This window comes from Zootoca vivipara, chromosome 13 (genome assembly GCF_963506605.1).
Source record: "Zootoca vivipara chromosome 13, rZooViv1.1, whole genome shotgun sequence".
NCBI classification, from domain to species: domain Eukaryota; kingdom Metazoa; phylum Chordata; class Lepidosauria; order Squamata; family Lacertidae; genus Zootoca; species Zootoca vivipara.
The window spans coordinates 10,727,716-10,984,311 of record NC_083288.1 but is presented as its reverse complement, the minus strand read 5'-3'; the positions used below and the strand labels follow the sequence as shown (position 1 = coordinate 10,984,311).

The following is a 256,596-nucleotide window of genomic DNA, read 5'->3' as shown; positions in this document are numbered from 1 at the left end:
TCATGTAAAAACACCAGGCAGGCCCCTCAAAAACCCCAGAGATGCATTTTAATTAAAACACGCTGATTCCCGGACCATCTGCGGGCCAGATTTAGAAGGCGATTGGGCCAGATCCGGCCCCCTGGACTTAGTTTTCCTGCCCATGCTCCAGAGCCCACAAGAAGGTCATGTGAAGATCTTGCCTTGGTACAGAAACATTTTCTTGATTTAGCATCAGACAAGATGAATTCATATCCTGTATTCCGGCAGTTGTCCGGCAAAGAAACCAACCCCCTGTTTCTCTCAAGTTTGCCAGATCTGCAAGAACAGCCTTAAATAATAATAATAATAATAATAATAATAATAATAATAATAATAATTTATTATTTATACCCCGCCCATCTGGCCAGGTTCCCCCAGCCACTCTGGGCGGCTTCCAACAAAATATTAAAATACAGAAATCCATCAAACATTAAAAGCTTCCCTAAACAGGGCTGCCTTAAGATGCCTTCTAAAGGTCTGGTAATTGTTGTTCTCTTTGACCTCTGGTGGGAGGGTATTCCACAGGGTGGGTGCCACTACCGAGAAGGCCCTCTGCCTGGTTCCCTGTAACTTGGCTTCTTGTAGTGAGGGAACCGCCAGAAGGCCCTCAGCGCTGGATCTCAGTGTCCGGGCAGAATGATGGGGGTGGAGACGCTCCTTCAGGTATACTGGACCGAGGCCGTTTAGGGCTTTAAAGGTCAGCACCAACACTTTGAATTGTGCTCAGAAACGTACTGGGAGCCAATGTAGGTCTTTCAGGACCGGTGTTATGTGGTTAAACCACAACATTCCTATGTTTAGGCTCGGCTATTATTCTCACCACCTTATCAGCATATAACTGGGTTTGTCTCCTGAGCAGATTTAACATACCGCTTGCCAGTCCACAACACGTATCCCTTGTTAGGACAACCATGTTTATATTTCAGGGCTGTGCTTGATAAAAATAAGCAACGCCAGTACCGTAGCTGATCAGAAGAGATAATTAGCTGAAGATATGGGAATTGCTGACTTCTTGTTAAAACCTGCACACTCAGCATAGGCTGAGCTAAGCAGAAGTGCCTCCCTGTATTTGGAATCCTCCCCTTTTTTCTCCAGTTCTTGATTGCAAGGAAAACAAGTGAGAGACACTGAACAGTTTTCCTGAAGCAACTGGTGTCTTGTGCTGAATACAGTTATTTGGGGGTGGCAGGACTCATCAAAGAAAAAGGAAAAAAGAGTTACTATCTCCTCCCCTTCACACTGCATGTGCCTCTTAAACACCTTCAGATGGTGGACTCTGGTAATCTTCTATAATATGGCGCCCTGTGGGAGGCCAAAATTTGGTGCCCCCAAATGGATCTTCTCAATTATGGATCTTCTCAATTTTGCACCCCATTGGGCACCCAAGTCACCCTAAATCCAATGCTGGTCATGCCCAGCCCTACGACACACCATTACTACAGGAATAGGACCGAACGACTGACTTCGCTTGTAGCACCAGAATCTTGAGGTGAAATGAATGCAAAAGCAGTTATCCCAGGATTTCCCCGAATGGAGTTGGCACAGCCTGGCAAAGTCATCTTCATCCGATAGCAAACCTGGCTGAATTTGGCTAGGAAGGCCAAATTCTCCCAACCCTAGACTGCTATGCTCCTCCCAATACTTGCCTCTCGAATTAAAGTCCACCAATCAGTGGACCATGAAGAGAAAGATTCTCTTTGAAGAGAGGCCATTTCAAAGTAGCACTCGCAAGTCATTTAGAGTTCTTTAGTGTTCAAATATCACGTCCCCGAAGGGCAAAATGGACAGCACTTATTAATTTCAGAGGATTGGATCCTTGAGGGCTAAGTGTGGTTATTCAAAAGCAGAGGCACAGCTCATTTGCTATCAAACCCCTGCCTACTCATAACATCATGCCTTCTTCTGCCTATGTCTCAGTCCCTGTTCTCTATTTCACCCACATGATACACAGAAACTGCTGTTGTCCTGGCCAGCAGCACATCACATTTACTTTATCTACATTCAGCGGGATGAATCTAGGACAGTGGTAGCCAACTTGGAATCCTGTAACACCTAGAAGTCACCAACTCCTAGCCATTGGCCATGCTAGCTAGGACTGGTGGGAGTTGTAGTCGTCAACACTTGGTGGAAATCACTTTGGCAACCCCAGAGTAAGGCACTGCAAGAAAGACACACAGCTTCCATTTGCCCATTGCACAATAAAGCTGTAGGACTCACAGCTTTTCACAGAATCTGCCTCGGCTGCAGTGAACGCAAGACATAAAGGCTAGAACCATTCAGACTTTTTCTTTCTTTCCTTTTGCAAATGCTTGTCAGTCCATAACATAAAGGAAGACATATGTTACTAGAAAGTGGATCGTTCTTGGGGGGGACGGGACAAAATCTGGTTGGCTGGGAGAATGAGAAGCTAGACTGGCTGAAGGGCTATTGGTCGGATCTCACCTGCTCTTCTTGTGTTCGTAACTGGAGTCTTTGAGGATCTGTTGGAATCCTGTACTGCCAGCCATGGCAGAGCTCAGTGGAGGGAGAAGCCAGCCAACCAGCCAAGTCTCGAGGGTACTTAACTGGTGCCAGAGTCCATATACAAGGTTCAGTCCAGTCCTAAGGTCAGGAGTATTTCAGTTCACATAGTCAGACAATCCAGGGCCGGTCAAGAAAGCCAAGGGTCCAAAGTCATGAGAAGCAGTAAGGTCTGGTCAGGACCGGCAAATGTTATTTCTAGCAACTGACTGAGGCTGGAAACCCTGCTTAAGAAAGCTGGAGCCAGCTGGTTCTCATCAGGAGCAAGAAGTCTGATCAGCAGCAGGTGGAGTCACTTTGCCTTTTGCTGCTTCAGGCTGCTGCTCAGCAGGTGAAGCCAACTCCTTGCCCATGACAGGATCTTGACCAAAATGGTCAGTAGCTTCTTCCATAGATTTCTCCTTCAGCTTTCCTCTATGGGCACTCAGCAAACACAAGCCAATCGGTCTGTTGAATGGCCTCGCCCTGCTCAAAGTGCTAAAGAATTGTTCAATTGTGCATGTTGTGACTGGGATAGAAAGTGCTGTGACCATTTTACTAGCAGGGAAGAGTTTTGTGTGGTGCAGTAGCTCAACAAGGTTCAGGTTGTACATGTCATATGATCACAGGTATATTTCTTTGGTGCTTTTTTTTTTTTGGCCCGCAACTCACCCCCAAAGTTTTTGAATTTGTAAAGAGCTTAAAAGTCTTTTTCTTCAGTGTGGTAGTGTGGTATATCTGAGAAGGATGTAGTTTCAAACAAATTGTATGCCGTTTTGGTTTTCATCATCAAAACAAGTCGTTGGAGAGGTAATAAGTGAATATAGGTAGGGAATGTAGATAGACCACTGTCCTGTGGACTAGTTGAGATGACTGGCAGGGTTTTTCTGTTGCATTGTTTCTCTGGGTGCTTTAAGTTCTTCATCCACGTCACCTGCCAGTTTCTTGCCGTTCTCTGTTATTGTGCTAAAGGTCTCCTCACTAGTTTCTCTGGGTTGTTCCATTACTTCCAGCAACTCTTGGTATACATACACTTTTATTTCCATTGCATCTAACTTCACGGACTGCAGAACCTGGGTGACGGACGCCAGCACTGATGAATATTTGCTTAGGATCAAAAGACAAGGCCATGAAAGATGTTGCTGGTGACACGCACACAATAACTGGTGCAAAAGTGGTGTTGCTTTGACCCTGCTAATTGCTTCAGTTGCAGGGCAAGTGTAATTTTCTGCAAGCACACAGACTAACTGGGTGTAAATAAACAAATACCTTTCCAGGAGGGGACAAGTGCCCCCCCTTGCAGACACCCATGCCTCTCCAGAAGGCAGCAGTAGAAGCGAAACAAAACTCAGATTGTGCTGTGCAAAGTAGGGAGGCTTTTTCTGCCACCAACATCCACAGGCAGGCCAGAGTGAAAAACCCACATCTTCCTTGGTGCAATTTCCTTCCTCCTTTGGCATATTGCTTATTTGTAGCCTTGCTGTCTGTGACGTCCCCTTCTCTCACCCTTGACACTGTCACTGCCTCCACCAACACCATCCGACTAATTAATAGAGATGGACAACATCCCCCAGGCTTACATTGGACTGAGTTAGAAAATAAGGCAAACTGTTCTCCCTGCTCCCATGGAAGAAGCTCAGGCTATTTTCCATTCTAATCAGAAGGCGCTGTTGTTGGGTGACAGGTCAGCTCACAACAGAACATCACTCACCCATGACTTGATTATGGATGAAGAGGTTGACCGGGCATGTACAACTGGGGCAGCTCAGTGGCAAATCACCTGCTTGGCATGCAGAAGGTCCTCAGTTCAATTTCATGGGATCAATTTCAATCTGTTACCTCCGAGGATGTGGACAGGCTGCTTGGACGAGTGAAACCGACCACCTGTCTCCTTGACCCTTGCCCACCCTGGCTAATAAAAGCAAGCCGGGAAGGGCTGGGCGATGGGCTCCACGGGGTGCTAAATGCTTATGAGGGAGTATTCCCAGACCCGCTGAAAGAGGCGGTCATTAAACCGCTTCTTTAAAAAAACATCTTTAGACCCGGCCAATATGGCCAAGTATCGCCCAGTCTCAAATCTACCATTCTTGGGCAAGGTGATTGAGCGAGTGGTTGTTGAACAACTCCAAGCACGCCTGGAGGATGTGGACCATTTGGATCCCTTCCAGTCGGGATTCAGGCCTCATCATGGGACTGAAACTGCCCTGGTCGCACCTCCGGCGGGCTAGGGACAAAGGTGAGAGCTGTTTCCTAGTTCTGCTGGATCTCTCAGCGGCCTTTGATACAGTCGACCATAACATCCTTCTGGACCATCTAGAGGGGTTGGGAGCTGGGGGGACTGTCATACAGTGGTTCCGCTCCTTCCTCCTGGGCCGTGTTCAGAAAGTGGGGGGGGGGAATGAGTGTTCAGACCTCTGAGCTCTCACTTGTGGGGTGCCTCAGGGTTCCGTCCTCTCCCCCATGGTTTTAAACATCTATATGAAGCCGCTGGGATGACACTCAACTCTATCTCTCTTTTAAATCAGAACCAGTGAAGGCAGTGAATGTCCTGTGTGAGTGCCTGGAGGCGGTTGGAGGATAGATGGTGGCTAACAGATTGAGTTTGAATCCTGACAAGACAGAAGTACTGTTTTGGGGAGACAGGGGGCAGGCGGGTGTGGGGGACTCCCTGGTCCTGAATGGGATAACTGTGCCCTTGAATGACCAGGTGCACAGCCTGGGAGTCATTTTGGACTCACAGCTGTCCATGGAGGCACAGGTTAATTCTGTGTCCAGGGCGGCTATCCACCAGCTCCATCTGGTACGTAGGCTGAGTCCCTACCTACCCGCAGACTGTCTCACCAAAGTGGTGCATGCTCTAGTTATCTCCCGCTTGGACTACTGCAATGCGCTCTACGTGGGGCTACCTTTGAAGGTGACCCGGAAACTGCAATTAATCCAGAATGCGGCAGCTAGACTGGTGACTGGGAGCGGCCGCCGAGACCACATAACACCGGTCCTAAGAGATCTACATTGGCTCCCAGTACGTTTCTGAGCACATTTCAAAGTGTTAGTTCTGACCTTTAAAGTCCTAAACGGCCTCGGTCCTATATACCTGAAGGAGCGTCTCCACCCGCATTGCTCAACCCAGACACTGAGATCCAGCGCCGAGGGCCTTCTGGTGGTTCCCTCACTGCGAGAAGCAAAGCTACAGGGAACCAGGCAGAGGGCCTTCTCGGTAGTGGCGCCCGCCCTGTGGAACGCCCTCCCATCGGAGGTCAAGGAGATAAACAACTACCTGACATTTAGAAAACACCTAAAGGCAGCCCTGTTTAGAGAAGTTTTTAATCTGTGATATTTTAATGTATTTTGGTATTTGTTGGAAGCCGCCCAGAGTGGCTGGGGAGGCCCAGCCAGATGGGCGGGGTATTAATAATAATAATAATAATAATAATAATAATAATAATAATAATTTACCAGTATCTCCAAGTCAGAAAGATCAGGTAGCAGATGATCCACCCCTTATATTTAAAGCCCATGTATTCCATCAAAGAATCGTGGTGCTCAGCTCAGTTCCACGGGGGCCGTCCGCAATGTGAGATTCCCTAAGATGCTTGGGGAATCTATCCTCACCACCCCTGATGTCCATGGAATCACTGAGCGAGTTCCTTAGTGGGGTTTGGAGTGTGTTGTCATCAATATGGCACACAGTTCTATTTCTCCTTCTCTTCAGAGCCAGGTGCGGCTATGAGAGTTAATAAACTGAGGCTCAAACTGAGCCAAAGGCATGGTTTGTTGGTGGTTTCTAAGTCCACATGAGTGGGATTCAACCTGTGCTTCTTGAAGCAGGGGGGGGGAGAGCCAAACAAGGATCTAACAAGTGCATTTGGGAGACAGAAGAAGCCCATAAGAAACTACACCATGTATATATGCAAGCATTTGTTTTCCCCCTTGGCTCTCTTCTTGAACAATGCAAAAGAAGCAGAGGTGATATCTCTGGAAGCCCGTGTATTTATTAGAGGCTGTCGGCTTTTATGAGTCCATATAATGTGCCAAAGTTCATTATTTTCTCTTAAAGAGAAGATTAAAAATATCACCACCCGAGGGCTGATTAGCATGCCTGTTTCTCAGAGTTGCAGTCATCAAGTTTAATTACCGTGAGGCTATCAATGCTGCTTATCAGAATGGCCACAAATGCAAAACGTGCTCCTGTTCTGAAACAGATTAAATATTGCTTTCCTTGCAGAGCTTTTGCTATTCCCTAAGAGGCACATTTCGTAATCAGTGCATCATAACTCACAATGGGGAAGCACAGGAGTCTGTGGGACGAAGGTGAAAGGCAGGTGTGGGGAACACTTGGCCCTCCAGCGGTTGCTGTGAACTGAGCTCCCTTCATCCCTGGCTATTCTTGCTAGGGCTGATTGGGGAGTGTAACATCTGGGGAGTCAGTGCTTCTCCATTGCTGATGAAAGAGGTGATGTGCCCCCCAACATTTCTCCAATGAAAAGAGGGACATCCTAAGACAGCATCTTAAAAAGCAGAGATATCACCTTGCTGACAAAGGTCCGTATAGTTAAAGCTATGGTTTTCCCAGTAGTGATGTATGGAAGTGAGAGCTGGACCATAAAGAAGGCTGATCGCCGAATAATTGATGCTTTTGAATTATGGTGCTGGAGGAGACTCTTGAGAGTCCCATGGACTGCAAGAAGATCAAACTGATCCATTCTGAAGGAAATCAGCCCTGAGTGCTCACCGGAAGGACAGATCCTGAAGCTGAAGTTCTAATACTTTGGCTACTTCATGAGGAGAGAAGACTCCCTGGAAAAGACCCTGATGTTGGGAAAGATTGAGGGCACAAGGAGAAGGGGACGACAGAGGACGAGATGGTTGGACAGTGTTCTCGAAGCTACAAACATGAGTTTGACCAAACTGCGGGAGGCAGTGGAAGACAGGAGTGCCTGGCGTGCTCTGGTCCATGGGGTCACGAAGAGTCAGAAACGACTAAACAACGACAAAGGAAAAGCGGGACATTCCAGGATCAAGCCAGAAACCGGGACGGCTTCTGTAAATCTGGGACCTTCCCTGGAAAATAGGGACACTTGGAGGGTCTGTGAGTGGGGAAGGTTTTCCAGCACAATGGACAAATGCAGAGTTTTCCTTGGTACAGTGGGTTCGTCCTCCACCCAGGCAAGCAAAAGGCATTACTAGAGAGACAAAAACCTTCGTGGAGTGTGCAAACAGAGTCAGTGAGAGATGTGGCTGGGAAAGGGTTGCAATGGGGGGGAGAGTCCTGAGAGCCAGAGAAAGGGACTTCTGGAGAGACAACTAAGATTCCTCCTCACATCTGCTACATGGCAGGTTTTGATGCTTCCTTTGTTCCAGAGAACAGTGGCTGGTGGTTAAGGTCTGACACTTGGCTTTTAGTCAGTGCTTAAAAATAGCATACGTGGAGTTCAAGCCTCTTGGTGAAGAAAAGGTACTCTGTGCATGCTCTTTCTTATTACGTTAGAGACTCCAGCACTCAGCCAATTGCAGGACAGAGTCCTAACTCAATGCAATTCATGCAGGGAGGGATGAACAAAAACTGCCCTCCCAAACTCAATGTCCAGTTTTAGGTGGTGAACTGGGGGAGGGGGATGATTCTGAATGATTTGTCCTTTGAAATACCCGCCCACGTCCTTTGAGCCAGGCACTCTAAAGGTTGGACTTTTGGTTCTTCTTCATGACACCCTGTTTCCCCTTGAAAACACACTTGCATTTTCTTCCAGAAGTGAGATTCTTTTACTCTAGGAGAAACACAAGCAGCTTCCCACTGAAAAACTACAAGCTTCTCTCATTGGCAGTAGGGCAGTCATTTATATGGTTATATAATGGCCTGCTGCTTTTGGTTGAAGGAATGTTTTGTGACTGCTCCCCCCCCCCCCAGCCGCCGCCACAACGCAAGTCTTGTGCATTAGCCACTAAAGCAGACCCCTAAAAGCTGCTGTTCTCTCCCTTCCTCTCCCTCTCCCTCTCCCTCTCCCTCTCTCTCTCTCTCTCTCTCTCTCTCTCCACGATGAGCCATGTGATAGCTAAGTTAACAGCACTGGAGTGTGCTGAGATGCTTTTTGCGATTACTGAACTGTCAGCAATACAGTTGTTTCTGTTAACTCTGCCGAAAGGAACACTCTGGGGAGGGAATGCCAGTGGCCAGGGAGAGAGAGAGAGAGAGAGAGAGAGAGAGAGAGAGAGAGAGAGAGAGAGAGAGAGAGAGAGAGAGAGAGAGAGAGAGAGAGAGAGGCATCCCTAAATGGCAGAGGAAAGGCAAGAGCAGCTGGACTGCCCTGGTGGTTAGGTTTGCTGTTTTCTGGCTGTGACAACGTTGGAGGGCTCCTGTTTGGTTCTAGCCACTGGAAATGCTCACAGGCTGAAGTGGTGCTTTTGGGTGCATAATTTGTCTTCTGTAGGAAGGGTCATAGCTCAGTGGTAGAGCATCTGCTTTGCATGCAGAAGGTCTCTGGTTCAATCCCCAATGACAGGCTTCCTCAAACTCGGCCCTCCAGATGTTTTTGGCCTACAACTCCCATGAGCCCTAGCTAGCAGGACCATTGGTCAGGGATGATGGGAACTGTAGTCTCAAAACATCTGGAGGGCCGAGTTTGAGGAAGCCTGCCCAATGACAACTCTAGATACGGCTGCCTGTAACCCTGGAGAGAGGCTGCCAATCAGTGTAGACAGTACTCAGCTAGATGGACCAAGGGTTGTTGGTATCCATCTGCCTTGAGACAATAGAGCGCGTTCCAGGGATGAAGTCAAACTGCTGGGGAATCTCAGCGCCTGATGTGGCTGCGGAGACCAGTAACTCATAACTGCTGCCTCCTGTGCTGTTTTTGCTGCATTAACACCAAAATTACCTCTCCGAGGTGAAAGTCCGAGCAGTGGCCGGACTTCCATATAAGGCAACTTCCTATGTTCCTAGTATGGCCAGCTAAGACTCTTGGCTATAACCATTCAACAGCTTTCTTTGTCTTTTCAGACCTTTGGACATGTTGATAATGTTTCTTAAGAGCAAGCCTCCCCACTAGCTTTCTCAAGTAGAGAAGGTTAGGTTCAATTGGTGGAATTTGCTCATTCATTAATAAAATAACCGCTCTAAATTACTACATTGAATTTAGAACTTCACCCAAAAAACAACACATGGTACCGGGAGTGACATATATTGTGTGAAAGTACAGTGGAATATTTGAGGGCTCTGTGTCCTTTATCTTTCTTGCACTAGGGAGCTGAGGAAGGGAAGACATTTCTTATTTGCTGCATAGATTATAGGACAGATGTTCAGAAAATTCTTAATGTGGCAGGCACTGATGCGTGAAACTTGTATTATTCCTCTGAGCTGACTGTTGAAGAGAAAAACAGCTATAAGGGACTGGTGGGAAGCACTGTCTTCCTAAAACTGACAGTGGGAAGGTATAAATTTAGATAAAAGTTTCAGCAAGACGGAGAAACTTTTGGAACGTTTCTCTCAAATTGCGAGTCCAATCCTTTCCCTCTTAACTTTTGGAGAGCTGAGAAGATTTCACAAGAGATCAGATTGTGCAGGGCGTAAACCATTCTGGGTTGCAATTACATTTGTTGGAGGAGTTTGAGTTGACATTGAATAGAGTTGTGTAAGTTATGCCAAGCGGCAGAATTAAAGCAGCAAATCTTCGGGGTGAAGAAGATCAGCAAATATAAAGCCCAGGCAGCAGTTAATAGAACGTTTCAGTCATCTACAACTGCTCTCTGCAGGGGTTGTGAAATGCAGGGTTCAAGAAGCTGTGCAGCCCATGCAGCAATATGTTTCCGCTATAAGGATGGCAGCACTTGCAAGAATTTGCCAGCAGAAATTCGCTAGTAAAGCGGTTGAACTGGTTAGTCAGTTAGATCAGGCACATCCAAGAGGTAGATCATGATCTACTGGTAGATCACTGGATGTCTGTGGTAGATCACTGGTAGATCACTGGCTCCTCCCAAAGAAGCTCAACAACTTTGGCTTCCCTATAAAAGCTCAACATTTTTGCCCTGCACACCACAAAAGGGGATAGATCAGGCATCCTCAAACTTCGGCCCTCCAGATGTTTTGGACTACAATTCCCATCTTCCCCGACCATTGGTCCTGTTAGCTAGGGATCATGGGAGTTGTAGGCCAAAACATCTGGAGGGCCACAGTTTGGGGGTGCCTGGGATAGATCATTGCCAGTTTTTAACTGGGTGAGTAGATAGCAGTCTCTTGGGAGTTGGCCACCCGAGTTAGATGGTGTGGTGTCGTTGCAGGGGGTGGGGTCTTGATGACTCATCAGGTAGGAGAACAGCAGGAATTGCTACACAGGCTGGAGGAAGAGAATGTCCTCAGGGGAGGGGCATTATAGACAAGCCAAAATCTAAGTTGACCTGGTTTGTTTAGAGCAGGCATGTTCAAAGTCCATTTCGGGGGCCTAATCCGGCCCGCTGGTTGGTTTAATCTGGCCCCTATGGCAGTTTATTTCCTGGGGTAAAATCCTAAAAAAAAAAAGCTCAACAACTTTGGTTGGCCCTTTGGACAGCCCTCACGGCCCTTCACTTCATCAAATCTGGCCCTCTTTGAAAATAGTTTGGACACTATTGGTTTAGAGACAAATGGAACTGTCTGTGGTAGCAATGACCACACAGTAATTGACTGGTTAAAATGAGACCCTGAAAACATATGAAATTCTTCTACCATGGAAGAAATACAGTGGAAACGCTATTGAAGTCAATGGGTTTGTTGGTTTCAGGTTTGTGTGGGACACATTTTTCAAAAAGTGACTTTTCATATAGTTCCTATTTATTCATTTATTTAACTATATTTATGAATAATTTCGGGATCAGCAGCTTACATGGACCTGAACCCGATTCATGGAGCTTGGGCTGTGAGTTCTCGGCATGGATCAGAACTTGGAAGATTTACTTCCACATCTTTATAAAGTTATAGGGAAGCTGTGTAACAAGACAGAGATGTAGGTGCAAAAATTATCTTGTACCTGTACATATGGATGCTTAATACCGTGTTTCTCATATTATAAGACACGTCTTATATTTATTTTTTCCTCAAAAAAAAACCACTATGGCTTATTTTCAAGGGATGTCTTATTTTTTTCCTCCTCCTCCTGCCGCGGCCGGCATTGCTGCTGCGCCTATCACTATGTCTTATTTTCGGGGTATGGCTTATATTCCTTGAATGCTTAAAAATCCTGCTATGGCTTATTTTATGGGTATGTCTTAAAATATGAGAAACAGGGTACCGGTAATAATAAATAAATAAATAAATAAATAAATAAATAAATAAATTGAATTTGGAACTGCATAAAGAAGACAACATAGTACTGTATCTTCTGTGCATTTTGGCAACCCAGGGCACCCTTGCAATCAGAAATCTCAGATAATGCAATTGAAATCAGATTTACTTGAAGGCCGTTACAGTGGCAGCTGATGGCAGCTAGTGACTGCTGGATCTTGTGGGTGGCCTAGGCCCTAGGGGATCCGCAGAGGTGGGGCCAAATTGTTCTGGTTTTCTCCCCACCCTCCTCCCTTGCAAATATAGGGAAAACTCAAGCAATGCAATAGGGCTGAGCCACATTTCCCTTTGTGCCGTGTTTTTCAGGCATAGGTCTGGGATTGTTGTTTTCTGACCAGCCGCTTTCCCTGAGAAAACCCGCTGTTTACCACTGAATCAGAACAAATGTCAATTTTCTGCTTCTTCCCAACCTTTATTATTATTTTTATTTTTAAGGTGGTGGTCAGGGCAGCTGAACAAACATTTACTATGCAAAAAGAAAAAAAGAAAAAGCCTCTCACCAGCCTCCACCAGCTTTAGGCATATGGCTCTAAGTTGGTAAAGAATAAAAGGCCTGCATTGGAACATTTTGCTATTTTCAAAATACAGTAAAAAGTAAATAAAGCCTCACTTTTAAACAGAACCATTTCGCTGGGAGCCACTCTGCTAACTTCCTAGCACTTTGATAAAGATGCACATTTCTTGCACGTGCACACAGACACATAGATTGGATGAAAACCTAGGGTTGTTTTTTCATTGGCGGGGGGGGGGGCTTGTGTATTTTAAACACAAAGCTGATTCCTGCTTGAGTTGGAAAAAACTATGTAATCAAGCTTCAAATATATAGGAACAAATTTGAGAGGTTGCGTCATAGCGCATTCAGTTTTAAATCCCAAACACAATCTATTCCAGGCTATGGTGCTTAAGTCCTTTTCCCATAGCTGGATTAATAGCTAGGATTCACAAAGAAAAGTGTCCTTGCCATTACATCTTTATACTGAGAAAGGCTGTTGCACAGCTGTTAAAGGCACATGAGCCTCACCAGACAAATGAAAAGTGAGCCCACCCCATGTTCTGTTGTGATTCCCCCATGTCCTGTCCCGTTATAAATACACGTTCTCTCCTTATTTATTGGAGAAAACAAAAGCCTGCAGAAAGACTTGATTACCGGTAGTTATCTGTTAACAGTTGCAAAGACAGTGATCTTGCAGACATGGAAGAACCTAGAGGGGCATAGTTAAAAATATATGGTACAACCAAATCTGGCAGGTGGCCTTACTGGAAAATGGTTATAGTAGTGAAAACTGGCAACTAATTGAAAGGCAATAGATACTCCCCCCCCCCCCCGTTTGGTATGATTTTATTGTTCATAGGAATCAACAAGAAGTTGTCAGATCCCCACCATTCAGCTAGGACTGGCATAGTTAGATAAGATATGGTCAGTGTTGGCACCAGAAAAAAATTCTGGGAGGGCATAGAAGGGGCAAACAATATTTCTAGGTGGGCAAGAAAGAGAAATAAGAATATATGTGTCACAAACTGGTTGGACACAGAGGAATGACGGGAGGAACCTGTTGGGGAACTACCGGGGAAGAAGTCTCAGAGCCCGGGGAGTGGTGGTGGGACAACAATGGTCACAGGGAGAAGACTGGGAAGAAGAGGTGTTGGAAGCTGAAGTGGCAACAGCGCTCAGTGAACTGGGAGAGTCTGTGGCAGAGAGAAGTCCAGACTCAGAAGCTGAAGCAGGAGAGGAGGGAGGCCAAGACGTAGAGATGACTCAGGCTGGTGAAAAAGCCAGGGCATTCCCCCCCTTCTGCTGCAACAAGCTCCCCTCCCCCCAGTCTCCTAGGACCAGGAGAGGTATGAAGAGGAAGGAGCAAAGAGAGGCACGTTGGCATAGTCTCAGATTGCTTGGGAAAGACCCAGGAGAGGAGGTGAAAGGCAGCTATGGAAGGCAGGGACCTTTAGTCTCCACAACTGCCACACAGGGGCAAGACCTACCGGTACCAGGAAGAGTTGTTGTACTCATTAGGCCTGGCACTCCTGAGCTGACTTTGTTTCTTCTAATAAAGAGTCAACTCTTTGTGATTTATTGTTGGCCTGCTCCTGACACCTGGCTTAGGAATTGTCCAGTGGCTAAAAAAGCCTGGGGCATCCAAACTTTGCAAGTGAAAGAAAGGATTACCTCTGCCACCATAGCTGGGCAGTGTAGGGAGCAGAGGAGGGTTGCGCCCGATGCGATGCTATGGTTTCTGATGCTCCTCCTCATTTTTCAGTGCAGGTGGAGTTGAATGTGGGGGAACAGAAAGTCTATATACTTATCCTTTGTGTGTGAAGAAAGAAAAGTTTGTTGCATTTATAGCTGAAGTTAGTAACTGCAGACTGAGAAAAAAGATGATTATATTAAGGACCCCTTAGAAGTATTTGGAAGTGAGCGTGTTTATGAGACCTTAGGGCGCTTGGAGTCAGAGCATGGTTGGCCTGGAGCTACTGAGTTGGGAGGTTCATAGTTTAGTGGCTGATGGCCAGGAACTGAAACATTTGCTGACTAATTTGCAGGTGTTCCCATACTTGGTCCGAGCACAAGAAACATGTCTCTGGAGTTCAGACTTACATGGCTCTTTGGAAAGATAGGGGCAGCAGGTGTTGCAATTTTTGTTAAAGAAGGTTTGAATTATGCTGAGCTGGGGGTGGGGTGGGGTTTGGAGACCTCTCTTGAATATATTGCTTTAGATACCCCTTTAGTTAAGTATTGATATTTTAAAGGTATTTGATTCATATAATCTCTGTCTCCCTCTAGACGTAGGTGGTTTAAATTGTCTCCTGGAGGTGGTGTTGGGTCCTTGTATATTGTGTGGCGATTTTTAGTCACAGTTCCCTCTAGGAAAGTTGGAAAGCTGACAAAAAAATGAGCAATTCCTGGAAAAGCTACGTGAAGGTTATGTACTAGTGGTTTAGAGTGATGGAATTCCCACTCGGTTTGACTCATTTGCTGGACTGTCGCCCTGTCTGAAAGTCTTGCAAGTTCAGGGTGAGTAAGAAGTTATTGAGGAGAGCAATATGGACAGCGATGCCCGGGTCTCATATGACGGTTGGAGAATCAGAAATGATATAGATGTGGCTCAAAGGTCCAATGAACTTTAAGAAGGCTAATTCGGAGTTGTTTAATCTCTGGCTGTTGTTGAGGATTATGGCGGCTGCAATGATGTGGAGTTTTATGAAAGATGGTTGCAAAGTATACTGGGACAGCCACTCCAGCTATTCCTAAGTGGAACAAAATGAGAAGCGGTTAGAATATGTCCCCATGTTGGTCAGATGAATGTAGTGAGGAGATTAAGGAACATAATACGGTTTTTCAAACATCCTGACTGGGGAGGACTTACTGCAATGGAAATATTCAAAGGCAGTGCTTAAAAGGGCACTGTGGGGGTGGGCTAAAAGAAGAAGTTAGGAGCTATTAATTTTGGGGGTGTCTTAGGTCAGTATGTTACAGGTAGGTAGCCGTGTTGGTCTGAGTCGAAACAAAATAAAAAAATTCCTTCAGTAGCACCTTAAAGACCAACTAAGTTTTTATTTTGGTATGAGCTTTCGTGTGCATGCACACTTCATCAGATACACTGAAACAGAAGTCACCAGACCCTTATGTATATTCAGAGGGTGGGGGTGATGGGAATGGGTGATGGGCTGATAGGAGTGGTAAACCTGTAGATGACTGTTAACGACTGTTAATGACTGCAATTGGTCTTGCAGGGGGGGGGAAGCAAGGGCTGAGGTGCTAAGGAAAGCTTAATCATGTATAATGAGATAAGAATCCTATGTCTCTATTCATTCCAGGTGGCTCCATGGTTTTAAGCTTGCTAATGAGTTGCAATTCAGCAACTTCTCTTTCCAGTTTGTTTCTGAAATTTTTCTGTAATAAAACAGCTGCTTTGAGATCTTGTATAGAATGTCCTGGGAGATTGAAGTGTAGGTCAATATGGATATTCTGGTAGCATTGGTGTATAGGCAGATGAGGAAATTGAAGAAGATTCCGTATCAATGGAAGGAGACTCCAGCTTTACTTGCTAAAATGGGATGCTGTCCACAGGGCATGTGGAAAAGGCTGAGGGGCTGGCAGATGCTTTTCAGAGAGTAAGCAGGGAAGATCACTGGTCTGAGCAGTTCCAACAATGACATGCTTCCTGTCTTAGAGACCACGGTGACATGCTAAATGCTTTCTTTATTCAGGGATGAGGACTCCTTGAGCCTGGACTTTTCTCTGTGCAAACTGGAAAGAGTTTCAAAAACCCAAAGGAAATATCAACAAAGATACATATTATGCCCACTTGGATGTGCAGTAAAAATCTTTCAAATCACTTTCTTGAATACTGCACAACACTGTGCTAGATTTAATGGGCCCAAAATATTTGCTCCCTGGAAAAGAAAGGTCCACGTCTCAGTTCATTGAACAAGATTTAATCATCTAGTTAAAGCTCAGTGTCCGGCCGCATTTTCCTCAGATTGATCTCCCTGATCTGGCTGCTTCCAGGATCATCTCCAGTTCAGAAGCTTTAGAGCATTCCAGTCAGAAATACAGCAAAAAGACAGAGAGGAATCAGCTCAGTGAGAATTTTGTTACGGGCTGTTGGAGGTTCATACACTAAAGCGCTAAGACAGATTTAATAAAATCAGGCCTACTTTAAATGAAAGAGCTATGTGTAGGCTGCTCATTAGGGATAGATTAAAAAGAAATGAAATAATAATATAATAAAAAGATTCAAAAGATCCACCCCGCCCCCCCCCCAAACATGCGAGCTGCTCAGCAGAAAGAAACTGGATGGCTTTTATGTAATGCTTGCAGCAATGAGCTACATTGGAAGCCAGATGCTACCCATTAGAGTTGATTAGGTGTTGAAGACTAAAAAGAGTCCATTAGTAAGGTTGGCTGAGTTTAAGACAATGGGTGAATACAGGCCGCTAACCTACCGCATGGGTAATACAGGAAAGTTTGCCAATTTTTAAAATGTGTGCCACAGTGTGATAAGGTGTAGCTTTGTAGTACAGTGGTACCTCGGTTTATGAACACAATTGGTTCCGGAAGTCTGTTCATAAACTGAAGCGTTCATAAACTGAAGCGAACTTTCCCATTGAAAGTAATGGAAAGTGGATTAATCCGTTCCAGACGGGTCCGTGGAGTACTCAACCTGAAGCGTACTTAACCCGAAGCATGGGTGTAATTGGTTCTGGAAGTCTGTTCATAAACTGAAGCGAACTTTCCAATTGAAAGTAATGGAAAGTGAATTAATCCGTTCCAGATGGGTCTGCGGCGTTCGTAAACCGAAAATTCATAAACCGAGGTATTCATAAACCAATGTTCCACTGTATACTGTGGTTCTTTAAACTCTATCCCAGTAACACTGGCTGGATCTAGCCATCTAAAAAAGCATTACAGGAAAAGGCATTCCAAAGCTTATAATGAAAAATCAGATTGCCCAAGGATCAAACTCATTTGGTGTTGCATGTTTATAACACAATTATAACGATATAATTGCCTGAATGTAGCTGAATCCTATGTCTCTATCTAATAGTTCTTCTGCTCATATCCCACTAGGTGATAATATTTCTCAGTTCTTCATGAACTTTTATTTGGGGAAGAATATTGTTATTATTATCACCCATACTAATAATGGTATTGTTTCAAACGGGTCAGTAAAACATGTTCTCCTCTCTTGGGAGTTATTCTCTCTCTCAAATGAAAAATAAATAAATGCCTTCCAAGCCATAGAATCACAGAACAGAACCATAGAATTGTAGAGATGCAATGCAGCTTTCTGTTGTTTTGCTGTTAGGTCTGTGAAACCATCTATTGTGGGCCATTTTAGATTATCCATGTAACTTTTTGTGGTCCATTTTCTTTAAAAATAAACATGATTGTGATATACACACATGCACACATTTCAGCTGCAACCACTAGAATATTAAGGGGGGGGTAACCTAATTACAATTACAAAAGCCTTTGTCTGTGTCGACCACAGCAAACTATGGCAAGTTCTTAAAGAAACGGGAGTGCCTGATCACCTCATCTGTCTCCTGAGAAATCTCTATGTGGGACAAGATGCTACAGTTAGAACTGGATATGGAACAATTGATTGGTTCAAAATTGGGAAAGGAGTACGACAAGGTTGTATGTTGTCTCCCTGCTTATTTAACTTATATGCAGAATTCATCATGCGAAAGGCTGGACTAGATGCATCCCAAGCCGGAATTAAGACTGCCGGAAGAATTATCAACAACCTCAGATATGCAGACAACACAACCTGATGGCAGAAAGTGAGGAGGAATTAAAGAACCTTCTAATGAGGGTGAAAGAGGAGAGCACAAAATATGGTCTGAAGCTCAACATCAAAAAAACCAAGATAATGGCCACTGGTCCCATCACCGCCTGCAAATAGAAGGGGAAGAAATGGAGGCAGTGAGAGATTTTACTTTCTTGGGCTCCTTGATCACTGCAGATGGTGACAGCAGTCACAAAATTAAAAGACGCCTGCTTCTTGGGAGAAAAGCAATGACAAATCTATACAGCATCTTAAAAAGCAGAGACATCATCTTGCCAACAAAGGTCCGTATAGTTAAAGCTATGGTTTTCCCAGTAGTGATGTATGGAAGTGAGAGTTGGACCATAAAGAAGGCTGATCGCCGAAGAATTGATGCTTTTGAATTATGGTGCTGGAGGAGACGCTTGAGAGCCCCATGGACTGCAAGAAGATCAAACCTATCCATTCTTAAGGAAATTAGCCCTGAGTGCTCCCTGGAAGGCTCCAATATTTTGACCACCTCATGAGAAGAGAAGACTCCCTGGAAAAAGCCCTTGATGTTGGGAAAGATTGAGGGCACTTGGAGAAGGGGACGACAGAGGATGAGATGGTTGGACAGTGTTCTCGAAGCTACGAACATGAGTTTGACCAAACTGAGGGAGGCAGTGGAAGACAGGAATGCCTGGCATGCTCTGGTCCATGGGGTCATGAAGAGTCGGACATGACTAAACGACTAAACAACAACAACAACAACCTAATTACAATGTTCAGCTTGAAATCAAGATAAATCACATTCAACACACACAACACCCAGCCAGTACAGCTGCAGAGAACCTGTGAACACAAATACAAAAAAAAACAAAGAAGCTAAACAAACACCTCGTAGGAGAGATATTCAGAAGGACATATTTCACATTAGCTTCCAAATATTGTGTCCCATATCTACCCAGGGAGGCTCTGGCAGAACACAAAACCTATTCCCATCCTCCATGGGGAGGTGGCGTTTGAAAAAAACACATCTAGCTGCACCATGAATACTTCTTCAAAAAGCAGTAATTGTGTCAGGAAGGTAGCTAAATCCAACCTCTCCCATTCTATACACATCATTGAAGAGTTGATAGGTGTCATTACAGCTTTTTGAAGAGGGTCTCAGCAGCATGCGCAGTCAGAAGGGAACTGGGAACATACTAAAGTGAATGACCATTGAAAAATGTTAACATTGTCCTAGTGCTGGCTAAGGATAAGCAGAGCAAGGCCTGAGGCTACCCAGTCAGCCATCCCCATAAGATGCCCCCTACTGGATGAGCATGTTTATGTTTACACTTTTTTTTTTTAATGAAAAGGATTGCCGTAGTGTTTGCAGCAAAGGATCAAAATGGCTATTTCAGACCTGAAAGCTAAAATATTACTCCCTGATGCTTTTTTTCCTGCTTGAAAGATTTCTTGTGCCAAAATTGCTGTCATCCGAAATAACAACTGTCAGGGCTCTCTGTGCCTTGCTCCGCTTGAAGAATGTGTGATGGAACAGGTGCCGGGTCTGATTTTAAGCAGCAAGCATTTCCATGCTGTTAATTTGCAGGCTTGAAAGAGAAGAAGCAGCTTGCATGGCCTTGGTCTGCCAAGCCTAAATCCACACAAGCAAGCCCATCCTGGAAGAACCATGTAACTCTCAGCATCTGTCAAGTGGTGGCTTGGCTTTCTCTTTGATAATTCTTGCTTTCCAAGCTCTTGCATTTCCCCTCATGTGTCAATTGGATTTTGACAGCAAAAAATAACAAGGACTGGAGCAAGCAAGCAGTGCACCAAGCCTAGTGCAGCGTCCTTTCAGCAGAGGATGGAGTGCAGAATCTCTTAAGAATGGCAAGTTATTCTGCTGTCAGTTGGTACGCAGGCTGAGACCCTACCTGCCTGCGGACTGTCTTGCCAAAGTGGTGCATGCTCTAGTTATCTCCCGCTTGGACTATTGCAATGCGCTCTACGTGGGGCTACCTTTGAAGGTGACCCGGAAACTACAACTAATCCAGAATGCGGCAGCTAGACTGGTGACTGGGAGCGGCCGCCGAGACCACATAACACCGGTCTTGAAAGACCTACACTGGCTCCCAGTATACCTCGGCCCAGTATACCTTGAGGAGCGTCTCCACTCCCATCGTTCTGCCCAGACGCTGAGGTCCAGCTCCGAGGGCCTTCTGGCGGTTCCCTCACTGCGGGAAGCAAAGCTCCAGGGAACCAGGCAGAGGGGCCTTCTCAGTGGTGGCGCCCGCCCTGTGGAACACCCTCCCATCAGATGTCAAAGAGATAAACAACTACCTGACATTTAGAAGACATCTGAAGGCAGCCCTGTTTAGGGAAGTTTTTAAAGTGTGGCATTTTAATGTATTTTTAATATTTGTTGGAAGCCACCCAGAGTAGCTGGGGAAACCCAGCCAGATGGGTGGGGTACAAATTATAAATTAAGAAGAAGAGTTTGGATTTGATATCCCGCTTTATCGCTACCCGAAGGAGTCTCAAAGTGGCTAACATTCTCCTTTCCCTTCCTCCCCCACAACAAACACTCTGTGAGGTGAGTGGGGCTGAGAGACTTCAAATAATAATAATAATAATAATAATAATAATAATAATAATAATAATAATAATAAATTATTTATACCCCACCCATCTGGCTGGTTTTCCCCAGCCACTCTGGGCGGCTTACAACAGAAAAATGAAGTAAAACAATTAAACATTAAAAGCCTCCCTAAACAGGGCTGCCTTCAGATGTCTTCTAAAAATCTGGTAGCTGTTTTTCTATTTGACATCTGATGGGAGGGTGTTCCACAGGGCAGGCGCCACCACTGAGAAGGCCCTCTGCCTAGTTCCCTGCAACTTGGCTTCTCGCAACGAGGGAACCGTCAGAAGGCCCTCAGTACTGGACCTCAGTGTCTGGGCAGAACGATGGGGGTGGAGACGCTCCTTCAGGTATACTGGACCGAGGCCATTTAGGGCTTTAAAGGTCAGCACCAACACTTTGAATTGTGCTCGGAAACGTACTGGGAGCCAATGTAGATCTTTCCGGTGTTATGTGGTCTCGGCGGCCGCTCCCAGTCAAAGAAGTGTGACTAGCCCAAGGTCACCCAGCAGCTGCATGTGGAGGAGCGGAGACGCGAACCCGGTTCACCAGATTATGAGTCTACCACTCTTAACCACTACACCACGCTGGCTGTATTACTACTACTACTACTTTACCTTGCAGAATTGTAGTAAGAAAAGGATAGGCAATGCGCAATGTAGAGCCAAGTCAAAAACCTTTGGTAGCAACGGGAAAGGGGTAGGGAGCTGCCTTTTCTATCTAAACACAGGCATTATATATTTTAAAGAATATGGAGCACAGTTCATAGCAACCCAAGGTAGGGAGCAAACAAGCCAACAAAAGTTGATACATTTAGTTTGTGCAACATGCCTCAGTGGCAACATTTAAGGTGGGGGTGGGGGACCCCCTAGTCCAGATGTTGCTGCACAACAACCCCGTCATCCCTGACCACTGGCTGCACTGATGGGAGTTGGAGTCCAATAAAATCTGGAGGGCACCAAGGCCTGGGGAGTGGACGTTTTCCTTCACAGTCCCTCACTCCCCAAGCCTTCAACAGTTATCACTGGCCTTTAAAAAAGGACCATATGTTTATTTGTGTGTTAATTTTCACATTGTCAGCCTCTTCGGAGGCCTGCTGGTAGGCAGAAAGGCAAGTTAGAAACATTTTAAATAAATTACACAAAATACTAATGACCATGTATTTTAACTCATCAGTATTTTTTTTTAAAGTCACCTGACTGTAAGGGCTGATGTCCTTAAATGTATAGGTAAGTTGTTAAGACAACCCTTGAAAGAGACGTGTCTTTTTATATAGGTATTCCTAGTGTGAAAGGGATCTCCTTTAATTGGGTCTACAGTTGCGACTGTTTAAAATAGATGTAAACTACTAGTTGAAAAGGGTCGTTTGGCTGAAATGTGTATGGCAATTTTAATTTGAAATGTTTTTTAAGTGTATATGGACATTGGCTGCATAGTTGATCTAAGAGCTGACGTAGTTGACCTGAGAGGCGATAGCTGCAAGCAGATTTTGTGTGTCTGGAATCCATGTTTATCATTGTATTTTACTGGGTTTTTCATAGGAACTTTGCATTTTTATGCAAGTAGAACATGACTCATATGTTTGGCTTATCTAATCCCAACTGTTTGGCTTCTAATCCTCCTCCTCCTCACACACAAACTACCCACATATCTTGCATTTTGGGGGGGAATCTAGATCTCCCCCAACTGCAAAGTTTTAAACCTCCTTCAAATGCCACCAAATCTGAGGAACTTCAATCCAATTTTGTGAGCCTTCCCTGACACCTAGTGGTCAAATGACATAAACAAGTAAGAAAAATGGGTGGAAGGAAGGTCTTCAGTTTACCTCCAGGCATGACCAGTTTTTCCTGGTGGATTCCTTTGTGTCTTTCACACAAAAAGTTGCTTGTAATTTTTTGGTGAAACAAGAGCACTTGAGCTGTAAACCAAGCACCATGAGACCCCCTCACCCAAATGATCTTTTTAAAAGCAATCTTGCAGAGTGTGTACAACATACATAGAATCATAGAGTTGGAAGAGACCACAAGGGGCATCCAGTCCAACCCCCTGCCAAGCAGGAAACATCAGGTTTATGTGATTCATCAAGATCTGCATTTGGGAGGTAAGGGTTCTTTCTTTCTTTCTTTCTTTCTTTCTTTCTTTCTTTCTTTCTTTCTTTCTTTCTTTCTTTCTTTCTTTCTTTCTTTCTTTCTTTCTTTCTTTCTTTCTTTGATGTGGTGAACCTGATTTGTGGCTCCTGTAGTCAATGCACCATCTATGATTGAGCATTCTGCCTCAGTGACTGCCCAGGGAATAGCGAGTGAACCAGGGAGACAGCATCTGCCACACACAATTGTCAGAAAAGTGAACCAAGCCACACTGTTTCTTTTGGGAGCAGAAAAGTTGCAGTAAGGGTACACACAAGTAAGATTTCTGGTCTCTCCATTTCTGCGCTGTAGTTTGGGGTCAAATCCCCCCCCCTTCTAGCAATAACTTCTGGGATTGCTCTACAGCCCTTGACTGGGGGGAGAGGTGTGAGGATGCGGGGCTGGGGGAGTGAATTACTGGCTATTGAGGCTCTGCATCTGGTTCAGGCGTAGTCAAGCTCAGCCCTCCAGGTGTTTTGAGACTACAGTTCCCATCATCCCTGACCAGAGGTCCTATTAGTTGGGGATGAGGGGAGTTGTAGTCCCAAAACATCTGGAGGGCTGAGTTTGCCTATGCCTGATCTAGTTCTTCCTCAGTAAAGCTTAGGACAGGACTGCTACCTCAAGGAAGTTTAATAAACCTCCCTGAGGTTGGGAGTCATCCTGATTTTTTAAAGAAAGGGTTACAAGTAAAATGAGTTATGGGGAGGCATGGGATCTGGGTGTTGTGCTACTTAATAAAACATTATTTTCATGTTTTTCAGTGTTTATCTACATCTAATTACAGTGATGTCTCTTTCTGATTTTGGGTCAATCCAAAATTCCGTTTCAGTAGAAGCAAGAAATAGGTTTTTTAAGTGAGGGGATTAGATGAATTCATGGAGGATAAAGTTATCAATAGCTACTAGCCATAGCAGTTGTATTATAACTCCTGGCTGGTTGCTGGGAAAGGACTATTCCGTTCGTAGACAGTTCTTCCCAGGGATGTTCGCCTTGCAACTTCCTTTTACTGTATATCTTTAGGGGCCAGGCAAAAACATTCCTAGATAACCAGGCCTTTGGCCTTTAACTATATGTGACCTTTTAGAAGTGGGTTGGGTGTGTTTAATGTTATCTCTTTCCCTCCTTGGTTTTACTGTACCTGTGTGGGGTTGGTTGTTTGGTGGTTGGTTGTTAAATTGCTCTGGGTTGCCCCGGGCAAGTTGAAACGAATAACTAATTAAATAAATACAATATTGTGTTGATTTCCTGCTTATTAGCTTCTCAGAAGCATCTTGTTGGCGACAGTGGGAGCAGAATATTGGCTTAAATGGACCTTTAGTCCAATCCAATAGGGGTCTTATGCTTTTACGTAGTAAAGGTCACTTAGTATAGCCTTTAGCCATTTAATTAAACTCAGACTGATTTAATACAATATAGGTGTACCTTGTTCATTCTATGTATTTGCCAAGCTCATAATGCTCAGCTGCCTTATGAACCAAACCCCATTTCATTTGTTTTACTCTGGCTGAGAATGTTGAATGCACATGCAGGGTCAACGTGTGCAGAAAGTCATTAATTTTAACCATTAATGAAATTTTTGCTGATTGCTGTATACATGTCGAAACCACCTGACCAAGCAACTTGCTGTTTGCTGACAACTTTCTCTGTTTAGGCCAATTCACTTAATAACATAAAATGTTTTCAAGGAAGTATTACCTCCCATCTAGATCTAATGCCCTCTTTTGTTCATCATCATCATCATCATCATCATCATTTATTTGTACCCCGCCCATCTAACTGGGTTGTCCCAACCACTCTGGACAGCTTCCAACATATATAAAAACATAATAAAACATTAAAGCTTAAAAGGCTTCCCTATACAGGGCTGCCTTAGGGTTATATAGTTACTCATATAACCTATATAGGGTTATATAGTTACTCATCTCTTTGACATCTGATGGGAGGGCGTTTCACAGGGCAGGTGCCACTACCAAGAAGGCCCTCTGCCTGGTTCCCTGTAACCTCACTTCTCGCAGTGAGGGAACCACCAGAAGGCCCTTGGCGCTGGACCTCAGTGTCCGGGCAGAAGGATGGGGGTGGAGATGCTCCTTCAGGTATATTGGACCGATGCTGTTTAGGGCTTTAAAGGTCAGCACCAACACTTTGAATTGTGCTCGGAAACATACTGTTTGTGTGTTAGAAGATTTGGGGCAAATTTTCCAATCAGCTGCCTGCCATGGATGATGCTGTTGGGGTGAGTGCATGGCAGGTGAAGCCAAACTACCGGTAGCTGTTTAGTCTGGAATTGAACACAGATTTTTCTTGTTGCCACCCAGATGTATTCAAGTTGTTGAGCTGTGTTGCCTTTTTCTTAAACCAATTCTGAGCAGTATTTTTGGCCATGAAACACAATTGCAGCACTAGCCTGCCCAGTGTGGACTGGGAAAGCTCAACAGAAGCCTTTCAAGGCAACGGGCTCCTTTAATTAGAGGCTTCCTCTTTGCATCTTATGCCCCAGTTCAGGGAGAGGGGCTTTCATCTCAACCAGAGCAAACTCCAATTAATTTTTATGAGTGCAATTACGAAGTTATGAAATTACAAAATTGTGCTCATCATTTGGGGGGGGGGAGAGACAAACGACGAGCAAATTGCTCTGGCATGGGATGGGCACTGCAGGATAATATCGCACAGTATTAAGTACCATGTAGGACAGCCATTTTTATTTCACTTCTAGCTAAATTCAGAAAATCGGGTGGGGGTGGGGCATTATAACATGGTATATGTGCCCAGTACCATTGACAGCCACACACAAAGCATTACAGAGCAGGCAGAGAACTCTCTCAGTATAGATGAGCTTTTGCCCCATGAAGCTAATTTCAATTCAGTCTGCAGGGAGCTTGCCTATCTCTGCTGCAAAACCACCTCAGCCCTTGCTGAAACGCCCCCGGTTTCTACAAACGTAGACACGGGAGCCGTTGATGCAAGGGGAGCGCAGCCAACTGCAACACAAGTTACAAAGATGCTAAACAGTTTATCTAAAGAGAATCAGAGTTGGGAAAGGAATCTTCGTAGCGTAAGAATGAAGAGGCAAATTTGGGCACACATAAAAACAACCAGTGTTTTTTATCCCATTCTTCCTCCATATTGCAGCTCATTCTCTGCCTTGCCCAGCAATGTAGAGCTGTGCACCTCTTACAATTCTCCATCCTATCTGTGGGCAGAGAAATTTGGGGAGGCGACAATTTCACCAAATTTCTCCAGGTGGGGTAGTCATTTTATGAGTTTCCCAAGGGTGAGACTCGCTATCAGCAGTGACTTGTAGCACAGCTTCTCTCATATTTCCCAAGCTGGTTTTTTTTTTTAAGGCTACTATTTTGTACCCTACCCTATGCTCCAGATTCAGTATCATTTTAGGGGAAGGGGCAAGGGGGTGGGTGGGTGGGGTGGAACTGTGGCCATGACAGAAGTATAATAGAAAACATTTGCCATGTCAACATTTGCAGAACCCATGCGAATTTTAACATGCTCCCTTTGCAGACACTTTTTTTAAAATGGGAAGTGACAGTGCCTGTACCTACAGTTCCTTTGTGTCAAGAGCATCCTTGTCAATATCTTGGTTCTCCTCCTGGTAGGTCGCCTTTGGAACAGCTGAGAGCTACATCTTGACCCAGGACCAACAGCAGAGCCAGCATGTGGTGCTGTCAGTGTGATTTGTGTTGCAGCATGCATACAGGTAAGCAATCGTTGTTTCACCAATGCACAACCACAGAACATCGTTTTTGTACAGAAATGTTCACTGGCCCCTCAAAATACAGCATTGTGAGCAGCGCCCCCATTCCAAAATTGTGTACAGGAGGCTGTCGTCAGAATTCCTACTGTGAATGGGGATTGTGCCCTGCTCTCTGTGGCTAAAAGCCATGGTGACAATTGAGCCCCCATTTTTCCCTCCTCTGGAAGTTGCTTTTCTTCACGGACAGGTTTTTGCTGCAATGGGCAAAAAATAATCAATGGCTGATGGATAAGAGATGGGATTCAAAAGTTGTTGGGTTTTGGGAAGGCAGCAAGTTACCTTATTTAAAAGATTGTTATCTTGCATGTCAGTTTCAAAATGATACTTGAGAGACTTCCGACGCCCCCAATAATAAGGGCCTTAAAGAAAGACTTGATAGTTTCTCCATTTCTTTTCATTGCAATGACCAAACACAGCATGTGGGAAGACAGAGTCAACAGTGTTGCTTTTGCAATGGTCTCCTCTTCCTCAGTCAGTAGAGATTTGACTTAAATACCTGACAACACTTATTCCACCGAGTTTTTATAGAAATCCAGAATATGACAATCCATTATCTTTCAAGGATTTTTGATGGAGGCCTTTCCTCTGATACTGGCAATTGGATACAGAAAATGAACTATTCTGGGAGCTTTTGGTGGTGGTGGAATTCCTCACTTAGTCTTCCAATGGTTCAAATTGCTATAAATCAGTAAGTCTTCATTTGCTTTGGGCAGAGAAAAGATACCCATTTATAGGATTTGAAAAGCCAATGTTAGATAGGACATTTAAGTTTCATTTCAGTCTCATATTTAATGGAAGTCTTTGTTTTGCAGGTTACTGACTTGACTTTCAATATATCAGTTGTAATAAGGGGATACTATTGACCAACTTTTGCAGGGCCATTTTGAAGATTATTTAGCTATAGCTCTGGGTATTTGAAAGGTGGTTAAAAATGCTAAGTATCTGCACCACACACATATATATTCATTTTTCTGGAAACTCACTGAAATTGGTTAAGATGCTACCTTCCTTTGCAAGCACCACAAATCATCTATTGGAATATTGTGTAACAGAACGAAAATGAAAACAACACAGTCCCTGTAACAAAAGCATTAACCTAAATATTGTCTCAGCACAGGCCAACTTGTTTTTGTATCAGCCATACATTTTGTGTTTGGTGGACGAGTTTGATTTCAGTCAGTATTTGCAGCAAGACCCAGGCTCCTGAGGCAAGCTCCAAAAGCACTGCCAAGAACCTGTGTTTCTGGATGTAGGCAGTGGTTGGGATTACATAAGGATACAATCTTAATGTTTACTTAGAAGAATGCTTCACTGAACTAAATGGGTCTTGCTTCCAAACATAGAAGGAACTAGGCTGTATAGTACTTACAGTCTAAATTTCACAAGTCCCCAAGCATATCGAAAATGTTTAGTAACACACTCTGGCAGGGCCGGCTCTAGGTAGAACCCCGGTGGTGCGGGGCGCCAGGGCGCTGGGCTGGCAGCTGGGGTGCTGCGCGGCAAAGCCGCGCGGAAGCCATGCTGCATCCTGCGAGGTTGGGGGCGCTGGAGCGGTCTCCACCCCTCAGTGCCAGGGCGCCCGACCTGCTCGAGACTGCCCTGCACTCTGGCATGTTAACTATATACTGCAATGCAGGTAGAGCGGGCATAGGCAAACTTCGGCCCTCCAGATGTTTTGGGGGCTACAACTCCCAACATCCCTAGCTAACAGGACCAGTGGTCAGGGATGGTGGGAGTTGTAGTCCCAAAACATAAGGAGGGCCGAGTTTGCCTATGCCTGAGCTAGAGCATGGATTCAGATCAGGTTTAAAGAGTGGGTGCATCTGACTATGTGTCTGTAGTGTGCCTCCAGAAACAAACCTCTCTCCAATCACTACCCTACGGCAACTATGATTACTGTAATCCTGCTTGGAATGTGTTGTGGACATAGCAGACATCCTCTGTATGGCCGTACCTGTAAGCAGGAACAGATGTGAGGTTCCCTTTGCTGTGGGGTGATCTCAGCTTCACTTTGGCTTTGCTCCTGTAAAGACACACATACAACCTCCAATTTGAACATGTGATTGCTTCTTGTGGTATTACCCCACCCGTGCTTTACACGTGCTCTTGTATTCTTTCAGTATTTGCATATTCATCCATTCAGGTTTTTACAGTTCTAAAAGTTTCAGTGCAGTTATTTCACAGCTCTGTTCCAACAGTGGTATGCATGTAGGTTTGTGACTTACGCAAGGGCTAGCTAATCAGTGCTACACAAATCCAGATTCTACTGAAGACCAGGACTAGAGATTATCTCAGATCCTGGGAAGATGATGTGTGTGGCACGAATGTAGCACAAATGCAGTGACTAAACTTCCACTGCGAGGTCTAAAATCATATCCATCAAGATGCAACCCCTCATTTAATTACAGTACATCTCGACTTCGAAGTTTTTCTGTCAAGGTTCCTTTCTTTAGTTGCCTCCCAAACACAAAGATAAAATGGTTTTCATTCGTATGTGTATGAGATTCTTAACTAGATACTGGATAGCTCAGTTTGTTAAGAGTGTGGGTGCAGATAATGCCAAGGTTGCAACTTCGATCCCCATACAGGACATTCCTGCATTGTGGGGGCGGGGGTGGACAAGGTGATCCTCAGGGTCTACAACTCCATGATTCTATGACTGTAGTGCAGCCAACACGGAGAGCCAATAACCAGAGGTGTCTGTAAGACTAGCTTAAGCAAACTGTGCCGTCTTTTACCAATGGAAACTGAAGCACTACTACCCCAGTCCCCCTGGCCACATAAAAACTCACAATCAGAAAACAAATCATGTATTGCCAACTGCTCCCTTGAGCATAAATATGCCAATGGTATAAGTATTTGAAATGGGAGCTGATGAAGCCGAGAAGTGTAGTTTGCAAGGAGCCAAGATGCATACTGTGTTATCAACTTGTAAGTCAAGGTGTAAAATAAAACTGGCAAATTAGCTGAGGAGTTGTGCCTGGAAACCATGTGTTTTCCCCAATTCCACCAGCTAGATATCTGAAGCAGACGTGCTGAACACAGTAGCCAACCCAATATTTCCAAGTGTTAACCATTTATAAATAAGTACATTTTTTTCATACATACAGTTCATTGTACAGGTTACAATCTGTATACATTAGGGAGGGGCAGGGGAGAATGCATTCTTTTTGAACTTTTTCCACGTCTATCTGACAGCTCACATGTACAGACAATAAAACTCTGCTCAAGCAAGTACAGTGAAGGGAAAGAAACACATTTCTTTCCTTTTATACAGGGGTGGCCAAGAGTCTTAGCCGAGCGCAGGGGTTTGTGCGGCTGCCCTGCTGCAAAAGATCACAACTGTGTTGGTGATTCAATATATCAGTAAGAGAACAGAACATGCAATTGAATATTATTATACTGTACAGAGAAAATCCTTTACATCAGAATTATAGAAAAGCTAAAAGGAAAAAGAACTCAGTGTCTTCCCAGCAAGTGTCTTGAAGGATGGCAAACCTTAAAGGTTTTTTTTTTTAATACAAAGGAGTGCTGTGTTACTGTACAGAGGCAGACAAGGCAGGCAAAATGCTGCAATGCTCATAGGGAAGAAAATGCAAAATGAAAGAACACCGTCAGAATGGAAAACACGTTTGAACTGGTGCAAAACATTCATCCCCTCCAAAAATACCCCAAACCCTGGACCTATACAGATCAGTGCCTTGCACTCTGTGGAAATGTCAGCATCGGTAAATAACAGTGGGTACACCTAGGAAATGGACTCAGGGTCTGGTGCATGTCCAGGCCGAACAGAGTTGAACTGCCCCACCTTGCTCATGGACTCAGTGTGACGGCAGCCAGAAGAAAAAGCATCATCTCTCTCTTTCCCTTTCTAAGCAAGCGTAAAAGTGCAAAAACCTTTCCCAGTAGGCTCTCAACTCAGAAGTAGCCAGCGGTGTCTGCCTTTCTGTGGGGAAAGCTGTTCTGTGGAGAAGATCCCAAGGAATTGTCAAGAAGGATTACAGGGTTTTATTTGCCAGGAGGGGCCTAGTCTGGTATAGCAGGTGGATTATAATCAAGAACTGCAAACGTAATAGCCTGCTATGTAATTTCAGCCCTTAATATGTTTTTGTTGTTGTTAGGGGAGAAAAATCATCCAGCAAATGAGTTCAAGTAATTCCGGGGGGGGGGGAGCAGTTCAGGTTTTCCACCCCTTTGTGCTTGTGCCCCAAGTTCCTCCTTCGCTTTCCACAGCAACCATACATTTAGTGAAGGCATCTAACATGTCAAAGGAGGTACATTAGTTCTTGTCCCCTTCTAAGCCCTTTTTATAAGCTGAACTCCGGTAGATGAAGGCCCTGGGACTCCCAGTGTATTTAAGAAAAGGGAAATGGGGAGAGATGTCGCCTGCCACCCAAGAGTTTGCAAGGGGCCACCTTAAGCAGAGGAGAATAATTTCTAGGCACGCAGTGATGTTCGTTGCTTTATGTAAGGCGTGGAGAAGCTGGCACTTTGGTTTTTACTAGATGACTTTCCGTGTGAATCTGGAACGGTAGCAATTTTGTTAACTGCTGCAAAAGGCCAAGCCAGTGACTTGGGCTTTCAAAATATGTGCAGGCTCCCCCACCCCTTTCTCCGCAGTCCATTCTCTAATGCTTGTTAGAAGAAATACATGTAATAAAAGAAAAACAGCCTTCAGGCTTAGTATTTGAAAGGAAATGTTCTCCTTCCCAAATGTTCTGCATATGTGGGCAGCCTCTGCCTCTTTGAAACTGCAACAGCAGGCACATTTTCAGCCACTCTCAAATAAACTCTTCACCTCTAAGTACATTTCTTACAGCTAGCAGTATAGCCATGTTCCAAGCTGATAGCTCTCTCCCCTGGAACAAAGCAGACCTTGCAATGTATTCAGACTCCCATCCTATTTTAAAGAGCCAGCTCAGACTAGTTGGGTGGAATTCAACCAACTTTTACTCAAGAGTAGACCCTTTGAAATAAAAAGACCTCATGGAGTCATGTTCATTAATTTCAGCGAGCCTATTCTGAGTAGGCCTAGTGTTGAATTCCACCCTCCGTTTCAAATTTCCAGGTGCCAGCATCAGTTTATAGGCACCCAAGTGGCGAGACTCCGGGAGGCAGACTCAAACCAGGGTCAAGTTAATTGCTTGACTTTTTTTGGTATGTGGTAAGCCATACCACATACCAAAATACCACTTTTTGGGTAGGCCATGGTGAAGCCTGTGAAACCTTGAGACTGTGACAGAGGGTGGAGAGAAGTCTCTACATGTGCCAAAGTCCAGAAGGTGCTCTTTACATTTTAAAGAAAGACTCAATTGGCAGCTTTCTACAATTTGTTGCTGGGACCATGGTGAGTAAAGTGGAACTCCCCCTCCTGGTTCCTATGGTTCTGAGGCTGCTCAGATATGGCAATTACTAACATAACAAACGAAAAAGTGCTTCTTCGCTCCATTCTCACAATTAAGGACAGGTCTAGCTTGGTCCTCAGAGAGAAGCAGCTGGTACTGCTTCAAGAGCCAAAACATATGCACCATAAACCTGCATCTAGATTCTAGCTCTAGAATAAGCCTTCCACTGAGCCTAGCAGCTTTCTGCAGTGTTAGAATGACATGAAGTGGTGGCATACACAGGCATACATTCAAAGCAGAAATGCCACTGGACTATTTGGTGTGTTTGACTGTGCGGGTAAAGAGAGTTCTAAAACTCCAGCTTAGAGAGGGAGACAGGTGCAGCTATTTTTACATGGCCCTTAAAAAAAAGCATCTGGGAGCCTTCAGGGTGGGTGGGTGGGTGGGTGGGTGGGTGAGTGAGTGTTAGCCATTCTATCACACTTTCCTGAGTAGAAAAAGCCTCACTTGGAAAGGCATTTGAATTGCAGAAAGGACAGCGAAAGAAATTACTTTGTGCTCTATCACATTGTATTTCAGGAGAGGACACAATGAGCAACCGAGGTCTAAGCCAAGAGCAAATACAGAAGGAAGTGCCTCCTGCCAACTTCTAAGACAAAAACGGCTCCTATTTCAGCTGAGATGTGTGTTACCTGGTAACTAAAAGCAGTCACAATTAAGCCTCAGGTGCTCCTAAAGAGAATTGCTAGGAGATCAGTTCGGTAAGTCACAGCAAATGTTTCTCTTTATACTGAAAAAAGTACTTCACCTTTTGATGCTTATGTACAACAGCTAATACTTGTGCTATATACTTTGAGTCATTGCTTCTGTTTTAATACACTGAAGGACGAGAGCTGTTCTGTTGTATTTCTAATGAAGACACTGATCACACTTAAATAACCAGCATTTATCATAGTGACAAATGAAACTGTAAAGTGCAACCCCCCCCATTTACAAAGAGAGCAGGTGACAAACCCATCAGTGCAAAAATCCTGTGAAATCACAACACAGTACCGGGGGGGGGGGGAGAAGAGGAGAGGGGGAAACCCTGCCCAATGGAAGTATTAAAACCTTGTTTTGGATGTTGTGCATGCCATTTCTTTCACTAAATACTAAATGTAAACAGATATGGTACTGGGAACCCCGTGGCAGTGAACAGCAGAGCAAAGCAGCCAGATCCAAGAACTACAGCATTATGCCATCAAGAAGATTTGTATGTTGGAACTGCAAAGGTGATCGGATCGGAATGACAGCAACATTGTTCCTCCGTCTCCCGCATGGTGGATACAGCTAAATTTGGTTGCGTTTCTCTACTTGCCTTATCGGAAAAGACAGCAGCTAATGCCTGAGTGCACTCCAGCCATACCAAACAATTTGGTGCGAGGATCTTTTATTGTAGCCCAAAAGGCAAACAACGGAAACAATTCATTTGACCTTCCACTGTCCGCTGCAGTAAAATGGGTTCTATCTTCTGCATGATACAAGCAGTTCTAAAGTAGTTGCCACAAATCTCTTAAGGAAAGAAAAATCACCGATAAACACATGCAAACATATTCTTGTTTGGTGGTGTGTATTCCAGTTTTTAAGAGTTTAAAGTAATCTGTCTTTATAAAGCAGAAAAAAATGTCTAAGACAACACTAAAATCATAAGGATGATCCCTACATATAGCAAGTGCTGAGGGGAGGTTATCAACCCTTTTTACTTCCCCAAGACAACAAAAGTAACGTGTGGGGAAAGCAGGAAGTAGCTTTATCCATCCCAAAAATAAAGGAAAGCAAATTTAAAGTTGCACCTTCTTTATAACTTGGGTTATGTATGAAAGCTCCCTCTCCCCTCTCTCATACACACATTCACAAGAGAGCACATCACTATCCCTTTCACCATGCAAGTTGAAACAGCAGAAAAGCATATCCCCGAAAAATGTAGCTGCCAACTTCTGGACTTGCTGGGCACCAGTACGCCTTGGCAAGCCCCGTAGCAACAGAAGAAATTATGCTAACACCTCTTTTGCTAAGTGTTTTCCATTACTGCAGGTTCTGGAATACAACAGTTAAGAGCTGGAAAAAGATGTACAAAAAGAGTCCGAAGGAAAGATCAAAGTAAAAAACCAAAGTAAAACAAACCCTTGAAAACATCCCCTTCACTCTCAAATAAGGACTACTCGTTCTGAGAATGAAAATATTTCCTGAAACTGTTACGTTAATCTCTTTTGTGCCTGTGAATTCCAGGACCTTAAAGCATAAACATATTGTCAGTAACACTTCCAGGTATGGAACCTGCCAACCTCACCTGAAGGTGCAAGCCTTGCTGTTTAATGGAAATGCCTATTCTAATCACTTTTCTATTTATAGAGAGGGACTCCTGAGGACAGCAAACGGACTTCAGAAAGAAGGCAAGTACTGAAAGTAAATCATAGGAAGCAAAGGGTATGTATATACCTGATTTATGTTTCAGAAATCATTGTATCATTCTGCACATCCTGATAAACAGAAATGAGGAACTCTGTTTCAGCTGGGACAAAAGACTAGCCGTTCACGGCTGGTGCAATCATAGCATGGAGGGGAAAACCCTGCTTAATTAACAGGAAGCCAGCTTTATCCTTTGTCCAACCAAAATGAAGAAAGGGCAAAGTGTGATTTTGCATTCCTTTGTGTTCCTGCCATTTTGCTGTACCTCTGATGACCTTTTGAGCACCTGCATACATTCACAGATTACTACTCTTCATACCCCAATAGAATGAAGGCAGCTAACCTATAGCGGCATGAATCTGAAAAGCCCTTGCTATTCAGGAATGACCTTTAATTGCACTCAGAACTCCTTGCCATGCTTTTTGTCAACATCTGATCTTCTCCCACCCAGTTCTGCCTTCTGTATTTGGCCTGGAAAAACAGCTCCAGCTTCTAACACTTAAGAGCATATTCCTCAAACATCAGTATCGTATTGGTCTAAATGACCCAAATCGCAGCGCCCCACAACTAGAGAAGAAGAGTGGAAGAAAGTGCTTCACTCCGAAAGTGTCTGCAGGAAAAGGAATGCAGAGATGGCTCAATGGATCTCTAACTCAGGAAGCATTGCTACGAGTGTACTAATACTGACTTCTAGGGGGAGGGCATTAACCGTCACAATGGGAGTGCTTGTACAAATTCTGCTTCTCTTTCTCAGTTTCCTCCTTCATGCTTTAAAATGATAGGACACCTCACAGTTTATAATGAGCTTTCTTGATTTGGGAACAATACCTGGAGTGTGAATCGGTAAGGTGCTGTTCCATTAGGACAAGCCCACTGAAAATGGACAGGAAGTCCAACATACAGACCGAGGTAGCCGCCCACTGATTGGCTAAAGTGGAGAGAACTTTGATTTCTCCCTGAATATTTGTTCAACTGCCTCAGAGGAAATCAAAACAGTATCATTCCGAACATGCCTTTCAAAGCAATGTTACCCGTGGAAGTCCATACCAACAGATTGGCTGGAAAGGATTTTTAAAAATTCACAACCATGAACCCTTAATACTAATGTTCAATCCTATCACACCGGATAAAGCAGGATGGGTTTTATGCATAGCTCCTCATTGTATTATGAACAAAATAAAAGCCCCATTCTGTGCTGGTCAACAAGCTCTTTGGACAGAACAAAACAATGTGGACAGCACTGTGCTGACTGAAAGAGTGCAATTTCCAAGTCAAAAGGGCTCAGCACTCTGGAGGAAAATTTAGTGTTTTAAAGCCTATATTCAAACCAATCTGAATTTTGAAATTCACATTTTGTTTTTTTCAAAGAGCTGGTTACCTCTCTTGAGTGAGTAGATTCCTTCTAGGTTAGCCCCAACACTGTGTACTAACATTGCCTAATTGACAGCTGAAGACATGTACAGTGCTGGCTTTATCTGAGGTCAGCTGTGTGCAGCAAAGGGTTTGGAGCATATCTTGGACTGCCTCATCATCACACAGAAAAACCCCCTAGTTGGTGGCCTGCTAGGTGAATGGAAAATTTAAAAAGGGAGGAAGAAAAACAGCAGTGTAATATGGGAATTCAGCCGGGGAAAGTGTGCTGAAAACAAGGCTCTTACTCCAAGACACGTCCGTTTCACACATTAGACTCCACAAATGGTCTCTTTGGTTTGATAGGGGATGTCTGTCCTTGCCTGGAGTCTCTGGAAAGTTGCCTATAGAGGTTGTCCTGATACGCCTGTGCAACAGGCAGTGTCCTGGCCACCTTGACATCGGGATACGAAGAGGTTTGGCTAACTCTCTCTAGGAGGTCTCCTCGGGAGCCATTGGCCAATATCCCATGTGGGCTGTAATAGTCGTCTTCCAGCAAGTGGCCATTCTGTGCATTGTTGGTTTTGTTATAAAAGGCAATGCTGCTGATTGAGGAAGGTGGGCTGAATGTTTCTGGCTGGGGGAGGTTTCCAGGGGACGTGGGGCTTATGACAGTATCCACTGAAGACACAGCCCAGGTTCTGTTCTGTTGGTGCAGGTGGGGATACTGCTGAGTCCGGGCCGTTTTATCAATGATTCCCATGAAAGGTGTGGTCCTGGAGCGGGCAGGCTCGCTGGGGTAACCTCCCTGCGTTGGAGAGACTGGGGAAAGCTCATCACATGACCTGTCATAGGCAGGCTTAAGGGGGATCTCCATCTGCTGAATAGAAGCAGAAGGGCGAAAGGGGGGGTTCATATTGGGAGTGGATGAGATGCTATTGCTGGAAGGGGAAAATCGGAGGCCAACACTTTGAGAATGAAGCAGAGGCCTTGGGGTCGGTGGGTGAGGTTTTATTTCATTGGGGTTTACCGCCATGGGCCTTCGTATCAAGTGAGAGATATCTGGTGAACCAAGCTGGCTAGTGGGTAGGGAGGAACGTTCTAGATCGAGCTTTGTATGACAGACTGGGTAATAGGAAGCTGACTGGCTGCGCCCGATCTGTGGGGTCTGGTTATATCTCATCCCACCGCGATAGGCAGAGGAAGGCCTTTGTGGAAGATCCTCTTTAGCCAGCCCTCCATGCTGGCAGATGGCCCCTGCACTGAGACTGGCCTGAACGTGCTGCATGGGCCGCCCATCCCCCGCTATTCCCCCAATGGAGCTCTGGTAGACCAGCCGATTTTGGCCAGCGGTCATTTCCGTCGATGCCGACTGGTATTTGCTGGTCACTGAATGGGCCACCTGACCGTAAGTGCCCGTCGAGATCACAGTACTGCAGTGCACAGCTGAACTTGGCTGGTTGCTTCTGACGATCTGTGCCTTGGCAGGTTGCAACCTGAGCCCTTGCTGGGGGACTGCAACAGGCAGCGGAAGCATCTGGAAGGACCTCTGTGTCATTTTGGAGAGTGGAGACTTTGGCCGACTGGGAAGTTGACTGATGCTGGGTTCCTGCTGATATCGTACGGGCGAGCCAGACTGAGCCCTGTAGACACTCATGCTATCTGCTGGAGGGCTAGCTCGGTACTGAGGGCCTCTACGGAGGGGAGAAGGAGGTGGGCTTTGATATTCTTTCCCTTGGCTACCTACTGGAGGTGGGCTAAAACGGTAAGACGAGGCTTGGTGAGCAGGAGATGTGTGTGCTGGGCTAGGCCTATAATGGGAGTTCTGGTGTGTTGGGGAGAGTGCTGGGGAGGTGGGCTGGTACCCTTGCCTTGTTGGTGACCCCACAGAACTATTTGACCTGAAGTCAAACACCTGGTGTGAACTAAGTGGTGAGCTGGAGATGTAGGCAGAGTCTCGGTGGGCAGGGGAAGAAGGTGGGCTCTGGATGATGGGCAGAGTTTGGCTAGGCCTTGACTCCGTCTGCAAGCCAACAGAAATGTTTTCTTCTACATCTTGCTCAAGATACTCCTCTTCCAAGATGTCCTGCACTGCATACAACTCTTCGTGCTGCGTTTCAGGTTCAGATACCGCAAGAGGCTCTTGCTGTAGTTGCGCCTGCGTCTGTCTGCACTCTTCCTCCACCCTCATCAGCAGCCGCTGGATCTCACGGTTGTTCGGACAGAGCTTGATGGCCTCGTTCAGGTCCTCCAGCGCTGCTGAAAACTGCCTGCTTGACCCAAAAGAGGGGACAAAAAAGAAGAACCAAAGTTACTCTGGATTGGAATGGATTTGGCAAGACTCAAGCAACAAGTTTCTTGCGAAGAAAAGCATTGCTAGTCATGGTGGGGAGGATGTTCCGAGTCCTGTAAGAACCAGATTCTTCAGCCTTTGGCTGTTTCTTCCATTTCCACAGCAGAGGACACAAGCCAGTTTTCCCAAGATTGCTCTCTTGGAAATGAAGGGAACAAAGAAGGCAACTTTATGGTACACAGGGTAGGTTTAGCTGTGCCCCTCCAACTATTTAAGGTCTGAGCTTAAGCCCTTACAGTGCTCCAGGCAAGTGGCAAGCTCTGGCCTTCCTGCAGCCAATGCATTCTGCTCTCATTCTCTTGGGAATGAAGGGAACAAGGAAGGGAGAGAGTGCCTGACACAAGCCCACAATGCCTTTGGCTATCTTTTGAGGAACAGAAGGGTGGGGAGTTTGGGGGGAGGTGGGTTGTCATTTACAGGGACACTGGTAGCTTTTCAACAAAACAGTCATCTACTTGAATGTGATTGCGATTGGTAGAGAATATCCTCTACACCCTTCATGCATTTTGTTTTATTGTTTGGTTTTTAAAAACACAACAATTTCCCCAAGTCCCAAAACTTTGACCTACCCTGACTGCTGATGCTAGGAGGCAAGGCATGGTATGGCAAGGGAAGGCTTTTTTTTAAAAAAAAAGTGGTATAATGGACCCTGAGTGAAGAAATGTGGGAAAGTCCCAGAAAGGAAATTGGTTGCCAATTTATTGCAAGCTGTGGGGAGCCGAATATGAATGCATAAAAGAGGGAAAGTGTGGCTCAATTCATAGAGCTTTGTTTTGGAATGGAAATTTAATTATAGCAGTGAGAGACCCATACGAGGGTTTATTGCCACTTCAGTGGGTCGTCCTTGAGCTGAGAGGTTAAACTGCAGGGCCTCAAGCTCAGCAGTGATGATCAAATGGATAGGTACAAAAGAAACTCTGGAACAAAACAAAGCTCCAAACAGTCACAGCAGGCACCCTACTCCATGAGCTGAGCAAAGAGGCTAGCAGTGGCTGAAAGGCAAAGCTCTCCAGTCAGTTCAGGATTCTGAAATGTGATCCCACCTGCAGCAGATGAGCCAGGCCCCTTTAAGCACCAACCAGAACACAGATGAGATACAACTGGATCCCACTGCTTTCATCCCATAGCAACAACTAATTTTGAGCACAGAGCAGAGCAATCACTAGTTAACCCCCAAACATGCCCTCCAGATGCTCAGCTGCTGCATGCTTCAGTGATGTGAATAAATCTAGCACAGAATGCTCTGAGGACACTATGGTCCAGCTTACAGAATTACTATATTTGGAACTGTGGAAGGTGCTCAGCTTAATGGAAGAGGGCGAGTTTCTTAACCTGGTATTTCTGAGGGTTAGAATTATAGTCTCCCCTGGGCAATCCCTCGCTGTCGATTCATTTGTGTGGAATGGGGGCGTTTTTGGAATGTGTCACACCCAAACCTCAGGAGAACAGAACCTTTCATTTCTCTCTGGCTCTCCTCTCACCTGCTGCTGCGTTTGGCCCTTGCTCTTGCATAGTAAGCTTCATAAGATTTCGGTTTCAGCTCCAGTGCTTTAGTAGCAAATTCCTCCGCCATTCCAAAATCCTGCCATCACAATAGGTGCGTAGATAAGTCATTGAATATATACACACACACAGAATTTGGGAAGAAAAAATAATAATATGACATGGAAATATTTTTATATGTGGACTTGGTATTTCCCAACACTGACATCATGTCACAGATAGCTGGTATCGAGAGATCCAACCCTGTTTTGTGAAGTTACGATGTTATCCGCTCCCAAGCTGGGCCTATAAGGACTCACTTCGTTCCTTGGTGTCTCTTCAATCGGTATGCTGTCTGCCCTGGAAACCTTGCTGGATAAATGATTCTGTCAATTTTACAGGTCTTCTTTAGTGTATGTACTTATTGTTGATTTTCTTCCTGCACCACTAATCTAGAAGTGTGGCCTAGACCTTTACACTGGGCACTGTTGGAAACAGGAGTTTCCATCAATCTGCTCTTCTCATGACCTTTCTTTGGGGGGGGGGGGTTCTTTTGAACTGTGTGCTAAAGGAACATGTGAAGGGGTTCATAGCTGCACAGCTTTGCCCCTTGCCAGTTTCAACGCTGGCTACTCACCCTGCCAACTGTGATTGGGCTGAATGTTTGGGTATAGGGTACCTTAACACGGCTGCTGACTCTGGCTGGAGTGGATGTCTGCAGTGAAGCTATGCAACACAACCCTGCGATGAGGGCATTCAAGTAAGCCTCTACTTACACAGTAAGTCTGAATTTTTTATTTTTTATTTTTGCTAACCAATAAAAAAGGAAAATGCAAACCTTGGGAAGGTTAAGAAAACCTTTCAAAATGGTCTGGATATGCTCACTGGGTATGTTTGGTTTTATACATACATTTTTAGTTTCTTGCTTCTCTCCTCCCTAATAAAGCACTCCCCTAAACAATTTATGCTACCTGCAAATTCAACGCTAATGTAAGTTAACACTGTTTCTTAGCTCTGTGGCCACACTTAACAGATATGATTAAAACATGTCTATTCTTTAAAATGTTTGCATGCTGAATCCTTGACTTTAAATCCAAATGTGTAAAGCTTTATTATATATGTTGGCTTCTATATTGCGGAGACATTTACTGGATTCCTAGCATAAACAGTATTGTTTCTCTTTCACGCACTTGTAAAAACACTTCCCATGCTATGTTTTTAGACACAGGAACAGATTGCAGCTAACGCGAATTGTTGCCCAGCTCCAGGAGGAGGATGGGAGGGTGTGGGGTATGTGTTTCTGATTCTGAGTCACTGCTCTAAGAGAAAGCAAGAGCTTCAGAAGGCTATGACAGCATTACAAGTCCGACAGCATCCTCCTATCTGCACACATACAGACATTGAGAAAAAAAAATCAAAGAGAGCTATAACAGCTGTTTTTATATAGCGATGAATTTTTAATTGCTTGAAATTAATCTCAAACCATTGCTTGGCTGTTTCAGAACTGTAAAACGCCAGTGCTCTGTGAAGGACAACCAGGTTACAAAAAGGTAGAGGTTTTCAAGGCCATTCCAGGAGTCTGGGAAAGAGTCTGGTTAGGGAGTGGTTAGGAACAGGAAAGGGAGCTGGGAAAGGATCATCGCCAGGAAGGGGCTTTGAGAAGGAGGCCACTTACATTCATTTTCCTCCGGCATCTGGAGAGGTTGAGAAGGAGTGACACCTTCAGTTCCCGGAAGGTTTTCAGGTCCTCTCCAAACCCTTCTCGGGGGAACTTCTTCAGAGCATACTGGTAGCGCTGGGCAGCCTCCTTCACTTTCCCTTTCTAGCAGAATGGCAAACAGGTCAAAATGCACCTCTCAGTTTTCTATTTCAGCACTGTAGCAGTTATAAGACAATCACTGAAGACAGCTGAATGTGCCTACACAGTTGCATCAGAGGGATCTAGAAATAAGCATGGCAAGCTGTCGTTCCTTGCCAAATGAAATTTGGCTGCATGGAAGTCTTTAAGAGAAAACCTTTCCTCTGTAGATTGTAAATAAATTTCTGGTGTGCTCTTAGGTTTCTTGTTCTGATACTGGAGGGAGAAAGCTTAGCACAGCTGAAAAGCTCAGACCCTAGAGAATGGTTAGGTGGGTTTTCTTAAGATGCCACTGGATTGACTGTCAATACTAAATACACTGGGTAACGGTTAGTTCAAAGAATGACTGGGCACATCATGTTCACTGGAAGTATGTCCAAAAGTATTGCACACATTGGTACTAGTCTGTGGTACTGACCTGGTCAACTACTTGTCTGTCTCACCATGGGCAGGGGACCAATGAGGACACAAGTGACCGACTAACAACATGTGCCTGACAGTAATATAAACTGCCCAAAGGTTCCTGCCAAACAGAACCTCTTCCTGTACTACTTTGACATAAGGCTTAGAAAAGAGTGGCTGTTTCCACCCCTCACACATGGCTGATTTCCCAGCTGAAGGAAATTTTGAACTATTAATGGCCTCCCCACTATAGAAGCAGAAGGATTTCAAGGATGGATTTGGCAGGAAAGAGCCTCTTGCCTACAATACCACTTCCAGTCCTGGAAATGGAGGGGTCAGTGCAGAGGGACCTCCATAATATCGTAAGTGGCACATACTTTTAAATTACCTGTCTTTCCCAAATTGCCTCTAGTTTCTGTATCTCAGGGCAATTGCCTCCAATGCATCTCTTTTTATTCATCTATTTATTCATTCACTTTATGAAACCATTTATATCCCACCCCTTGCTGTTGCAAAAGGAGACTCAGCTTACAATATCTACAAATTACAATTTTATGAAAACAACAATATACACCTATCATTGAAAAACACATGAAAATCAGTTAATTTTGTAGGTTTGTTTGGTTTATCTGTCAGATGCAGCAAAACCCTGCCAAGATATAGTGGTTAACAATCAGCAGAAAATAGCAAGGGAGGAAACCAACTACAGTTGTACCTTGGAAGCCGAACGCCTTGGCTCCTGAACAAATCGGCTCCTGAACAATCAAAACCTGGAAATGAGTGTTCTGGTTTTCGAATGATTTTCGGAAGCCAAACGTCTGGCACAGCTTCCAATTGGCTGCAGGATGCTCCTGCAGCTAATTGGAAGTTGCACTTTGGTTTTTGAACGGTTCTGGGAGTTGAACGGACACCCAGAACGCATTCTGTTCGGAAACCAAGGTACTACTATACAACTTTCATTGGGCAAGGCATTGCATAAGCTTAGTGCCTCATTTTGTGTCTTCTGCTCATATCACCAAAATATCTACATTGGATGGCAACATCCCATTGGCACCAGCAGAGGCTTTCTTCCCAAGGCAAGTAGCAATGTGGTGCAGAATTTTAATTTTTAGTGCAAGGTATAAACTGTAGCCAAGCAGTAGCTCAAGATTCTGAATTAAGAGAACCACCTTGATTCTAAGAAAGCTATTCCACGTATTGGAGAACATAAAAGTGTTTTTTGGTTGTTGCTACTGCTGCAAGCCCAGCAATTTAGTCAAGCAGTGATGCTATGGACAATCCTGTCAGACACGGGGCTCAATGGGGTCTCAAGTTCTATGGACATGCCGACTGTATGCATTTAATCCCAATGGCCATGAGCAGTGCAAGAGCCACCAGATCAAAATATCAAAAATAAAGATATATTCTGCAGAGGCAACCCTTAACTTAGATGTACTGCAGTGTTTTCAAGTAATGGGCACCTGCTGCCAGGTTCTGAGACTAGGGGATTTTTATTCATTCAAGCTACTGTCAGGACTGCTTGTGCTAAAAATTACAAATTAACTGATGCACATGAATTGTGCAACTTAAGCACAGTTATATATACTTGCTCATTTGAATTCAAATTATTCAAATTAGGTTCTTTTAGCCACTGAGAGAGTGAAGGTACTCTGCAGAATAAAGAAACATCATAGACTTGACACCCACTCAGTCACCCTTGTGGCATATAGTCAGAAGAGCAAGTGGGGGGAATGCTTTTTTAAAAAAATGTGAAAGTTCAGGAACTCTTTTGATGCACTTGCAGCAGCAAAGAAATAAACATTGATAACTAGATACAAAGTCATTTACTGATACTTGGTGAAAAACTCAGTTTTCCATCTCTCACCTTGTAAAACAGGTCTCCTTCCTCCATCAACTTGCTCAACAGGATGACCATGATGTCTGGCTTGGAGGTGGCCATCGCCCAGGTTGCTGGACCTGTAGTGTACAGGATGCATGATGGGTAAAAAACTCATACAATGCAAAAGGTGGTAAGGGAGGAAAGCTAAGGTGGATAAACATCCTGGGGGGGAGAGAAATTTCTGCTGGAGAGAACAACTTGGTGCAGCCAACCCAAGGAGCAAGATGGTCCCAAGCAAAAGAGTGGGGTTCTCACAAGAATGCCTCAAAGCTAAAAACGCCTTTCCCTTGCAATATTTTCTTTCAGTTCATTTGAAATGACTCGCAAGTGCTGGAGAAGAAGGCATCAATACCCACCAATTAGCACTGGTGGGAAGTAAAGACAGTTACGTTCTGGAAAATGTAATTAGTGAAGAAATCAAAAGGGTTTAACAAACAATATAGATCAATCCATGTAAACTTTAAATATGGTATGCTACAGCAACTTGGATGTATTTGGGGCTGAAAATTTATTTGTGATATATTTGTGTCAGCACAATGTGAAAAGAGTTTTTAAAAATATTTGGTGTTTCAGAACAATGCTCACTTCAAACAGGGCTTATACCTGGATACACTCCCCTTCTACTGCAGTCCAATTCTACCACTGTTTTGTGTAGGCCTTTACAAATCCACCAAGCCTTCATGGTCTCACTTGGCAAGCTAATTGTCAAATAGGGAAGCTCTCAAACAGCCAGAAAGGCATGGAGAAGCATTTCAGAAGGCTTTGAGTAAAAAAATAAAAATAAATTGGCAGCATTTTAAAAGTGAATTAGGTCTTGAGGTCAAGTTATTCTCTGCAACAGTAAGGAAAATAATAATAATTGTTTGAAGGTGAGAAAAAAATGAAAAGAGAAGGGAGAGAATGCAGGCAGGCAAAACCATAGAAGAGAAAGCAGAGCTGTCAGACCACCAAGCTGGATGATGACAGCAATGATGTATACCTCGTGGGCGACTCGGGAGCGTCTGACAGCCTTTGAAGAAAAGGAGAAAACAAAAAAGTTGTAGAAGAGGGAGAGAAAAAAATGGATGAAGGTGAATTAAAAAAAAAGGAAAAAGCAGCAGTGAGAGGCAGGCAGCAAAGCAGCCAAGGCACCAGCAAATTCCCTTGTGACGTGAGGGGTTGTAGGGGAGTAGAGCAGTGCAGGCAATGCCCAAACCTGGAAGCATCTACAGAGCAAGGAAAGCAACAGCTGACAGCAGCATATCAGCACAGCAGCACAGTAGAATCGTTGAAGTGGTGGTCATTCTCAGAGGAAAAACCTCATTAAGAGTTACTCTCCCAGTTTGCCAAGAGCTAGGCAGGGGGGAAATCCAATGTCCGATTAACACAACGCAGCAGCCAAAGCACACAGGAATGCTGGCATTCTGCTGGTGAAGCAGAAGCAGCATTCTTTCAAAACTGGATGACATGCCTTTTTCATAGGAGTGCCGCATGTTTGCACAACCTGGGAGGAAATATGGCTCTTGAGAGATTCACAAGGTGGGTTTTCTTTTCTTTGACTGTTCCTACCTATCTTGGCTCCTTTCTTCAGTAGTGCGACAACAACAGAAGTATTGCGGCAACCCACTGCCCTGTCGAGGGGGCGCATCCCACTGTAATCCACATGCTCAATCATGGCACCGTGATCCACCAGGAACTGAACCTACAAATAAGCAAGCAACTGAAATCAGCATCACCCTGGAAGTCATAGACATTATGATCATGCAATTAAGTGCAGGTTTTTGAGCTCAAAAGAATTGAGAGTGGGATGCTGAGCCAAAATGGCAAACCCAACTATTTTTATCCTTCACCTCATTTGACTCCTGAAGGAACTTAAGAGTTGGAATGAATCAAAAAGCCATCAGATCCAACCCCCAGCTCAAAGGTAAAACCACCCATATATGCCAACCACACACTCCAGGCCATACCAAATCAGAGAGAGCATACATGCCACACAGCAAATAGCTGCAGACTTCATTGTGTTGAAGTGTGATGTCTACTTTTGCTTGACACTATACTGTTGGTCTAAGGCAGGCATCCCCACATACCTGCCAAGTTCCTGCCTTAAAAATAAGGGATCGGACCGGAAGTAGCAGACCGGAAGTAGCGCTGCCGCCAATTTGGAACTGGGCGGAGCATGCTCAGAAGTGACTTTTGATGCTGCTGTGCCCAGTTCCAAAATGGTCACCGCACCAGAAGTCGCGCTGCAGCCATTTTGGAACTGGGCAGAGCAGCATCAAAAGTTGCTTCTGAGCATGCTCCGCTCAGTTCCAAAATGGCCGCCGTGCCAGAATAAACCGGGAAAAACAAAAAAAAATCCGTTTGTTCGGCTGGGAACAGCTGGAAAAATGGGGGTTTCCCAGGGAATACGGGAGACTTGGCAGCTATGCATCCCCAAACTGCGGCCCTCCAGATGTTCTGGCCTACAACTCCCATGATCCCTAGCTAACAGGACCTGTGGTCGGGGAAGATGGGAATTGTACTCCAAAACATCTGGAGGGCTGAAGTTTGGTGATGCCTGCTCTAAGGCCTGTTCTTTCTTTTTCTTTCAGCTCAGTACATTAGAAGCAAAACTCCCTCAGTGTGCTCAAGTTGACCACTACTGTAGGATAAGAATTTGAAGGTGGTTTGTGGCCACATTCCTCAATTAGCTCAGTAAATCAACCACAGTATCCTCCTGGAGCAGCTGTCCAACTTAGGGGTGAGTTGCACCGCTTCGCGGTGGTTCCGGTCCTACTTGGCTGGACATTTCCAGAGGGTGATGCTTGGGGAGTGTTTTTCAGCCCCATGCAGCCTCCAATGGTTTTATCTCCTATACTGTTTAACATCTACACGAAACCACTGAGTGGAGTTATCCAGAGGTTTGGAGTACACTGTCAGCAATATGCTGATGACACACAGCTCTACTTCCTCTTTACATCCGCAGGTGAGGCAGTAGGTGTGCTGGATCTTTGTCTTGCCTCGGTAATGGACTGGATGAGAATCAACAAACAAGCTCCATCCAGATCAGCCTGAGGCACTGTTAGTGGCCAGTTCCCTATATCAGATGGATGGGAGGTTGCCTGCTCTTGATGGGGTTACAGTTCCTCCGAAGGAGTGGGTATGCAGCTTGGGGGTACTCCTGGAGGCTCTGTTGTCACTTGAGGCCTCAGTGGTGCAGAGTGTCTTTCATCTGCTTCAGCTGGTGGACCAGCTGCACCCCTACCTGGGCAGGGACAGACTAACTACTGTTGTCTATGCTCTGGTAACCTCAAGGTTAGAGTACTGCAACACATTATACGTAGGTCTGCCTCTGAAGACATTTCGGAAACTTCAGCTGGTATAGAATTTAGCGGCCAGGTTGCTCAGTTTGAGCATATTACACTGATCCTGGCCCAATTGCATTGGCTGCCAATTAGTTTCAAAATGCTGGTTTTGACCTACAAAGCCTTAAACAGCTCAGGACCGCAATACCGCAAGGATCATGCTTCTCTATATGAACCTACTCAGACCCTCATCACCTGAGGCCCTTCTTCACCCTCTTTGTGAGGGTGGCAACATGCGTTTTCTACAGTGGCTCTCCATTTGTGACATGTTCTCCTCAAGAAGGTTCAGCTGGTGTCTTCATTATACACTTTTAGGCACCAAGCGAAAATGTCATCTTCATCAAGGCCTTTGGCTGATTAACATCTGATGCACTTTTAAATGTGTTATGGGGGAGGGAATTGGTTTGTTTTTGTTCTCATTTTTATGATGTATTCTGTGTTTCTTATTTTCTATTTTTATGTTGTGAACTGCCCTGAAATCTACAGGTGAAGGGCAGTATACAAATTTATTTAATTAATTAATTAAACTAAGTTTGCAAAGGGTTTTCCAAAGGTTGACATCATCCTGGATTTGAATTCTCTCTGACCCCCCGCCCCCCGCCCCCAAAGCACCTACCACTTCTGCATCACCATAAAAAGCAGCTAGATCCAATGGCGTGCGCCCATTTTTGTCAGCATGGTCTGTAGCAGCTCCACTCTCCACCAAAGCTCGTACTACTGAAAGGTGTCCCTTTAGGCAAGCCCAGCTGAGGGCAGTAAGTCCTTCTTTGTCCATTAGGGAAATGGAGGATCCTGGGAAAAACAAAACACAAAGCAAGACTGCTTAGGGTATTTCCAAATACGCTAAACCCACCTGCAACTCATAGTGCCCCTCCTTAGAGTTTCATTCCTGGAAGTTGTTTTTTTTTCTTCCATGGAAGTGTGTGCCTTATTTAAGAGACGTTTATGTCCCCTGCAATATTCCATATACTGGCTGGGCCCGGAACGTTGGAGGAAAATTGCCACCAACTAGTTTGCTGACATTTGAAGCGCTTACTTGTCAGACCATAAAGGTAATACCATTTGGAAAAGAATGACGTGATAAGAGCTGATTCCTAGAGAGAAGAAACAAAGTATAGAGCAGGCATGTCAAACCTGCGGCCCTCCAGATGTTTTGGACTACAATTCCCATCTTCCCCAACAACTGGTCCTGCTAGCTAGGGATCATGGGAGTTGTAGGCCAAAACATCTGGAGGGCCGCAGGTTTGACATGCCTGGTATAGAGGAATACACGGCTGGTGCAATCTCTACAGGTTGTGGCCAGCCAGAATAACAGCATGATTTTGGTCATTTACGCCGATAGCTATTCTGCTGAGTTGAAATAGTCAGATTTTCTGAACCTGTAGACTGGGGGGTGGGGGTGGGATTAGCACCTGAATTGGGAAATCATGAGAAGGGACATTTTGTTCATAAAGTTATGCCTGCAAAAAGTGAATCAACTAAGTAAGGTTATTCCACTGTAAATGAAAGATTCATATACAGCAGGCACCCCCAAACTGCAGCCCTCTAGATGTTTTGGCCTACAACTCCCATGATCGCTAGCTAACAGGACCAGTGGTCAGGGATGATGGGAATTATAGTCCAAAACATCTGGAGGGCCGAAGTTTGGGGATGCCTGATATACAGCATCCTAATTCTTAATTGAGTCTAGCTTGCATGATTTCATCCAACGGTATGAAATTTGTGGAAAGCTAACCTCAAGGTCTATCTTCGCAGTAATTTTGAAGTCTGCTTACACATACTTGGGTTTAATCTCAACACTACTCCAAACTAACCTTGTGCTAGTAAGAACTCTACAGTGCCCAAATGCCCCTCCGAAGCCGCCATCATCAAAGGAGTCCGGCCTTGTTTATCTGCCATGTTAACATCTGCACCATGGGTGAGCAAGAGATCAACAATCTGAAAGCATACAAAGCAAGGATGCAATGAGTACAAATTGTGCACAGTTTGAGAGCCATGAAAAAATGCCTAAGCCCTACGCTCTGTACTCACGACAAGTTTCAATTTGCAATTAAAATGTCACTATGCTACACCTACTTAAGTCTAGTACTTTCAAAATCTTCCACCTCCAAACATTCCTCATATATCCATTGGATTTACATTTAAGAAATACTTTTATTTAAAATGGATGTGAAGTTTTCAGAATGTTCTGCACATCCTGCCTCCAGACAAGGGGTGAAGAATCCTTTTCAACCCAACATATTCACACTCGCAACCGCACAACCCAACATATTCACACTCGCAACCGCACCTGCTTCACACCCTATTCACAGAAATGCCTCTCTTCACACATTCGCTCCTCATTCACACACACAATGACTATACATTATGTTATTTTTACTGCTGGGGAAGGGGAAGGAGGGGCCAGTTAGGATTTTCAAACTGCAACATTCAAATGTTTTGGGCTTCCTTGGAAAATAGGTTCTGTGGCTCTGCCCAGCTTTGGCTCACCCTCAGCACACCTTGAAAGGATATCTTTGCAGCCTGAATCCCCTTCCTCGGGGTGGGGCACCTCTACGGTACAGTGTTCCATGTTTTCATCACCTACTTACTGGAGCAAGCCGTCTCACTAGAGCTCCTCCCTGTAAAAGGTCCTCAGCCATCTCCCTCCAGAGAGACAGCATACAACAGTAGATGTACAGACTTGTTTAAATCTGCTTACCCCAAATTACTGGAGATTGCACAGGGAAAGCTCAGAGAAAAAGAGTGTAAGTGTGTGTGTGTGTGTGTGTGTGTGTGTGTGTGTGAGAGAGAGAGAGAGAGAGAGAGAGAGAGAGAGAGAGAGAGAGAGAGAGAGAGAGAGATTGCTGAGGGGGTCAAGCAAGGCATCATGTTTACAACTGCACCATGGATGAGCGTGGAGAAAGAGGGGAAACTGCAGAGAGAGTGGAGAAATAGAGAAAGACATAGCAGCATATTCCATGTTGATTCTCAATGGAGGCTGCTAAGTGAGTTTCTGGAAGCAGAACAGAGCTGGTGAGGGACTGGCAGAACAGATTAAGAGATCACAGGGGCTGCACCCAGCCCATGGGATGGAGGTTCCCCACCAATGGTATAAGCTAATGTATGGTATAGATACTATAGGCTACTAAGGTACACTCGGGGTAGATTCTGGGTGATCCTGCTGCCTCCATGTCATTTACCTTGTGCTATCTGGTCCCTCTCTCATTTTCATATATAATGCATGTTTTCTTTATATCTGTGCATGCTGGGCTGTATTGGAATAACTGTTGCAAAAACACTGGCAACCCCATATTTCTAAATGCAGTGAACGTCTGAGTTACCAACCACCATAACCAGAAAACACAATAATGCCAACCAGGGAACACCCTTATTTATCAAATGTTAGGTGGGAATGGACTGAAATCGTGGACTGCTAAAAGGCGGGTGGGTGGGTGGGGAACATCATTGAGGTGTGTGGGAGATAAAGAGGGCTACATGGGAGATAAAGAGTGAATTGCCTATGTTGGAATAGGCCAGGGGTGGCCAACTCCCAAGACACAGAGATCTACTCACTTAAAAACTGCCAGTGATCTACCCCCTTTTGGGGGGGTTCAGGTCAAGGTTTTTGAGGGGGTTTTTTGGGAAGGAGGGAAGCCCCACTTTTTGGAGGTACAGGGCTAAAATGATTAGCTTTTTTAGGGGAGCCAAAGTTGTTGAGCTTCTTCGGGGGGGGGGGAGCCAGTCATCTACCAGTGATCTACCACAGACGTCTGGTGATCTACTGGTAGATCATGATCTACCTGTTAGACGTGCCTGGAATAGGCTAATGGGGCTTTCTACATGATGTAGAAAAAAATGCTTAAATTTAAATTGGAACTTTTGGCACCTTTGGGATAAAACATGTTCCTTCCAGCACAATAAATCTCCATCAGCATTTGTGAACCATAAGCTTTCTTCTAATGAGAGTTAGGCACTGTTTACATGTGAATCACACACATGAAATGCTCTTTTTAGCAGTACGTCAAAGCAATCTCCTTTCCTTCTGCATTCCTAGGAATACCACAGTTATCCCTGTTTACATCACATACATCTAAAAGCCTCCATAATTAAAATACAGAAAACTTCAGACAGGCACCAAGGTACTGAAAATCGATTAGCGATCTTCCCAGGACTTCACCAAAGGGAGACACAGGTTGAAACTCCTCTCACGTTGTTGAGGATATCCCACAAAAAGGCCCATGTGATGTAAATGATACAGGAAGCAGCTCCAAAAATCCAAGCTGTATACATACTTGTTACCTTATTAGGACAAGGACAGGCAGCTGTTTTCTCCCTCCCACTCCCCTTACCTGCCAATGGCCTTGTCTAACGGCACTGAATAAGGGAACGACGCCACGTCGGTTGGGCTGGGCTACAGCTGCTCCCTGCTCCAGAAGCAGGCGGCAAACATCCAGCTTGCCTCGTCCGGCTGCAGCAGTCAGGGCTGGAAGAGAGAAAATACCAATTGGAATAAAGGAAAGCCGGCTGCTGTTGCTGCTGCTGAATGACTTCGAGCCATGGCATGCACCTAAGTGCTGTGCAATGGCTAAAGTGGAAATAATCCCTGCCTACAGGCTTCTTCTTTTTTAAAAAAGAAGAACATGACAAAGAACATGACAAAAGGATAGTGGTCCTAAAATAAAAAAAGGCTTTAGGTTACAAAAAAAAGGTTACAAATAAAAAAGGCTTTAGGTTATTCGCCCAAGAGATAAAGGGTAGCATAGACCCTGGAAAGATTTAAGCCCTCTTCAGGCATTATCCAGTGGCCAAGGGAATGAACACACTAATTCCACCTCCTGCTACCATTCCATGTTGGAGGGTAATCTTCTGAAGCAGGGGAGGCTCCTCTTCCCCATGTATTTTCCCAGTTTCTAAAGCATGTGGGTAGCCTCTATGAGCACAGAAAACTCCCCAATTCAGAAGATCATCCTTCAACTGGGGACAGGGTGGAGTTAGCGTGCTCACTCCCACGGCTTCCCTTCACATGCTCAACTGACTAGAAAACACATTAAATGGGGTTGTTGTTTTTTAATCTGCATCAGTCATGGTAATTGCTATATGTGGTGGCGCTGTGGTTAAACCACTGAGCCTAGGGCTTGCTGATCAGAAGGTCGGCGGTTCGAATCCCTGTGACGGGGTGAGCTCCCGTTGCTCGGTCCCAGCTCCTGCCAACCTAGCAGTTCGAAAGCACGTCAAAATGCAAGTAGATAAATAGGAACCGCTACAGCGGGAAGGTAAACGGCGTTTCCATGTGCTGCTCTGGTTTGCCAGAAGCGGCTTTGTCATGCTGGCCACATGACCTGGAAGCTATACGCCGGCTCCCTCGGCCAATAATGCGAGATGAGCGCGCAACCCCAGAGTCGGTCACGACTGGACCTAATGGTCAGGGGTCCCTTTACCTTTACCTAAGTAACAAGAGATGAGGAAAGACTGAAGTTCAATTCTCCACATCCAGGTTAAGTTATCAGAGAGAATACTTTGTTTAGCGTAACATCCCCCCAACCCCCGTACATAGATCTACACACATATTGCTATTATTATTATTATTATTATTATTATTATTATTACAAAGTAAATTTCCCATCAGGCTGCATCTGCAGTAGCCAGGTGTGCAGAATTGCTGGCAGTACAAGTGCACAGTAATTCCCCAGGGCACGTGTTCTTAAGCAGGCACTTCCAAGCAGGGCCAGCTCAAGACATTTTGACACCTGATGCAAACCACAAAATGGCACCCCACTCCTTACCCCAGCTGGCCAGGGAAGAAGGGATGAGTGAAGATCTAATTGAAGGGGAGGGGAGATCGATATCTACATCAGGAACATGGGTGGGAGGAGACCAGCAGCACCTCCTATTCTCTAAAGGCCACTGCAGAGGCGGCAGATCCAGCGTCCAATGAGTGGGCCACAGCTGCTGCTGCCATCGAGGCACCAGCAGAGGTGATACATTCCTTGGAGGTTGCATCCATTGCCTCCTAGGGATCCTGCCTCACCTTGCCTCATGGATGGGCCAGCCCTGGTTCCAAGGGATTAGGTAAAGGTAAAGGTACCCCTGACCATTAGGTCCAGTTGCGGATGACTCTGGGGTTGCGGCGCTCATTTCGCATCTGACTGCATGGGGGTGGGTGAATACATTTTAAATTTTTGAAATGCTACATTTCTCATGATATTACATATTAAGTAATAATACCAAATCAGCCTATTATGTCCTTCTGCCCCCCTCCCCCATATTCAAATTTATGTACAATTGACAGAGTTTTCTGTCTAGTGTGTTTAATCATATAGAATAGTACAATTATATGGGTCATCTATTCATATGTGTACTACGTGAATGGCATGAACATTTTCTCATGTGAATCAGAACTGAACTAATTTAGGCATGCTGAATGTGTTTCTAAAATTATTGGGCTGAGCACGAAGAACTTCAATTTCAACTGGAACTGAACCAAAGCACTGAATGATTTGACCCCCTGGCCCCCCAAATGCAATTTGGGCAGACACTTTTAAGAAGACAAAACGAAACCCTGCATTTTCATCTGCAATACTTTTGAGAGTTCACCAGGCAAAAGCCTGTAATGCAGCCATCAGACAGACATGATTCCATCTAAATGCAAACTTGGGTCCCTTCTTAGGTCAAGGCAGAGCCCACCGGCAGCAAAAGCCTTTTCTGTACAACCAAGCGATCATTCATTCTCAAGACTTCAAGAGTTTTGTGTAACATGGAAGTGCCTTGTGCCTGGCATAATGTGTACTGTCTGGGTTAGAGGAGACACTTTCACCCTGAAAAACAGACGAAAGCCCTTTTTGAAGTTGCTCTTTCCCAGACTGACACAATAAACTGCCGGCAAAGCAATTTCTTTCTCACCCTCCCATTCTCCAGCAGACCAAGTCCTTTGTCTTGTGCTGCTTAAATTTGCCTCTTTGAATATTCTGGCCTGGATTCTCTCTCCGCTATTTGAAGCATTCGCACCAACCCTCTCTCCATGCAAATGAACATTTTCTGTAAAACAACCCTGATCCAGATCTCTCGGAAGTTCATTGAGATGGGTGAATCTGCTAACTGTGCAAAATGAATCAATTTTAATTTAGTCATTAGAAGCCATGAAGCAACTGTCTTCTATAATGCCACATTTCTCTGCCAAAAATAAGGAGGCACCTGCTGTAGTGGATTATCAGGATGTTCTTTTGAGTATCCAGCCCAGCACTGTTCAGAAATAAGTAAGAGCACACACTGACCTGGTTCACACATAACACTAAACCAAACTACAGTGGTGCCTCACTTAACGAATGCCCTGCTTAACGAAATTTCCGCTTAACGAAAGGATTTTTCGAGCGGAGGTTGCCTCGCTAGACGAATTCGTTTTATGAAAAATTCGTCTAGTGAATTGCGGTTTCCCATAGGAATGCATTGAAATTCAATTAATGCGTTCCTATGGGCAAAAAAAAAAAATTCAAAAAGAATTCAATGCATTCCTATGGGATTCGCTAGACGAATTTTTCGTTATAAGAAAAGACCCGTGGAACGAATTAAATTCGTCTAGCGAGGCACCACTGTATGGCTCAGGGCAAATGGGCACTGTGCTCCTTCCTCAGTCCTGCTGTTTCTACACGACCCAGGACTAAACCATGGTTTGGCTTAGCTCTAAATCTGAACCATGGCTCATGGTTTGTCTCATTCGAGACAACAGGATAATGAAAATAAGCAAGGCGGCCAATTGACCACAAACATGCAAAATGTACAACACAGTATAACTTCTGCAGGAGTAGGAGTTATAGTGGTTCATCTTATTTCAATTTATATACCTTTAATTACAATAGTCTCTAAGTGGTGCTCAAGGAATACAATACAATGAAATAAAAATCAAATAAGACCATACAATGAGAATTCAGTTAAAATGGGATGGACAGTTCTGAATGGGGTCACACTCCCTCTGAAAAGCAGGTTCACAGCTTGGGGGTACTCACTGATCTGTCTTTTTCATTAGAGGCCCATGTGATCTCATTGACTTGTATGAGCTTTGGCTGGTATGCCAGTTGTGACCATTCTTGGCCTGGGATGGTCTGGCCACAGAGGTCCATGCACTGGTAACCTCAAGGGGCTTGATTACTGTAATATGCTTTACATGGGGCTGCCCCTTGCATCTGGTCTCGAAGCTGCAACTAGGGCAGAATGCAGTGGTAGGTCCACTTCAGAGGAGCAGGTTATTTGCCAGATGTTACTCATCTGCTAAGACTGGCTGCTAATTCACTACCAAGACAGGTTCAAGGTTCTTGTGTTAATTCCTGACTCCATATTTTCCACCATGATCAATGGTACCCCCTGATGGGCCACTTCAGCTGGATTTTACTAGAGACTGAGCTGGTAGAGGTTCAGCAAGAATTGTCCCTTCTTTTAGACATCTCCTGAAAACTGTGTTATTCAGACAAGCTGCTGAGAGGTGAATTTCTTTTAGCTAGCAGTATTTATTAATTGATGCTTTTACTGCTCTTACTGGGATGTCATGTTCTTATGCATATTGCCTTGCTGTAATTTTATTCAAGTGTGGCCTATAAATGTTGAAATAAATAAAATATTTATAAGCTTTTCCTCCTTAAACTCAGAAGCAACAACCGATACTCAACACCCTGAAAAATTAAGGGACAGAGGTTTATGTTGGCACTGTTGTGAATTTCCCAGAGGATAACCAATCTCGTTCAGCACACCACACATGTATTTAACGGATGCAAGGGGAGTCACAAACAGTCTACAGAATTTACCTGTCTCTCCCCAGAGACTGTCAAAGCTGTTGATCTGTGCTCGTTCTACCTCCTCCTCGTCTTTTTCTGGAAGATCAAGCAGGTAGGAGACAATCTGAAAACAAAGAAATCTGTCAGTTTCTGAACTCTCTGCGTGTCTAAAAATAAACTGCTGATAATCTGAAGGTGTAGCTGCTTTGAACAAAACAAATGGACAAGGAGTGAACAATTCCCTATTTGGCACTTTTCCACAAAGTTAATGTACTCCCCAGCCCCATTAAAATAATTATTTGCCTTTACAACAAAAACACCCACCCCTACCATAATTTATTTATTTGGAAACACCTTTAGAAGGTAGCACACAATATCAGGACATAAATCTTAAACAGTATCCAACTAAACAAACAAGTCACAATGTGTTTTTTGTTTTTGTTTTTATTTTAAATACACTTAATAACCTTTAAAAAATCCGCATGGGAAGATTCATGAGGAACCTGATGTACTAAATGAGGTCCACTATAAATTCAAAACTCTAGCCTACATTCAACTATTGTTAGTACTGTATTTACTCGAACCAAATGCTCACTTTTTTGGCCAAATTATGTTGCAAAAATTAAGGTGCGCATTAGATTCGATGGCACATTTACATTCGCCAGCAAATACTCTTTTTTTTGGTTTCAACGTTCTGAAAACTGAGGTGCGCATTAGATTCGATGGCGCATTAGACTCGAGTAAATGCGGTATACTAGCTGTGCCATCTTCTTGCAAGCAATGATACTGCTACAGTTATCCATGTGTTAACATCCAAACTAATTACTGGGTGTTATATTAAGAGTGTGTAATGTTTCCGGTTGTCTTTGAAACTTCTTAGAAAACCTGAGCTAGTTCTGTACAGGACAGCTACTGTGTTTTCCTTTGACCTTTCAAGCCCTAGAAGGTTGGCTGTGAGGGAAAGTGGCCTTTGGGCTGAAAGAAGTTCCTCACCCTCTACTCCCACATAAGCCTGCCTGGTAACATTTCCCCAGGTGCCTCAGAGGTTAGAAGTGTGGTTATGCACCATGATGGCTATGGTCTGCCTCCACAGTCGGAGGCAGCAATGGGAAGGGAAAGTGCTCTTATGCTCATGTTCTATCTGGCTGGCCACTGTGAGCCTAGGATGCTGGCAGGGCCAGCTCTAGGTAGAGTCCCGGTGGTGCAGGGCGCCAGGGCACCGGGCCGGTAGGCAGGGCACTGCGCAGCAAAGCCGCACGGAAGCCATGCTACACCCTGCAGGGGTGCTGGAGCGATCTCCGTCCCTCAGCGCCAGGGCGCACGACCTGCTCGAGACTGCCCTGGATGCTGGATTAGATGGGCTATTGGCCTGATCCAGCATACTATTCTTATGCTCTTATGTACCCAAGAGAGGACTTTTTCTGTGGTTGCACCCTGCCTATGGAACTTAAGCCCACACAAGAGCCACGTTAATTTTCTTTTAGATACTGGGAGAATTCTATCCTACTTATTCAGGCTTTTGGTATTTTGTTTTTGTTCTATTTCACATTCATTTCTCTGGGTCATTGTTTCTGTATGGTATGGGCTGCTGGAATTGCTTTAATTTGTATAATTTGCCTGATATGTTTTAGCTGCAATTTATTGGTATACGTAATTTCAATTTTCTATCATTTCTTCTTTTCCTTGCAATTGTTTTTATGTTGCTTAACGATTTGTTGTTAGCCACCTTGTATGTCAACATTTCTAGTACAGGAGAGGCAAGCAAATTATTTTAAACAACAAAAAGTCAGTAGGTTGTCCACAGCTTTTGGCTGCAGAGCTAAAGGTGTGGTGGCTTCACTCAAGCCACTTGATGGTCAGAAAGGTTTGCTGCATACAAAGGTGTACCTTGGCTCCCATAGTAACTGCATAACCCTCCCTCGCACTTCAAGCTTTAAAAACAGTTACTCAGTATTTTGCCTTAACACAAAGGCCGCTTGGCCAATGAGGATTCAAAAAGGCTGAGCGACAACTTACCTCGGTGTATCCCATGCTGGCAGCAGCAATCAATGCCTGCTGGATGGCTTGACTCTTTTTAAACACTCCCTGCTGTTGCCCAGCAATTGTCCAGTCACACTGGATTAAAAACTTGACAACTTCCAGGTGGCCTCTGAGAGCTGCATGAACCAGTGCACACTGACCGTTCTTGTCCAAGTGATCCACCTTTTCAAGAAAAGGAAAAAATGGCTGATTAAAATTTAAACTGCTGTGTGTTTCAGTTCCTGCTTTCCTAACACTGCCACATTCATATGGGAAATATTCTCCATGTTTCTCTGGCCATATATGCAGAGCTAGCCAGAACCTGGTGCCTGTTTTGTAATGACAACTATGTTCTGTGTCCACAAGTACACTATTTACATGTAGCACAAACCACTCTCGTTGATTTCACCTGCAAGGAGCACTGACATTTAAAATGGAGTTTAGAATATAAACGCAGGACAAATCTTGCAACACACAAATGCTATGTGCACTAGCAGTGATCTGCAAACCTCTTTGCTACATTCCCCCATTTGGTAAAATCTACCAAGTCCCACTCCAATAAGCAAAAAAGGTAGGAAGAAATCTATTGTTTACATCTAATTCAGGAATTAGACGCCATTCTGTCTTGTTACCGATTGACAGTGTTTACTTCTAGAGAGCTACCTGTGGTTTTCAGTGAACGTTTTGCTGTTACTTTTGGGAAACAGCAAATGTTCGCTGAAAACCACAGTAGCTCTCTAAACGAAACACTGTCATTCGGTAACGGCAGAATGACATAGTGATCTTATAGAGCACAAATGTCACCTAAAGCATTGAGCTGGTTAGTGAAACAGCATAAAATTGCAGGCTCCTGGAGAGGTGTTGGTTCCTGGATGTTTTCTGAGGTTAGCCAAAATGGACCATATTAGAAGCGAAGAATCTGCCAAAGACTGTTGTTGTTGATATTTATGTATTATATAGTTATATTCCTATAGAGTGAGCAAAACCAACTCACATTAAAAAAAAAACAACCTAAAAACAGAGCTATACAATTAGAAGGCGGGATGAACAAATCCGGCCCCATTAAAAAAGGCCACAATGCCATCCACTTCAATTTAAGAGCCAAAAGCCCAGGTAAAGAGAAAAGTCTTTGCCTGATGTCTAAAGATGGTGCCAGGTGTGCCTCCCTGGGGAGAGCGTTCTGCAAACAGAGGACCACCTTCAGGAACTTTTACAATATTCAGGAGCCTGAGAGAGTTAATTTTAACCTAAAATGAAAACAAGTTTCTAGCCATCTTAATTATGAAGACAGGTATGACAATTAAAAAGACATGATCCTGAACAAATAGTTAAATCATATCCCTAATCCATGTTACATTATAGTTCCTGCTTCATGATGTATTAGATTTTGGAATACCATTCTAGGGATATTGGCTACTCCTATTCACTTGGTGTGAAGTGTCATGTAAAAAGGGAAAAGGCATATTCTCCAACAGCTGGCGTTTACCATGTTCTTGCAAAACTAGATTATGAACTCTAGCCTTGCTTTCTGTATTTGATAGCAAATTAAAACAGGAGAACTTTAAACATCGAGACAAACAAGTTTACCACCTAATCCCTTCAACAGCTCAGCAACATCCTTACCCAAACCTGAGTTGCCAATGAACTGCTCTGGGATTTTAGTTGCAGACCACAAACCAGTGAAAATTGTGGAATACGTTTATGAAGAAACAAAAATGAAATTGTTGCCCATGCTCTTGCTAGCGTAACTACTCCAGAGAGTAGCTAGAAGACAAGGATGCAAACGATTAGGACTGCAGCCTAAGGGACATGGGCAGCCCACCTGTGGCTTGCTAGCTCAGGTTTGAGAACAGGACAGCCACCAGCTCAATGCCTTCCTCACCTTCGCTCGCTTCTTGCACAAGAGGGCAACAATGCTTAGATAGCCAGCAGCAGCAGCATATCCAAGAGACGTCAGGCCACTTTCTGAAGAGGCATCAACATTTGCTCCAAATTCCAACAGCAAAGCTACCATCTCCGTGTAACCAAGGTGGGACTGGACGCACAAAATTGGGGCATTGTTTAGCACTTCAGTTCTGTAATTGATGTTGGCGCCTCCTAAGATCAGTAGCCGACTGACCTGAACAGAAAGAAATGGGAACGGATGAGATCAGCATTCTCTAAACTTCAACGAGCCAATTTTCTCAATTAAAAACGGAGCAAAAGAGTTTTGTGTACTAGGGATTAGAAGCTTCCCTCCCCTGCCACAAGCTTGATTTGTCTAGCAATTCTTAGCCAAAGCAGAGAATACACAGGAAAAAGTTAAGTTTTTTTCCATAAGAGTTCTAAATTTGCTACTGCTGTCTCCGCTCCCCACATTCCACTGTCCTTTGGCACTAACAAAGGGGGTAGACGTTTCTTCCTCTCTCTCTCTCTCTCTCTCTCTCTCTCTCTCTCTCTCTCTCTCTCTCTCTCTCTCTCTCTCTCCACTTTCCCTGTCCTCTTTCTAGCACTTTGAATGCTGCAAAATCTTTTTTTTTCCTGATGTGGGAGAGAGAAAGAAGGAAAAAGAGAACTTCCCTTCTTGTCTGTCATCCGTAGTACAGAAGCAAGGTAAGTTGGTACGTTGGCTATATTCCAATCCAAATAAAGATTTGGTGATCATCATGCTCCTTTTTCCTTTTAAGGCAGGCATTACAAATCACCAAACTCATTGACATTCTATGGTGGGTGAGGTTATTTCAATTGATAGAACAATTCCTTAACTTTCTAGAACTTCCAATGTATGCTCTGATGTTACCTCCCTAAGCACACACTCTCCAGAGGTCACCATTGAATGTGATATGTTGCTTTCCAATGCACTAGTGTGTTTCTGTGTAACTTGATGCTACTTCTGACTCAGAGGAATTGTTCTCAAAGCAGTGACTCAAGCTGAGATGCAGTAGGCGCTCTTTTCTGAGGTTAAGGAAATCTGGTGTTCCTTTGCAGCAGATATGATTAAATCAATCAGATGCCGACAGAATGCAGAATTACCTGCCCTCTGAGGATAGCGATTAGAAGGAAGCACACTCAGATCCTCAATTATTTTATTTACTTTTACAACTCATTTGTGATTAGCTCAGGTGTCACTAGTGTGCCCCAGCACACTGTTTGGAAATGACTGGGTTAGAGTTAGATTTTTGATGGTTGTAGCAGGGAAAAGGATGAAAAACATCTATTTATGGCTCTAGATAGGAATTTTAATATTAAGATTCATATTAAGTTCCTTTAACATACGGCATTCCAATCTAAGTACTAATATTTTGTTTTGCTACCTCTTTTAATGTATGGTGCTGCCAATAATTACCACATTTTTCTGTTTATAGGACTAGGTTTCCCCCCCTAAAAAATAATGTCAAAAATGAGGGGGCATCTTATACACGGGGCCATCTCCCCTATTTTCTTAAATCTGAGTCTTATAGATGGAAGAATATGGTATTCCTTTATTTTTAAAAATGTGTTTTAATGCTATTTTATGAACAACACTTGAATTTCAAATTGAAGAGTGCTACAGAAATGTTCTAAAGCAAAACAAAAAACCCAATCTGCCTTGATATCTAACAGGCCAGAGTCAACCAGATGCGTCTCAAAAGCCCCTTAATCAAGGAAAACCTGTTGTCTATCCCAAACACCTGGTACCTGGAAGTATGCTACCTTATAACTCCAAGCCTAGGGAGCTGTTGGCATAGATTTAGAATAGACATTACATTTTCTCTACATTTTAAATATTCTTTGGAAATAAAATGAAAACTGAAAAGAGGAGGCAGTGATAAAAAAAGAAGTTGAAATTCTTATTGAATGGGAAGAATGGAGAGACATTTTATGAGGCTGCCTAGGGGTTGTGCAGATGTGAAGAAGAGTTAAAGTTGACCAAAGGCAGAATTAGATGTGACATTAGATCAATTAACATGCACATTATAAAAGATGTAACAACAGCTGTAGATCCACCCCACCATGAGAAGGGAGTAGTGAAGAAAAACTTAATATTCCCCTGCCTGCCATAGTCTCAATAAAAATCATTCCCCTCTCGTACCTTTATGTTAGGGGTGTACAAATTCCGCAGAGAGGCCAGCGCCATGGAAAGACCTTCCGAGCTGTAGGAAATCCAAAGCCCTTGGAGAATTGAGGAGGAAACCCCAACTTTTTTACTCAGTCCCTGCAAAAGACACACTTTAAATTTGATAATTCAAAGTACTGGTTTTCTTTTACACATCACTAACACATGGCTCATTTAACCCCAATTGACTAGCAAGGATTCAATGTCAACTTTACAAGAATATTGTATTCTAAAGAGAAAGTAGGAGTGTTAGAGAGGACGCAACTCCAAGGATTAAGTCCTACTACTCAGTGCAAGTTACATCAGAGCACCAGAGAGTTACTCTTTTCTAAATGCTCTGAAGTCTACCTCATTTCAAATAACAACCCCAACCACCAACCAAATCACTTGAGTAGGAACTCTTGGGTACAAGGAGCAATATTCCATTGTGAAAGGGAGAGAAGTGGTGTAATCCCTTTGCCCCACGTCGAGTGGGCTGTATACTACAAGTAATAGCAAAAAGACACAACAAAAAATAGAAGAATCAAAGAAAGAGGTGAGCCAGTGCTGAATAACATTAATTCTGAAAAAATCAATATAATAAATAGCCTAACGTTTTTTTTGAAAAGGCCATACAATCTTAATATTTTTCCAAAAATGAAATTTGCACACTATAAGTCATATTCCTTATATGTCAAATATGTCAAGACATGGGGCTTACAATTAACAGTGACTGTTCCTAAGGTGTTCTTAGCAAGTTGGTTGCAGCACTGAGCAATCTTTTGACTCAGAAAATGGGAAATCCTAAACTAGACTGGAACATACTCTACTTGATATTACTACTTAGTACTTCTCATACAGAAATCAGAGTGCTAATGAGACCTCTAATAATTAATTACTTCTCAAACATTCCTTGGTGTTCAGGGATTTAAAGCTACTCATGCCAAAGGGCTTTCATTTCCGATCAAAGGAATTCATTCCCGATCAATAGGCCAGGTTTGGTATGAGAAGAATGGAATAATGATACAGATCTAGGGAGGGTGGAGGTCACTAATTAGCAGTTCGAGGCCAAATTCAATTCCCTTTGGGGGCACCAATGTCTTCCTCCTGCCAGCTGCTTACCCTAAGATCTAAGGAAGAGAGACCTTCTCTCTTATTTACCCTCCTCTCTCCCAAAATTGGAAAGAAAAGGATGAAGAGGTCCATGAAACTGAATGAAGGAAAGAACCTTTATTTCTCCTCCTCTTGCTCACCCTTGGTCACCTTTTGCTGAATCAGCTGTCTGGTAGCAGCAGAAAATCATGGAGGGCCGTTGTGAGGCAGCATCCTCACATAACTAATTCCTCCTGTTTTGGGGATACCTGAGGACAGGCCTTGGCCTTTACCACAATTTGTGGCTGACCAGGCTAGGCACTAGTGAGGATCTCAGAAACTTAACATTCTTCATGTACTCTGAAACCACTAGTACCACACCATTCAAATCCAAGGGGAAGATATCACTGCACAATTTTTTGCTACCTTAAAGATGTGTGCTTTGAGAATATGATGGCCCAGCTCAATAGTCTGCTGTCTGTTGAGTTTTCCCTCTTGACGGGAAAACCAGAAGGCGAGCAATGTATGGCCACTCCTAGGCAAAAGAGAAAAGTAGAAACATGGTGGAAGTTAGAATTCGAACTCCAATGCATCTTTTGACAGTTAGCACTCAGAGTGTGAAATGAAGGAGATCAACCTTTTCTCCCTCCTCCTGATAACCCTTGTTAGTTTTACTCTGATGCACATCAGGACCATGTTGTCCTTAATTGTTCATCAGCTTTGATCAAACCTTTGCTGAACTACTAGATAGCACTGTAGCTCAATCCTCTCTCTAGAAGAAGCAAAGATCTTTCAAAGTCTGAGGTAACCCCTTCTTGTAAGAAGCTACACTTAATGATGGATTCTATTCTGAGTGAGTACTTTTAATAGAACAGCAGGATATAAACAGATTAATAATAATAATAATAATAATAATAATAATAATTCCTACCCACTGCAGTGGGCAATCCCTATTTCCTGGAGCTGGAAGCAGTAGTGGTTTATTTCTGCATGTGCCCTATTGAAGAAGGGGAACTTAGTGACTATAAAATCCATCTAGTTCACCCCTTTGAAGAGCTCAACTGATGAAATCAAGGCAAGTGCCACAAGAATCTATTTTTAAGCTAGCAGACATAATCAATTAACCACCACTACCCATGCTTCCATCCTGGGACTTGCATTTAAAGCTGCAGTGACTGGCTTATTATTATTATCATTAAAATTTCGATACCACCCTTCATCTGAGGATCACAGGGCAGATTACAGTATGCCTTTATAACTTTATAATTTTTGGCTACCTGAAATCAAATAAGTCTAATAATTTAATATTTCTGTTAAGATTAGAGATTATATGGTTAATTAGCAATAATCCTTGTAGATCATAATCATAAGGCTTTTAATATAGGCTTACAAACATGATGCAAAAGGAAAAAGGAATGGAAGAGAAAAGCAAGCATTGCAGCAGCTGTTGCTTCAATAGCCAGTGAATGGGGCCAGATTGGTCTCATACTTGTCACAAAGTTCTTCCAGAGAGGCTGGGTGCAGCCTTGGAGTTGTTGGTGGTGGTAAAAGGCCAGGGAATGCCTCCTTTTGGTTCTGCAGTCATAGAGCAGATGGAGGTTGAAGCAGAGCATTTTTTTTCTTGCAAGAGGAAGCAAACGTATGAATAGTTATCTATCTTATTGATAGAACTTTAAAGATACTTCACTACGGAGGAGTCATGTCCACTTCAGATGTGGCTGAGACCATGGTAGTGTTGGGAAGACGCTTGTCCAGTAAACTGGTTTGAACTGAGGTGAATGTAGGCACAAAAACCATGCAGATGTCCCGTTCAAGGTCAGGAACCACTGGACAGCAAAGGCAGTCACAGACAGGACTTTCAGCACCCTGGACAGATCATAGATGACTTGTTCAGACAAGTGCTTAGTCCCTATGGAGCCCTTATATATTCCCTGTGCCTGACTATTCCTCAAGCCACCCTCAAAGCTCTGTTCCTTTGCTGAGGAGTTTAGATCCTTGGACATGAGTTCTCTGGCCCAGAGCCTTGCACTCCATTGCCTTTCTGCTATTTCTCAGTAGACACATTGCTGCATTAGCAAGTGGGTTCTGTAGAGAATGAAGTTACTAATAACGAGTGGAATCCAGTTCAGGGACAACAGTTTTTGGACGGCTGCAAAAGATGGTTTTATTAATGCAACCTAAAATCATCTTCAGGGTATTTTTGCAGCTGAAAACTCACTACTGACTCCTATTCGGCTTACGATTGACTACAGTCTCCAGATTCCTTTCACCTGTCAAGCCAGGTGTCCCCCATCTTATACCTGTGCATTTGATTAGTTATGTTGTTTTGGCTAAATGCATAACTTTGCATTTGTCTATGTTGACTTCATTTTGCCAATTTTGGTCCGGTTTCCCATTCTATTGAGGTCATTTTGAATTTTATTCCTGTCTTTCAAAGTGTTAGCTTCCCCCTACAAGTTTTCTTCCATCTGTAAAGCCCTCCAGCTGATCTCGAGACAATAAACATTTAGCTCTACCATTTTTAAAAGATAAATCTTGAGCTTTCAAGATTTTAAGAACAAGATATTTTAAGAACCTGCTAGCTTTGTTCAAGCTCCTGAAGGAGTTTTATATTCTGAAACATTTTGAGCTACAATAAGGAGTTGTGCATGAGTGAATACCAGAGCCCTTTTGTTCTGTAAAGATTACAACAGCATAATGTACGTAAAACTCTTTGAACACCAGAATGCTTATCATCACCATCATCATTACGCAAAGTAAATTCTAACATCGTTAAAAGTGGGAGTATTGACTCAAAAATAATTACAATGAATAATCACTAAGGATCTTGGCACATGATCATCTTCCTTAGTCACATCCAAAGAAACACAAAGGTGTATGCCCTCAAACATCACCAGCCTTTTGATGCTCCTTCACAGACTTCCATACATAGAGTAATCAGAGAATGATTATCTTAGTGTTGTTGTTGCTATTTACGGAATATAGATACCACTCTTCAAAGACCTACATTGGCTCCCAGTACGTTTCTGAGCACAATTCAAAGTGTTGGTGCTGACCTTTAAAGCCCTAAACGGCATTGGCCCAGTGTACCTGAAGCAGCATCTCCACCCCCATCGTTCTGCCTGGACACTGAGGTCCAGCGCCGAGGGCCTTCTGGCGGTTCCCTCACTGTGAGAAGCAAAGTTACAGGGAACCAGGCAGAGGGCCTCCTTGGTAGTGGCGTCCGTCCTGTGGAATGCCCTCCCATCAGATGTCAAAGAAATAAACAACTATCTGACATTAGAAGGCATCTGAAAGCAGCCCTGTTTAGGGAAGTTTTTAATGACTGATGTTTTAATGTATTTTTAATCTCTTGTTGGAAGCCACCCAGAGTGGCTGGGGAAACTCAGCCAGATGGGTGGGGTATAAGTTAATAATAATAATAATAATAATAATAATAATAATAATAAATCTATACCTGCGGGTCTCAGAGCAGTTCACAGAATAAAATCAGAATATAAAACCACAAAATACATAATCAAAATAAAAACAACATCAACCCAATAACACACACCCCTGGTTGGTTCTCTTCGTATTGTAAATGGACCATCTTTTTTAGCCGCATCTCAATAACACTACACAGAGGTATATTAATGAAAAATGAAGTTATCTCATAGCTGTCTTCTCCTGTCACAGGGTGATGGGTTACAAACCTAGGGTCACAGAGGAACTTCGTTTTTTCTCCTTCATCTCTCCAGATCAGCCACTCTCGAAAAGATGGATGGACAAACATTCGGGTCATATCTCTGCGCTTGATAAGGAACATGGAGAGGTTCTCCATCCTTTGCTGAAAGTCCTCCCATTCCAAGGAACCTTCAATGCTTCCTGCATTGATGGCCTGGAAAATATGCTCATCGGTCAAGGGGTGCAGAGATGCCACAGCCACATTTAAGAGAGGCATCACCCGGTCAAAGGAAGACTGTGTTGGAAACTTCATATTGCACTGAAGCAGGTACACCTCCGAAAGGGAGACGGGGACTACCTTATAGCTAGAGCTTTTTAACACCAAATAGCCCTTCTCTATTAGATCAAATGTGAGCTTAAGGTACAAGTAGGATCCTTGACTCAGAGTTTTGAGATGAGAACTAAGTTTGCCGAAGGTTGTGTTGTCCATTTTGCCATTAAGAGAGATGTTATTCTGTATCTCAGAGCTGCTATGTATTCGGTGTAGGATGTAGGCTTGGAGATCCTGATCTATAGCTTCATTCTCTTCCAGTCTGTCCAGGAATATCCTATGGAAGGGTAATAACTTAATTATTTCCTATAAGAAAAAAAAAGAATAAAGTAAATAATAGAGAAGTTAAAAATGGGAGAAATCCAATCAGTTTCCCACTGGAAGTATAAATATTGGCACACATAGTTATGAGTTATAGGCCAAGCATGTTGTCATACTGGCTCCAAATGAGGTTACACCACTTGTTAAACCTGGGTGGCACAGTTAAATTGACGTTGAAATAAACACAAAGCTAAATTTCCAAACTGCCTTTCAAAACCACAACCAAGAGAGAGCAAAGGGACAATGGAACCAACAGTTTCTACAGATTTGTTTCTGGTCTGTCATTGCCCTTTATATACTGACCTAGGGTGCTTCTACACTAGCGGTTTAGTGTGAAACCGCCATGTTTTTTCATTCACTTTTTTATGGGGAACCCACATTATGCCATCATTATCATTCTGTATTTTCATCATGGTTTATCAGTCTTTTTTTTCAGAAGACAGAAATCTGATTTCCCCCGCAGAAGAGCCCAAGGGAAGCATGATCTCCAAAGGTGTAGATGTCTTTAGTGCTACTCTTCCATCTTTTTAAAAGAACAGGATTTTGATGTGCACAGCAATGGATGGAAAAGAGAATCCCCCTCAGGGAGGAAGGATGGAATATATATTTAAATAGTAATAATAAATAAAAATGGGAATGAGGCTGGAATCAGCACTTTTAAAGTAAAGATGGAACAACACACTGGGTGGAGTCCAAGGTATGGGGCCACCATACCGCGCCTCTCCGCTGTTAAGCAGAGATGGCCACAGGCTCCCGCTGCCTGCACGAAGCTCTGGAGGCACATGGGGAGCGCGAGCCTGGGGCCGCCACACCATGCCTCTCAGCTGTTCAGCAGAGGTGGCCCCAGGCACACGCTCCCCGCGCGCCTCCGGAGAGCTGCCTGAAGCCGAGTTTGGCGCCCCTTCCGCACCCCTGATGGCCAGGCGCCCTTGCGCCACCCAGCCCGGGCCTAGGGACAGCCCTGGAGGCGCCCTCTCCGCTCGCTCGCTCGAGCTGGGCCTACCCCTCCAGCAGCTAGCGTGCCGAGATCGGGCTCCAGAGGAAGCAGGGGAAGGCCGCGCCATAAACAGGGAAGGCCGCTAGCTGACAAGGTATTTTTTATTTTATTTTTATTTTTATTCTATTTTTTCTATTTCTATTTTTTATTTTTTTTATTTTTTCTATTATTATTATTAACTTTTTTCTTTTATTTTTCATTCCACTTTTATTTTTTCTAAAAAAGGGTCAACAACTCTGGGAATGTTTTTTTTGGGGGGGGGCAGAAGGTGATCTCGCCTAGGGCGCAAAAAACCCTAGCACCGGCCCTGGGAACCATGGTGAAAGGCATGATTAGAAATAGCAAGAGGGTTGTGCTTATGTTTTCCACTCTTTCACACGTGCTTCCACCTGTTTTTTCTGCCATAACAATGTGAGAACCTTGACTGGAAGGAAAGGTGTCAAGTGCTCAGTGCTGTTCTAAGCCAGTGTTAGAAGTAACTGATAAATGTTTTTGTTCCTCAAGGTTTGAAGATTACAGGTGGTTCTCACTGAGAAAACTGTATTCCCCTAAGTTACACATTCCATTTGCAAGTCCAGTTCTCCAGCACTTTTTAAAAACTCAAGCAGGTGTTCTAGTGATGTGTTATATTAATATTTTATGCCACTGATAGCCATATGAATGTATTTTATCCTCCTTTGTACTTTAACTTTTCTATCACCCTTTTCTATAACACTAATTTTTTAAAAAATGAAGAGGGGGGATCTGCTGCTGCTGAAAACATCAATTTTTTAAAGAAGTCAAACCATTCATCAGTAAACCAGCAGGTGGGTAAATGTACTTTCATTATCCAAATGTAGCAGCTGCAAATGACTGACTGCCATTATTGTTTTGGTATTGGGAACAATTCAGAGAATCATAGGATTAACCACAATGTCAGGGGGGGGATTTACTTCTTTTTAATATATCAATCTTCTCCATTGCATTCAATGTACTCTTGAAAGCTGGAGGAGTTCATGTTGATGCACAATGAGAAAAGACCAGAAGTCCTGCTGGGTGCACCTAACTGTGGCCTTCCTTTCTTAAAATACTGGTTGGAAAGCACATCTTCCTTTGAACTGTAACAGTTTTCATTTCCTAAGAAGTCAACATTTCAGCTTTAGTAAATGAACTAATTCTATTTGCAGCTGTAGACAATGATGAAGGTGGCTGCCTATCTTCTCTTTTAGTTAGAAATGGTCAGGGTAATCTTAAACGAGACAGCTACCTTAATACCGTAAAGTTGCAGTGGTTAATAAACGTTTGTGTGCCCCACAATTCCTCCCAACCAGTGCATATGCCTTGCAAACTGTGCATAAATCATCTGCTTCCAAACAGATAGCCCCATCACAGTAGAGGCTACATAAGGTGTCTGCTCCCATTCAGAGAAAAGCAATTATCATACAGAACAGTGGAAAAAACTAGTCCCCAACCTACCTGTAGACTTGTTCTAACTGTCACAATCAGCTTCAGCCAGGATGGAAATTTCCCTATCATTTTGCTGAGGAATGATACTATTGTATCCCCATAGTCAGGTTTGTGAAATTCAGCTTCATTTAAGCCATCAATTAATATGATGAAATCTTCATCGGGGATCTTTCGTTCTGAGAGTTTGGGAATAGGGAGGTGGGAGAAAGATATGGACAGAAAGGTTCAGCTTATGCTTTTAAAAATGATGCTGCAGTCGTGTGTTGTTATCAAGGTAAACTCATGCTTTTCACTACCTTTATGAAGGCTTTCCAAGGGCTCCAGAACTCCTCTCCGGAAAGAAGCTAAGGGATCCTGAACACAGGACCGCAAGCTAAGCATGCTCTGTAGATGTGGCTCCCGTAACAGCTGCTCTCTGTAGGCAGCAAACTGTGGGGAGCGGCAGAGCAAGGCTGCCACGTTGTGTACAAATTCCGGCACAAGGCAGGTGTAGGCATTATCAGCCTGGCAGTAGTGGTACGCAACAACCTGCAAAAGGGGAAACAAACATCAGTTCCTCAGCGGACAGACTTTTAAAAATATCCACATTTGCTTGCTAGTTTCCCTCACTCTAACAAGGAGGAGGATCCTGTGCTAAATGTCTTTGACATGAGGGGCAGAGTGACTAGGTTCACACCTAGACCATATATTTAAAGCACCCTTAAACCACTTTAATGGTCATGGCTTCCCCCACAGGATCTGAGGAACTGTACTTTATTACGGGTACTTGTAGCTCGGGGGGGGGGGGCAGGGGTCTCCTAACAACTCTTCAATGTCCTTTGCAAGCACTGCAGGAAACTGCTTCCCCCACCCTGGAGCAAGGTGCTCTTTTTTACAGGCATTAGCTGCAGGACAGACTTCTTCCACATTCCACTAATGCAGGCATAGGCAAACTTGGCCCTCCAGATATTTTGGGACTACAATTCCCATCATCCCTGACCACTGGTCCTGTTTGGTAGGGATGATGGGAGTTGTAGTCCCAAAACATCAGGAGGAGCAAGTTTGCCTATGCCTGCACTAATGCTTGCAAAAGGAAACTTACTTCTCCCCTCCCCATCACATGAAAGGTGCAGTTTGCAAGCGTAGTGGAAGAAGTCCCTCTTGCACTAGAGACCTGTGAAAACCAGGAATGCTTGCACTGGCTATGGGAGTCTTTTCCCAGTGAGGAAGAAGTGTGCACAGCCAAACTGAGGAGGCTTTAGTGCCCCCACTAAACCCTGCTTTGGTTGAAAACACCTACCGTGTTTCTCATATTATAAGACACGTCTTATATTTATTTTTTCCTCAAAAAAACACACTATGGCTTATTTTCAAGGGATGTCTTATTTTTTTCCTCCTCCTCCTGCCGCGGCCGGCATTGCTGCTGCGCCTATCACTATGTCTTATTTTCGGGGTATGGCTTATATTCCTTGAATGCTTAAAAATCCTGCTATGGCTTATTTTATGGGTATGTCTTAAAATATGAGAAACAGGGTATTTATGCAGCCAATGCAGAGTTGAACTCTGCCCTCCTGTCCATCAGCTGGCATCAATTAGCTGATGTCAGCTAAGTGACAGGTGGGTATAGCAAATGCCCTTGTAGGCCAAACTGGAACATCTGTGGACCAAGGTTTGCTGGAGGGTTGGAGGCTCGCCACCTTGGGTCTATCTGTTGGATCAGTATTTCCCAAACTTGTGTCTCCAGCTGGTTTTGGACCACAACTCCCATCATCCCTACCTAGCAGAACCAATGGTTAGGGATTATGGGAATTGTAGCCCAAAACAGCTGGAGAGTCAAGTTTGGGAAACACTGGGTTAGATAATGGTTTGATGCAGTTGTGTATTTTTAATTCTTTTCCCTCTCACAAAACCAATCAGTGGCTATTTAACTTAGCAATGCTTCCACACAGTGACTTCATTGTTGAGAACAAACCAGCCAACCATCAAAGAAAGGGAGTATTTGCTAGTATCTTCATAGTATCATATTGCAGTTGACTTCCCACTCAACACTGGTGAAGGAATAACCCCAAGAGGTGGAAGAGATCTTCTGACATTAGTGGAACCTCTGTGCAAGCAGAAGGAATATTTTTGGAATTTTAGCATGGCTATAGCGTAATAAATAGTTGTTAATTATCTGTAGCAGGACTTAAAGTACACCATTCCTTTCCCTTGGTTTGCTTCATCCATATGAAAGAAAAACGGAATGAAAAGTTTGGGTGGGGAAGTAATACCTGGGCAGCAAGCCTCCTCATAGCCTCCTCCTGACGCCTGCGCATTTCTGGGGTTCCAGGGCAGCTTCCACTTGCGATGGAAGAGTGAGCAGAAGGTGGTTGAGTGAGGGGGAGCTCTCTGTTTGCATCAACATCTGCAATGCAGAAAAGACGGATAGATGGACTTAGACTGGAAAGAGTGAGAAGCAAGCAAATCACATCTATGCACTCTAGAAGGACAGCTTGATTTCCCTTACACAAGCCGACATTTGTAAGCAGCAGGTCATGGAAAACAGGAGACAAATAAAGGAATGTAGGAATGGGCAGCTGGACATCAAAGCAATGCAACCAAAATGGCACCCTATAAAACTAGAATAGCCTGCAAGGCAGGCACAGCCTACAGTACCCAGAATGAAATTACCACAGTACCTCTCCACCATCAATAAAAGCATTTTTCTATTAGGCTTTTTATGTCACCCTGAAGGCTCTTGATGCATAAATACTACCAAACCCCTTTCAAAGCTTTGTGCATTAAATAAACCCAAGCTGACATATACTCCTGGCCACTAAAAATAGCTTTCCAAAAGATCCTCCGGCTTGAACTCAGTACGATTTCTAGAGGAAGAAGTCTTAATTGTGGAGAAGTCACTAAGAACTCTTTGTATCTGTCCTCATTGTAAAGACTTGGCACCCAAACGTTTCAGTATATAGGCAGACAGCTGCCAACACTCTTATCTGAGCTGTAGTAAGTGGAAAGACAAGTCTAGATTCACTGGAAATAAAAGTTGAATTTCTAGCAATTCCAAGCTCTTACAGTATATGATTGGAAAATGAATAGTTCAGAATCCCTATAATGGAATTTCTCACACCTACAAATGCAAGGAACTGCCCCAACCTGCTTGGGTACGGGATATAGGAACACATCCCCATTAGATAATACGTAACCTATATAAGCACACAACAGATTTATCCAGTTAGTACATCTCTTCACTTACGTTTTGGGGATGCATGGGGGCTGTCAGAAGCAATCTGCCTCATGCGTGTGCCATGGCAGCTCAGCGCAACCAGTCTGGAGATGATTGCTGTCTTGCCAAAGCCTATATTTCCAACAATCACCACACCTCTGTTCACACTGGCATCAGCACTCTGCAATTGTACATCAATCTCTTGGAACACCCAGTCCCGGCCAACGAATACAGATTCTGTGGTGATGCTGGGCACCTCAAAAAGCAGCGGTTTCAGAGAGATGTCAGGAGGTCTGTAAGGTGCGAAGCGTACTGCAAAGGGGGGAAAAACACATGTACAATTCAGTAACCATAATTAATTATGCTTAAGGAAGCGCCAAGTGTCACCTTCTAGTCCTGAACAATGGTGAGCTTTTCAAGGGATCCATTTGAACTTAGGTATCATTGGCTACTATAGCACTGCTCTATTCAAATACAGAGAAGTTGGAAAATTTCAGAAAAGGCGGAAGGAAATGTATTTCAATGGAAAGGGATTTTTTTGGGGGGGAGGGGTCCCCAACGGCCTCATACAAACTTCACTTTTTGAATATGGACTGTAAAAACAGGGGTGAACAGATTTCCCTTCCTCTGTTTTGGATATTCTGCTCTGTCTTTCCATAATTATAGAGCTTTTAACTGTTTTTAAGACTGTTTTTAAGGGACCCAGGTGGCGCTGTGGGTTAAATCACAGAGTCTAGGGCTTGCTGATCAGAAGGTCGGCGGTTCGAATCCCTGAAACGGGGTGAGCTCCCGTTGCTTGGTCCCAGCTCCTGCCCACCTAGCAGTTCGAAAGCACATCAAAGTGCAAGTAGATAAATAGGGACCACTCCGGCGGGAAGGTAAACGGTGTTTCCGTGCACTGCTCTGGTTCGCCAGAAGCAGCTTTGTCATGCTGGCCACATGACCCGGAAGCTGTCTGCGGACAAATACCGGCTCCCTCGGCCTATAGAGCGAGATGAGCGCCGCAACCCCAGAGTCGGACACGACTGGACCTGATGGTCAGGGGCCCCTTTACCTTTACCTTAAGACTCCGTTACTATAGGAGGACATTGCAGATAAAAAGGCCTTCCCCACTCCACCCACCACCACACATACATTTGAAAAGGTTTCTCTCCCTGCCTCTTTTTTAAATATATAAAGTCATCTTTCTTAATATACAGTCTTTTTTGCCATTGCTGGGGAATCCCCCAGTATGTATAAGCTCTCACACTGTATGTGGATAGCACCATTTGTACTGTCCTATTAGTGGCCAAAAAGGTGGTAATTATTTTTCATTTAAATCTTACTACTTTAAAGTAGGATTTCCCAAACGTGGGTCTTTTGTTTTGGACTACAACTCCCATCATCCCTAGCCAGCAGGACCAGTGGTCAGGAATGATGGTAACTGGAGTCCAAAAACAAATGGAGACCCAAGTTTGGGAAACCCTGCTTTAAAGCAATTCCAATTACGTTTTGGATAGCTCGAGATAACTTACTGTAGCACAGCCAGAGATAGCCCAGACTACACTAGGCTCCTTCTCAGAATGCGAACACCTTCATCAGGCATCTATACTAGGGTGGTAGCTGCTAAAGACCCCAGCATAAATCACAGCTGCACACATATAATGCTTACCTCTTAGGTCCTGTTGTGTGCGAGCACCAGCCATACTCTGACGAGGCATCCGGAGAGATGTTCGTAGGGGAGCATGCCTCTGTTCATCTAGATAAGCTAGATCTTCTAAATGGGCTGAGCTTGTGGCTGCCAATGAATAGAATGCTTGATGAGACACACTTTTGGGACTGGTATTAAGACACCATAGTAAATATACAGCACTCTTCATTCAATATCTATTGAAGGGTGACGGGAAAAGGCACCATATTCAAATGTGTAGTGTTTTGTCTTCAAAAGGAAGAATAAGAAGCATACCAAAAGTGCGCTGAAGATGATTCTTCCTTAACCTGCGGTTTGAACTTTCATATATGCCAGGCCCACAAACATGGGCATGCTTTGCCCAAAACTGTTGGGTGGGCCAACCTCCAGGGCCTGGCAGGTTTAATTTGGCCTACAGGTTGGAGGGTCTCCACCCCTGGGGTATAGCATCTGAGCTTTGCTCAATGGATCAAAGCAAATAATTCATGCTCTTTAAAACAGGACCAAAGAAAAGTCAACAAAAACTCTTCATCAGATACGTTGGTCATGCTTATTAGAACGTTAATATCTATTAATTTAGAAAAAGATAGAAATGTAAACCTGCAGGTTTCTAAAGAATGGAGAGAAAGATTCCTTAAATTAATTACCGTATGTTAATTCCCTAAGCAAAATGACCTAAAAGTAGCCACTTGTTTATTTCGTAGGCCCTAGATTGAGTAGTTCCAAGAGAATATATATCATGTCTAGAGTTGATACAGGGTTGGACCTTCCTTTCCTGGGATTTGTTTATGAGTATATTGGAGCCTGAAACCTTGCGGTAAGGCGATTCTCAACTCTCTCACTGACCCTTTTGTAGTTTGATGAGGCAAACACTTCATTGCCCTGAATACTTCCATCCAGCTATAAAATGCCTTCATGTCACCTAATGGTAGGTGTATGGAATGCCTGAAAATAGATGCATTTTAACCCTGATAACTAGATGGAGGCAGCTCTTTGTTCATAAGGCTAAAATATATGTTACAGAGAAACCACAGGTCAAAAATACCTTCTCACCCATAAACCGTAGCCTGGAGCAAGTAATTATTTCTCCACCTGGCCAACTTCAAAGGGCTGTTGTGAGAATAAAATGATATAGCATGTAATGTACCTTTAGCCTGATTAGTTCTTTAGAAGGCTTCCATAGAAAACAATGATGTTGTACACTGTAAATATTCTCAGCTGAAATTAAGGAACGCTGAATAGATTCAGTCACTAACAACGCAAAATACTTAAGGCCCCATGTACACAAAAATCACTCAGTCTATATTTTCCTTTTACTCAGCCCATAAAAGAGCACTGCAAGAGAGGTATTCAGATTGCGGGGGAACAGGAAAAAGAATACCGGCACAGAATGTATATGTAATTTTGAGTATAATATACAACCACACAAAGCAAAAGGTGTCACTTGCATTTGCATTTTGTACTATACTTGGAATTTTTATTGAACAAATAAATACAAAAAATAAATTGCTCAGATGCTGTTAAAATGTTGTTTTGAACAGTTCCACAGTAAAAAAATAATAATGATGAAATATTATTTCAGTAAAAAGGTGGAGAATATATAGAGAACAGTTATGGTCAAAGGAGAAAGAAATGACCTCTTTGTCCTAAGAAGCATGTCAAAGATTTCTATAGATATGAGGCTATTTTGGGCAATGAAGATGACTGATTTATACAGCATAATTGGTGTGCATGTTGCTTTGCTGAGTTACAAGAGGCGCTGTCCTTGCGCCAAAGGGCTATAATCTATAATTAGACACAATGGAGACAACAAAGGAAGGAGAGGGAAGTGGAGGCAGGCAGAGGAAAACAGGAAAAGAATATGTGCTACTTCAGTTAAAGATACTTAGGCTTAGGTACAGTAAGGCACAAGAACCAGGAGATTGGCCTTGATCACACAATGTGAAACTGGCAGCTGCTTCGCTCCTCTCTCTCCCTGCTGCTGTGCTACAAAGAGCTAAGCCAGGAGCTTAGCATTACAAGCAAATCCGGGCTTGGGACTTGTCTCTCCCAAACAAACCACAAATGGCAAGCCATGAACAAAGCTTGGTTACAGATCATGGCTTGTCTGGAGTAAGACAAATCACAAGCCCCGTTTCAGACATAACGCTAAGCCAAATCATTTAGCTCCTGATAAAGGCAGAGGAGCAAGGGATCAGTCAGGTGGCCAGAATTTTCTTGTTGAAGGTAAGCCAGTTTAACTCAGCATTACATGCAAACCAGGCTACTGTGTCAAAGGCTTCACAAAAAAGTAGACTTTGAGGGGGTATTTGAAAGACGTAAGGTGCTCTGGGAGGAAGTTTAGCAAGAGAGGAAAGGTGGGTTGGAACTGTTTAAGGGAGCAGGAGATCTTCAGACAGCTGAGGGTTGCAAAGACTGGAGAAATGAAAGTTATCATGATCTAGATGCCAGTATGACCTACAATCTTAAACCTTTTACTGCCCCCCCATTTATATTAGGCAATGCCTTGCAGTCTAGGCTCCCTTGGAGTTTGGAGGAGGGCTGCTGAGATAAACATTTTATTTCACTGATATCATGACTCCCCCCCCCCATGAAATCATACCACATCCAAGCCTGCTCAGCTTTAGCAAGACTTCCTGATCATGTATTTTCAGGTCATGCTGTCAAATTTAGTTTCCAGGTAACACTTACGGTAATCACAAGTTATTGCAAAAGAAAAGAGAAAGCAGAGCTTGTGATTAAACTTTCCAAGAGAAATATAGCTTAACTAGGACTAAAGGTAATTCATGATTCTATAAAGCCCTTGTGATATACACTAGGGCTGGGCAAACTTCCCTCAGTTCAGGTTGGAAATGAGTCGCCAGCTATTTTAAATTGCCTTTTAATGTACTATATCAGATTGGTCCCATCTATCCTAAGCCCTGAATATTAATTTCAGCTCTAAAATAAGTGCACCCTGCCCCAAAGGGGGATGTTTAAGACTCACAAGCAAGGTGAGCATGTCTAGTGATGCTCTCAAATTTTGAGGGGGGGGGGAAAGCTATGCAGTCTTTAGGCTTGTTTAACCAAGTAAGTTCTAGGAAGCTTCCTAACTCAAGCAACCAATAGCATTTGCAAATAATTTTATTACAGGCTTTGCTAGCTTCCCCTAGCTCAGTGATTCCCAAACATTTCCTCCATGGACCACTTGAAAATTGCTGAGGGTCCTGGCAGATCATTTAGTTGTTTTTTTCTGCCTGTTGTAGCAATTGTAGTGCACTGCACTAGATGCTGTATGATCTTTAATTGCCTTTTTTATCAACACACTGTGGGCCACTTAAATGAAATCTGTAGACCACTGGTGGTCCATGGACCACAGTTTGGAAACCCCTACACTAGCTTATGTTTTCACCTCTCCTTTATAATGAAACAAAAGACTTTTCTCCAGTGCCTCTGCATCCAGCACTGAGACATCTGGGAAGAAATGTCCCCCACCCATGTGCAGAATTTCATTTCTCAGCTGTAGGCAAATTATGAAGGAAACCATGCTTGATGGGCACCTCTCCCAAGCATAGAAGCTCAGCAAATCTGTGTCCCAAACCAGTATCTATTAGTTTCTGCAATATCACTGATATAAACCTTTTGTGGTTCTCCTGGTACCACTTGAGGTCTGTTACTACAAGCACCAACCATTTTGTGTGTGGGTTCTGTTCCCGGCTCCCATGTGCATCTGCTGAATGCACATAAGCGTGCCCTGCCCCCATTGCACCCCTTTACACCACCACCACCCTGGTTCTACCCTCTTCCGGGTCCAAAAGGACCCACGTGTCAGCAATCATACATCAATTAGACTGTTGAGAATTCCATTCCTCCCATGCTGCAGATGTGTGGGATTGTTACATGTCACATGTCTGTTTACATTCCAGCACTGATTACTGGAGTCTTGTGAGCAGAAAGGGAGATACAGTACGCTGTTTCCACTCTGTATAGCTATTGTTTTTGCAGTTCTCTCCCCAAGGAAGAAAGAGAGAGAAGCCATGTTTTTCTTTGTTCTGTTACGTTTGATTTAATTTGCAATAAATTAGGCTTAGAATTAGATCTTACTCCTCAAGGCTGAGCTTCTGTTTGGACTCTGCTAGTCTTGTGCTCTGCTAGTCTTGTGCTCATTAGTGCATTTAGAAGTTTACGTGATTTAATATGGTTCACATCAGCGTGATGGGACTGGAGTGATGAATCCCGGGCAACGCTTCGTTGCGGGGGGAGGCACCGGCCTTGGCGTTATCACCCAACATGGACATGCCTAAAATGGTCGCTGCCTGCATGTGAAATTCTTCAATTTCACTCGTCAACTTAGGATTGTGACTACCCAATAGAAATTTTTGATTTAGAGCTAGTTGGAAGTAAAGCAGACCCCGATTGGGTTAAAGTTCTTCCTAGGAGTAGGGGAAATGACAGAAGATTAGAGTTCGTAGTTTTGCAAACAGTGGCCTTGTGCAGTCTTACTTTAGCTCCCCTCCACTCCCAATTTCACTACTTGGCTCACGCAGCATCACTCTTTAGCAGCTTTTCATTAATCTCTCATTAGTGCATTTAGAAGTTTACGTGATTTAATTAAATATGAGGGTTAAATTGAACAAAGAGCAAGTGACATTGTGCAAGTACTTCTGAAACTATCAGGAGTGGAGATGTTGTTTTGTGTAATTCTTCAGCAAGTTTCTCATGGCCAAGGAAACAACTAAGGTAGAGATAGACAGGATCCATGGGACACAAAACTAGGAGACACTGGATAACTTGAAATGTAAAATTAGTGTGGGATGTTATTTCAGAAATAATATTTTAAACACCTGAAGCATTCACACAATTTTTACAAGGGTGATAAAATGTAAGCAACGAGTTTCTGGCTCACCGTTAATTACAATTTACCTTAGCGCTTAATGAGAATTTCTTACCTGCTACAGAGTTTGGGCGAGGCATAAGGTAGAGTGGAATGGATTGTACTGACTGGGATAAAACAGTATCTAAGTTCCTTTCGGGGATCTTGTTCAAACTGTATGTAGAAGCCGTCATGTTTTCATCCACTCGATATAAACAAGAGTCTATGCTGGATTTTTGAGACTGCCAAGGTTTCAAGTTTCCTCCAGATCCTAATTCTTTACTGCTTTCCCCTCCATACTTAGCACGATCCATATTTTCAGAATAGCTTGTCAGTGTTGCTGTAACAAACAAACAGAGAACATGAATAACAAAGGAGGCAGTTAATTCAAGTGTGACTCTACAGATGAAGGATTGCCATAGTTCAATAATGTCTATTTCTTCAGCTGCCTTATAAGAGTACGAATGCAGCCATTGCACTTTCTGGCCTGCTACCCCACGGCTGATCTGTATACCATCCTCTCCTGTCTGCTGTGGGGCAAGCCTGGATCTCTGGTGAGTGATGGGACCAACAGTGTTAAGGCTAGAGCAGAGAGGTGGTGCTGCAGAGCCTTCAGGCACAAATTTTAGGTGTGGTCTCTCAGTTAACAATCTGATAACCCTAACATAATTTTGCATTGCATTCAGATACCAAAAAGTGAACTGTAAATTCAAAGATTATGGAATCCAAATTGGTCTGCACAACATAATGTTGCAGTTAAGCCACTCTCTCACATGTCCTTCCAACCTGCAATATGGACAATTATTTGCACTGCTCTGGATTTTGCAAAAAATAACCCTAAATGACCAGGATCTTTGCTGATACCTTTCGGGTTTTGTTTTCTGCAAACCTTGATGTTCAGTCTGCTGATATCTCCCCCTTCCTCTTATGCATGAGTGTTGTATACTGTGGCTATGCAAGCATGTGTATTTTCCCTTGACAATCAGAAACAGAACATAAGATGACATATGGCAACTATTCTGCCACATAAATGCAAGCTTTAGAATTACAGGGGAGATGAATATGCAAATATACATTTGCAGTTTGAAAAATATAACAACACAAATTGTATTTAAGGGAACATGAAGGTCACAAAGGCCAAACTGTTAGTTGCTGGAGTTCATCATTAAGCAGAAGTTTTGCTCTTACAACATAATATATACAGGAGCCCCGATTTTTCTTCTCAGTTGTTCTGTTCATCAATCTGTTCATTGCTACAGTGAACTCAAGATGACGGCTACTTCCCACTTCTCTGTCATTCTCTCACATTACCTCCAACGGGGTTAATTTAGCTATCATTCAAACAGAACACAATCACTGGGTGGAATTCAACATTGCACTAAGGCAATTTGTTCCGCCAGGGCAAGCATTTCAGCTTGCCAGATGAAATGATCCCCACTCTCCTGAGTCCCCAAAACCAATTCTGGGGGGCAAGCAGGGGAAGAGAGAGAATTCCCATTGTGCAAAGAGGAGCCTGCTGACAGGACTCACTGGTTGACTCCCAGCCATTGGCTCTGGGCTCTGTATGCAGGCATTATATCACCCAGCCCTGAAATATGAAGAGTCTGTTCTCTGCAGTTTAGATTGCAATCCGAGGCAAAGGAGAATTCAACACTTGCCCTCCTTCACAGCCTGCAAGCCATGTACCTGCCACCCTCAATGCATTTGATCCTTCAAGCCTCCTCCTTTTGCATCCACTTACTTGGCTGCTCCCGCTGCTTTGGCTGAAAGCAGGAGTGAGGAAATAAGTGGTAGACATTTTTCTCAACTCCCCATCTTCCCAGCACATTGTACTTCCCGTGTGCTTGCATCCAGCACATTGCAGCAGGCACCAGAACTGGAGATTGAGGTGGAGGGTGGGGAGTGGCCTGCTATTGCCTCCTCTGCCACCGGATCTAGCAGCCAGGCCCATGGGCGGTGTCATGCATTAGAAGGGAGTTTGGAAAAAACATGGGTGAATGAGAGCAAGCAAGGAAGAAGTTTGTGGGGTGGAAGGGGAACAGTTGGGAGGTGGGATTGGAGCCCATTACACTGTCAAAGACACTGTGGAGTGTGCATGATGAGGTCCAATTTGGCTCACAACTGGCCAAGGAAAAAACAAACCAATTACCTAAGCCCAATTATGAGCTTGACCAGAGTAACTTCCCCCACCCCACACAAATCTGGTCAACTAGATTTTTTTTTTATAGATCTTCTTAGTGTATACATCACTGTATGAAACTATCTTAGCAACCTATAAACAAGGGCAGTCCAACTTTTCATACCAAGTGGGCCACAAGAGTACTCTGACATGGAACCCACAGGCCACACAATTTGACACTCCACGCCCCCCCCTTTTCAAATAGAGGCTCTGGCAGGGTCCTAGAGCCCTCCCACCACTTCCCAAATCTGGGAACGCACTAACTATGCTTTGGAAGGAGGGAGGAGGACTCTAGGACCCTACCAGAGCTTTGCTTTAGAAAGGAAGTGTGAGGGCTGGGGGGCAGGCATCAAATGCAGAAAGAATGTAGTTGGTCAAGGGAGCCGTGGACCCAAAAAGGTTGAAAATCTCTGCTTTATGGATTATGAGAGAGACAGAGAGAAACTGCAATTGAAGTGAGATAATATGCAGACTCAACATGGACCAACAAATCTAAGAACGATAAACTTAGTTTGCAACAAATTTCCTTTGAGGCTTCTATTGCTTCCATTAGTAATCTTTGTTATAAGTTTGGCTGCCTTGATTAGCGCAAATGGACCTATTGTTAAACCAATGGGTAGCCAGGGACTCCCCCTCCAATGCCTTTGAAATAAGGCACCCATAAGAGTTTAGAGGAAGGACAGGATGAACACTAGAAGCCGATGGGGAGAGAGATGCTGAGGTCAGACAGATCTGGACACAGATGGAGGTAGAGAGGCAGGCAGGCAGATGCTCATCTGCACTGGCTTCTGCTGGGGAGCTGCCTTGGGGCACCAGTTTTACTGCCTGTTTTTGAAATATATTTTACTATGCCATGCTTGTAAAGAAAACAGATACTTCAGTGACAACTTAAGTATGTAACGTACTTTCATTCAAAGGAAACAAAATCGCATAGTACAGTTCCCTGGATTTCTCATACTTGAGAAAGTACAGAGTGCTTAACCCTAGTGTCAGAAGTAGAGCAATGCTTCTTTCAGGAGAAACTGTGATGTGATGTGATTTAGCCAATATGCAGAAAATTGCAGCAGCACTTCTAGTAGAATCAGGGTATCCCACTAGGAGATGAAGATGACTTAAAGCAACCCTGAAGGCTGCACAGGAATAGGTGAAAACCTTGCTTGTTCAGCAGCTAAAGGGATCAAAGCTGACCTAAAAGCCCAGCTGCACAGATCCCATCTGAGTCTGGTTAAGACATTCCACAAGATGCATGAGTATCTAATGAGCTTGGACTGGAGCACTACAGTCAGATGCTGAAAATAAGCAGGCTTTATCTACCTTCTGGCCTTCCAATGCAAACAAGAGCAAAAAGCTATATGAATAGCTGCTGACTAGCGAAAGTGCAACCTTTTCTAATAGTGACTTGAAGGAGATTTAGCTGTAGCCATTGGTGAGGGGGAAACCCTTAAACTTTCTCACCCTGTGTGAAAGCCTCATGTAAAGGCCTTGGTGGGATGGATCAAATCCCTTACAGTAGGATTAATTCAGAAGCCCGTGGAAGCCAGGCAGTCTGAGAAGCATATCTGTCTCATATTGAGACCATGCTCAGTAAAATGGAGATGACAGAAAGAAACTACTGGCAGTTAGCCTGAATGGCTCAACCTCTTACGCCCAGTGAGAGGCGGCCCCAGATGAAGACTTCAGGGCTTTTGATCAAAGGTTTAGATCAAACCACTAGTCAGATGGGCCAGGAACCAGAGCAGGAATGACAAGAGGAAGAAAGAAAAAGGAGGACTCCCTGAGAGAAGTTGCAGCGGATTTGGAGAAACTTATGAGCTGGACCGACCAAGATGCCACTGAAGCAAAACAGATCACTGAATGAGCATATGATTAGAATTTTCACGTTATCCTCATGGAAATGAACCAAGCAGTGAATATTTCTGCAAAAGCAGACTCCTCCAGTACAGCCTCTGGTTAAAGAAATGTGGTTCATCAAAGGAATGGTGTTGGGTGAGCACAAATCTCTCTTTTTTCTCATTTGAAACAAATATACTACAAACTTGCTTGCTATTTGAGAATTTACTTTTGGACACATGTGGCTCTTAATCGAGCTTGCACTGAAAAGGGTAGCTCTAATTTGTTTTCTAGCCACACTTATATCAAACTTTATGCCTTTCATTATTCCAAACAAGAAATTCTAACAATTTACAATGGGGAAATATATATTAGAATTATTTTGATAACTTTTCTACTGAAGAGAATATAGTAAGGGTTGAGAGGTAAATGTCTTACACAAAGAAATTGGCAGCTAAAACTTTTATCATTGAGACAACAGAAAATGTTGAATATGACAAGATAGTGCTCTATTGGTACACATAAACCTGTCATCTTTCCCATGTCAAAACTCCAACTTTTTAAAAGCTGGTTAAGTATTTTAAGGATTGGGTGAAAGAGGAGAAACAGGACAAGTTAAGGCAATTCTAACTTCTACTTGAAAGAAGCACGAAGAGCTATGGCTCTCTTCCTCCAGCACTACATAATACACACCGTCCACATTACTTCATAAACTGTGTTGTAGAAAGCTGTTGAGATCATTTCTGTCAGATAACCAAGAGACAGACATTTGCCAGTCCCTGAGTTGATAAGATTGCGCTCCAGTGGAAGTCTCTCTGGTATCACATCAATAGCTTCACCAGCGGGTACTATTGAGAGGTAACACAGATTATATCTACTCTCTCAATTCTGATTTTCCTGAACACTCTGGGAATCAGGGTTTCTGCAGATGGAAGCAAATTTCTGAGCCAAGGTGACAACAGCAGTTAGGTCCCCTTTGCACCTTGGCACAAGGACCTGGAGAAGCTTTGCACTTTGTTTCTAACAGGAGAAACAAAACAGTACTATGATAGGGATTCTGCAGTTGACCATGACTCTGTGAAATATATTTTGAGAGACTGCTTGTCTTGATCCAACCTCTGCAAGTCATCTACTAAGCATCCCATGGATATACTCTACAGGGAACCAGGCAGAGGGCCTTCTCGGTAGTGGCACCCACCCTGTGGAATGCCCTCCCACCAGAGGTCAAAGAGAACAACAATTACCAGACCTTTAGAAGGCATCTCAAGGCAGCCCTGTTTAGGGAAGCTTTTAATGTTTGATGGATTTCTGTATTTTAATATTTTGTTGGAAGCCGCCCAGAGTGGCTGGGGGAACCCGGCCAGATGGGCGGGGTATAAATATATTATTATTAGTATTAGTATTTTTATTATTATTATTACCCCAAAGAAAGGTTAGAAAGACAAAGAGTCTTGTTGCACCTTAAAGACTAATGAATTTATTATGGCATATGCTTTTAATCGACTGGTCCACTTCACCCAATGAATGAAATACTATTCTCAGGGGTGGGGGTGGGGGTGGGTGTAAGTGGTCCATAGTGGGATCAAATGCAAAAAGTACACTCTACGACTATTAAATTGACACTCAGTTGTATGCAAAATAAGCACAGTGACCATTCATAACAGCAGCACTTTGTATTAATATAATCATCCTCTCATTACTAAGTTAATCCTGTAGTAGGAAAGCAAAGTATTGTTTCTTTTCATGCCTGAGCAAATAGAATCAATCTTAGTAAGCTTTAATTCAGCAGTTTCATGCCAATTCTTCATGTCACTAACATTCTATTAAACATGATTCCAAGACACATGGCATTACTGGTGCCCAAGAACATGACTCACCTATTATGCCGCTGTCTCTGCTCTCAAGAGTAGAAGTGGGGCTGGTGACAGCTCCATAACTGCAGTCTTTTGCTATAACATCCTTGGTGCTAGTTTGAGGGAGGGTGGAGCAGGGACTACTGGCAGGTGGTGAAGCAGTGCTACTGGTCAGCGTGGAACAAGGACTTATTCGTTGGGACACTGCTGAGGTCTGCAAAATTGGAAACGGGAACAATTCAGTAATTGCAATCTATTAGTATAGCATTCAAACACTGAACTCTGGCTCATACTTCAGCATCTATATAGTATAACAACAAATATAGTTGGCTGTTGGAATGTCATCTAGGCTAAGACAATGATTATAAAGTAACCTCTCTTACATTTCCAGGCCATTCTAGGTCCGAACATTTTCTCTTGGTGCAGAATACACTAAAATCACATTCTTTCAACAAAAACCTGCAAAATTAGTACAGGCTGCTGGTGTAATACTTAAAGTACACCCAAAGTTGCATTGTATCTGGGACTGATAGCCTCCTCACATAATACCTATTTAAAATGCTATATTTTGATTGTATTCCACATACCTGCTACTTTGAGAGCTAGCCACAGAAAAGACACACATCATTCTATGTTCTGCTTTTTCCCGGTAGTAAGCAACACATTTTAACCAGCATAATGTCATTATTTGCTCTAGATACAATTCCTGGAATGATAGCATTTTGCAGAACATTGGCAAAAATGGTTTTCTACACAAGCAAGACAGCTGTGAAAGCCGAGAAGACTATTTGAGTTTCCTTCTATTTTAGCATCCCTGGCACAATATATACAGGAAATCCAATAAAGACTTGCAGTTTGGCACTTTCCCCAATGACTCTGCTCAGGAAGCTCTCTTGGCATCTGATTTTGCTTTGTAAGTGCTTCTTCCATTCACGAAATATGACAATGATTTTGTACTCAGATAAAGAAGGACGTATCAAAACAGCTCCCCTTTTTCTCATAGGGAACATTTTTCATGCCAAATTTAATTTTTTGAAAAAGAGCAAGCAATAAAGTATTTCCTTTGCATAACAGAATAATCCAAAGCTGAAGGCGTATGAGGTCGGTACTGATCAAAAAGGGAAGATTTATTTTACTTTAACAGTCTGCAAAACCATGTACAGCTCACCTGCACAGAGATGAGTGGCTTCAAGATGTCTAATTTGACAAATAATCTTGATTTTATTGAAGAAGAGAGCTTATAGTTTGCTGAAAAAGCCAGCTGCTTTAATTTTGCACATTTAAAATAAGCTACTTTTCAAAGACATCATAGGCCACCCACATTGCAGTCTGTGACAGTGTTCCTACCAAAAATGCACATGCCAACTCAGAACCAAAATTGGTACTGGTACTTGTTACTGCTCTCCAATGCTCTGAGCTCTGATTATGCATAAGGAATCTGAAACATTGGAGAAACAGATCAAATAGCATGTGTGCTACTCCTCAGCCATTAGTGCGCCAATGATCTTGACTTGCTTAATGGATTTGTGAGACCATTCCCACAAGCTTCCAGATGTACATGTCGATTGCAAGCAAACAAACCCTGGGAATATTAAACCCTTTACTAGGGAAACTTTCAAAGCCTCTCCTGTCCAACATTTGTCTTATAACAGCAGACTTTTACCAAATGTGGTGGCAATATAAAGAGCACCAATATATGCAGAAACAGTTAACAGAAATGTTCAAGAAATTTTCAGTAATAGTGTCACTCCTAACCTACTATCATGTGTGCTTAATTATCTGCAAATATAAATATACCTGCAAATATAAAAGCAGAAAACATATAAGAAGCTGTATTATATTTTATAACAATGGCCAGATTAACCCGTGCCACTGAGTGGAATACTTTTGTATGACTGAAAAATAGAATAGCATTGAAAAACAGGGTAGTAATTATACAAAAAATTATACGAACAATGAAATTGGGAACCAAATGAAACACAACTCAACAATTTTGGGAGTGCTGTTATTAATAATCAGGAATACTTTTTTATTTAATTTGTTTTCTTCACATATATATATATGTGTGTGTGTGTGTGTGTGTGTGTGTGTGTTTATGTTATATGAGGTTTAAAAAAAGGTAAAGGACCCCTGGACGGTTAAGACCAGTCAAAGATGACTATGGGGTGGTGGGGCTCATCTCGCTTTCAGGCCAAGGGAGCCAGCCTTTGTTCAAAGACAGCTTTCTGGGTCATGTGGCCAACATTACTAAACCGCTTCTGGTGCAACAGGACACCATGACGGAAGCCAGAGTGCACGGAAACGTCATTTACCTTCCTGCCACAGCAGTACCTATTTATCTACTTGCACTGGTGTGCTTTCGAACTGCTAGGTTGGCAGGAGCTGGGAAAGAGCAATAGGAGCTCACCCCATCGCGGGGATTCGAACTGCCAACCTCCTGATCTACAAGCCCAAGAGGCTCAGTGGTTTAGACCACAGCGCCACCCACGTCCCTTATGTTATATGAATCTTAAATCAGGTGTATTAATTTTTTAATGATATAAAAAATTGTTTAAGCATTATGGATGTGAGAAATGACTGCAACTGACTCTTGTAAAGTAGGGCAATGAAAATATAGCCAGAATTAATTTAGAAGGACACTTGCTTGGGTATCTGTGAGGGAAGCGATATAATTTGCTGCAAAAATTCTATTGCTGCTTGTGAAAATTCTCACTTCTTCGGAAAGCAAATACATAAGTGTGGCAAGAAGCAGAACACCTCTTCACAATAAAGCAAAGAAAGGCAAGCCTTTACACTAGATATCAGAACACAAAATCTATTAGCGACACAGAATGACTGGAGGCAAGAGAACCACTGCCAACAGCCCAAGCACCCCACCTGAACCAACAGGGCTCTTATTTTTTTATTGATTGTAAGTGGCTTTTCAGGAGTTCTGGTTATGTAAGAAACTCCCAGCTGCAAAAGGGACAGTCTGCAAGCTGCTGTGTCTCAGAGTGGTTTTCTTTACTTAATGGGATTTGGAAGTTAAGGGCAAATTAATAACTCGATTCTCAACCAAACACCAGATACTATGATTAGCCAGACAACGGTTGGTAATCCAAACAATTTCCCCCACAATGACTCATTATGCTGAGCAATCAATCCCAGGACAGACAGGTTCTAGAGGTAGGTCTGCTGCCATGTGCAGTGGCAGTAAGCTACAATGAGTGGAAAGAGACTTGGGGAGGGTTGAAGGAAAGGGGTAACAGTGCTATTAATATAACAGCCTCCTGCTAGCTGATTCAGAGCACCATCATACTTTGTAATCTTCTCCTACAGATTGCTCATTGCATGAGGAAGGAATCTCAACTGGAAAACTCCTTTTTTTGCCTTCTTCTACCAGGCCCAAATGGAAGCAGCTATCAGTCTCTTGTTCAAGCACATATAACCCATGTACATCATAAGAACCAAATTGCTAATATATTTCAAAATGGCAAAACAAAGGAAATTTTAGTTCAGCGGAATATAGCATGAATGTTATCTCATGTATCTGCCAGATTCTTCTAGTGCTTCAGCCCATTTTAAGTGCTGTTTTTCATGTTTAAGTCTCACTGAGTTTTCTACCAGGCTATTTGAAGTTAGGGCCTTTGTGTTATGTTGCTATATAATTCCAAGGCATCACACAGCATCTAGGCCAAAGTTATTATGTTCACTCACTGAATTGGGACAAGAGGAATTCTTAACAAAACCACCCCAATTTGCCCATGCCTCACTACAGCCTTATCACTGCCCTTAACGAAAGTACCACTCACAGAAAACAGCTTTTACAGGTATTATTTTTCCTTTACATACACAGAAAGTATTCAAAGCCCATCAGAAACCTGCTCATGCAAAAACTAGCTCAGAGATACAATTTTATTACAGAATGCAAACGTTCCTCTACAGATACCTTCTTGTGCTTGCCTTCCAGAAGCATATTTGCTTTTTATAAGAAGATGGAATCTATTTTTTAATCCCTGAACACAAGGAACCACTTATAACAGAAGTCTCTGCTCTCTGCTTTGATGTATTAAATTAAGTGCCCATTAAAAATAAACTAACGAAAAAGGATGTTTGTACACATCCTTGCCTTCAACGCTACCCAGGCACACTGCTTCCCTGGCTGTGAGGCTGACCCCACAAGAAATTGGCTGACAGCCAGAAAATAAGTAGCTTTGAAAGAGGGGATTGTGATAGCTGTCAGCCTGTGTGATTCTCACCTTAAAAGTCACCCAGTGCAGAGCCACCGAACAGCCAGCTAGAGGGTGATTTTGCAGGTAGAGACTGCATGGGCTGAGAGTTCAGACATTTCCCACTTGCAAACCAACAAGGCATCTCAGAAGAGGTGGGTGGGGATTGTGCCTTCAAAGACAGCCAACCAACCAATCCCAGTTTGGGAGGCTGTCACTTGAGGACACCTTTCAAGCTGGAATGGAATGACCTTAAAGGTGGGACTGCATGAAATTCCACTTCCCAACGCATTTTATTTACTGTCAAGAATGTTTATATACTCCCCAAATGTTTACAATTAAAATCTCAATACAATTTAAGCCGAAGGGCATAAGTGCATCCATATGGTAAGCCAGATCCATCCCACTCTACCCCACGCAGGCCAACATTACCTGTCAATCACTTGATGCCATTATGACATCCTGTGACAACTTGAAAGGGGCTTGCATTTGAAGTCTGTCTGCAAGCAAACCACTTGCAAAAGGAATTCAGAAAAAATGTCTTGGTAAAATGCCATTTACCAAGGTTTGAGTTGGGTATCAAAAACTGTTGTACTGACAGCTGTAATCAGGAATAGAATCTCAGCCAGCACCAAGGAACTACAGTATAGATACCAGGGCCTGGGCAAGATATGCCCCAAAGCTTGAGTTTGGTAGCAGGACTGTCAATATGAAGGAACTCCAGGTACCATGACTTAAACTGGGTACGAATACTGTCAGTATGGAAGAATTTTAGCTACCAAAGCTAGAGCTAGGGTACTGAGAGTGCAAGAAACATTGCCCCTGCTTTTGGACTCATATACTGCTCAATACCGACTCAGCCTGGAGTGAGTAAAGGAGAGTAAGTGGATTTCTGTGCAACCAACAGTCTGCTCTGAGGGTCTTCCCAATCACAGAGGTCTTTGGGGGTCAATGTTAGTGGTGTCCTATGACTCGCAGGCACAGCTCAACTTTATGAAGCCCAACATTATGGAACTCCCAGCTGAAGCCATGCAGGCCCCCTTTCCTGTTGAACTTTTGGTCCTCCATGAATACTTTTTTCTTTATTCCAACAGGCATTTTAACAATTCTAATTTTATAATCTTAACTGATTTTTATTCTTATTGCATTGAGTTTCTTGTACACTGCTTAGAGACTATTGTGATTAAGTAGCATATACATTGATGAAATAAGAAATATCCATGCAAGGTCAACCTAAACTTTGGCGGGAAAGCACTTCTAGCTGGGCTCATTTGTAGCCACTGTGAGGAGAGGAGAAAGCTTGATCCACAGGCAGATATTTTAGGATTGCCATATGTCTGGGAATTCTCAGACATGTCCTCTTTTGGGGTCCTACATGCCCACCCAGGAGGAATTTTACACTTTAAAGCAAATGTCCTGGATTGGGGGGGGGGGGTTAATATAAAAAAATAATTGTGTACAGACAGCTCTGGTTCAGGCACTGGTGACCCAAGCTCTTGCTTGGAGGTGGCAGAGTGGCTATCACGGAATTGCCCTAAATAAGTTCAAAAACTTTTTGTATCTGGATTTTTACCACTTGAAATACCGGTATGGCAATCCTAAGATATTTGCAAGCGCCTTAACTAGAGCCATTAGGAGGAAGAAATGTCTACAAATTATTTCATTTCCATTGTTAATTTTATTTGGCTTTGTCAAGGACATCGTTTTAAACCGAGGACACAGAAATAGTACTTCATTTATTAACAGCTGCCTGAATGACTATCAGTCATAAATGGAAAAAAGATCAATCCACTGTCTTTAGAGAACGGGTGCCTGAGGGTATGAGATATAGTTTACTCAATTAAACTTACAAATTTGATAGGTTATAGAGGGAAGGCAACACAGTGATATCGTCATTGACAAATGAAGCCTTTTTATTCAATACTGGAATGATGCAGAGCAACTCTGTTCTATTTTGGGAATGATCTGGATATCTGTGTGTGATTCTGGTTAACTTGATTTAAGTTTAAGTAAGTTAATATTGATTGGATATATTTGTTAATTTTTGTTATCGATGTAAACCTAGCTACTAATTATTATTTGTGGTAGTTTTTATCCTGTTTTATCTAACATAATTAGAATGTACAACTCAACTTATTTAATAAACATTCAAAAATCAAAAGTTTCTTTTCATTCTATTTTAAAATTAGTTTGTAGATCATGGTAATGGGAGCTCCACACGAACTCTGTTGCCTGTAGCAGAGCCACAACTAGCTTGAAAATGGGAACGTCCCACCTCTCCTCCCCCCATTAAAAATGTAAATAGGGGAGGCCCCCATCTGCGGCTAGAAAAATATTTATCTAGTGGAGTAGGAGAGCTGGGGGGAAATTCATATCTGGCAACCAATGTGCCCCTTTGGTTTCATATGGTGCGTGGGTAAAAAGGTAAAGGTAAAGGGGCCCCTGACCATCAGGTCCAGTTGTGTCCGACTCTGGGGTTGCGGCGCTCATCTCGCTCTATAGGCCGAGGGAGCCGGCGTTTGTCTGCAGACAGCTTCCGGGTCATGTGGCCAGCATGACAAAGCTGCTTCTGGCAAACCAGAGCAGCGCACGGAAACGCTGTTTACCTTCCCGCCGGAGCGGTCCCTATTTGTCTACTTGCACTTTGATGTGCTTTCGAACTGCTAGGTGGACAGGAGCTGGGAACCGAGCAACGGGAGCTCACCCCGTTGCAGGGATTCGAACCGCCGACCTTCTGATCAGCAAGCCCTAGACTCTGTGCTTTAACCCACAGTGCCACCTGGGTCCCTATGGTGCGTTGGTAGACCAGACTAAAAAGCCCAGGACACAAATTTCCATGGTCTAGGAGGCCCAGGAGGCTTAGTATGGTCACAATCGAGTATACACTTACAGATTTAATACTAAATACATTATTTCTGGTAAATGAACCACTATAGCCGCTAGAGGGCCATGAAAATTTGTGTCCTGGGCTTTTTAGACTCGCCTACCAATGTACATCTGAAACCAAAGGGGCGCTTTGGTTGCCAGATGTGAAATATATTGGCATTATTTTCAGCTCTCCTGCTCCACTAATCTGAGCTTGCAGGAACATGTTGGGCCACAGGGGACAAGCTTTGCACCCACTTCAGCTGTGTCCCAATTTACTATGGTTGCATGGTTCCCCCACCTCTGCCACTAGAGAAGTGAGAGCCTATGAAGAAATCTCCCATGAATCTTAGATTATGAGCCATGGCTTCCAGGGATTATCTTTTTTAACAGAACCCCTCATTTTGCAAATCAAGGAACAAGGCACAGTCAAATCACTATCGATCGGCACAAAACAAGCCCACCTGATTGTCCTCCTGTACTTCCATACTGTACTGCTGCCCTGCCTGCACTTCCGTGACTTTCTCTCCCAGGAGGAAGCCCAGGCGAGTCATGAGTGTGTTTGCTGCCTCATCTACAGATGGAGGGGGTCCCAGTTCCTGCTCAGCTTCACCTGCAGAGAGGAGGGGAAATAGGATGTCAACTGTAAAAAATTATATTTCACAACATCATTAGCCAATGTTTCCCAGGTCTTTCCCACCTCACTATCTCTTCCCAATATTCAAATTAAATGGTGATGATATACCAAATATATAGTTCCATTTTCTCCCACCAAGAGTGTTTGCTCACTTCTAAACATTGCAGCTATATGATAGAAACAATCCAACTGCCTGTTATAAGGGCTAGAAACTTTTTTTAAAATAAATGAAGATAAAAGTTCTTCAAAGTTACCAAATTCTTAGACTCTGATTTCCTAGAGAGAAATTTACAAGTCCACAATTACAAAGCAAGCAAATAAATAAATAAATAACTCCTATGAACAATTCTGAACAAAACTGGTTGAGTCTGTATGTACAGAAAACTCTTCTAATACTAGAAGAACAACATAAAAGCAGTAGGCAAGGGGATGTGTGAGCTGCTTTTAGCTAGATTGTTCTGAGAGACGGTTCTGAATTGAGATAGGTGAAGGCTCAAAGAGCAGCATGTCTTGTCACAGTATTATTACACCACACCGTGACACAGGCAAACAAAACAAACCTCACCCCATTCTGCAGATATTTGTACCCTGTGATCCTAACACAAACAGTGGACTCTCCTTTTTTATTTTCCTGGAGGTCTTAGTTCAGAACTTCCTCAGTGTTTTCAGTGAAGCAGGCAAGTATTTGTAGCAAAGCAAGTGGGTTTTCGTCAGAGACACCAGCAGTGTACAAAATATGACAATGAGCAAGATGCACAGACTTTGGAGATCCTGCTGTTTATACCATGTAACTACCGCTCAATGGTATCTGGCATAGATGGTATGAACGATGATGTCCAGGGCTGGCATAGGGGCAAGCATAGTTAGGTACAAGCTGATGGGCTCGACACTGAGAAGGGCTCTACAAAGCATGACTGTCTGTCTATCTGTCTGACTGTCTGTCTCTGCCTGCCTGCCTGCCAGCCTGCCCATCAAGGAGACACATCTGGGCCCAGGGAGAGGAGAGAGGAGGTGAGTGATTAGTAGTGGTGGCACTTGCAACAACAGCAGAAGAACCAGATGGTCCCGATGAAGTGCTGAATGGGGGCCCAGGTCGGGGCTGGCCATGTGGCGTGATCAGATTATATGAGTGAACACTTCTAGTTTCTCAAGTAAGTGCTGAATAGACATACCATCTTCTCTATCTAGCCCCAGACTCTGCAGCAGCTTACGGTAGCTACACTCAGGAGGAGGGGGAAACTATTTCTTGACTCACAGGGAAAATGTCTGAGAACTCTAAGAATAAGCAACAGTCGTTGGCTTAAGCAGCTGTTTCCTGGAACGATATACGGTGCAAGCAGAGTGTGTCATTTTACTAACAACCGGAATATTAATAATGCAGCGTAACTTGTCTTTAAAATGTGCCTCAAAAGGGGTTTTCATACTCTCAGGATGTTTTCAGGAGAAATTCATTCATAACAGAAGACCATTTTATTGTGCATCCAATTTCATACAAAATAAAACTGAGAGAAGAATTTTCACCACACCTGCTCAGATTTTGAGCCACTATTTCACAAGAGGCCTTAATAGTTCTAGGATAAAATAACAACGTATTCAAGTCAAGCATTCCATTGTGTTCCCCTATGCTCCTCTGAAAAGTGCAAAACAGCTAATTATGCAGTTACAAAAGAGGTAAACATAACAAAAAGTGTCTATGCACTTTTAAAAAACTCTGTATATTTTTGCATGGAACTCTGTAGAGCAATTTATTTATTTAGGTAGTTGCATCCAGCTAGTTCAAGCAAAAGACTCTGCAAGGTAAAACTATTATCAGCTTAAACAAAGACAATTTAAAAACATAGTACACATGTAAAAAGATTAAAATAAGATACAGTAGTTACATGAAAACAACCCAGTCCAGATCAGCAATTACTCCCAATCCAGAAAGAGCAGCAACAACTCCAAATCAACAGTAACTGAAAGCAGGCTGAAATAGGAAAGTCTTTAAAAGCCTGTTTTAAAAGTGACTAAAGAAAGGGCAAAGCATATATCCATGGAAGGGAATTCAAGTGAGAGGGCCACAACATTTTCTAGCTACTAGGTCTGACTGATTTTGACGCTGGGTCTGCTAACAGGGTCTGTAAGGGCATGAGTAGGCAAACTAAGGCCCGGGGGTGGATCTGGCCCAATCACCTTCTAAATCTGGCGCGCAGACGGTCTGAGAATCAGCGTGTTTTTACACGAGTGGACTGTGTGCTTTTATTTAAAATGCATCTCTGGGTTATTTGTGGGGCATAGGAATTTGTTCATTCCCCCCGCCCCCCAAAAAGTCCGGCCCCCAACAAGGTCTGAGGGGCAGTATACTGGCCCCCTGCTGAAAAGGTTTGCTGACCCCTATGTTAGGACCTATATGCACAACCATTACTTCAAGTAACTTGGCCCCAAACAGTTTAGGGCTTAAAGGTAACAAAACAATATGGGTGTTACACACACCAGCCATTTGGCTCCTTTCAGGATGGAAGGATTCGTATTTGGATGGTGCCCACTGAGTAAACAATACATGGACATTAATAAAACTGAAACGTGGTGCTTGGATGTTCTCCTGTATCTCCCTCAAGAAGATGTGTCACGTCAAACAAATAAGGAATCAAACTACCTACAGTGCACATAGGTGCCACAGCATCCATGAAGACTTACTCTTGCAACAGTCATTTGTATGTGCCTATATATATATATAATAACAACAACAACTTTGTCCGGATTTTCACTTTTGGGAATATGGCAACCCTAATATGTACTTGGCAATTTAATCATCAATAATGGTTTTCACCAGTGTTCTCATAACATATGTCAACTGGCCTTTAATATTCCCATATCTCCTCCCCTTTTTAAAAAACTGGTGTTACAATGGACACTTTCCCATCCTCAGGGATGGAGGCTGACCTTAGGGACAAGTTACTTTGGTTAGAATATCAGCAATTTCAACCTTGAGCTTAAGAACTTTCAAGACTCTGAGCTTTGTGCGTTTTTTTATTTGTCAATGAGGCCTAGAGCATCACCATTACTTCCTCAAACTCTCAATAAAGTTTGTTCAGGCACAGGGACCTGCCCTACAGACAGATGCAGACAATGTAGTCAGCTTCTCTGTGATCTAATTTTCTTCCTTTAGCACACCTTTGATTCCAGTGCCATACAAAGCTCCAGCTGCAGAATACCGTACTTTATCTTGCATCCCATCTTTGTACTAGATAATCACCCTGGGCAGTATTCAAGAAAACCCTCCATGCCACCACCCCTCAATCTGTTTCAGAGGAACCCCTAGACCAGATTCAGGGGTGCACAGGAGGAAGAGAGTGAGAGAATATTCCACTGCGGAAGGAGAAATTTTTGCACTAATAAGACATTTATTTTAGCGCTACACTGAATACAACCCTCTATTCTGTTTCAAACAAATTTTAATTACATGCTTCCTGTTTCCTCTACAGTGCCCTTGTTAGTTGACTTTAAACAGATGTATTTGATTACTTTACATATCATTCCCTTAATTTAAGTATTTCTAGAGTTTTCCAATGTTTGGCATATATTAGCTTGGCTGTTATAGGGAACAGTACCCCCGCTTTCTCTCCATACTGTATATTGTTAATGCTTAGAAAGAATATTTTAGGTTTGAAACTTAGTATTTCTTCCATAATGTTATTGTAGCTTCTCCAATTTGACTCCAGTGCATTCTAGTATGTTTTAATTAAGTTTTTACTCATCAACAGTTCAATTCTTTTCCAGCAACTCCATTTCGGTGATTTCTTGCCCATTTTTCGAGCTAGCTCAACCATTCTACCTATATATATGCAACATTCTATATTAGTGATAATGCTTTCTTTGGATTATTAACCAAAATGTACTCAAAGCACATCAACTATTTTCAGCTATTATTTCTAGTACAGGTTCATCCTGTCCAAAAAAGAGCAAGCTCTTCCTTTAACAAAGTGAACTGCTAGTTCAGTTCATCCACAACAACAACAAAAATAGCATCCAGAATGTTACAGGCTGCTGTGCTGAAGTATAGGGTAAAAAAGTAACACAGGTGCTATACTGAAATAATATAATGTGTGATTGACAGAATGTGGAAAGGTGAAGCTTTCCCAATTATTGTATTACCCTGTTTGATTTCTGCCTTCCACACAGCTGATAAGGACAAGTCATCATTTATTTTCTTCCTGTATTTCTCACTGCAAAGTGCTCCTGTTGGAAGAGTGTGAATCTCCCCTGGAGGAAAAATACATTGCTTCTTTCTGATTGCTTAGCAACAGTGATTAAGTGACTAAGCAACCTTAGGAACAGCAGCGCCTCCATATTTGCCTAAATAAGTTTTAGAGAGTTGCCTCCACATTTTGCTTTCTAACATTCTTTAAAGATGCCTGATTGACTTTTCTTTTTTTAAAAATGTAAACTAGGAGTTCAGGCCTCCTGTTGGGGGTGAGGAGGGACTGAACATAAAGATTGATTAACTAGAAATCCTTTAAAATTCTATCCTAAAACAAACTTAATTCACCTTTAGTTCACCCAGCAACTAGCTCAGTGAACTTCATTCACATGGGCAGCCCAAGAGATGGGCAAATGCTGCCCCAAAGAAGCTCTCCTTCCCACTTGCCTCATTCCACCCTCGCAGTTGCTGGACTATGGTCATTAACACATATTGTCTGTGGCTGCTCTCAGACTTTGAAACTCCCACCCTAGAAAAAGTTAAGACTGGCTCCCTCCTTGTTGTGCTTCTGCTGGCAGGTAAAGATAATCTTGTTCCAATAGACGTTGGGGAACTGACTGCTTTTAATGAAAGAGCTGGTGCCATGTCGTGCTTGGGGTATGTGTGTGTGTGTGTGTGTGTGTGTGTGTGTGTGAACATATACCGTACTTACCTGAGTGTAATGTACACATTTTTGGCCAAATTACATCGTAAAAATTAGGGTGTGCATAAAATTTGATGGCACATTTACATTTGCCAGCGAATACTTTTTTGGTTTCAAGGTTTTGAAAATTGAGGTGCCCATTAGATTCTTGTACATGCGGTATATTTCTATTAATGTTTAATCTTTTTAATGATAAGAAATATTTTTAGCTGTTCCTATTTTGTTTGTAAACCACTGTGAGTCCCTGTCAGGGGAAAAGTTGGGGTATAAATAAAAGAATAAGGAGGAGGAGGAGGAGGAGGAGGAGGAGGAGGAGGAGGAGGAGGAGGAGGAGGAGGAGGAGGAGGAGGAGATTACTGTATTATTAATAATATACCATTACTTTTCTTTCTGCAATCTTAACATTTAGGACACAACCGTGTCACCCCTGTTCACTGATAGCCAGAAAGTGACTTGTGTTCTGCTATGATGCAAAAGAGGATTTACAAGAAGTCTGTCTGATCCCTGCTCAAACAGTTCACAGCAAAACAGGAGGGGGGGGAGTTAAGGTCTCCTATTTGGGGAAAGGATGTGGAAGAGATTCTTTCATTTTCTACAAGTACTCTTCTGCCAATAGGGAAGAATTCTGTCCCACACAGAATTGTCTCCTTTTGTCTGCTCTGTAGAATATACGGCTTATAAAAATCCAGCTCAATAGATTAACATACAGTACTTTGTTTGTCAGTAATTTTCATCAGAATAATTTGCAACATGTTTCACACGCAGTTCTGTTCATTGGTTCATTTGGCCTTTACATGGACAGGGCTTCAATAGAGGGTTCCGGTTTCCGCCGGCAGGAATGGCGGACCTGTTTTCCATCTCTCTGACCTTCGTAAGGAATTTGGCGGTTGCTAGGGGAGTAAATGGCAACCCCCTACCCTCTCCGGGGGTTACGGAGAGGGGCCGCTGGCCCGCGATGCCCCCAGACCCACTCCGACTGTTTTTGGAGTGGGGGGAGCTTGGGCTGAGCACTTACGAGGGCCAGGACTCCCGGACGCTAATCTGCATGGCGGGGATTTCCATGGTTAAAGAAGATAATTAGGCTTAAATCTATGGACATACTTCAGAAGGAGGGGAAGAAGCGCTGTTTACTGCTGAGAAATTTATGCTGCTGAGGGAGAGGAGTCAAAGGCTGTATTTCATCTGAAAGAAGGATTGATGGGGACGGAGCGATAAGGGAAGTGAGTCCTTTTTTATTTTTTTTCATATGAGTTACTTCGTACCTTCCCAGACGCGATGTCCTGGTTTGTTTGGAGTGAAAGAGAAGCAAAAGACTGTGTGAGTTGAACTTTATAAACTGTTGTTACTGAGCATATTTTTTAAAGATGTGGAGTTGCCGACGAGAAAAGCCCCCCTCTAGTTGGACGGAAGGAGTCCTGGACGCGTTCGGAGGATTTATGAGCTGTGACGCACTTTGAATTGGAGCAGCGACCTGAAGCTAAGTTCAGCTATAGGGCAAGGAGATCCATTAATTTACCAAGAGTCTATGGTTTGATGTTTGGGTCTTCTGCCTGGAAAAGCTGTAAATTTTATAAAGATCGTTAATCTACCCGGTTATGAGAGAAAACGAAAGTGTTTTGAGTTTTTTTAAGATGGCGCTGCTTCGTGTTGACGCAACAGGGAGCTCCAGACCAAGAAGATTTATGGGGAGGCTGGACTGATTAACCCACACAGGAGAAAGAACATTTGTGAAACCTTGTTTGATATTTATCTCAGCAGCTGGGAAACAATCGGTTGAAAGTGGAAAACATCTATGTGACTATAAGGGAAAGATTCGGATTATTATGAACTTGGAGAGACGATTTGAACTTTAGAAAAAAGACGGCAGTGGACGGTTGCGAGGAATCCCCAATTTCTTGAAGCATGGGAACCCCAAAAAAAATTTTTAGATGATTTGGCATAATATTCGGTTTGATTGATATATATGTGTATAATTTGAAATAACGAATGTGATATAATTGGTTTTAATTGGAAAATTAATAAAAATATATTTTTTTAAAAAAAGACAGGGCTTCAATAGAGGGGGCAAGTTTTAATGGAAGGTCAGCAATCATGCAACCTAGAATGTCCACAGTTGCTCACATTATTCATATACAGTTGTTGGGACAACAAAGTAATGATCTTTGTTTAGCATAATAAATTAAAAGTTCACAAAAACACTACTACAGGAGGAAATATAGAAATATTAAAACTAAATTTGGAACATTTTAAATAAAAATCCTAACATGATAAATCATAATTACTGTAATATGAGGCAGACCTTTCTAAAGCTGGGTAAGGCACAAACTCCTCCTTTCTCCAGCTCAGTTAACAGTTGCAGTCTTGCAGCCACAAACCTTTGGCTAAGACACTACAGTCGATTCACATTTCATTTAACAATTTCCCAAAGTTGAGCTTTTAACTACTGTTTAGCTTTCATTTGCTGTGATACTTAATTTCCCGCAGGATATGTGCTGGGCCTCCACTAGACAGTGAAATATCCCATACTCTCATTTGGAAGGTCCTCCGCTAGATTTTAAATATGAGTGGGATGACTGTGGTTCATGAGGAAGAAGGAAAAATGTCCTCCATGCTGCAATGCACGTCTTCATTATTACTTTACACACCCGAGTTTCAAGCGTGGACACTGTAAGCACAATTAGGACTAAATATTCCTTACTGAATAAATACGTTGTGCAAAATATTTGAGCCATTTTAAGTATGAAGATGCCCAGCATTAGCTTGACTGGCAAACTGAGTCTGCAACTTCAGGATACTTTATATTCCCACAACAGTTTGGTTATTCTGCCCTAAATTTATTCAGGATTCGAACCGCCTCTGTTGCCCTAGTCAACAAGATCTATGTTACTAAATGTACTTATTGCTCACTCTTCAAATGAAACTTTCAGAGAAGCCTACAAAAAATAAATCACCAAGCAATACAATCACCAAAAAAAACACAGAAACACAGCAGGTGAGCAGAATATCATATATCCACACTAAAACAACTAAAAGCATGAACAAATAAAAAGGTTTTTAATCCAGCACTGAAAAGGAAACACAGACCAAGGCAGGGGGGCATTGTCTGCCAGTGAGATGGCAACTTAACCTCATAGCTCTCTTACCCATATGCATAAAAGAATTTTTGGGTCATATATGCAGTAGCTATGAGAAGTGGGGGCCTTGCCTACAGATGGAAGGTCCCATTTCAGGTGATGGCTAAATAAAGAAAAATGCTGATATCATCAACATGAGTCAAATAAGTACTGGGGAACCTTTATGCCCATCTCCTCAGACTTGCCATTATAGAATGGCATGCTCTCAAAAGAAAACGTTCCTGAAAAATCTCTCCCCCACTGACATGTCCAGCTTGCTAATGTATTTTTGAAGTTGCAGAGAGCCAGTGCAATGAAGTAGTAGATAGAATGCTGCATTTTTACCACATTCCTTCTTGACAAGGGAGCTCTTTTGAGTGGTTATGCTATATAAAGATAAAAGTTGACCATATGTTGTACACTTCCTGCAGATTAGCAAATGAGTGACAATACACTGCACACCACATTTTGCTAAAAGAAATTCCCTTATCTCAACATTTTGAAACCACATTGGTATCCGGTTTTCTGATATATCTGCTCCCACCCCGTTAAAGAACCCAGAGAATGCATTAATTTCCCAACTTGCAAAGCCTCCTAAGAGGCCAACAAGGCTAAATGTAACATTCTTTATCATTTAAGCTAATGGTGAAATCCAAAGTTTTTCTTTTGATTTATCTCATTTAGGAATTAACTTCCGATCCATTTTCTCTATGGTTTACAGTCTAGAGTAGCACTTCGGGGGAAATGGAAGATTTAAGTGCCCTAGTTAGTATTTATTTCAAAAGACTGGGGGGAAAACCAACCAGAATAATTGTTTTGGCTTCCAATATGTTAATAACAGACAAAGTTCCCTCATCTACCTAGAGCCTCCATAGCCACGAAGTTGTCAGATGTGTGTGTGGGGGGAATCCAATGTAGCTGAATGGTTACGCTAGATATCCTCCTCTGAGATGTAGACAGGGGGCTACTGTTGTTTTTCAGGAAATCTTTCATTGCAGCAATTCTTAGTGACAAGGGAAGTAAATATTACACTTTTAGAAATAATATGTGAACCAAAACATGGCCAACCTTCAAAATTTGCATTTTCTGGTGCAGTTCTCCAGCCAAGTAATATGTAAAAAATGTGTATACTGGAGTAAATTTGGCCACAACGTTCCATGCCCATCAGTGAGGTATCTGGCACAAATTTTTTTCCAAAAAAGCAAACCTTTCATACCTAAAATAATGATTAAACACCAAATAAAGTGGCCCAATTTTGTGCCCAAATTAGACGTCACCAGCAGAAGCTCTGAAGACTCCAGCAGCATCCAATAGAAAGGCAGATCGCCCACTGCTGCCTCAAAAGCCACGCCACCAGATGACATCACAAAATTCCACAGCAACCAACTGAAAACAGGCCTTTTACAGCAACAAGGCCCAACATTGCCAAGTGGAGGTAGGGGTCTGCCTGGGGTGGGGGGCCGAATAGGGGGCAGGGATAGGTAATGGGTCAGAACAGGGTGGGGGGGAGACACAGGGATGAAACCTGCCCTCTCCACAGTATCTCGCCTCGGCTTTGCAGACTAGGCTGAGTGGACTCAGGGGCCTGCCAGGGGGTGGGGTGGGGCGAATAGGCCGCAGCATAGAATCAACTGAATATGGGCCTTTTACAGGGCCGTGCCTTTGGGTAGAATATAAATGTTATTTCACACACATGGGAAGGGGAGTCAGGGTTGGGACAGGGAATTTTTTTACAGAACACGCACATTGGTGGAATTATTAATAATAATTATTTATTATTATGGAATTATTGTGTGCAAAATGAATGGGTCACAGGGATAACCCGGGTTGGGGGGGGGGGTTGGATAGAGGAAAGGAGGGAAATCACAGGGGTAAGTGGGGGGGTTAGGGGGAGGAGAGGGGGGAATCACAGGGGTAAGCCGGGGGTGGGGGGAAGAGGGGGCATAATAGGTCATGGATCAGGACAGAGTTGGGGGATTCACAGGGATGAGGGAGCGGGATGAGGGGGGAATCACAGGGATAAGCCAGGGGGGTGAGTGGAGGATTAGGGGAATCACAGGGATACATCATGGATCGGCACAGGGTAGGGGAAATCACACAAATAACCCACAGCAACGCATGGCAGGGCCAGCTAGTAAATGCATATATTAGTAAAAAATGTTTTAGGGAAATTGCTTTGAATTCTACCAGGGAAAACTGCTCCCCCCCCAAAGAGTATGCAGTCGTACCTTGGAAGTCGAACGGAATCCATTCCGGAAGTCCTTTCGACTTCCAAAACGTTCAAAAACCAAAGAGTGGCCGCGGAAGCCCCATCAGACGTTCGGCTTCCCAAAATCGTTCGAAAACTAGAACATTCACTTCCGGGTTTCGATTGTTTGGGAGCCAATTTGTTCAGGAGCCAAGATGTTCGAAAGCCAAGGTACGACTGTATTAGGCAAAACGGCATGTAAAAATGTGTGCATTGTGAGAAATACACACTAAAGTGCTGATTACTTTTCATGAGGACATTTTAAAAAACAATTCAGCGAACGATGTGGAAATGTGTAGAACACAACTGGAAAAATGAGAAACTAAGACAGATTTCCCTGTCCCCTGGAGATGTCCTTGGGTAATGACACCTGGCAATGAGCAACTCCACTGGGAGCCTACTTCAGAGACAAGCAGGCTTATCTGAGTATGAGGCCTACAGAGCGGAAGGGAGAAAACATCAGTTATTAATAATACTGGACAACAGTAATTCAATTTGATGAAATCACAGGTACCCTGAAACTAAAGAGAGCAGGATGAAGTTTTAAGTTAGCAAACTAAAACTGGGAGGAAAACAACAACTGGAAATGTATATAGGACAGGCATCCCCAAACTGCGGCCCTCCAGATGTTTTGGCCTACAACTCCCATGATCCCTAGCTAACAAGACCAGTGGTCAGGGATGATGGGAATTGTAGTCCAAAACATCTGGAGGCCCGAAGTTTGGGGGTGCCTGATATAGGACAACAAACAGCACACATGCAGCAGCAGCAGCAGCAGCAGGGGTGGCGTAATGTAAAAGTTAGCCCAAATCCAAGGAAAAATAAGTGAAATCAAACGTGTTCTGTTGGAAAACAGATAGGGATTAGAATAAAAAGCACATAAATAAATCACATTAAGAGCCCTTCAACTGAACAGGACAAACTGTAGAACATAGCTGCCAAGTTTTCCCTTTTCTCGCGAGGAAGCCTATTCAGCATAAGGGAAAATCCCTTAAAAAAGGGATAACTTGGCAGCTATGCTGTAGAATGACCCAAAGCTTTTTGCAAGCTAAGAACAAAACTAACATAATCCTGGGGGGGGGGGGGGAGAGATAGAAAGAAAAACAGCAGAATAAAAATAAATGGATTGCTTTTGCTTTTCTCTTTTAAAAAGATGCAGTAGCTGCTTTATTTTAAATTGCAAAATGTTGAAATTTTGGGCACCCAAGCCAACAGAGCAACTTGGGACTTTAAAAGAGTCCCTGATTTGAGATGCCTTGTTAACAGCATGAGCTGACCTGGACAATGTAAAACCTCACCTCAATCATGCCTCTTCTTGTAATTTGGGCTGCACAGAGAGCCTACACAAATCTCTAACACACACACACACACACACACACACACACACACACACACAAAATGTACTTTTATTGTGGAATTAATAATGTGAAAGTCATTGTAAAAAAGCATCTGTCTCAATTTACTAGTGGGAAACACTGAAGCTGAGAGGGCAAGCCCAAGACTGAGTGAATCTATAGCAAAAAAATTTTTTACTAACCACCGACTACCGTATCAATGGCTGTTCACAAACACCACTTCCTTCATCCCTACTTTCCCATTTTACTGCTAGTCAAGGCTGACTTGCCTAAGTCAATCAGTCCATCCATTATTTACTTAAATCATTTTCCTTAACTTCAATTGAAAACGCTCCCAGAATGGTTCTACTGATGAATAAAAAATAAGACAGCCCCAGCCTTCAGACTTATAGTTTAAAACACAAAAGGGGAAAGGGATGGGGAGAGAGGAGGAAGAAAGCAGACACCAGTTCTTAAAGTTACAGCGTAATCATTATTCATTCACACAGCTTCCTTACAGTCAGGCGGTTCAGATCAGATATACAGTGATACCTTGGGTTACAAACACTTCGGGTTACAGACTCCGCTAACCTGGAAGTAGTACATTGGGTTCAGAACTTTACCTCAGGATGAGAACAGAAATCGCAGGGCGGCGGGGCGGTGGCAGCGGGAGGCCCCATTAGCTAAAGTGGTACCTCAGGTTAAGAACAGACCTTCCAGAGCGAATTAAGTCCGTAACCAGAGGTACCACAGTACATAGCACAGAAGCAATAGTCAATACAACAGACAAATCATTTTGCCCTATCAAACAAAACAAAACCCACAGAAACATATACTGAATGACTTCATGAGTAGTAGAGCAGGCACATGACATTTTCACTGCAGTGGAACAGCACAGAAAATCACACACTGCATTCTCAAATGTAAAATAATGCATAACTGTCATCTGGTATTATCATTGGTTGCAGTTTGCAGTTCATTTCTCTGCATGTTACTCACAATTAAGTCCTACTATATTGAGTGGAAGTTGGGATATGAATAAGATTTGGGGTCCAGGAATATTAAGCTACCTCAGCCTGTTTCAAGAGTGTTGGGCTGTAATCCTAAGCAGATGCTCTAGCAAATAAGCTCCATTTAAATTAGTGGGATTTATAGGCAAACACACTCAGGTTAGCATAGAATTAACTGGTGTCAGGCATCCGAAGCAGAGCATGGTGCTCAATCATGCCTGAACCAGTCCAGTTCCTTTCTTTTGTAAATTAAGCAATGTGATGGAATAATCTGTTTCTTTAGCTCTTTACTTTCTGTTCTCTTTAAACTAAAAATCCATATATGCTGAATACATTCCATATTTCTGAATAATCTTTACCTAGTTCTCCACATACCTATTTGTGTCTTACTTCCTTTTAATAACTTCTCTCTCTCTCTCTCTCTCTCTCTCTCTCTCTCTCTCTCTCTCTCTCTCTCTCTCTCTCTCTCACACACACACACACACACACACACACACACACACACACACACACAGCTCCTTCCTTCCCCCGTTCCCATCTGTGCTTCTCTGAACCCTTTACTAAGATTGCAGGATTTCTTAAGATCTTTTTGTCTCTGTGCCATATCTTATGTTTGACTCCTTTTTACAGACTCAAAGAGTCCAAAGTAGTTTGCAGCTCTTTAAAGTAACTCTGTAAGGTGACTTGCTGCACCATGCTTAACAGCAGCATTTGAAGAATCACACCAGCTGCCAAGGAAAAGGAACAATGCTGGCTGGGAGGTAGCTAATAAAAGACAGCCATCTTAAAAGATGCATTAACTCTCTGCATCTTTGTGGGAAGGCATTCCAGGATTCTTTTTAAACATGTTTCACTCAATGTTATTTTTTATTTAGAAATGTAGCTATTGTAAAAAAAAAATTAAAAATGTCACAATTCAGTGGTGCGCACACACCTTCTCTCACATTTTGCTGCCTATTTTGGGAAGACTCTAGCATACTAAAATCTCTAGGTAGGATGTGAAATTTCACTAGGGCAACATCTTCTACCAAGCATTTACAGTCAAACCTCGTTCTGCGTCCACCTCTGCTTGCGAGCGCTTTGGCGAACGTTCACGGCAAACCCGGAAGTACCGGAATGGGTTACTTCCGGGTTCGCTGCACACACATGCACAGACGTGGCGCTTTGATGTGTGTCATTTTCGGGTTGCGGCAGGGCCTCCGGAACAGATCCCCACCGTAACCTGAGGTTCCACTGTACTGGTCTCTCTGGGATGCTGGAACCAAGAGCCCATCACAGCAAGGCAAATAAGAGGGGTAAGGCTATAGCTTACCGGGCAAGGCCCTCTCAGTGCTTGGGCTCTGAGATGCTTTCCCTTGAGATCTTGTGAGGCTGTACCAAGTAGAGTCATGCCTCATGTTGTGTCCGCTTCAGGTTACGTGTTTTCATGCTGTGTCCTGCGGCAACCCGGAAGTACCAGAATGGGTTACTTCCGGGTTTCGGCGCATGCACAGAAGCGCTAAATCACGCTGTGCATGTGCGCAGACACGGCACTTCGGCTTGCGTCAGGTCCATGTTACGGACGGGCCTCCGGAACGGATCTCGTCCGTAACATGAGGTTCCACTGTAAACTGAAGTATTCGAGCCACCTTGGGCCTTTTGGTTCATTATATTGTCGAGGGTTAAATTAATAGGCTTCCAAAGACCTTCTTTTGAATATCTCAGGACTACTTCAAATATAATACAGAGAAATGTTCCATTGTTGATCAGATAAAATCTTCATGATATGAAAGCAAAGGCAAAATGTAAGACTATAAGTAAAACATAATCTGCTTATTTGGCATTTTCTTCCATTAATTCTCTCTATAAAAACGTTACAAATTTATTGTGAAAACACAACAGTATGAAAAGAATCCTGTTTGGGGCAGGGAAGGCAGCATGCAGCAATAATCTTCAAATTAAGAAACTAGGGTCAACATTTTCACTACAATAATTGAAATATTGCCTCTGCAACAAAGGACTTAACTATTCTGGAGTGCAATGAGAAACTACAGTGTGTGAGAATAAAAAGAAAAATTAAGACCAGAGATCTTGGTTTTAATTTCAAAATGCTAAGTATGAATGGCAACACGAAGTTACTCTCCCCCTCTCCTACCTGAGGTTTCTGAGGACAAACCCTATTTCATCACAGGAGAAAATAGCACATACCTCATATGGAATGTTCCACAACAGGGAGTGGAGAGAGGTGGTGGGAAGAAAGAAAAACAAACCTTTTATGTCAAAATAATTCCCTTTGGTGAGTTTTGGCTTCCAGTGTTCTCAATAGAAATCCTAAAAAGCCTATTTTCTTCTATTTTTTTCTTTCATCATCTGCAAACACGCGTATGTAAACATGCTGCAAACTTCCCCAGCAAGTCAGATTCTTTGCTCCCTCCTCTCCAATGAACTGCAGTGCTTTTTGAAGAGAAGGGAGGGGTGAGAGGAGAAGGAGGGAGTCAAGTTCCCCTGAAAGATATCCTAACATATGGAACTGCATTGCTGACACATAAACAGCTCTCTCCATGACTCTCCCACATGCTTTGTGACTTTGCCATTTATTTTTATCTTATTCCAAAATGCTTCTTCAAGTAATATTAACCTTCCAGGTCTCAAACGGGATTAGGAATGCATCCTTACACATAGCCTGTACTAAACTGCGACAATTGGTTTTCAACATTTTTTCACCAGCTAAATTGAAGTCCGTTAATTCTCCTAGGGGAAACCTCGGTGTTTGCCGTTGCCTCTTTTTCTGACCTTGTTCTCAGAACCCGCTTTAAACTGGAAAACTCTGTGTGACCACAACTTATCAAAGTATTTCATATTGTCAGTGTCCACATCACAAGAATACAATCTCCATGTAATACCTGTGCTTATAAGAGAAGTCAGCAGTCAAAATTTCAGAAAACAGCTAAAAATAGATCCTCCCCAACTCTTCAGATAAAAGTCTTGTCTGCCTGCATTGTGCTCCCTTTGTGCACAGCCTACATGAGGTTGCCAAGCAACTAGTCCAAGTTCAGAAGCAGCCAAGCAGCGAGCTGCAGCTAAATAAAGATTTAATGGAATTCTCACATCTGCAACAGCCTGCAGTCCCTCAAGATACTGAAGAAGTCAACTGATGAACAGAAGAGTCAAGGGACATATCAGGTTAAGTCGTGGAGGCCCTTTCTTTCTAACTATGCCATTTTCTGCAGACTACACGGAGATGCAAACATTTCATCAAAATCTGCAGAAAATCAAAACTAGCAAGTTAGGAAAATGTACGTTTTGACATGCAAATCCACAGCCATTTGCATTCTGCTATGCTAGGATTTCAAGCAAAACAGAAGGGAATCAAAAGCAGAACCTCAAAACAGACCCCACCACCAAGCTACACGTTACTTACCTGGATCTATAAGTCAAAGGAATCTCTGCAGATGCACGAATCACATGCTACAGCAACGCAGGGCAGCAACTGTGAAACACTTAAACACTATGAGAACATTGGAACCTTCCCTTTTGAGAATGGTAAATAAGAGCAGAGCCAGCAGCCACCTGTTAAATTTCTTTCATCTAAAGCAGGAGCAAGGAGACTCCTACAAAGAGGAAGAAGAGCAGGAACACTGAAAGTGCTACCATATCAGGTGAACAGCCTCTGGTTTCCTCTCCGCAGTTTCCTCACATTCACAGAGAAAGATGGCTGAAAATAGCTCACAGTGGATTGGGGTGGGGAGGGTGATGGTGGTTTAGGCTGCTAGCCTATGGCGTGAGTGCAGTCATAGGAGCTCGCAGAATTTAGATAGAGCTGGCATGTCATTATTATTGCACTTAATAATAACATTATCACTCCCTGGGCTTTTTTTTCCTAGAAAAAGAGGTGGTGGAACTTACTGAGCACCCACCCAAAGTTGTTGAGCTTTTCTTAGAGAAGCACCCACCTTCTCTTCACCCCCACTGCCACTTTTGGCGATGCTGCTGCTGACCTCCACCTCTGTTGCGCAGCCATGATCGCCGCAGCAACACGATCACCACGGCAATCTGATTGGCACACCGCACAGCCCCAGGCTCTATGCCGCCCACAGCCCCAACCTAAAGAGCTGCTGGAACGCACCAAAGAGCTCAGTTCTGGTGCGTCCTGGCTGAAAAAAAGCCCTGATCACTTATAATAGTAAATTCAGGGAGTGAGTGCTGACAGAAATGGAACCAAAATTAGGCCACAGAGAAATAAGAAAGAAGTGTTAGTATACCTGGGGGGAGCCCCCAAGGTTGGTGGAAGTGTTTTTCATCCAAAACGTAAGGGGGAGGGAAGGAGATCAATGGTGATTGATCATGCTCAGTAGCCATGGAAAGATCATGGACTGCATAAAAGGGGAGAGTGGCTAAAGGGGGAAATTGAGGGGAATGTCCCCTTTGAGCTCTTTACACGTTATAAAATCCTGAAGAATGCTTGGGTGGTTGGCTGGAAGCTTGAATAGGCATATTCATGCTAAAAGGTGAGAATACAGGTCATTGTTTTGATGCAAGTTCCAAAAAACGACAAGTATGTGCTGTGGTTAGGGAAGTTTTTAAGGATTGATGTTTTTATTGTTTTTAGATATGTTGTAAGCTGCCCAGAGTGGCTGGGGAAACTCAGCCAGATGGGTGGGGTGTTGTTGTTGTTGTTGTTTTATTTTAAAGAAAGCAATGTCTTGCCCCAAAGTACAAAATCTTTATCTCTGTGTCTGGGGGAAATGAGCTAAGGGAGCTATTTGACCCCAGATAGTAGTGCCCATAGTGCCTTTCCAAAATAAGGGTAAAGACAGAAAGAGGAGAAAGAAAAAAACAGGACTGCTGTTACCTGTAACTGATGCTTATCAAGTGGGTTTCCACATAGTCCAGCCCTACGAGCCATGCATACCAAGGTCAGCTGCATAGAGACTTCTAGAACCCTTCTACACGTGAGACACTTCCCTAGTGGCTTTGATGAAGAGTGGAGAAATACCACATCTCCTTTTCCAGTTCCTTTCTGAGCTCTGGAGAAAATCCACCAGTAGATAAATTAAGAAGCTACAGTGGGTCGCACAGAATAATATTCAGAACTCTCAGGTGGATGCCATCTGGACCTTGTGATACATCAGTTTTTATTTTGTCAACAAGGCCTAAAATGTCATCTCTTGTCACCGCTAGTTGCTTCTGTTCCTTCCTGTGAAAGTTAGTTCAGACACAGGGATCTACCCTATAGCTTCACTGTAAAGGCAGACTCAAAGAATGCATTCAGCTTCTCTGCAAAATTCTTATCTGCCTTTAGCACACCTTTGATCCCTTGTTATTCAAAGGTGCAACTGCCTTTCTAGCCGGTTTCCTGCTATTAATGTACAGTATTTAATTATTTTGTAGTTGGTCTTTATATTTCGAGCAATGGCTCTTTTCTAGCATCTCTTATTGTCTGTTTGCATTTCTTTTGCCAAATTCTGTGTTCCTTTTTGTTTATTTCTAAAATATTTACATACTGCTACTTCATTTTAAAAGAACCAAAGCGGTTTACATAAAGCTATACAATAAAAATAATTAAAATGAGACATTGAATAACTATTGTTGAAAGATGTTTTCTTCATTACCTGCATAGGCCTGGCGGAATAGAAACGTTTTCAGCAGGCCTTTAAAAGTTATCACATTTTTTTAAAAAACAACAACATTGGTACCTTGGTTGTTGAATGGCTTGGCTCCCGAACAAAGCGGCTCCCGAACGTTGCAAACCTGGAAGTGAGTGTTCCAGTTTTCAAACTTTTTCAGAAGCCGAACATCCAAAGCAGCTTCTGCTTGAGTGCAGGAAGCTCCTGCAGCCAATTGGAAGCCACGCCTTGGTTTCTGAATGGTTCCGGGAGTGGAATGGACTCCTGGAACGGATTAAGTTCGACAACCAAGGTACCACTGTATTTTGTACATGCATGTCTGCCTTACTGGGTTCTATTTAGGATAAATGGGTCTTCTTGGAATAAAATATAACAGAATAAACAAGACTTCAAACTATAATATCAGTTACTTCAGGCATTTCTTTAGAAAGTTATTCAATTAAAAGGTATCTGAAAAGCTAGTCAGGCTTTTTTCTTAATGTGTTCCAAAGCACAGTGATAGCTTGCTGCTGCATGATAGAATTAATGCTTTGAAAGGGAAACCTCTGGGTTGTTTATTGAAAAAAAACATGAGAACAAACATCTTATAAATCCATTATTGTAAACATTATTCCTGTAGCAGAAATTCCCTTTATGAAAGCAGTCCATGTTTTGTAGTTTTGACCCTTGTAATAACCCATGTATCCAATACAGGTGTTTTTCTTTCTCCTTTTTTTTTCTTCCCTTCAAAATGCATAACAATACCTTCACTGCACTTTTCTGAACTAGACCCCATTATTTCCTATTGAAGTTGTAACTGAAGTTGAACCACAGAGCACAAATAAGCTCTATAACATAACCTTTTAAATTCCAGGCAACACTCCCTTGTCCAAAGTGATTATAGCCCAGAAATCTCTGAAAGGGCGTAACCTGTTGCTGGAAAAGAAATATATTTGCAATTCAATTGGCTAGTAGTCAAAACCCTGCTTAGATGCAGAGGGGAGAATGAGATTACTCTTACCTACAGTCACCCCTGCTTCCAGTCGTCATATCTAGTTCTACAAATGTTTGAGACAGAAAGTATCTGCTTTGTTCAAAATGTATAGTCAGTATCAGTTTTAAAGGAAGCTTTTATAAATTTCTATTTCAATGGTGTTTAACCGTACTACATCTTAATTGTACAGTATTTACATAACAGCAAGTAGTTCATGCTGAGGGTATAAAGTACATAATGCTGATATTCAGCAAATCTTTTGGATAGTAAATAAGAAACTGAAATAACAGATTTACCAACAGATCCATTAGTTATATTATTTGGGTGCATTAAGGATTTGGAATTAGCAGATGACAGGGAACCGGTCCAACATTTATTGACAGCAGAATGAACAACTATTCATTCTAATTTAAGGAATCTGACACTGGGTGACTGGTTAATTGGAGTATGGCACATAGTATATATCAGGCATCCTCAAACTGCGACCCTCCAGATGTTTTGGCCTACAACTCCCATGATCCCTAGCTAACAGGACCAGTGGTTGGGGAAGATGGGAATTGTACTCCAAAACATCTGGAGGATCGAAGTTTGGGGATGCCTGGTATATATGGTCAATTGGACCAATATGCTTATAGAATTGGAGAGACTCTTACTGGTATAATATGATGCAGGAAAATACAAATCCACACATATCTGGGCAACATTGTGAAATATTTATTAATGTATTAAAATAACCAGTGTAAGTATTCTTACTTGTATCTCCTAGGAGATTATATATTCAATCTATACATTTAATTATTCACTTCTTTATCATTTATTTAGTCAAACTGTAAAGTATTTTGCTTTTATCTCTCCTTTGGGGCCCCTATACAACCAAATGTGATGTCTAATATTTATTTTTCATAGCCTTACAAAACTTCAATTATTTATGTCCAGGTGATTGGAGAGCTGTAACTCCACTATCTGTTGATTGGTCTGCAGCTGATAACCCGCTTGTCCTCCTATTCCATGTTGTCACTGGTGCTCCCAGCCGCACCAGCTGGCAAGGGGGCAGTGGCGTAGGGCAGAGCTCCTCAGCACTGCCCGCTGATAGGCTGGAACAAAGGAGCAATAGCTCAACAACCTAGCTGAGTGGCAGCCTCAGTGCCCCATAAGCATCAAGCATGGCAGAGAGGAGGATGGGGGATTGGTCAGGTGCAGGTATCTTTCTAAAGCCCATGCAGAAGGTGCCCTAACAACCGGCCATCGCCCAAATCCACTCCTCAGTCTGCTCACATAAATATTGGGAGATTTTCTGTGTGAGGGGAAGGGCCCACTTTTGGCAATCTTGTATTATAATAGAATGTAATATTCCTTGCTGCTATTCTACTACTTATAGGTATCAAGATAGTACGGTATCATAAAATAAAGATAAAATTGTTAAAACAATGCAGTTATACCTTAAAAGGCAACTGAAACAAAAGTGTCTTCAATTTCTGGTGGAAAAGGCACAGAGAAAGAGTCTCATGGATTATGACCCGGGGGGGGGGGCACTGTAGGGCTATGACACCACCAGCATTTCACACGCACCTATGGCTATCTTAAGACCTCTGAAGGCCTCTGAAGTTGACTTTAATTCCCAAGCAAGTCCATATAGGAGGAATTGATCCATAAGGCAAATTAGTCCTAAACCGTTTTACAGCCAACACTTCAATGTGCATTTTGAATTGAGCCCAGAAGAGGATAAAATGCTAACAAACTGACATACGATAGACAGTAATAATTTCCTGCCTGTAGGTGCCAGACAAAGGTCTGTCTATCATACTTTGGACTAATGAAGTTTCCAGGCCAACGCCACTAGTCAATCCTTGAAGCAACTGAAGGACCGATGACTGAAGCCAAATTCAACTTTTCCAGGAAAGATCACACACAGCCAGTATACCTACTGGAGTAGACAAAAAGGCACCCTAATGGCCACCCTCACCTAAGTATCCAGGAAAAATGACACAGTAAAGAATACTGCAAGACAGAAACCTGCTTCATCAGAAATGCCACTCCATCCAAGACAGGTTGAACATTTCACCTAGATCACCAGTATGTTTGAATACAAAGCACATTCATCTTGTTTGGATTCTGTTTCAGCTTGTTAATTCATATGACTTCATCCAGTGTTTTCACATAGATGGTAAAAATGTATGGAGTAGTGTGTATGGGGGTCCTGGGCTGCCCAGACAACAAGACCCCCTCCTGGCCTCGCTGATGTGGTCCAAAGGAAAGCAGAGCAATACGTTTCGCACCAGCTTGGCTGCAGGAATTGCCGGAAGGAGGTGTACAGGGCGCCATCCAATCATCTTAGAGACTCGACTTTGGATTTGTGTGGGGTTTACTCCTTAGCCTTTTCTTCTCCCACCAATATTCCACAAGACAGTGGAGGTTTAGGACCAGAGTTTTCCTTTTCCTAGATGGGCTATTTTCCCAGGTTGACGAGCTCCATCTGCCACTCACTTCTCTCTACAGAACATGCAAAAACTATCTTCTTGTCCATTGGACCCACTAGAGCCTGTCTTCACATGCAGGGGAAATCCCTAACTCACCAAGTGGTTGAGATCCATGACTACCCTCACCTGGTTTAGCTGGCCAGTTGAAGCCGTTTCCTGTGGTGTGGCTGCTGTTGCATGCTGACAGCTTCTAGGAGCCACAGGTGAGAGCGAAGTGCAGAGTGGGGACCAAAGGTGGACAAGCTACCCCAGAAGGAGCACAACATGTTCCCCCACCTCTGGCTGGGAAACAGGCAAATAAAACTGTTTTGTCTTTGCTTTCAGTAACAGTGTTTCACATCTGTAGCAGCCTGACCCGGAAGCCCCCAAGCAGCCCCTGTAACAACCTCCAACACCCAAGGCCACACAGGGAATGAGCAACACAATGTAACTTAAAAAGCAATTTTAAAAATGAATGCCATAACTTTTCCAAAACATTCTCCATGACATGAGCCAGCAGAGATATAATGCTGGCTGTAAAGTCATTTCAGTTCTGGAAAGCCTTAATTTAACAGCTAAGAACTCAAGCATCGAATACTGTAAACAACTGCCGCCAAAATTTAAACTGCCAGATTTGATAAGCACACAAAACCTGCAAGCTATTTATCAAGGTCTAAATGGTGTCTCTCTTCAAACGCAGTAAGGGCTTTGCATGCATGCTTACCAGGGCAGTAGGCATCAAGGTCCAGTTTTGGTGCAGAAGTGAGAGTTGGTGAGCCAAGCTCAGATTCTGGAATTCGAGGGCTCTCAACAAATTTTGCCTTCCTTAGAGGAGCTTAAGAAGAAGGGAAACACAAAGAAAGGTAATGAGCAAGTGAACAGTAAATAACACATGGAAGCATTTAGCTAAACAAACTATGTCAGGCCCAGATCATGTTCCCTTTTGTAAAAACAAAAAAGGGAACTCTACATTTCTCAGAAAAGAGGTGGATCATATTAAAAATGCAAATTTCCACGCTGTCTTTTGAGAAAACTTATGTGAAGAAACCACCTCCAGGTGAAATAAAAACAGTTAATGGCACAACCCTATAAATATTTACTCAGGAGCAAATTCCACTCTGTCCCATAGGGTTTACGCCAATATAAGTATGGTTAGAATTGCATACGAAAGGTTATGTCTCCTGGACAGATTATGCACATGCACAAGTGATGGGAATGATTCACCCTCCATTGTAATCTAAATGAACCATATTTCACTGCCCATTCTATAAGCCCCTTTGAACAAAAGAACTATACACCAGACTTCCAGTTACAGCTTCCGCACAATCCTAAGGGCTCACAAATAAAAAACTGTGCAAATAATACCATCAACTTCTGCTTACTGAATGGTGGCCTTATGAGACTGTACTCTGATGTTCTAGACAGACTTTAGCTTTTTCAGATAACAGAAGACAGTATAACTGAGCCACATTAATGTGTGAAATGAAAGCAATCTCTTCCTGAAGGACATGCAAAAACCCACACAACCTATTTGGCCAAAGAAACTAGAAGGGTTTAAAAAAGTATCTGAACAAATGTTCTAAAACCAACGTTGAAGAGCTTTCAAGCATCTGAAAAGTTACCATCTTTATAGCAAGCCAGCGGCTACCTAGCCTGACACCATCTTCCCAGGAGAAAGTTTATGCAAAGGAAAACAGCATGTGCAAATTTCAATTTATGAAGAATAAACAATCTTCACATTTAGTGAAGATTAATTTGCTATGATTAAATTATGGGAAAATCTGTTTCCTAAAAAAAAGAAGAATTAAATCATTCACCTCTTTGAATTAAAGCAAGGAAGCAATGTGGGAGGCAGCCTATCATGTGAACTTGCATGCCAAAGAAGGTAGCTCAAGTATTTAAACAGATTCTACTTCATCACAGGTTGAAGATGCAAGCCTCCCAAAGGCTGACTTACACATTTGTGTGGGTAGAGAACAGATTTCTAGAACAATTTTTTAGAGCTTCATAATTACTGTTTAAAACATGTCAACCATGAAAGAAATGGTGCTGATTGCTGAATTCAGATTGAAGATATTTATAACTAAGTTACTATGTTGATGGTACATAAAATCATAACTAAATTACTCCATTGCTTTATAATACACAAATTATTTCATAAAGCAACCATCTGTTAGGCCTGAAAAACTAGCATGATAGAGAAGCCAGAGTACTAGGATTAATTGAAATACTCAGGTTGTGATCCCTCCTCCACCACTGGCAGATCTTGGGGAAGTTTGCAATCTCATCTTAACGTACCTCTGTTTGTGATAGCCTAAAATATGCTCTTCTGGGTGACCTAAAGAGCACCAGGACTGAAATTTAAGAAAAGCATGCCTTCTGCTTATTCGCCCTGCAAGTTACAGGACAAAGGTTGGTGTGACAAATCTGTAGGCTGAGTTGAGCTTGTGACAAAGCAATCATGTGACTGCTTCAAAGCACTTAATTAAGAGACTTTGGGGTGAAGTGATAAACATTGCTCATCATTTCTATGCCATCTTTTGACCATGCAGTCCCTATGACAGCTTACGAACAATAATTTGAACCCACTTGACAAATCTCAAAAGTCAAGACATTTAAACAAATGATAAAGCAGAACACAGGGGGAGGGAATCAGATTAAAACAAGAGTTCAACCAAGTGCTACTAAATGCTTAGGTAAACAGAACAGGTTGACACCAAAGTGATGGTCATATATGAACCTGATGGACAGTTTTGGAGAAATTCAATAAACAGGGTGCCAACTGAGAAGGCTTTGCCCATGTTAGCAAAGTACTTCAACTCTGCAGGTGGGACCTTTAATAAAGTCCTCAACAATTGGAGGAGTTTGTTTTAATAAATTGACATCTGATCAAGCAATGAGAAAAACTATATATGTTTTCAAAAGGAATTACACCAATTAGAATATTGATATCAAAAATAATGTTTTAATTTCTATAGATGGGTATGTCCATCAATGACATGAAGAAATAGTATTTTATATGACAACAGTGGTTTTGTATGTGCAATAACATAAACACCTTCTGTGAAAGACTGGTTAAACAAAATGTCAGAATATGCAATGATCACAGAATGATCAAAGTATTTTGGACTGAAAGAACAAAGAGAAAGAAGGATAAAATTAAGAGAAAAGTAGCCATGCTTCATCAAATATTGCATGATTAAGGCAATATTGTTTTTGCTTTATTCTGAAGAAATTCTAGGTAACATGTAAGTAGAGGTACATGTAACTAGAGGTAACATGCTAACATGTTCATTTTAGTGTGTTCAACACTGATGTATATTCCTGTATGTTTCTTTATAGTAACAAACAAAAACAAAAATGCATTCCATCAGATACCCAGGTCCTAGGCTGTTTAGGCCTTTACAGGTCAAAGCAAACACTCTGATTTGTGCTTAGAAGCAAACTTGAAGCTAGTAAAGATCTTTAAGCACACCAGTGGAACTCATCACATTCATGATTCCTGTCCTAACCTAGAAGAAGTGTGGTATTTTAGTACCCCAGAATGTAAGTCAGTGAAACTCTTCTGAGCAATTATTATAACTGTTGGATCTACAACAATGGAGGTCAAGATGACTCGACCTATGTATCGCAGTGGATAAGCTTGTTACCCCAAGGAATGTTTTCTGGACCTAAGAACACACAGAAAGGCGACAAAGCATACAGAATATGAAAAGGGCAGGCATGGAACTTATTACCAAGGGAAAAAAACAGCAAATATAACTGAAAATATGTGAGCAGCTCTGTAGACAAAACTTGCAGGAACCAAACATATAACAGCACCCAGCTAAGCATATTTACCCTTAGTGGGACTTATGTTCCAAACTTATGCCCAACTAAGTCTGTTCAATTCAACACCTTTATTGGCATATATATAAAATATAAAAACAAAGACAAAACATATAAAACATATAGGTCATTAGTATAAATAGTAACTCTACATCGTACAGAAATAATGGTGAGCAGGGGGAGGAAGAGGCACACAAGGGATCCTCAGCTATCATTGTTGAAGGCTAGATGTATTGATTTTAATTACATAAATTCTGGACAAGTAGCAGGCCATAATTCTGGTAATTTCGGGAAAGTCATCCCTCAGCAAGAGCTGGACCACTGTTTCCTTGTTGGGGAGGGTTCCAGGTCTCATAAAGGATAAGAGGGGGCCAAAATCAAAAAAATTAGAAAGGGGGCAGTCCAGAATCATGTGAGCCATAGAGTCTACCTCTTTCTGTCCACTAAGTCTGTTCAAAATTGCAACATGAGCATGAGGCAAAACAGAATTGGGAAAAGCAATCAAACACCCAAATATAAAGTTTACATAAAATATAAAGAGAGCCAGCAACAGATGTGGTGGTGGGAAGTTCTATGTTAGAGCAGCTGAGACGGGTGTAATCAGCATATAAGCAATACAGTCATACCTCTAGATACGAATGCTGCGGGTTGCATACAACACGGGTTACAAACGTGCCGAACCCAGAATTAACGGAAAGGGTTACTTCCAGGTTCGGCAGTTCGTGCATGCGCAGAAGTGTTGAATGACATCATGTGCAGAAGCGCCGAATCGTGACCCACACGTGTGCAGAAGCGTACTGCTCAAGTCGCAACCAGAGGTACCACTGTACTGAAACCTATGAGGCTTATGATGTCACCCAAAGATGTGTAGAGAGGGAATATCTTAACATCAAGAACAAGTCCTTGAGTGACCCCGGCAAACTTTAAAGGTACTTTAGTATCCACTGCAGAGAAGCAGCACATTAATTACTAGTTACACATCATTAACTTGTAAGATCCAATTACAGACGTTAAACAACGTGAGTCAGAATGGTGTAAAAAACAGAGTGCTGGACTTGCTCAGCCATGCACATCTCTCTGTGGTTTTTGGAAAAGACATCCTCTTGTGGCATAATCTAACTCTGGAGTTATTGTGAGGCTAAAAGTACATTCCTTTTTTAAAAACCAACTTGATAATTTTACATTATTTCGATAAGTCCTACAATAATTACACAAAACAAAAAACAAGAAGATCTTTATTCTGCTACATATTGGAAGTGCCTACACTTTCTTTCTTTCTTTTTTTAAAGCTAAATAGCAACAGAGCATAACAGGTAAGCAACAGAGGCACCAGGAAGTCAGAATATAAAGGACTAATGAACATCAATAAGGAACAACATTAACAAGGAAAATGTAGCAGCATCACAATCCATCACATAAGGGCATACAAAATAAAAATAGTTTTAAGGTCTTGCATATGACAAGTGGTAGAATCTATATACTGTAACTCAGAAAAGATAACCACCATTCCAGGAAATAATATACAAGTATCCAATTAAGGGATCCCTTGATTCATGATTACATATTTGACTGCAACAAGAAGTAAGGCAATCAAGGCTCCTAATATAATGCCTATAGATTCAAATAGCACTCCAAAATCTGTAATGTTCTTGATATACTGAACAACCTGAAACCATACAAGAACAGATCTTTGGATAGTTCTCTCAGCAACAGAACAATGTTCCAAGGGAATAAATCTGCGCCCCCACCCAATTTAAAGAAAAATCTAAATTAATGTGACCTAAATGTAATGGTTTGGAATGCCATCTAAAGAAAACACGAAATGCTAATTCTCTAATATTAAGAGACAAATAAAATTAAGGACATGAGATTCAAATTTTATCCCAGACCTACTCTCCTGATTAAGATCCAAACTCATGGGGCAATTTCTTCACATAATACATAATACATAATTCTTATACATAAGCTCAGTAGGCTTATGTATAAAAGACAGGGGTGTTTAAGTTATGGCTGGCCGTGGTAGGCAAGCATTAGTTTCTACTAGCTAGCTATGAAGTCCAGTCCACCTTGATAGCACAGCAATATTATTTTATTCTATAAGTACAGATATTGTCTTGATCGATTTATGCTTTCGTAGCACAAGTCTACAGGTGAAACTCGGAAAATTGGAATATCGTCAAAAAGTGCATTTATTTCAGTAATGAAACTTTTTATTTTTTATTTTTCTTTTAATTTTTACAAATGCTTTCTTTTGGAAATTCCACAGTAATAAAACAAATAGTTACAATAATACAAAAATAAACATCGCTATTACATTTCATTAACGCCCAGGACTCTCCTATTACATTTCATTAATGCCCAGGTGCTGCCCAGGACTCTCCTGCTGTGAGTCCCTGCCTCTCTCCACCTGGCCCAGGGCGGGGCCTGGAGGGCCTCATAAGGACTGCTGCCACTGCTTTGCTGCTGGTGCTGCCCAGGGGAACTTAAAACAGCACAGAGTGCTTTTTAAAATGCTTTTAAAAGGATTTTTATGTTTTTTTATTTTCTTTGGGGTGGTAGGTGGGAGGGATTTTTAGTTGGGTGTGGGAATTTGTTAAATTTTGGTATATTTGTAATTTTTACTGTTTTTGGTTTTATTGTTTTATTGTGTTTTTTGTGTTTTTCTTTTGTTCCGTTTTTTGTTGTTGTTTTTTTACAGAGGTTTTATTTTGTTTTTAAGGGGAGGGGTCAGGGCTGCCCGAGAGGGGGTCCCAACCAGCAAAATGACTGGGGCAGACTCCACAGGGGGGGATGCACTGGGACAACCGATCTCAGTGGTCACGGGTAGGAGGAGGAATTACGCTAAGACCAGACCATGTCATTACCGAGGAGGCAGGTTTAGTCGTTTGAGGACTATCCCTGCCTCCGGGTCTGGTCCTGACCGGACGGATATTGGAATCGGCAAGGGATACCCACATGACCTGAAGGTGCTGCTGTGCAATGCCAGGTCGATGATGAATAAGACCACTGTCATTCACAACCTGATTGTGGATGGAGGATTTGACCTGGCATGTGTGACAGAGGCCTGGTTGGATGAAGCAGATGTGCCTGTCCTTGCCGCTGCTTGTCCACCAGGTTTCTCTTATGCACAGCAACACAGGCCATCTGGACGCGGAGGGGGGGTTGCAGTGATTTTTAGGAAGTCATTAGTTTGCACCAGGTGTCCTATTGGTAAGACCGAGTTTTCTGAGTGCATGTTCTGGAAGTTGGGCAATAGGGCAGTACAGGATTCCTTTTGGTGTACCGACCTCCCCGCTGCACCAAGGATTCCCTGCCCGAGCTGCTTCAGGTCATGTCGGTTGTGCTCCTGGCTTGGTTGTCTTAGGGGATTTTAACATCCATGCCGACACGACCTTACAAGGAGCCGCTCGGGACTTCGTGGAAAGCATGGCCTCCATGGGGCTGTCCCTGAATAAGTCTGGCCCAACTCATAGCCGCGGACATGCCTTGGACATGGTGTTTACCTCTATGGATGTTGGTGATCTGACATTAAGTAAAAGCGAAAAAAAAGAAGTGCCATGGTCAGATCACTTTCTGGTGCAACTGGACTTCTCCGTAACCCTTCCCCTCTGCAGGGAGGTGGGACCGATTCGGATGGTCCACCCCCGCTACTTAATGGACCCAATTGGCTTCCAGAGAGTGGTAGGGGATGTTTTATCCCATGTCCATGGCCTTTCAGCTGATTCCCTGGTGGCCCGCTGGAATGCGGAATTAACCAGGGCTATTGACTGTCTGGCTCCGAAGCGCCCTCTCCGATTGCATGGAGCCCGGACAGCCCCGTGGTTTTCCCTAGAGTTGAGGACGATGAAACAGTCGTTGAGACGGCTAGAGCGCCGGTGGCGGAAAACTCATTCTGAATCAGACCGGACACGGGCTAGAGCTCAACTTCGAGCCCACCAAGTGGCAATGGTGACGGCGAAGAGGACCTTCTTCACCGTTTCTATTGCATCTGCTGAAAACAGCAGCAGGAGACTCTTTCAGGTGGTTCGCAATTTAGCGGAACCACCTGCTCCATCCGGGCCCAGTACGGGCCACATGATCTCCTGCAATGATTTTGCAATGTTTTTTGCAGATAAAGTGGCTCAGATTTGGGAAGAGGTAGACTCCATCGTGGGAGCAGGGCCGGGGCGGGGGAGTGCTAGAGTCCTGTGTGGGATCAATTCCAATCTGTTGAGGTTGACCGGGCATGTACAACTGGGGCAGCTCAGTGGCAAATCACCTGCTTGGCATGCAGAAGGTCCTCAGTTCAATTTCATGGGATCAATTTCAATCTGTTACCTCCGAGGATGTGGACAGGCTGCTTGGACGAGTGAAACCGACCACCTGTCTCCTTGACCCTTGCCCATCCTGGCTTATAAAAGCTAGCCGGGAAGGGCTGGGCGATGGGCTTCGCGGGTTGGTGAATGCTTCTCTCTGTGAGGGAGCCTTCCCAGACCCGCTGAAAGAGGCGGTTATTAAACCACTTCTTTAAAAACCGTCTTTAGATGCGGCCAATATGGCCAACTATCGCCCAGTCTCAAATCTTCCATTCCTGGGCAAGGTGATTGAGCGAGTGGTTGCTGAACAACTCCAGGCACGCCTGGAAGAAGTGGACCATTTGGATCCCTTCCAGTCGGGATTCAGGCTTCATCATGGGACTGAAACTGCCTTGGTTGCACTGGTTGATGATCTCCGGCAGGCTAGAGACAAAGGTGAGAGCTGTTTCCTACTTCTGCTGGATCTCTCAGTGGCTTTTGACACCATCGACCATAACATCCTTCTGGACCATCTAGAGGGCTTGGGAGCTAGGGGCACTGTCATACAGTGGTTCCGCTCCTTCCTCCTGGGCCGTGTTCAGAAAGTGGTGGGGGGGATGAGTGTTCAGACCCCTGGGCTCTCAATTGTGGGGTGCCTCAGGGTTCTATCTTCTCCCCCATGCTTTTTAACATCTATATGCAGCCGCTGGGAGAGATCATCAGGGGGTTTGGGCTGGGTGTTCATCAGTATGCGGATGATACCCAGCTCTACCTCTCTTTCAAATCAGAACCAGTGAAGGTCCTGTGTGAGTGTCTGGAGGCGGTTGGAGGATGGATGGCGGCTAACAGATTGAGGTTGAATCCTGACAAGACAGAGGTACTGTTTGTGGGGGACAGGAGGCGGGCGGGTGTGGAGGACTCCCTGGTCCTGAATGGGGTAACTGTGCCCCTGAAGGACCAGGTGCGCAGCCTGGGAGTCATTTTGTACTCACAGCTGTCCATGGAGGCACAGGTCAATTCTGTGTCCAGGGCAGCTGTTTATCAGCCCCATCTGGTACGCAGGCTGAGTCCCTACCTGCCATTGAGCCATTCTGCAGCAAAAAGGAATCTTGCCGGGGTGATTAAACTGCAATTCCACCAGCACTTGAAAGAGCAGCAAAGCTGGTGGGCCTTGTGCCACCTCACTGATTCTCTCTCTCTCTCTCTCTCTCTCTCTCTCTCTCACACACACACACACACACACACACACACACAGAGAGAGAGAGAGAGAGAGAGAGAGAGAGAGAGAGAGAGAGAAAGACCCATTAAAATTAATGGATTTCTGCCATCCCCACCTGAAAGTTGCTAAGAATGTCCCTTTCTTTATGAAGCATGGATTCTAATTTTGACTGGAAACTTTTCCAAAGGATATGTGGGGATCACATTTTTCTGACCTCACTTTCCCTTTTGCAAGAAATCCCCATGAAAATATTTGCACAATGTGACTTCTTTAAAGTGCAAAATTAGGCAAATCCCAACAGGTTTTCAATATGATTTTAGTATGGCTGGGCTTCTGAAAACCTTGGGTGGGCCAAATGGATTTCTGTGTGCTTTTTCTTTTCTTTTTTTCTTTTGAACAGGAAACCACCACCACCACCACCCCCACACACAATGGCACAACACAAACTGTTTATGAGGCTCCCATCTACTTTCACCCATGATTCAGCATGACCTCTCTTAGAATCCAGGTCCTTTTTAACAGGAATCAGGGGGCTACAAGAAATGCAGAAATAACACTTGTATATATTTTATCTTTTTATATTGTATTCTACATCTGAATTTGCAAGACCTTGCACAAGCTATGTACACAAGAGTTGCAGGCAACAGGCTTCTGAGATATGTTATGGTGATAGTTATCTCCTTTTCTCAAAAACTTGTCAGTAAAAGTCATTAGGATAACCGTAAGCAACTAAACGAGAATTCTTCATATAGTAAGAATACACAGAAACAACTTCAGAGACCTTGCTTCCCAAAAGCAATGATGGCAAGCATCTCTAACTTAGAATCAGTGGGCTTTCATTTTGCATTATATCAGCACCCATATCTTTTTTTAAAAATGCAGATTTTTTTTTATTAATCATTATAAATATCATTCCTAAACCATAACCTCAAAAAGCCTCATTATGGTGTACAAATGTGAGAGAACATATGTTAACAGTAACCAATTATGGCTAAATAGGACAGTTTGAGAAAGTTAACAGTTGATTTAAAAAATCCCTTCTGGTATGACAAGCCTCACTGAAAAATGTATCCATTACAATCACTACCAGAAATTCAACAAAAGTATAACTGAGTCTAGCAAAGCTGGGATACTTCTTGTCCTTTGCTTATACTTCCTCAAAGCCGTGCTCAGTGATGACACTAAGGGAGGGTCCTGCCATGTTTCCATGAGGAAAAGCATCAGCAAGATGAGAACAAGGCTTTACACTGAGGAAACTGGGTAAGCCCAGCTTAAGTTATTGAAAAGGAGCTGTAGCTCAGACACAGAGCCCATGCTTTGAATTAAAGAGACCCCATTCAACAAAAATGGGATTGGTGAGCCTTCCTCCACGTCAAAACAGTTGCACTTTCCTAGCCCGAGAAATTGGGATTCCTTCCTTCCTCGGGAGAGTTTCAATGCTATAAGACAGGGCCCCCCAAACTTACGTCACCAAGAGCCAGTGCCACCAGTGCCGATTGTGCTGCAGGCTGGAGCGCGCGGGGGCACACACCCATATGCATGCTCACACGTGATTTCCGGCGCACTTCCGGGTCGCCAGAACACTGGAAATAGCTTGTGCGCATGCGCATGGGCCTCCTCCGGCCCGGAAGTCCTCAGGAAATGACACTTGCGCATGCACATAAGCTATTTCTGATGCTCCAGTGACCCAGAAGTGGGCAGCCGCGCCGCGCCACACCCTTAACAGCGGGGGTCGCTGCGGGCTGCATAAAAGAGCCTTGCGGGCCGCATCCGGCCCCCGGGCCTTAGTTTGGGGAAGCCTGCTATAAGAGGTAAAGCAGCCTTCGCCAATCTGGCGCCCCCCAAATGCTGTCTGACAACAATTTTCATCAACTCCAATCAGCATAGTTGTTGTGGCCTAATAATAAACAAAGGGCACCAGGCTAAGGTAAAAAGCAACAAGTCTGGGCCATGGGCAGCAGTCCAGAAGCCACAGGATAAGCCAGGAATGAGCAGCTAGGCAAGACTCAAGAGCAGGGGTCGCCAAACCTTTTCAGCAGGGGGCCAGTCCACTGTCCCTCAGACCTTGTGGGGGGCCAGACTATATTTTGAAAAAAAAAAATGAACGAATCCTATGCCCCACAAATAACCCAGAGATGCATTTTAAATAAAAGGACACAATCTACTCATGTAAAAACACCAGGCAGGCCCCACAAACAACCCAGAGATGCATTTTAAATAAAAGGACACATTCTACTCATGTAAAAACATGCTGATTCCCGGACCGTCCACGGGCCGGATTGAAAAGGCGATTGGGCTGCATCCGGCCCTCGGGCCTTAGTTTGGGGACCCTGCTCAAGAGCAAGGCAGGATCAAGGACAACGGCCAGGGAAAGGATCTAGGCCTGCAGTGTAGCAAGAAGAAAGAAGCTGGGGTCTGCAAGAAGGATGCATTTTTACTCAATATGATAACAGTGAACATTTCTTGGCACTAAGCTTACATTATTCCATCCACCCATCCCTTTTTGGCTGAATAGCAGATAACTTTCGGAACCATTCCTAATGCAAGAAGCTAGAACAAAAACACATTTTAATGGTTTTGTTGCTGAAGTAGTTTAATCTCTTGATTCTATGTGATTTACACCATACTTAAATCCATTTAGCTTGCTAATAATATAATTGCATTTTCTATTTACATTATTTTGTTGTGACATGCCATTTATGATTGAGCTGGTATTTAATTAGGAAATATTTATTTAGACTTCTTTTTAGAAACATTATTAATAAAGTACAATTGAAAAACAGCATGTCAGCTCTCAAAAGAAATAGGCTTAATTATGGTAATTTATTTTTATTCATTTTTAAAAAAATAGCTTTGTAGCTTGATGGTCTAATCTACAACACACATACCTAAGGTACATGAAAAGCCTCAAACGTCAACAGAAGAAATATTGAAATCCACAATATACATATGAGTTTTTAACCTTCTCACTCTGCATGGAATTCTATAGCTGACAATATAATTGAGAGCTATCTTGTGTTTGAGGTTTCTTTTGGGGGGGGGAGGCATTGCTGTGGCATTCCATCCCATCTTTCTATAACAATATACCTTACACACCGTATCAAAATATCAACAATGCAATCAAAATTATGAAAACAAAGTTACACCAAAATATTAAAAGCAGCAGCCTAGAGTAAAAGCCAGTGTCAAAAATCAGTTTCTCAAAAATGTCTACTGGAATATTACCATTTTTACAGACACTAGAGTGAGGAAGAAGTGAACAATCCCATGATTAAGGGATCCCCAGCTTTACATCTGCACTGGTGACTGAAAGGGACAAATTAAGGCATTCAGGAGAAAGCCTTCTGCGAATTTTCTCCTATTTACTGAATTGAACAGGAGCTGGGCAACAGTGTATCCATGCAGTCTAATATTTGCTTCTGGCTTTTCTGCAGTATAAGGTTTCCGCATTGTGTAAGGTTCAATAACTGAGTGGCCTCTGAGCCAAATCTGGCTCTCTAGTTGTACTAAAGGTGAAAGAAGGGTATGGGGGCAGTGATAACAATGTTAATGATACTTTCTGGCAGGCTACTTGGTTGTGGGGCAGCAAATTTGCCCCACTATCCTGTACTCCTCAAGTTTCACCACAAGGCTTTTTATTGCTGACCACAGCAGGATAATTTTTATTGATTTTAAATAAAACAAACATCCAACCATTGCAGATTAAGCTAAGTGTTCCTGCCCCCCTCCAGAAGCTGACGCATATGCTGGACACTAACCGGTTACTATCTAATACTGCAATGAGTGGCCTTTGGTGTTAAAATGTTTTAAGTGCTACAGTGCTATTGATTTAAATAGTTCAAGACATGTAACAATCCATTTCTAAACAGCAAGACCACTCCAAACATAGCTCAGGTTCTAAGTCTGCTTATTCTGCAAGCCTTAATGAGCCTTATTCTGTTGTATCTAAAAATCACAATTATGAAACAATAGTAGTGCTTGCCGTCGTACAAAATCTTAACTGGGGAAAACACACAAAATTATTGAAGGATGCTTAGGCCTAAAAACAAATTAGGAGACTCAACAGGTAAAGGTACCCCTGACCATTAGGTCCAGTTGCGGACGACTCTGGGGTTGCAGCACTCTATAGGCCGAGGGAGCCGGCGTTTGTCCGCAGACAGCTTCCGGGTCATGTGGCCAGCATGACTAAGCCGCTTCTGGTGAACCAGAGCAGCGCACGGAAATGCCGTTTGACTTCCCGCCAGAGCGTAATCCAAAACATCTGGAGGGCCAAAGTTTGGGGATGCCTGGGCTAGGCTCTTTTTAATGCACAACTGCCTATTTCTCACAAATGATTTTAGTCCTAGAAGTAGTCTAATAAACTTCAGGCTAAGTTGTAAAATATGAACACAAAAATCAAAGATCTGGGATTCTGCTTTTAATTTCTGCATTCTTGTGTACCATTAGAAACTTAAACTTATAACATACATGGTATTGCTTTTCATTTGTGGGGATATACTGCTGATCACCAGGCACCAGAGATAAGGGAACACATAGTAGTAGTAGTAGTAGTAGTAGTAGTAGTAGGGAATCAAGAGATAAAAGGAACAACTGGCAAGTTTGGCCTTGGAGTTCAAAATGAAGCAGGGCAAAGGCTAATAGAGTTCTGTCAAGAGAACAAGCTGGTCACCACAAACACTCTCTTCCAACAACACAAGAGATGACTCTACACATGGATATCACCAAATAGGCAGCATCGAAATCAGATTGATTATATTCTCTGCAGCCAAAGATGGAGAAGCTCTATACAGTCAGCATAGACCTGGAGCTGACTGTAACTCAGATCATCAGCTTCTTACAGCAAAATTCCAGCTTAAACTGAAGAAAGTAGGAAAAACCACTGGGCCAGTAAGATACAATCTGAATCAAATCCCTTATGAATACACAGTGGAAGTGAGGAACAGGTTTAAGGATTTAGATTTGGTGGACAGAGTGCCTGAAGAACTATGGATGGAGGCTCGTAACATTATACAGGAGGCAGCAACGAAAACCATCCCAAGGAAAAGGAAATGCAAGAAAGCAAAATGGCTGTCCAACGAGGCCTTACAAATAGCGGAGGAGAGGAGGCAAGCAAAATGCAAGGGAGATAGGGAAAGATACAGGAAACTGAATGCAGATTTCCAAAAAACAGCAAGGAGAGACAAGAGGGTCTTCTTAAATGAGCAATGCAAAGAAATAGAGGAAAACAATAGAATGGGGAAAACCAGAGATCTGTTCAAGAAAATTGGAGATATGAAAGGAACATTTCGTACAAAGATTACCATAATCAAGGACAAAAGTGGTAAGGACCTAACAGAAGCAGAAGACATCAAGAAGAGGTGGCAAGAATACACAGAGGAATTATACCAGAAAGATATGGAGGTCTCGTACACCCCAGGTAGTGTGGTTGCTGACCTTGAGCCAGACATCTTGGAGAGGGAAGTCAAATGGGCCTTAGAAAGCACTGCTAATAACAAGGCCAGTGGAAGTGATGATATTCCAGCTGAACTATTTAAAATTTTAAAAGATGATGCTGTTAAGGTGCTACACCCAATATGCCAGCAAGTTTGGAAAACTCAGCAATGGCCAGAGGATTGGAGATGATCAGTCTACATCCCAATTCCAAAGAAGGGCAGTGCCAAAGAATGCTCCAACTACTGCACAATTGTGCTCATTTCACACGCTAGCAAGGTTATGCTTAAAATTCTACAAGGCAGGCTTAGGCAGTATGTGGACCGAGAACTCCCAGAAGTGCAAGCTGGATTTCGAAGGGGCAGAGGAACCAGAGACCAAATAGCAAACATGTGCTGGATTATGGAGAAAGCTAGAGAGTTCCAGAAAAACGTCTACTTCTGCTTCATTGACTATGCAAAAGCCTTTGACTGTGTCGACCACAGCAAACTTTGGCAAGTTCTTAAAGAAATGGGAGTGCCTGATCACCTCATCTGTCTCCTGAGAAATCTCTATGTGGGACAAGAAGCTACAGTTAGAACTGGATATGGAACAACTGATTGGTTCAAAATTGGGAAAGGAGTACGACAAGGTTGTATATTGTCTCCCTGCTTATTTAACTTATATGCAGAATTCATCATGTGAAAGGCTGGACTAGATGAATCCCAAACCGGAATTAAGATTGCCGGAAGAAATATCAACAACCTCAGATATGCAGATGACACAACCTTGATGGCAGAAAGCGAGGAGGAATTAAAGAACCTTTTAATGAGGGTGAAAGAGGAGAGCGCAAAATATGGTCTGAAGCTCAACATCAAAAAAACCAAGATCATGGCCACTGGTCCCATCACCTCCTGGCAAATAGAAGGGGAAGAAATGGAGGCAGTGAGAGATTTTACTTTCTTGGGCTCCTTGATCACTGCAGATGGTGACAGCAGTCGCGAAATTAAAAGACGCCTGCTTCTTGGGAGAAAAGCAATGACAAACCTAGACAGCATCTTAAAAAGCAGAGACATCACCTTGCCGACAAAGGTCCGTATAGTTAAAGCTATGGTTTTCCCAGTAGTGATGTATGGAAGTGAGAGCTGGACCATAAAGAAGGCTGATCGCAGAAGAATTGATGCTTTTGAATTATGGTGCTGGAGGAGACTCTTGAGAGTCCCATGGACTGCAAGATCAAACCTATCCATTCTTAAGGAAATCAGCCCTGAGTGCTCCCTGGAAGGACAGATCGTGAAGCTGAGGCTCCAATACTTTGGCCACCTCATGAGAAGAGAATAATCCTTGGAAAAGACCCTGATGTTGGGAAAGATTGAGGGCACTAGGAGAAGGGGACGACAGAGGACAAGATGGTTGGACAGTGTTCTCGAAGCTACGAACATGAGTTTGACCAAACTGTGGGAGGCAGTGCAAGACAGGAGTGCCTGGCGTGCTATGGTCCATGGGGTCACGAAGAGTCGGACACGACTAAACGACTAAACAACAACAGTAGTAGTAATTTTATTATTTATGGCCCATCGTTCTGGCTGGGTTTCCCAAGCCACTCTGGGCGGCTTACATCCATCCATCTTATGTATTCTGCCCTGAAGAAATCAATTCTCTTAATATTTCAGTTTCAGCTAAAAGCTGCACTTTCAAATTATGGCATAAAGAAGAAATAAACACCCATTAATAAATACCCAAGAACTGTTCACTCATATGTGACAGTCTTGCAAAATAAATCCACAAAACCTCTCAGACAACAAAAACTTTTGCTAATCGTACATACAATATACATTTCAGGGGTATGTAATGTTGCGTAACTCTTGTTAAGCCTGTTGTAACAAACACAGCATAGAGTCTTGCAGTACATTTAACAGAAAAATTTCAGCACGGGCTTTTGAGTTTTTTTTTTTTTGTGGGCCAAAAAAACACTTCATCAGGTGCATAATACAGTAATCTTAGTAGGTTTTTGTAGTACATTTAAAGTTGGCTCTGAAGTGAATACAGATGATGGCTTTCAGCTAATAACTGGTTCTTTGTCCCAGCCTCCAAGATACTGTAAAATGGGAATGAACAGTCTTTGACAAGCTTCTAGTGAGTGATGGTTTAGGTGACTTAATGGAATCTCTATTTCAGAAAATGTGTACCTCTGACAATCTGCCCAGGACTACTGATTTGTTCTCTTGGTGATTACTAGCTAGTGTATCTCAAAGGAACCTCTATATGCAGAAGCTCTATACCCTTGAGTATGGTATACTGGGGGTTTACAAAGACTGTGGTTAAGGATCCTACCTAGATGGCTTTTCAAACAGATTTTTGACAAATTCATGGAGACAAAAATTCACAGTGACTTAACGGAACCTATTTAGGGGACTCTCCCAAAGTAACAGACTCTGGTTCCCTGCTACTGATTCCCATTTGACACTTACATACGGTTTAGCTCTGACAGTTTGCCAGGGTGAAGCAAACTGGTCCTGAACATAAATAAGACAAATAACTCTTCTGGTGACTTGGCAGCTCCAGGCATGGTGCAGACACTCCAGACACTGCAGGTACAGCAAGTAGCCCTACAAACTGAAGTACAAACATTGAAAGCTAGGATCTCCATGACAGCAGTACAGTAGTACCTCGGGTTACGAACATGATCCATTCCAGGACGCAGTTCGTAACCCGAAATGGTCGTAACCTGAAGCGCCATTTTGCGCATGCAGAGTGCCCAAACTGCGGGAGGCAGTGGAAGACAGAAGTGCCTGACGTGCTATGGTCCATGGTGTCACGAAGAGTCGGACACGACTAAACGACTAAACAACAACAACAAATTAGATCAACATCTTGATGTTCAGGAGGACATGCAACTCCACTGCCTCAGATACAACCTTTCCACCTTCAGTGCTTAGAATTTGCCCCTCCACAAGTCCTGGTGGTTTATTTGGAAGGGATATCCTGGACAGAAAACAAGTCTTGAATTTTCTGGAAGGAGAGATAGAGGCACGGACAGGCCTTACTTAGGGTGTAAGTATTGAGCCATATCATGGTCTGAGCTATAGAAGAACAGGACTATGCTCTGCCGGAAAAAACCTTCTCCAAGACAGCATGATGACCCATGTCTATTGTAGTGTGCTCAGTTTTCTAACAATCCACCCTAAGGACCAACTTACACAACACTGTTAAATGCTGAAAAATATCACTTGCGTTCTGAATGCCAACATGACAAAACTGTGTATGAAACAATTCTACCTTCCAAGGAAAGAGACAGAACACTGAATTTGTTTGACTTAGGGGATTTACTGCCTCTGTTTTTCTCAATTTTTGGTGAGATGAGGGTTGGTTAACATATCTGGAGGCACATTTACATATGTACAAAGCACATTTATGTAACAAATGAATTATTTAGTAGAATCCCAGCTTTCATTTTATATATTTGGTAACCCTCGGGGATTGAAGTGGCATTATCTGAGAGCCTGATGGGAAAAACACAAAATAAAATCCAAATGACATCCAAGCTCATTATGTTTTTTAAAACCTCAGAAATCTTTGAATCTGTCAGGACTTCTCAAACACTGACTCATTTGTATCACAAAACTATACATCCTGTTCTATAACATCTATATGTCAAGGTCTATAATACAACTGTATCAAAGCTTAAGATACTGACCATAGCTAAATTATACTATATATTCTTAGAATTCTTTTTGACTCTGAGAGACTACTGCAAAGGAACTGCATTAAACAAAACACAATCGTTCCATAACTCACCATGCCTGCTATTAAAAGTATTCTTGTTTCTGAAGGAACAAAAGGAGGAGACACTTTCACTCCTACAGGAATTACAGCCTAAAATGATTCTAAAAATATGCAGCTAATGTGGAATATCACAAGACAGAAGTCAGGCGTATGGACAGCTTTCGCAAGTTACTCCATTAAAAGACTCAAGCCAAAAATAAACCTGCCACTGCATGCTATATTTATTCAAAGAAACCAAGTAAATGTTGAAATTAACTCTTAAAGTTATGAGATTCAACCTCCATATATATATATATATATATATATATATATATATATATACACACACACACACACACACACACACACACACACACACACAGAGAGAGAGAGAGGGGGGGGGAAAGGGAGAGTACCTGACCACAAGACCCTCTAGCTAGCTGATCAATTCTATTTAAAGAACTCTTCTCTCTTGGTTTATAGGCTGGTGATTCTTAGGTTACAAACCCAGTAAATTCAATTTGTGGAACATGCATGCACGGGCAAACTCATATATTCAACCCTTCTAACAAAAATCGGAAATGGATCATTGGATACTTAATATTTATAAGCACAGCCCAATGCAAAATACTGTAGTCAAAATCATTGTTTAACAATATCATGTTTTCCTGCTTTTAAAAGCTTGTCTTGGTTTTCCATTATAAAACTCAATTACAACAAAAATGGCAATTACTGGAGCCTTTTTTCACTTCCCTCTCTTGCATCCTGCAGGGGAGAGGAAAGCATTTTGTCTGGGCCTACAAAAGGCTTCAGTACTGACCACTACAAGGCCACCGCAGAATAGCTTCACAGCCACCCTGAACCAGTACAGAGTGCCCATTATAAAACGGAACAGTGCAAAATCAGTAAAATGCATATCGGCACAAAACTTGGATCCACTATCACTGTCTACCTGGAGAGACAACCAGAATGACTGTCCTACCTATCACTCATCTCCACTTAACAGAGATGCCGGAATATCCACCAAGGTTTCACTAGTACCACAGGGGTACAAAGAGTAAGGATGAATTCTTCACTCACCCAAGAAAGCAGAGCCTTGGAATCCAGATCTTATACCAACGAAGTTCTGTCTAACTCTGACATTCATTAGACAAAGTTGTCAAACTCAGAGCTTTTGGAGGTCCTGCAGCCCTGATCCTCTGACCTGCAGCCTGTCCTACCATCTCACCTAACTGCTGCCATTAGTAGGTTCCATACATCTAGGTCTGATGATATTTTTCTCTCCCTCTTGTCCCCTCCATGGTCAAGGCACGATGCTGCTGCTGTAGCTGCACTTACTGAGGAAAGTAATAATCCAGCACATGGGTTATGGCACACCACATAGATATATTCTGCTCCCCCATGTAAGTGGCCTGCCTTGACCTTTTTTCTTACGGAAATTAATACTTCAAAGCAATCAGAAGAACAAGTTGGGGAAGTGTATTTACATAAAACAAATAAAATATGCACCGTTGACAAAGCCTGCCAAGCCTGTTAAATCAGATCCCTTGAAAATATTGTTTTCTTTTTTGTTTCTCCAATACAGAAAGCAAGGTGTGTGTGTGTGTGTGCTTTAATCTTGTACACAAGAGCAAATTGCTTCCTGCCTTACATAACCAACTATGACTCTACTGAAAGATACAGGGATTCCCACTGCGTTGCAGAACTTGCTAGAATGCTTTCTTGTCAGTGTTGTAAATAAAAATCACTTCTACTGTAGGGGGGGAAATCATATTTGTTCACAAGAGGTAGAGATAATATGGATCAGAGCATACATATAAAGAACCAAGCAGAAACTCTTCCTAAAGAAATTCGGCTAAATGGGGCCTGTGAAGTGGGAGTGTAGCGGTTAAAGTATTCAACCAGGGCCTGGGAGATAAGGATTCAAATCCTCACTCAACCATGAAGCTCAGTGGGTGACTTGACCTTGAGCCAGTGTCTTAGCCTCCTCTACATCACAAGAAACTGAGTGGTGGTGGACTATATCCACTACCATGTACCCCTTGGAGGAAAAGTGGGATATAAATGTAATAATATATAAATAAAGCTGAGTCCTCACATGATACATTCAAAGTCCTCAATATATACTGTAAAAATACACAACCCTCTTAAAATTGTCTAGCAAATTTGTGGTACCCTGGGTAGAATGTGGCAAACAAGCCATATACTCAGGCCATATACCAAGGGTTTAATGAAACTCTAGTTTGTGGCCAGCAAGGAGCCAAAAATTGGGCTTATCAAGCCTTGACTGAAAGTCATGGCTGATTTGTCACATACAACAGAGTGAACTTTAATTTTGACATGTTTGTGCTAGGCATTTTACTTTTGTATTCCTTTCTTACAAAATCAATGATCAGCAGCATGCCCAAGTCTGAAAAACAGGTTATATGCCTCATCCAGAAACCTATTGCATATTTCTGTCTACACCAGGACCCATTGGTGGCAGCTACCTTTCCCCCAAAAGAGTGATATAGCATCATTCCCATAGGGGTATTTTGTCCCATATTAGAAGGGAATGCTACAGGGCAGTCTAGCATTTATCAGAAGCAGCCATAAGGATTTTTTCTCTATTGAGAAAGACGGAAGGGGGGGGGAGGAGAGAAGAAGAATCCTCAGGTAGGAACCTACTTTATTTGCCCAAACCTCAACCTGAAAGTTCTGAGATTTCACCCCCCCCCAAAAAAAAAATGTTGAAAAAAGTCTGGGGCAAATACTTCAGCCCAGTATTAGCATGATATGCAACAGATGATCACTGTGCTTATTTTGCATCCTGTTTAGCTGGGAACCTGCTTTTCTAGATTTCATTGTCATGTAATTTCAACATTTACATTTCCACCCCCCTCTACAACCATGTATACACATGGCCAACTGAGGACACTGCTACATGCATCTGATAAAAGTGAACTCCAGTCCACAAAGCTTATGCCATAATAAATGTGGTAGACTTTCAGATGCTACAAGAAGAGGAGGAGGGTTACTAAACAGACCAGCACAGCTACACCTCCAAGACCCAAAGTTGTTAGTCCAATGCAATGAGGGAGGGTTTGTTAAGTGACTTTGGACTCTGGCACTGGGCAGAGACCATGAAACTATAAGTGGGATTTAGGATAATTATTGGAATTTTGTGAGAGACACACTGACAGTGCTGTTGACTTTTATTTCTGGACTTACTCCATCAGACTTGTCACAAAACAATCTCTGTCATCAAATGGAAGGTCCTTCATATGAGACCAAACTGCCAGTATCTGGAACTAGGAAAGTAGCCACAAGTGTCCATGGAGACACACAACTCTGGAATGCTTCCTTCCCTTGAGGCTGGTGGTTCAGGAACAAGACGAGTTTTTCCTTAGAGAAGGTTGGTGTGTATGCCAAATAACTGGCCATCTGGATAGACATGGCAGTTGTGCAGTAAAATTTCCTCACTGTTCCAGCAATTTTGTGGCTACCTCATTTACCATTGTAGTGCCATTGTGGTGCTCATTTACATCAATGTATACATCAATTGGTGATGGAGATTACCTGTCCAGGTCTGGAGGTAAAGCAGACATCTGGATGAGCTGCTTGCCAAAGAGCCAAAGGGTAGGGAAGGAAGCAGTATATCATATACTGTATAAAAGTTTCCTAAGCCTTCCACTTTCATACTATGCCAGGAGGAGAGGGAGAGAAGTTTTGCTGCTGCTGCTGCTGCCCCCACCCCATAGCCAGGTATGTCTACTTCTGGTTAGCAGGAGTGGTGATGATTATGAGTGAACTCCAGTATGAGCCTAGGCCCAAATTTGACAAGATTTCGATTAACCTTGCACTGGAGTGAGGCATTTTGAACTGAGGTTATATTCCAAATTCCTTCAACTCAAGTTGCACTTCTATCATCAGTAATTCACAGAGGTACCATCTTAATTTTGAAGGACAAAACGTTTACATAACATCCCAAAGAAGAAAAATGATTTAATGTGAAGACAAGAAATAAAATTAATTCACTCCAGCAATGTATAAGAAAATGCCATACTGATTTCAAGAGACTTTCTCTCTATGTCAGTTGGCTTAAAGCTGCAAACCTAACAAGCTTGAATGAGCAGCAAGTCAAACAGCTTTTGCTTAGTCCTATAGTTGTTAAGTTTTATGGCTAAAGTCCAAGGTTCCCCCATCTTTAAACAAGTTATATTTATATTCACTTGACCTGACCTATCTCTCAAGCTAATTTACACATTTAAATATTATTCTAAGCAAATATACCAGAATAGGCTCAGAAGGAGAACATTATGTATTTTCATAAGTTTTTCTGAAAAATTCAATACATACTTTTATCTGTCTAGTTCACAAACAAGGAAGATTCCAATTCAACAAAAAAATTTTTAAAAAAACCCTAAATACATTTGTTTGAAAATGCAAAAATTGCTACTCATGTTTTGCACTGCACACTCAAAATTTGTAAACAGTTATGCTAAATAAAATCATTTACTGTTTCTAACAATAAAATCTAGAACACATAACCTTGGCTGCATTTCTTGAGATTGGAGTAGCTTATTAGTACAAAACAACTTCTGCAAGTGCCAAGTCTATTTTTTCCTTTGTGGGTGGTGAAAATCTCTTGGGAGCCGCAGGTTTCATAATCCAGCCATATATTAAAACATGAACTGAAAAACATCTTTGAATGCAGTAGCAATCTATTAGATAGCATGTTCCAAGTAATAGGATCTTCAACAGCTTAAAGCAAGAAAACAATGCAACGAGTAATACTCTATTAAGGTAAACAAAATAATACTACTACAACATAAATTTTCACTAGTTCAATGTAAAAGTGGACATCTTATTTTAAAAGGCAATACTAAATACATTATATAAGAGCTGTAAGTAAGCAATCAGAATTCTCAGCACAACACCTCTGATTCACAACAGCAGCCTATTGATGGTTTCTGTGACAAGAGTTTTCAAGAGACAAAAACCCTTTTGCTGCAATGATTTTTTTTTAATGTTTGAAGCAGGCCTGAAAAGATTATTAAAAATATTCAGCTAGAGTACATGCAGGATGCAAATTTTCCACCCCATATACTTACAGGGTTCAGTTCTTCCTCCCCAATAGTCGATAGAATGCAATCTTTCTGCCAGTAAGACAAAAAAATCCGTCTCTTTCACAGGCAATGTTGCCAGCAATCCACCCTCTTGGTTTGTTTGCTGCTAGATCCATATCACTGCTGACAGCATCAGTGTGATGTTACCGTGTCTTGTGAGGTTTGATCCCAAAAGCCAATCTCCCTACAGTGCTTGCATTTTCTGGGTGAGCAAGGAAAGCCAATTCAAGGTCAATTTCAGGAGAGCTGACATAAATGCTAAGCTTCTCTTGCTATTAAGTCCTTTAGCACAAAATAACCCTTCTTCTCTAGACTACCACACAAGTAGTAGACTCTGCAGCTCCCTGGGGGTTAAATTAAGTATTTCCATACAGAATCTCTCTATGGCGCACTTTAATTTGTCCTACCCCTTGTCGGAGTAAATTACAGAAGGGACATGAAGGTAATGGCGCAGTATACCAAGTGAATGATTCACTGATATGCTCCTTAACATTCAGGAGTAACACGAAAGGCTAGCAATGCAACCCAGTCCAGAGCTGATGAATGGTGCAGTGCTGCTGTTGTCATGGCAACTTATAGGGAAAAAAAGCACTACCATGTAAGGTACTGTGACATGGATTCCGGGAATGGTTTATATTAAAAAGCAATAAACCCTTTAACACTTACCTTCTCTCTATTGCATGTCTGTGTAGCCTTCATTTTCAGTCACAACAAATTGTCACATGCATAACCACCTCAAAAAAGAAAAACTGTTTGCACTGGGAATACTGCAGTAGCAGCAGTAACACTGAAATAACACAAAGGCTCCTCTTGCAGTGGTTAAGGCAAGGAAAAGGGAGAAAAATGTTTGGCTGAGAATTAGGATTCTATCAATCATATGTTTGGAACAGAAAACAGGACTAATAGCAGCTCAGCATGTCAGAGGGCTGGCTGGAGACTCAGCGACTCTGCATCAGCTCCAATCCCGGGATACCCCACCCCAGGTGTCAGCTGCAAGCCTCTTCATGAACCATTGCTGGGTTCCTACTCTGCTACAATGATGGCAAGCACAAAGTGGATCTTACGCACACGAAAGGCAACAGCTGGGATCAGAAACCAGCACGACATAATGATCCTAGTAATTGATCAGGATGAGTCGCTTTAAACCCAAACGATCTAAATGGTTGGTTTAAATTATTAATTTAAATCACTGTTGTGTGTTTGGGCAACAGTGGCATCACAAACAGCCACTCCTCAACCTCATGCCAGTAAAAAAAAAACACATACGACACTAGTATGAGAGTTTGATAGTTTCCTGTTAACATAAAAATATACTAATCCAAATGTGATTGGCAAGAAGAAGAAGCTTGGGAAAGGAGGGACATCCCCCCACTGACGTCTATTGCATAATTGGGGGGGGGGAAGAAGCCTTGCTTCTGCCTGCAGCACCTTTCCTGAAAAGTTTTGATGTGCTTCTCCTCAATCCTCTCAACAGGGCTGAGGACCACCTCCAAAAGATATTACCATCACCACACTGCTTTGCCCCATACTATCCCTTGCTTTCTCACAGTTGGCCCTTTCACAGGTTGGTCCTGGGACTCATTTTCTCTCCTGCAAGAGGCTGCTCCCTACCCCACCAATAATCTTTGGCCACAGAAGCAATTGCCTCTTTCTTTCTCTTCCCCTCCACTTGCCTGATCTCTCTCCTCCTCCTCTGGCATCTCTGGCTCAATGCCACCTGTCCTGCCCTCTTCCTCCATGTCTCTTTCTTCCAGCTGCCCATTCTCCTGTGCATTCCACTCTCCTCCTTTGCCTTCCTCCTCACTCTAGATTTTGATCTGGCTCCTGCCATGCCAGCTCTCCTCCACTACTCACAGGAACCTGCTTGTCCTCTGCCTGCCATCTCCTCACCTCCCTACCAGCTCGTTGCAACTCCCTTTTGAGCATGCCACTGCTGCTCTACTCTGTCTCCTCCTCACAAACTCCCCTGTAGTTCTGTGGGCTCTCTGCATAGCCCATGACTCCACAGCAGCTGCTTGGGATATCTGGAGGTGACAGAGGCTATGGCCACCCTTGGGGCTCTTCTGCAGGAGCCAGGGAAGGAGAGTAGCAACGCTTACTCCGAACATTAGGTCACAACCACCAGATGTGAGGGGGAAGACAAACTGAAAATAATTTGACTCAAGTTTCCCAATTTAAAATTCATATATTTCCAAAGCAAGTACACACCTTAACTGGTTACCATACCAATCAGAACTTGTTGCTTTATAAATAAATACACCTTTACACAAGGTAGGAGCTTAATGAGGAGCTGCCTTGGAAGACAATTCAGAAACTTCAAGTAGCACAGAATGTGACAGCCAGGATAGCAAGTACAGCAGGTATAGCATCAATACAGTATTTTAACATATCATTCTTGGTGGGTGTGGGTGTGTATAAAGACACACAAACACACTCCAGGAATGATGGGAGCTGTAGTCCAACAATATATGGTTTCTCTATGCCTGCTATTAGAGAAGCAGCAGATTAAAACTCCCAAATGGAATTAATAAAATACACATTTCTGTTTTGAAGGCAGGACAGCTCCTTGCTCCCATGTTTGTTTTAGAGTGGTTGGTATCTTATATCCCTGCAACCTTCTTTAGGTCTCCAACATTCAAGAGCCACAAAACCTCAACCTAGGCAAGAAGCTCAAACCAGTCAATGGAAAGAAACGGGCTATATTATGTGTTTGGAAATGATGTTTGATGTTTTTTTACTTTCCCAAATATTACTCTCACATTTGATCTACAAAATACACATTACTCTATTTTCCTTCATTATGAGTCCAAGGTATCACTATACTTGCTTGTAAAATAATTGTGACAATAGCAATGTTGTTTTCCCCAATATTGCTCTTTCTCATCAGACTCTCAAACCATTCTGCATTTTTCCAAACCATTTGTCTATGGTACGTTCGCCTTACAAACACATCTTGAAGAAAAGGCATAAGAGTTTATTGTACCATGCAAGTGGAGATAAGTAGCTAAGAATTACAGGTGTATTCCTGTGCCTTTGGGCTATGATGCAGTCTCTTTCACAGCTTCTTCATAAAACCACACACCTTACATGTTCATCGAGCATTACTCCACCCACAGCAGACTATTTTTGTGTTTTATGCCTCTCTCCGTTTCCACCCCCAACAATTCTCTGAAGGCTCTGAGTTGCTTGGCAAAGGAATTGGCTGCATTCCAAGTTCGGCAGGGATAGCTAAGACACCCTGCGGTCCTTTTATTCAAGATAGCATTATGGGTTTATCTTGCCTGTGAAGAACAGAAAGTACCCAACCTGTCCTCCGTTATGACATCCTGGCTCAACCTGCAAAGGCAGCCTGCTAACCCTTTGGCCTATTAAGTTTTCTCAGATGGGCTAGTTCTCTGTGTTGGCACCTTTACAAGCTCTGAGTCCGTCTGCAGCTTCTTCTGCCCCCTAATTTTTGAAATAAGAGTGTAGAATCCAACAGGATCACAAATTACCAGGGTTCCAGAATGCCCTCCCCACACATGAACATAATCCTACTTATATCGAATCTTTGTGTGGGTCTTGGAAGCCAGCTTAGATGCCAAACTTGGCTGAAAAGCAGTGCATGAATATTATGAATACCTAAAAATAAGAACCCTCCTGGATGAGAACAAAGTTCTCTTTTCACAGAGGCCACCAAGATGCACATAGGAAGCCCAGAAGCAAGGCACGGGTTTAGTAGCACTTTCCCATTCATGATCCACAGTAACAGGCATTCAGGAGTTGGCTACAATATTGACGCTAATATAGCCATCGTGACTTGTAGCTGTTGATTGGCATGCCCTCCATTAATTTGTCTATGAATATGTTACAAAATACAGAAATGGAAACATTAAAAATCTAAGCACCATGTAAGGTAAAGGTAAAGTGACCCCTGACCATTAGGTCCAGTTGTGACCGACTCTGGGGTTGCGGCGCTCATCTCGCGTTACTGGCCGAGGGAGCCGGCGTACAGCTTCCAGATCATGTGGCCAGCATGACAAAGCCGCTTCTGGCGAACCAGAGCTGCACACGGAAACGCCGTTTACCTTCCCACCGGAGTGGTACCTATTTATCTACTTGCATATTGACGTGCTTTCGAACTGCTAGGTTGGCAGGAGCTGGGACCGAGCAACAGGAGCTCACCCCTTTGCGGGGATTCAAACTGCCAACCTTGTGATCGGCAAGCCTTAGGCCCTGTGGTTTAACCCACAGCGCCACCAGCGTCCCTAAGCACCATGTAGGCCTGCCTGATTTTTCTGTCAAACACAGTAACCTGGATTCACAACTGCTCCATAGGGACACAGTTAATTCGGTCACCAAATACAGTCATACCTCTGGTTAAGTACGCTTCAGGTTGAGTAACTTTCAAGTTAAGTACGCCGTGGACCCATCTGGAACAGATTAATCCACTTTCCATTACTTTCAATGGGAAAGTTCGCTTCAGGCTAAGTACACTTCAGGTTGAGTACTTTCAATTTAAGTACTCTGCAGACCCGTCTGGAACGGATTAATCTACTTTCCATTACTTTCAAAGGGAAAGTTCGCTTCAGGTTAAGTACACTTCAAGTTAAGTACAGACTTCCAGAACCAATTAAGTACTTAACCCGAGGTACCACTGTACATTTTATTCGTACTATCAAATTTGATCCTTATCTTCCTCTAAGGAACTCATGGGTGCTTGTAATAAGCTATCCCACGTAATTCTCAAAACAGTCACTTATGGTAGGAAAGACAAGGCTAGTAACTGGCTCCAGGTCCCAAAGTGAAAGAGATGTGACCCAGGTCCCTGTGATCTAACAGTCGCTAGATTAGCTCTCCAATTAGGTTATGAATTAACCAATAAAGTTTCTATACTTTGTCATCATAGACAATTTGTTGCCACAAGTGACAAAACTATTTTTCAGACAAAGGTGGTGTCAGAAAGGTTATGTTAGAAATCTGACAAGTAGGACATGTAGGGATTATAAATTCATATTTTGATTAATTTCAGGGCACACCAGGATTTAAAAAATTAATTCCAAAAACAACAACAACATTTTATGATAGGATTAATCATACCATTTCTATCACAATAGCTAAATTGGATTGAAATGGCTGCATGAATTTACACCTTTGTTTATTGTTTGATAGCCAAAAGATTTGCAATTCTACATCAATTCTAGTCTGACAGGGTCTTACCCGTGATGGGAAAACCTCCAATGGAAAGTGCCAATATGAGGCTTAAGAATCTAAGTACTTTATAATTTACTAAATAAAATAAACTAATTGCATTTATTTTAATTAAGTAAAAGCTACAATGTGCCAAATAGGATTACTGAATCCAGAGAAGCACAAAAAGGTACAACATTTCAATTATATTTCAATTATAGTCAGATTAGGGGGGGGATGTTTTCCCATTTCTTCTCTTCTCTTCTTAGTAGTATCTTTTTTCTGTAAATAATTATTTATTTCTACAAGTACAAAAATATCATTAAAAAATTACCAGCCTGCATAGCTGCCAAGTTTTCCCTTTTCTCGCAAGGAAGCCTATTCAGCATAAGGGAAAATCCCTTTAAAAAAGGGATAACTTGGCAGCTATGCCAGCCTAAGTAAACTTCCTGAAACTGCAGAGATACTCATGCAGTGTAGGACACGTGAGACATTTGAATTAAGAAGAATGTTGTCGAATATATCCTGTTGTGTCAATTCCACACTCCAACATTCCAAAAGCCTCAACTGGCATAATTGTCATCCCAGGTCTTTTACAGAGGAAGAACAGATTTGGTGTCTTTTAAGAAAGTTCAGTAAAATAGAAGATTGAAGTAATATCCTAACAGCAGCATTGGATGACCTGGTGGATGATGGGAGGAGTGTAGTCCTGTTGGTTCTCCCTGGGTGTCTCAACCATGGTCTATTTCTGGCTCATTTGGCTGGAGTGAATCTGGGAAGCAGAATGCTGTGGTGGATCTGCTTCTTCCTTGCAAGATGAATCCAGATGCTGGCGCAAGAGGACTTCTGTTCTACCTCATGGTACCTTAGGGCAGCGTTTCTCAACCGGTGTTCCGCGGCACAGTAGTGTGCCGTGGGACACTGGCTGGTGTGCCGCCACCTGCGGCGAGGAGAAGGGCGCTGACGGACTTCCGGCGAGGCAAGATGGCGCGCGGCACGGCAGCGCAAAGCTCCTGAGAGCGACTAGCATGCCTGTGCCGCCAGCCTAGCCTCCAGACCGCCGGAACCGCCGCCGCCAGTACGCCAGAGCGACAACAAAAGCGCCCGGCCGGAGGATCGCCAGACCCCTGGGCTCCGCAGCAGCCGCGTGGGCGTCGGAATCGCCCGGCGGATCAATCGGGGAGCCGCTAAAGCCCCCCAGCGAGCCCGCCTGCGGCCAGGAAGAGCTCCGAAGCTCGGGACCTCCCTGCCTCGCCACCGCAGCCGTCGCCACCCCAGCCGCCCCAGGAGAAGAGGAAAAGGAGGGAGCCCCCCCCCAGGTGAGGGAAAAAGGGAAAGATAGGGAGGAGAGGGCCCCTCGCCACCCCCCAACCCAGGTGGGTCCCCCTCCAAACTAAACTACCGTAAATATAGGGCGGCACAGAGTTGGTGTGCCGCGGGATTTTTTTATAGAACAAGTGTGCCGTGGCCCAAAAAAGGTTGAGAAACACTGCCTTAGGGTGCCTCGGAGCACCATCTTGTCTCCAGGCTTTTTACATGAAGCTACTGGGGGGGGGGAGGAAGTCAACTGGAGTTTTGGAATAATGCTGATAACATTAAATTCTACCTCTCATTTCCACCTACTAACAGATATCTGGAGGTAGTTTTGGGATAAGGTAAAGGTAAAGGGACCCCTGACCGTTAGGCCCGGTCACGGACGACTTTGGGGTTGCGGCACTCATCTCGCTTTACTGGCCAAGGGAGCCGACGTACAGCATCCGGGTCATGTGGCCAGCATGACTAAGCTGCTTCTGGCGAACCGGAGCAACACACGGAAACGCCGTTTACCTTCCCACCGGAGCAGTACCTATTTATCTACTTGCACTTTGATGTGCTTTCGAAGTGCTAGGTTGGTGGGAGCAGGGACCGAGCAACGGGAGCTCACCCCGTCGCAGGGATTCAAACCGCCGACCTTCTGATCGGCAAGCCCTAGGCTCTGTGGTTTAACCCACAGCGCCACCCGAATCCCAATTTTGGGATAGATGAGGGCTAACAAGCTGAAACTCCACTCTAAAAAGACAGCCATACTGTGGAGGAAAGGTCAGCCTACGTAGATGGAGGTCTGCAACTGGTTCTGGATTGGATTCTACTCTCTCTGAACCATTCCGTTTTGCATATTGGAGGTCCTCCTGGACTCAATGCTATCTGAGGTGGAACACCAGTCCTAGGCCCTATTTGGAAATGCTGTACTTTATCTCAATTACTCATATCCTGGTTATGTCCCGATTAAACTATGGTGATGTACGTTACATAGAATTGCCTTTAAAGACAGTTTAGCAGCTTCTGGTACAGAATGCAGCTGATGGACGCTTGTGAACGTTGGGTGTTCAGAGCCTACTAAATGGTCTTGACCTTTTCAATGCCCTAAACTAGCCTCATCAGGGGTGCTGAGAGCTATCAAAAATATATGGAGGCCATTAGGCTGGGAAAAGCTACCCTATACAGTTTCCTGAGCCAAAATATGTCCAGGCATTAAGATCACCAAGTGACCATGTTCATATGTCCACCATATTGGACATATTGGCAGGTATAATAAACAGGGCTTTTTCAGTCATGGCCTTGTCACTGTGGAACTCCATTTCAATTTGTCTCCCTCGTTGTTTTAAAGACCTTTTTACTACAATCCATCCACCTTTGTTTAAAAATGAAGGGCTGGATTTTGAATTATTATTTGAATGGCAGCCTCTGCTGAAAAACAAGCTCCATCAGGCTCCTCCCTCAACTGTTATCTACAATAGCTATTCCATAAGGGTATAGGAGACAGAGACAGAGACAGAGAGAGAGATGGGACTGCAGCACCTCTCCATCGACTCTGCTGAAAAACCAGCAACTTTTGGAGCCACCTCTGCTTTCCCCTACTCCACCCTCCCAACCCCTTTTTCATTTGCGTCACATCATGTAAGCCAAAAGGAAGTGACTGCCTTATCACTGACATTTATAAATAACTATGAAATCGCTGGCTGAACAGCAGGAATAATAACGCTATTACATCATTCTTGCTTTATGCTTTAATGTGTGATAACGTTTAACTGTTTTGTGTGAATCATTGGTCTGAAATGATATGTGCTACTCTTCTAGTTTTTAACATTTTAAATAGTGGTGGGTTTTTTTTAATAAAGTTTTTAGGATACTGATTGCCACCTTGGGATAACTTTTTGTTTTAAAAACACACACACCATCAAGTGAAGAACACACTAATAGATAATCTGCTCTGGCAGTTAGGAGACCATATATATTCTTCCAGAAATGCAATTAAGTAAAGCATTTTTATTTGACTCAGCCAACATAATGCATAGGGTAGAAAAATGAAAGGTTGGGTAGCCAAACTGGTGTCAAAGATTTAATGGTTACTGTGGCATCTTTCCATTCTGGATGCAGGTGGGAAGAACAAAGGAAACAATAAACTGCTCCTTCTTATTCACATGTAGAGATGGTTGGGACGTAATTTTTATTGCTTTGTTATTTTTGTAAACCACTTTGAGATTGTTATTTTTAAACTATCAAGTGGTATATAAATTATGTGAAATAAAGAAATAAGTGAGGTTTAAAAACTAATCAATCGTCATTGTTGAAATAATGGTTCAGATCGGTTGCAAAAAAGGCCAAACCACATGAAAACGTGAAGAAAGAAATACTTGTCATTATTTAAGATAAAGTACATGAGAATTGTGATGATTTTTAGATTGTTTGCACTTTAGTGTCTTTGGTTTTTTTTTAAAAAAAAATCAATCTAACTACTAACAAATATTGTAGCTGATGTGCCAGCAGAAGCATCTCTCATGGTGTCTGCTGTAAGATAAATGCATCATCTTAAAAAAGATAGCTTTTTTCAGAAGTACTGCATTATTAATATACATATTTATGCAAATTGATTAATCAAGTAAAGCTCAAACAATGAATCAATTAAGTTTTCTTTTATTGCATGACAGCCCTAATTAACAACTAATTCAAGCACTGTCAGGTATGACTAGTAAAGTTGAGGAAGGAATTGAGAGTTCTAGGCCTTACTTCCTGCCCAGCATCACTGACGCCATTATCTTAGACCAGAAGTGGGGAACTACGGCCCGCTAGATGCTGTTGGACTACAGCTCTCATCATCCCTGACCACTGTCTGTGCTCCTTGGGGCTGAAAAGAGCTAAGGGTCCGGTAAAATCTTGAGCGCCACATGTTCCACACCTCTGCTTTAGACGAAGCAAAATATGAGACCATGTCTGCTTTCCCAAACCTGGCCTTTGCCTCTGTTCCCTACAAATGTAACCTCAGGTCCAGGCCCTGAGCAGAAGATAAAGAGTTATATTTTTGAGCAAAGTCTGAAATTATATAAAGGGTGGGAAATTTCCACCTCAGAAACTTGGCTCTTGTTTTGTTTTGTTCATACAAGCCAGGAGTGCAGAGAAGTGCCATACCCATTTCAGAGGGCCAGGGCATACAGTTTTGCACCCCACAGCAATGTTGTCTGCAACTGCAGTTCCTTATGTTCCATCACAGAAAGGAATGGCAGCTGCTTGCTTATATGAGAGAAAGAAAAGGACTTGTAACCAGGGACACAGCTGGCTTGTAAGGCGCTAAGCCCCATATCTGCACCAGGAAGTCCCAGGGCCTGGGGAGAGAAGCAACTTCTGAACCCTCAAGTATGTCCCAGATTATAGGCCATTTACTTATCCCAGAAAACTCAATGGAAGCTCAATGGCATCCCGTTATCTTTTTTGATCACACTAGAATATGAAACTTCTGTGAACAGAGAAAGAAAAGGTCGATTTCTATCCCACTTTTTATAAATATTGAAAGGTACTTGATATGATATGATTTGTTTTGTTTGTAGAGGACTTCTAACATGAATATTGCATACAGCCCAAACTTGCTCAACTTGGTACAAGTTTCAGACAAGGGGGATTATCAATGGAGCTTTGTGGAAAGAAACTGCGTGGAAGTTTTGGATGGGATGGTGGAAACAGCCTTTATTCAACATTTCAAACTCACTCAAGTCATGTAAGTTCCTTACCAGTTAATTTCTTCATGGGCTGGAGCCGAACACTGATAGACTGATGTGTTAGTAATGGGGAGGATGGGAGAGAGCGGGACATGCCTTCCATAATCCGAATGTGCTGCATACCTTCAGGCACTGGGAGTGTTGGGATAGCATACTCTGGTTCAAAAGCACAGTCGTTCTCTGTGGAGCTGCCACCTAGGAGAAATATAAGAAATAAAAGATCATTAACCAAGTATTGCCTCTTTGTTTAAAAGGCATACATACATTCTTAAATTTGTATGCAACCTTTCCATTACCGGTTTACAACATGGAAAAAAATTCATAATTATAAACTTAACAAAAATAATCATAATGAATAAAACATCCAAAAGTACACAACCAAACTGAGCAATCTCCACATAAATCATAAGAAGATATAAAGTAAGAATCCAAAATATTAATGTTAATAGCAGCAACAACAACACCCAACAAAAACCCTAAACGATACTCCAGTTCATAGATAGTGTCTGTGACCCTTTATCCATTATCATAAACTGAAATAGGACATTTTCTTCTAACAATCAAGATGCTTCATCTGACCCACAGGTGGGCAACCTGCAGCCCACAGGGCACACGTCTCCCAGCAGGAGCTCCTGGCAACAGCCTACCAGGAGTGTTGCTGCTGCTGTTTTTTTTGAGAGAGTTGAGGTTGGCACCTTCATTATACACCTTTAGGTGCCAGGCAAAAATGCTCCTCTATAACTAGGCCTTTGGCTGGCTGACATCCTATGCCCTATTATTATTATTATTATTATTATTATTTATAATGTATACCCCACCCACTCTGGGCGGCTTCCAACAGAATATTAATAATACGATAAACATCAAACATTAAAAACTTCCCTTATATGTTATAAGGGGAAGGGCTTATAGAGAACAGCCCCCTCTCATCAGAAGCAGCCCATCTTCAAGCAGTCATGAAAGCGAAGGGACGGATGAGGAAAGTCAGGAGACGGAAAGGGAGTGCCAGACCTCTGGCAACATCCAGGAGCCCCTGCTCCACAGGCAGGAAGAGAGGGAGAGGGAAAGAGAGGAGAGGACACAGGCAGAACGCAGATCCTACCCCCCCCCCCGACTCCGGAATTGAGGAGGAGGAGAAAGGGGAGGAGATTCACTGTCCCGAGGCTTTTATGTTGGTCCAAATCGCGGAAGGGGGCAGTGCCGGATTCTGATTCGGAATGAGGAGACATAAAACTGACAGCTCACTACACTGTAAATAATGTGCACTAATAAAGACTTTTGAAAGACAAGCATGTGGAAGGTCGTTACTCAGGAGTAGTCACAATAATCCCTGACATATGTGTTGGGTTGTTTCTGTTTTTATTTTGATTATGTATTTTGGGGTTTTATAGTCTGATTTTATCGTGTGAACCATCATGAGACCTGCAGGTATAGGGTGATATACAAATTAAACAAACAAACGGACTTCTTTGTTTCACTCATGGTGAAAGCACAATTGACAGGAACTAGAGAAAGTGCCTTCTGAGTACCAGTAGCTATGCCGAAACTGCGGAACTCTTTGCACCATGAGGCTGAACTGGTCCCTTCTCTTGCCATTTTCCAACAGCTGGAAGACTCTTCATTTTTATCCCAGCAGGTTTCGCCTTACAGTATAGATAACGTTTTATTCAATTATGTTTATTTTTATTTACTGAGTATGTCCCTACCTTATCTCACTTTGTCTGGTTTTGCATATTGTTATTCTATTATGAGGTTATGGTTCCAACTACAGAAAGCCACCCTGAGTAAGTTGTGTGCATTAGAAAGGCAGGATATAAATCCCTATATAAATAAATAAAATATATTTCCAAGTCCTGCCTATTAAGTATTGCAGATTCAATTGCTCATCCATTTTTCACATTCTATGTTCTTTACTTCTCCTCCAAGGAAAGCCATACTTCGTTTGTTTAGCCATGCAAACACTGACGAGGAGAGTGCCTCCCTTATATGTTTTAGAGAACTGTTTAGATTAGAGAACTTATTAGCAAATGTCAAAAGGTTTTTTTGGGGTGGGGAGAGAAGCATGGGCCCTATCCTAAAGAGAGCTAAACTAAAGAGAGCTAACATTGAACTTGTTCCACTACAGGGTCATCTTGTGCAACGAGATTTTCTGCACAAACCAAACTGACATTGCTGGGTACAACTCATTGGCTCATCTTGCCTTAGAGAGGCATTAGCACTAATACTGTTATAATGTATTTATTAAATTTATATCCTGCCCTTCTTCCCAAAGTAGGGCCACAAGAATGACCAAGTGGTCATATTCTGGATTGGAACACTAAAGGCGTACAATAAAAATGAAGTAATATCCAATGTCACAGTCTGCTAACTTCCTTGTAATACAGACATTCCACAATCTGTGTAGCTAATAAGTTACTGACAGAAAATTAAGATAACTTTCTATCAGGTATTTAATTAGATTTCTGTTCAAGATATGAGACGAAGGTTCGTCTTTCATATTTTGAGTAATTACTTCCTAGAAATATTAATACAGATATGTGTCTACTGCTTAGAGAACTTGAAACTATCAAGTGGATTTTAAATGCTTCAAAATAAATAAATCTGGATTTTTTTTGCAGGTGGAGAAAAAGAGGAAGTATGCAAACAGCTGGCACAGATCTGATTTAGTGGGTTAGTGCTTAGAATATGTTTCCACTAATTTCTTGAAGCAGCCCAACTGAACTGCATTCTGATGTAATATTTTCTCTGAAAAAAGCTGCTGCCACATTATCAAACCCCATTATCCAACAGCTATGCATATTTGTATTCACTACAGTCGTACCTCGGTTTACGACCCGCTCGGGTTGCGAACACTTCGGGTTACGAACTCCGTAAACCCGGAAGTGTTTTCGGGGCGCGTGCGTCCCGCGCATGCGCAGAAGTGCACGCTCGGTTTGAGACCTTTTCGGGTTACGAACCGCGATCTGGAACGGATTGTGTTCGTAACTCGAGGTACTACTGTATTCCCAATAAAGTATGCTCAACAAAGCCCACTCCAAGAAGAGAAGTGGGGGCTACTAATTCAAGGAAACAGAACATTATTTTGTCCAAATCACATTTAATGGAAGTACATACATAAAACTATTCACAGGAGTCTATCTTCATCCTTAAATGTTTGGTGTTTCTAAAAAGATTGTGCATCGCTGCAGACTGAAATACACTAAAATATAAAATCACAAATGGGCTCTGCAGCAAGGCATATGTAATATCTGAAAATCCATGGTTTACTTACCTTGCCCAGAATGGCTCTGACAGTAGTCTATGCTTGCCTGCCTTCGGTCTGATGGTTCCTCGCTTCCTCCATCTGCAGGAGAACCAAAACAGCACAAGTAAATCAGCAAGGCAGATAGATCTTGCAGGCGCAGCTTCTCTTCCAGTAGCATCACTATCAGGCTAGGAAGCCAGCTGGTTTTCTTTTGGTTGCAAGAGGGGAAAAACAACCCAGGAGCAAAATCTCTTTGGTTCTTGTCATTAATCCCTGAACCAAAGGCCCCCAAAACTACTTTAAGAGTCTTTCAATGCCTCCACAAATATCTGGACAAAATCACAATGCCCATCATTTAATTTTACAAGTGAGATCTAAATCATTTAGATAAACTGATCAAAAGAAGTAGTTGATAATATTCAAAATAAAACCGGTAGTTGAAAACCAGCTGCTTATTCTATGAAATATTCCTTCACACTGAATTTATTATCCAAACAATCATAATACACAAATGTTTCTTATATTGTGGGGCTGTACAGAAAAAAAGTTGCAGCAGCAGAAACTAACATGCAAATAAACCTTTGTGGATAAATGGGGACATGGAAATCTTATGCAATTAACCACACGTCATTCCCATTGATCAAATTACAAGATTAGTTACAATAGATAAACATGTCAATACATATATACCAGAATGTGTCGCGTATTCAAACTAGAATGTGCATTCAAGTAAAGCCATTAACAGCTAGCTGAAGCTTATATTAAGTATATAAACTATAAATTTAATTACAAATGAAAGAGCGAAGGAGGCAGACATTACAATACTAGATAGTAGTAGCAGGACAGGCTACACACTTGAAGCATCCCATGCCAAATGTGATATTCACTACCACATAGCCTTAGAAATCTAGTCCTACCCAAGCAAGAGTCACAAACACACACACACACACATAAGAGTGAGACATCCAATGCTAAATAACTTCCACAGAGAAAGTTAGGCCTCAGACTCTCCTTGAAAACCTGCCCCAAATATCTTTGATGCCACCATTCAAGTCTAGACGGTGTCTACAGGAGTAAATACTTAAAATTCTGAAAATCACATTAATGTCAAGCCAAACATCAATCGGTGATCAATAAAGAAAAAAAGACACAAAACTTAAATCAATTTGTTTGATAGACTCATTGCTGAGAAGCAGTTTTAGCTCCTGCTTCTTTATTTGTCAATGCTACTTTGATGCAGTGTTAGAAACTGAGATATGAAAGCTAGGAGCTAAATGGCACCTTAAACCTAGGTTATGGGCACAACAACAGAATGTCTAGGCATTTTTTTTATAACAAGAATACAAAGATGAAAATGAATGAACTGCAGCTAAAATATTACAGTATGTTTATTTTCCACATGTTCTAGTCTTTCCCCTACCCACCCACCCCTAATATTCTTAAGAGGGTCTCTTCTATAGTCTTCAAAGAATAGCTGGATGTGGGGAGGCAGAAAAAGGTCCTCCTTTCCTTCCACACTTTAGTTTCAATCTGAAATCTTAGGCTCAGCAACTGCTCATGCTAATTAAATTCCCTGTCGCAAAATGAGCCTAGAACAATGGGAGTTTCAAACACTGCTTTGATCCTGGTACAGTGGTACCTCTGGTTAAGAACTTAATTTGTTCTGGAGGTCTGTTCTTAACCTGAAGCACCACTTTAGCTAATGGGGCCTCCTGCTGCCGCCGTGCCGCCGGAGCACGATTTCTGTTTTCATCCTGAAGCAAAGTTTTTAACCTGAGGTACTATTTCTGGGTTAGAGGAGTTTGTAACTTGAAGCGTTTGTAACCTGTTAGTTTCATTGGATAAGGTGGGACCTCTGAACAGATTTAGGAGAAGCCAGCTTGCGTATTAAATTGCAAAATCACTTACACATCCTTCAAAAAGACTTCCATAAATGTATTTCAACATCAATTAATCAAAAATCAATTATTTAAAAGGCATGTGATATGAGTAACACAAAAAACCCACAAATTTTATAAGTTGGCAGTCCTTATTTGTTTTGGTAATGTCTCTATAGGATTTTTAGGATTTTGCTACAGCTTTGGTAGAGAATCTTTTTCAGCTCAACGCCACAGTCCCTTCCAGGCAGCCAATCAGGGGATAAATGCTAACTGGTAGGCGGGGCCAGAGACAAAATAGGGAGGAGTAAATGTGAATGTTACCTTTGTGTCTTAGCCTAGTTTGTTCAGAACACTCACAATCTACTCTATTTTTCATTCAGACAAGCATGAAACGCTCAAAAAAAGTGCAAAGCAGGGCTAAGTACAGGTATGGCCCCGGAGTGGGTGTCACCTTGTGAGACACACACAGAGAGGTCTGGAGGACCATATGTGGTCTCCAGGCCTGACGTTCTCCACTGTCATGCTTCCACCCAAAGTCATGAGAGCAGCTATTACTTGAGAATAAGAAAGAGATCTTCATTCATGCTCGTAGCAGTACAACCTCAGCAGCTATCACAAGGTCCAGAAGTCATGGTTTCAAGGCATAACTGAACAAAAGCTACAAATATGTCCCAACAGTTGGCACACACTTCTTGCCAAGCTTTTAAAGATGAAGTGGGGTGAGCAAGTTCACGAGATTCTATTTCCCTACAGATATGCAGCACAAACCCATCCATACTCATCTGGGTGGGTGTATCTGATGCCCCAATGAAGGTGGTGCCTAGCTCTCTGTGACAAGATTGTGCCCTTCCCCTCTGCCTCCAGCGCCATCACTGTCCAGCTCCTCCCTCCGGCTGGTTGAAGTCTTCCTTGCTCCCTGACGTCTCTAGGTATTATTGGTACAGCACATTATAGAATGGAGATTAGTACAGTGGCATGTCTAATTGAGCTTTATATATCAAGCTAGAAAAGTTACTGGCCTGTTTTTTTAAGAGCTCTTGGAAGACTAGCAAAAATAAAAAAGCTTTCTACCTGGTGGGCTAGCAGAGAAGGGACTGAGAAATCTCTCCTTCCTATGCCAGCCTGCACTTGCCTGCACAGAATTAATTCCATTCACTTGCTTGCAAGGAGTTCTTACGTACAAGGCTGATCAAATTAAATTCAGCACAGGTTGTATGAGTCAATGATTCATTTGTGACAAGTATTACTCAAGGGAAAACTAAGGTCAAACAGCATGTACAAACAGTGGATTTGAGAATGCCACATCCAAACTCCAAATGACAGAAATTCTCCATAGCCCTTAACAATTATGCTCTTGGAAGCAAATGCCTCCACGGGAAATGAAAAATCCAAGAAGTCTGAAAATTTATCAAATATGAAGCGTATCTGGTGTGTCATGGAGCTGGTGTCCAATTGCCTTGCTGTTTATCCAGGATCAGCTATCATAAAAGCTATCAACCAACTGCTTTGCTACAGTCACATATGCTGAATTCCTGAGTTCCTTTGGCTTCCTCTGATCTGATAGTATCTACAGTATAGTCACTCCCTCTGAAGGCAGAGGGCCTTCTCAGTAGTGGTGCCCGCTCTGTGGAACGCCCTCCCATCATATGTCAAAGAAATAAACAACTATCTGGCATTTAGAAGACATCTGAAGGCAGTCCTGTTTAGGGAAGTATTTAATGACTGATGTTTTAATGTATTTTCAATATTTTGTTGGAAGCTGCCCAGAGTAGCTGGGGAAACCCAGCCAAATGGGTGGAGTATAAATATATTATTATTATTATTATTATTATTATTATTATTATTATGCTTCCCTTCCTCCTATGCTCATGTTTCTTGAAAGGTGGGCATGATAGTAATATAATGAACAATGCACTCATTTGATATTGGGTATTTTTTGTATAACTGCTACAGAAATTGTGTTTATATCTTTTAGATGCTTTTATACTGCATTTTTTCTTTTTCTTTTGTCAAAGCAGTAATCTGCAAAAATGCAAGCATATAGTTGTGGCAAGGTTCCTTCAGCATGGATGAGAAATACACTGCAACAGGGAACTGCATTAAACAAAGATGAGCCACATCTGGGTAACTCTAGGAACTGAGACAACTCAGCCTGTTCCTGTTGTTGGAAGTAAATCTGTTTGCAAAGAATCTCTGGCTGTGCTCACTTTGTTGATGGAAGGGTGGTACTCTCCTATCTGCTGGAGAAATGACGAAGTGACGTTTCCCACCAAAGCAGTAATACACAGTCTCCAGGCTATGGATCTGGTGCCCCTTCCAACTCACACCTTACATTAGGGACTTCAGTCTCACAATTCCTTCTAGAGCTCCTGGCATTTTTGATCTCTCCCACCATAGGAGCCAACTCAGGGTGCCGTGGGTGCTCGGGCACCCACAATAATATAAATGTGGTGGTCAGGCACATGAAAGCTTATACCTAAGGTGCTACATTATAATTTTTAAATTCTTTTGGAAGGATTCTTTTAAAGACTTTCTTAGATCCTTTAATTTTTGAAGACTTGGTTCTTTTAAGGGAGTTTTTAGGTTTTTAAGAAGAGCCTTTTAAACTATATTTTTAAAGAATTGTTTTAATATATTATGTACATGTGTACGCATGTGACGTCAAATGTCCACCTTGCGGTGGCGGGCACCCACAATCCTGAGGGTGAGATGGCACCCCTGTCTCCCACACCTAAGTGAAGATGGCGTGATGCCATTTCTCATTTGGCTCTTAAGGAAAGAGCAACAAAATTAAGCTAGAAGCAGCTTTATGGGTATCACTACTTTAACAAATAGATTATGAGTTATTCACATACAGAATAAAGAGGAAATGAGTAGTAGTTTTACTGAGTTCGATACTATTAATGTACTCTCCTAACAGGCATGATGCAGCCACGTCTTCCAAAATCCTGTCTCAGGGAAAACACAACCAACCCATTATCTCAGTTTTAAGGAAGCAACTTAACTTCCCCACCCATATACTTCTGCAGCTGATGACAACTAAAGCTTAAGCTCAGTGTCAGAACCATAAAAAACTGCATACTGATGTTCTAAAAAGAAATACATCATTTCCCCTCCCAATTTATAATGTTCATGCCCAAACCACCTATCATCATAGCTGCCAAGTTTTCCCTTTTCTCGTGAGGAAGCCTATTCAGCATAAGGGAATTTCCCTTTTAAAAAAGGGAGAACTTGGCAGCTATGCCTATCATGGCTGAACACAGGTAAGATCTAAAATAAAAAAAATCCTTCAGTAGCACCTTAAAGACCAACTAAGTTTTTATTTTGGTATGAGCTTTCGTGTGCATGCACACTTCGTCAGATACACTGAAACAGAATCCACCAGACCCTTATGTATATTCAGAGGGTGGGGGTGGGGGTGATGGGAATGGGTGATGGGCTGATAGGAGTGGTAAACCTGTTGATGACTGTTAACGACTGTTAATGACTGCAACTGGTCTTGCGGGGGGGGGGGAAGCAAGGGCTGAGGTGCCAAGGAAAGCTTGATCATGTATAATGAGATAAGAATCCTATGTCTTTGTTCATTCCAGGTGGCTCCATGGTTTTAAGCTTGCTAATGAGTTGCAATTCAGCAACTTCTGAGTTGCAATTCAGTCTGTTTCTGAAATTTTTCTGTAATAAAACAGCTGCTTTGAGATCTTGTATAGAATGTCCTGGGAGATTGAAGTGTTCTCCTACTGGTTTCTCTGTCTTGTGGTTCCTGATGTCAGATTTGTGTCCATTTATCCTTTGGTGTAGGGTTTGGCCTGTTTGTCCAATATAGAGAGCTGAAGGGTAAGATCTGTTATCCATTTTTTCCATTCCTCTGAAATTCATTCTAAAAGCTTTTGTGTTAAATGTAAATGAATGCTTTTAGTATCTGATAGCTGTGACAGACTGGGGGGGGGGGTAATTTCTACTAGGAGAGCTAATTCTGCTTCTCCCATACAAGCAATAGATTTTGAAATGGAAGGGGGGAGGGGGGAGAAGGTTAGGGCAAGGGAAGTGCTGTCTTCAGCTTTCTACTCTGAACATTAATTCACCAATAAAGCATCACAATGAAACATTAAAAATGAGAAGGGTCTTTTTTCACGATGCTGTGGTTTGGTTTGGTTTGGTTTGGTTGTTTTGAATACACCTTTATTTTGGGAATTGGCTGCAATGTGGGTAAGGGAACAAACAGAAGAGAAGGCCAGGAATGGATTATCGTGGAGTGAAAGGATCATGGGCTCAGCCCTTGTACTGAAAATGGTGACTACACAAGTGCTGAGGAGCAACTGCTCGCAAATGCATAATACCTGGATTTGCTAGTAGACATGCTCACATCTACTTTTCTTTCCATACTCCAGAACTCAACCCTAGCATTGAAACAAACTCCTGAACAGACCCTGTGGACAGAGCTTTTTTCAGCTGGAACTCACTGGAACTCAGTTCTGGCACCTCTCAGGTTGACGCCATTGCCATTAACAGAATAAAGGAGGAGCTCATTGTGAGTTCTGGCACCTTTTTTTCCTAGACAAAATAGCACTGCCTGTGGAGATCTTGACATAATTTAGTCATGGGGAGGGGGAGGAGATGGGTGTTTCTTTTGAAGGGCTGCTGAAGGAAGAAACAAAATGAAAAGTGGGCTATATATGTTGAGGGAAACAGAAATGCTTCTTCTCTGGATGTAGTTTGCTGGCAGGAGGGAGAAGTTGGTGCTTAAAGGGAGAGATCCTGGGAATTTAATCTGTGCTGGAGACATGCCACTGAAATCTAAGCTCCCTTTCTCAGTTTATTATTTATTTATTACATTATATACTGCCTTTCTGCCTGGGTACCCAGGGCAATTCACTGTCTTAAAATACTTGTTGTTGTTTAGTCGTTTAGTCATGTCCGACACTTCGTGACCCCATAGACCAGAGCCTGCCAGGCACTCCTGTCTTCCACTGCCTCTCACAGCGGAAGACAAATAATTTGTATAAAATATAGAGCAACAGAGTCCTCTCAGGCCAACTAATGGTCTGTTCAGGAACTGGTGGCACAAGCTCCCTGGCCTGGGCTTCCTAGCTTCCACATTCCCTCAGGGCACACAGGTCTTTCTTAAGCATTCCCAGGTCAAGTGAGGAAAAGTGTGTCCAATAGTCATCTCTGGCCATTGATGGTCTCTTCAGGAGCTGATGGTGTGCTGTCCCATTTTAGTTCTAAGTGGCTTCAATTGCTCAGTGCTGAGAGGAAGAAATCTTTATATGTTGAAAGGTATTTGTTACTTGTTTGTGGTTAAGAATTCCATACCATAGTTTACCAAAACTGAGCAAATCATTTATTACGAGGCTTTGTTATTCCTCACCTATGCTTTATGGGTTTTATAGTTGTTTTCCCCCACTTTTTACATCTAAAACTTGCATTCTCTTTCCACAGTGTAGAATCACAGCCCGAAACAGTGTTCGAAATTCCCCAGGCACCAAGCGCATTTCACATTTTGACTATCAGCCACTTGCGACCAAGTAAGCTTCGCTAGAACCAGGTGAGCTTCGCTAGAAAGACCATTCTATCATCAGGGCCCCACTGCAGAAAAGGCATGTTCACCAGAAGCCACCCACTACACTTTAATTAATGAGGACAGCTTGGAAACAGAAGGCAGATGAAGATCCTAACAGTCTGGACAGATGCATATGGAGAGAAGAGATTCTTAAGGTACCCTGATCTCAAATTGTGAAGGGCTTTAAAGCTCAAATTGGCACTTTGGATTGAGTATGGAAATACGACTAGGAGCCTGTGCAGTGGATGGAGCACCAATATAATAGGAACATACGTACATAACGTATGTTCCTATTATATTGTAAGCTACCGGTACCATCAGCAATGGAAGTCCCATGTATAATGCATTATAGTAGTCCAAATCTAGTGGTTACTGGATCGTGAATAACTAAGGACATGTTCTTGCTGTCTAGATAGGCTGGTATTCCAATTGCAAGCCTAAGCTGGTAAGAGGAACTCTGTTCAACGGAGGCAAAGGCCTACACTTTTTGCCCAAGTCAAAAATTGTGGTCACCAGGTTCCTCCTCTAATGCCTCAGGGTTCTGTAATGAAGATAAGGAGGGGCAGATTGGCAATCACTCTAAGTGTCTAATGAATTATAACAGTCTTTCTTTATCTCATAAGAATAAAAACTGTTAACAATTAATGAACAATTAACACACTCCGTAGTGACTCAACACAAACCACTCCTGGTGACTTGGCAACAGTGGATTTGAGGAATAATTAGCTGTTAGTAATTGAATAGCAGTGTCTGTCACAGGTCTTTTCAGTCTAGAAGAGACCACTCTTCTCTCTGCTCTCTTGCCCATCCACTTTCCCTCCATGATTTCTTTCTCTTCATGACATCTCTCTCCAGCTGCTCAGCTCTGCTGCTTCCCCTAGCCTGTCTCCTTTGCTGCCCCACTCTCAACAATCCCTTCTGAAATAACTTTCCACTCTCTTCTCCCCATGCTGTGCCTTTCCCCTCTGCACAGCTCACATGTAAAGGCCCCTAGGAGCAGGCACTACACTCTCTGCCTGCCCATGAAGCCTGCGTCCAGCCTCCCCAAGCAACTTGCTGCTTTGAATCCTGCAGGGCAGGTTGGCCACTTAGAGCAGTAAGGTATCATGGATGCTTCCCTCCAGAACAGCTGGATGTCTCTCCTCCAAACAGCTAAGGAAGTACCATTATCCCTCATTGGCTTGGCTGTTCGGAGAGAAGATGCAGGAGGCGTCTCTTCTACAATCACCCGAGCAACCCCCAGCCTTCCTCCTATCCATGCAGCTAGAGAGGGAAGCAGAAACTGCCACAAACCGGGGATCTGCTAGTATGATCCCCACCTGCCTCTGCAAACTCAAACATGAGTGGGAGGCACCGCATTGGGCATCATGAATGTGGCAAGTGAAAATGTAGAAGTCTGCATGGAGTCTCCTTATCCCCCCAGTGATCAAGTGACAAAAACAGATGAAGGAGAACCCTCAGACTACCAGCCAAACACTTCAGGGGGAGTACAACCCTGTCCAAAACAGAGAATAAACTATACAGTGGTACCTCGGTTTACAAACACAATTGGTTCCTGAAGCGTACTTAACCTGAAGCGAACTTTCCCATTGAAAGTAATGGAAAGTGGATTAATCCGTTCTAGATGGGTCCGCGGAGTACTTAAACTGAAAATACTCAAACCGAGGAGTACTTAAACCAAGGTATGACTGTATAAGCCACACTAAGTAATATGTATGCATTAGAAGGGTGGGACAACATTTTCTTAAATAAAAATGAATATTACAAACTGTAAGATTATAAGGTTAATGGGTGCCTGGTTTGCATGACATGTGCACAAATACTCTCTTCAGCATTTTCTGCAACACAGAATCATAACCATACACACATGCACAGAAACATGACAACCATTGCATATGCACACTCATTCTTCCTGCTCCCCTAAGGCATTAGGGTTAACAAAATGTTCTTTCAAGCCCCATTTCAGTGTGTCCAGTATGTACATTGTGTACATAAAACAATGTAAAATAATTCCCACTCTGACAAGGTGACCTAGAAAGATACTGTGGTTGATGGTATCAAAAAGCTGCTGAGAGGTGTACAAGAATCAACATGTTGGCATGGTCTCAGTCCATCTCTCAGTGCAAGTAATCCACTAGGGATGTGCTGGGGTGCTGCGATTCTCCGGAAGTCAATTTCTATCCCCATACAAAGTTAGAACTCAGATCATAAAAGGTCTAAATATTTAATTTCTTCTAGAAGCACCTGGAGATGAGATGCAGAGGCACCAACTGAGCAGAAGATTGGCTACCTCCAATGTCTAAGAGTGGGATTCACCTAAGAAGCCCCTCAGCTGAAGCCTTGCACAAGGACTTTCACTTGTGCAATGGGGCTTTCCCTCTCCCCTTCTGCCCTTCCCCCATGATTCGAGGAGGGTATCAGGAGAAAACCCCGAACAGAGAGTGTGAGGAGGGGGAGATTGTTCTGTCTGTCAAGCTAAAATGTTTGCACAGGCAAAACAGTTGTAATAGTGCAACACTGAATTCCACCCTATGTATGGCAGCTAGTTCTGGCAGCTTTAATCAACCAGAAAGAACGAGGTAAAGGGTACAAGTAGTTAGTCTCCATCCTTCAATGTAAAATTATTTATATACTGTACTGTACTGCCTTTCTGAGCACGGGCCCACCCAGGGAAGCTCAAAATACCATCCTCAAGCTGCACAAGCTGAAAGTAATAATAATCTGAACAAGTAAAACAATAGTCTATCTCTGGCATCTAAGGGGCAAACTACATGTTACATTAACCACATGGTTAAGTGCAGGGCTTTGCTTTCACAAATAGCCCATGCAGGACTCCAGTCCTGATTGGGACCCCAACAACAGGGTAGAGGAGGTTTAGCCTTCTGACCCCTGTTGCAGTCCCAGACCTGGCTGACCCACCTGCTATTTGCAAGAAGGGAAAGCTCCTGATAGCTTCAATGAACAGAAATATTTTATTTGGGTTCTCTGCAATGTTTATTTTCCCACCTGCTATCTCATGGCACAGCTGCTTCCCTGGTTGCTTTCCTGCTTCTGTTTATCTTAATGGTTTTGCAAATGAACTTTTCAAAATCTTTTTTCACTTGCCAAATAGTCAAAAGTGTGTTTTACGGCACAATCCTATGCACGTTAACTCAGAAGGTGGGGGTTTTTTTGTATTCATTTCAGCTTAGTCACAGTTTAGTGTGCATAGGATTGCAGCGTCAGACATGCTTTGCCCCAAACAGCAGCTCTGAAGCTGCAAGGCACACTGCTTTTGAGACGCTGGGGAGTTAAATATTGTTCTTGAGATATGGCAGGGGAGTCAGCTGTTTGAAAGTAAAAGATCAACCATTCTTAAAGGTAAACAATTCCAGTGATTTCATATAAGCTCCTTGCTCATTGGATTTCCATTCCCTTGTCTAGAAAAGCAGATTATGTAATATGACAGGAGCTTGATAAGAAAAAGTCACCTATAGCCATCACAGAGTTAATTGTATTAACTACACGGTAATATGTAATATGCTATGTAAGTGGGAACAGGGGACACACAAGATATGCTGGAAGGAAGTACACCCAAGTTGTGGCTGAAGCCATTGCCCTGTGAAAAGTTAAAATGTGCCCAGAGTCCTCTAAAATGGTGCAAAGTATCCTGGGACATGCTGCTTCCAAGGGTTTCTGGGATTCGCTTCAACTTCCTGCACCCTGCCGTTTCTGGCCATACAGTACTTCACCCTGCAGTCTAGCTATTTTTTGTTACATTTTTACCCTGCTTTTCAGCCTCCTAGTCTTTTCTGCACCAAGATTAATACATTTTCATTCACCCAGGCTTTTTAATTGTGTTTTTAAAATCCAGGCTACAAATTGTTTTATGTTGTTTAAGGGGTTTTTTTTAGAGGGGGCTAGGGTTTTTTCCTGTCCGTTACTGGTTATTGTTGCATTTAATTGTTATATGTTGTATTTTAGTATGGTTTTGTTGTAAGCTGCTCAGGAAATAGTTCTTGATGGGCGGCTGTAAAAAAAATCAATCAATCAATCAAATATGACTAAACGTGGTAAGCACTATATCGAAATATATTTGTTCTGGGGTGAAAAATGGGTACAAGCTGGTGTTCCACCTCCTCCGACCTATTCAGAGCGGTTTCAGTCAAAACTAGCTGCCTGTGGTCTTTTCCAAGTCTCTTATCTGCAATCCTTTTCATTGGATACCAGGAATAAAATGTGTGACCCTCGGCATGCAGTGTGCTCTACCACTGAATTATGGCCTCTCATGATCCCTTCCAACTCTACTATTCTATGATTCTATAGTCACAGATGTGATGATGAAGCTCTTTGCTGCTATGTAAATTAAATTGAATAATCAATACATCAGGAAAATAACTACTGGGGGCGGGGGGATGGAATCTCTTTAGCCCACTGTCAAAATATGCTTCATCTTGAGAATGACAGTCCTAGGAGCAGCAGAAGCTTCTGTGCATATTGCTGTGGCCAGAAATAAATTGTGTTAGTGTGTGCATAGACTGTCACACAGTTATGTATGTCTTAAGAGGCTGCTGGGTGTGGCATGACCAAATCATTTCCACACGGACTGCATTTGCTTGGGTCAGAGCAGACAAGTGACTTCCACTATAGGAGTGGATCTATATATTCAATTAACAGCCAGCTGGAAACTGAAAAGTCATGTCTGGAATTGTCACTATAGAAAAAAGGGCTAGAAGGACAATTCCTTGTATCCCAGAAAGTTGAGAATTATCTTATGTAACATCACTTTCCTACATTTAAACCCATAACAGTTGCTCCCCTAAAGATGCTTTGAGTACACACATGAAAAGCCTTTTCCTCTCCTAAGATATATTTTTAAACCTACGAATTCAGAAACTTGAACTTTTATTTGAGGCACTTCACATGCAGCAATTAAATGATATTTTATTTTAAATAAATGGAAACATTAGTTGCTCTAAAAAAAAGATAATAAACACATACAAAAGCAGAACTAAAAAGATTCATCTGGCATGTAATCTCGCATTTAAAACTTTGTTTAGAAATCACAGCCCAGGCTATTTGCTTGCAAATTTGCTCTAATAAGAAGCTACTGTTTTACTCTTCTTCTCTGCAAACAACAACTGGCACCAAACATCGAGTCAAAATCATTGTGCTTTCCCCTTTCACTGGAAATATATTTTAATTGCAGCCAGTTTTTCATCTGCAGTTTGCAGCAATGGGAGTCACCAGCCATTTTGTTTTGAGCATGAAAGACTAACAAGCAGATGTCTCTATTCTACCTCTCTATTAGCATACCAGATGATCATGAAATGTAAGTGCTAAAACAATACATAGCAACAAATATTTTACGTAACAGAATATATTTTGCTTCTAACACTTCTACATCCCATTTTATCTGCAACTCTTATCTGCACAGCCATATACATTCTGCAGCCTCTGAAACACAAGCAAAAACAAGGCTTAAATTCTATTATCTCAAAACAGGTACCTTTTGCAACAAGAAGCTTCAGAGTACAATTAGCCTTTTAAATATTTTAGGTTAAAAGGAAATGGCCATACATTTAATAAAGCAAGAAGTGTGCTTCACTGCATCAGCTTGCAATAAGTAATAAATATATCAAGGCCAGCATACATTATTCTGACCTAATAAGCAGTCAAAGGAAGACTGCTTATTCTCCAACTGCTTGGACTGCAATAGCCTGCTGTAGGAATGCCAATTACAAGGTGTGTCAATGATCTCCAAAATTACATCTTTTAAAAGATAAATTAAAACAATTTTGAAGCTAACGGCCCACGATTTTATTCAGCTAATCTGTCACGAATGTAAAATTTTACATCCCATTTTTAAGCGATTGCCCCCACCTCCTTCTGCAAACTGTAAAGTGCCTATATGTCAAAATATATAGCGCAAACATTTGTCTAACAGAAACCAACCCAAAGAGCATAGCATAATATATGAATATTCACTACACAATAAAGAACAGAGTACCTCTTGATCCAGACAAAACGTGCTGCACTATAAAGGAAACAGCTCAAGACAGCTCTCACTGCAATTCATCTTTATTTTTTACTTTAAAAATTAACAGAAATTATTGTTTCTCACAAGCATGCTGAAGGTGAGGTTGAATCAGAAAGGTATAACACTTCCCACTGTTACTGTATCCTATTACAGAACCAATCATATTACTCTATTTCATCTGCAATCACTCCATCAGCATTATATAACATTCTAGAGACATTAAGATGTCCAGAAGTTATCACATGGTTAATAGAGCAAGCATATGTAACTCTGGCAAATTATTTGCTTCTTTCAAGTAATAACATGCTTACAATTGAAACACACCAGTGACCACCCGGTCAGCAGCTCAACATGCAACTTAAACATAAGGGAAGAGCCTTCCATTCCTCAAAATAAGAGGATGGAAATGAAATAGTACCAGTATGCAGTATGGGTGATGTTCAGGCCTGTACTTCTTAACATACAAAACTGCATAAAACTACATTTCCATTAAATTTCCATTATTCTCCTGTGTAACTATTTTATTCCATGAATGCAATCATCATGTTGGGTCATTTGCACACAATCATAATCTATAGCACCACACCATTTCTATGTATATTTGAGGTTTTTATCTTGAGGTACACTGACAGAAGCAATTCTTTAAGCAAAGGTTTTCTAACTGCTTTAACCAAAGGTCAGCAATCTGTACTATCCCTTTTCCCTTCAGTTAACACAGCACTGCTTAAAATGTTCCTCACTCCCACTTTCTGTGGGAGTAACTTAATTATAAACTTACAATATCACAGTTTAAAATGCACCCCCCCATACCCAGGTGTGGCCAGTTAATTTAACCTTTTTATCATGCTCCTTAATCACTAGCATCCAGTGACCAAAGCTTGAGTCATGCTATAGGTTGCTCAAAAACAAACATAAAATCAATCTTTAAAAGCTAACAAATAGTATGTCGCAATGAGGTATCATTCTGTGTCAGGTTTTATTAAAATGTTTGTACAGTTGTTGTGTCTTCATATCAATCTAATGACCTAGAGCTATCTTGGACATACAATGTTCCGAGCAAAAAAATATAAAGCAAAAGCCAGCTAGCTGTTCTTAAATGTTTGTTTTCTCGGGTTCTTTGTGGTTCTTTTATATCCCTCCCTGTCTCCAACAGGATCAATCTGATCAACAGTCAGACAAAGGCACTATTTTTAATGCTGACCATTTGCAATTCAAACCTAACAGGGTATTGCATTCATCAATAAAAGATAAAGTGGCAAGTGTAGCATTCATTTTCCACTGCGTGTTTTCCTCCTCTGCCATCTCAACTGAAAATCCTCCACTCTATTCTAAAATAAAACTTTATTCTTTTCTCCTGCCTCCCTCACTTGAAAATAATTTGTGACTAAAAGAAGCTTGCTGTAATGTTAGCTAAAGGATACAGCTTGACATAAGAATAAAAAATATTTCTTAAAAACAAGGAAAACCAGTATATACTGCATAATGCATGTAAGTAATATGGTCAACTTTATTTCTATTGGCATGCAAATGTATTTTATTTGCAATATTTAAATATTTGTCACTAAAATAAGGATTAAATAGGCTAGTATAATCAGAATGCTTTTGCTAAAGCAATTCCTCTTGTTCTCCCCCTCTCTGTGCAGCTAAACAGCATTGCAAACCTACCTCTGCATCATACTGAAGGTTATTGTTTCTTAAGGAAGCCTCTCACACACTGCACCATTTTGCCTGTCTTCTGGATGGTGCAGAAGCTGGCAGAACAGCAGGCAAAGGAGTATACTGTAGTCAGCAAATGTCAGTGCTAGCCTCATACTGCAGTCTGTGCATTAAACACACTGAGACCCACAGGTGCCTACGTAGAGCCCTACAGCTGCAGGCAAGCTGTTACGTCTTCTCAGTAGAATGTCTGTGCTCTACTTTCATTCTTCATTAACCCATTGCGTCACGGTAAATCAGCACACCACCACCCCTTAGGATGCTCACGGCAAAATCTCAACTTAAGGAGACAGGATGTATATCAAGCAGCATCAAGGCAATGCATGTCCTGATATCTAAACCAATAGCGAAGGCCAGACAATTATAGCTGTGTGTCACAGTGTGCATATGGATTATGGATATTTTACCTTACCGCATTAAGTTACTTTAAAGGCACACTCTTGTAAGCTTTTTGCATTACAATGACCATCGTTTTTTAAAGCTTTCGTTTTTAAAATACACAGCTTTAGTGTTTAAAATGCCTGGATGGGTGGCAGAAGAACTCCCATACTCCAAGGACACGTGCAAAAATAATACAATTCATCCCAAGGTATTCTGAAAATAAAATACATATATAATGCATAAATGGAATCCCCACAGCTTGATAGGTATAGATTTTGCATACAAATGAACAATGCCTCAGCCGTGACACTTTTTTTTCTCATTGGGGCCAACGGTAGTCATCCACTTATGATTGGAATCATGAAGGAATTAATCCTGTTGCTTCTCATTATTCCTACCCTTGAGATTCAAGCATCACAGGAGGTTGGACTATATGACCCTTGGATCCCGTCCAATTCTACAATTCTGAGAGTCTCGGTTTCTAGTACGTTTTGGCCCAAGGCATTACAATTTTTGACAGCCAGGGAGAAGTAGTAGGTACTGAGACAACCTGGGTTAAAATGCCAGCCCAGGTCACAAAAGTTGAAAGATGTCAGTCACTATCTCTTAGCTACATTACAGGTTTGTTGTGAGGAAACAAATGGGAGAAGATAATGTGTACCAGCCTGAGTTTCTTACAGAAACGGCAAAACAAAATTATAACAACCCTTTCATCCAAGGGCCTTAGGCATGGTCTCCTCCATTTTATCCTTACAACCGTATGAAGGTAAAGGGACCCCTGACCATTAGGTCCAGTCGTGACCGACTCTGGGGTTGCAGCACTCATCTCACGTTATTGGCCGAGGAAGCCGACGTACAGCTTCCGGGTCATGTGGCCAGCATGACAAAGCCGCTTCTGGCGAACCAGAGCAGCACACAGAAACGCCGTTTACCTTCCCGCTGTAGTGTTACCTATTTATCTACTTGCACTTTGACGTGCTTTCGAACTGCTAGGTTGGCACGAACTGGGACCGAGCAACGGGAGCTCACCCCATCATGGGGATTCGAACTGCTGACCTTCTGATCGGCAAGCCCTAGGCTCTGTGGTTTAACCCAAGCGCCACCCGCGTCCTTATATAACCATATACTGTATTGTTAATTGAAATATAATGTTTGGCACAAAATCAGCCTGTGTGCTTTTGTGGATGAGGTAGGATCTGAATCCAAATCTCTCCAATAATAATGAAGAACAAACTCAACCTAAACTGTTCAGAAATTTTACAGGTTACATTCATTTTATAGGTTGCTGAATGCTCAAAATGCAATTTTAACCAAGAAGTGTAAGAAACTAGGCTACAGGGGTGATATTCTTAAAATATGGCACAAGATCTTTCATAATACTGTTCAAAACCATCTGCGAAAGCTATAAAACCGTATGGTGGTGGGAGGTTATCTAGCAAAATGCTTGGTACAGTAAAATGGTTGAAGTTACAAAATGTGCTCGCTCTCCTACCAAAATTCTCCATAATTTGTTCTTGTAAGGACAGAAAACAGAGTCCACTACAGAAGCAATTCTGTTTTTTCCCTCGACATGAAGACTCAAAAGCTGCAATCAGACGTGCAATAAATCCCAATCATAGCTGTCACAGTGGCCGGAGTGGACTACTTCAGAGTAACGACGCTACGCAGCTCTGCATTTTATTCTTTTATTGGTGCTGCGTATTTACAGTGCTTAAGTCATTGCTATTTACACGGAGTGATGTGGTCAGTCGGTTTCAGAACCTCCTAATGGCTTTTGGCGCGTCTTTCTCCAACACAAAAGCTTTGGCAGACCCATCCTCTTTCCCCTCCTCTTTCTGCGTAATTCCGGAGTTGGGGGGATGGGTCTCCCGCCCTTATTCGCCCCTTCCTGTCCCACCTGGGACCCTGGCTCCTCTACCTTGCCTGAGCCTCGGACACGACTTCCTGCTTCCCCACTGGAATCGGAACTCTCTCTGCTTCCCCCTGTGCTCGGGGATTGGCTTGAACTCAGGAGGGGAGGGACTTCGCGATATCCCCTGTCCCTCACATCCACCCCCCTCCCAAGCTCTCCTTCACCCCTCGCCAGGTCCCCCCCAGGTGTCGGTGACGACTGGAAGCCTAAGAACTCAGTGCTTTCCGAGCCCGTTGGTGTGAACACCTCCCCCCAGTCCTGCAAGCCCCCCCCTTCCGCCTGGGAGGACGGGAATCCCAAAAAGTCTGTGGCGTCAGAGCTGGTGGGGGTAAAAATGTTCTGCCAATCTGCTCCTTCCTCTGACTGGGTGGATCTCGGTGACACCCATACCTCATCCTCTGGTTCCTCAAACTCCGCTTCCCAGCGCCATGGTGAACTGCTCTCCCGTGCTTCCTCCCCCTCCCCCTCCCTTTCCATGTGCCAGGGCTTGGGTCTATGGGGAAAAAGGGCGTGAAATTCTTCTACCAGGAATTCCTCCTGTATCTGAGTGGCTGGGACCCATTCATTCTGGGACGGTGGAGCATCCTCCCATGCCATGAGGTACTCCAGTCCCCCCACCCCCCACCTTGAATCCAGGATGGCTGTGGCCTCATTGAGTTGCTCCCTGCCTTCCCTCTCCCCCCCTCCCTCAGGGGTTTGTTCGCTGTCTCGGAGCCTGCTGCTTTCCCTGTACGGCGACAGCAGCGATCTATGAAACACTGGGTGCACCCTCGTGTCCTCTGGCAGTGCCAGCCTGTATGCCACCGGGTTGACCTGTTGCGTGACCGTGAAGGGGCCCAACCTTCTGGGCGCCAGCTTTTTGCATCGCCCTCTGATGGGAAGGCCCTCCGAGGACAACCAAACTTTGTCCCCCACCCTAATGACCTCCCCCGGTCGCCTGTGGCGATCTGCCCCCCTCTTGTACGCTTCCTTGGCTCTCTCCAAGTGTTCTCTGAGCTGCTGGTGCACCGTCTCCAGTTCCTCTGCCCAATCCTCAGCCTGTGGGCCTTCCTCCCCCTCCTCCCCCTCCCTCTCTGGGAAAGATCTGAGGTCACGCCCGTAATTGGCCTTAAAGGGCGACACCCCTGTGGAGACGTGCGCCGCATTGTTGTAGGCAAATTCTGCCAGTGGCAGGCGATCCACCCAGTCCGTTTGCCTCTGGCTGACGTAACATCTCAGGTACTGCTGCAGAATGGCGTTGACCCTCTCCGCCTGTCCATTGGTCTGCGGGTGTCTAGCCGTCGACAAGCTGACCTCCACCTGCAGGAGGTTCATGAGCCGCCGCCAGAACCTGGAAACAAATTGGCGGCCACGATCCGAAATAACCCTTAAGGGTAATCCATGCAGTCTGAATACGTGATCCACAAACAGTTTGGCTGTCTCTTCTGCAGAGACCGCCCTGGCACACGGTATAAAATGGCACATTTTGGACATGAGGTCCACCACCACCAACACTGCGGTCTTGCCCCTGGAAGAAGGCAGATCTGTGATGAAGTCCATGGACACCACTTCCCACGGCCTGTGTGGCGTGGCTAAGGGCTCCAGCAATCCCGGTGGCGCTGCTCTGACCACCTTTGCCCGCTGGCAGGTGTCACAGCCCCTTATATAGTCTCGAACATCTTCCCTCACCCCTGGCCACCAGAAGTGTCTCATGACTAGGTGAGTGGTTTTGTCCCTCCCAAAATGACCCGCCGTTGGGTTGTCGTGCATCTGCTTGAGGACCGTACGTCTAAGCTGGGTGGTGGGCAGGTACAGTGCACCTTTGTAGAAAAGCAGCCCCCTGCGTTCTGCAAAGTCTTTTGCCTGCTCCCCCCCCCTCTCAGTTCTCTGAAGATGCGGTTGGCAAATTCATCCGCTGCCGTCAGTGCTGTGAGTTCTGCCTCGCTCACCACTGCTGCTCCGCAGGACCATGCCGACGGGGGGAAAATGTGCCTGGGTGCCGGTGGCGCCTCCTCCTCCATGTACTCTGGCTTGCGGGAGAGGGCATCCGCCCTGACATTCTGCTCTCCCGGGATGTAGTGTATGGAGAAGTTGAAGTTCGAGAAGAACTCTGCCCACCGTATCTGCCGCTGGTTGAGCACCCTGGCAGTTCTCCAGAACTCCAGGTTTTTGTGGTCCGTGCACACTTGGATGGGGTGCTTGGCGCCCACCAGGAAGTGTCTCCAGTGCTGGAACGCAGCGTGGATCGCAAGAAGTTCCCGATCAAACACCGTGTAGTTTCGCTCTGGCTGGGTCAACTTCCTGGAGAAGAAGGCACAGGGTCTCCACTCTCTGTTGGCGTCCAGTTGCAACAAAATGGCGCCCACAGCTTTGTCAGAAGCATCTGTCTCCACGCGTAGGGGCGCGTCCTGAACCACGTGGAACAGGTTCTGGTCTGAGGCGAACACCCTCTTGAGGCTTTCGAACGCTGCTTGCGCCTCTGGTGTCCACCTGAACTTCTGCTTGCCTCTCAGGCAGTCAGTGATGGGAGCCGTAACGCGAGAGAAGTTCTTGATGAACTTCCTGTAGAAGTTGGCGAAGCCTAGTAGGCGTTGGGCATCTTTGCGCGTCCTGGGGCTGTGCCAGTCCAGGATGGCCTGCACCTTGTCCTTGTCCATCGCCAGCCCCTTGTCTGACAGCTTGTAGCCCAGGAAGTCCACCTCCTTGGTGTGAAACTTGCACTTCTCCAGCTTCACATACAGGTGGTTCTCCTTCAGGCGCTGCAACACCTCCCTGACATCTTTCACATGCTGCACTGGGTCATTGGAGTAAATAAGGATGTCATCCAGGAAGACCAAGCATTTCCTGAAGAGGAGGGACCCCAGGACGTGGTGCATGAAGGCCTGGAAGCATGCTGAGCCCCCTTGCAACCCGAAGGGCATCACCAGATATTCAAAAGAGCCCAGAGGCGTGAACATCGTGGTTTTCCATTCATCGCCTTCCCGGATCCTGATCAAGTTGTACGCCCCCCTCAGGTCTAGCTTGGTGAAAATCTTGCCCCTGCGTGCCGCTGTCAGGAGATCATCCACTCTGGGCATGGGGAAAGCCACTGGCTCTGTCACTGAATTCAGTCGTCTAAAATCCACCACCAGACGGCGCTGTTGCGTGTCTTTCTTGTCCACCCAGAAGACCGGGCTGCCCCCTGCTGCCTTGCTTTCTCTGATGAACCCCCGCTTGAGGTTCTTGTCGATGAAAGCGCGCAGATCCTCCAGTTCCTGGTCTGACATGGCGTACAGCTTGGCTGGGGGTATAGTTGCCCCTGGCACCAGGTTGATCTGGCAGTCAAAAGGCCTGTGTGGGGGTAGGTGGTCGGACTCCGCTTCGCTGAAGACCTCCTGCAGGTCCCAGTACGGCTTGGGTATCGCCTCACCCCCTTTGACGTGCATGGTGGCCACCGTGGCTATCGGAGGCCCCTCCCCTGGTTGGTGCTGCATGCAATGTTCCAGGCAAAAGTCCGATCCAAAAGTGATGCATCTCTGGTGCCAACTGATGGAGGGGTCGTGGCGCGCCAGCCAGCTCATGCCCAAGACGATGGGGGGGTCTGAGATGGTGGTGACGTTGAATGCCAGTGTCTCTGAGTGCCTTCCCACCGTCATTTTCATGGGGGGGGTTTGATGAGTGATGGCCCCTCCCAGCAGCTCTCTGCCGTCAATGGTCGCCACGTGCAGAGGAAAATCCAGTTGCAGAAGCTGGATCTGGTGCTCTTCTGCAAAGTTCCTCGAGAAGAAGTTCGCTGACGCCCCACTGTCAATTAAGGCGAGGACTGTCAGGGGATAGCCATTTGGGAGCGTGAGCGTCACTTCTAGAACCACTCCTGCTCTGGGAGGGGTGGGCTGGCTCTGCTCCTCTCTGTGCGGGTGGGTGGGCTGGGGCCGTTGTCTGCTGACTGTGCCTGGCTGCTGCCCCTTGTCTCCTGCAGCCAGGCTTTCCCGTTTCCCTGCTGTGGTGCTGCGTCAGTGGGGGAGGGCACAACCGTTCCCGCCTTTCCTTGCCACTCCCTGCGATGTGGGCAGTCTCTGACGAGATGCTGGGGGGAGTTGCAGAGAAAGCAATTCCCACCCCTTCCCTTCTTGCGTCTTGGCGCCGCTGGGGTTTGAAAAGCCCCCCCCCCCGCGCGCGCTATCAATCTGCATGGGTTCCTGGTCCTGACTGGCCCCAGGCGTGGCTTGAAAGGGTTGTTGGGGGGGGTGGCTTCTCCTGCGACCGTGGGAACCAAGCCCGCTTTGCGCGCGTTGCTTGCTTGTCGCTCCACCGGGATTCCTGTCTCACCCCCACCGCCAGAGCCGCTTTGCTCAGCTGATCCATATTACTGGGCTTTGGACCTCTCGAGAGCTCATCCTTCACCTCCTCATGCAACCCCAAGTAGAACGCTGCTTGCATTGGGGGTGACTCTAGTTCCCACCCCAATCTGTGCACCAGCATGGTGAATTTCGCCCAATACGCGCGAACTGTCATATTTCCTTGGCGTAAATTGTGAAGTTCCTCCTTAGTCTGGTCCATATGACTATCGGACGAATACATCGTTTTCAAACCTTCTAGAAATAGTTTGACATTCTTCATGCAAGGATTCTTTGTTGCAATTAACGGTCTTAGCCACTCCCTGGCTGCCCCGGTAAGGTGCTCCACAATAAACGCTACCCTGTGCTCATCATCAGGGAACTCATCGTGGTGCAGCTCAAGAGCATACACAATCTCAGTCTCAAAGCCCTGATATTCCTTCGGGTCTCCATTAAACTTGCTTACTAGCGTCCCGGCTCTCCTTCCTGGCAGCACTTGGACTTGGGGTGCCCCTCCCGCCTTGTTTTTCTCTGCATCCAGCTTGTTTTGGAGGTCTACCGCCACCGCCCTTAATTCCTGCTCTCTTTCCTGTAGCGCTCTCACCTGTTCCGCAAGTTGTAGCCGGTCGTCCTGGACCTTCTTAGTCTCTTCTTTAGCTGCCTTCAATTCCCCCTGCGCCTGCAGCGACAGCTGCTGCAGTTCTTGCTGGGCTTGCTCCGCGATCTGCCGCCATCTCTCCACCTCTGACACGCTCATCCCGGCAACTCCAAAGTAGCCCAAAAAGGATTAGGAGGTTGCTGTCACAGTGGCCGGAGTGGACTACTTCAGAGTAACGACGCTACGCAGCTCTGCATTTTATTCTTTTATTGGTGCTGCGTATTTACAGTGCTTAAGTCATTGCTATTTACACGGAGTGATGTGGTCAGTCGGTTTCAGAACCTCCTAATGGCTTTTGGCGCGTCTTTCTCCAACACAAAAGCTTTGGCAGAACCATCCTCTTTCCCCTCCTCTTTCTGCGTAATTCCGGAGTTGGGGGGATGGGTCTCCCGCCCTTATTCGCCCCTTCCTGTCCCACCTGGGACCCTGGCTCCTCTACCTTGCCTGAGCCTCGGACACGACTTCCTGCTTCCCCACTGGAATCGGAACTCTCTCTGCTTCCCCCTGTGCTCGGGGATTGGCTTGAACTCAGGAGGGGAGGGACTTCGCGATATCCCCTGTCCCTCACATGTGAAATGTGATTTCAGAAGAGGACACTGAAATAACAGGGGGAGATGAAAGAACAGGATAGCTCTTCTATTTTGGTCATCAAGTGGTTAAGGCATTTGTTCTTTCATTTCATTCATTCACTCATTCATTTTCTATCCCATTTTTCTCCATATCATGGTCCCAGGCCAACTTACAAATTCAATTAAAAATCCATCTATCGAAAGAAAAGCTGCAGAAGAGCAGCAGCTGGAAAAGCTGAGGACAAAGGGGGAGGCACTTAACATCCATAATGACTGCTACTACCCCAAGCCTATTTGCTTACTGCTAGAAAGGAGGTGGGCCATGCTGGAACCAACATACATCAAAGGAGGAAGCCCCATCCCTATGAAGGACAACAGGTGCCTGGCTGCTATTTCCAAGGTGCAAGGGTATTCTCCTCTGAAACCTATTGTGAGCAGAGTGAGTCATTGCCAGCAAGGGCAACTTCAAAGGTGGCAAGAGCAGGACATCATAAGGGTCCTCATGCTTTGTTGGTTACTATTGGTCTTTTCTCAAATTACTACACCTAGAGTCTGTACAACTGAATGTGCCAAAGTCAGAGGTGAATGTGGTTAGCCAAGGGTTGGCAACCTAAGGCCCGTGGGCCGGATGCAGCCCAATCGCCTTCTCAATCCGGCCCACAGACAGTCCGGGAATCAGCGTGTTTTTACATGAGTAGAATGTGTCCTTTTATTTTAAAATGCATCTCTGGTTTTTTTGTGGGGCCTGCCTGGTGTTTTTACATGAGTAGAATGTGTGCTTTTATTTAAAATGGATCCCTGGGTTATTTGTGGGGCATAGGAATTCGTTCATTTCCCCTCCCCCCCGAATATAGTCCGGCCCACCACATGGTCTGAGGGACGGTGGACCAGCCCACGGCTGAAAAAGGTTGCTGACCCCTGGGTTAGGCCCTTAGTGTGAGGGAGGCCTTTTATATCTGGGAATTGGTAGTGTGGCAGTAGTCTGTAAGGCAAAAGTAGGAGCCTGTTTCCAGTCTGATTCCTTCACGGGCAACCTCACAGAGAGCACATACCACTGACGACTGTGGCAAAAGTGGGTGTGATCAGACACACACCAGTCTCCATCCTTCCAGGCAAGCAAAAGGTAGTATCACAGCGAAAGGACACAATCCAGTTAGAAAAAACCAGTTGAGGGGGGGATGCAGAGCAGGGCCAATGAGGGGTGTTGCCTGGGCAGAGTTCCAAGGACCAGACAGCAAAGCACCTGGGAGAGGTCATCTGGCTTTTTGGATGATAGTGTCTTTGGTAAGCTGGTAACATATATCTATATCTCCTTGTCATCAAATCAAGTTAGCTGTGAGATCAATATAAACAGGTGTCTCAAGTTCAACTGTCTAGAGGCCAATGAAACTGCAGCTCAATCCAGGTAAGATCAAGGTGCTGATGAGTAAAGATAACAATGGACTGAGAGCTTGGACTTTTATGTGTTTCGGAGGGAACTGCAACCCTATCCCAAAAGAATCATGTCCACAGCTTATGGGTGCTCTACAGATGGATGCTGAAGTAGTGTCCATGGCCTTATGAGGGACGGTTGAGGAAGCTAGGTATGTTTAGCCTAGGAAAAGAGGAGACTGAGAGGAGATATGATAAGCATCTTTAAATATCTCAAGGGCTGTCACATGGAAGATGGAGGAAACTCGTTTTCTGCTGCTCTGGAAGGTAGGACTTGAACCAATGGATTCAAGTAACAAGAAAAAGCACTTGAGGGTGCTGAACAGAGCCAGTGAGAAATATGACTTGGGGAAGATGTGTGGCCTGGACAGAGTCCCAAGGGCCAGATAGAGAGACCTGGAGGTCTGCATTAGGCCTCGGGTTCTCCACTCTGATATGTCCACTATATCAGCAGCATGATGGAATGGACAGAAGCAGCAGAATGTGGTTAATAGTGGGTGATTTCACCCATTCTACTGGACTTAACTGGGAGTGCTTACATGATAATCAAATGGAAGTATCATTGATGTCAGCCGACCAAACAATTGAACTATTTGCTTACAGTGAAATCAGGGGACAGATCCTCTTATGGATCAGGAAATGGTAAAAGCAGCAGAGAGTAGGAATAAATGGCCAGTTCTCACAATGGAGGAATAAGGAAAGTGAAGCACCCCAAAGATCTATGTTGAACCTAATAAATAAATAAATAAATAAATAAATAAATAAATTTCCTCAGCCACCTATAATTTTTATCTTGCTCATAAATGGTTTGGAGTTAGGCGTGAGCAGTGATGGTTGATGAAGCCAAGTTGTTCATCTAATTTGCAGATGACACCAAACTGGGAGGGGTAGCCAATGCCGCAGAATCGGGATTTAAAGTGACCTTACCAGTTTGGAGAACCGGGCCCACACTAACAAAATGAATTTCAATAGGGACAAATGCAAGGTTCTACATTTTGGCAAGATGAACTAGATGCACAAATATGAGGGGGGTTGGGGGGGGGGGAACACCTGCCTTGTCAGTACATGTGAAAAGGATCTAGGCATCTAAGTAGACCACAAGCTTAACAAGAGTCAACAGTGTGACACAGCAGCAAAAAAGCTAATGCTATTTTAGGCTGCATCAACAGAAGTATAGCATCCTGATCAAGAGAAGTAGTATTACCACTCTATTCTCCTGGAACATGTGCAAAGGAGGGTGACCAAGATGATCAAGGGTCTAGAAACCAAGCCTGATGAGGAACAGTTGAGGGAGTTGGGTATGTTTAGCCTAGAAAAGTGGAGACTGAGAGGAGATGTGATAACCAATGGCTTCAAGTTACAGGAAATGAGATTCCAACTAAGAATTAGGAAGAACTTTCTAACAGTAAGATATGGGGAGGGAACAGAGCACACCTACAAAAGGGGCCCAAGATTATTCCTGATGTAATCCCATGGATTCCTGAATGCTCTAAAGGAGTTTCCAACTGGCAAGGTTGGTACTCCTGTGAAAGCCTTAGTCTAAATGTTCCATCTGATTGTTTCAAAGGGCTACTGACATTATCCCTCCCAATCATTCTGTTCTGCAGGGTGGAGCCTGACTGGCTCTCTGGTTTTCTGGGCAACTGCAGGCCTATGAAGCAAGCAGGATGGCAGCTAGAACACAAATGGCACAAGTCTCAGAATAACGATGATCAAACACAAGAGTTTATTATTGTGCCTACTTTGTGGCAGGGATTGCAGCAATCAAGCTCACTTTTTTGACAGTACTGTATTGCATCTCAAGTCTACCAAAGTTCTGCCAAATAGTGTAACACCTCCAGGTGGTGAAAGCAGGCCTCCATAGGGAGGTGGTATAACCATAAAAAGCCTGCTGCAACAAATCTGTGAGGCACTTTTTGTGGATAAAGTCACTAATATTCTCACTGAACTTAACACTGCTGTTGATATACAGTAGAGTCAATGAAGATATTCAACTCATGCTGTTTGGGATCAGTTTCAGTTAATGCAGCGTCAGTGATATTGCCTCATTTCTATAATGCCCCTTCCCCTTTACAGGTATGCCAGGAGACAACAATGTTCTCATTTCAGCGCCAAGTGAAGACATACCCATTTACCCAACTGTTTTAGCTTTTTAAAGAGTGACTGTTTAAGTCTTCTTCTATTTGGTTGTCTTTTCTGAAGTTTTAAAGATTTTTCTTCTTTACTAATTGTAGTTTATAATAACTATTCTTATCAGTACCAATCAAGGCCAGGTTATAAACAAACACAACCTTTCCATGCAGTTGAAAAAAGAAAAGAAAAAGAATGCTAAAATATATTCTCTCTTTTTTTCTTTTTCTTTTAAATACATTTATATTTTGCCCTTCTTCCATGGAAGTTAAGGCAGTCCACATGGAACTTCTAGTCTCACTTCCAAAGCACTCATCAGACCCACACCCATTTAGCTTCAGTTTTGAAAATTGTATGTTCTCCTCTAAAGCTAAGTTGAAATGAAAAAAAATTAAGCCCCATTTTCCTCCCACGCATTTTTAATCACATAATATTTCAGTTGACTGTGGTAAGTAACTCTGTGAAACTTCATTTGCATAGTATTAAATTAGGCAGTTCTCATTTCCCTGTAGATTAGAAATTACACAGGCTAGCGGTTTTCAAAATTTCAAACTGGTTCAAAAGGAACTATTGCTAGTTCTCTTTGATAAGCTGAAATTTAGTAAGCTTAAAGACATCAAAAAACTGATATTTTTCTACTTCTACAATGGTATATAAGCAATATGTTTTTTTCATAGGAGAGTTGCAGAAGCAAAAGAAGTCTGTTTACAGGAAGCAAAATTTCTAGTACAAGTATGCACACAAATATATTTCTATAGAATGGCACATAGCTATGGGTGCATTACCAGTGTCGAATGTATTTACATCCATCCACCCAAAATACATGCGCATATACCACCACATGCCTGTTTTTAATACATCCAGTACACCAAGTATGCATGGAGAAGGCTGATTTCCACATGCGGGTTATATTTTCTGGATCACAGTGATTATTATTGATATGCAATAGTGTGAAGAAGCAAAGCTTTGATAGAGATGACACAGAAGTCTATCCAAAGACGAAAAGTGTTAACAGTGTCAACCGCTTATAATAACAACAGAGGAAACTACTGTATTTTTCCATGTATAAGACTAGGTTTTTTACCTAAAAAATAATGTCAAAAATTAGGGGGCGTCTTATACTCTGGGCAATCTCACCCCATTTTCTTAAATCTGAGTCCCCCAAAATAGGGGGCGTCTTATACATGGGGCATCTTATAGGCGGAAAAATACGGTAATGTAAAATATAATGACCCACCTGGTCTACAGACATTCTGCAAGTCCACAAAATTCAGAAAATACAAACTGCTTTAAATTCATGATAAATTATACCTCCAGTCCAAGTTACTGCAATAGGTACATGTATGCCCCCTCAATACACTACAGTGGAACCTCGGTTTACAAACACAATTGGTTCCGGAAGTCTGTACTTAACCTGAAGCGAACTTTCCCATTAAAAGTAATGGAAAGTGAATTAATCTGTTCCAGACAGTCCGTGGAGTACTTACACTGAAGCGTACTTAACCTGAAGCGAACTTTTTAATCTGTTCCAGACAGGTCCGCGGAGTGCTCAACCTGAAGCGTACTTAACCTGAAGCGAACTTTCCCATTGAAAGTAATGGAAAGTGGATTAATCTGTTCCAGACAGGTCTGCGGAGTACTTAAACTGAAAATACTCAAACCAAGGCGTACTTAAACCGAGGTATGACTGTAATCTTTTTTATGGCAGATTTCGAAAGATTCCTAGAAAGCTACCTGCTATGCAGTCCCACTATTATACCTTAACTAAGTCAATGACATTTGCCTAATTATGGTAACCACTTTTGGTACAAATCTGTGAGAAATGTGGTATATAAAATATGGACCCACTTTGAAATGTCACCCAAGATGTTCCATCCCACCTTCAGTTCTTTCCATCTCACCATCAATCTGAGCATTATATACTCCACCTTGAACATTAATTTCCTTGTTACCACAATTTGATGAATGGGGTGTGTGGGGCTTCAAGACTGCTTACATCAGAAGCCAAGTGAGCATTACACATTCACCTATGCCTTTAGAGTAAGATCTATTTTATACACGCCACACAACACAACCAAGCCTTACACTAAAACTGCATTTGTTCATATCTATCAAGTTGTGACAACCAGCTGAACCATTTGAAATAAGCTTTCTTAAACATCTCCAGATTTCAATGACCAGTTCAATTCTCAGAAGACAACTACTTCAACATAAAAGCACCACAAGCGAAAAGACAGACCTCCTGTTGATTATTACCTGCAGCTCACTGCTGGGTTTCCTAAAATGCTTCATAAAGAAACTACAACCTATTTTCGGGAATGATCCAGTTCTCAGAGAAACCACAGGAGGCACACCACTGCTAGCATACAGACAAGCAGTCACATAACCTGAATACTGCTTACCATGGACACACACATATTCCCTAGTTTATGAACAAAATCTTGCAAATATCAGCCATACTGAGAAATCTCTATGTGGGACAAGAAGCTACAGTTAGAACTGGATATGGAACAACTGACTGGTTCAAAATTGGGAAAGGAGTATGACAAGGTTGTATATTGTCTCCCTGCTTATTTAACTTATATGCAGAATTCATCATGCGAAAGGCTGGGCTGGATGAATCCCAAACCGGAATTAAGATTGCCGGAAGAACTATCAACAACCTCAGATATGCTGATGACACAACCTTGATGGCAGAAAGTGAGGAGGAATTAAAGAACCTTTTAATGAGGGTGAAAGAGGAGAGCGCAAAATATGGTCTGAAGCTCAACATCAAAAAAACTAAGATCATGGGCACTGGTCCCATCACCTCCTGGCAAATAGAAGGGGAAGAAAAGGAGGCAGTGAGAGATTTTACTTTCTTGGGCTCCTTGATCACTGCAGATGGTGACAGCAGTCACGAAATTAAAACACGCCTGCTTCTTGGGAGAAAAGCAATGACAAACCTAGACAACATCTTAAAAAGCAGAGACATCACCTTGCCACAAAGGTCCGTATAGTTAAAGCTATGGTTTTCCCAGTAGTGATGTATGGAAGTGAGAGCTGGGCCATAAAGAAGGCTGATCGCTGAAGAATTGATGCTTTTGAATTATGCTGCTGGAGGAGACTCTTGAGAGTCCCATGGACTGCAAGAAGATCAAACCTATCCATTCTTAAGGAAATCAGCCCTGAGTGCTCACTGGAAGGACAGATCGTGAAGCTGAGGCTCCAATACTTTGGCTACCTCATGAGAAGAGAAGACTCCCTGGAAAAGACCCTGATGTTGGGAAAGATTGAGGGCACTAGGAGAAGGGGACGACAGAGGACGAGATGGTTGGACAGTGTTCTCGAAGCTACCAACATGAGTCTGACCAAACTGCGGGAGGCAGTGCAAGACAGGAGTGCCTGGCGTGCTATGGTCCATGGGGTCACGAAGAGTCGGACACGACTAAACGACTAAACAACAACAAAAACTTTATATCTAACTTTCAATGTTCACTATACTTTACGATCATGGGTATATTTCAGGAAGGAAACTTCAAATTTCCCTCCTTTTTAAGTATGAGAAGCAGTAGTGCACAGAATGCGGGACAGGGAGAATGCTGCAGAAGTATGTTACATTAGCTGCTTCCTGCACCGCTACCACATGCCGGAAACGGCAGCTCAAATTCTTGAAGGAAACACGCCAGGCTGAAAATCTGTTGCACAGGGGGAGGATAATTCAAGCTTCCCTCTTTTTAAGACTGAACAATGCCCAAGGTTAGTGTCTCGTGCTTTGAGAACTGACACAAACAATGTACTCCATAACTGTTGTCTTTATCACTACCACCTAAACAGAAAATGGCTGTCAATCTCATTAGAGAGCAAGTAAAAAATCTGCCTCCGAGGAGGGGAACCTCTGGTTTCCAGCTTTTTAAAAATGAGAGCCCAATGAGCATGGCATATCGAACAGTGAGAACATATTGGGAGCAATGCACTCCATCTTTTGCTGACTTCACCATTACAACCTGTAAGGATCAATACATATGTAAGGCTCCATTTAGTTGGTTTTACACTCTCCACTGTTCTTTGAAGTATTTTACTTAACAAAATTTGTACACTGCCTACTTGATAAACTTCTAAGCAGGTTAGAAGTTAAAGGTAAAGGGACCCCTGACCATTAGGTCCAGTCGCGGATGACTCTGGGGTCGCGTGCTCATCTCACTCTATAGGCCAAGGGAGCCGGCGTACAGCTTCCAGGTCATGTAGCCAGCATGACTAAGCCACTTCTGGAGAACCAGAGCAGCGCACGGAAACACCGTTTACCTTCCCACCAGAGCGGTACCTATTTATCGACTTGTACTTTGATGTGCTTTCGAACTGCTAGGGTTATAAACTTGTATAATTGCCCGTTCCATCATTTCTCCCCTTTAATCTAGAAATTCCAGTTGTTCAAGCCATTCTTCCAAAATACAATCCTCCATTGCTTCTGTTATTTTAGTTTTTCTGTACTCTCTGCCCAGCTCTACCATAAACCTTCAAGAGACAAGGCAATCAGAACTTCCTATTGTGGACGCACCAGAGATGGATATAAAACAGCAATCTGTGAAGCACAGGTGAATTATGAGTAGTGGAAAAATACTTAGGCTCTTCTTCCACCATCTTAACTCCACCATCTGAAGCTGATGAGGTTTACAGTGGTAATACCTTGTTGGAATGCACCTCGGCTAGAAAGGCAACCAAGAGAAAGTATCCTCCAGTTCTGAACCTACACATCAGTTTTGATGAGCATAATCTAAGACATCATGGCTCCTGGGAACTCAATTCCGGTTAATAGCCCCTCACAGTAGTATTTTAAAAGGTACTTGGGATTGGTCTTTTCTTTAGGTTTTTATATAAAATAATTATCAGCAATATACAGATAAAACCAACAGTTTAAAAGCAGATATACATAACTAAATTATATGGCTTGCTGAAAGAAAAAGGTTTAAGCAGGCATCTAATACAGTACTATATAGCAAAGGTTCCTGCCTAATATTATTTACTCCTAATATGAATAAAACAGAGATCTCTACAATGAAACTGCAGCCAAAAGTGGTTCTGAGGCACCTAATAGTTCATGTTATACTTCATACCTCAACATATCCACTAAATCTCTAACAGCAGAATTTACTGTAACTGAAAATCTTGAAATGACTTTATCAGTGGAGGTACAGGAAAGGAGGGGTTCTTAAGATGTTGTTTAACAGAGCTCACAAACCTTCCATGAATATAAATTTAAGTCACCAATGCAGCAGAAGCACATTTAAGGCTTTATATCTTTCCCCTACCGTTAATTATAACAACACTGGCAGACCGGTGATCAGTATAAGAATAAACCGTGAAGATTACAGAATACATTTAGGATTTGTTATATGATCAGATGAGTCATGTATACTTAAGTATGAGTCAGAAAAGTGCAGAGGGAGAAATCAAATAATTTAATTAAATGTCAGAATTATTGATGCAACAGTGGCAGAAAAATAAAAAACCTGGCTTTTCACTCAGTGGAGCATACTTAAATTTAGACTGCTGGTGCTAATTCAGTTTGTGTGCTTAAAAGAAACATAGTTGAAGCCTAACTAACACCAGGAAGCATGATAGTGCTGTGTTTTTTTGTTTTTTTTGTTTGTTTTGTACAGATCACCAGATTGTCATATTATCACTAATCCTGCAGTACCAAAAGTCAAGTCCACATTAAGTCTGTGTTTCCAGCTGTGCAATCATGTGTATGTTTATGTACCCAGCACTTAGCTGACACTCATGGTGCACAGTTTCTTTAAAGCCACAAAGACCATCTATGGGCCAATAAATCATGGAATATGCCCCCTACGCTCAGGAGTCGGTAACACACTTCTAAAAGATAAAGAAACTACAGTGGTCCCTCGACTTACAAACTTAATCCGTTCCGAATGCACATTCGTAGGTCAAAAAGTTTGGAAGTCGAAACGTGGTTTCCCATAGTAAAAAAAATATTCAGAAAAATTCGAGTCGGAAAAACTGCATTTAAAGCCGCCAACAGTTTCCGTTCGGATGTAGAAAAATTTGTAAGCGTGCGGCCATTTGTCCCGTTCGTAAGTCAAAACCTACGGATGTCGAGTAATTCGTAAGTCGAGGGACCACTGGACTGCGCTGGAAAGAACATTACCAACATCACCTTAACTACAACTCCCCCATAGCTGCTAAGGTCCTCTCACAAGTTCCGCAAAAACAAGTTAGAGATGAGCTTGCAGTATCTCCAAATCTGAGAGAGTTGTGTACAGCTATTAACCAAATGAAAAACAACAAAGCCAGTGGACCTGATGGGATACCTGCCGAAATCTTCAAAGTAGGCAGAATTGAACTTACACAACAACTTCACAAGCTCATCGAAAAAATCTGGGAAAGAGAAGAAGTCCCAGCAGACTTTAGGGATGCCAAAATTATCAATCTATTTTTAAAAGGTGACAGAACTGATTGTGGAAACTATCGAGGCATCTCTCTATTAGCTGTGGCCGGCAAAATTCTTGCAAGGATCTTAGCAAACCGTCTGGTAACAATATCCGAGGTGACCCTTCCTGAATCCCAAAATGGTTTTCGGCCTTCTAGGGGGACAGTAGACATGATTTTCACTGCTCAACAGCTTCAAGAAAAATGCAGAGAGCAAAACCAACCCCTGTATATGGTGTTTATTGACCTGACTAAGGCTTTCAACACTGTAAATCGTAATGCCCTGTGGACTGTCCTTCTGAAAATTGGCTGCCCAGATAAATTTGTAAACATCATTCAGCTCCTCCATGATAATATGACAGGAACTATCACAGATAACAATGGCTCTCAAAGTGAACCATTCACAGTGGGATCAGGTGTTAAACAGGGTTGTCTTATTGCCCCAACTCTATTCATTATTTTCATTGCCACGATCCTACACTTTGTCAACGGGAAACTCCCCACCAGAGTAGAAATAATATATCGAACAGATGGAAAGCTCTTCAATCTGAGCAGGCTGAAAGCAAAAAGTAAGGTTACTGTAACTTCCGTCATAGAGCTTCAGTATGCTGATGACAACGTAGTGTGCGCACACTCAGAGGATGATCTCCAAACCATCCAAAATATCTTTGCAGAAGCTTACAAAAAGCTTGGCCTATCACTCAACATCCAAAAAACCAAAGTGCTGCACCAACAAGTACAAAATAACCTCTCTGCAGCACCACAAATCCAACTCAGTGGTGTAACGTTGGAAAATGTTGATCACTTCTCCTACCTAGGCAGTTACCTTTCCACAAGGGCCAACATTGATGCCAAAATCCAGCATCGCCTGAGCTCTGCGAGTGCGGCTTTCTCCTGATTGAAGTGCAGTGTTTGAGGACCAGGACATTCACAGGGAAACCAAAATGCTTGTTTACAAAGCTATTGTACTACCAACCTTACTATATGCTTGTGAATACATGGACCACTTATAAATGCCATCTCCAACTCCTCTAAAGATTCCATCAACAGTATCTCCAAAATTTTTTACACATCACTTGGGAAGACAGGCAAACTAGTACCAGTATACTGGAAGAAGCAAAGATCACCAGTGTTGAAGCAATGATTCTTCAACATCAACTTCGTTGGACTGGTCATGTTGTGCGGATGCCTGATGATCATCTTCCAAAGCAACGACTCTATTCCAAACTTAAAAATGGAAAGCGTAATGCTGGTGGTCAACAAAAGAGGTTTAAAGACTGTCTCTAAGCAAATCTTTAAAAATATAGTATAAACACCGACAACTGGGAAACACTGGCCTGCGAGCGCTCCAGTTGGAGAACAGCCTTTACCAAAGGTGTCATGGGCTTTGAGAAACTTGATCTCAGGACGCAAGCGAGAAACGTGCTAAGAGGAAGGCACACTTGGCAAATCCACACAGTGATCAACTCCCGCCTGGAAACCAATGTCCCCACTGTGGAAGGACGTGTGGATCCAGAATTGGCCTCCACAGTCATTTATGGACCCATTGTTAAAACTGTGTTTATGGAAGACAATCTTACTCGGCTATGAGTGATTGCCAGAGAAGAAGATGTTCCACAGCAGTCAGTGAAACTAATTCTCAGTTAAGTATGCATAGAATTGCAACCTAAAACCTTTACAGATGAGTTGGGTAATGCCAGATAAATCTAGTCTCCTCTTCTGGAAAAAGGTTCAGAAAAGGGCAACCCAAAATGATCAGAAGGCTGAAGCAACTCCCCTATGAAAGGTTAAAATAGGTGGAGTTTTTCTAACATGAGAGTGGGGGAGACATGATAGAAGTGTATGATATTATAAATGGTGCAGAGAATGTAGCTAGACAAAAGTTTTTCTCCCTCTCTCATGATACTAGAATCCAGGACAAATGAAGCCAAATATTGGAAGGTGCTTTTTCCATACAACACATAGTGAAACTATGGAATCTACATTCAATATACCATATGTAGTTATGCCCATCAACTTGGATGACCTTAAAATATTAGACAAATGAGGGATGAAGTCTAGCCATTATGGCTAGCAGTCATTGATATAGTCTCCCCTTCATCCTCTTCCCCACAGGGAAATGAAGGGCTGGGGGGCTGAGGGAGCTGTGAGGGGATATGGGGAAGTTGGGTGAAGTATGATGAAGTTATTTGGGCAATCTGGGAGGAGCAGCTGTGGAAGCTATGGTGGGATGGGTTGGGTTGACTGTGGGGGGAAGAGGGGAGGTGGGCAAGCTGCAGGGGAGGAGGGGGTTGGGGGAAGGTGTAAAGGGAGGAGGATTAGCAACAGGGTAAGTGGAAAGTAGGTGGGATTGCTTACAAGCACATATTAGTCACATTCACACTTCAGTATATTCCGCATGGTTTCACACTCCACAAACAGAACAGCTACTTTGCAATATGCACTAGCCATTAATATTTCTCATTTTTCTATCCCTAAATAACGATGTGCTATAGCAACTGCCTCGTAACATTTAATTAGTAACCAATGAATAAGTACATTTCACAGTTTGAATGCAAATCTTCAAGCTGAACAGAGTTCAGTCAACAGTTCAAAACCTTGAAAAAGTTGAGTTGCAGGCTGCATTTAGTCAATCATTAGTCTGACATATCCATTGGCACATTCTGAAAGAGACATAGAACCTTATGAACTACACAAAGGCAAACAGCTCAAAAGTCTACCAGAGGGGCAGAGGAGCCACACACATTGAGGGAGGCACTCAGTAGCTCATGAGAGCAGAAGTATGGCACGTTAAGGGGCAGACAAGAGTCCAGGGCTACATGCCTAATTAGGGCGCACTGTGCACTGCTTCTGGCCCATGAGCTAACAATTTTCCACCTGTGGTCTAGCTGCTGCAGCATCCTATTTCCCATAGTGGTTTCCCAGAAACCCCTGAGAAGCCTATAAACAAGGCATGAAAGCAATAGTCCTCCCACACTGCTTCCTCACCTCTCCAAATGTAAACTTGGAGGCTCCACACACCCATTATGACTAGTAGCCAGTGAGAGAACTGCAAGCCATCAATTTGCGTAACCCGTTTTAAGTAATCTAGGTTAATGGTCTTGTGGCAATTAAATCCAAAAATCATGTGAGAGTACTATCTTTTGTCCATTCTAAATCATTAGCTGGCCTGTGTTTTAGCATTATTTAGTATTTTTTTTAACCTTTTTATTATGAGAGAGGTAACTTCACCATCCTCTTTCTCTACACCATGCACAATATTCTACACCTCTACCACTCCCCTTTAGTTGTCCTTGCTCTAACTAACAAAAACCCTACCATTGTGGTCTTACTTCAAATAGAAGATGCTCCAACCCCATGATCATTTTTGGTTGCCTTTTTTTCTGCAGCATTCCCAGTTCTCCAATATTGTTTTTGAAATGTGACAACCAGAACCGTCCACAGTACAGACATGCCTGATTTTTTTGTACTTTTCTTGCAGTTCACAGGTGTTGTTTCTTACAAGGATGCAGGTGCAGCTGCTTTCAGGAGAAGGAAGCCCCCTGCCATCACCATCCCTCTTCTGGCCACAGGAGTGGAGCTAGCTAGGGCTGGAGCCGGGTTTCTCCCCTCCCACTCCTGCAGCCACTGTGACTCGCATGACTGTACTACAGTGGAACCTCGGGTTACATACCGTCCTCCTTATGAACACTTTGGGTAACGAGCTCTGCTAACCCGGAAGAAGGTGCTCCTGGTAGTGAACTTTGCCCCGGGATGCGAGTGGAAGTAGCGCGGAACTGAACCTGCAACATGTCCGAGGTATGCCTGTATTGTAAATGTGGCCATACTACAGCTCTGGTAAAGGCTCTACAATACTGGCAGTTTTCTTTTCCTTTCCTTTCCAATAAACACTATCAGGAAATTTGTCATTTTTGCAGCTGCCACACACTGAGTCAATGTTTTCTTTTTCTTTCTTTCTTCATTAAAGCAGAAAACAGATACATCAATATAGCAAGTAATAAAAAATAAAATATTACAAATACTTTTTACAACCAGGATGATGAAAAGAATTATCTCTGGATATAATATTGAAATTTGTTACTCCCAAGCAATGCAAATAAAGAGTTGTATCCTTTATGTTTGCAGTAGACTCACATGCATTTTCCAAATCACAGTCCATTTTCCAATGAATTTAAATTTGTTTGTTGTTTGAATGAAAATTAATAAAATGGCAAATGTAACATACCATTCCAGAAATGAATTGAGAGGCAGGATATTTTCCCCCATCAGTTGCATTACATTTCTTTTCAGCCAAGCCAATCAGCTTTGATTGTGGGGGTTATACTAGGTATCATACAATTTCCGTGCCGGGGGCGGGTGGGTATATGTTCTGTTAACCATTTACCTTTATATTGAACATGAATCTAGAGAATGAGATCATGCACACATACAACAACAACAAAAGGATTTTGCAGAAAACTAAAACACAAATGAACACATCAGTCTAGGTTGTACTTGCTGTACAGTACAGAAGGATTAATTCCTAGCTAAAAATTCCCAAGTATATCATTACCTAGGGCCACTAAATTTAGAGTGCTTTTGTTGTTGTTGTTTAGTCGTTTAGTCGTGTCCGACTCTTCGTGACCCCATGGACCAGAGCACGCCAGGCACTCCTGTCTTGCACTGCCTCCCGCAGTTTGGTCAAACTCATGTTCGTAGCTTCGAGAACACTGTCCAACCATCTTGTCCTCTGTCGTCCCCTTCTCCTTGTGCCCTCCATCTTTCCCAGCATCAAGGTCTTTTCCAAGGATTCTTCTCTTCTCATGAGGTGGCCAAAGTATTGGAGCCTCAGCTTCACGATCTGTCCTTCCAGGGAGCACTCAGGGCTGATTTCCTTAAGAATGGATAGGTTTGATCTTCTAGCAGTCCATGGGACTCTCAAGAGTCTCCTCCAGCACCATAATTCAAAAGCATCAATTCTTCGGCGATCAGCCTTCTTTATGGTCCAGCTCTCACTTCCATATATCACTACTGGGAAAACCATAGCTTTAACTATACGGACCTTTGTCGGCAAGGTGATGTCTCTGCTTTTTAAGATGCTGTCTAGGTTTGTCATTGCTTTTCTCCCAAGAAGCAGGCGTCTTTTAATTTCGTGACTGCTGTCACCATCTGCAGTGATCAAGGAGCCCAAGAAAGTAAAATCTCTCACTGCCTCCATTTCTTCCCCTTCTATTTGCCAGGAGGTGATGGGACCAGTGGCCATGATCTTGGTTTTTTTGATGTTGAGCTTCAGACCATATTTTGCGCTCTCCTCTTTCACCCTCATTAAAAGGTTCTTTAATTCCTCCTCACTTTCTGCCATCAAGGTTGTGTCATCTGCATATCTGAGGTTGTTGATATTTCTTCCGGCAATCTTAATTCCGGCTTGGGATTCATCTAGTCCAGCCTTTCGCATGATGAATTCTGCATACAAGTTAAATAAGCAGGGAGACAATATACAACCTTGTCGTACTCCTTTCCCAATTCTGAACCAATCAGTTGTTCCATATCCAGTTCTAACTGTAGCTTCTTGTCCCACATAGAGATTTCTCAGGAGACAGATGAGGTGATCAGGCACTCCCATTTCTTTAAGAACTTGCCATAGTTTGCTGTGGTCGACACAGTCAAAGGCTTTTGCATAGTCAATGAAGCAGAAGTAGACGTTTTTCTGGAACTCTCTAGCTTTCTCCATAATCCAGCGCATGTTTGCTATTTGGTCTCTGGTTCCTCTGCCCTTTCGAAATCCAGCTTGCACTTCTGGGAGTTCTCGATCCACATACTGCCTAAGCCTGCCTTGTAGAATTTTAAGCATAACCTTGCTAGCGTGTGAAATGAGCGCAATTGTGCGGTAGTTGGAGCATTCTTTGGCACTGCCCTTCTTTGGAATTGGGATGTAGACTGATCTTCTCCAATCCTCTGGCCATTGCTGAGTTTTCCAAACTTGCTGGCATATTGGGTGTAGCACCTTAACAGCATCATCTTTTAAGATTTTAAATAGTTCAGCTGGAATATCATCACTTCCACTGGCCTTGTTATTAGCAGTGCTTTCTAAGGCCCATTTGACTTCACTCTCCAAGATGTCTGGCTCAAGGTCAGCAACCACACTACCTGGGGTGTACGAGACCTCCATATCTTTCTGGTATAATTCCTCTGTGTATTCTTGCCACCTCTTCTTGATGTCTTCTGCTTCTGTTAGGTCCTTACCACTTTTGTCCTTGATTATGGTAATCTTTGTACGAAATGCTCCTTTCATATCTCCAATTTTCTTGAACAGATCTCTGGTTTTCCCCATTCTATTGTTTTCCTCTATTTCTTTGCATTGCTCATTTAAGAAGACCCTCTTGTCTCTCCTTGCTGTTTTTTGGAAATCTGCATTCAGTTTCCTGTATCTTTCCCTATCTCCCTTGCATTTTGCTTGCCTCCTCTCCTCCGCTATTTGTAAGGCCTCGTTGGATAGCCATTTTGCTTTCTTGCATTTCCTTTTCCTTGGGATGGTTTTCGTTGCTGCCTCCTGTATAATGTTACGAGCCTCCATCCATAGTTCTTCAGGCACTCTGTCCACCAAATCTAAATCCTTAAACCTGTTCCTCACTTCCACTGTGTATTCATAAGGGATTTGATCCAGATTGTATCTTACTGGCCCAGTGGTTTTTCCTACTTTCTTCAGTTTAAGCTGGAATTTTGCTATAAGAAGCTGATGATCTGAGTTACAGTCAGCTCCAGGTCTTGTTTTTGCTGACTGTATAGAGCTTCTCCATCTTTGGCTGCAGAGAATATAATCAATCTGATTTCGATGCTGCCCATTTGGTGATATCCATGTGTAGAGTCTTCTCTTGTGTTGTTGGAAGAGAGTGTTTGTGATGACCAGCTTGTTCTCTTGACAGAACTCTATTAGCCTTTGCCCTGCTTCATTTTGAACTCCCAGGCCAAACTTGCCAGTTGTTCCTTTTATCTCTTGATTCCCTACTTTAGCATTCCAATCCCCTGTAATGAGAAGAACATCCTTCTTTGGTGTCATTTCTAGAAGGTGTTGTAGGTCTTCATAGAATTGGTCAATTTCACTTTCTTCAGCACCGGTAGTTGGTGCATAAACTTGGATTACTGTGATGTTAAAAGGTCTGCCTTGGATTCGTATCGAGATCATTCTGTCATTTTTGAGATTGCATCCCATTACAGCTTTTGCCACTCTTTTGTTGACTATGAGGGCCACTCCATTTCTACTACGGGATTCTTGCCCACAGTAGTAGATATGATAGTCACCCGAACTGAATTCGCCCATTCCCTTCCATTTTAGTTCACTGATGCCCAGGATGTCGATATTTATTCTTGTCATCTCATTTTTGACCACATCCAGCTTACCTCCACTCATGGTTCTTACATTCCAGGTTCCTATGCAATATTTTTCTTTACAGCATCGGACTTTCCTTTCGCTTCCAGGCATATCCGCAACTGAGCGTCCTTTCGGCTTTGGCCCAGCCGCTTCATCAGCTCTGAATCTACTTGTACTTGTCCTCCGCTCTTCCTCAGTAGCATGTTGGACGCCTTCCGACCTGAGGGGCTCATCTTCCAGCGTCATAACTTTTATATGCCTGTTGTCTTTGTCCATGGAGTTTTCTTGGCAGGGATACTGGAGTGGCTTGCCAGTTCCTTCTCCAGGTGGATCACGTTTAGTCAAAACTCTCCACTATGACCTGTCCATCTTGGGTGGCCCTGCATGGCATAGCTCATAGCTTCTCTGAGTTATTCAAGCCCCTTCGCCACGACAAGGCATTGATCCATGAAGGGGAGAGTGCTTTTAGAAAGCTGCTATACAATGCATTTTGCTGTTCTGACTATGACATACCTATTCTTAATGTAAAATAACTACACTAATTTCTCATGGTTGGATTTCCTTCTGAATTTTAATAATAATAATGGAAAAATATGTTTAGCTTACAGTTCTATTTGCATTTCATACTCCATTAAAAATATGTAAGGTTCTCCCCACTAACAATTTACACAAAAATACTCTGGCACTCCAAGGGATTTTCTTTATACATTCAGAGTATTCTGCTATGGGAAGCACATTTAAGCAAGCTTGTTGTTAGCTCTCAGGTACTCAAAAAACTGCGGGACCTGAACAGGAATAATGATGATAATACTCCCTCTACTCCTTTTTACGTCTCCTCCTCCTCAGCTGGACATTTCTCAAGCTGCCTTAAACTATGCCAGGGAGGAAGCTGTGTTGTTCCTTCTGCAACACACAAAGTTCTCCGTCTACTGGGAGACAAGGGAGATGGAGAACTTAGCACAGTAGGAAAGGCAAGCTCCTGGGATGCTTCTGCAGCCTCTGGCCACTCCTCCTCATCACCCTCAACCAAGTCTGAACTGCTTTCTGCACAATGTTCTTCTTACTCACTAAAGCCTGTTGCTTCTTCAGTATCCAACGATTCCTCAGTATCCCACCATCACTCCCCAGGCTCTGAGCCCTCCTCATCTTGGGCTCCCCTAGGGCGTTCCCCAGCTGGTGCCTCCCACCAAATGCAAGTCCCTGACATTTGCTTTGCTGTTCTTGTTGTTGTTTAGTCATTTAGTCGTGTCCGACTCTTCGTGACCCCATGGACCAGAGCACGCCAGGCACTCCTGTCTTCCGCTGCGTCCCGCAGCTTGGTCAAACTCATGTTTGTAGCTTCAAGAACACTGCCTCAGCTTCAGGATCTGTCCTTCCAGTGAGCACTCAGGGCTGATTTCCTTCAGAATGGATTTGATCTTCTTGCAGTCCATGGGACTCTCAAGAGTCTCCTCCAGCACCATAATCCAAAAGCATCAATTCTTCGGCGATCAGCCTTCTTTATGGTCCAGCTCTCACTTCCATACATCACTACTGGGAAAACCATAGCTTTAACTTTTGTCGGCAAGGTGATGTCTCTGCTTTTTAAGATGCTGTTTAGGTTTGTCATTGCTTTTCTCCCAAGAAGCAGGCGTCTTTTAATTTTGTGACTGCTGTCACCATCTGCAGTGATCATGGAACCCAAGAAAGTAAAATCTCTCACTGCCTCCATTTCTTCCCCTTCTATTTGCTAGAAGGTGATGGGACCAGTGGCCATGATCTTAGTTTTTTTGATGTTGAGCTTCAGACCATATTTTGCGCTCTCCTCTTTCACCCTCATTAAAAGGATCTTTAATTCCTCCTCACTTTCTGCCAGCAAGGTTGTGTCATCAGCATATCTGAGGTTGTTGATATTTCTTCCGGCAATCTTAATTCCAGTTTGGGATTCATCCAGTCCAGCCTTTCGCATGATGAATTCTGCGAAATTGCTGTTCTTACATGGTTGCTATTACTTAGATGGGAAGAACCAATTTCTTCCTTTGTTGATAGGCCAAAAACCTAGATAAAAGTTTAGGAACTTTATATTTCTTGTTTCAGTTTTAAAATGCCAGTTGTTTCCTTACGTACTTTAGACTCTCATGTACCTCAGATTTTATAGTTTGTGCTGTCTCAATAACCTTCTTTTTTATTAATTGGTCCTAAAACAATCCTGGAGCCAATTCAACCAATCTAGTCCAGTATTCTATTCTCACAGTGGCCAACCAGATGCCTGTGGGAATGCTGGAAGCAAAATGTGAGTGCAACTGCATGACCCCCACTATATGTTCTGCATGTAACAGTAGTTTGGCATGATGTTCAATATGCCAAAATGTTATGATAGATCATTATTTTTATTTATGTTTAAAAAATATGTATTTACATACCACTATTTATGAAAAATATCACAGTGGTTTACAACAATGATAGCAAAGCCACACAGTAATAACCACATAAAAATTAGAAAACAGCTAACCATTATGTTGAGAGGCATTCTTAATGAGTGGAAGAAAGAAGTTTTTAGCAGGCACCTGCTGAATATCTACTGGCAGAATATTCCACAATACTAAGTTGATGATTCTAAAGGCTCAGTTTTTTGTTATCAAATGAGCCTCAATATATCGGGGAATGTCCAGCAGTGTTCCTGCAATTGTTATCAGTAATCAAGCTGGAATATTAATTTTAACAGTCATGTTTAATCTTACTGGTGGTTGGTCTCCATGGTTTCATGCACTGAACTCTACCAGGCCATGTTAAATTATCCTTTTAGTACTCATTCAACAGACTGATGCTAGATCTTCTGCACACAAAGGGCAGTATTCAACACTAGTCCTACTCGGAAAAGATGCACTGAAGTTAATCGACACGACTAACTTAATTGCGGCAACTGAGTGTGATTTTGTTGACTATAATCCATATACAGTGACTCAGCAAAAAGGGTTTTCCCCCTTATGTAAATAATAGTCAGAAATATGTATTCGGCAAAACGGCAACCTTGCCTCAACAGTTGACATGCTAATTGTCCTCTACATGGGACTATATAGGAGGGGCAACATGCCTATCAAGCAGAGTAGCTTCCGTACAGCAGGAACTAGGATAGAACAGAGAGCATAATCACTGACGTTGCCAAGTTTCAATTATGCCTTACATTTCCGCTAGTTGCTTTTACGTTCCACACTCTGTTTTACAAAGTAATAATCCTTCTGCGCTGAGAAGCTGGCTTTTGGTATGTTTTAACTGCAATTTTAACTTTTCCTTTGTATGTAACTTGCCTTGAGAGATCTTTAACATTTTTTTATTTTTTTATTTTATTGTATCACTACTATTTTATTTTAAATAAACAATTACTCTTGTTTCAATACATAGCAGATGATGTGGTTGCAAAAAAATAAGAATAAAAGGATGACTGTGGTGCTACCCTAGAAAGTTAGATGCATAGGCACTTTGGCCATGAATTACAACGTATGGACTCCAGAATATGGTTTTTTGTGGGCCCCAAATTTGTAAGGTTTTTGAATGGTTTAATTTAGGTGGGGGGGAGAGATTACTGGCTTTCTGTAAAAAAAATTAAAAAGTATTTGAACAATTGCTTGTGCAAAGCCTTGTGCAAGAGCTTGCAAAAAGAAAAGAACAATTAATTATTTTCTGCATAATGCTCTTCTGCCAGGTCAGAAACAGCCCTGCCATGAGAAGAAAACCTTATCTGTTTGAATATAGAACAACTCAGGAGTGCTTTACACCTAGTAAGTTTTTATTAAGCTAGTGTTCAAGGAGAAACAGACTAGTTTCCTTTATAGTTGCTTTTAAATAAAGTATGTTCCAAAAAAAGACATTTAACCACCAGTCCTTCCTTTGAGATAATTCAATTTCCGAAATATTTACTCAAAAAGTAAGCATGCTGTTTCCAAACTAATCCTGTGTTGTAAAAACAAAAAAACAAAAAACCAACAAAATTCACAACAGCAAACGCAGGCAAGAATTCAAAGACATAGAAAACTGGTGCCAACAGCCTGAAGAGGCTTTTTATCTCCCCCAGCCCTCACAGCGCCCCACAAGAAGCTTTCAAACCCCCATGGAACTTCAAAATCACTTTGCAATGCAGCACTGCCATGCCTGCATGCTAAAAGCCCTAGTAGAAATGTGAAATCACTCCAATGCGCTAGAAAGTGTCCTGTAAAAAGCCAAAACCTCCCAAATTATTTTGGTAATGCTTTTACTGACTTTTCATTTATAAGAGTCTAATAAATGGAATAAATAAATGGAAGCCGCCCAGATTGGCTGGGGAGACCCAGCCGGATGGGCGGGGTACAAATAATATATTATTATTATTATTATTATTATTATTATTATTATTATTATTATTATTATTATTCTGGAGAAATAAAGAGTTCAAGTGGTATAGTGCCTGCCCCCAACTTCATTCCTTATAAGCTCTTGTGTAAAAGAGAATGGAACGGCCACATTTTTGTCCAGGCTCAAAATATATATGGAAAAAGTGAGATAAAGGGTCAAGAACCTTTAGATTGACCAGGAAAGATGCATGCAAACAGAAGGGCAACAAATAACTCAGAGGTTAGTGCCAGAGTAGAATAAACATGTTTGTACTCCCTCTACTGGTTCCTTACCAACAATACATAATTTGGTACTATAACTTGACCAGAGCATTAGCTAATGCAGCAGTTACCGGTAGGTTTCACTGGCAAAAGTACACCAAAAATGGCTTAACAAGTGGCCTGGGCTCCTTTGGAAGGAAGGGTAGGATAGAAATTTTATAAATAAAACAGTAAATGCTTATTTGACCTTTCAAACTTTGGAAAATCTGCACCACACAGTCACAAGCAATAACATGTTTAATTTTACCTATACATAAGAGAGATATTGATCCACTGTAGGTAGGGGATAATAAGTACATATGTGATATATTATACAAATTTACAATTATATGGTGTTTACATTATGCAGGAACATTCAAAGTGGTAGATTCAAAATAACCAAATCACTCTTATGCAGAGGTTGCTTGATATATATCTCATCCCATCACTAAGGCTCTGACAGCACTCATGGATAACTACATTTTTACACTAAAAAGAAAGGAATGCAACAAGAAGTGGAATTTGTCTTAATATTCCAGGAGCCCTCCCCAATAACCAACATCCTGGGGCAGTCGTTCAGAGATCAGCTGACAGTTTTGAAGATGGAGACAACATTTGCCCACTTCCAGGCTGCAGGGATCTCCCGTTCTCCAATAATTCTCAAAGATTATAGACAGAGACTCTGAGATTACATCCGCAAGCTGCTTTAGTACCCTTGTGTGCAGCTCATTAAGCCCTTAACTATCTTGGGCTGCAGCTCCCTCATTACAACATTTATTATGTTATCACCAGGTTGGGCATTGCTTTCCTTTTGGGAGAAGACAGAGGCAAAGCTGTCACCAAATAGCAATTCCCCATCTTCTCCACACAGAGGACCTATCACTTGCTTCTTCTTCCTCTTGCTTCAAACATAGCCAAAGAAACTATTTTTTATAATTTATAATCTCTCTTGCCAGCCTGATCTTATTCTGAGTTTTAGCCCACCTGACTTTTACCCTGCAACTGTTCACAATACATGTATACGCCTCCTTTGTGATTTCCTCTTTCTTCCATTTCTTAACATGCCTTTCTTAAATCTCAGCTCATCTATAAGCTCCTTATGCAGCCACGCCAGTTTCCTTAGGTTCATCCCACTTTTCTTTCTTGTTGGAATCATCTGCATTTGGGCCTTCAATATTTCATCATTAAGAAACTCCCATCCATCTTGGATTACCTTCTCTTTGAGTATTTCTGACCATGGGATCTCACCCAAGCTTTTTGAAATTGGACTTCTTAAATCCAGAATGCATGTCTGGTTGCACTCAACTTTCCCTTGCCTCTGTATCATGATACCCAGGAGAACATGATCACTTCCTCCCAAGTTTCCCAGTACTTTCACTTAATCAATCAGTCCCTCTCTGTTGGTGAGGGCCAGGTTCAAGATAGATGACCTCCTTGTTGCTTCTTCCAGCTTCTGGGAAATGAAAATGTCAGGAAGATGATGGAGGAATTTGTTGGACCTACATCCTTGGAATGAAATAAAAAAAATCCTTCAGTAGCACCTTAAGGACCAACTAAGTTTTTATTTTGGTATGAGCTTTCGTGTGCATGCACACTTCATCAGATACACTGAAACAGAAGTCACCATACCCTTATGTATATTCAGAGGGTGGGGGGTGATGGGAATGGGTGATGGGCTGATAGGAGTGGTAAACCTGTAGATGACTGTTAACGACTGTTAATGACTGCAATTGGTCTTGCGGGGGGGGGGGGGGGAAGCAAGGGCTGAGGTCCTAAGAAAAGCTTGATCATGTATAATGAGATAAGAATCCTATGTCTCTGTTCATTCCAGGTGGCTCCATGGTTTTAAGCTTGCTAATGAGTTGCAATTCAGCAACTTCTCTTTCCAGTTTGTTTCTGAAATTTTTCTGTAATAAAACAGCTGCTTTGAGATCTTGTATAGAATGTCCTGGGAGATTGAAGTGTTCTCCTACTGGTTTCCAATAGATATTGGGGAAGCTGAAGTCTCCCACGACTACTACATCTCTCCTTTTTGAATGTTTGGTAATCTGCTCTAGGAAGACATCATCTAAGTCTTCAATCTGGCTTAACAGTCTATAAGCAGACACCTACATAAAATTGATGTTGTTTTTCTCTCCTACAAAATTTTACCCATATACTCTCAATCTGCCAGGTTATGGATTTCTTTACAAATGTACACATCCTTTACATATAATGCTACTCCTCCTCCCTTCATGGTTGAATTCCTACATTCCACTCTGTCTTCCAAAGTCTCATCCCACCAGGTTTCAGTAATGCCTACCAGGTCACAATACGTGCCATCCTGCATTAAAAGCTCCAATTCATCCTGCTTGTTTCCCATATTCTGTGCATTTGTGTGGAGACAAATGAAACCATTAGTCATTCTCTGCAGCTGCTTCCTTCTTGAAGTTTCTTGCCCTTTAGCAGCTTTCTGGATCTCCACCTCAGTTCCCTGTGCAGTAATGGATCTATTATCCACAGTACCAGGTGTTCTTCTATCGTCTGTAATGTTATATCCCTCTAGTTCAGGGGTAGTCAACCTTTTTATACCTATTGCCCACTAATGCATTTTTCTTGATGGCAAAATTTCCTCACCACCCACCAGTGCTTGATGGAAGGAGGATTCAACTTGTGCCGTAGAACCCCCTACCGCCCACTAGAATCCTGAAACACCCACTAGTGGGCAGGAGGGACCAGGTTGACAACCCCTGATCTAGTTTAAGGCTCTCCTGATCAGGTTCGCGAGACTCTTAGCAAAGACATTATTGCCAACAACTGTGAAGTGCAGCCCATCTCTTGCCAGAAGTCCTTCCTCAAGAAATTGGAGACCACAATCCAAGAAGTCAAACCCTTCCTGATGACATCACCTGTGCAGCTAGCGGTTTACCTCCAGCATTTTCCTCTCTTCCTGGGCAGCAACCTTCAACAGGAAGAATGAAAAGACCACCTGTGCCCCAAGGTTCTTCAGCTTCCTGCCCAGTCTCATAGTCCCGAGCTACACATTGAAAGCAGTGTGTGGCTGTATTGTTTGTACCCACACGAATCAGAAGGAAGGGGATGTGGTCAGTGGACTTTATAAGACTTGGCAACTTCTCTGTCACATCGTGAATCTTTACACTTGGAAGTCAGCACACCTCCTGGGACATCCTGTTTCCTTCGCACACTACTGCCTCTGTCTCCCTCAACAGTGAGTTACCTACCACCACCACAGATCTCTTCTTCCTCTGGGGAATGGCAGAAATCGTTCTATACACTGTGCCTTCCAAAGCCTCCTTGGAGTGTTCTGAGGTTTGCAAAGATAGCAGCTAAGATCAAAGGAAGCATTTAAGGGTACAAGGTATTGTTGACTATCTGTTGTTGTTGTTGTTTATAAAGTTTATTGAACATTAAAAAAATTAAAAAACAATTACCAAGTGGACTAAAGTTGTTACAGTTGGAATTGGAAGAAATGAAAGGCAATACTTCTCCTCACCAACTGTCTCTCCCATTCCCCACTAAGATCCTTAGAATCTTCACTCCATACTTGGGGAGGCAGACCCACCTTTGTGCTTTGGGTTATATCCCTCTTCTGAGTTATTATTTGACAAGTTGACTAGTCCTCATCTAACCCCACCCAAATGCTCCCTTGATCTTATCCCCTCCAGACTCCTGGCTGCTGAAGCCCTATTATCAGCCTCTGGCTACCCCCTCCTATATTCAAGCATTCCATTGTTCCCTACTTCAAACAAACAAACAAACAAACAAAATCAACCCATCCCCAACTCTCCATCTGCCACCCAATTTCTCTTCCATTATTCACCACTAACCAGAACTCCACCACCAAATTCATTCACCTAATTCATTGCTCTACATTGGGTTCCTGTCCAAGCCTGGATTTAGGACAAACTCCTTACCTTAATCACCAAAGCCCTGCATGACCTTGTAAGCTTCTTGGGGTAGGGATCTGTCATCTTGTTACTGTGTGTGTGCATTGATGGTGCTAAATAAATAAAAAATATTTATTATCCTGCATGGTACATTAAAGATTTCTAAGAAAAAAGGATATCCCTGCTGGTACACTGGGAAACAATAACAGAATGAGGGCAGTGAGGAGACAAAGTGGGGGGGAAAGTGAATCAGAGTAATTTCAAATATTTAAATTTGGTTACAGCTGAGGTTGAGGATGAAGAGATTAAACCAAAGGCTTCCAAATAAAATGTTGCATTTAAGTAAGGATTTGAAGGTGAAGGAAGGGAGTGAAAGGAGCACCAATTACAGGTCAGAGGTATACATTTTCCAGGTAAAGAGGGACAGCAAGAAAAAATGAATACAGCTGAAAGAACATTTTATCACAGGGTAGCTGATAGTAGTAGAGTTGGAGAAGCAAAGGTCATGGAAAAGGATACAACTGCCCTGCATGGTATGTCACTATCGTTTCACTTTACAGGCAAAAATCGCCCAAAACTACCTGCTCAACTTTTGACTGAGACAGAACCTGAACCCATGCCTCATACTCTTTCCACAAGTACTCACCAGGGAAACACACAGAATACAAGATGTCCCCGCAAGCTGGTTTTACACAACTATTCACTGCACTAACTTTGATGCACCACTTAATTTAAATACTGCCTGAAACCTGATCTGTATTTAAATTGCAGATAAGTAGTCTATCATAGAAAACACATCAAAGACTCCTTGGCACTTAAATACAAGCAAACCTTTTCTGACATGAGCTTTCATTTGCAAGCCCCTACTTCAGGGACGCAAGTGGCGCTGTGGTCTAAACCACAGAGCCTTGGGCTTGCCGATCAGAAGGTCGGATCCCCGTGACGGGGTGAACTCCCTTTGTTCAGTTCCTGCTCCTGCCAACCTAGCAGTTCAAAAGCATGTCAAAGTGCAAGCAGATAAATAGGTACCGCTCCGGTGGGAAGGTAAACAGCGTTTCCGTGTGCTGCTCTGGTTTGCCAGAAGTGGCTTAGTCATGGTGGCCACATGACCCGGAAGCTGTCTGTGGACAAACGCCGGCTCCCTCGGCCAGTAAAGTGAGATAAGCGCTGCAACCCCCAAGTCATTCGCAACTGGACTTAACGGTCAGGGGTCCCTTTACCTTTACCTTACTTCATTAGATGGATCATTATCCTTAAACACTATACTGTACAGTCATACCTTGGTTGTTGAACTCCTTGCAATTCGAACGTTTTGGCTCCTGAACGCCGCAAACCTGGAAGTGAGCGTTCTGGTTTGCGAACATTCTTTGGAAACCAAACATCCAACGCTACTTTCGTGGCTTCCAACTGAGTGCAGGAAACTCCTGCAGCCAATCAGAAGCCATGCCGTGGTTTTTGAACATTTTCAGAAGTCGAATGGACATCCGGAACGGATTCCATTTGAGAACCAAGTACAACTGTAATAGTCCTAGTGTTGTGTTTAAGAATAATTCTATGGATCTGATGAAGTGGGGGCTTGCACAATAACAAAAAAAAGGTTCGTATTCGTATTCAAATATTACAGGACTCTGCCCTTACTATAGATATTGATAGCATTCAATGGAATTCTGGTTTCATTTGTATTGAGAATGCATTCACTTCACATTCATCCTGCAAGTGCTTTTTTTGAGTAAAAGTATAAAACTTTTGGTATCTACATAATCGCACACATGCAGACACACACCAATTTCTGTTTTTTTCTTTTGTTATAGTATTTGTTACTATATCATGGAACCTAAAAGAATTAACAAGAAACTGTGAGTGAAAAAGCTGAAAACAACTCCACTAGGGTGATGAATAATGAGTAAGCTGAAATAATAGTCAGCCAGAATTACAGGCCCACATCACCAAATACTGACATCTTCAGCATACTTCCACTTATCCTGACTGCTGGTGCTAGTTGCTTTGTTTGGGAATTGTAATTTGATAAAAGTCAATGGTTCAAATCAAAACAAATAAAACCCAAATGAAAGAAGCTACAATACTTTTCGCCATAGCTGAAAGGCATAATACCAAACTTAAAAATAAATAAAATTGATCATGATTTGCTTAAGTGAAACAAACCATGATCCCTAGTTCAGACATAAGGCTAAGCCAATGATAGTAGTTTGTTGCTCCCACTCGCCAGCAGGAAGGAGTGACGTTAGAGCCATCTGTGTGTTCATGGTGAGCCATTAGTCATGGCTTACCATGATATACAAAACACAGCCAGCAGGTTAGGTACAAGGTGTTTTTTTTAACTACGGTATGTTTTGTTTATTAAATATCCAACATAGCAATTCATATTCCAGCAAAAACACACTGTTGTTGTGGATCCACAAACCAACAGGTCACACTGATTCAAGGTTTGCAGCCAGTGGCAGTCCTGCAACCCCATCAAAGACTTTTATGAAGCAGGGGGGAAATCACGGTAACAAATTTTCCAGAAACTCCAGATCACAACTTGGACAGCAAATAAATAAGACACTGTACATTAGGCATATTGCCATTTTGTAAAATAAAGTCATCAGGTCTTGCCAGGATTTGAATAGAAATTATCCTGCAAAGAAGTCTGTGGATAATGCATCTTTTGTGCACTATATGATAAAACAAACATTTTTCTCCAGATCAAAAGGAACATTGTATATTAAAGCAGAAACATTTGAAACTCAAAGCACAATGGCTCTTATTCACAAAATGTTTAGTTCATTTAGCAGCCCAATCCTATGCATATTTACTCAAAATCAAATCATACCGAGTTCAATGTGTCCAAATAAACGTGTTGCAAGTTCCCCCCAACCACTATGGGCCATTATGACGGAAGGATGGGACACCCACCAATAGCCTGACAGAACCATGATTTCAAGACAGACCCAACTTAAAAAAAGAAAGAAAGATTCCTAATTCTTTCTTGAGCTAAAAACAGCTGCAAATGAAGATCACTGCAAAGTTTGGAACAGAGTGCAAATTCTGATTTTCAGAGGAACTGATTGTATTCAGGATATCCAGTTAGGAGCTCCAGAGTGGAACCAATCCCAGCAGGACTTGCATTTGAAACCAAATTTTAAAGGTGCTGAATGCAAGATCCACTTGCCAAGGAGCAATCAGATGTGCACTGTAAGACTCTCCATTGTCCCTTTGCATCTTTGCTTGCCCCACAGCTGATGCCACATATGTTGTCAGGTGTGGTACAGGTGGGCATGGTTTGCAGTAAACATGTCACATGGCCCAAATTAAGACCCCTGCCAAGCCTCATTAGACTTGTGGCCCAGAGGATCCCCACTGCTGGTACACAAGATTGAAGCCGCACGCATTTAAATATGGATTTTTAATTTGGCCTTACAGGATTAGGATCCAGAAGATATAGAGGAAGTTTTTTTCTGGTTGCCCAGCAATCACATGAATCATCAGAATCATTTCCTCTTCCCTTCTCATTCAGTATTATTCAGCTAATTTGGTGTGAAACTGGCTTGAAAGTTATACTGTTATCATTATATTAAGGGGTAACAAAATAACTGAAGTCTCAGGAACATCATCAGCATCAACTTGAGTCGTTTGGGATCTTAGCAATGCAGGGAGCAGTCTATCCACTAGTTGAGTCTCAATAAGGATATGGAATAAGGAATGGGATCACTATATTATTGGCATGGCAATATTCTACCTCACCTTGCAGCCAGTTTCTACATGCAAATTTCATTTGCTGGGCTGGGATGATTGTGCTGCATTCAAATACTCCTTCCTTCACTTACCACTTGATCTGTTTTTGCGGTTTGATTTCCCACCCGTAAGAAGCATCTTGAGACTGTTCCGAAACATGGCTGTTCTGGTCTAATCAGCTCGCCCCCAAAGCTGTATAAATATAAAAATAAAAGGCATCCATTAACTAACTTTTGGTCATTAGCAGCAAAGAATAACGTAAAGATTTATTGTGTCTCTGCAACTGCTATTTGTATTATTAATGTAACATCTGAATTGGCTCTTTGTAGGAAACTAAGCATTCAAAAAAGATCTTAAACCCATAAATGAAATACGGTAAAGCGCTAATCTTCTATTATAATTTTTCTTCTCTTCCAGAGACTAACCATGGTCAGCACATATTTCAGGATTCTGTTCTGCCTCACCTGTTTAATAGTTTGGGCCAAAATGCTGCCATGATTGGGTTCTGCAAAGTGGGTAAAATTTGCAAAGCAGCCCCCATGTTGGTAAAAATGTAGAATCCAGAATTTTATTGCAGAGAGGCCATGTCTTGCAAAGGCAGTTGAGAGCACCAAACCTACATGAATAAGAAACAGACCAGGTATGAAAGATCCACCAAGCTGTATTAGTGGAACAGGCTCAGGATACTTGGAGGGTGAATTTATTTACACAGACCTTGAAAGGCTCCCATTATCAACCTTATTTATTAGTATTTGCCAAGGATATTGAACTGTTCAAAGATTTCTACAAGATTGCACCTAGCGCTGCGTACAAACTCAGAGTAAGGTAAAACTTAAGGGCAACAGCAGTCTTCTCACCTGTGATTTCCAACAACTGTTATACAGAGGCAAAACTCAGAGAGTTTGCAGGGAATACACATTTGGTGCCCTGCTTAAGTCCTTACTCCTCTCCATAGCAAGTAAAAATAAACTTTGCAAAGCAAGCAAATATGTACAGAATGGCAAAAACTGGAACAATAGAGTACCCAGAGACCTAATCATAAACCAAGTCAATATAAGAAAAGTTTAACATTCCAATATCTGATTAAAGGTTGAACTATATTAAATGATAGAAATCCATGACTGGTTCTCCCATCTCTTTAGATTTAGGTTAGCAACTACAAGCCTTGATTGTTCAAACTGAGACCACAGTATGTGTCTGTGTTACCTTTCCCCCTCTGCCATTTATCTTGTGAATTTCACCCCCCACCCCACCCACCCAAAAAAACCACTTGATATTCATCCCATTCAGGCAGGGTTGAATAACCCATAAGTAGCATCCACCCCTCCCTGGAGGTTTTTGTTTTGCCGCATAATATAAAGGTAAAGGGGCCCCTGACCATCAGGTCCAGTCGTGTTCGACTCTGGGGTTGCGGCGCTCATCTCGCTCTATAGGCTGAGGGAGCCGGCGTTTGTCCGCAGACAGCTTCCGGGTCATGTGGCCAGCATGACAAAGCTGCTTCTGGCGAACCAGAGCAGCGCACGGAAACGCTGTTTACCTTCCCGCCGGAGGTACTTTGCACTTTGATGTGCTTTCAAACTGCTAGGTGGGCAGGAGCTGGGACCAAGCAACAGGAGCTCACCCCGTTGCAGGGATTCGAACCACCGACCTTCTGATCAGCAAGCCCTAGACTCTGTGGTTTAACCCACAGCGCCACCTGGGTCCGCATAATATGCACACACTCAAAAAAAACCCTGCCATTTTAAAAATATAGAAAATTATTGTTATTGTGTTTCTATGTGTCCCATCCTGTGATGTCGAAAAACCAAAATTATAACTTTTTAACTTAACCTAACCCTAACCCCAAAGATTTTTTTTGTAAACCCATTTTTTTAAAAAAACAATAGTAATTCTTTTACTGACCATTCCCCCTGCTGCAATTGTGATGCCAAAAGGTTGTTATGACCCTCCGAGACCTACCCCCTCGTTATAGTTTTCCTTTTTTTAAAAAAAAAGTAAATGCTCATTTTTACACTTTTGACACATACATCTGACATGCAGCCCCAAATAAGCTAACCATGTTTCAATGCTGCCCTCGCCCCAAAAAGGTTAACCACTACATTTTTCAAGCTTCAATGAATGATATTGATCTTGAAGTAGTTATAAACTTACTCATGACTTCAAAAACATGTATAGCTACAAACTGGAAACAGTGGTCCCATTGAAGAGTGATTAGTATGGGAGAATATGGGATACTGCACTCTTATCTAAATTAAGAGATTGATAAACCTATTTGGTGTGCATTCATCAAAGGGTGGTCTTTACTTAAAATATTTTGGAACATCAACTTTCAGGATATTATGTTCTTTCTATCCATTTTGAATGTCCCCCCACCCCCACTTGTTTACTTTTGATGTGAATGTAAATGCTGCTACGAGTTAATTTACATGTGTGTCTCATATTCATTCGTACACATACACATACGCGCACACACACACACACACACACTTTGATCTTAAGTATACAATCAATACCATTTCATGCGGGGGTTCCATTCCCACCCGCCCATCGGCAGAGCAAGTATGAGCCCATTCTACCCCCACCTTGCCCCCATTCGACCCTTTTTGGTGACATGTTTAGTGACATGTTCAGTTACTTACAGGTTTGGCACTGTGTGCACATGTGCGATCACAGACCTTTCAGACATGTGCTAATCATTTGTCACCTTTACACATGGTATGTCCCTAATCTGAATGTCACAAGTTGGGCTGAAAATACTTTAAGAAATGTAGGCTGCCTTGTCAACAGGAATCACTCTCTCAAAAAGAATCCAGAGTTATGGCATTTTGGAATACCATAAATGTATGATGAAACGGGTCATAATATATCAGATTCAAAAGTTTGGTCCTTTGGTTCAGTTGAAGTCTTCAAAAAATTACATATAAGCAGATTCACTGCACCTCAAGCAATACAGGCTCTCCTCAAAATTTTATGGAAGTAAGGTGATAACTGACTCTCTTCTGGTAGAATCTGTGGAATCATCCATGCTTACAATATAATTCAAAGTGTGCCTTAAACAAACAGATACCGTACACTATATTAGACTGTGGTGTGTGAGTAGCTAATGCTAGAATATAATATGTCACAAGACCAGATAATGTCATCTTCTAAGTATAAGGTCAAAAAACAAGTAAAGGGAAAGATTTTTGCACCTGATCTAGACTTGAAAAGAATATAAAATAGAGCTTTCTAATGTTACTACAAAATGGATCACTGTCAGCAAAGGTATTCATTCTTTTCCATCTTTAAAGGGATAAAAAATAATCAGACTGCCCTTCTAAGCAATGCCCTTGACATTTATAGATAGAAAATACAAGAAAATTCATCGGAATGAGATTTGTGCATTTGTAGAGAAAAAGTAAGTGTGTTTTGCTATCCTATTTATGGAAACTATGTGATAAATTTATTGAAGCCCTTATAATTACCAGACTTCATAGAAATTCAGAAAATCTGGTATATTCTCACAGAGCCTACAATGTGGCAGTGATGACAGCAAAAAAGCAACACTCTGCCACCACTGTTTCTGTTCAGCATTGGTCAATTTGTTTTTATATACTGTATATATAAAACTGTTATCACATGCACCCACTCCTAGGGAAGTACTGTCACTGTGACCAATTTGCTAAACATTTTGCAGCTTAAATCACTTATACCTGCTTCCAATAATATATCATAGTTCATGCAGTCCTAAGAAGGGGTGCAACTGTTGTTGCACAAATATGTGGACAGGTTTCTTGGAATTCTGAGGCTCCACACTTGTTCACTCCATCCCTGTCCAATTTGGTATGTGAAATCTTCTTAGGCTATGCTGAATAAGCTTTCAACAGCCATTGTGAATATTGCTTCCTGGTACTTTAAAAAGGAGTGGTAAATCAAGCATTGTTTTATATTAGACAGATTTTCTGCATTCATGCAACACAGGCTTAAAAATAAGACTCATTGAATCCTGTGGCATTTTAAAGACTAAGAAAAAATGTTATGAAATAAGCATTTGTGGACCAGAGTCCCCTTCATAAACAGCTCAGGACCGCAATTCCTCATGCACTGCCTCTCCCCATATAAACCGACCTGGACCCTGCGATCATCATATGAGACCCTTTTCATGTGCCCCCTCCATGAGAGAGTCAGAGGATGGCAAACACAATAATTGGCCTCTCCGCCTGCAGTGGCTCTCCGCTTGCGGAACGCTCTCCCCAGGGAGGTTCACATGGTGCCTGTGCTACGTATCTTTAGATGCCAGGTAAAAACATTCCTCTTCTCCCATGCCTTTGGCATGCCTTGTAGGAGACATTGTTTTGGTTAGTTATTATGATGTATATTTTTGTGTAATATACTGTAAACTCCCATGTGAACTTCAGATGAAAGACAGTATAGAAATTAAAATAATAATTATTTATCAGATGCATGAATTGTATTCCTAAATTGCCAAGTAATGGCTGGGGGAGGTGGAATGTAAGAGAGTGAGGTAAGAGGGAAATGAAATGCATAAGTAACAGAAAGCAACAATTATCTAAAAGCAATGACTGATTGCCACAGCACTGTTGCTGAGAACACAAACATCCTGGCATTGGTAAGCTAATAAACAAGCACATGTAGAATGTTTGTTTTGTTTTTGTTTTTAAAAAACTTTATCTCAATTCAAGCCGCAAGTGACAAAAATTAATTCCCCAATAACTTGTAATTCAGACTAGAGTTTCCCTCTGAAGTTCCTTTGTTCAAGGATGACCGCCTTAAAATCAGTTATAGAGTGTTCAGGTATAATGAAATGTTCTCCTATTGGTTTCTGCATATTGCTATTTCTAATGTTAGGCTGAAGTCTATTTCTTATTTTGCATAGAAATTGGTTTGTTTTGCCCTATATAGAATGCAGAAAGGCACTGCTGGGAGATTATGGCAAGTAGATGAGCACACAAATAAACCACTGATGTGGCTGACATTATTAAGCCCTATAATAGTGTTGCCTGCAAGATATGGGGATAAAGTTGGTATCTCAGCCTGCTGCAAGGCTGTGTTTGTGTCTCTTGATATATGGCCTGTTGCTGATAGCAAATGCCTGTTTCAGGCTGGGCACTGACTGTAAGCAAGTACAGACCTAACACTCAAGGCCTGTGAGAGAAGGAAGTATGATTATTCAGGATGGGCTGCAGATCACTGACGATGTGTGGTTTTAGTTGACAACTATTAGATTATAAGCAGTGTTTTGTCATGTTCTCTTTTAGGTCCATCCTGGTGCAGATTATTCCCAGGTAGCAGTCTGGCTCCATTTATCTGCTTTTTCACTTAACTGGGCAAGTACTGTACAGGCAGCTGGTGAAGCTGCAGCCACAGACCGTGAGGCTGCTGAAGCATACTCTTGGCAGCTAAAGAGGCTGCTGCAGGATACCTTCCAGAGCAGATCTTCAGAGCAGAGGAGACAGGCCTGTTCTGGAAGAACATGCCTGAGCAGACTACATTGACAAAGCAGAGAAAGCAATGTAGCTAGGCACTCAATCAAGCCAGACATGGTGTACAGCTCAAAAAAGAGCCACGTCCTCAAAGGCAAGAACAAGAATCTGCTGCCTGTATTCTGGCAGTCCAACAAGAAGGCCTGCAAGCTTTCTGGACTGGTTCCACAAGTGCTTCATTCCGGAGGTAAGGTGTTACCTGCAGGAGAAAAGGCTGGAGTGCTGCTGATGGTGGACAATGTGCTGGTGATGGTGGACAATGCTCCTGGTCACCCGCAGGGACTGCCTTCACACGATGACATCATGGTTGCCTTTCTCCCCACCAATTCAACCTCACTCATCCAACCTTTGGATCAAGGGCTGATTCACTGCTTTAAGTCTTATTACACCAGGCTCACTTTTGCCTCGCTGATCGATATGATGGATGCTGATCTACATCTCAACCTCATGGCATTCTGGAAGTCCTTCAACACTGCTGACTGTGTCACCTACATCTAGCAGGCAGTGGATGCAATCAAGCCTGAAACCTGAAACATGCTGGCACAACCTGTGGAAGGAATGCATTCATGACTTCAAGGGATTTTCAGGCATTGCCAATGAGGTTGGGAATATTATGAAGATGGTGAGGCAAGTTGGTGGTGATGGCTTTATTGACTTCATCCAGGAGGAGGAGGAACTGATTGAGGGGCAACAGGCCTTGAGTCTGGAAGACCTGGAGGAACTGGTGAGATCAAGTTCCAGCTCTGAAAGCATGGAAGAGGAGGGCAGTGGGGAACAGGATGACTAACCCACCTTGACCCTGGAGAGCTTTTCCAAACTCTTCTACACACTCCAGCATGTGAATGATATCATTGTGCAGAATGATCCCTCCATAGAACACAGCCATCCATCCTCCAGCCTTCAACTAGACAAGACCAGAAGTTACAACAATGCATAAATCTAAATCTAGTATCAGTTTTACCTACTTCTGAGATGTGTTTACACTGAATAGATATGAACTGTAGAAGCTGTGTTCAGTTTGTTGTGCCGGAATCACAACTGGATATTCCAATAGGTTACATCAAACAGTTTCAGAAGCATATCTGAGTATTAGGCTTAAATTCAGTCCTGCATCAGTGCAAGATTAAAATAAAAACCATTGGGATATACACATAACCCTCTACCATCCATTACCAGGCTAAGGTTTCCTATCATTTTTATTGAGGAAAATAAATATATAAATCTCTAGGATTCTATCCAATGGACATAATCTCATCACCACCAAACATGCAAATTTATTCTTTATAAGACAAGATGGCAAAGGGGAAAGCAGAGCCAACTCAAATGAGAAATAGATACAATGTGCTGCTCCCTGGCAAATAATCTATTTTCTCTCCAACCCCCGTTTCAGAATCTATATTAACTTCGTTAGATTCACAGTGATAATCTCTTCTAAAATTGCATAAATGTAAGATGTATTTACTAATATACTAACACTACTGTATCTTAAAATGAAGGCATTTTGTTAGGCAACATTAAAAGTGTCCCCTTAGTCTGTGTGAGTGCTTGCTTTGCTGGGTTTCAGATCCTGGTTTGAAAGCCATACTAAGCTGCATACTGTTCAGGGCCGGTTCTAGGTAGAGTGCCAGTGGCGCGGGGCGCCAGGCCAGTAGGCAGGGCGCTGCGCGGCAAAGCCGCGTGAAAGCCATGCTGCGCACTGCGAGGGCGGGACGCCGAAGCGATCTCCGCCCCTCAGCGCCAGGGCGCCCGACCTGCTCGAGACTGCCCTGATACTGTTGTTTCCGACATGACGACAAACCATGGTTAGCTTGTGGACTTGAGTCATCTCAGTGTTTCCCTGGAAGAAATCCAAGTAGTATTTCAGCATGTCAAAGCAACCCAAGGCCCCAAAGAAAAATTATTATCTATACTACAAGTCAACTGACAATTTAATCTAACACACAGGAAATCAACTCTGTCTGGATTTAACATAAATCAATAGAGTTTATTTTCCCCATCAGTTTTGATAACTACATCATGGGTAAATACTTTTCAAGATAGGGTATAAGTGATCCAAGCTAAGCTGTTTAATAGGTTGTTGTTGTTGGCATCAGTCTGTCTCAAGGGACAAGAGAGTGTGCCTCAAGGGGTGAAGTCAAACAGCTGTGTTAGCAGTACTGAAGCAATCCTCCTAGGGCACAAGCCTTGGCACTGTCTATGGAGGTCCTGGGCAGCCCAGATGACAAGATCCTGCTCTCAATCTCACTAATATGGTCCAAAGGAAAGCAGAGCAATACATTTGGCACCAGCCTGGCTGCAGGAGTTGCTGGAAGGAGGCATACAAGACACCATCCAACTGTCTTAGGGACTCCACTCCGGATTTGTGTAGAGTTTACTCCTTAGCCTTTTCTTCTTCCAAAGATATTCCGAAAGGCAGCAGGCTTAGGAACTAAGTTTTCCTTCTCCAAAATGGGATGACTTACCAGGTTGATGGGCCCCATTTGCCCCTCACTTCCCTCTACAGATCATGTAGAAAAAACCACCTTCTTAACTGTTAGACCTGCTATTGGTCTCATCCTCTCAATTCGCTGGAGCCTGCCATCACATGCAGGGGAAGAAGAAGAAGAAGAGTTTGGATTTGATATCCTGCTTTATCACTACCCGAAGGAGTCTCAAAGTAGCTATCATTCTCCTTACCCTTCCTCCCCCACAACAAACACTCTGTGAGGTGAGTGGGGCTGAGAGACTTCAAAGAAGTGTGACTAGCCCAATATCACCCAGCAGCTGCATGTGGAGGAGCAGAGACGCAAACCCAGTTCCCCAGATTATGAGTCTACCGCTCTTAACCACTACACCGCACTGGCTCTAACTCACTGAGGGTTTGAGACCAATCGGCTGCCTTTGCCTGGTTTAGCTATTCCTGGGGTGTGGCCACTGTCACACACTGAGGTATCATTTCAACAAACCAGTATGGCAATTACTAATTTACCCACTTTGAAGTTACTACAAATTGGCACCTTTGCTATGACAATAATACCACCTTTCAGACTGCTTACATAGCTATATTGTTGTAGCCTGCAGAAATAGGTAACATAGTTTAGGAGATAAACAACATGGCACCAATTATGTGAATGCAACTCAAGGGGAAGAGGAAATATATCATCACTACTGTACATGAATAGTACATCTGAAAAAAGTCAACAGTTCACAAAAGTAATCATACTATGAATGCAAATATTAATCAAGAAGCATGTATGAAACAACTTGTGCAAAAAACCAAGGAAATACTCTAGAAGTAAGATTTCAACAGTCATCATTTCTATGCTTAATCCAGCGATAATTCGACTTCTATAAAAATGTTATGTATATTACACATTTAGACTGAAACATTATACTCCCAAGGGTATCTTTTCTAAACACTTCCATACAATCGAATGTAGTGGTACATGAATATGTGTGTCAAATGTACATGTCAAAACTCTCACTTCACAATAATTTCTCATTTTAAAATAAAAATGCCGAATTCTTTGTGGGAGGAGCAGAATCTTTACTTCCACTCCTTGGAAAGGAATGAGAGGCATAGGCAGATCAAGCTGACAGTGGCAAGAGTGCTGTGATGAGCCACCAAAAGGCAGGTGCTACTTGAGGACTGCTTTACAGTGTCCATCCACCACCCTGTTCTAGGTGAAATATCAGAAACAAGAACATGCTGTTTTTGCTGCTTGTCTGGCACTGGCAGGCTTTGCAGTCCAGCATGACTGAAAAGGAAGTTTAGCAGGGCAGTGGTGGAAAGACTGGAGAGTGCTCAGGACTCCCCTCTGTCACAGCAGGACAGCAATGGCTGAGAAGAGGGAACTGTTTTCTAAAGCAGCATCAGCAGGAGAGTTCTAATGATGAAGGGGTGCTATTGAGGAAGTTAGATTGGACCAGAATATATTTGGTTCTTCCCAGTCTAGGGACAGTGAGCTGACTGGGCTGCTGCCGGCCCCACCCCAGTACCTTAAAGGAAACTGCATACAGAAAAAACACAATTTTTCTCTCTTCCCCTTAGACCACATAGTACAAGTGACAGGTAGGAGTGAAGCCTTCAGGTGCATACACCAGCATGGCAGGCTGTGCCAAAAAAGGGAGAAAATACCTAAATAACTCCCCCAACACACAGCCTACTATATTTCATGACAGTGGGCATCAATGGCAGCAGTAGGCATGCCACCAAGAAAGGCTCTCCAGGAAACAGCATTCATCCAACACAGAACTAATTTCATTTAAGGACAACGGGTGGCAAAACAACAACACGCAACTGCTGTTGGAGCAGGAAAGGGAAACAGACGTCAACCTATAGAGCAGAGCTTGATCTAGGCAACCAGAGGCCAATAAAAGGATGGCCAGGAATAAAATATGAAAGAAACTTAAGTCACTTTCTAACAGGATTTTGAATTAGCAAACAATGAACAGCTAGGTCATCCAATGAAGACAAAAAATAATTATTACAAGACAGCACTAGTGCAAATAGGTTAATTCCACATATCTGGGGGATGGGGAGAACTTGGGAGTTTTGATTCTCCTGATTTAAGTGGATAATAAGGGTCCTACCAACCTCCAGGAGGTATAGATGCTGTGTCTTTCTTCTCAAGATCACATTAAAGGGCAGGACAGGGGTGTTCTAGGCCCTAAGCAAGCAGCTTGGCCTTCCTTGTAGGAAATATGAACAAGTATGGCTGGGTGTGGCCATATCATCAACTTGCTAGAAACAGGATCTTGAACCTGCTAGAATCAAGATCATTATGCCTTCATCCTGCAAGAACCAGGGATGACCCACAGATGGGTGGGCAATGACTATGCTTACCCTAATAGAGTTGCACAATATTCTTTTGGATAGAGGGCTACTCCCTGCCTGCAGCACCAAAAGGAGAAAAAAATGGGAAGGGAGAGTGAATGCTTACTTGTAAGGGGCATGAAGTCAAGATCAGAGTGGCAGACGATGCCAAAGACCAGGAGAACATTCATCACAAGCAGGTTGACTACAACTGGGTCAACTGGATTGCAGCATTCACCCAATTTTGGTCAAGTATCTTAACACAACATACAGAAACTTTACGAGCTTCAGTTGAGGTTAAGGTACAACTATACTATCAGAATGAATGTGGCCTTAATCCTCTCCTTAGCCTTTGTTTTTTGGACAGGGGAAGAGCTACAGTCAGTGATGTGGAATTTTTTTATATATATAAAAAAACTTCAGTGTTTTATTTTTCTGCACACAAAAAATCTGTTTTCTAAATTCATTAGCAACAACAAATGAATGCCAATTACAAATAAAAACTAGGCAAGCCTGGCTATTTCAAAGTTTTTAGTTTTGTTTACTAAATACAAGTAATCAATCAATACCTTAATTATAGTAATAAGACCTGATCCTGTTTAGATACAGAGCACAAATAATGCAGTCCCTGTAATACAGTCCATCATTTGATCTCTTATGGATATAGCAATTTTGAAAACATTAGCCACCTGTCCAGTGATACAAGACTTTATCCAATAGACAAGGGATTAATCTTTCATTTGGGTGCCCTGGAAAAATAGACAGAAGAAGATAAATGATATGGCATCTCAAATCAGAATAGAAATTACAATATGTACAAGAGTACATATGTCAAGGTTTAAGGGACTTGGACACAATTTATTTAGAAATTGGATTTTCAAAAATCTGCCCTGAAGTACTACTAAATACAGTGGTACCTCGACTTACGAATGCCTCGACTTACGAAGGTTTAGACCTACGAAGTCCGCTAACCCAGAAGTATTTTCGCCGCGTGCGCAAAATGGACGCTTTGACTTACGAAGAGCGCCGCGGAATGGATCGACTCGTAAGTCGAGGTACCACGGTAAAAGTAATATAAGCATGCTAAATTACATTTCCTTGTTACTGATTGCTGGCGGATGAATACTTTTAGTACTATTTATGGCTTTAATGCTTTTGCCTATTTTATGGTTTCTTTCTATTCCTGTTGTAAGTTAAATTAATTTTCTGGGACATTTTCTAATTCAGAATTTCCCCGGGGGAGGGGGGGTGGCACATCACTGGAGATTTTCATTCCCCATCCCTGGCAACAAGCACTTACTGACTAATTTCTATCGTGACAATGAAATTCACCTTTTCTTGAAAGAAAGAAAGAATGATTCCTCACATGTCACCAAGAAGCCATGGAAAGGGAATAAGCCTTCGGACTCAATGACCCCAAACTCAAAGGCTTGCAGACTGGTGCTGCTGTCAATGGTATCCTAGGCACACCTTTCAGGGATGCTGGCAGAGAGGCACAAGGTTCAGTTTTAGGACTGAATTGATGCTTTGTGCCAAGATACAGTGACCTAAACAATGCAGACAGTATTTTCTGGTTCTCACCTAAGCAGCAGGCAATGCACATAGGAAGAAAAAGGAAGTAGGTTAATTAACCATCTATTCCATCGCAGAGAGTTTAGTAATAAAGTTGTGAACCTTAGTTTAAATGGATGTGGCTTTTATTTTAATTTTTCATTATGTTTTTGTTTTTATTGTGGACCCAAAGTAATAAATAAAAAAATCATTTTGCTTGATTTTCTGAATCTATTTTCTGAATTCTATTCCACTGAGGTACACATGAATTTCCGAATATCAACGGAGTAAAGCAATCTTCTGTCAACCAGAAACAATTACTCAGGTGTGAGCTCTGTTGTTTCTATTAATTTAAGTCCAGATTTAAGGGCAAATGATAAGCAAGAATGTTAATGAGTGGAAAGGAAGTAGGTCACAGGAGTATACTACATCAAGGTTAGAAAGGGATGTTGATGGGGAAAGGAGAAAGCAGACTCAGCAGAATATTAAAGAATTAACAGGCCACCCTTATGAAAATTAATGCTGCACCCATATTTTTATAACAAACATAGTTCTGGGTACTCCCTTAAACAGTGACTGTTGAAGTAGATAGAAAAATTCTTGAGGGAGGATAGCCAAAACTGTCAAATTATGTATTCAACTGTCAGTTACGTATTCTTATCTATTCACTCTTATTTCCTTCCCTGCATCGGATTTCTTTATCAGAAATCACTTGTCATTCCCCACATGATTTATATGCAATCTCTGATGTAGAAATCAGGTGGAAGAGAGTAAAGGAGGGTGGAAAAATATTAAACTGCTTTGAGATTTTATTAAAAATCAAATGATATCTAAATATTGTGGAATAAAATAAATACGTAAATATTAACCAAGATGACATCCTTGCAGTTATAATGCAGAATAGTAACAATTTCTTCTGAGCAAGGAGCTTGCCAGATCCACCAGTCAAGCCACAACACAACACACAAATATTCACAGACACGCTAGTCTATTTGCCTGCAAAGGTATAGACTACAGATTTATAAACTCAAACTTAACCCCAAGTCCACGACCAAGCCTCATTCAATAACTACTGTGTAATGTACTTACTGACTTGCCCAGCTGGCATTGCAAATTGAACCATGCAGAATATTACAGGTACAGGGGCTCTAATTAGAAGTTAAAATTGTTTCTCAGTCTTTAAGATTTACACTTTCTCCAAATTCAGTCAAGAGATGCTTTTCAGTTCAGGTGCAGTGTAAAGCAAGAGTCTACCCAGCAATTAAGATCTTCTTCTGAGGCCTTTCTCTGGGTACTCATTAAATGCATTGTAAACTTTGTATGAGAAATCGGGTTGGCAAAAATGGAACTCTACACTGCCATCTGGTATCAGTGTTATAATACATAAACAACACATATAAAGCGCTTTTTCTTTGCCAATGTAGCTGAGTCCTGAGGCTAGGCAGGTGGAAGGGTATTTTCAAAGGCATCCTGTCTTCAAGAATTCTCCCCAGGAAAGCTCAATTATTGCCATCTTCACTGTTTTTCAGATACTGTAAACTGTCAATTCCATGCTGTTTACCTATGCTTATAATAATACTTAATGTGCTGCAATTGATCTGGTTTCATTGCTTTATGGTTTTTAATCTTTATTTAGTATCATCATTTGTTTTAAAATTGTGTTTACTTTTTTAAAAGTAATTTTATTTGTTTTCATAGATGTATAACAAAATATAACTGGACAACTAAACGTAACACCCCTCCATGCTTTTAGAATATTCATTCCTTTTTTAGATTTTCTAACAAATTTCTCCTATGTTATTCCATCAAGGTTGTATGGAAGCATCCGTCGACAATGTGGTCGTCTTCTCTAGCTAAAGTATCCATAAGTATTCATGGTCACACCACTAATTCCTTAGAGGCTTTGGAGGCTCTTCTCACCAAAAAGGGTGAAAAAATATTTTAAATAAAGAGATCACAGGAAGTATGGACAATTGCTTTATCTGAGAAACTAACTAAGAGTACACACCATAAATGATGCAACTGATACAGACGATTTTGCTAAATTATGGCATCACTTTATAAAGTATTCAAATGAACACCCAGATGACTGGCACTGACCAACTATGTGAATAGATTTATGGGAAAATTTACTGTATTGGTCTTCTGGGGGAGGGGGGAAACCAATTGTTATGTTTATGATTATATCATGTTTCTTAAAAAGCTAATAAAATTTAAAGTGTGTATATATGTGTGTGTGTGTGTGTGTAGTATACATAAAAGTTTGTGTGTGTGTATATATATATTAATTAAAAGTATATATATATATATATATACACACACACACACACACACCATATAAAGATATCATAAAAGGTAAAGGTAAAAGGACCCCTGACCATTAGGTCCAGTCGTGACCGACTCTGGGGCTGCGGCGCTCAACTCGTGTTATTGGCCGAGGGAGCCGGCGTACAGATTCCAGGTCATGTGGCCAGCAGACAAAGCCGCTTCTGGCGACCAGAGCAGTGCACGGATACGTCATTTACCTTCCCACTGTAGCAATACCTATTTATCTACTTGCACTTTGATGTGCTTTCAAACTGCTAGGTTGGCAGGAGCTGGGACTGAGCAACGGGAGCTACCACTATGTGGATTAGCTTAATTAAGGACAGTAAACATGTAACTACATAAAATTATTACATCTATTAAAGGATGCATGATGAAAAAATTGCTTTTGCTCTCAGAGAAACAACTTTAAAGCCTTACCTTAAATTCATCAGAAAATGGATGAGTCTCAAAACTACATTGTTTCTCTAAGCAAACCTATATCCTCAGCTAAGAAGATGGATCTCCAGCACAAGAGATGCCGTTGCTCTTTGCAAAACAGATTATGTGGGATATAAATAAATAAAATATAAATATAATACATATACATATAAATACAAATAAATACTGAACTCTGGGATCTCAAAAACAACCAAAGTTATTTTTATGCCAGTGTGAAGAACCTGCTTCAGACAGCAGGCTGGATACAATTCTGATTAACCCTCCACATGTTTAACAGCTTAACAGGGCTATCAACCTTCCAATTAGATCAAGCCCAAAGCAGGGTGGTTTTTATTCAGTGTGGAACAGAACTGAACTGGGAGCCTTCCTGACCAACTGTTCCTTTGAAGCATGGCTTGTATTCACTGCTATTTAAATTTGGTGCAGAATGCAAGGTGTGTTGCTTGGTTGGATCCACTCAGGAACTCCCAAGTGTTTGCAATCCAGGCCAAATGCAGCAGACTTTGCATTTAGCATCAAATTTAAACAGCACCAAATGCAAATTGCAAATGTAAAGGAACAGCAGGGAGAGCCCTATAAGGCTCCCAATTGTTCCTTTTCATCCACAGCTTTACCTGTTCCATATCTAATGTTATACGACACATCAGGCAAATGACAGGTGGACAAGGCTGAAGGAAAAGTGTTGTGACTTGTGAGTCAAATTAGGAACCTAGCCTAGTGGGCCAAATTTGCCCCAGAGGCCACCCATGTTCTATACCATGTGAAAGAAAGGCAGAACTTTCCAATATACCATATAAAGTCACATTTTCTTGAAATCACTGATATAGAAGTTAGTCATCTCAGTTATTCACAACTGATTGATAATGTGAACAATCTTTTATTTTAATCATCTTAATTTAGGAAAGAAAATCTGAATACAAAAAATGCTCCTGGAAATATGCAAAGTTGTTGTTATTATTATTCCATATTATCACCATAGTCTTCCAAAAACATGTTCCTTTATAATAAGTATTCAACCCTGCTGACTTGTCAGGCCTTTCCTTCCTCACTCAGTACCAAAGTTATTTCTTTTCAGTTAACTGGAGACGGCCATTAGTCAATAGCACTAGTAGGCAGGACAAAGTACCTGTGCAGACCTAAGGATGTGTACAAGAAAGGCCAACCATCTGTGTGTTCTTCCTGCTCTGCCTGCCTGATAAAAGCAGTCATAGTTGATCTGGCTAAGTTGGTAAGAGGAATGAAAAAGAGTTTTCCATCCAGCCTTAAAGCAGCAGTATTGAGGCTGAGCATCAGGGTTCAGACAGGGATTTTCTAGTACAGTCAAACCTCGGTTGTCAAACATAATTTGTTCCAGAAGAGCGTTCAACTTTCTAAAGGTTCAACAACCGAGGCGCAGCTTCTGATTAGTTGCAACAGCTTCTTGCACTCAAGCGGAAGCCGCATCTGACATTCGGGTTCCAAAAAATGTTCAAAAACCGGAGCATTTACTTCCAGGTTTTCAGTGTTTGGGAGCCGGAACATTCAAAAACAGAGTCGTTTAAGAACCAAGGTTTGACTGTACCTAATATTCTATTTTGGGGCAACGTGCTCAAGCATAGGGAGATGTTTCAACTCCAAATTTTCCAGGATTATATGGATTATCTAGACACATTGCAATACATCTTTAAATCCAGTTATGGGATAGACAGTTTTGCTCAAACATTTTTAAAAACAGCTGCACAAGCAGTGTTGGTTATAGGTTTTAAAGCCCTAAACAGCTTAGGACCAGGTTACCTTAGAGACCTCTCTCTTTGAGAAGCCTGCCTAGGAATTAAGATTAACGTCAAAGACCTTGTTCTGGATACCATTTCAGGAGATTTGGCAAGTGAACAAAAGAGATAGTGCCTTTGCTGTGGCTATGTCACAATGCCCTGCTAATTGAAATTGCTTAGGTTCCCTCTCTGTGTACCTTTCACTGGAAATTGACCTTTTTTGCTGGTAGATGAGCTGTATCTGTGCCTGGAAAAAAAATCTGATTTCATCAGAGTAACCCATGGCTTAGCTACACTGCAAGTGTATTATTGCAATGTGCTCCAGTTGCTAGAAACTGCAGGATGGGAGAGTGCTCTTGTGCTCAGGTTCTGTTTGCAGGTTTCCCATGAGCATCTGGTTGGCCACTGTGAGAACAGTATGCTGGAACAGATGGTCTGTCAGCCTGGTGCAACAAGTTCCTCTTACGTTTTTAAAAAGTATTTGGAAGTTTCAGAGGTCCAGAACGCCGTGGCCAATCTGTTGACCAGAGCCACTTATTACAACAGTTTCCGTGGCTGCTGGTCTGCTTTTGGTTCCAATTCAAAATGCCCTGAACAATTTGGGAATACGGTACCTTTAGGTCTGCCAGCTGATTATAATCTTCTGGAGACAGACTCCTTTGCATTCCACCAACATTTGAGTTGCCTTTGGTTAAAACATAGAAAAGTGTTGTTTTGATTGCCCCACCTAAGCTTTCCTAGAGATGCCTGTATTGTTCCTTTCTTTGCCAGCCTTCCCACTCAGTATAAAACCCTTTTTGCTCCATCAGCTTTTTATTTTTAACATTTGAATCATTCACTTTCTATTTCTATTTTTTAAAATTGAAATATTCTCAATAAACAATAATAAAAAATAACATTCTGCCCTTCCTTTCCTCAAGCAAAGTCTAAGGTAGTTAACACAGAGAAACGTAAAGCATTATAATACAAGTGTAAAAATATAACAATGCTGAGAATATAAAAGGGAAAATAGAAAGCATCCACTAAAACCATTTCTACTAAAACTATATATAGTAGAATTAGAACATATGAACAATAAGAGGAACCTGCTGCTGCTAATGGCCCATCTAGTCCAGCATCCTATTCTCACAGCAGCCAACCAGATGCATGCAGGAAACTAGGAAGCAGGATTCAAGGACATGGGGTACTCTCTACACCTGTGGCCCTCAGCAACTACATTTAAAAAACACTGCTGCCTTTAACCATGGTGGCAGCACTTAGCCATTGTGGCTAGTAGCCATAAATAGCTCTCCCCTCCATTAATTTGTCGAATCCTCTTTTAAAATCACCCAAGTTGGTGGTCATCACTGCCTCCTGGGGGAACAGGTTCCATAGTTTAACTATGTACTGTATTAAGAAATACTTTCTTTTATCTGTCCTGAACTCCATATACTTAAGCAGTAGCGGACCTTGAGGCCTCAAATTTCAGCAGCGCCTTGTGCGATGCCAAAATTTGATGTCCCGTGCCTCTTACCTTCCATTCTACATCATAGTTGGGATACCCTCTTTGGTGCTCCCAAGACTCTGTGCCCAAATCCACCTCTGACTTAAGGATCAAAAGCTTTCCTAAAAAGTAAAGAAGACGGCTGATCGCCGAAGAATTGATGCTTTTGAATTATGGTGCTGGAGGAGACTCTTGAGAGTCCCATGGACTGCTAGAAGATCAAACCTATCCATTCTTAAGGAAATCAGCCCTGAGTGCTCCCTGGAAGGACAGATCGTGAAGCTGAGGCTCCAATACTTTGGCCACCTTATGAGAAGAGAAGAATCCTTGGAAAAGACCCTGATGTTGGGAAATATGGAGGGCACTAGGAGAAGGGGACGACAGAGGACGAGATGGTTGGACAGTGTTCTCGAAGCTACAAACATGAGTTTGACCAAACTGCAGGAGGCAGTGCAAGACAGGAGTGCCTGGCGTGCTATGGTCCATGGGGTCATGAAGAGTAGGACACGACTAAACGACTAAAGAACAACAACAACAAAAAGTAAAGGTGATCAGCATGACAGTAAAGCAGACCTCACAAGGGAGGGAGTTCCAGAACCATGGGCAGCCACTGCAAAAGCACTCTCCAGTCCAGGGGTGGGAAATTTGTAGCCTCAGTTTTTTAACGCAATCCGTTCCGGAAGACCGTTCAAGTTCTGAAATGTTCGAAAACCAAAAACTCAATAGCCAACAGCTAGGCCTCAGGATCTTGCACTGAGCGGAAGCCGTGTGGCATGTTCGACTTCAAGGCATGTTCAAAAACTGAAGCACTTACTTCTGGGTTTACAGGATTCGAAAACCGAAATGTACATCAACAGAGATGTTCAAAAACCAAGGTGCCATTGTATTGCTCTCATCAGCTCCAACCAGCAGGGACAATGTTCATGGGTGATTGTTGTCCAGCAACATCTGGAAGGCCACAATCAGGTTCCCCACCCTACCTCTAATCCCAACCAAATGTATTTTGGGGGAGGCAACAACATGCAAAGGGGTCTACTCAAGTTCTCAGTGAACAATTGGCATAAAATGGTTAAACTTTAATCTGCTGAATTGTTAATTGCATTCCAGTCTTTATCTGAATTTTTGTTTACTGCTTCACTCTTTTACCGCTCTCATAACTTTTTAAAATTTCCTTGAGACTTTTTAATGGAAAGTGAAGGTAATACATTTGGATATGTTCAATAAATGCAGGTGTAACACTCCCAGTTAGCTCAGCAATAGATCTTGCACTCCCTTCCCAATCCCTCCTTTCTGGAGTGCAAATTTCCACCACCTGCCTAATTAGGGTTTTTCCTTAACCATAATTTGGAGCTGGGTTCAAACCACAGTTTGAAATCTTCATTAAGTGGGAACGCTGAATAGCCTTGACCATGGTGTACATCTCTGCCAATATGATGCATAATTATAATAAGTTGTGGCAGGAATTCACACTCCAGGGGCTGGAGGGAGGGTGCAATCTCATGGCCTGCTCCCAAGAGCTAGGCAAACTGGGAGCATTATGCCTCCACAAGACTCAAATATAATGAAGAAGGCAGACCTTGGATACTGCAAATTTGTCCAAATGTAGTACAAATCAGAATCCTTCATCCTCAACCAAATAAATAGTAACTCACCCTTTTATTCCAAGACAGGATGGGACAGAAATCCAAGAGGAGTAATTGTCCTACTTCACATATGAAGAAAAATGAGTGAAGTCAAAACCTAATGCTGTAAAGCACAACAAAGAAAACGAAGGTTGCAAACCCCTATATCCACTATGAGGAAGCCTCAGTGAATTACATGGGACTTACTTTCGAATAGACATGTATAGGTATTAACTTTGGTGTCTGTGTCAGATCTTTTTAAAAGTATATTAATCCTGTTGTCATTTTCTATGAAATCTTATTTTCACATTTCACAATAACTTAAAACCCAATATTGGACCTTAATATTGATGTTTTTGCTTTAATTCTAGTTGTCTATGCAAAATCATATTTTGATATTCCAAAATACATTTTTAGCATGAATAAATGGCAAATACTGACAACAAGTGAAACAAAATGTCAACAAGCATGATTCATCTGCTTTCCTTCTTTTTTGTGCTAATCTGAAAGGCATACTACTCTAACAGATTAATTTCCCCACCCATTAGTTCTCATACAAAGCCTTCCCTGTGAAGAACTAAAGCCTTAAATATGTCAAGACACACAACATGAATAGTACCATTGAACTAAACATTCACATTCAGAATGGGAGCATACGCTCATTCTGTAGTCCAATATTGCAGTAAGATATAAAAGCTACTCATATGTAAACGCTGAATTTCTAAAATTTCAAAACCTTAGCAATACATTCTACAAAGCTGCAATTGGGTGGAACTGCGCCATTTACAAAATGAAAGCTTATATAGAAACAGACTAAAAGAAAAAACAACCTCTCAAGACCAAACTGTTCTTATGGTTGCCTTTGCACCCAAACAAGTGTACAGAAAATCTGAAGTTTCAAAAATCACTATTTGACAAACAGCAAACCAAAGAAAACCAGTGAGATGTTTCCGTACATGTTCTGTAAGGCATAGCAAACCGTTCTAAAACTTCAAAATACAATTTTTCGCAAACCACCTCAGACATTTCCTATAGTAGAGTGCTATGGGAAATTTGAGTTAAATATTTTTCTTGTTTTTGTAGCAACAACACTGCTAAATAAGGCTCACAGTCCTGAAATTATATCATTACCCAATGATCCACCAACATAAAATTAGTATCCCAACAAGAACAGACAGAAAAGTAATTCAGTGGCTGGCTAGCACAGAATTGGCCAGTTGTATGACTAGAACCTAAGCTTTTCTTCACCTTTCTCAAGACAGTGAAATCAAGCTAAACATAAGGTAAAATTAAATTATGGGGAAAGGAAATAAGAGTGGTGTCATTTCCTCCTAACAGGCCTTTATATTCCAACAGTTTTGAAGGACACACAAGTTTAATTTTTAAAAAATGATATGAAAGTAAGGAATTATACTTTATTTCCCTAACTCTTGCCACAAATGGCAGCCCAATAAATGACAAGTTCTACATCACAAGATTTTCTAGTGGAGCCCACCAAAGCAGAATTGGAAGTAATGTTTCAAACTCCTAGGCACCAGCATCATATACGTAGAAAATGGATAAATTATCAGCATTTCCTCCAAAGGACAGCAGAGCTCCCAAACAGTCTTGCTTACAACATAGGCAACACAATAATTTCAAATAGTGACATATATCAAAGTTAGACAACTGCATTATTTGTTTAAAGCTTTAGATCAGAGGTCCTCAAACTAAGGCCCGGAGGCCGGGTGTGGCCCCATCACCTTCTCAATCCGGCCCACAGACAGTCCAGGAATCAGCATGTTTTTACATGAGTAGAATTTGTCCTTTTCTTAAAAATGCATCTCTGGGTTATTTGTGGGGCCTGCCTGGTGTTTTTACATGAGTAGAATGTGTGCTGTTATTTAAAATGCATCTCTGGGTTATTTGTGGGGCATAGGAATTTGTTCATTTCCCCCCCCCAAAAAAAAATATAGTCTGGCCCCACACAAGGGCTGAAAAAGTTTGCTGACCCCTGCTTTAGATGGCACACAGTACAAGGAGGGGAAACCCTTCTTGAAGGTTGGAGAATTAAGCAACCACTATCATGGAGGCACGCGTGGCGCTGTGGGTTAAACCACTGAGCCTAGGGCTTGCCAATCAGAAGGCCAGCGGTTCGAATCCCAGCCACGGGGTGAGCTCCCGTTGCTCGGTCCCAGCTCCTGCCAACCTAGCAGTTCGAAAGCATGTCAAAGTGCAAGTAGATAAATACAGCGGGAAGGTAAACGGTGTTTCTGTGTGCTGCTCTGGTTCGGCGGCTTTGTCATGCTGGCCACATGACCTGGAAGCTATACGCCGGCTCCCTCGGCCAATAACGCGAGATGAGCGCTGCAACCCCAGAGTCGGTCACGACTGGACCTAATGGTCAGGGGTCCCTTTACCTTTATCATGGAGGCTCAGTGCCACAGACCATCAGGAAAAGCAAACAAGCCCAAAAGGATATGCATCTTTACTCAGAAGCAAGTCCCACTGAATTCAATGGAGCTTATTCCCAACTGTTCGACTCCTTAGTATCAAAGGGGAGGGAGGGTAAGTATTTTCCAAGTGAAAAAAGAAAATGTAAAGTTCATAGTAAGACAAACAAAAACAAAATTGAGGAGGAAATTGCTAAAGCTATCAAAGCTAGGCATCATTTCAGTGGAATTTAATTCTGGGGGGAAAGGGATTCGTCCTCATTTTTTTATATAGGTCACACTGTTTGAGGAAGAGAAGCTGACCATGATTCTTGTCAAGTTAAATGGTAAATACATCCATAGTAGCACTTTTAGTACATAAATGTTAAACAGCAACTCTTTTCACTTCAACCATAACAAGCCAATATATTCTATTACCTCTGTCAATAGTTTTAGTGCTAATAATATTAGCATGAAACAGGTAATAATATTAGACTGGTCTCTACTTTCAGTTATTGTGTGTGAATAATTTGACTCCAATACGAATACTGGCCACCAAGTTTTAAATTCAGATTTCTTAAAGTAATTACTAGTTTCCCCAATATAATTGCTACCTCATCAGTGATACTGAAAACAGACTTTCCCGCCCTCCACACACCATCTGGGACCACTGTAATCGCTATACCACATCCAGGCTTATGAGTATGAATGTTGTATAACAAGCACCTTTTGTCACCCTGATATCAACAAGTCCTAAAGAGACCCACCCCTCCAGTTCGACAACAGGCTGCCAATTCAATTTCACCATGCTATAATGCCCATTCACCCTACAATACCCCATATGGACTCAATGTCTCTACCTTCCAGCCCATGGCGGAAAGATTTCTCATATCTTCATGTCAATATACCCTCTGTTCTCTATACATGGCTGACATCATTGTTCAAAGGGCTTCATGCCTACACTGGTACATCATGGGATTTTTCTGCTCCCTGCCCCCAATCTACACACAACCCATAGTAATGATGCAGTGCATCATTACCCCCACTCACCCACAGTCTGAACACACACAAACCCAGGCTGATGTGACCCAACTCTTACATATGCAGACTGAAGGAAGATGCCCCCCCCACTGCTCCCACATTCGCATCTCTGTCACCCAAAACAAAAAGCAAGGTACAGTACCACAAACTCCTGCCCCGCTAGATTAATACTTGTCAGCGAATTCCACACTGCCCCATAAGATACCACAACCCCTTCCCCTTTTGAGTCACTGGGATGATTCATGCCCCTCCCCGATCGCCTGTAATAACATACTTCTAACTAAACACAAAACACATACACCGTGCAAGACCAGATGACCTCAGACCACGGCAAACTGGGATGGCGGGGAGGCGAAGGAGAGAAAGGATATCAGCAGCCCAGGATATCCTCCTCTTCGCAAACATGCTCCCAAACAGCAACATCCCCCTCCTCCTCCCAGCCAAAACGCCACCCCATTTTCGACCCCAATATAAGAATTAAGACGCGCTGCTGTACGTTCAGAGCGTGTGCTTTTCACCTCAAGCGACCTGCCACGACTAAACCCGGCCCGCCAAGTGACCTCCGCAAACGAGCAAGGTATTATCATCATTATTATTATTAACATACCACCTATAACTTTACGCGTGTAGCAGGAGCATCATCGTTAATGGCAGCCGAACGCGGGTGCGTGTCGGGCAAGCGCGAGAAGGTGCGCCCGCCCGCCCGCGCGGGAGGAAGGGAGGGAAGGAGTGGAAGGACGGAAGGCATCTACATAAAAGCGATGCCCAGCCCGCATCCGCGCCCGCACGTTCCGTGTGTGCACGGAGCTCTCGCCCGCTGTCACGCAACCACTCCTTCAGACGGCGCGGGCGACCTATCCCCTCCTTCCACATCGAGGCTGCGGAGCGATAGGGCCAGCTGGGAGGGAGGAGGGGGAGGAGACGGTGACAGAATCCCACTCCCCCCCCGCCTGGGTTACACCCATCCAGCGCCCACCCACCCACCCCGCTCCCCCTTTTTCTCTCTCGCCAATCCCACACTCACCTCCTGAGGGGCGTCGGGGTGGGGGCGTGAGTGGGGCGGGGGGCGTCCGGCTGCCTCCGGGGCGCGGCAACTCCGGCTTGTCCTCCACCTCCTTCCCTTCCTCTGCCCCGGAGGGTTTCTTTTGGGGGGGTGAGGGAGGGAGGGGCTGCGAGGCGGAGGGAGTGGGGAGCTTTCCCTGCCTCCCTCACCACATCCCGAAAGCGACGAGGAGGAGCGGCTCCCTCCTCCCTCCACACAGATACAAGCCAAGGCGAGGAGGGGGCGGGGAGGCGATGCTGCTGACGGGGACCGTGGTGGTGGGGATGGCGGCTGACCCGCCCGCCTCCTCAGTCAGTCAGCCCGGCCGCTTTTGTTTTGGTTCCTTCCCCCCCCCCTTCCACAACACCACACACACCTCACCAATCAAGGGAGAAGCAAATGACGAGATAGTGAGGAGGTAGTGCGCGCACGCGCGCCACCCTCTTCCACACACACGCCCGCGCGCGCGCGCGACGGCTGAAGCGCTTCAGCGGGGTTTGGGATAGAAAAGGGGAGGGGGAGGGGGTCGGCGGTGGTACCGCCTCGCGCTTCTCCAGATCCTTATTCTTCTTCAGGGGCTCCCCCGCGCGCATGCGCCGCCGCGCACGCGCCACGCGCCTGCTAGGGCCGGGCAGCGCGGCGGCGAGGGGACAGGCTGGTGCGCGCGCACTCTCTCCCCCCCTCTCTCTCCGTTTTCCCCACGGGAAGGAGGAAGGAGGGGCGGCGGCGGCAGCAACAGCAGGAGCCGCAGCTGATTGCCAGCGCACAGGTGGTGGGTGGGGTTAGGAAGCACCTCCCTGGCTGGCCGGGACGGGTGCGCGGGGGGGGCGTGGCCGCTCGACTTCCTCCCTTCCCGGTCTGCGAGCCGCGGGTGCGGGGTGGGTTGGATAGAGGAGCCGGCTCGCTTGTTTCCTCTCCCCCCCCCCGCCTCCCTTGCAGGTTTCTCCCGCTCAAGGCACGCCCCTGACCCTTCAGGAGTAAGGGTCTCCATCTCTCTCTCTTGAAATAGAGCGGGGTGGGTCTTCACGAACCGGGGATGCTCCCTAAAGGAAGCGGGAAGGAAGCATTGCCATTAATAGGGGAGTGAGTGGGTGGGTGGGTGGTAAAGAGGCATACCTGGAGGCTGGGGAAACCAAGTCGTCGTCCCCGGACAGGAGCGGAAAAATAGCCCCTCGGTGACGTGTGTGTGTTGATGCGCCTCTGCTGTCATGGGGCAAGATCAAACGCTTCCTCCTTAACGCTGTGCCCTCCCCATCTTGTCATCATTCGGGACAATTCAGGTACTTGGGGCACATGAAATGTCCTAATCTCTAACGTGGCTATTGTGGTAAAGTTATTTTTTCAGGGGGGGGGGCACTGATACAGGTCCCTTGCCAAGAGTTCCAGGGACCCTCCCAGGTACGCCTATGGGTGGCTAGGTGGGTGCTACTACAGGTTACGTGTATGATTTTAGATGAAAGTTTCCATTTATTCTCTGCCGTCCATCGTAAAGGCCTTTGGCTATATACAATAAAAATGATTGATTGACTTACAAAAATAATTGAAACTACAGTTATTAACTTCTGTGCGGATCTACCTTGAAGTAAGCCCTATTGAACACAATAGGACCTGGGGACAGTAGCAAGGGGAAAGAAGAAGAAGAGGAAGAAGAAGAAGATCAACAACAACAACAATGGCCCTGCAACACTCACCTCACCTAAGGATAAATTCAAATGTGATGAAAATAGGCAATTAGAGATAGCACAACTTACCACAAGCTATTGTTTTAAGCAGATTCTGAACAAGGAAATAGAGTTTTGTTGCATGCACTTCTAAGGGCACATCTGTGCATAACCCTCTCAGTTCAGTGCTTCAACTCCTAAGCTCCTAAGTACAATAAAGGTAAAGGTAAAGGTACCCCTGACCGTTAGGTCCAGTCACGGACGACTCTGGGGTTGCAGCGCTCATCTCGCTCTATAGGCCGAGGGAGCCGGCGTACAGCTTCCGGGTCATGTGGCCAGCATGACTAAGCCGTTTACCTTCCCGCTGGAGCTGTACCTATTTATCTACTTGTGCTTTTGAACTGCTAGGTTGGCAGGAGCAGGGACCGAGCAACAGGAGCTCACCCCATCACGGGGATTCTAACCACCGATCTGATTGGCAAGCCCTAGGCTTTGTGGTTTAGACCACAGCGCCACCAGGGCCATTTCTAGGCCCGGGTCTGGTGGCGCAGGGCGCCAGGCCACCAGGGGCACCACTGCGCCCTCTGAGAGGTGCGGTGGAGGCCGCCCCAGATGCGCCTCTCAGCTGTTCAGCGGCTTCAGGCCGCTCTCCGGAGGCGCACGGGCCTGGGGCAGCCTCCGCCGCACGCAGGGGCGTCGCAACAGTTTGCCCTACTGCCAGGCTGGGTTGCGCAGGGCTCCGACTCTCCAGGCAGCAGCCGCGCTGGGAAATGGGGCAGGGCGGGGGCGCTAGAGGGATCCGTCACACCATGGCGCCAGGTATGCTTAAGACGGCCCTGAGCGCCGCCACCGTCCTGGGTGTATTGAAGTACAATAGGTACTATTAATTAGACCATTAAAACTGGCACCTTATTGGCTTATCCATTTGTTTCTACCTAATTCAATAACTATGGTAATACCAATGACATTTAGTAAGTAGGACTTGAACAGAAGGTTGCAGTGTGAGGTGCTCCTTTTCAGGGTTCTAACCGGACAACAGTGTCCTTTTCCATTATACTTCATTCCACTCGCTTTCTCACATCCCTGGTTTTTGCTTTCTCTCGTACAGCATTTAGCCATCATTCTGCGAGCACTGCGGATGCTTAGTCTTCATTGAGCTTTTAGGAAATTTTCTCCCCCCTCAGCTCAGGCTTCCCCACCACGTGCTAAATATTTTTATACTTCTGCAAAGCTTCAGGTTCACCCAAATCTGTTGCTACTTTTGCGCACTGATGGTGCTGTGGTGGGTTTTTGTTTTTACATAAAGATCTATCCTTGCATGGGCGTAGCTAGGATTTATGTTATGGGGGGCAGGACACTTCCTCTGTCTGGGTCTGTCCAGCAGATTCAGAATGAAATGTCTCAACAATTGCTTTAAATTACTTCCTTTTGATCCCAAACGCTGGGGAAATCTGTCAAAATCATCAGTCATTTGAAAACTAGGAAGTTACTGACACAATTGGTCCATTTGCGGAAGCCTGTTGCTCAGTCAGGTTTCCAGTTGCGTCATTAGATTGCCCAAAACATCACCCAATGACCTCAGCAATCATTTCAATTTTGAATATTCTGATTATTTCTATTTTTAGTTAAGTATTTTTTTTATTTACTTGATTTTTTTTATAACATTTTATTAAATTTTCCATTTAATATGCATTTAAACATCCAATCAAATTTACAAATAACATATATTCTATTGTGACTTCCCTCCTTCCCCTCATAAGGTTTTCTAACCAAAACTTATCTCGCAGTTTCTTTATTTCTTCCCCTTAAGTTCAATTCGCAGGATTTACTTCAACCCTGCAAGAGTTTTTAAACTTCTACAGTTCTTTTCCATGTAGTCCACATATTTACTCGTCTTTTAGGAACCTTGCTTCCCCCTGGTTCCGGATCCCACTTGTAAGTCTTGCTAATTCAGCATAGTCCATCATTTTTGTCTGCCATTCTCCTATTGTCGGTAAGTCCTGTGTCTTCCATTTTTGGGCTAATAAAGTCCTGGCCGCTGTTGTTGCATATAAAAATAATACATTATCCTCTCTTTTGATTTCTTGTCCTAACATTCCTAACAAAAATGATTCAGGCTTTTTGGGAAAAGTATATTTAAAGATTTTCTTCAGTTCATTATATATCATTTCCCAAAATTCTTTAACCTTATCACACTTCCACCACATGTGATAAAAATCTCCCTCCCTCTCTTTACATTTCCAGCATATTTTATTATTCATTCTATACATTCTAGATAATTTCACTGGAGTTAGATACCATCTATATATCATCTTCCAAAAATTCTCTTTCAATGCAGTACATGCAGTGAATTTTAACGTATGATTCCACAGCTTCAACCAACAATCATAATCTATATTGTGCCCAAAATCTTTTGCCCATTTAATCATCACCTCTTTTGTCAGTTCATCTTTTGTATTCCATTCTAACAACAAATCATACATTCTAGACAATAATTTTGTTTTGCCTTCTAGCAGTTCTATATGGAATTTGGACTTTTTGTCCTCAAAACCTATCTTTTTGTCTTTAGAAAATATATCATTTATTTGATGGTATTGCAACCAACTGGTCAAGGAGTCCTTAATTTCTTCATATGTTTTCAATTTCCATCCTTGTTCTGATTTCCTTAAAAAATTTTCATATGTTAATCTCTCTCCTTCCATATTCACCTTTTTCACAGTAAATACATCCACTGGTGAGATCCACCATGGAGTCTTAGTCTCTAACAGCATTTTATTCCTTTCCCATACTTCAAATAATGATCTTCTTATCACATGATTTGTAAATCCTTTATGTGCTTTTTTCTTGTCGTAACATAAATATGCGTGCCAACCGGCTCTGTTGTTGAATCCTTCTAAATCTAACAAGTCCGTGTTTCCCAATGTTATCCAATCTTTTATCCAGCATAGGCAGGACGCTTCAAAATATGTTTTTAAGTCCAGCATGGAGAATCCACCTCTTTCTTTCTTATCAATCATATTTTATTCTTGGCTTCTTCCCCTGCCAGACAAATCTTTGCAATTCCTTTTGCCATTCTTTGAATTGTCCTGTCCCCTTTATAATCGGTATTGTTTGAAATAAGAATAACATCTTGGGTAACACATTCATCTTTTTATTTACTTGATTTAGGTGGGCAGCTACCCCTCTGCCCACAGGCTATGCCCAAGCTTCCTTGGAGAACTAAGTTTGCTACTGATATATATATAGCATGAACCTAGTCTAGTATATTCCACTAAAATGAAAACAATGTCAAAAGAGCACATAATTTTTCTTCACCAGCAGTGCCCACATGCCTTTCAGAGACTGCAGCAGATCGTAGATAAACATCTTTATTTCTTGCCTGCAGTAGAAGCCAAGGCCTGAAAGCGGGGGGGGGGGGGGGAATAGGACAGTGCAGTCTATATAATTACATTGTTTGGTTAAGCAAAGCGGGACACTCCCTGTGAAAACTGCATGCAGGAAGCAACACATTATGTAGTGTCTCATGCTGTACACAGCCTGCCTTGAAATATTGTCCCATATACCACCAAGAATTAAACACTATTTCTTTTTTACTATTGACAGATCTTATTGAATTCTTTTGCCGTGCTGAATTTAAGTTTTTATAGGTCGCCATCTGGATGGCAACAGTGACAGAAGGAAATTTGCCCTTGAAATCTGAATGGTGTTATTTTGGATGATGTATGTTTAACATTGGTTATTGCTAATTAATAATAATAATAATAATAATAATAATAATAATAATGTCACCTGCTTGTTCCACACTTGCATTCAAATGCTGGAATTAATTTTTGCACCACAACGCCTCTCCCAACATAGCCATTCTGAATGGATCCCACTGTGTTGTGTTGTGATGGGGGGAAATGGCTTTTTTGAAAACATAGTAAACTTAAAGTAAAGTTAGATTGCATTGAAAGAAACTCAGACTTTTATGCTGCCTGGTTGCATGTGCCACAGTGTGATTAAAGTGGGATGAAGAAGCAACTGATCTACGAGACAGGATATTGAGCCTGCACCAAGAAAAGTAGTAATATTAGTTAAGCATCCCAAACAATTAGTTTGTGTCGTCTTGTAGTACATCTGTAATAATTTAATTGGACCCTGGCACAATTTCATGAAATTCTAATGTGTCTGTGGTAGGTAAATAGATTCCCTACTCTATTTCGTCCAGGACATCAAAAAAAACTGCCACAAAAGGAAATATGTTAGGCAATTTGGATTTACGTGTCAAAATTTCCCTTAAGAAGACATAACAGGTGAGCTTTTACTCAGGCTGGAACTTTGAAAGGTACTGTGCCTGGATGCTCCTTCAGAAAGATTGCGTTGCTCTCTTCTATTTAATTGGAGAGCAAAGTTCCATTAGATCAGGCATGTCCAACAGGTAGATCGTGATCTACTAGTAGATCACTGGACATCTGCGGTAGATCACTGGTAGATCATTGGCTCCCCCCAAAGAAGCTGAACAACTGTGGCTCCCCTAAAAAAAGCTTAACATTTTACCTCCCCCCCTGAAAAATCTCAACAACTTTGACTGAAGGCCCCCCCCCACCAAAATGGGCCTTCTTCCTTCCTAAGAAAAGCTCAACAACTTTGACCTGAAGCCCCAACAAGGGGGTAGATCACTGCCAGTTTTTAACTCTGTGAGTAGATCGCAGTCTCTTGGGAGTTGGCCACCCCAGCATTAGATGAAGCCATTGTTCGGTATAATCAGTGGACTAGCATAGCAGGGAAGTGATAAATTAAAAAAAGAAAAGAAAGGAAGAGTCCACCTGAGATAACGTAAATAAGCCAATTAATAATTAAGCGAAAATAAAATATTGATAGGCTGAGATCTCAGCCCAGTCAAATTCCTTTCCTTACCTGCACTCATCTTAACAGAGAATCAGGATGGATAAATCAGATAGAAGGAGAGAAATGGGGGTTTTTTGTGTGAAAACTGCTACCCCCTGTCATGCCACTTTGGAGTAAAACACAACTTGCCACAGGAAAGCAACAGAACACACATTATGTAATACATCTTCTGTGACTAAGAATCCCCATAATACCTGGATAATATTGGATGGATATGTTCAGAAATCATTTCCAAAAGCATCACTTGAATAAGACCTCCTGGATATTGTTATGTATAAATTATGCCTGTAGGAACACCATTGGTTATATGGCTGTTGTAATGGCAACGCAAGCATTGAAAGGAGTATTCAGTTCAAGCATTACCAAATTCACAAGTTATCATTAATAAATGTGCAGTTCCCTGGTTTATGTGGGATGTGACACATAGATAGCAGTCAAATACAACATTCCTAGAGTGGACATGAAAGGGGATGTTTGCTCCAGTCAGTAGAAAACTTCCTGTTTCCTCCTGAGCTGGGACAAACTTCCTCTGCATGTGACTAGAGCAGCAGTGACTGCTCTAGTCACATGCAGAGGAAGTCACATGCAGTCACAGGGACTAACTCCCATATGGGGTAGTTCCACATGTATATACTTTGTAACCTAAGCCTGCCTTCAGGGATCCATCTGTGAACTGAATGTGTGAGTAAACTTCTTTTATAATACTTTACACAAGATTGTGTTGTGTCTATCATTTTTAAGGGGGAGAAAAGGAGATTACCAGGAATCCTATATTGAGAAGTTTAAACAAGCTTGCAACAAGCTATCCGCTGTGTGTTTAAACGGGGAATGCACTCTGCTAAGTAAAGGGACTTGCTAATGCAAGTTAGGAAGGATATTATTAAACAAAATATCCTCTCCTGCCTCCCTGAACATTCCCACAGTTTATCCCTTGACCATCACATGCTACAATACAAGATCATGTTGACAAATGAGTGGTTAACATAATGAAGGCACTGAGACACTTTATAGACATTATTACTGATTTACAAGTTAAACTAACAGCACACACAGGCATGCAACATAGAAGACATGATACAGAACCTCTTGCTTGGATGTGTTACTGAATAATCATTACAACACCAACCCAATGTGCACTTGACAGGTATTAATTTGTTAACAGTGCCCAGGTATCTTGTGAAGGGCAGAGCCCAAGGCTACTCATCTTGAAGAGACAGGTGTAATAATGGTCAGAGAAATGTCATATAATGAGAATATGGAAAGTGTAATCTCCGTCAATATCCCTATTTTCCTGTTGTTGGTTTTATATTACCTGAGGTGCAGATGAACATTAACTGTCTTGGCAGAAGACACCAGCAGAACAAGTGTTCTGCTATTGATACTGGAACATCATCAAAGAGGAATGAAGCCATCATGCTCTGCCTTCCACCAGTGCGTGCTGTGCACTGCATTCCCCCGGTGTGTCGTAAAATAGCAAAGGTGCTCAATAAACATCTGAAGCCTTCTAACACTGGGGAGGTTAATGAAAATATGTCAGGTTATCAATTGGGAACCTTCTGCATTTGTGTCTCCACACTATGGAAGCACAGTGAGCTATGACTTATGGCCCAACTAAAACATACTCTCCAACATTTATCTGATGAAAATAGGGGTGTCCAGTGCTTTTTTTCTAGAAAAAGAGGTACCAGAACTCACCATTAACACCTCCTCTTAGAATGGCAATGGCACCCACCTGAGAGGCACAGGAACCAAGTTCCTGTTGAGTTATGGCTGAAAAAAATCCCCGGATACGTCCTATTCCATACCCTCCAACATTTATCTGATGAAAGTAAGGGCATCCAAAGGAAAAGAGGGACATTCCAGGATCAAATAAGAAACCAGGATGGCTTCTGTGAATCAGGGACAGTCCCTGGAAAATAGGGACACTTGGAGGGTCTGCTGAAACTTAGACAAAACATCCATACAGCACCAAATTAAAAATCTTTACCAGGCATGCATGCATTTGGACAGCCTTGTTGTTGTTGTTGTTATGTAGTCATTTAGTCGTGTCCGACTCTTCGTGACCCCATGGACGCCAGGCACTCCTGTCTTCCACTGCCTCCCGCAGCTTGGTCAAACTCATGTTCGTAGCTTCGAGAACGCTGTCCAACCATCTCATCCTCTATCGTCCCCTTCTCCTTGTGCCCTCAATCTTTCCCAACATCAGGGTCTTTTCCAGGGAGTCTTCTCTTCTCATGAGCTGGCCAGACTATTGGAGCCTCAGCTTCAGGATCTGTCCTTCCAGTGAGCACTCGGGCCTGATTTCCTTAATAATGGATAGGTTTGATCTTCTTGCAGTCCAAGGGACTCTCAAGAGTCTCCTCCAGCACCACAATTCAAAAGCATCAATTATTCGGCGATCAGCCTTCTTTATGGTCCAGCTCTCACTTCCATACATCACTACTGGGAAAACCATAGATTTAGCTATACAGACAAGGTTGGAAAGGTGATGTCTCTGCTTTTTAAGATGCTGTCCAGGTTTGTCATTGATTTTCTCCCAAGAAGCAGGCCTCTTTTAATTTCGTGACTGCTGTCACCATCTGCAGTGATCAAGGAGCCAAAGAAAGTAAAATCTCTCACTGCCTCCATTTCTTCCCCTTCTATTTGCCAGGAGGTGATGGGACCAGTGGCCATGATCATTGGCTTTTTTTATGTTGAGCTTCAGACCATATTTTGCGCTCTCCTCTTTCACCCTCATTAAAAGGTTATTTAATTCCTCCTCACTTTCTGCCATCAAGGTTGTGTCATCTGCATATATGTGGTTGTTGACATTTCTTCTGGCAACCTTAATTCCGGTTTGGGATTCATCTAGTCCAGCCTTTCGCATGATGAATTCTGCATATAAGCCTTACTGAACCAAAATCCTCCTGATGCGGATTCTACTTGCTTTGAGTGGGAAAAGGGATTTAAAAATAAAACAGAAGCTCTCACCATTCCACGGATGACAGAATTTCGGTTTTGAAGACAGTGAGTTGTAATTGTGTAACTGAACAACCATGTTTGAGTGGAAGATATCACTGTTCTGTATCTTTGCACTGGTATTCGGTACATATGAAATAGCTGTGACACATCTGACTATTTCTAGTTTGGTATTACTACACAGTCTGGCTGTGGCTCTCTTGAGGCCTCAGGCAGAGGTGTTTCCTTTCATCTACTATCCATCTCTTTTAACTTGAATGTCCCAGTGACCAAACCTCAGTCCTTCTGCATGCAAACTTGCTTTACCATTAAGTTCTGGTCAGGGAGAGAAAGAAGCAACACTTGGTCTAGACCTGGATGTATGGCAGGTGTTTGTGAGGCAGAAAGGGAGAAAGAAATATAGATACCACTTGAGTCAGGGCCGGCCCATCCCATGAGGCAAAATGAGGCAGCCGCCTTGGGCAGCAGGATCCAGAGGGGCAGCAGATCTGGCTCCCAATGAATGCCTCGCCTGCAGCCACCCTGGAAAAAAAATGGCACTGATGGCAAACAAATTGGGGTTAGACAAAGCCATCAGTGGCTTAGACATAGTAGCCATAAACTCAGTGGCAGAGTGTGTTCTCATGGGGTGCATGGGTGAAGGAGAATCGGAGGCCAAAGTACCTATGGGGTTCTGAGAATGGATGTGCTCTTTGTGTTCTGGGGCCGAGCTGTTTATACAAAGAGCTCTCCTGTAAGGGACAAAAGGTACAGAGCCCCCCCTTCCATCCTGAGGAGTAGTTCCTCCACCAGCAGCAGCGCCAGTGGGGAGGGGGAAGAGTCCAGTGGGGAAGGAGGAAGTAGGGGCCAGGGCTCTGGCAGGATAGCAGAGCCTCTGTTGCACGTGAGAGAGGAAGAGAGAGCGGGGAAAGGGGGGAGAAGGAAAACAGGGAAAGGAGACCCTCTTTCCCTCCGGTTCCGGAATTACGCAGGAGGAAACGCGGAAGGAGATTTGGGGTGCCCAGACTCTTATGTTGGAAGAAAACGCGGGAAGCGCCATTCCAGGGTTCTGACCCAGACTGAGAACATGTATCCTGTACAGCTCTAGCACTGTAAATAGCCTGCACACAATAAAAGCATGAAAAGGCAACGGTTTGGAGAGTCGTTACTCTAGAGTAGTCGCAGCGCCTCCTCTATGACATCTCCTTTTCTGCAAAGCGACATTTCCACATGGTTCCCACCACTAAAAGGTCTATTTTGTGTGTGCTCCGTATCTGAACGTGTGGTCAGAGATATATGGCCCCTGTCTTGTCTGGGAGCTAGATACCAGGGTTGGTGTGCCGTCAGTGTTCACAGATGTAGCCTGAATCATGTCCTTGTTGTGGTAAGCTTTGTTTCATGGCAGGAGCTGGGGAGGGTGGTTTGTGCCCTCTACTGAGTTCAATGGTACCTTTTTGACTTCCACCACAGTAAGAATAAGAATAAGAATACTGTATACAACAATGTGGGCTCTTCAGAGACACAGGAAATTTTAGGATTTTGAATATATCTGTTCCTTCCCTGCTCTCACCCTTGTTTCTGCCAACACAGGTCAATTGGTGTTGCACACCTCTTGGGTTGAACCGGCATAGTTCCACTGGCGGAGGCAAATGGGAGGTTCTGGCAGCACAGCAGGTCTGCAACGATATCCTAAAACGCTTTCACCCAGCTAGCACATTGCGTATAAGGCTGGACCCTTAATATGTAAGCTGTATTCAATAGCATATTGAATAGTACTATAGGAAGATTGCTCTATGTATATACAAGGCTAAAGGTAAAGGTAAAGGGACCCCTGGCCGTTAAGTCCAGTCACGGACTACTATGGGGTTGCACGCTCATCTCACTCTATAGGCCGAGGGAGCTGGCGTTTGTCCGCAGACAGCTTCCGGGTCATGTGGCCAGCATGACTAAGCTGCTTCTGGCGAACCAGAGCAGCGCATGGAAACGCCGTTTACCTTCCTGCCAGAGTGGTACCTACTTATCTACTTGCAGTTTGACGTGCTTTCGAACTGCTAGGTGGTCAGGAGCAGGGTCTGAGCAATGGGAGCTCACTCCGTCGCGGGGATTCAGACCACTGACCTTCTGATCGGCAAGCCCAAGAGGCCCAGCGGTTTAGACCACAGTGCCACCCACTACATAATCACGAAAGTAGGGGGCTATGTGATTTACACAAACACACACAAACACACAAACACCAGGTTTACATGGTGCCAACTACCAACAAGAGATGCCACCTGATAAGCATCACATTGAAAGAGAACATTTATTTTCAAAGATGAGATCTGAGTGCTTTTGTTGTCCTTTCTCTAATGCATTAAATAATCATGGTCTGGGGGGGGAGGGGAGAAGCAGCAGCAGCAGTGACAAAGGAAGAACAGCAGTTTTTTTCTACAGCTTTATCTCATACTAATTATTCATAGCAATAAAAAGGGGGGGAGGGAGAGGGAAAACAAAAAAACAAAAGTGAATGGAACATATGATCATGATGTCAGCTTCTGCTAAAACTGGGGGGGGGAACCCAACAAAAAACCAAAACCCCACCTCGCTTTGCAATGGACAGTGTATCCTAGCGACTGCAGCATAGGGAACAGGTTGCTAAGAAACCGTGGAGTCTGCAGGCACCCATTCTCAATGCGGAAATAGGCCATAAAAGGCATTTCCCCCTGTTCTAGTCTCCTGGTTGCCATGGCGATCATACATAAGCAATGGATCCCAAGTTTTGAGGCAATGCTAAAGAATATATTTCTCCCCATTTTTCTATTTACTAAAAAAAAAACAAAAAAAACCTCCCCAACCATCATAGCTGGCATATGGTAGATCTAATTCCCTCCCCCAAATTGTGCAAGTTAGTGGTGATAAACTAAGTGACAAACAAATTCATAGCTGCCAAGTTATCCCTTTTTTACAGGGATTTTCCCTTATGCTGAATAGGCTTCCTCGCGAGAAAAGCGAAAACTTGGCAGCTATGAACAAATTCCAGGCATACTAAGAAGCTAAGCTTTTACATCAGGCTGCAATTACCCAGTGTTTTAATTTACCCAGTAATATTATCATTGGGGGGGGGGTGTTTTCTAGCGCTAGCCTATTTCCAGAGGTAAGTTTTCTCCAATGCCAAAACTACCTAAAGTGGCAAATAAAATAACAACAAAGCTCAAATGTATTATATTTTCCAACTCAACTGCATTCACCTGTCAAACTAGGATTTGGGCTGCTTCCAGATTGTCACTATATCACAGGTGGAGCTGAACAAGTTCAGGTCACACAATTAAAGTGGACCCCCCTTGGGGAAACCCCCCCCCCACCAGCCCTTTTGCAGTAAGGAAAGGGGCAGGAAAATGCAATGGAAAATGTGGGATAATAATTGCTTGATGTGACATCATATAATCTCCCATGAAAGAAATCAGAATGAAAACTCAATACAACAATTGGCATCGTATATTCTCCCTGCGAACTTTGTGCAAGCACATAAGGATGAAAGCTTGATGAACAGGTGATCTGGAAGCAGGGATAGGCTCCCCCCCCCCCCCAATTTTTAGGTTCAGTTTTCCACATTTCCTCATCATTTTGTGAATTTTCAATAAACAAGTCCTCATGAAAATTCAGCAGCATTTTAGAGTGAATTTATCCTAATAAACACATAATTGAATGCAATTTTGCATAATATACACATTTTTGAAAAGCAATTTCCCCCTCTATAATGTACTTTGTATGCTATTTTGCACTCGTTTATGCACTTTTATGAACACTTTACACTAATGTGAACCTTTGAGGACCCCGTCTAACATCTTCTTCTTCTTCTTCTTCTTCTTCTTCTTCTTCTTCTTCTTCTTCTTCTTCCAGATGCCCACATGCTAATTGTAGTTTTAGGCTCTGTTAATTAAGAAAAACATAATGACAAAAAGAACCTTTTATACACTGAGTAACACTTTGAAATAAATTTGCAAATGTGTTAAACTCAAAGAAGACAGCAAAATAAATAAATATTTATTTCCTCAGGGTGCCCACTGATCAACAACCCAAGCAATTCATTCCAAAAGGTATTAGATAGATATTTATTTATTCATAAATACAAATTCATTCATTTCCCCAATACAGTATACCAAATGATCAACAACTCAACTAATCATTCAAATGGAACAAAATACACATTAATTAATTTATTTCTAAGTGAATTCAATTGATGTAATCTCCAGAAGAATTAAAATGAGAAATTTAATTGCCAATGCTGTAATGTAATATCATAACTATTATATTAAAAGAAAAGCTAGTGGGAAATATTACTGTGTTCTCTCTTTTCTTAGAATAGGGCGAACATGGAGATGGGCAAACTTGTCAATTCTAGGTTCTCACTTTTTCAATCTTAACTTCCGTTCTCCACATTTCCATATCAGTTTGCATTTATTATTTTTTAAAGGTCATCATGAAAATTCATCAGCATTTAGTTCAGGTTTTGCCTAATATGTACATTTTTATATACAATTTTGTTGAATATGCACATTTTTGTTTCTCCTTATGTATTACGATTTTTTCTTTCCCTAAATTTATACACTCTCTAGTAAAGTTGGGTGAATGTAAAGCTTTTTTCTGCCACCAAGAACTAAAAGCTTCCTGACACAAACACAACCAGGATTTAAGAGTGTATATTCTCATACTTTAAATGCTTTATTTTTTATAATTTAAATGCCTTGAAACTCTGATTTCAGTAAATAATTTTGTTTTATTACAATCTATCCTTCAGAATAAAATCATACACAATCCTACGTATTAAGAGAGCTTTGATCTTCCTTAGTTTGCAAAGTATATTGGGGGCTTGCTAAGATCTTTTGCAATACATTTCTCATTAGCCCAAAGCGATAAGTGCTGGTGGCTGTTCAAATTAAGTATTTTCACATCCTCCAAGACAAGGAGGGTGTGATTCTACAATTCCACCCTGGACCCCTGAGCTATCACAACATTTTCAGTTTTGCATGATTAATCATAAGACTCTAGACCAGGCATCCCCCAAATTTCGGCCCTCCAGATGTTTTGGCCTACAACTCCCATGATCCCTAGCTAACAGGACCAGTGGTCGGGAAAGATGGGAATTTTAGTCCAAAACATCTGGAGGGCCGAAGTTTGGGGATGCCTGCTCTAGACAGTATCAATAAAATCCAAGTCTATGATGGGAATCTGAACAACAACAGCCACCATAAGAAATTTGCAAACAGGAGGGAACTCAGGAAACTTCTGTGGTTTATCTCTGTATTATTATTGTCTGTATTTGCATTAGGATAAAGTAACTGCCTTTTGGTTCCAGAGGGTACAGCTACTATTGGTTCATTTAAGCTGCTGTATTTGGATCCTCTGTCTTATTGGTTCCCTCCAAAAGGCAGCACTGTGATTGCCTGATATTGTTCCCTCCAAAATGTATCCCCTTCTAGCTAGTTCCCTGTCCCTATAAATGTAGCCTTCCTGCCCTCACAGTCAGTCTTGTTCACTTTAATAAAGAGCTGTTACTAGAGAACTGTCTCCAGCATGTTTTGTCAAGAGAGCTGAAATCACAAACCCCACGTCACAACAACTGGCGACGAGGATGGGATCCGGAATGCTGAGGAGCGGTTAAACACAACCCTGCCTCAGAGTCCGGATTGCAGCTGAGAACAAGACTCACTGGCCAGCTGAGAAGACGACCCTGCCCGCTAGGACAATGGAGAGTCCAAGGGTATTGGAGCCCTTCCAGCCATCAGAGCCCCACACCTGGGAAGACTACGTCGAACGCTTCGAGTTCTTCGCAGTGGCTCAAGGGATCACCGATGCCAGCAAAAGAAGGGCCACATTCCTGAGCTACTGTGGGCCCGAGACCTTCAAGCTAGCCAAGGCATTACTTGCTCCAGCGAAGCTGAGTGAGACATCTCTCCAAGATATTCTTGCCTGCCTAACAAGCCACTTGGCGCCTACTGAGACCAAGATGGCCCGGCGGATGGAGTTCCATAAGAGGCAGCAGCATGCTGGGGAGTCTGTATCCGCATTTCTGGCTGAACTCCGGAAGCTCGCTCAGCACTGTGGCTTCCAAAATCTGGAAGAGACTCTCCTGGATCGGTTTATTGGTGGTCTGAGCAGCAAGAAAGCCAGAAGACGCATCGTGGCTAAAGAAGAGGTTACCCTTGCTTCAACCTTGAAGGAGGCCACCGCCACGGAGAATTATGAAAGAGAGGAGCTTGATGCCAGTCGCAAGGCCACTAAGCCACAGATAGAAGTTGCGCATGCCATGGACGAGCTAGAGGCTACTCCGAGCCAGAGCCCAGTCCGTGGGGTCGAGTTGGTGCGTCAGGCCTGCACAGTGCACAAAGATCACCGAGGCAGTTGCCCAGGTTGTGGCGGAAACCATGGGCGGAAGAGTTGTCGTTTCAGGGATGCTATGTGCCGAATGTGCGGGAAGACAGGTCACATCGCCAGGGTCTGTAGATCGGCGGCGGCGGGAGCAACAGGAGCACCTAGACTGGAGCATCGCAGACCGCCCAAAGCAACTCATTTTCGAAAGGACTGCCACTACATAACGGAGATCAACGGGAGGGCCGTGCAGTTTCCAGCGCAAGGCAAGGCACACGTCAAGGTGAAGATTGAGGGTCAGCAGTGCGACATGGAGGTGGACTCTGGATCTGCATTCACCATTGTGTTGGACCAGACCGCGAAGACATTCTTCCCCAGGGGTAAGTTGCCCCCTCTGGAGCCCTTCCCGGCAACCTTGCAGTCGTACTCAGCAGGCCGCATCCATGTTATGGGAATGTGTGCCGTGAGAGTACAGTTCCGGGACAAACAGGCTGTACTCAAACTGGTGATTGCGAAGGGCAGTCGCCCCAGTCTCCTGGGCACTGACTGGTTCCCCGCCCTGGGACTGAGTATCTCAGGGCTTAATTCAATCCAAACCTGCCCTGAGATGAGCGAGGCATTATGCAAGGAATTTGCTGGTCTCTTTAATGGAAAACTGGGTTGTTATAAAGGGCCCCCAGTTGACTTCGAGTTGGACCCCGGGGTGGCCCCAATCCGACTCAAACCAAGGCGAGTGCCATTTGCACTGCAACCCAAGATCGAGGCAGAGCTGGATAAATTGGTCAAGCAGGGAGTTCTCTCACCCGTGGACTCTGCTAAGTGGGAGACTCCAATCGTCACGCCCCTTAAAGCAAATGGGGAAGTCAGGATATGTGCAGATTACAAATGTACTATCAATAAGGCACTCAGGGGAAACTCATACCCCATTCCAGTCGTATCACATCTGTTGGCTAAACTGGCTGGGGGCAAGGTGTTCGCCAAAATTGACCTGGCACAAGCTTACCAACAGCTGCCAGTAACCCCACAATCAGCGGAAGCACAGACTATTGTCACACATAAAGGGGCGTTCAGAGTTAACAGATTACAGTTCGGAGTTTGTGTGGCCCCAGGGATTTTTCAAGGGCTCATGGAACGCCTGTTAAGGGGTCTGCCGGGGGTCTTGCCATTTTTTGATGACGTTTTGATTGCTGGAAAAGACCCACAGGAACTGGTTGCGCGTGTCCGTGCAGTGTTGCTCAAGTTCAAGGAGGTGGGGTTGCAACTGAAAAAAGAAAAATGCAGTTTTGGGGTGCCAACTGTGGATTTCTTGGGGTTTAAAATTGATGCATCAGGCATCCACCCCACAGATGCTAAGATTAAGGCCATCATCGAGGCACCACGACCACAGAACAAGACAGAGTTGCAGTCATTCCTGGGACTTATTAACTTTTATCATTCATTCTTACCCCAGAAAGCTTCAGTAGCTGAACCATTACATAGACTTTTGCAGAAAAAGAATGTGTGGCGATGGGGGCGGGAGCAGCAAAAGGCTTTTGACTCCTTGCGAGAAATGCTGAGTAGCAGGAGCGTCCTTGCTCATTATGATGAGTCGAAGCCGCTGGTCCTGGCATGTGATGCCTCTCAATACGGCCTGGGGGCTGTGCTGAGTCATAGGGAACCGGATGGGTCGGAAAAGCCCATCTCTTTCTATTCCCGTACGTTGTCACCCACGGAGCGCAACTATGCTCAAATTGATAAAGAGGCACTAGCAATTGTGTCAGGAATCAAAAGGTTCTATGATTATTTGTATGGTCGCCATTTCTCCATTGAAACGGACCACAAACCACTGTTAGGGTTGTTCAACCCAAACAAACAAACGCCACAAATTCTCTCCCCCAGAATGTTGCGTTGGTCAATATTCCTGAATGGGTTCCAGTACACCTTGACCCATGTGCCGGGGAAACAGTTGTGCCATGCTGATGCGCTGAGTCGATTGCCCCTTCCTGGCGGGAGCAATGAGGATCCTGCTCCGGCGGAGCACATTATGATGCTAGAAACACTTCCGGGGGCTCCTGTAACAGCTACTGATATAGCTGAGAAAACGAGGAAAGATGCTGTTCTCTCCCGTGTGCTCACTTGGGTGGGGAGGGGGTGGCCAGGTGGTCCGCATGAAGAAAAATTCAGGCCTTATGCGACAAGGCAGCACGAATTGTCCATGCATAAGGGTTGTCTCCTATGGGGAGATAGGGTGATCATCCCAGCACCACTGAGAAACAGGGTTCTTGAGACACTTCACATGGGACACCCGGGAATGGTCAGGATGAAGTCGCTAGCCCGATGTTATGTGTGGTGGCCTGGAATGGACCAGAACATAGAACAATGGGTACGAACATGCAAGGCATGCCAAGAGGTGCGGCCAGAAGTGGCCAGAGCACCAGTCCACTGGTGGGAGCAGTCTAGGACTCCCTGGAGCCGGCTGCACATAGATTTTGCTGGGCCATTCCAAGGGAAGGTCTTTTTGGTTATCGTTGATGCATATTCCAAATGGTTAGAAGTGGCGTTGGTCCCTAGCATGGCATCAGCTGCCGTAATCAAGGTGTTGAGGCAGCTGTTTGCAACCCACGGGTTACCTGAGACCATTGTATCAGATAATGGGGCAGCTTTTGTATCCCAAGAATTCAGGGCATTCTTGGCTGATAACTTCATAAGAGGGGTCACATCCGCGCCCTTTCACCCATCCTCCAATGGGCAGGCTGAGCGCATGGTAAGAACAGCCAAAGAATCCATTGCGCGCTTAATGGAGGGTAACTGGTCGGCTCGCATTGCGCGAATGTTATTTTTGCAGCATGCGACGCCGTGTACTGCGACGGGCAAGTCGCCAGCTGAGCTGCTCTTAGGTAGAAGACTGGTAACGGTGCTGGATTATGTCCACCCAGATAAAATGCCAAACCGTAATTCAAGAGCAACACCCCAGGCTGAGACTGACACAACAAGGTATCTCGCCCCTGAAGATCTGGTCTGGGTGAGGAACTATTCACGAGGTCCGCGGTGGGTGGCCGGTGTGATCACCCGGGCTAGTGGACCTGTGTCCTATTATGTGACCTTGGAAAATGGGCAAGTTTGGAAGAGACATATAGATCAGCTGAGGCGCCGGGCGCTCAGCAGGGAGGAGTCAGATAATTCATCCCTGGCTAATGACGCACAGCTGCGAGACCAGAGTGAAGATGGCCCAGAGGTGCAGTCACCAGGGGCTTCAGCAAATGAACCAGGGTCTGCTAGTCCTCAGGATGACGAGGTACAGGTAGGGGACCCTGAGATGTCTGGGACTCCATCTGTTCCTGACGAAACCCCTATAGCAGCCCCTCCACCACAGGTAACACCCAATCCAGAACCTGCAACACCTGTTGTCAGGAGATCAAGTAGAAGTTGTAGGACCCCACAGTACCTGAGGGATTACGTCTGCTGTGCTCACTAGGGGGGGAGGGGTGTTGTGTATTGAGTCAAAGGATTTTATCTCTGTATTATTATTGTCTGTATTTGCATTAGGATAAAGTAACTGCCTTTTGGTTCCAGAGGGTACAGCTACTATTGGTTCATTTAAGCTGCTGTATTTGGATCCTCTGTCTTATTGGTTCCCTCCAAAAGGCAGCACTGTGATTGCCTGATATTGTTCCCTCCAAAATGTATCCCCTTCTAGCTAGTTCCCTGTCCCTATAAATGTAGCCTTCCTGCCCTCACAGTCAGTCTTGTTCACTTTAATAAAGAGCTGTTACTAGAGAACTGTCTCCAGCATGTTTTGTCAAGAGAGCTGAAATCACAAACCCCACGTCACAACAGTCTCTGCCCATTCAAAGAAACTTGAAAGGTGGCCTTTTGCTTGAAAAAGAATACCGGGTTTCAAGCTAGTCCCAAACCTTGTTGCCCAAGATTCCTGCATGACATCTAGGGTTCTTCCAGGTAGAAGTTTATGGTGGAATCAGTGCTGCTCCAGCTTGGAAGTTGTTGGTTTTTTGTCCACATAATGTCGTCATCATCAAAATGCCAGCCCTTAACTTTTCTTTATTTAATGTGGATTTACAGATTCCCAGGAAATTTAAACAAGAAAGAATAACATGTGATATACATCCATAGACACTGTTGACATGAAAGCTCTTTGGTGGTTTTTTGGGGGTGGGTGAGAGGTTTGTCATGTGTGGTGACATTTTGGCCACTATTCCCCCCTCCTCCTTTGCTTCTGTTTTTTCCTCACCTGACCGCAACCTACCTATTTCGTTTCCGGCGACCCAAATGAGAAAAGCATGTTTAATTCTACCAGTTCCTACATGCTGAGGGCTTTCAAAATTGTAACAAACTGGTTCGGATTAGCTGTTCCCTTGGGGATCTCTACGCAGCACATGTGAGGTCTTTGCTGTCCCTTGTTCCAAGGAAACCGGACCCTGAATAACTGCCAGGAACGCCAGGAGTCTCGCAACGTTCAGAGATTGGGGTGGCATGCAGAAATATATTCAAAAACCCGGAATGTCAGGAACCTAACATTCCAATCACACACAAACGTAAAAACCAGATATGAATGACCCAATTGCATATTAAGCCCCCATCTGGGAGCATCCCTAGAGATGCATAACTAGAAACTAACCCAGTCTCAGCAACTACTGTTCAAATAGAGTAGGTTGATCTCCCAGTATTATTGCTTAAAAGGGACACGGAGGCAAGATCTTCCTGGTTTACAACGTCAGTACGATCAGAAGGATGCTTACTCAAAAATACATCCCCCAAGTTAGTCTCACGCAAATGCTGTCCAGGATCGCGCCCCTTACCTAGGGGTAAGATCCACTAAATGCAATGAGAGTTGCTTCCTAGTAACATGCATAGGATTTTAGTCTTAGGCACACTTGCTTGGGGGAATAAACTTCATTGAACACAACAAAACTATCTTCCTACCTAGTAAACATGCATTATCAGTCTTTTGCTACTACACTATCTTAAAAAATGTGCGTGTATGTGAAATTTGACAACGGAATTCCAGAGATAGTTCCCTTTAAGGGAAAAAAATGTTGCCCCAAATCATATATTCTTTCAGGGGGGAAATTATTTCCCTTGTCTGGCATTGACTTTATCTGTTCTGGTAAATGGACAAGCCTATTTCTACTCTGTGGCTGGGGGCTTATTGAAAGCCTCTGTCAAAGTAACTGATTACAAGGGACTGGAATTCCCCATCACAGTAGATGTAAAGTTTAAAGAAAGGGACGAGAAGTCCAGGTCTCTCGTTGCTTAAATTACAGGCTGCCGATGGCGGGTTTTGAAAGAGAAAGAGGATTTCATATGAACCCTGTAATAAGATGAGATGTAAGCCTGGTGAAGAGCAAAAATAGACCCAGACAAAAAGCACTGCGTCTGTCCATCTTCAGAGTGTTGCCAGAGGACAACAACATGGCAGCAGAGGGGGTGGGAGCTATCCCATTCATACTCTGCATGTGAAATTCATAGGTGCATTTCATTTGTCACTGTGAGAGAACAGCTGTTGGACTAGATCAGGGGTCAGCAAACTTTTTCAGCAGGGGGCCGGTCCACTGTCCCTCAGACCTTGTGGGGGGCCGGACTATATTTTGAAGGGGAAAAAATGAACGAATTCCTATGCCCCACAAATAACCCCGAGATACATTTTAAATAAAAGCACACATTCTACTCATGTAAAAACATGCTGATTCCTGGACCGTCCGCGGGCTGGATTTAGAAGGCAATTGGGCTGCATCCGGCCCCCGGGTCTTAGTTTGGGGACTCCTGGACTAGATGTTTGTTTGGTCTAATGCCGCATGGCTCCTCAGCTTTTTGCATGGTACCCCTAACTGCAGATGGTGATAGCAGTTACAAAATTAACAGCCACCTGCTTCTTGGCAGAAAAGCGATGACAAACCTAGACAACATCTTAAAAAGCAGAGACATCACTTGGCCAACAAAGGTCCGTATAGTTAAAGCTATGGTTTTCCCAGTAGTGATGTATGGAAGTGAGAGCTGGACCATAAAGAAGGCTGATCGCCGAAGAATTGATGCTTTTGAATTATGGTGCTGGAGGAGACTCTTGAGAGTCCCATGGACTGCAAGAAGATCAAACCTATCCATTCTTAAGGAAACCAGCCCTGAGTGCTCACTGGAAGGACAGATCCTGAAGCTGAAGTTCTAATACTTTGGCCACCTCATGAGAAGAGAAGACTCCCTGGAAAAGACCCTGATGTTGGGAAAGATGGAGGGCACAAGGAGAAGGGGACGACAGAGGACGAGATGGTTGGACAGTGTTCTCGAAGCTACCAACATGAGTCTGAACAAACTGCGGGAGGCAATGGAAGACAGGAGTGCCTGGGGTGCTCTGGTCCATGGGGTCACGAAGAGTCGGACACAACTAAATGCCTAAACAACAACCCCTAACGCAGGGGGTAGCAAACCTGATATTGTTGGACTCCTAACTCCCACCATGAGTACCAGCCAGCATGGCCAGTGGTGAGGGGTAATAGGAGATGGAAGATCACAGATTCCCCATTCATAGAATCATAGAGTTGGAAGAGACCACAAGGGCCATCCAGTCCAACCCCCGGCCAAGCAGGAAACACCATCAAAGCATTCTTGACACATGGCTGTCAAGCCTCTGCTTAAAGACCTCCAAAGAAGGAGACTCCACCACACTCCTTGGTAGCAAATTCCACTGCCGAACAGCTCTTACTGTCAGGAAGTTCTTCCTAATGGTTAGGTGGAATCTTCTTTCTTGAAGTTTGAATCCATTGCTCCATGTCCGCTTCTCTGGAGCAGCAGAAAACAACCTTTCTCCCTCCTCCATATGACATCCTTTCATATATTTGAACATGGCTATCATATCATCCCTTAACCTTCTCTTCTCCAGGCTAAACATACCCAGCTCCCTAAGCCGTTCCTCATAGGGCATCGTTTCCAGGCCTTTGACCATTTTGGTTGCCCTCTTCTGGACACGTTCCAGCTTGTCAGTATCCTTCTTGAACTGTGGTGCCCAGAACTGGACACAGTATTCCAGGTGAGGTCTGACCAGAGCAGAATACAGTGGTACTATTACTTCCCTTGATCTAGATGCTATACTCCTATTGATGCAGCCCAGAATTGCATTGGCTTTTTTAGCTGCTGCATCACACTGCTGACTCATGTCAAGTTTGTGGTCTACCAAGACTCCTAGATCCTTTTCACATGTACTGCTCTCAAGCCAGGTGTCACCCATCCTGTATTTGTGCCTTTCATTTTTTTTTGCCCAAGTGTAGTACCATCCATGCTCCAAAGTGGTGTCTTAGGGAATCTGACACATTACAGCAGCACAGGCAGCGGGTTTCAGTCCCTCTTGCCTGCACAGATGACAAAGACAACTGCAGGACCAAATGTAGGCTGAGCAAGTAGGAGAGTCAGTTTCAAATGCTTGGCCTGTGTCCTGGGACACCCAGCTAAGAGTGTGGGTTGCTGAACTAGCTGTGCACATTCAATTTTGGGGACCTGCATTTCTATATTACTTACTATTCTATCTGAATCCTAATGACCTTCAACATTCTGCTTGTCTTTTATTACTTCTTTTAATTTTGCTTTTTTTCCCCAGGCATTTGTAAACTCGTAATCAGACAGCTGCAAGGCGTTCTAAAACAAAAGCTACTCAAAAGAAGAAATAAAAAAGACTGCAGGAATGTCTAAATTCCACAAGGCACCCAAACACATATTCTTAAGGTATTTAAATATACCATACACCCTATGACAACATTTCATAATGACTTCATAAAGTTATGCTGTGCTCTATATGGGAATGGCAGATATTCACCTTGTGTAGCTTGGAAAAACAAATCATGATTCAAATTGGTTCAAAAAGCAATGTTTCTATAGGAATTCAAATGGTGAGATTGAAGAAGTGAGAACAAACACTTTGGATAGGGATGGTGCAAAAAACAGAGAGAACAGGCCAGCGCATCCCTTTTATAAATAAAACGGTTGCAAAAAACAGTGGGATGTGTCAGAGATACCCAAGAACAATGTTTTAGAACTGAAATGCCTGCAATAATGAAATAATTATTTGATTATTATGCAGGGGCATATGTTAGACTAGATACACATAGGAGCAATGAGATCAGTACATTATTTGAAATGTTATTAACTTCTTCCCAGCCAAAACCTATTTTTCACAAGAAGAAGAAGAAAAAGATAAAGCGCCAAGCTCACAAGTCACACAGGACTAGGTGAAAAGCATGCAGACTCATGAAGAATTCTGCACAGGTTCCATGTAATAATAATAATAATAATAATAATAATAATAATAATTTATTTATACCCCGCCCATCTGGCTGGGTTTTCCCAGCCACTCTGGGCAGCTTCCAACAGAATAAAATAATCGATTAAAGATTAAAAGTTCTCTAAACAGGGCCAGGGCCGCCTTTATATGTCTTTTAAAAATCTGGTAGCTGTTTTTCTCTTTGACATCTGATGGGAGGGCGTTCCACAGGGCGGGCGCCACCACCAAGAAGGCCCTCTGCCTGGTTCCCTGCAACTAAGCTTCTCGCAAGGAAGGAACCGCCAGAAGGCCCTCGGCACTGGACCTCTGCTACCTGTTTGTTCATTCCCTCCCCCCAAAAAATATAGTCCCGGCCCCCCACAAGGTCTGAGGGACAATGGACTGGCCCCTTGATGAAAAAGTTTTCTGACCCTTGTGGCTAATTACCTATACCAAAGACAGACTTCCTGAAGAAATAGGACTTTAAACATCCAGGTATGATTATACTCACCTGTATAACAAAGACATCTCAATACTGACTTTCTGCAATTGTACGTTGGTTTCTGTTATTTGGAAAACGTAGCTGTGGTATAACATTTATCTCTCAAACCCAATTAACATTGTTGGTGGGGGGAGGTGGTGACATGGGCGTAGCCAGGATTTTTGTTGTGGGGGGAACCAAAGTGGTTGAGGGTTTTTTTGGAAAACGATGGAATATGCGCAGCGCAATATAGAATAAGAGAACAAGAACATACGTTTAGAGATTGGAAAATGTTTATTGAATACATTTCCCATGGGGGAAATTACGCACACTTGAAAATCTTGGTAGCATTAAGATAAATTCAACAGTGTAAGTTTTGATGGATGCAATAATGGAACACTATGTAAAATATGCAGGGATTTGATACACAAAATGAACCATGGAAAGAGAAGAAGGGAAGTCATTGATATTTTAAGGTTCTTTAAATGAGGGGGGGCAGGCATATGATGGGGGGGCAGAACCTTAATTGTGTACTTTCAATGCTTTTCAATAATTTTAAATGATATGGAGGGAGGGGTGGGTGGGAGCTACACCCATGCATTCCAGCCCGTTTTAACAATTCCTTCCCCAGAATGAGTAGCAGAAAAGGGGTTCTTTGGAAGTTGGGTTTCTCATCCCATCCTTCCCACCTAATAATCCCAGGTGAGATATATGAATTCGTTCTGCATTCTTGGCTGGCATTTCTGTACTTGAGCTGCACATTGGTCCCTGCGTAGAGATGACAACGACGACTGACTTGCGCAAACGTGCGCGCTGCAAGCCTTTCAGCAGCAATCAAAGCGCGATGCATCCCGTCCAAGATTCTCTTCATCACTCCCAGCTCTTTCCTCCGCCCCCCCGCGGCGTCCGCCCAGCTCTCTGATTGGCTCATCGCTCATGCCTGACGCACCGCGCGCAGCTGCTGTGGCCCAACCCTCCAGAGTAAGCCCCGCCCCCTGACGCATCCTGCCACAGAGATAGAAAAACAGTAGAGTAATACTTACAGGTAGGTAGCCGTGTTGGTCTGCCGTAGTCGAAAAACAAAATTTAAAAAATCCTTCCAGTATCACCTTAGAGACCAACTAAGTTTGTCATTGGTATGAGCTTTCGTGTGCATGCACACTTCTTCAGATTTTTTTATTTTGTAGAGTAATACGAAATGGAGATTCTTATCTCATTATGCATGATCAAGCTTTCTTTAGCGCCTCAGCCCTTGCTTTCCCCCCGCAGGACCAATTGCAGTCATCAGCAGTTGTTAACAGCCATCTACAGGTTTACCACTCCCATCAGCCCATCACTCATTCCCACCCACCCACCACCCACCCTCTGTTTATACATAAGGGACTGGCAGCATTGGCTTCTGTTTCAAGTGTATCTGAAGAAGTGTGCATGCACACGAAAGCTCATACCAAAATAAAAACTTAGTTGGTCTTTAAGGTGCTACTGAAGGATTTTTTTTATTTTGCTACAAAATGGAGAGTTAAAAAAAGACAATATTTTCCAGCAGGATATCCCACCCCGCCGCACTTGGGGGCCCATAGAAAGCAATGGAGAAACACGGGGTTTGGGGGAGCACTGTGAGCTCCCAGGATGAAAACAGAAGCAGTATCAAATATTTTGTTTTAGTTACTTTTTATTAAACTCATTGGTCGCTCATCTTCCCAAAGTCTCTGCAGAACTTGCAGCAAATACGCACAAACACGCAAATACGCACATACCATCAATTTTTTTTATTTTTTTTTATTTACTTATTAAGCTTATTAGTCACTTGTCACCTGAAGGTCTTTGCTGCAAGTTGCATGAAGACCTTCAGGTGACAAGTGACTAATAAACTTAATATTGACAAATAAGAATAAATAAAATAAGTAAGTATTTAACGGGATTTTGTGTGTACACACACACACAAAATACCGTTAAATACTTACTTATTTTGTTTATTCTTATTTGTCATTTGTCATCTGAAGGTCATTTATCAACTTATTTGTCAAAGCCCTTCTCAGGAGTTTGGCTACTGTTGTATGCTAGGGCTGCCATACATTACCAGGATTTCAAAGGCGGAATTGAATTCCAGGGGAAATTTCTGAAAGGCGGTGCTTTGTCCTGGATCTTAGGGAAGTACATTGAAAAATCAGGGTTTTCAGCATTCCTTCAAAAAAGCTCAATAACTTTCGGGGTGTCCTGGTTTTTACTTTTTGAAATATGGCAACCCTATATGCTGACAGGTGAGAGGTGAGTGCAGGGTAAGGGACCAAAGGTGGACAAACTACCACAAAAGAAGCATGTTGTTTCCCCCTTCAGAGGTGCTAAAGGTAAAAAGGTAAAGGGACCCCTGACAGTTAGGGGTTGCGGCGCTCATCTCGCTCTATAGGTGAAGGGAGCTGGTGTTTGTCCGCAGTTTCCGGGTCATGTGGCCAGCATGACTAAGCCACTTCTGGCGAACCAGAGCAGCACTACACCTCCCTTAACACCCAAAACTCTTATCCTAAACCAGGCATCCCCAAACTGCGGCCCTCCAGATGTTTTGGCCTACAACTCCCATGATCCCTAGCTAAGAGGACCAGTGGTCAGGGATGATGGGAATTGTAGTCCAAAACATCTGGAGGGCCGAAGTTTGGGGATGCCTGTCCTAAACCTCCAATGCCTTGGAGGAATATCTTTGTCAGGAAGAACAGGCTAAAGAGCAAACTCTACACAAATCCAGAGTGGAGTCTTTAAGACTCTTGGATGGCCCCAACTCCTGCAGCCAAACGGGTGCCAAATGTATTGCTCAGTTGTCCTTTGAACCACACCAGTGAGGCCGAGAGCGGGGTCTTGTTGCCTGGGCAGCCCAGGACCTCCATATGCACTGCCCAGGCTGGCTCCCAAGGAGGTCACTTTGGTGCTGCTAACACAACGGTTTGACTTAACCCCTGGAGGTGCACTCCATTGTCTCTTCCAGTGTTTCTCAACCTTGGGTCCCCAGCTGTTTTTGTAGTACAACTCCCATCATCCCTGGCCACTGGTCCTGCTAGCTAAGGATGATGGGAGTTGTAGTACAAAAACTGCTGGGGACCCAAGGTTGAGAAACACTGTAGGAAAACCTTTGGGCTCACTTTGGATTAACAAACAAAGACACTAGCCAATAATATAGGAGCAAAACAGCAGCCGGCAGGCTTGATCTTTATTCAACAAGACTGTTGCAACAGCACTTTCACCCACCGCATGGGAGAAGTCCAGAACAAAGGAGGGTTCAAATTTTTATCAGATTCCAAAATTACCAGTAACACCCATAAAACGACATCACAACTACATCATAGTTACATTACACAAGGGGAGGGTTATGTGGCAGTAACCTGAGTACCAGGGCTTGCCCCTTACCCTTCCCTGAGCTCCACCTCACACCCATAAAGTAAGACAATACTGTAGTAATATTTGCAAGTTCCTGGTGCTCTTTTCCAAGCAATCACACTTATCTGTCCAGGATAGGAGTGCTATCTAATTTTGAATGGTCCGCTATCAACAGGTGATGACTATTTGTCTAGCACCCATCTGCCAGGATGCCGGGGATTATGTCATTGCTGCAACAATGCGAACAGCGTACAGTATATATAATATTTGGACACTCTGCATTACAAAGTTTTCTATAAACGTGACATGAAGGCAGGCAACATCAACACTGCTGTGTGGGAATCCCCTGCAGATGACCACCGCATTGCCTGGAAACAATCAGGTTGTGAACAGAGGAGACATGACAACTGGGAGGAACACTGAGAGAGAAACGCCACATTACACCTGCATCAGCGCAGCTGGACGCTTTCATATACTGCAGCTGCAATAAAACATGTCTCTT

At 43.1% G+C, this 256,596-nt stretch overlaps 1 protein-coding gene across 14 annotated transcripts; it reads right to left on the bottom strand.

The window, feature by feature from the left end:
- Positions 1–32,396: 32,396 nt before the first annotated feature.
- TANC2 (tetratricopeptide repeat, ankyrin repeat and coiled-coil containing 2) lies at positions 32,397–228,845 on the bottom strand. 14 transcript variants are annotated; one of them, XM_035136408.2, is made up of 29 exons: positions 212,542–218,291; positions 209,907–212,407; positions 204,689–204,840; positions 204,317–204,416; positions 151,698–151,769; positions 148,439–148,621; positions 115,349–115,459; positions 92,829–92,977; positions 85,316–85,505; positions 79,506–79,769; positions 74,560–74,685; positions 72,939–73,220; positions 71,965–72,098; positions 70,012–70,243; positions 69,725–69,891; positions 66,650–67,257; positions 63,384–63,492; positions 61,863–61,985; positions 59,694–59,930; positions 57,809–57,994; positions 55,823–55,916; positions 51,380–51,513; positions 48,863–48,986; positions 47,665–47,840; positions 45,274–45,406; positions 43,711–43,802; positions 41,262–41,408; positions 39,586–39,686; positions 32,397–38,021 (listed from the first exon to the last, which is right to left on the bottom strand). In XM_035136408.2, exons 4-29 carry the CDS (start codon positions 204,381–204,383, stop codon positions 36,077–36,079), a joined length of 6,186 nt encoding a protein of 2,061 aa, XP_034992299.2. In that variant the 5' UTR covers positions 204,384–204,416; positions 204,689–204,840; positions 209,907–212,407; positions 212,542–218,291; the 3' UTR covers positions 32,397–36,076. The 14 variants fall into 14 exon arrangements, with proteins under 14 accessions (XP_034992299.2, XP_034992304.2, XP_034992303.2 ...); XM_035136413.2 differs by having other exon boundaries at positions 148,550–148,621; positions 209,907–218,291; XM_035136412.2 differs by lacking the exons at positions 204,689–204,840; positions 209,907–212,407; positions 212,542–218,291 and adding an exon at positions 228,546–228,845.
- Positions 228,846–256,596: the final 27,751 nt, after the last annotated feature.

Excerpts from the sequence above, each read along its gene's own strand:
- TANC2 (XM_035136412.2), bottom strand. The coding sequence starts at position 204,383 with ATGTTTCGGAACAGTCTCAAGATGCTTCTTACGGGTGGGAAATCAAAC. Across the intron at positions 55,917-57,808 it reads CCAGCATGGGATACACCGAG|ATTGTCTCCTACCTGCTTGA; the intron begins GTAAGTTGTCGC and ends CTTTGTTTTCAG. Across the intron at positions 47,841-48,862 it reads AGAGTTCTTACTAGCACAAG|GATCCTCCATTTCCCTAATG; the intron begins GTTAGTTTGGAG and ends TGTTTTTCCCAG.